Genomic DNA, 288,358 nt, shown 5'->3' with positions numbered 1-288,358 from the left:
ACGTTTCTATGCAATCTGTGTCTGGATTTATCCAGGCTGGCTTTCTGGAGGTATCTGGGTCAGGGCTTCTGGAGGAGTCTTGAGTTGGGTATATGGAGACATTTGGAGCAGGAGCTGGGTTTCTACAGGCGTCTGGAGTGGGACATTGGCTTGCTCTTTGAGACAGCTTGATAAAAATGCCCCAGTGTGGCTGCCTCCACTTTAGGTATTTTAAAGTTCCTTCCCAATGACTGTATGTTGCCTGAATGACCAATATATGGAATACAGCAGTTATTCTAGACACCTTAATAGTCTGAGATCAAATGTGGTTGCTTTATCTTTGTGTATTGTGATTGTTGCCACCTATACTATTTTCTTTGATCTCATATTTCATTCCTCTAAATAATATATGAGTAATGTTACAGATACTCTAACAACAAGTAAAAACTTCCAAAGGAATTGAATTTCACAGAGACACTGCCACATAAATGGGATTTTCACTTGAATTACATTTTCAGGCCGGACTCTCTTGGGGAAAATGGTAGCCTTTAGTAGAAAAAAATGCAAGCAATTATCTTCTACCATCTTATCAATCAGGGTTCCTTCAAAGGTTGATAGGGGTTCACTAAGCAATTAGTAATTTCTGCCTCTCAAATATAAAACCACTGACACCAATGATCTTTCTAGCTAAATGTAAGGGGAACATTCTTCCCACTGACCACTATTGTAAGAAGCTGTAAATACAGTAATTGTCAGCAGCTTCTCCCTGAGACCTAAAAGGTATTTCAAGGGTATTAAAAGGGAAGTAGGGATTTTTTTCCCTATTTATACTTATGTAGGTGGACGCAGCATCGCCGGCTCTAAGGGTGAGAACTCAGCGATCACATGACTGCTGATCAGTCACCGCTCTCTGCTCAGCCCCCCCAGTGCTCACTGGGCTGTGTAGGGGGAGGGAGCAGCTGGCTCAGGCTCTCAGAGCTTCACTGAGAGGCTAAGCCAGGTGCCGCTCTAGACTATGGGGTGGATCCTGACTTTGAAGTTGGGATCTTTCCCCAGCCTGGACCAGCTGAGTGATGTCAGCTGACAGCGGACTTCAGTCTGCTGTCAGCTGAAACCGGGTCACAGAAGTGCACAAATACCTGCACTCATGTGATCCACAGAAGAAGTACAGCCAAAAAAAATAATACAGTAGAAAGTGTAAAAAAAAATAGTTAAAATTTTTTTTTTAAAGCACCTCCATCCCACCTTGCTTGCGCGCAAAGACAAACGCACGTTTCTGTCCCACACACATATATAAACAGCAAGACCTAAAAGGTATTTCAAGGGTTCCCCCATGTTGAAAGGGTAATTTTCTAGCAAAAAATACTGATTTTACAAGAGTGTCAGAAAAGGCTTGATATTAAAGTGGTTAAACAGTATAGACACTTATTTTTAATGTTTTACATACTGTAGCTATACCTGCAAAAGGGGCCAGCCTGAAGTGATCCAGCAGGAATTAATTTTCCGACTAAAGTTCCACTCCGCTTGCATGCTGCACTTCAGTAGAGATACTGTTACAGGGCGGCAGGGCTGCACAAAATCAAGTACAGTTGCAAGAAAAAGTATGTGAACCCCTTGGGATTACGTGGAGTTTTGCATGAATTGGGCATAAAATGTGCTCTGAATGTCATCTAAGTCACAACAATAGAAGAACACAGTCTGCTGAACATAATACTACACAAACATTAGATGTTGCCATGGTTTAATTGCACATAACATGTAAACATTCACAGTGCAGGGAGGAAAAAGTATGTGAGGCCCTAGCTTAATGACTTCTCCCAGAGCTAATTGGAGCCAGGAGTGAGCCAACCTTGACTCCAATCAGTGTGATGATATTGGATGTGTTGCTGACAGCTGTCCTGCCCTTAAAAAACACACACCTGTTTTGGGTTTACTGGTTTCAAGAAGCACTGTCTGATGTGAACCATGCCTCACAGAAAAAAGCTCTCAGAAGACCTACGATCAAGAATTGTTGACTTGCATGAAGCTGGAAAGGGTTACAAAAGTATCTCCAAAAGCCTTGATGTTCATGTGTCCACAGTAAGACAGACTGTCTACAAATGGAGAAAGTTTAGCACTGTTGCTACTCTCCCTAGGCGTGGTTGTCCTGTAAAAAGGACTGCAAGAGCACAGCGCAGAATGCTGTATGAGGTAAAGAAGAATCCCAGAGTGTCAGCTAAAGACCTACAGAAATCTCAGGCACATGCTAACATTTTTGTTGACATATCTACAATAAGGAAAAGATTAAACAAGAATCGAGTACATGGGAGGACACCACGGAGGAAGCCATTGCTGTCCAAAAAGAAGATTGCAGCACGTTTGAAGTTTGCAAAAGAGCACCTGGATGTTCCACAGCACTACTGGCAAAATATACTGTGGACAGATGAAACCAAGATTGAGTTGTTTGGGAAGAACACACAACACTATGTGTGGAGAAAAAAAGGCACAGCAAACCAACATCAAAACCTCATCCCCACTGTAAAACATGGTGGAGGGAGCATCATGGTTTGGGGCTGCTTTGCTGCCTCAGGGCCTGGACGGATTGTTGTCATTGATGGGAAAATGAATTCCAGAGTTTATCAAGACATTTTGCAGGAAAACGTACGACCATCTGTCTGCCAACTGAAGCTCCGCAGATGATGGGTGATGCAACAGGACAATGACCCAAAGCATACAAGTAATTCGACAAAACAATGGCTGCAACAGCACAGAATACGCCTCCTGGAGTGGCCCAGTCAGAGTCCTGACCTCAACCCGATTGAAATGCTGTGGCATGACCTTAAGAGAGCGATTCACACCAGTCATCTCAAGAATATTGCTACACTGAAACAGTTTTGTGAAGAGGAGTGGTTCAAAATTACTCCAGATCATTGTGCAGGTCTGATCTGCAATTACAGGAAACGTTTGGTTGAGGTTATTGCTGCCAAAGGAGGGTCAACCAGTTATTAAGTCCAAAGGTTCACATACTTTTTCCTCCCTGCACTGTGAATGTTTACATGTTTTGTGCAATTAAACCATGGCAACATCTAATGTTTGTGTAGTATTATGTTCAGCAGACTGTGTTCTTCTATTGTTGTGACTTAGATGACGTTCAGAGCACATTTTATGCCCAATTCATGCAAAACTCCACGTATTCCCAAGGGGTTCACATACTTTTTCTTGCAACTGTATATCTACGTGATTTGCATCTCCGGGTAGGGGTGCGCATGTGCCGCCCTACCCGCACCACCACTGGCAGCTAGGGATGTCAATCACTGGGTCCCAGACAGCGATTCCCTGCCGGCACCGGGCAATCATCAGAGAAAGCTGACAGGGGAGAGACCTGTGTGTAAACAGCACAGGTCTCTCTCCTGGCAGCATGGACATGCTGTTTTGTATCTCTGCACAGCAGAGAGATATAAAACAGCATGTGTCCCTAGTAAAATACACACACAGCACACAGTAAAACACAGTTTCAGAATGCCCGCCGCAGTCTAGCTATAAGTCGCTGATCGCCGCCATTACTAATATTAAAAAAATAAAAATTCCAGTATGTGTTCTGCCATTTGTAGACGCTATAACTTTCACACAAACCAATTAATTTACACATATTGGGAGTTTTCTAGCAAAGTATTGTAGCAGAATACATTATGGCCTAAATTTATGATGAAATTCGATTTTTTTACTTTTTTTATTATATATGTTTTATAGCAAAAAGTCCAAATATTTTTATTTTTTCAAAATTGTCGGTATTTTTTTGTTTATAGCGCAAGAAATAAAAAACACAGAGGTGATCGAATACCACTGAAAGTAAGCTCTATTTGTGGGAAAAAAATGACATATACAGTTGCAAGAAAAAGTATGTGAACCCCTTGGGAATACGTGGAGTTTTGCATGAATTGGGCATAAAATGTGCTCTGAACGTCATCTAAGTCACAACAATAGAAGAACACAGTCTGCTGAACATAATACTACACAAACATTAGATGTTGCCATGGTTTAATTGCACAAAACATGTAAACATTCACAGTGCAGGGAGGAAAAAGTATGTGAACCTTTGGACTTAATAACTGGTTGACCCTCCTTTGGCAGCAATAACCTCAACCAAACGTTTCCTGTAATTGCAGATCAGACCTGCACAACGATCTGGAGTAATTTTGAACCACTCCTCTTCACAAAACTGTTTCAGTGTAGCAATATTCTTGAGATGACTGGTGTGAATCGCTCTCTTAAGGTCATGCCACAGCATTTCAATCGGGTTGAGGTCAGGACTCTGACTGGGCCACTCCAGGAGGCGTATTCTGTGCTGTTGCAGCCATTGTTTTGTCGAATTACTTGTATGCTTTGGGTCATTGTCCTGTTGCATCACCCATCATCTGCGGAGCTTCAGTTGGCAGACAGATGGTCGTACGTTTTTCTGCAAAATGTCTTGATAAACTCTGGAATTCATTTTCCCATCAATGACAACAATCCGTCCAGGCCCTGAGGCAGCAAAGCAGCCCCAAACCATGATGCTCCCTCCACCATGTTTTACAGTGGGGATGAGGTTTTGATGTTGGTTTGCTGTGCCTTTTTTTCTCCACACATAGTGTTGTGTGTTCTTCCCAAACAACTCAATCTTGGTTTCATCTGTCCACAGTATATTTTGCCAGTAGTGCTGTGGAACATCCAGGTGCTCTTTTGCAAACTTCAAACGTGCTGCAATCTTCTTTTTGGACAGCAATGGCTTCCTCCGTGGTGTCCTCCCATGTACTCGATTCTTGTTTAATCTTTTCCTTATTGTAGATATGTCAACAAAAATGTTAGCATGTGCCTGAGATTTCTGTAGGTCTTTAGCTGACACTCTGGGATTCTTCTTTACCTCATACAGCATTCTGCGCTGTGCTCTTGCAGTCCTTTTTACAGGACAACCACGCCTAGGGAGAGTAGCAACAGTGCTAAACTTTCTCCATTTGTAGACAGTCTGTCTTACTGTGGACACATGAACATCAAGGCTTTTGGAGATACTTTTGTAACCCTTTCCAGCTTCATGCAAGTCAACAATTCTTGATCGTAGGTCTTCTGAGAGCTTTTTTCTGTGAGGCATGGTTCACATCAGACAGTGCTTCTTGAAACCAGTAAACCCAAAACAGGTGTGTGTTTTTTAAGGGCAGGACAGCTGTCAGCAACACATCCAATATCATCACACTGATTGGAGCCAAGGTTGGCTTACTCCTGGCTCCAATTAGCTCTGGGAGAAGTCATTAAGCTAGGGCCTCACATACTTTTTCCTCCCTGCACTGTGAATGTTTACATGTTATGTGCAATTAAACCATGGCAACATCTAATGTTTGTGTAGTATTATGTTCAGCAGACTGTGTTCTTCTATTGTTGTGACTTAGATGACATTCAGAGCACATTTTATGCCCAATTCATGCAAAACTCCACGTAATCCCAAGGGGTTCACATACTTTTTCTTGCAACTGTATTTTATTTATGTACAGTGTCGCATGACCACACAATTGTCAGTTAAAGTAACAGCTCCCTATTGCAAAAAATGGCCTGGTCAGGAAGGGGGTGATTCCTCTGGAGGACAAGATGTTAAGGCAGAAGTCAAAACTGCTAGTTCTGTATTGCCTGTGAGCTGCTATCTGGATACTGGAAATTCTGGGGCTTGAAGTTCCTTCCCTGTTGTGTATGTCGAGATCTACTGGAACCCCATTAGACCTGCAACCCTCATCACCCCTGGAACCCCATCAGCCCTGTAACCCTATTGCTGGTCATGCATGGCTCAAATTTCCTCTGATTCCTGTGAATCATCTGAAACTTGAGCCATGGGTGGGTGGCTCTGCTGACACCACCTGGTTTGACATACTTGAAATAAGAAATACAAAAAGAGCTAGGCAGAAAAATATCAGACAAACACTGATTGCTGCAGTCACAGGTTAGGTATTCTGAGCTGCGGGTGACGTCTGTCAGAATACAATAGCCAGCAGGAGGAGATTTGTTCATTGTTGCGTACGTGAGGAATCTGTGAATTCCTCTCTTTCAGCCTTCTGGGACAAATGAGAGAAACCTTTTTGCGTATGGCCAGCTTAAAGTGCTTCTAAAGGCTCAAGGTTTTTTTTACCTTCATGCATTTGATGCATGAAGGTAAAAAACCTTCTCTGTGCAGCATCCCCCCTAATACTCACCTAATGCCCCTCTCGAGCCAACGATGTGCATCAACTATCCCGGGACTCCCTCTCCTCACTGGCTGAGACAGAGGCAGGAGCCATTGGCTTCCACTGCGATCAATCACAGCCAGTGAGTCAGTGAGAAAAGAGAGGGGGCAGGGACAAGCTGCGGCTCCGTATGTGAATGGACACATGGAGCAGTGGGTGTCCCCATAGCAAGCTGCTTGCTGTGGGGGCACCCGACAGCAGGGTGGGGCCAGAAGAGCCTGCAAGGGAACCCAAGAAGAGGAGGATCCTGGCTGCTCTGTGCAGCACGCAGCAGATAAGTATAGACATGTTTGTTATTTTTTCTTCAAAATAAATATGCCTTTAGAATCACTTTAACTTGTTATTCCACCCTCCCCTAATCTGGTTGTGAGCCCTCTTCTCTGTATCAAAATATCCACAATAAATGCCCTGTGTGTTGGATCCTATGTGCTCTGTCTCCGCACTCCTAGTTCATCACAGTGTTTATTGGTGTTTTGAAGTATTAGATTTATTCTATATTTTTAAACAAAGGAAGTACATACAATCAGGGGCGGACTGACAACTCATGGGGCCCCCGGGCAATAGAGGATCATGGGGCCCCTATTTCCTTGCCCAAACTCAAAATAGCCTATGAAAAAGGTACCATGGGCATCTCATGGGGCCTCCTACTGACCCCGGGCCCTCGGGCAGTGCCCGAGTTTCCAAATGGTCAGTCCGCCCTTGCATACAATACACATATAGACATCAGTAAACAAGCTGTGCATATATTGAGGTAGAAAAATGTCGTAAAGATGTGCTAGTACACAAGCAATATAAATATGCAGTAAGAGTAGTGAGGTTCACTTTTAGGAGTAACTCTATTTTTATTGAGAAAAAAGCATTCCACTCTGGATAAACTATGTACATTGAAAGGATTTTACCAAATTTTGTTGCAGATTCTTGCATTTTGTAATTCTGAAGAAGTAGCTGTTTGTTTGTCTGTGTCCATGGGCAAAGTGAATGTGAATGGGAGCGATTTTAGAATTATCAATCAGCTGCTGCACTTGCAGGTGTCTAATGAGGAAAGTGGCAGGGTCTGCATCCGTTTAGATATGATTTCCCTTTGGGAGTATCTCACCAAATATGACATTTCTGTTGCAGGGGATTCCTAGAATCTGACATGTACACATTTCTGGGAAAATAAGGAAGCCAATCACATGTAGCCAGGTGCCTGTTATGTCATAAGCAAAACCAAAGGACACTGACAAGCAGAACCATGGACTAGGTATTCTCCCTTTAGTTCCGAGTAATTGCATCACTTCCTGCCTACAGAATGGGAGAGCTTACCTGCCTGAGTACAGCAGAGGATCTTGGGACCTGTAGACCCGCCGCCACCCCAGACTGTATTTCTGGGTGTTGCTTAAATTACATACCCCAGGATCCTGGCTTAGCCAGGAGAATTGTGGGAGAGTCTATATATTGGACTGCAATTGGTGGGCTGGGGGTCTCTTAGCTCAAAACAGGAGAGTTGGAACCTGAACATGGTCATAGTGGACCTTTGTGGTCTATCTGGTTACTCTGACATTCCAGACGGTGGATCTGACTAGCTATGTCGCAGATTACTAGACTGGGTGCCACAGCTATTTATCTTCACCCTGAAACACTCACAGTCCATCTCCACATTTCTGCTGCTGCTTTGGCCACACTGATAGCCTGCTAGGTGACCATACTTCACATCTCAGTTGAGAAGTAGGAGCCTGCTCAGCACATGCTGTTCCCACAGAGGCTGCATTCATGGCAGGATTGATGAATGGGTGGACACCCAGCCTCTTTCTATCTTTCAACAACTGCATGCAGACATCTTTTTTTTTTTCTTCAGTCACAAAGAAACCTTTGCTATGAGCACTCCAGTTGTTCACCTGCTTAACATTACTGGTCTATAAATGTCCAACATCGTCTACAGGCCTCACAATTTCTAGCAGAAGGCAACTTTAACCCTGAAATTGGAACCATCTCCTATACAGGTCATAAAACACGATTCGTCCAGTGAATGAAGTATTCTACCCTGGCATGTCATTGCTAAACCAAAAAAGGGTATTTCAGTGGTCTAGAGGGAGCTGATATGTTCTAAGTCTCTCCCCCTTCAACCAGTGTTGCACTTTGGTGGATACCTTTAATTGCGGCTAACATATTCAGATAGATATACATTGACATTGCTATCCTACTATTATTTAACCACTTGGTATTGTACGTGTATGAGTTATTTAACTGTTAATTGGAGCCCGTGGTTACCAGTGTACAATAGCAGATGCTAAAGGATTACTTTTATTATACTCTGTGCTAATATTCTTTATCACCTAGAGTGTCAGAAGGGTTGAGAAGCTTACAGGGTCAGGACAACAAACAGGGACAAGCATCATATAGCAGCCCCTATGACAAGATAACACCTCCAGAGGCAGGCAGCAAACTAGCATTTACTTCAGGGCTGGGTCCATGGTTATAATAGGGAATCTAGAACAGAAAATCGGGCACCAGTCACTTTTTGTCTTTTCAAAGTTTTAATGCTGACCTTGGAAAGAAGGTAGAAAAAGTGTGGGTTAAGGGGTATCAGATACCACACAAGATCACTTACAGACTCTTCAGATACAGAATAAAGTCCAGTTGCACAGTGTCAGGACCTTTAAGCCGGCCTGGCAACACTGCAAGCGCGTTTTCAGATTTCTATGCGTCCTGCAAGTGAGTCACCAGGCCCTTCTGAGAGACCAGCCTTCATCCTGGCTCTCTCAAGCAAGTGGCCTTCCCTGGATCGTCTCACTTTTACTCGGCCTCCTCCACACCGGCCAGGACAGCCTCAGGATCACCTCAGCGTACGCAGGCCCCAATAGGCTTCTGGGCCTGGTTACAGAGCTCCCATCGGCAGCACATTCTCAGACCTCAGCCTGAGGCAAGAGAGCTAGCACATGACCCTCCCCAAATATTTATATCCTCCCTCAGCATGCACCAGTGACCATAAACCTCCTACTTGGCTGGCTGGAAGAAATATAAATATTCATAACTCAGTCTATTTGTGCAGTCTCAGACTATGACCTGTGGTATCAGTGATACCTCCTGGCAACAGTGAGAAATGCACAACCCAACTGAGCTTACGGAAAGGCCAAACATAATCTGTACAATCAGTCTGAGCTGCCTACAGCTCAAACGAAATTTACATAGCAGCCACAGTTTAGGACCAGGGGCTACACACACAAACAGGAAATTACATTTCTGGGGGTGTCTACACCATCTGTGTACAAAACACCTCCAGGTTGCCATATTGCATTGCATTTTACAGAAAATTAAAGTTGCAGATTGAAAAGGGAAGGTTATTTTTAAAAACATTCAATTACAATATGATTTGTGTCACAATTGTATATATTATATTTTTTTTGTTATTTTTCTCCCAATGAAGTGGAGTTACCCTTTAAGAAGCACGAGATTTACTGGAAAAACAGGTACAATCTACACAGCACTTTACATTCTATTCAGTTCCTGCCCTCAAGGAGCTTACAATCCAGGGTCACTATTTCAAATGGATACATACACGCACACACATATTTGGGCCAGTTTGGACAGGAGCCGATTAAACTACCATTACGTCTCTAGAGGGTGGGAGGAAACCCATGCTAGTACATGCAAAGTTCGTGCAGATTTCATCCTAAGTAGGTATCATACCAGGGACCCTAGTTCTGCAAGGCAGAAAAGCTAATCACTAGGCCTGTGTGCTGCCCACAGTGCCAGTAATGGAATTGCATGCTTGTTCTTTGCTGAAGGCAGAGGGAGGTTTATTGCTTAGCTCTTGAAAGGCGGTCATAAGTCAGTGTTTGCTCACAAACAATAGGACTAAATATTTTACAAGCCCTAGTGATCGGGTGTGCCTAAGATTAGATATCAGAAATACTCTTACACAACAAATATGCTTATATATACATTTCTGCATATACTGCTTAAAGTGGCTGTAAAAGCAGAAGGTTTTTTTACCTTAACGCATTCTGCGACAAAAACCTTCTGCAAACAGCTTTCCCCCCTCCAAATCCCCAATATCCCCAGATCCCCAGTCTTGATCCAGCGGTGTGCATGAGAGCTGACGATCTCCTATCTCTCTCTCTCCTCATTGGTTGTGGCAGGAGCCAATGGCAGATTGCTGGCAGGAGACCCGAGAAAAGAAGGATCAGGGCTGCTCTGTGCAAAACCATTGCACATAGCAGGTACTATACGTATAACATGTTTGTTCTTTTAATAGTAAAAAAAATGTGCCTTTACAAATACTTTAAATGCTAAGTCTACTTTTTGCAAATAAATAATTAATTAAATAAATGCATACATACATACATACATACATACATAAATACACGCATACACTTATATTTGCAGAAAAAAGTGATTTTTTTTTTTTTTTGCAAATGTGCTTGCAAAGCTATGCAACTGCATTCAGTGGATAATGGCTGCAATGCCAGGCTCCTGCAGACTTCTCCCCAAGCTCTATGTCTGTACCGAGGTATGGATTTTCAGTTGGCAAGCTGAAGGGTGTCAATGTATTAGGAATACTGTGATCACCACACTTGTGGCCCATTGAGAACTAGTCTGTCTACTGTGGTGGCAGAGATCTGTGAATGAAAGACATGGCTATGCAGGTGGAGCCATACACAGCTGCACAGTTGCTGCAGGAGAGAGGAACCCCTACATGCTATGGGGGGGCATGTGGATATATATGGGTGTAACAACATGTAACATAGTCTTATAGTTGCAGTTAGCCTTTAATTTAAAGCGTATTTCCACTTTTTCCAGCCATATTGGAATAACACTATTTTTACCATCCAAATAACAGGCCTCACACTGAAGACGGCCAGCTCCAGCCAAAGTTTATTGCAACGACAGCACACTGCTCACTCCCACCAAAGCCATGCCCCCATCATGTTTTACCCACAAAAAAACATTCCAGAGACTGTAAAACAGTCCTTGAGCTTGTTTTTGTTAAGTTTTATTAGGGGAATTGAACTTGGATGGGGTTAGGGGTGTATGGGATGCCCAAGGGAACTGCAACTGAGGACAAACTTCTTAGCAACTATGTACAAGTCCATAGAAGGGTTTCTCTTCTTGAAGAGCTCTCCAGCCTCTCCCGGTGTACCACCCCAAACCCCAGATAGTTCTCTTCTGTCCAGCTGTCTGGAGGAATGCCTGGGTAAGGGGATCCAGTGCCTGCCACTTTAAGATGAAACAGTCTCTGGGTAAGGAGCTAATCAGGTTTCCCATCAGAGTGCTCTTTTCCCCTTAACTGGGGTGTAGGATTACTGTGAGCTGATGTAAGTAGGTGGCTGCCTTCAGGCCTTCTGCTGGGCTGCCTCCTTTCCTGGCTCCTCAGGTGGTGCTCGCTCTGGGGGTTTGTGAGGCTGAGTGATCATCCTGTCCAAGTTCCAGCCTGTAGGTAGGCTCCTTCCCACTGGGCCTCCTTCCATGCTCCTGCATGTCAGCCTTTCTTACATCTTTATCCCTAACTCTCCTCTTGCTGACCAGGCTCAGTCATACTTATGGGCTGCTCTGGTCCCTTGAGTATACAGATCGGCCCCTCCTCAACCCACACACTGCTTCTAGAATATTCTCCAAAATTCTAGAGCAGGGGGAGGTATCAGGTAACTGATCTGCAAAGCCTCTCAGCCCTGATACAATTGATCCTGCTGACTATTCCCCAGGCTGCTGCTCAGCCTCTCTAACTAAAAAAAAATAATCAGCTAATTAGGAGGGTGCTACATGGGGAAGGAGTCAAAACTGCTAGGTAAATCTGTATTTGCTGTGAGCTACTATTTGGACTTGTAGTTCCTTCCCTATCTTGTCCTGCCAACATCTCTGTGATCACCTTGATTAAGCCCTGTTGTGGGTGAAATATGTTGGTTGCATGGCTTTGGGTTTAGTGGACAGTGTGCTGTCACTGCAATAAACCTTGAATGGAGAGGAGCATTTTCAGTGTGCCCATTATTTGATTGGCAGATTACACTGCAGCAAGACTAATGCCAGGGCATTGGCATCTGCAGGGGATCAAGGAGGATACAGGCTGGTCTGTGAGCAGTGAAAGGGGTTGGGTTTCACTTACTTTAGTTTTTGATATGTGTTCCTAATTCACAGAGCATAACTTTACTTCCACTTTAAATAGTCCATTTGGGCCAACTACTTCTATTACAACATGATCCAACTGTTGTGTGTGCTGTAATGGACTGTATTAGCATAAGCTACAAACGGTATTCTGGCAGCAGTGCGGTAACTCCCGTCTGTTAAAAGAAATAGAATCAGGATAAGCTTACCATTTTTATCAATGAATACAAGGCGTCCTCTGAATGGCCAAGGTGGAAATTGTAATGTAATCTGCCCATCCCCCACCTTGGCCAATCTGTAGAAGCTTTGCATATATTGATAAAAATACAGAGATTATCCTGAATGATGGAGAAGCACTCAGCCTGACTCAAATTCTAATTCAAAGTCACCCGTATTGCTGGAACAAAGCACCACTTACTGTATTTAGCTAATGTTATTGCAGTCCATTACAGCACACACAGCAGCAACATCATTCTGTAATAGAAATAGTTTGTTTGGGCCAGCTTGGCTTAAACAAATTATTTAAAGTCAAATTTCACCAGAAATTCTTCTTTTAGAAAATTTTTAAATCAATGCTTACCATTTTTACCACTTTTAACCATTTTTACCACTTGCTAAAAAATCTCACTTAGCTTTCCCCTTTTATGCAATGTTAAAGTGGGGGCTAAGGAATTATGTTTGCCATAGTTAACCCACTTTGTACTGTGCTGGCTTGGGTGGTACATTGTAAACTGACCAAACTTCAATGTATAACCCTGCTCCTCAGAATAAAACTAGATAATTAAGAAATATTTTTAAACTATGCTGTGTGAATGGGAACATATAGCAAACATAAAGTGTGGGTTCTCAAATTTGATTGCAAATGGAAATACACTGGTCCATTTTTTATAAAATTGCAAAGCAGTCAAAGACTACACTGGTGGTTTTGATTGACTGCAAGGAGATAAGTTTGAAATAGCCCCCCTATTGGAATGTGGTGAAAACATTAAACTTCATTTAAACAAGACTTCCATTGTGTTTTCCTGTTTTGATGCAGTGTGACCTTTTAATAAATGAATTGCAGCTGTCAATTTATTGCCCAGTTTCTACTTCTTAATTGACTGAATTCTGATGGTCTTTCAAACATATGATTGGTAAATTGCTGAGTTTCTGGTGATTACTTGTGATTGTATTTACAATTTTAATTGCCATGAAGGCGGTTGTGTGTATAACCAATTGGGGGGCATTTTCAGACACCAAAACAAAGTGAAACTATGACATAGAGGAAAGTTTTTTAAATTATGAAGAATTGTGTCTGTTGATCATGTAGGCTTGTTACTGTTTCTAAGTTAATCCTCAAACTGGACATAAAGTCTAGAGCGCAATCGGCTGTGAATGCAAGTTCGCCTTTGTCCTAGAGCTCCTGAAGGGCTCTAAAACTCATGGTGGTCTATTATTCAAAACTCAATTCATCCCAAGAAGCTGGGGCTGTTGTGGTTGTGGATTTTTTACACTTTTTACATACTGTATGTGCTGTTTGTCATTGCTTTCCCCAATAAAACCTGTGTTTTCCTCATTACTAATGTCCTTCACCTTCTGTCTCTGAAACTTCCATTTTCCAAAAAATTACCTCTCTGTATAAACAGATGACTGACTGTTTTTATTTATCTCACACAGCACATCAGACTCTAGTTCAGGGTCTCCAGAAGTTCTGGAGCTGAATTTAAAGCGGAGTTCCAGTGAACATTTAAACAAAATGAAGGTCAGCAGCTACAAAAACTGTAGCTGCTGACTTTTAAAAAATGGACACTTACCTGTCCGCCCTGCCACCCTGTGTTCCCAGCACCAGCATCTTCGGTGTGGGCACCTGGCTGTGACAGCTTGCGGCTTCAAAGCTGGATGCTCACTGCGCATGTGCGAGTAGCGTTGCTCTTTGTGAATGGTCCCGTAGTCTTCTGGGACCTGTCATGTGTCCCAGAAGACTATGGGGAAGGAGGTAAGGAGGACAATTTTCGCTTCAGATTGCCTAGGCGATTGCAGCAGAAGTGGGAGTGGGTACCTGTCAATTTCAGGTACCCGCCCCCCTTCTCCCAAAAGCTGCCAATCTTTATCGGGGAGCGGGGAACCAGTCCTTAAAGTGGAGCTTCCCCTTTTGGATGGAGCACTACTTTAATAAGATTAAGGTAGGAACAAGCAGTCAGATTTGATTGACATTAATGGGAAAGAGAGATCTGCTCATTGTTACCACAGTGATTGCCCCACCCAACAGAAACCAATATTGGTCTAGCTCACCTATCCAAACCTGGACTGTGCTCCCATACCCTACAGATGGAATTAGGAATTAGAAACAGACATGCATTCACCATCTAACCACAATAAAATGCTTCTTCCTTAAACAGGAACTATCTAGTCACACTAGTGCCCCAGTTTTAGGTCACAAGAGCAACAAGGAAAAACTTCACAGATAATGTGTGAGTGGTGGGATTGTTAATTTTCCTAGTTGCTTTGTTTCCCAAGGATGCTTAATCAAAAAAGGCTAGACCAGGAGACAGTCTATGTCTATGAGCACTTTAGCCTGGAAAACCACAAAAAAAATGGGTTTCTATGCATAAAGCTCCCTTTTCTGCATATTACATTATTACTTGCCCACTATAGCTACAATGTCCGTAGAGCTTCAAGTTCTTCAGGTACTTTGTCCAATTTGGTCTTCTATTTGGTCTTCTGCAACATTTCCACCCAAGCTATGGTGATTTTAACTCCCAGTTAAAATGCAGTTCCACTGCTCCACTTTCTATAAAATAAAATTGTTTTCATAACACCTCTGTCACACCGATCCCAACTTTGAAATCATGCAACTTACAGTGAAGTTTACTGCCTGTTTGCATAATTAGAAAACATGTCAATTACAGTATATGAACGATTTCAAAGTTGGATGACATGCCGGTGTGAGGTGCAATTTGCAAGACATCTGACACAAATTTCTATGCATGCACTACTTTAGAAATCGGTGCGGCTTCGACCAAGTTGGAACCGCACCGATATGACCGCTGTAATTGCACACAATAGGGTGCAACTTGCCATGCGATTTGTAAGTCGTATGGCATGCAAATCGCATGCCAAGTCGCACCCAGTGTGACCGGGGATGTATGAACAATCCGACCAACCTTAGACACCTGAATCATTGGGTAGGTAATTGTGTAAAAAGGTTCAGCTCAGCCAGATGTTTATATGTCAATATGGGAGGGAGGTTGACCCCTTATCCCATTGGGAATCAATTAGAAATTAGTAGATTTTCTAACAGAGTCAGGTGCCTAATACCATAGAGACAAGAGCACCAAACAATTCAGATTAGGAGCAGACTGCTATCACATGTCTAAGCGATATTAAACCCAAAAACAAAAATGTATTATATTGCCGTTTATCAATCTTTTTTTTTTTTTTTTTTTTTAAGTCCGCAAACGTGCAAACTACAACGAAAAACCCGTAAGTGATCACAAAAAATGTGCAAGTGCGAACACCACACGAAAAAGTGCACTTAGGGGTGTGTTTGTCCTACCCCCGAAAGGGTTGGACCGTTCACCTGATCCCCCCGGGGCACGAAGCTCCTGACAGGGACAAGGTTCCCATTTGGTCCTCCTGGCCAAAAGGCCTGGTGGACCACCGTTCCTTATGCCCAGCCGAAGCCGGACATCCAGTACTAGGCAAGGGGGTTCTCCCGAAGAGAAAAACCCTAGGGATCAGGGGAGGAAGGAACCGTAGGGCCACACATCCTCCCCCTAGACTTCAGGTAAGGCCCGAGGACCCACACCCTCCATCCGTGAAAAACACACACATAAGTAAAGTAAAAAGTGACAAAACGTGGGAGTGCATAATAAATAAGGTAAAGATAAAGTAAAGAAAAAAATAAAAAAGTGGTACCGTGCCGAATTGTGCACAGACCAGGCCCTGAGGCCCGTAGCAAAAATTGCCCTGGACTTAGCCAAAAGACCTGGTCCTTAGGGCGCTGTGCAAAAAGAGGTGAAAAACAGTGGCCATGTGTCATCTTCACACCGTGGGGTCCCACACCCAAGTGTTACTAGTGACACCCCTGAGAGCGTCTTCCCCAGGGGGCACTGAGTTTGCGGACATTGCCGTTTATCAATCATTAGATGTGATGGCTGCATCAGTTTTCCTTTCTATGGGTTTTTTCCTCTGTTTTCACCTGGTTATCTGGCCAGTGACACATCTTCCGTATTAGTGAGACACAACACTGGAGTAATGAGCACAGGACACAGCAGACAGCAGCACTGTCAGTCTGGGAAGGGGGGTGGAGGACCGGGCTATTAAATTTACTAACAGATTTGAATACAATAATAAATTGAAGCCAAACTCCGGCTCACACTTTATAATCAGTTACAGCAAACGTTTTTTTTCCCTTTTGGGATAAAGGTTTTACATTGATAAATAAAAGCTGATAATTTGAATCACCCCTGTCAGTGGTAAATTAATTATATCATCCAAAAACAGCAGATTTGCTGGATAAATCAGTAGATGAAAATACAAGAACAAAAGTCTAGGAAACTAATACAACCATTACATCTAAGAATTGGTAAGCTACAATATAATAAATGTTTGCTTTTAGGTTTAATACTCTTTTAAGAGGTCAGGTTTTGTGCTTATGTAAAAATCTAAATGTTTTTTATTCAATGATTATAGTTGAGTCCTATTCATGAAAAATTCATTCTTTATCCCCTCTTATTTAATTTAACTTATCTTGTCTGGTGCTAACACTTTATGTGAAGTGTCAGTGGTCACCTAAAGCCCTACAGATCCTGTTTTCCAGCTCTTGAGTGCGCAGTGTGCAGGACCAGAGGTTGACAGGGCATCAGTTGTCAGTCTCGAGACCTCTGATCGCTTGAATAAAGCTAAAGTTAAACTCAGAAAGAGTAAATACAGCTAAATAAGGCAGAAATATAAATCTTTCATGAGTAAGACTGCACAATGACTCTACTTTAAGACTGAACATTCAGATTCTTGTATAAACTGAGTCATGATTGGTTCTCTTTAAAAGCAGTGATCATTTAGGAATTGCACAGATGTTACAAAATGCTTGTGATGCTCCTATGAGGTTAAATCTGTGTGCACGTTAACCCTTTCATGTGATGCTTGGGTCAGTCACATGGTTAGTGAACATAAGGCTGTGTGTGGGCAACTTTAGCCTGAAGAAGTCATATTGTTTTGGAAGATCTGTCACATGTCAGCTCATGACTTGTGATGTCCAAATAAGAAAGAGTGCCAGATCATATCACTTTCCGTCAAGCAAGAAAAATTTGACTGTTCGGGACTTCTCCGGACAATACTGGTTTTGTAACTGGATATTTGTAGCCAAAATGGATGTGGCTCAGACACAGGGAGTGTATTCTGCACATCACACCTCCCTCCAGCTGTCAAACATAAAGGTTCAGAGACCAGACACACCTAGTACATAGTCTCCCTGGCAGCTGCTTTGCCTCATCATAAGACTTAACCCAGAGCTAGAAATACACCTTGATTCTCATCGCAACTCCAGCCAGCAGACCTAGATAACATGGATTCGAAAGGTAGGAAACGTTTTCGTATGGCTTCAATTCTGATTAGATTGTATGTGATTAATATCAATATAATCAACATATTTTTTAATTATGCAATAAGTCAGTAAACTTACATATTTGCCTTAAGCCAATTCTTGCCCAACAGTAATGCCCCTTGTCAATATAGGTAGTTGTATTATTGTACTTTAATGTTACTTTTAGCACTAGTATTATTTTGTTATGTCTGTACTAGTGACAGAGACATGGCAACCGGCCAGTCCTTCTTAGATATAATAGTAGTGACCTGATAATGAGTCTAACAATGAGTGTAACAGTGACATTAAACTGGCAAGTCTATCCTTGTAAAATGTTAGTGAAACAACAATTTCTCTGTCCTTTTTGCTTTTTTTTTTTTTTTTTTTTTTTTAAGTCTGATGCATATGAAATATTGCATATTCCTATTTTGTGTTCTTGAAGTGAGTGAGAAAAATGCCTTATATCTCTGAGGGCACATGTTACCAAATATTAATTTGTAAAATACAAATTTCATTTAGAGATGTTTGTAAAAAAAAAATCAAAACCATTAATTTAAAAATGTACAATAAAATAAAATTGACACTTAACCATTACAGTTTCCTTTAAAGTGCATGGGGTGTGGAGTATGTTACAGATATGGAAAATAAACTTCTCTTCCAACATAGGTCACCATGTCAACTCTGACTGCTGAGTCATGTTGCATAGAATTAATTGCAGTGATGCTTGGCCCAGGGGATCATTAATTGTTCATGGCTTAGGCTGTAAACACGCTCTACACCAACCTTTCCATTACAACCCAAAAGCCTAACCTTTGTTATCTCTTTTTGAGGCTCACAGTTCAGATTGGCCTACTTCCCTTTTTATTAGGGATCATGTACTAAAAGCCTAAACAATGCCACATCATAATGCCCTTAGGTCCTCTGTTCTGCTTTGCTGCTCCCACCAGGAGTGTAGGAGCCCTGAAATGCTTGTTTGCTGGACCAGGTTTCCATGATATGGCCAGTAACTATTTCTCCGTCATATCTGAATCTCCATCACAGCCCAAGGTGGATACTTGGTAACTGTAAAAATAAATAAAAGAGAGCACATCAGCCTAGTGCATTATCCCACAAAATTTAATGAAAAAAACTATATAAATTCTACTCACAAACACATCAGTTAAAATCACTTATTGAGCCACTCGTCTGTAGCTCAGTAGTCCTAGACTTGACAATCTCCAGAATATAGGGGGACCTCACCTGGCTAACACATTTTGAAGGAACCTCCTTCTTCATCAGAGCCAAACTAAATGATTTTGACTCTGTGCTTGTGAGTAGAATTTATGTTGTTTTTTTATTAAATTTTGTGAAATAATGCACTAGGCTGGAGAGCCCTCTTTTGTTCATTTTTATTGTTTCTCAAGAACACTTCGCAATCCTAAAGAGCGACAAGGCTTTGAGTAATTACCCCTGTAATGTGGAGTATTGTCTATACCTATGCCAGGCTATTACACTTATGTGCAGGAGATTTTTGCTACTGGTGAATTCTTTGCAAGGCAGAGGCATGGACTCATATAGCATATCTAAATCCAAAAACAAAACTGTAATGCAGCTTGCTAATTCTTAAAGTGGAAGATAAAATGAATGCTAATTATGCTTAAAAATGTTCCCTTTCCCCTCTTCCTACCGTTTTTGCATACCCTGTATGAAAAAGATTTGTGTATTTATCTATTTGTAATCTGGTCCGATCACATGATCAAGCAGCCCTAGCTCCCCCATGCCAGTGAGCAGCTGCTGCAGGGAAGAGGAGGGTGCACTGACAATGGGGTCGGGCCATGGGAGCCAATTGGTGAAATCATGGCCCCAGTAATTCACAGCTGTTGCCAAGCGCTCCCCTACACAGGGAAGCCAGAACTCCTGAATCACGGGATCAGACCAGAAAAAAAAAAAACCTGTAAATATATACATCTTTTATACAGGGTTTATAAGCTACAATATATTATTTTTTCCTTTTAAGTTTGGATGCACTTTAACTTAAGGACTGCTTGATACTATAATAATTAAATAAAAATTTCAGAAGGTCATTAGTCCAGTGAGGAAAAAAAATCCAACTACATAGATTTTTTTGTCTGAGACCTTCAAGAGACATTTTGTAAGAACATTCTTTCCCACAATCTTTGTTATGCTGACTCATATTAATCAGATTGTTCAATGGAATAACCATTACACCTTTTAAAATATAAGTGAACCTTTAAAAATAAATAAATGCACATTTTTTGCAGGTAAAGAAATATGCATTTATTATTATTTATTATTATTTTGTTAGTAGCCTGAGAAGCATTGTCCCCATGATCAGCAGATCATGGGTGTAATGCCACGGTCTTGCAGACTGTGTATCCTTCTGCCTGTACCTCCAATACGGGAAGGCAGTTACACAATGACGGGAAGCTCAATGAACTACCTAGAGAGCTTAATAGCGCTCTGGCAGTTCATTGAGAATTACAAGCCGACAGCTGCAAAGGTAGTTTTCCCTTTCACAGAATATTGTGAATGAATGATGAGGCTGGGTGGCCGGAGCCCTGCATTTTTTTCAGATTGCGACAGCCAGCGGGGTGAGAAGATCCCCTGCTAATTGTCAAAACAGAGGAAGGAGGCCAGTGCATCTGTAAAATGTTACATGTTACACCCTGAATATGAGTGTAACATCTAACCTGTTACAAAAGGTGAACATATTCTTAGAGCTTGTTCACACTTGCTCCTATAGCTTTAGTATTTTAGACAGGCGTTAATGAGCTTTAGTATGGGCGTTAGACAGGCATTAATGAGCTTTAGTATGGGCATTAGACAGGCGTTAATGAGCTTTAGTATGGGCATTAGACGGGCATTAATGAGCTTTAGACTGGCTTTTTACATGCCTTAAAAATACTCCCCAAACGCCCTATGTGCAGTTTTGCAGCATTTTATAAGCATTTGGCAAGTGTTAAAACCACACCACAAACTAAATAAACTGTAATGTTATTAATGCTCCACAACTGCACCACAAATGTCTGCCAGGGCGTTTGAGGAGCGTCACCATAGACTTGAATGGGAGGCATTGAAAGGCTTCAAACTCCTCCTGACTCGATGTGAGGCTTCGATTTTGAAGCAATGTGATGCTAACGCTTGATGTTTTGATAATGTGAACAAAACTGTGTGCTGCCCATAGTATCATTTGCATAGGCATTTGAGGAGCATTAAAAACGCACTGGCTTTGAAATCCAGTGTGAACTTGGCCTTAAAGTGGTAGTAAACTGCAACTTGAAAAAAATATTAAAAACTTCCCTACAAGATAATGTCATAATGTGCTAGTATGCATCACATACTAGCTCATTTTGAAGGACTTACCGTAAAACGAAACCCTCCAGCGGTGCACTGTCACAGCTGCAGAGGCTTCCATCTTCACCCAGTCTTCCTTCGGGGTTCGCGAGCTGTCTGACTGGCCGAGGCACAATGACGTCACTCCCGCGCATGTGCGCGGGAGTCTCGGACCACAGCACAGTGCTCTGAAGGAAAGGCACGGGTATGCCATTCCATCAGAGTGCATGCGTCGCCTGTCAAACAGAGCGAATATCTCCTAAACTGTGCACATTTAGAAGATATTCATTTTACCTACAGGTTAGCTTTATTATAAGCATACCTGTAGGTAAAAGATACAAAAGTGGGTTTACTTCCACTTTAAATTATAATAATGACTGACATTGATTACATTCAGTTTTGAGAAGTTTATAAAATTGTTTCAGCATTATTTCGATCAATTATAAATAAAAAAAAAAGGGGGGGGCATAATGTTGGCTGCTGGCTTCTGATTGACATTTGTGTTTGAAAGAGATTGGATAAACACAGCCGAATTTACCATTGGTGATGTATTGCATGGTGGTTTATGCTATCTCAGTAGTTTAACAATCAAACTAAATGGTCAATCAAATAACAATTCCATGTACATTTGGCCTGCAGCAGACAAAATATACAGACTCAAAACCTAATTTCCTGAGATTGTCCCTGGCCCAGTACTCTGCCCTTGGAAGAACATTACATCAAGGCGTGCCTTAGGGACAGCGATAACATTTAGTCAAGTATAGAAATAAATGACAGCAGGGTGTGGCCAAAGGAAGATTATTTCTACATTTGTAAGAATATTAATATGTTAATTACAATATTCTAGAAGCCTTGATATTGATAAGTCAACTGTGACATTATGCATCATACTGACAAGAAAGTGTTGGAGAATGACTAATGTATATGAAACATCCATGCATACTGTAATAGTGGGGCTATGTAGGAAACAACTATTACAGCATGAAAATATCTCCATCATTGGCATATATTCAAAATGGAGAAAAGAAAATGTGAACTCTGCAGTCCATCAGTCTGAATAAAAGAATTCTTTTCATCTATGCACCACTTACTTTACTGAACTAGTCACTTTGACTGAAACTATATTATAATATGTATACTATATTGGTATACAGAGAACATATTGGTGGGATTTTACTGATCAATTCTATTTATATTTCTATTTTAGTTTTACACAATTAGGGACTAACCTATGGTAAAATGTTTCATTGCTTATTTAAAGTGGAATTTAAGGCTAGAACTAACTAAGCTTAAAACTGCTCCCACCCCATTCTGACATCTCTATTAACTACCCTATACAAGGAAGATGCATATTCTTACCTATCCTCAAGGTGCTCGGGTCCAGTCATATGATCTTCCCAGCAATTGGCTTCTGGGGAGGGGAGAGAGCGCCAACAAGGGATGGAATGCCTGTGTGGTGAATTCACCCATAGGCTTCTTTTACTCCATCTGTTGTAAGCTGTCACTCCACTCCCCTGAAGCTGGATGCTGAGAGTCAATCATGTGACCGGACCAGAGCGCCCTGAGAATAGGTAAATATAAGCATCTTCCTTCTACAGGGTAGTTAATATAGGCCTTAGAAGGGTAGTGGGAGTTGTTTTAAGCTTAGATATTTCTATCCTTGAATTCCACTTTAAATTCTTTATTTTACTGATAAAATTTGTACATCTAGCATGAAGGTGATTTGGTTTGGGATGGATACTCCGACTATGCCATTTTGTAGGCAGGGCCTAATAGGCCTGTGCACTAGGGCTAACTTTGCCAGAGGCATGCTCATCAATGCCTAGGACTAGGTGGGAACTGCTGTCATGTGCACGGTCTAACATTACGGCCTTAGAGATGAGCATACACAGCATGTAGAATGAAGCTGAGTTTCTAGTACAGTGCTGTCCCATAGCTCTACATACAGTGACTATTATGTGTTATTTTTGGTGTGACAGGCAGAGCCGCACCACTTCCACTAGCCAGTGTACCTTTGTTACCTCGCTTCCCGTAACAGAATGGGATCCTGCCAGACACATAGTGCATATCACATGCGTGTCCTGTGTTAATTCTGCCTGTACCATACAGTTAGGCTGAGGACATCCGTAATGCTGGTCTGTTCCCGGGTGCTATGGGAGATGGACTGCTGGTGAGGGAACCCAAATAGTGACTCCCTCTCTACCAGAGGACACTACACCTCACCTAGGTACCACACCTCAACTGGTTGCCTAGTGTCTTAGATATTACTGAGTTACCGATGGCAACAACCTTGTTCTTCTTTAGCATACACTTGACACTAGATTCTTTATACATCTCTAGTACTATTAAAGGCCCAGGTTCTTTAATACGCTGTCTGGAGTTTGCATGTTCTCCCTGTGCCTGCGTGGGTTTCCTCCAGGTACTCTGGTTTCCTCCCAAACTCCAAAGACATGTTGGTAGTTTAATTAGATCCTGTCTAAATTGGCCATAGTATGGATATGTATGAATGTGAGCTAGAGACCTTTGGTTGTACACTCCTTGAGGGTTAGGGACTGATGTGAATGTACAATATATACAGTTAGGTCCATATATATTTGGACACAGGTGCAATTTTAGATTTTTTCAGATATTGACCAAAACATATTCAAGCTATAGTTATATAATGGATATGGGCTGAAAGTGCACACTCTCAGGTTTAATTTGAGGGTATGTACATCCAAATTGGAGGAAGGGGTTAGGATTTACAGCTCTTAAGAGTTGCCATCCCCCCTCTTTCAAGGGACCAAAAGTAATTGGACAAATGAATATAATCATAAATAAAATGTTACTTTTTAATATTTTATTGAAAATCCTTTACTGGCAATGACTGCCTGAAGTCTGGAACTCATGGATATTTCCTCCTTTCTGAAGCTTTGCCAGGCTCTAACTGTAGCTATCTTCAGTTGTTCTTTGTTTGTGTCTTTAGTTTTGCTTTTAGCAAGTGAAATGCATGCTCAGCTGGGTTGAGATCAGGTGACTGACAGGGCCATTGCAGAATATTCCACTTCTTTTCCTTCAAAAGCTCCTAGGTTGCTTTTGCAGCATGTTTTAGATCATTGCCCATCTGTCATTCTCCAAAAATCTAAAATTGTGCCTGGGTCCAAATATATATGGACCTAACTGTATATGCATGTAAAGCACTGCATAAATTTATGGCACTATGCAAGTACCTGTAATTATTAAATAAATAAATAAAATTCCTGCCCAATTGTGCACGCATTTGAGAAAAACTTCAAACCAGGCTCATGGACAAAGTGTAACAGACTTTACTGATCACCTATAGCAAACATGATTTAAGTGAAAATGGTCCATTTCTCCTAACCCTGACTGACTAATGATTGTCCCAGGCCCTTCAGCAGAGAGAGTCCATTACTGGTGGCAAAGTCCAGAGGAGGTGGTATGTTCCATGGCTGGTGGCATCTTGGGATACTCTGAAGCAAGGATCTTCAGGAGCAGATCAGGAGCAGTACACACAGGACGGCGGGTATCCAGAACAGCAGAAACCCCAGGCCCAGGGCTAGAGCTCTCTGTGTAGTCACTGGAGATTACATTCTGTGGCTTGTCTGTGACTTCTTCAGCAGCTCCTGTGCGCAAAGCCCTTCCCCCTTTTATTTACAGCATGGGGAAAAGAGGCAAAGCCCACACATTGCAGGAACTACATTAACCCTTCCTTAACCTGGACCAGTCGCTATTTTACTTTACCCAGCATTTCAATCTGCTTACAGATTTTGCAGATTGATCTGGGCTCTCTAAAGAAAGAGCTTGGAACCAGGGCTTCTTTTCAGCCGGAATGCGGGGGAACGCAGTTCTGGCACCTCCAGCATTAAATGTATGTAATCACAAGGGGTGCTGGAGTGTATTGGAAGGTCTATTGATGCTGGAGGATCTATTGTCACTGGAGGGGATCGATTTTTTCATGGTGGTCTCTTGTTGCTTGGGAGGTCTATATTTGCTGGGAGGTCAATTGTTGCTGGAACGGATCTACTGTTGACGAAGGGGTCTATTGTTGCTTGCTGATTGGAGATCTATGGTTGCTGGGGTGGCATTTTGTTGCGGGGGTCCATTGTTGCTGGGGGGGGGGGGACTATTGTTTCTGGCTGCAGGAAACCATTTTACTGCTTTTCTTATCAATAACAAATTCCATATAAAATTATATTTGGCTATTTTCTAAAAGGGGTGGTACTGGGAGGTGGGTAGGGGGTGGAACCAAGGGACAGTGCTCGGAAGTGATTAGGGGGTAGAACCAAGGGACAGTGCTCGGAAGTGGGTAGGGGTTGGAACCAAGGGATAGTGCTCTGAAGTGGGTAGGGGTGGAACCAAAGGACAGTGCTCTGAAGTGGGTAGGGGGTAGAACCAAGGGACAGTGCTCGGAAGTGGGTAGGGGGTAGAACCAAGGGACAGTGCTTGGAAGTGGGTAGGGGGTGGAACCAAGGGACAGTGCTCTGAGGTGGGTAGGGGGTGGAACCAAGGGACAGTGCTCTGAGGTGGGTAGGGGGTGGAACCAAGGGACAGTGCTCTGAGGTGGGTAGGGGGTGGAACCAAGGGACAGTGCTCTGAGGTGGGTAGGGGGTGGAACCAAGGGACAGTGCTCTGAGGTGGTAGGGGGTGGAACCAAGGGACAGTGCTCTGAGGTGGTAGGGGGTGGAACCAAGGGACAGTGCTCTGAGGTGGGTAGGGGGTGGAGACAAAGGGTGAATGAGAAGAGGGGAGTTCCTGCACCTATTCTCTGAGAAAAAAAAGCCCTGCTCAGAACTGTCTGCTTACTACCTGACTATACAAAATAGGAAGGTAGTTGGGTTTGTCCATCCTCAGCTGTTTGTGTAATCTGAGCTTCTCAAGACAGGTTATTTACAGAAAAGCATAAAAGTCAACCTGGGAAATTGTGTAGAGGAGAATAGCATTGCATCTGCTGCCTACAAACCAAGTTGCATGTTAATGAAAATGATTAAATAAATGCCTAATCATGCGTCTTATCTGCAAGTGAAATAGTACATATAATAGGCATATATACCGGTCCCGGTAATGATACATAACTGTCATATGTAGAGGATTACATTCATGTTTAGGGTATAGGACAATGCTTACATGGTAATGAGGCACCAGCCAAAACATTTTTCAGGAAATGCCCCGTAGTTCATCTTTTAGGAGGCATTTAGGAGGCACTCTGACTTCAAACCTGATTTCAGCTTACTGGCATTTAGGATCATGTACACAATAAACATACTACTGAGAAAAGGTGTTTTGTGAACTGTACATATACAAATAACATATAATTTCATATTTTAGCTAGCTGTGTACAATTGAGTGTGGAAGGACCCATACACGGTGACCCAGAGCTGTAATTTCAATTAACTGCAGGAAAGGAAAGTTTGTGTGTTGCTCATTGCATCTAATATAGTACATGAATTATTTCATATTCTTTTTCAGACAAAAAGAAGCATGAAGAGTTAAAAAAAGATGCCCATGGCCATGCACATGGTCATCATGGAGAAGGACACTGTAAAGGACACAAGGTACAATTTTGTGCACCGCCATAACACCTGGCCTTCACAATGACAACCAAAGCTAAAGAAAACTCAGCGGGTTCATTTTTTTTATCATTTCACCTGGAGAGATGTTAAAGCATAAGCTCAATGGGAAATAGCGGGTACACACATATGAAATAGTGCAGCCTCTGTTCAGTATTTCTAAACTAAAAAAGGATTTTTATTTTCATGCACCTGGCAGCTTTCTGGGAAACGAAAGAGGGACACCTTTAAAAAGTATATGTCCAGCCAAAACATTGTTTTTATGATGCTCATACACTAGGTGAAAAATTGTCTGAAAATCCATCATTTGGACAGTTCATTTGTTTTTCGTTCCAGTTAATGGGCACAAATAGAAAATAATTTTTTAACTTTTTTTGAGACACAAAATCAAAGGAAAAGGTTGGGAAACTTCTGTCAAACGGACCATAAATTAAAAGGTTAATGTATTTCTTGCCTCTTAGCTATTTATTTCAGGTACTTGTATAGCACCATCAATTTACACAGTGCTTTACATATATATTTTACATTCACATCAGTCCCTAACCCTCAAGGGGTGTACAATCTACAGTCCCTAACGTACATTCATACATACACATACTAGGGCCAATTTAGACAGGATGCAAGTTAAATATCAAATGGTTTGTACTGTCATATGTGACAAAACAAATAAAAAACTGACTCTTTTATGTCCATTGAATGAGATTTATCGTTTCAATGTATCAAAATCCATTTGATACATGATGGCAAAATCGTTGGCTTTCGCAGCTGAGTGTTTGTTATTGGAAAACAAGTTTGAACGATTTTTCAACCAGTGTATGGCCAGCATTAGATTCAGGCACAGTAAGGAAAGGTTAAAGTGATATTTAAGGATCATTTAATTTTCTGGTTTTCATATGCTGCTGAAATAAGTTAATGGGAGCTCTGCTCTTTTCTCCTGTCAAGTTTTCCTTTTCATCTATATCAGATGGTCCCTCTAAGCACAGACCACTACATCCAGATTGAAGTTGGTTCAGTCCCCTTGTAGATTCCCATGAGAGGGGGGAGGATAGTTGGAACCCACTCCCCTGCTCCCCCCTCTTTTCTCCTCCATGCTGGACAGCGTATGTGAGATACTCAGAGCGCAGGCTCCCCACCCCTACCTGAAAGTTTGAGAAAGCGGCGCTCTGAGACCTTAAGTCAGAGGTGGTGTGCAGATAGCTCGGCAAGTGTTTGTACAGACTGAGCTAATCATGTACAAGGCAGTGTTTAGAAGGGTTCTATTAGTGCAGGGGTAGGCAACCTGCGGCTCTCCAGCTGTTGCAGGACTACAAGTTCCATCATGCCTCTGCAAGTCATAGCTGTAACTGTCTGTTTTGTAATGTTGCAATGCCTCATGGGAAATGTAGTTCCACAACAGCTAGAGAGCCGCAGGTTGCCTACCCCTGTATTAGTGTAATAGCTTAAACAAAATTGCACTGAAAAGTAGAATTAAACTTTCACATAAAAAAATATAATAAAAAGTGGCCCACAGGAGCTTTATGCCATAATGTACTAGTATGCACCGGATATTAGCACAGGCAGGGAGAAGAGTTTATGATAGAAGAGACTGATAGGGTATCTTCTGTCATAAAAATCATACCATTCTACCTGTCAGAGGCTTTTGTTATTAAAAAAAAATAAAAACATCTGCCTTTAATATCACTTTAAGCTAAATGAAAAATAATCATATCATACTTACTGTACCTGCTCTGTGCAATGGTTTTGCACAGAGCTGCCCTGATCCTCCTCTTCTCAGGTCCCCTGCTGGCAGTCCTGGCCCCTCCCTCCTGCCGAGTGCACCCAGAGCAGGCAGCTTGCTATGGGGGAACCTGAGTTGCTGCCCTGAGTGTCCACTCACAAACTAGCATGGCTCAGCCTTGCCCCTGCTCTCTCATTGGCTCACTGGCTTTGATTGACAGTGGCGGGAGCCAATGGCTCCCGCAGATGTCCTAGCCAATGAGAAGGAAGAGTCCCTGGAGAGCTGCTGCTCTCGTACACATCACTGGATCAAAAAGTGGCTCAGGTAAGAATTAGGCTTCTGCACACAGAAGGGTTTTACCTTCATGCATTCTATGCATGAAGGTAAAAAACCTTGAGCCCTCTGTTTCCTCTTGTACCAAATTGTATTGTAATTGTAATGTCTTCCTTCATTATATAAAGTGCTGCGCAAACTGCTGGTGCTATATAAATCCTGTATAATAATAATAATAATAATAATAATAATAAATAATAATAATTTACAACCACTTTAATTCCGCTTTATTACCACTTTAAACATTCTGTCAAGTTTCATTGCTCTCCTCATAGACATTATTCTTCGCTTCCTGTCCTGGAGACAATATATGACCGATCACCAGAACAGGACATGCAGGGAAACCTCCAAGAAGACCATAAAAAAAAGACTTAAATACTGCAAAAAAAAAGTCTTTATTTATTTACGGGAGGTATGGGCAGACAGCTCTTCCAACTTCAAGCAGGCTTTTATTTCTATCTGTGACCACTTCCCTCTTCTCCAGAGATTTTGCTGGACTGACACATGAAACATATTTTAATTCATTTTTGTATCATTATAGGGGGAGCATAAACATTCCAGCTCCAGTGATTCTAGTTGCAGCTCAAGTGATAGTGAATGTGAAGGAAAGGTAAGTGTCAAGCGTATGGCCTTAATGTTACCACTACTCGGCACTCTATTTGTTTTTGCTTTGGAACTGATGATGTTGGAGAAGAGAACCTTACCAACCATTCAAATGTTTTCTTTTTTTTTAATTAGAAAAGTGTCAGCTGGAATATAAACATTTTTTGAAAAACAATTTTTACAGCTAATAGTTTAGTGTGTGATCCTTAGAAAGGACTGTAAAGCCGCCTTATTATGCATGCCTTGTATAAACCCTGAAAGATAAATATATATATTTACCTTCTAAATATGGTATGTAGTACCCTGGTTTGCAGCCAGGAAAATATGTGGAACCTCCGGAAGTGGAATGTTTGTAGTTGGGATGAGCTAAATCCAGAGCTACAGAAGCCAATGAAGGAAAATGATGCAGTTTTGAAGAGAGTAGAAGCATTTAGTATATTAATTCCTCTGGAGGAAATATAAAAGGGTAATAGCTAGGCATCCTCAGTAAGAACATTTTTTGAGTTATTAACCAACATGCTTCCAGAACCATTTTTTCCTTGTTTTTACATGTTAAAATGCACATTTAAGGCCTGAAGATTAGTTAACCCCCCCTAACATTATATGCAGTATTTTATAAAACAGACTCTGGAGAATAAAATGGCGGTAGTTGCAATTTTTTATGCCACATGATTTTAGCGCACATTTATCAAACTCAAGTGAAAGTGATTGGGCGGTTTTACAAGCACTCGGTCAACTTCCACCCAAAAGCTCATTACCTGTTCTAAAAACGTAAACACATTCTTGGCTGCTGTTTAAAATCCCTGTCTACCAGCTGCAGTTTATAAATGGTGCTGTAAGGGCTCGTTCACACTTGACTTTAGTTCTAACTCTTGCCAAATGCCCCTATAGCGTTTGACAGGTGTTAGACAGGCATTTTAGAAGCATTTTTAATGCTCCCCAAACACCCTATGCACGGTTTTGAGGCATTTGATAGCCATTTTGCCAAGCATTAAAACCGCACCACAAATGCCTATAATGAAGTTAAATGGTATAAATGCTCTGCAACCGCCTCGCAACCGCCTCGCCTGCCAGGTGTTTGAGGAGCGGCACCATAGACTTGAATTAGAGGCTTCAACTCTTCCTGACTCGACATGAGGCATCAGTTTTGCCACGACGCTAACGCTTCAGTGTGAACAGTACTGTGTGCTGCCATGTGCAGAATTTTCATAGGCCTTTGAGAAGCATTAAAAACACCTCCCAAATGCCTGTCTGACGCCTGCTGACAAAGCTAGTGTGAACGTAACTTGAGACTGGTGGTTAATGAAACATTTTTTGTGAAAATAATTTTTTTTACTTAAATTTATTTCATAACTCGGTCCAGTGGTGATCTTTGTTCAGCTTTCCTGCTGAGAAATGCTATGAGTCCTAGCTCAAAGTCATCCTGAGAATGTATGCTGAGCAGGGATGGACTGACAACTCATGGGGCCCCTCTGTCCTTGCCCAAACTCAAAAAAGCCTATGAAAAAGGTACCAGGGGCATCTCATGGGGCCCCCTACTGACCCTGGGCCCTGGGGCAGTGCCCGAGTTTCCAAATGGTTAGTCCGCCCTGATACTGAGCTGCACAAAGTCAGCAAAGTTTACATTCTAAACAAGATGGCAAACAGGCCTGCCTGCTCACAATTTTTTATTTTGTCACTTTAGTTCCCCTTTAAAGCAGCTAAACACATTCTCAGGTGCATCAACACAAAACGCGAGTAAAGTCCTTGTTTTCTTTAGAAAGCAGACCTAACTTGAGTAGAAAAGCCCGTCAGCATGCTGCAGAGAATGACCCTTTCTCTCTGTGTGGAAGCAGAGGTCTCCCTGTAGAGGTCCAACACACTTCCTGTTGAATTAGAGCCAGATCTCTTCAATCAGCACTGTCTGAGTCTGAGCTTTGATGACTACAGAGCTATAGATCAGACTCAGTAGGAGATGTGTTTAACCTATGCAATGGGACCACTGCTTTCCCACACAAAGCAAAGGTCTCACTCTACAGACAGGGGACATGCTTTTCTTTAGAGGCTGTGTCTGCTTTAGAAAGAAAACAATTTGAACTCTTTCTGGGGAACTTATAAAAGACAACGTTCAGATTTCCATCGGGTTGCAGCACTGAAGGTGTTGGTGTTCACATACTGGACACTCCTTCCTCAATGTGCTCTCTCCCTTCCAAATCTCTATGTCCATCACACTGATGGGTGCATGGCTGAAGACTTTTATACTAAGAGTGGACAGAGCCTGCTGGGGAACTAGAGACTCCATCAGGTCCAATTTACTTTTGATTGACAGCACATGGCAGGGGCAGATTAATAGCCACTATTCAGTCCAATAGTGACTTCAAAATTGGCTCACTGTTGTGTGCTGTCAGTCAAAAGTAAATTAGTCTTTCAGTTCGCCATCAGGCATTGTCCACCCAAGAACAGGTAATTTCCCAAATATGGGCATTGCCATATTTGGGCAATGACATCACCTGTATTCCTAGCCCCTTTGTTTACATTTAGCTTTCAGCCAGGGAATCTCCTGGTGAACAGATAAATGGCGATGGAGGTACAGTACTATGTGAGAGGGTCTCACATACATGACAACTTCCCAGCATAGACATGGCCCACTCTGACTACTGGCATACCTCTATATGACAGCTCAGAGCTGGCCTTATTCATCATCAATTTTCTAATCTGCAAACTGACAGTAATTCATAGTTACATAGTTAGTCTGGCTGAAAAAAGACAAAAGTCCATCCAGTTCAACCATTAAAAAAAAAGTTATAATCCTATACCCACAGTTGATCCAGAGGAAGGCAAATTAAAAAAAAAACAGATAGGTTCATAAAGTGGCAGCAGTAAGAACTACCTGAATTTGCCGCATGTGTTGATAATGTTACAGACACTCATGCCACAAATACTTGCCTGAATTAGGTACAGATAGTTCTTAAAGGCAAAGTTCACCTTTAAAAAAAAAAAACATTTTATATATATGCACTTTTTTTGCATTTATTATTTTTTTTAAAGAGCCTGTAAAGCATTGCACCCACAATCAGCAGATAGCGGGCGTACTGTCAGGCTCCTGCAGACTCTAAAGGTAGTTGTCCACTCACCAGCGCCCTCGCAGTTCATTGAGAACCACAAGGAAAACTGTGAATGAATGATGCACCACATGGCTGCACTATTTTTAGTGGAATCTAGAGTCGGGGAGAGAGGTGGATGATTCTGAACATGTTACGTGTTCCACCCTAAATACGGGTGTGACATGTTCAGAAAAGTGAACTATAAAGAAACTACTTCCAGAAATAAGTTGGTAGGACTTTATTAGACTCCCCTGCTTACATTTTGATGCACAAGGAATGCATTTAGGGGAATTAAACTGAGGGATCAATTTAGATATAATTCACTTCAGATATAATTCATTGCTCTGGACAATGACCACAGAGGAAAGATCCTTCATCACTGTTAAAGAAATTTCTCTACACAGTTCCTATCCAGCTATTCCTCCGTTTCATCTGTATAATGTTTGACATTACTAAGGATGAAAATTGCCCTTGAAATCTGAAATTCTAACACCAGGTCTTTAGGAAATATAAGAAATATATGGGAAATGGAAAATCCATCAATATTTAACAATTTTATTTTCAGAGTAAGACTTTGTTCACACATGGGAGCCCTCTGAAGAGCGATCAGCGGTGGATCATTTTCAGAGGGTGTTTCAAAGGCAGTGAGGAGGCATTATGTCACCTGTTTAAACCCCTACAAGCCCACACTACTGCACTGCAACTTCATATATTATATGTGGCCACGGCACTGCCCTATTCACTTGAGTGGGTTGTATTTGCCAAGTGCTAAGGCCTGCCGAATACAACAGAGGCACCATTTTTGCCGTGGCATGTGCATACCCCTGTATGGCTACATCTGCAGCTTAGGGGGAGTAGTTGCGATCTTTTAAAAATCACAGCTGAACCACCACCAACCTCAAATGTGATCTAAGCCTTACAGACAATGGACATTGTGATGTCATCTACCCAACATGTGCTGCCCTGGCACAGAGTTCTGAAACCATGCCAAGGCAATGCATGATGAGACTGTGTTTAAGAGAAATCCTAAATCCAATTCTACTTCACACTGACCACAGGTGTCACTCCCTTGGCATTGCCACCATTCACAGAACATCTACTTTTTTCAGTGAGTACATGGCATTTTCTGATTGGAAGAGGTGAAGATTGTGACATCACAGCCACTCCTCTCCACCTTGTCCAATCAGAGAATGGCTTGTATTAATTGAAAACAAAATACTAAATACTATACCTGGTGTTAGTGCCAAAGGAGAGATCCCCCTGACGTCAGTGTGTAGAGGAGACCACTCGAGCAGGGCTCAGAAGTTTGAGGTTAACACTGTAGTAGCGCCAACTGTGATTGTCAGCTTCCCCAGCGGCCCCTCAGGTATCAAATATTGTATGCATAGTTAGATCGGTCCAAGCTGGAACAAATAAAAACTAAATGTAAAAAATACCAAACTGTAAACAGGCAGACTTTTTACTGCAGAAGAGACAAGCAATGTCCTTTCTGCAATAAAGTACACTTACCTGCCTATTCGCAATCCTCTGCATAATCTACATTGAGCAGCTTGTGCTAGGATGACTGCATGTTGGAACATGTGTAGGAGTTATGTCACCCTGCACTGCCCAATCAAAACAGATGAAGACTGGTGCCAGGAAGATCCTGGGGAGAAGATGCTGGCACCAGTGAGGGACCTTGCAGGCCCTTGGAATTAAGGTAAGTATCTGTGCCTTTAGTTCCACTTTAAGTATGCAGTAAAGATCATACTTCCAAGTTCACTGTTAAAGGAAACCTGTATCGAGAGAAATATGGAGGCTGCCTTTGTTGGCCTCTTGCTGGCTGCCAGTCTCTGCTACACAAGAAGTGAGAATCTCCCCTACGGCTACAAAACTGTATGCATACTTACATTACTCCACTACTTTAATAAACTGTAGGAACTAACTCTGAGGTTCTGTACTGGCAGCACCACGGAGAAGGCCACGAGCATAAGAAAAAGGAAAAGAAACTGCATAAGGAGAAGAAGCCTAAGGACAGCAAGGAGAAAAAAGAAAAGAAAGAGAAAAAGGAAAAATGTGAGAAGAAACACTAATCAGAGAATATTTACAGATAAAAATACAATTGTGTCTGTATTCTACACATTTAATGTGATGTATTGCTCATACATTTTATGTACAACATTTAATCATTAAATTACCATTTCCTCTTGTACTTCTTATTTTCTAAGCACTACAGTTAGATCTGATAAGTCATATATGAGGGGCATTCAAATCAACCTTGGGCTTTTGTGTTTATAGTGCATCCAGAAAGTATTCACAGTGCTTAACTTTTGTCACATTCTGTTATATCACAGCCTTATTCCAAAATGGATTCAATTCATTTTTTCCCTTCAACATTCTACAAACAATACCCTATAATGACAACATGAAAGAAGTTCATTTTGAAATCTTTGCAATTTATTAAAAATAAAAAACAAACACATGTACAGTTGTGTCCAAAATTATTCAACCCCCAATGCTGTAAAGGGGTTTAGGGACTATAGTGTACATTTGGAATTGTATTCAGAATCAAATCCTACAAGGACGTTGTAACTACCCAAATGCAACTAAAATGACATCAATTGTTTATGTAATACAGTAGTAAATGGTTCTTATGTGGTTTCTTCATTGCCACAATTATTCAACCCCTTAAAGACTACCACTCTGAAGAACAGAGGTTCATACAGGTGCTTTCCATCAGGTATTGAAAACACCTGTGGATGTCACCGAGCAGCAATCAAGCATAATAAGCACCAATTAGGCAGCTTTAAAATGACTGTGATACTCAGCTCCTTCTAGACATTTACTGGTGTGGTTACAAACATGGTGAAGGCAAGAGAATGGTCCAGGAAGACAAGAGAAGAGGTGATTTCTCTTCACAGGAAGGGCAATGGCTATAAGAAGATTGCAAAGATGTTAAACATACCAAGAGACACCTTAGGAAGCATCATTCGCAAATTCAAGGCAAAGGGCACTGTTGAAACGCTACCTGGTCGTGGCAGAAAGAAGATGCTGACTTCGACTGCTGTGCGCTACCTGAAGCGTAGAGTGGAGAGAAGTCCCCGTGTGACTGCTGAGGAACTGAGAAAAGATTTGTCAGATGTGGGTACAGAAGTTTCAGCCCAGACAATAAGACGCACACTGCGTAATGAAGGCCTCCGTGCCAGAACTCCCAGGCGTACCCCCTTGCTGTCTCCAAAGAATAAGAAGAGTCGACTGCAGTATGCCAAAAGCCATGTGGACAAACCACAAAAGTTGTGGGATAGTGTTCTGTGGACTGATGAAACAAAATTAGAACTGTTTGGGCCCATGGATCAACGCTATGTTTGGAGGAGGAAGAACAAGGCCTATGATGAAAAGAACACCTTGCCTACTGTGAAGCATGGTGGAGGGTCAATCATGCTTTGGGGCTGTTTTGCTTCTGCAGGTACAGGGAAGCTTCAGCGTGTGCAAGGTACCATGAATTCTCTTCAGTACCAGGAGATATTGGATGGAAACGTGATGCAGTCCGTCACACACCTGAGGCTTGGGAGACGTTGGACCTTTCAACAGGACAATGATCCCAAGCATACCTCCAAGTCCACTAGAGCATGGTTGCAGAGGAAAGGCTGGAACATTTTGGAGTGGCCATCGCAGTCACCAGACTTAAATCCGATTGAGAACCTCTGGTGGGACTTAAAGAAAGCAGTTGCAGTGCGCAAGCCTAAGAATGTGACTGAACTGGAGGCCTTTGCCCATGAAGAATGGGCGAAGATACCCGTAGATCGCTGCAAGACACTTGTGTCAAGCTATGCTTCACGTTTAAAAGCTGTTATAACTGTAAAAGGATGCTGTACTAAGTACTAAGATTGAATGTCACTTGGGGGTTGAATAAAACTGATAATGCTGTGAGCACAGAAAAGACATTTGTGGTTATTTCATTATAACTGTTATGTTATATTTGTCTGACCTACAAGTGCCTCTTTAATGTAAATGTAAGCAAGATGACTGAATGATCAAAAGCAATGTCAAACTGGCCAAAACACTCAATTTCAGTGGGGGTTGAATAATTTTGGACACAACTGTACATAGGTATTCATAGCCTTTGCCATGATACTCAAAATTGAGCTCTGGTGCATCCTGTTCCCACTGATCATCATGTTTCCACAATTTGATTGGAGTCCACCCATGGGAAATTCAGTTGATTGGACATAATTAGGAAAGGCATAAACCTGTCTATTTACGGTCCCACAGTTAACAGTGCATGTCAGAGCACAAACCAAGCCACGAAGTCCAAGGAATTCTCCAAAGACCTCTGAGACAGGATTGTATCAAGGCACAGATCTGGGGAAGGGTACAGAAACATTTCTGCAGCATTGAAGGTTCCAATGAGCACAGTGTTTCGAAGAATTGACTCTTCCTTGGCTCTGAGGAAGAGGCAAGTCCACGAAATGTGTTAGCCTATTGGAGGTCCATTGTTCCTATGTGGATAGCCACATTATGTGGACTGGACAGTGCTGTTCTTTATGATGAGCTTTTACATTTTCATCTTTTGTGAGTATATTACCTATCATCTTTTTCAATACATGTTATTTAAGGTAATGCACTAGGCCAGTGCGCCCTCTCTTTGTATCATATGTCTTACTGCAGCTGAGTGTCTCATCACCATACTGTGCTTGAAGTCTTTTGTAGATACCCATGGAGTTTACGCCTTCGTTCACAAGAAACCACATCACGTTGTTCCACACACACACTAACACTCTTGTCTGCCATCTTGATTAATGTTCTCTGGACTGGCCCGCAACATGTGCTCCACCTATCAGTAATAGGACACTAGTATCCCTTTTTATACCTGTAAAATTGAAAGTTCCGGTTTCACTTGAACTCCCCTCATATATTAAAGGTCTAGTGACACAATCATCTGTCAAAAGGTGCTTAACACATATTCACAATATAAGTAATAAGTATCCATAATATCTTTTGGTGAACTACTAATGTCGTCGAGAACAAATTGCCCCTATGGTAAAGTGACAGTGACTTTTTCATCCACAGGGTCACTGTGCATTGGGCATGTTTTGTTTTTACAGTGTCTTATACCCAGAAAGATTTTGGATCCATTTGATTGTAAAGCTCCACTCAGGGCAGCAGCAAAAAAAAAAACCCCCTGTAGTGGGGCTCCCCAGACTGCAAGGAAATGGCTGTAATACCTACCCTACTCCTCGCACTGGCAGGCATACACAATGCTTTTCGACTGGTCCATGTCTCCCACTTCCCTTCGCTGAGTGCAAGCTTTTTCACATCAACACATACAATGCTGGACCAGCACCCCCGTGTTGTATGCAAGGATGACAAGGATCCACCTCTATTTTGAAGCTTTGAAGATGAGACGAGAGCACCAGATCTGCCAGAATAAAGGCATGTATAGCTTACTCCTCTACCCCCTAGGCTAAATAGCCATTTAACTTTTGCCGAGTGGGGAATGATGAAGGATAAGGGGCACTAAAAGGTTTTATATATATATATATATATATATATATATATATATATATATTTAGAAGCAAGATATCTATGAATTATCTGGTGGAAAGGAAAGTATGTGTAATGTGTTATTACACTTGCATCCATGCTGCCCTTTGCCATATACAGCTCCCTGAAAACAACACTGTCAGCTCAATACTTCTGCTTCAAGTGTGAACGAGCCCTTACAGTTCCTTTTGGCACTATACTATGTATTTGGTTTAGTATGGTTTCACTTCCACAACTAGATACATTGTGGTACATAGTTAGTTTTTATTATTTTGGATTGCCAAGTGTGTTTTGGCTCCATCTAGTGGTATTTTTTTCACTATTGCACATTACAGAGGTGCCAGTATCTTCCATCTTCTGGTTATGCTGCTGTGAAATCTTTATGCCAGCCACAGATTCCAATTTCATTTTCATCCACTTTGGGGCATTTTCCATACCTCTACATTACTCCCCAATATAAAATTTGATTCAAGAGAATATAGAATCCGTTTTCTAGGCAAGGTAGTGGCCTGGGAATGTAGCTACAAAGATCTTACCTGCAGATCTTAAAAAAAAAAAAAAAAAAAACACAACCATCTGCCAATACCTTGAGTGCCCATTTACTTCTTTGCAATGTATTAACATTTGTTATGTCACACCGTAATGTGAGTTGCACTAGGGCACACCATTCCAAAACACAACTTTTTTTGTAACACAACGCACTCTTCTTTGTTGTGGCACACTAGTGCCAGTGCAGGAGACTTGCCGTATTGCGTTGGGGTGCCACCAAAAATAAATGGCAGCACAACACCTTTACCACAATGCAAAAATGTAAATGGGCCCTGACACCTGCTGGATTGGACCTTTTTACAAAATTTTGGTACAAAGGTTCTGATACTTTTGTATCATTTGGAAACATGGCATAAGATTGTCTGCCCCTCAGTTTAAAACCTTTTCTCCCCTAATCTACTGCAACCAAATTAAAGTACACCTGTCATTATAGAAATATAGGGGCTACAATTACTATTAAACCCAAAATCAAAAATGTTTATTATACTGCAGCCTACCAATGTGATGGCTGCATCATGTTTCTTTGGCTCCCCCCCGTTTTCACCTGGTGATCTGGCCAACAACACTCCTGTATTATTGAGACACCACTCTGGATGAAGAAGCACAGGAGCAATGACAGCTTTGGGGGTGAGAAGTGTTAGATGTACTAACAGATTTAGATACACTAACAAATTGAAGCCAAACTCCAGCTCACACTATCAGTTACAGCAGGATTTTTTTGTTTTTGAGATAAAGGTTTTACATGAATAAATAAAAAGCTGATCATTGTAAGCACCCTTGCATGCTTTGTCCCATGCTTTGTCCCATCCTTGCAAACTGATAGAATCTGCTGGAGTGCTTGAGCTTGTGAAAAACAAACAGACTTACTGGCTGGATCATTACACACATTACATGTAGTGGTACTATTTTTTTTAAATGGCACCCTAAAGTTGCCCAAGGCAACATCGCTCTGACACACACACACATGCACTACAGCACACCACAATGCAATACCATGAACAACATCAGGGAAAAAATGCTGCACTCCCCCCCCCACACACACATTCTTGTGCATTGGTAGCCTATTTAACCACTTCCAGTTCGGACACTTTTACCCCCTTCCTGACCAGGGCAATTTTCAGCTTTCAGCGCTATCACACTTTGAATGACAATTGCGCGATCATGCAACACTATATCCATGTGAATTTTTTACCATTTTTTTGAGACAGATAAAACTTTATTTTGGTGGTATTTATTCACCGCTGGGATTTTTATTTTTTTTTGCTAAGTAAATGAAAATGTCCCAAAAATGTTAAAAAAAAAAAGTGTTTTTCTTATAAAATTTTACAAATAAATAATATTTCATCATAAATCTTGGCCAAAATGTATTCCATTATCTTTTTAGTAAAAATAAAAAAAAAAAGCCAAATTAGTTTATAACCAAAAAATTATAATTTTTAAACATTTGTTTTATATTATTTATTTTTTTTACATACTGTCACCCTAGCAGTAGTGTCACCATGGTGACACTGTACTACTTTTGGGGGGTGATGAAGATTTTTTTTACATCCTATATGGGTGTAAAAGCAATCATTTCTCTTTCTCTCTGTCTGCATTCTTGCAGCCATTGAGAACTACTGAGTGAGCTGTGATTGGTCACAGCTTGTCACATGGTATAAGGCTGTTGTGAATAGCCTTGTACCATGTGACCTCTGTGATCATTCACAGATTTCACATGTAGAAAGCAATGATGTCACAAGTGACATCTTGCTTACTACTTTGCATGTGATCACTGATTGGCCAATCAGTGATCACATGATCGGGACCTCGTAGAGAGGTCCCGTCCGATCATCGGTGTTTCACTGTGTCCGGAGGACACAGCGGGCACCAGATTGCGGTGCTGTGCGCTCCCGGGGAGCGCGCACAAGCAGGGTGCGGGAGGCCGTTTATAAACGGCCAACCGACCCTGCAGTGCCACCGTCCGGCCGTTTATTTACAACGGCTGGTCGGGAAGTGGTTAAAAATTAATAGGCTGCCTTAACACAATACATATTAATGTGCAATGGAACGCACATGATTGGCAAAGATGTGAATGAGCCTTAATTCCTTCCTCTCCTAGGGCAATAAGGCTCACTTGCCCTACTTAATCCATGTATGTCCAACCTAACTGTGCCCCTCCATAGATAGAGTTCATCCCCCCCCCCCCCCATACATGGATTCTTCCATGGAATCCTCCCTGCTTTGCCATTGTATTGTGACAGCAGGGACTCCTCCACTGTCAGTGTCAGATCAACAAAAGTTTTCCAACAGTCCTATTTGACAAGAGTTGATCGGTAGGTTGACTTCAGTCAAGCAGGAATGGCCATAGATGGGTTGCCCTAGGACAGGACTACATAAATGGACGTTTTACACCCCAGAAATAACAAAGAACACTTGGAAGAGTTCAGCATTTTAACTACTGCAGCAGGACATTCTTGAGGGATTTTTTATTCTATTATTTGGCAGGGTGAAGGGTGAGCCATAGAAGTATCTTGATCAATAGCCATTTGTGGCATTAAGAAAAACTGTGGGTCATTTACTAAAGCTGCAGTGCCAAATCTGGTGCAGCTCTGCGTGGAAACTAATCAGCTTGCAGTTTTTGGGTTTTTTTTGTCAAAGCTTGATAGAACAAGCTGAAGTTAGAAGCTAATTGCCTACCATGCACAGCTGCACTAGATTCTGCACTCTCCAGTTTTAGTAAATCAACCCCACAGTCTCAGTGACAAGGAGGAAGAATCATATGCTTGCTTGTACTTGTATTACCTAGCCTCTTGATTGACACAGTCCTCAGCCCAAAAAGACACATGGTCCTGTGTCCAGAAAAGAAATTAATATTCTCAAATTTGAGAGGTCCAAGCCTGATTTGCACTCTATTGCAGGGGCCCATTAAGAAAGATTCAACACATAGCATTGAAAAAGACAAAATTTAATGTGCTCGAGACACCGGCTGTAACAATTAAATAAAAATGAAGACCGCTGTGTGAAGTCTTGATCCCGCCACACACTGCTATACTTCACAACATTCAAGGACCCCTTTGCCCGTTAATTAGCTAGATCTTTATACGAGTACACATGGCTTAATATTGTACAATAGAGTCCCAAGCCAATAAAAGTCCAGACAAATGAAAGCTTGGTAACTATGCAGTATTCCTCGGCTGCAGTGATAAGGCAAAGCCCCCTTTGATTGGAACTGCACTGAACTCTGAGACATCATGGGGTCCTGTCGGTCTTCCTTCCCAGACAAAAGCAAAGTCTTAACCAGGTGCAATGGAGTATCTGAGAGTCCAGTCCTGTGCTTGATTTCAGTGTGGGGGTTGCAGGCACCAGGAGCTGTGTTTACCAGCAGAATTACATGTCATGCATTAGAGAGATCTCCAAATATATGTATAACTCTAAGAATTCAACCATAGAAGCAAACACTTCTTTCCTTAGAATAAAGATGCTAAAATGAAAGAGTTTGGTATAGGGTGCAAAATGAAAAAGGCATTTTTGACTTTTCTGTTGCCCAGTACTTGCTGGCCTGTTCACTGGAAACCAGATGGGTTGAGTTTTGTGGATCCTTAATATGTACAAGCAACTGTACAACCAAAGACTTTACACTGAATATGTTTGAGGAGTACTGAGCTGTGCTATGTGAGGCTGCGGTAGTGAGAGACCACTATCATCCCGAGTACATGTTTGTCCAGTGGTCCTTCTCACAGTGGTGGAGGAGGGATTGAAAAAGGGACCGCTGTACAATGAATGAGCAGACAATGTGATCCACACACAGAAAACAGTACAAAATAATGAGGGGGAAAAAAAAAAAAAAAAGGGACTTGTAGGGTGTTTGAAGTCATCCTGATGCAGGGGAGATTTCCATTTTCATTTTCAGGACAAGCTCTGGCTGAAGGTGAATCATCTCACTAGGTGATATGTCAGCCAGTACATGAACAAAGGCTGCACTGCAGCAATGGCCATGGTCAGGTACATACGCAGCTGGTTCCTAGCCCCACGCACCAGAACTCCTTCTGCTGCAGCTTCTGACAAGATCTTTAACCGAAGAGTCCGAACCTAAAGTCAATGTAAAATTTACATTAGCCAACATAAATATTGACAAGTCCCATTTAAAATAGTTCCTGTAAAAGGAACGGTTTGCATTAACATACAGCAAACGGCATTTGTAACAGAGCCATTTAGAAAATGAAAAGGCTCTGTCTGGCTGCCATTTACAGTTAGTTTGTGAATTAGGTATTTACAAGGGTGTTGTGGCAATGGAGATCTGGCGACAATGACCAAAATGCATATTTTCAAAACCTTTTTAGAAAAAAACAAAAAAAAAACCCAGAAGAACAGAGTTCTTGCAGAAGTTCATTGACCAATGAGCAATTTCTGCCTCTCAGATAAGTTCCCACTGACAACTTTGATCTCTTTAGCCATCTGTATGTTGATAATTCTCGATATCCACAAGCGTAAGGAGCATTCTTCCCACTGACCATCACACTAATGTACCACGTGTTATGTAGATATAGTGGTTTTTAGCAGGGGTTCTTTGAGACTGGAAGTTAAATTTCAAGGCTTCCGTGTTGAAAAGATTGACAAAGACTGCTCTAGAGTTCGATCATGCAGAAGCATAATAAATGTCGGTACTTGCAACAAATTCATGTACCTGTCAGAGACAGGTATTTTAATCTATTGGAGGCATCACAGCAACCACACATCCCTGTCCCCATTCAGCTGCCAGCCAGGAAATTCCTATTACCCAAATATGGCCAATGGGCAATAATAACAGCAACAATCTCACCCTTTGTTTACATTCAGCAATGAAATCCACTGGCAGGTAGATGAATGGGGCTGGGAATGAGTAATTTGTTCCTAGGAAGCCACTGTCGACCAGAGTCCTAGCAGCCATGAACCCTGTGCAGCATGTATACAACAAACTTTAAGCACTGGTGTCTCTCTGTAATTAGGAGCAGCCAATTTTTAAAAGGGGCTATACTGCCAGAATAATGTTGTAAATGGTTTACTGAATTCCCCTTAGGCGTTTTGATGTACCATCACCTATTGTCTGCTCCAGTAAGCAGTGGAGAGGCAGAGAACTGAGCAATCAACAGTCTTGCTCGGTTCTTGGTCTTAGAGGTGGCAGGGGACAGATGCTGCATACACCTAGACCAGCATAAATATTTGTTTTTTTTATTCCCAAATGTCTTATTTAAATTAAATATAAGTTTTGTCTAAAATTCCACTTTAAGGTTTATCCCAAACCCCCAGAATCCAAATTCACTCAATATGCAAATGGGAAGCCTGGCCACATTTTACACTGCCCCAATCTGCACAACTAGTTAGGGCAGCATTTCTGTAAATGCTTATTCTACCTTTTTGCCCCATTTCGTGTGGTAAAGTAGTAAATGCAACAACAGTGATCTAATGGTCAATATGCATTTGTTAAGTTTTGAAATGAAGCCTTCAGAGCACTGCACCCAGAAGGGCAAAGAGGATTGCTACCCTATTCTGCATAGTCACCTGTTACTGTAATTGAAGGGACATAAGTGAATTTTCCCAGACTTGGCTGATGCGGTCAGAGTCATGCACAGCTGCACTAAATTTAAAAGATTAAAATATCCTGGGGAAAGATACTCTCTGTAACTCAGGTAAGGTGTAAGGCATGGTGTAAGCAACCATGCTGTACTTAGCCTTTAAGGGATGTTCCAAAGCTCTAGTGTAGAGGTGAAAGTTGCTATTAGAAAATTGGACAATATGCAATGAGATATTTGCCAGCTTTTAAAATTGTATGATCAGCCTAATAATTGAGATACCTACCATGAAAAATACTATGGAAATTGAGCACCAGGCGAGTAGTAGATAATATCCTGTCTTCCCAAACAGAAGCCCACACAGAACTGCCCAGATCATCCTACAGAAAAATACAGTGATATTAGGAGAATTAAAAAAGGGCAGAAGAGACATTGCATATTAAAGCGCAACTAAACTAAAAACAAAAACAGAATACACCAAGGCTGGATTACAAATACGTCTGTAAATTTTGTTTACATTGGGGGGGGGGGTGGAAATAGGATTTGCAGAGAAAAGATAACATTGCTTTTTGTTCAGCTCACAGGCAGTGAAAAAGACCCTGCATTTTTGACAAGATCAGCAGGTATTTTCTGTACTTGCTGAAATTGTTCTTAACCTTAAAAAAAACAAAACCGCAGCCACCACAGCCAACGATACTAAGCTGCAACGCATTACATTTCTTTTCTTGAGTTTGCCTTTAAGGGCCCATTCGCACTAGATGCAGTGGAACACATTTCTGACTGCACTTTAATTGCATAGATATTCCAAATTTAGGTTATCCTATGGGCACAGTTCACACTCTGAGAGTGTGAGAAATAAAACCCCAAAAAACAGCAAGCTGCATTTTCAAATGCACAGAAACACATGTGCATGCAAGAAAATGCACTGTAAAACGCAGTGAAGTGCACATAAAAGCCCAAAAGAACAATGCACCGCAACTGTGCATGAAAAAAAAAAAAAAAAACGCGCACACACAGGTGCACACAACACTTGTCAAATGTATGCCATTGAATATGCAAAAATGCAGTTACTGAGTGTTTTTGCATACGCAGCGACACACATTTCTGTCCATTTGCAGAAAAATGCATCATGCTGTACTTTTTTTCACTGCATTGCAATAGTGTTAACTATGTCCATAGGATAACCTGGATTGTGGATTGTCTATGCAGCTGGAATTAAGTTAAAAATGTATCTGGTGTGAATGGGCCGTAAAAAGGTTCAGAGTAGTGAAGAAAAAAAAAAAAAAAAAAAAAAAAAAAGGGAGGACCTGAGCACTTCATCAGTTATTATTAACAACCCTACAAATAATTTAAACCCATAGTGAGGGTGCAAGGAAGCTGCGGTCATCAAATTCTTCTGAAATGCTGGTTACCCGATTGCAATGATGATCCACAGTGCCATGATAATCCATGTGTGCTGACGTCACTCTGACTTCTCAGATGTGAATACTTTCTCCAAGTCAGCGACTCCGAAAATGTTTAAAACTAGGCAACTAGTATTTTCAGAAGGAAGTCAGCAGCTTACATTTTTTTTGCCTAATACATTTTCTAAGATGGTCAGCTCCATCTAGTGGCAATGATGTAGCATTTTCCTGAAATACGTCAATAAGGAAAATACTGTATTACAGCGACTAGCTGGAGCGGACAATCATATGAAAATAAATGTATGCTTGAGACATTCACACAGACATTTTTTGCTTTTGTAAATAGACTCCAGAGTGTTTACCATAACCAGCATTACAGATTTCATATTCGGCGCCATCTGCTGGTAAACTCTGGTAACAGACCTTGTCTCTATTCCTGATGAAATAAGTTTTCAGTCCCCAGTTGCAGGCAATAGCTGGATGCAAGATGATGGGATACGTGTACTTTTAATCTATTTACACACAAATGGGGGTCTATATAAATTTTGCTGTGAGGCTTTTCTTGAACCAGAGACTATATTACGATCAACAGACTGAATGCAAAAGGTTCAACACCAGTTTTTTTGTTTTTTAAAAGGAACTCTGGGTACCTGGTTCCTTTGACAGCCATAAACAATTAATCCGGTCTTCAGGAAAAGGTGTTTAAATAAAAGTAATTTACAGAATACAGTCCTCCTCCTCAACACTCACCCCACATACTTGTATCCAGAAAATGCAACAAGATCCACTGTAGTCAGGTCGGTATTTACAGTAACTAAATAGAGGCTGAGAAGAATGGCAAATACTTCCACTATGAGCCAAGCAAGGGCAGAACTGGCCTGCATACCGAGGATTTCTGGTGAGAAGCTGAAAATGGAAATTAAATACACTATTAAATACAGTTGATTGTGACAATAGCAAATTCTATACTACAAGTAAAAAAGAGGTTACAAAGTGTTTAAAGCTCCAGGCATAAAACTAAACACACAAAAAAATATATGCAAAATATGACATCTGTCAAAGCATTTGTATTTCTGTTCAACCAATCTCGTCATCCAGATAACACTGCTAAAGCACAGTCAGGTGCTGTCCTATCTGAGACCTCCCTGTAGATGCATAGTACTGAACCATATAGCCTAGTCCAACACCTGGTCCAACACCAATCGCATTCTGTAACTGAAAACAAAAATTACAGTATTTCTCCACAGTTACTCAATCCCAGGGCCTTTCAAGCAAAGTCAGATTATCCAACAATGAATTTGAATTATATGCCTTATGAACATCTGCTTTCAAACTTCTTCTGGCCGGCAGCTCTTGCAACAGACAAGGTGATCTGATAGCATAAAAACAGTCCAAAAACACATCAGGGCCTCCATGCACTGATAAAACACAACAGCCATTATAGCATTTGTTGTTCACCACTGTGTGTGGAAATTAAAGGGCTGTTTGGGCTATGTGTTCCTCTGCTGTTCAGCAGAGCTGCATGTTTAAATTTCATTATATCCAATTCTGTCTGTGAGCAGTTCTTTATCTTTCCTTAGAGGACAGGATCAGTAGTAATTCAGGGATAACAGTGTTATACTGCGACTTTCAGAAGGAATTGGACCTCTTGAATGCAGCAATATAACTCATTTATCAAAGAATTTCTTCATGCTTGTGTCCTTAAATGGACTTTGAGAAAAAGTTTTTACAGCAAGTACAATCATTTTATTTTCTTTATGGTCTCTTAAAGAGGACACAGGATTGTAGTAATTTTTCTACAAATGGGTTACTACTGATGCCTTCAATTTCTCCAAAAGGCAGCAGTACAACCCTGTCTGAATTACTACTGATCCTGTGTCCCTTAACCGCTTCTCGTCGCCCTATAGCAGAACTACACGTGACTCTGTATTTCCAAGTAGGGGGTGCACATGCCGTCCTACCCACGCCGCCATTGGCGGCTATTTATGTCAATCACTGGGTCCCAGCCGGAGATTTCCACAGCACCTGGAGATTGACGAGTATCACTAAAAGGGGAGAGACATGTGTGTAAGCAACATAGGTCTCTCTCCTACCAGAAGTAACATGCTGCTGTGCATTTCTCTGCACAGCAGAGAAATACACAGCAGTATGTGAAGTCAATCTTCCCGACGCGGATAGCCCCTGGCTATCAGTATGTTTCCCTAGTAAAACACACAATAAAACAGCACACAGTTAACCCTTTGATCGCCCCAACTGTTAACCCCTTCTCACCCAGTGTCATTAGTACAGTGTCAGCGATTTTTATTAGCACTGATCATTGTATTAGTGGCATTGGGATGTCAGTGGCAGTTAGTCTCCCCAACCCCCCCGCCCCAGTGTCAGAATGGCCGCCGCAGTCCAGCTATAAAGTCGCTGATTGATGCCATTACTGGTGTATATAATATATAAAAAAAATTCCAGCATATATACACCGCCATTTGTAGATGCTATAGCGTTCACGTGAACCAATTCATTTACATGTATTGGGATTTTTTTTAGCAAAGACATGTAGCAGAGTACATTTTGGCCTAAATTTATGATGAAATTTGATTTTTTTTTACATTTTTACTGGATATGCTTTATAGCAAAATGTCAAAAATACGTTTTTTTTTTCAAAACTGTCAGTCATATTTGTTTATCGCGCAAAAAAATAAAAGTCGCACAGATGATCAAATACCACCAAAAGAAAGCTCTATTTGTGGGGAAAAAGGACATAATTTTCATTTGGGTGCAGGATTCCATGAACGCGCAATTGTCAGTTAAAGTAACGCAGTGCCGTATCGCAAACACTGACCTGGTCAGGAAGGGGGTGAATTATCTGGAGGGCAAGGTGCTGCTGTGAAGGCAATTTAACCAGAAGTGTAGTTAAAATTACACACATGGAAATCAGCACAAAGGACATATGATGTGTCTTGTGTCGATTCTTGTTTCGGGAGAAATCTTGCTCCGTACACCCCACTTCTCCAATGCAGCAAGGGTTTATACAGCTCAGGAGCTGACAGAAGATCATCAAGAGAGCTTGACTATGCCCACCGTTTCCTGCTACAACCCCCAGTCATAGAATCCTTACTACAGCATCTATGAATGACAGAGAATCTATGAATGGGGGACAGGCAAATGATTGATAGGTGCAGCCCTCCATTCAGAGAGCCGTGTCATTCATAGTAGCTGTAGGATGGCAGCAGCATAGTCTGCTCTCCTACCTGTAAAAAAAAGGTGATCGCAGCAGAAGTGGGAGTTGGTACCTGTCAATTCGGGTACCCGCTCCCCAAAAGTGCCAATCCTTAATGGGGAGCGGGGGACAAAGGCTTAAAGCGGAACTTCCCCTTTTGGGTGGAGCTCTGATTTAACATCTATAATTATAGCTCCTTACCTGTGTTAACCTTTGTCACACTGGAAGATTACAGCGGCAAGGGCAGTGGGTAGGACAGAGCAAAATTTCTCCTGTAACAAGAATCAAACACAAGGGACACATCATACTAACCGTAATTTATGTCCTTTGTGTCGATGTTTAGGTTTGTCATTTTAGCTACACTTAGACTTTAATGGGGTGGATATCAAGAGAGATCCAGGCACTTATACTAGGCTTTGTTAAAAATACAATACATATATAACTGGTATTTTTTATACATCTGCCTGGAATCAGCTTGCATTGAAGGGTATTACTTCGGTTACATATTCATTTTTAAAAAAACACTGTGACTGCTGAGTCGGTGGTTATACTTGCCACTTCAGGCTAAAAAATAAGTATCAATAGGTCAAAGGTCTGCATTTGTGGACAATTCCAGCATACTCATGAATGACCTTTGAGCTAACAAATGTCTGCAACACAGAATGGCTTTCTGATAATTTACACAGCTTTAATCCAGATCTACTTACCACAGCAACAACATGAACTTATGTTATTGCCTCACAAGAGAAAACAAGTGGAAGACACAACAGAGAACAGCACTGCACAATACTTCTTTAAACATATGTACACAAAGGACTCCCAGAAAAACAGCAGAGAAGAGGAATATATAAAATTCATCATTTTTATTTCTAAAAGCAGCACACTCCTAAATAACAATGAAAGAATAAAAATATATCACTCACTTGTTCTGTGTACCCAGAGCTAGCCCAGCTACCAGAATATAGGTGATAAAAGCCATAACTAAGAAAGGGAAAGAATGGTGTGGAAAATACAAGAATAATGAATACCTTTTAAAATCAGCATACATTTACACTTATTGTAATACAAAGACTGAACAACCGATATTTGCACTGTGTAGGTCAACACAGTGGTGGAGCGTTACAAAAATCAGTGCATGCAGAATCTGATGCAGCTGTACATAGTAACCAATCAGCTTCCAGGTTTAAGACTAGGTTCTAATGGCACGCTGCCTGCACTGGAAATCGCAACCGTACTGGGAACTGAGGTTCTCGTGCAAGCTGCGTTTTCAGAAGAAGTGCAGGGACTTCTTCCCTGCGTGTCCCGGGGCACGGGAGTCCATTCAAATGAATGGGAGCTCGTGCCCACGCAAAACGCGGACCGCAGATATGTGAACCAGGGGTTATGGTCAATGCCTAATTGAACAAGCTGAAGTTAAAATTTGATTGGTTACTATTCACAGCTGCATTAGATTCAGTGTGCTCCAGTTTTCGTAACCAGTTTGCCTTTTTAGGGTCCTTTCACACCACATGCAGTTTTATCTGCATCAAAAAAGCATGTTACAGTTGGGGAAAAAAAAGTGTTTTTTTTCCTGCACAGAACTGTACTGGAATGTGGTTAAATAAAAAAAAAATAATAATAATAATAATAATAATAAATATATATATATATATATATATATATATATATATATATATATATATATATATATATATATATTATTTGTTACAAATTTTTTTCTTTTACACAAAAAAACTGAACTTATCCTTGAAGTGGTCAGCATGTATGGATATAGTGCTTATGGAAAAAAAATGAAATGTTTTACCAACTCACCTGGAATGTAGAGGTCTGGGGCATTTACATCAAACCTTGGTGCTACAGGAATGTCCTGCTGGTACCTGACTTCCCAGTCCTGAAATACACAGAATCCAAAGTCTTAATTCACCCTTTTAATTGTATTGTTTATTCTAGGATGATACTCGCCAAGATTGGGTCTTATGTGAAAGTAAGTAAAATCACAGTGTGGTAGATCACATATTTCCACATCTCAATAGCTAGAGCTAAAAGTAGCACATATCTGCAGTACATATCCATTATCTCTGTAAAGACTCTACAAATCACAGAAAACAAATAAAAATGTGGATCTGCCAGAAATGCACTCAGCCACTCACTTCCTATTGGAAGCTGGAAACACACAGAAAGACTGAAATTTGAAGAAATTGTGTCAGACCTGACTCAGACTCAGATTCTGGTACAGCTGACCGCATACTCAAAGGTAACAATTAGACAAAGGAAGCCTCACCACAAGTAGCTCTGTCTCTTTAGCTAATCTACAGTGCTCTCAGAATCCTTTGTTATTTATAAAACCTTATCAATAGGCTAATAGGAAAAATGGAACACATGCAGGTTATTCCCAAATAGGTAAAATGAATACACATGGCTTAGTATTCATTGTTATGATGGTTTGTACATCTATAGCTGGGTTCTGCATCTAGTATGGAGATATCCACTGCCTTTTGCTCTCACAGTTTGCCTCAGGCAGTTCTTTGTTAGATAGTTACAGCCTGCAATTCATGAATCAGATCTTACCTGATGCATAAAGGGAAAGAAGAGCAGTCCAATCTTTTTCCCGACATAGACCGTGTCTACAGCAAAATAATACTTTAGTTTACTCACTGGGATAATCCTATCAATCTGTAGGAGAGAAAAAAAAAATAGGCTAGCTTCAAAACCTGGTACAATGTTTGCATCACACTGCATATAGGTATAGAAAAGAATCACCCCCCTTTAAAATAATCACATTTTGTTGCTTTGCAGCCTGAAATGAAGACAGACACAGTTTTTGTTTTATCTAGCTGTATGCAACTTTTAACATCCAAGTGAAAGATATTACACCATGTCAGAAAAAAAAAAAAAATCCAAAACAATCATTGAGTTGGAAAAAAGGATCACCCGCTCCTAAAAACACTCAATCAGGTGTAGTTAATCACCCGCTCAATGGCACACAAAGCCATTTGACTTTCAACTGTGATCAGTTGTGGTCATTTTGATTAGCTCAGCATAAAAAGTTTTCCTGGAGCATTTCAGTCCCTGGTAATACAACTGAAGCAAACAATCAACTATGGGTGGCAAGGCCCTGTCAAAAGATCTCCAGGATAAAATTGTGGACAGGCACAAGACAAGAGATATGTATATAGGTGGTGCAGCTCTAAAGATGTCAGAGTAAATATAATATAATTCACAATGAAAAAAACCAAGACCTATGGTTAGGTCAATCCAAAGCACAGTGTGACATAATATATTATTACAGATCTACATCCTTATAAGATCATCCGTAAAACAAACGTAAGTGCCACAGAAGGTGTCAAATTAAAGTGACAAAGTGCAGACAAACATATATAAGTAATGGCAAGGTGGTCACAGGTGCCACTCTAATGCACTTTGTCACTTTAATTTGACACCTTCTATGGCACTTACATTTGTTTTACGGATGATCTTATAAGGATGTAGATCTGTAATAATATATTATGTCACACTGTGCTTTGGATTGACCTAACCATGGGTCTTGGTTTTTTTCATTGTGAATTATATTATATTTACTCTGACATCTTTAGCGCTGCCTAAATACATATATTCAGAAGGTTGATTTGGTACCTTTTTGGTGTACACAGCAGCTTATCAATTAGCGCTCACTTCCACATATCTTATTACACAAGACAGGAGATGGATACCAATCAATACCTAGAAGCACAGTGAAGTCTATTTTTAAGAAATGGAAGCTATTTAGTACAGCACAGACTCTCCCTGGATCAGGGCATCAAGCCAAACTGAATGAAAGGGCCAGGAGGAAACTGGTCAGAGAGGCTACCAAGAGGCCTACAGCAACTCTGAAGCAGTTGCAGGAATTTATGACAAAGAGTGGTCATTGTGTGCATGTGAGAATATCAAAAATACTCCACAAATGTGGCTTGTATGGGAGAATTGCAAGAAAAAAGCCACTCCTCAAGGCCACATGCAGTCATGACTGAGCTTTGCCAAAATGCACCTTGACGATTCTGAGGCCACGTGGAAAAAGGTGTTATGGTCAGATGAGAGTAAAAATTAATAATTTGGCCTCAACACAAAACAATCTGGTGGAAATACAATACAGCTCACCATCCAAAAATACCACTCCTACAGTAAATCATGGAGGTGGCAATATCCTGGTATGAGGGTGTTTCTATGCAGCAGGGACTGGGGCACATTTCAGCATAAAAGGAAAAATGGACAGGGCAAAATACCGTCAAATTCTTGGGGAAAAATCTGCTGTCCTCTGCCAGAAAGTTGTCAATGGGCAGAAGGTTTACCTTCCAACATGACAATGACTCAATGCACACAGCAAAAATGACCACACAGTGGTTGTAGGAGAAAAAGCTGAATGTCCTTACATGGCCTATTCAAAGCCCAAACTTAAACCCCATTGGAAATCTGTGGAATGACTTGAAGACAGCAGTCCACAAAAACTGTCACCATCAAATTTAACTGAAATTGAGTAGTTCTGCAAAGAAGAGTGGACAAATATTGTAAAATCTAGATGTGCAAAGTTAGTAGAGACATATCCCGACAGACTGAAGGCTGGTATTAACCACCTCAATACTGGGCACTTTCACCCCCTTCTGGCCCTGGTCAATTTTCAGCTTTCAGCGCTCTCACACTTTGAATCACAATTACTCAGTCATACAACACGGTACCCATATGAATTTTTTTTTTTCCCCCACACAAATTGAGCTCTCTTTTGGTGGTATTTAATCACCACTGGGTTTTTGTATTTTTTGCACTATAAATCTAAAAAAAAAAAAAAAAACTTTGAAAAAAAAAAAAGCCAAAAAAACAAATACACTGTTTTCTTGGTTTTGGTTATAAATTTTGTAAAATAAGTAAAATTTCTTCATACATTTTGACCTTAATTTAGACTGCTACGTTGCTTGGTAAAAATAATGAAAAATCAGTATATATTATTTGGTATGTGTGAAAGTTATAGAGTCTACAAGCTATGGTCACTGAAAATTAATCACACCTGATCACAACTGGTGTACTGACAGACTATCTCGTTCCTTGAGACACTAATGCAGGCCATAGACAGGTCGAAAATCGGCCGATTTTTCTTTTAAAAAAACAAAACAAAACAAAACAAAAAAAAAAAAAAAAAAATCGGTCGTTCAAGCAGCCGACGTTACCAGCAACGGTAAAAAAAACAAAAAAAACAAAAAAACAAAAACACTTCTTCATCCTCTTCTTCTCCTTCATCCTCTTCTTCTCCTTCATCCTCTTTCCTCTTCCCCTTCTCCTTCTTCCTCTTCTTCATCATCTTCTTTTTTCTTCCTCTTGCAGGTCACTGCTCATGCGCAGATTTTTTTTATCGGTAAAAGATCGGCCGATTTGCCCATCATTGCCGCGAAAATCGGCCGATCGGCAAAATCGGCCGATTTTTTTCCAACTTTACCGATAAAAAAAATCTGCCAAAATACCGAAAAACGGCCGAACATTTAGCCCACTAACGATCCGAAAATCGGCCGATTTTATTTTCAGCCGAAAAATCGGCCAATTTTCTACCCGTCTATGGCCTGCATTACAAGCCAGGAAAGTACAAACACCCCCCCAAAGACCCCTTTTTAGAAAGTAGACATTCTAAGGTATTTAGTAAGAGGCATGCTGAGTTTTTTTAATTTGTAAATTGTGCATGCTTATGGAATGGTTCCAAACTACAGTATTTGAAAATCTCGACAGGCGACAGTTTATAAGCCTTTACAGGTTACCAGCTTACAGTTACAGAGGAGGTCTGGTGCTAGAATTATTGCTCTCGGTCTGACATTCACGGCAATACCTCACATGTGTACTACGATCGCTGTTCACCTATGTGTATGAGACCAATGTGTGTCCGCCTTTGCACACGAGCAAGGGGGGGGGGGGGGGGACGGTGATGCTTTCAAGCCTATAATACCGATCCATCATCTTAAATAATCAGGACAAGTGCAAATGCCATAGTTACGATTCCTGAAATAGTACTGGAGCCAGAGATAACAAGACATGTTGAACATGTTTAGAAGGAGGCAAACAATGGAAGTTTCCAAATTTCTCTCAGTGCATCGCTCCTCTAATACAAAACTCCAGCCAAACCCTTTTTTGGGACACATTGTGGTCTCACCAATGAGGAGAACTTTTCCGTAACACTGTTTCAGTGGCGCTAGTAACGAAGACAGGGGATTCTGCAATGAGGAATATACATCAGATGAAATGTTTATAATTTGGGATGGGTTTTTATTATCGTCTTAGTTTCCACTGATGAAATTCCTCTTACTTTGCCCGAGTGACAATGGTTACTTTATACTGGTACCTCCTAGCCGCCTAACCATTTTTAAAATCTTCCAAATATAAGTATGGGAAGCACAGAAACTGAGAAGGTCCCAACACAGCACAAACAACGAGGGGTGTGTAAGAATATCCAGAATCCCAAATCATGTTGGAAAATCATTTTACACTGTACTCACATTCTTGTCCACCATCTCCTTGCCCTGGCTTGCCAGACTGCTTCCATAGGCCATTGCAAAGTTGGACATTGGCTCGGACAAGAAAGCCTGAGTTGGTATACCGAGGGCTGGGGATCCATGGTTGGGGTACTCTGCTGCAAGAGGGCCTGTTCCTGAGCTGGTATCATCAAACAGCTGATGAGGTGCGGCAATATTTGGGTTGGAGCCTCGAAGGCGACGCTTTGAAGCTGCAAATGGAAAAAAAAAATTGTCATGAATTATAGATGGATGGCTTAAAAACAAATAAATAGGCCAGTCAACCAAAATATGCATGAATCTGAACAAGTGATTTATCTCATTGTTTCCTATACCTTTTTTGCACTCTGCATTGGCCATTACAGAATCCAACCCTCCCAGTTGCGTTTGCAGTATATTTTATATTATGGAGATAATAGATAAACAGCAACAACTAAACTACAAAAAAAAAGGAGAGCCAGATCTACACAAGGTAGACTGAAGTCAGAACATTGGTAGGTGGTAGGGACAGCTTGTGACATAGGTCCCCAATATCTAAAAATCTAGGGTGTGACCCGCCCCACATCTCCACTTCACCAAAGGGCAATACTTGACTTCTAAGTGTTAACCACTTGACCTCCAGAGAGTTTTACCCCCTTCATGACCAGAGCATTTTGTTGCTGTCCAGCATCACTGTGCTACTTTAGCTGGCAACTGTGCAGTCATGCAATACTGTATGCCAATTAAATTTTTATAATTTTTTCCATAAAAATAGAGCCTCCTTTTGGTGGTAGTTGACCACCACTGGGTTTTTATTTTTGGCGATAGAAACAAAAAAAACAAACAAAAAAAAAAAATTTAGAAAAAAGAAATATTTTCTACTTTTCGTCATAAAACACCTCCAATAAAATCAAATTTCATCAGAAATTTAGGCCAAAATGTATTCTGCTAAATGTCTTGATAAAAAATAAATAAAATAAAAATCACAGTAAGTGTATATTAATTGATTTGTGTGAAATTTACAGCGTCTACAAGCTATGGGATATATATTTCAACCTGATGTACCGCTGACCTATCCTATTTCGAGGCCCTAAAGTGCCAGGACAGTACAAATAGCCACAAATACCCCTCAAATGACCCCTTTACTAAGAGGCATGGTGAGTTTTTTGAAGTTGTAATATTTTGTCACAGTTGTTTGGTAAATTAAGAAAATAAATAAATGTCACCAGTGCAGTACAGCATCATCATATGACTGACAGTATGTGTAAAAAAAAAAAAGTTTGTATTCAATTATTTAATTTTTTTTTTTTTAAAATACTCTGATCAGTGTAGTGAAACCCAACATTAAACCCCTGGTCCACTGATCACAAGTGCAATGCTTTCCAGGCTTCTGCAGGAAACAATAATAAATGCACATTTTTTCCGCAAAAATATGTGCATTTATTATTTTTTCTTAAAAGGTGAACTTATCCTTTAACTATTTCCCAAAACAAATACATTCAAGGCATGCCATGATTAAAAACCATCACAGTTGCTTGTGCTCTCTAACTGTTCACGTGAAGCACCATGGCAACTGCAAAGCAAAGAAAGGCCAAGATGGCAGCTTCTATGTCTGTTAAGGAAAGGAGGATTTAGTTCTGCTTTAAGCTCACCACGCACTTTATATTCTAATTGTACAATCTCCTCTAGATCCACCAATACATATGTAGAGCTGGCCTGACTGTATGTAGTTCAGGTGGGCTCTCACATTACATCGTTTTGGTAAATCCAATGTTGATTGTACAGAGGTTGTATGTATATGGTGAACTATAAGACTAGCGCTCAGGAAGCCTCACAACCAAGACTTTCTGATAACTGATTGGAATATTCAAGTGATCACACCCTCACAATGTCTGATTCACCTACAGGTCTGTTCACATCTGTGTGTTGTAAAATGTGATATTCTCCCCCCTTCCCCAGGCACTTGGAAAAAATTGACGTGCCAAGAAAATAAAAATGCACTTAAAGTTGAACTAAACCCTCCTATTGTTTTCAGTCAAGGAAGCTGCCATCTTAGTCTTTGTTTGATCTTCAACTGCTGCACATGTGAGCAGTTATGACTCCAGCCATTTGATGGCTTGACAGTTTGGTCGACATACAAGCATAGGTGACAGTTACTTTCTGGGCATGTGCTGGGAAGGTAACTGGTTTTTTTTTTTTTTTCTTAAAATGTTAAATCGATGGATTTAAAAAACATGCAGAGCGCTTCCATTGATTATACTGGTAGGTGGAGTGTTGATAAAATGCACAGAAGATGCATTGATCTGGGGCAGACATTTCAATATGAAACCAAGATAAAGAACACAGGGACATGACTTCAAACCAGCTGGAGGAAAGTTCAGAACTAATCTAAGAAAGTATTATTTTACTAAAAGAGTAGCTGAAGCTTCTATTAGACTTCTAGCAGGGAAGTGAGTCAGTCAGCAGTAAGTGGCTTTAGACATGCTTGAGACAAATGGAAATCGATGCTCAGACAAAAAAAAAAAAAAGTGGTTATAAACCCAGAGAAGTGACTGACTTCAGATGATACACAGAGATAAGACAAACCCTCCTACATAAGTTGTACATGTTTATCTACAGCCGTCTTTCCCCTACATCCATTCAAATTCCAGAATTTACACAGGATCTCTCAGCTCTGAAAAGCAGAGGGGAGAGAGCTGAAGTTACATCAGTGAGGAGAGCTCTGAGAGCTGACTGGAAGGAAGGGACACACCCTCCTCCACGCAGCATCAGAGCTGAGGCTGCCAATCAGCTGGAGGTCCTTCCCCTGTCATCACTGTTTTCTTGGTGTCAGGAAAACGTGTCAGAAGTGACTTATGCTGACAGCAGAGGAATGAGGCAGCAGACAGAAATGACACTTAGTGTTCTGGATTTGAGACAAGTACACACTCTAAAACACAGGTGTCAAACACAAGGCCCATATGCCGAATCCGGCCCTCTTGGCCATTCCATGTGGCCCTTGCACCAATCCTGCAAGTACCCCCTTGTCTCTGCCCCCACCTTGTCTCAGCAGAGAGGGGAATAGAACCAAATCCTGCACCTCTCAGTGCAGCTGCAGTGTCCCCTCATCTCTGCCTCCACTGGTCTCAGCATTCAGCAGAGTCTGGCAGCTGACTCCACTCCTCCTCTGGGCCTCCTCCAGACAATGCACTTTCTGCTTTCCAGCTCTGAGGGGGTGCATGGTTATGTCATGGAGGGTGTGGGATTCTTGACATCTGTAATGGGGGGGGTGCTGTGGATATCAAGTCTTGCAGATATAACCGACCCATTGAGGGCAACCATAATGCTGATCCAGCCCATGATGAAATGGAGTCTGACGCCCCTGCTCTAGAGGGATATGCTTTGTTTGTATTTCATGGCTGAGCTTTACAACCACCAAACAAAAGAAAAAAAAAAAAGACTCAACAGCCCACCTGATCACCTTTTTCTGTCCTCACATTTCTGTTTCTAAGGTGCTGAAAGCAGGACTTTTCAGAAGTGCGGTGCCTCTTTCACAGGGGGCAGATTCTGTTGTGATTGGAGCAGAGCGGGCGGATGACACATCTCTGCTCGGTTTATGCAGAGCGGACACAGACAGAACCCCTCACTCTGCTCTATGGGCGGCCGGGTGCTGAACAGACTCTGTTGTCCATTTACGGTCCCACCTAAATGGAAGAGCTCAGACCCCTTTCCGTTTTTTAGAGGATCGGACCCGGAGGTGGACAACTGGACACGAGTCTGTTTACACCCACCAGTCCATAGGGATGAATGGACCATCCAACCAGGTCGGCCTGAATAACAGGCGGATCGGATCGCCCTGTGAAAAGGGCCATAGGATTTAAAGGGAACTATTTTCCAGATGACTTTGGCTGGGAAGGTGTGTTCTAGCGCACAGATGTGAGCGGACCCTAATGTGTAGACCAACCATGGAGGAGACGTACTGATTGGTGGCCAGCGATGACCAGGGACCCGGGCCATTCACACTCCATACACAGCCGGTCAGAGGACAGCACAGAGCACACTAACTGACAACCACTGTCCATGTCTGTGGATGGAGCACAGGTCTCCACATAGTACATCACAACCCTCCCCACTGACAGACTTGGCTCTCCAGCTCCTGTCTGCACACACCCAGCACCGTCTTCCCTCCTCGTAACACCCGCCCTCCAGACCCCGCCTCCACCAGTATACCGGCCACTACTCACGGGCCCTGAAGCTGCTCTCCCGGTTCATGGCTCCGGTGGGATGACGCGGCTTCGCCTCCGCCTGGCCACGTGACGCTTAAACGCGGCGAACCAATAAAAACAGAGAGATGGTAGATTGTATCTGAGAATGCTTGTTGATAAAGCTCAGTGAAAAGTCAGAAAAAAAAGACAAGGAAGAGTCTGTGATGTGGCATGGGCGTGTAGTGGGCGGGGATCTTGCGGACACGACTGAAGCAGCGGGCGGGGTTTAGAGGAAGGGCACGGTACCCGGAAGTGAATGGAGTAGTTGCCTGATTTTAAAGAGACCCTGTTGTCACCAGACCATTCCTGTCAAGAACAAGAATCTACATACAGGGGGAGATTTACTAAAACGAGTGCACTCAGAATCTGTGCATGGTAGGCAATCAGCTTCTATCTTCAGCTTGTTCAATTAAGCGTTGGCAATAAAACCTGGAAGCTGATTGGTTTCTATGTAGAGCTGCACCAGATTTTGTACTCTTTAGAAAATAACCCCCACTGTCTTCTAAGTTGTAATCATTTAAAATGCTAGATTTTCTGTGCTGTTGCAACTTTTATAGGTTGGTGACAGGATCTTTTTAACCACTTGCCTACTGGGCACTTATACCCCTTCCTGCCCAGGCCAATTTTCAGCTTTCAGCGCTGTCACACTTTGACAATTGCGCGGTCATGCAACACTGTATCCATATGACATTTTTATTTTTTCACGCAAATAGAGATTTCTTTTGGTGGTATTTGGTGGTATTTATTTACCACTTGGTGTTTTATTTTTTGCACTATAAACAAATTTCTTCATTTGTGTTATAATATTTTGCAAATAAAAAATCTTTCTACACAAATTTTGGCCAAAATGTATTCTTCCAAAATCTCTTTGGTGAAAATAACCCAAATCAGCGTTTAAAAAGTTGTATTAACTGTGGTATAAAATCAATAAATCCTGATGTACTGATGGCTGATCTCATTTCTTGAGGTCCAAAAATGCCAGAACAGTACAAATATCCCCCAAATGAAAGTAGACAGTCTGAGGTATTTCGTAAGAGGCATGGCAAGGTTTTTTGAAGTTGTCATTTTTTGTCATAATTTTGTGGAAAATGAAGAAAAAGTTTTCACAATTTTTTTTTAACATACTGTCACAAATGCAGTACAGCTTCATCATATAACTAGTGTGGCGGTGTTTAGGGACACTGGCGACAGTATGTAAAAAACAAAACAAAAAAAAGTTTTTTAATTTTTAAAAACATTTTTATTTAACTATTTTTTGTTCTTCTCCTATGACCAGAGCAATACAATGTTACCATAGTACTTACCTGAGAACGATGCCCTCCAGTGATGTGCTGTCACCGCTGACAGGGCTTCCATTTTCACCCGGTATTCCTTCCAGGTTTGGCCGTGGCATGGAGCTCTGAAGGCACAGGTTAAAGAACAGCCTTTACTTCCACTTTGAGGGGAATGTGCAGAGGTGACAGGGGTGCTTTACATTTTTTAAAATTATTTTTATGTGTTTTATACAGTTTTTCACTTTTAAATTTTTTTTTACTGTATTACCTTCGCAAGGGGGTCAACATGCATGACAGGAGATATAATTCCTGCTGCGGCATGTGTACACCCAGGCTGCTGCCTTTGCAGCAAAGCTAGTCCATTTGAAGGAGCAGAAAAAAGCAGTTTAACTGTGTTGTATTACCGCTGTCTCTTTGCTGGATGGGCTGTCTCTCAGCTGCACAGCTGTCTCTTTGCTGGAAGGGCTGTCTCTGTGCTGGATGAGCTGTCTCTTTGCTGCTTGGGCTGTCTCTTTGCTGGACGGACTGTCTCTTTGCTGCTTGAGCTGTCTCTTTGCTGGATGGGCTGTCTCTTTGCTAGATGGATGTCTCTTTGCTAGATGGGGCTGTCTCTTTGCTGGACAGGCTGTCTTTTGCGTGACAGCTGTCTCTGCTGGATGGGCTGTCTCTTTGCTGGATGGCTGTCTATTTGCTGGGCGGACTGACTCTTTGCTGGATGGGCTGTCTGTTTGCTGGTTGAGCTGTCTCTTTACAGCCCGTCTAGGCTGTCTCTTTGCTGGGCAGGATGTCTCTTTGCTGGATAGCAATGTCTCTTTGCTGGATGGGGATGTCTCTTTGCTGGACTGGGCTGTCTCTTTGCCCAGTTGGGTCCAGCAAAGAGACAATTCAATCCAGCAAAGAGACAGCCTAGTCCAAGAAGGGACATTTGTGGATGGGGATGTCTCTTTGCTGGACATTGATGTTTCATCAATGAGCATGTCTCTTTTCTGGATGGGGATCTCTCTTTGCTGGATTGAGCCATCTCTTTGAATATATAGGGGGCACTGTGATTAGATCTCTCTCTGTAATCAATACAGTGCCCCTTTACAATGCAGTCCCCTTTATATCACGGTGCCCCTTTATATTACAGTGCGGAGGAAGGATTCTGTGAATATTCCATCACCAACTGCCCCCACGAATAACCTTGCACCCTTCCCCCCCGGAAATTGGCTGCTCAGTCTAAAATGCTTTTTTTTTTGTCCCAGTCTGGGCCTGAGCACAGCCTATTTATTGTGTGTATTATATGGCTGGCAACACAAAACCAAGTACCTAAAATCAGATATCCCTAGTTTTCTCAATGCACCACAGCCTTGGGTTGGAGTGTGTTGGGGTGCCAACAAAATGAATGAGGCTGCACCACTGTGTTAAATGGAAAATAGCACATCTTACTGTAACACATCATTGTATAGCCAGCCTCATAGTAATGGCTCATGTTTATAAAACCACACCACCATGCCACAATGGGGCACAGCCCCATTAAGTTGAGACTGAGGAGATAATTTTTGACGCAGCATGTGCACACCCCATATGCTGCCTTTGCAGCTGAATGGAGAGTGTTTGGAGTCAGTAAAACATAGCTCAACCATGTGTTTTACCCCCCCCCCCCAACTGCAAGTGTAAACTTAGCCTAAATCTGTTTCACAATGGGGTTGATTTACTAAAGGTAAATATACTGTGCACCACAAGCGCAGTTGCTTTAGATCCAAGAGGAAGCTCTGAAATGAGGCAAAGCTCTGCTGATTTCTTTCATCCAATCATGTGCAAACAAAAATGCTGTTTTTTTATTTTACCTTGCATGTTCCCCTCAGATTTAGAGCAACTGCACTTTCAGTGCACTTGTAGTGCACAGCCTATTTGTCTTTAGTATGTCAACCCCAATGTGTCTCATTGCCACAGTTTAGCATTGTCTTCTTGCTGTGCAACAGAAGGCTACATTTACCAGGCAACTAACCCCAGTGCAAATGACAGCGGCAGGAATCTGTTGATTCCTGCAGCTGTTTTTGTCACCTGTGAGTGGCTAGCTGTGGCCATCTAACTCTGTACACTTCAATGACAGGTTAGCAGCTACCCATGGCATTCCGCACAGCCAGAAATTAGCTGCAGAGATCACTGCTGGATGCGCACAGGTGGCAGAAACAGCTACAGGAATCAGCATATCTCTGCTACTGTCATTTGCACCGGTGGTAGTCACCGGTGCAAATGTAGCCTTAGGATACTTTCACACTGATTCATGGCAAAAATGAATATGCATTTGTTCTGAGTTTTTATTGTGTTTGCGGTGTATTTTTTACAGGACCAACACGGTTGCATTATTTGCCATGTTTTCCATTGATTTCAATGGGGAGGTGCATTTTTGTAGCTGTTTTTTACTGCTCCAAACCTGCACCAAAATGTGGCAAGCAGGATTTTGTGTGCAGCAACAGATCAGTTCCATAGTTTTTTTTGCCAATTTCTTTTTATGCAAAAGCGGAAGAAAAATGGATCAGTGTGAAAGCAGTCACTGATCACACCACTGCGATTTGTGTGCGATTTTAGTGCAATTTTGGGTGCTATTTCTGAAGATTTTATTGTGACTTGTGAAGATTTTCAACAATTTCTTACCATTTGCATTGCAATTTCCATTATATTCTATGTATGTGAAATCGCAAAAAACTGCAGAAAAAGAAATAAATACTTTAGAAATCGTGTTGAAGCAAATTGCACATGTTGAGGTACTGACATTCACGTTTATTAGATGCAATTTCAATTCACAAATCTCACCCGTATGACCGGGCACATAAAGTTGTCCAGCATTTCCACTGTCTTCAGATCTCACCACCAGGGTATGTGTTGTCCTTGCAGGTGGATGTAATTTCTGATTGAGGTAAATTGGTAGGTTCTCTGTGCTTTTCTCAGGAGATCTACAAAAGCTGCACTATTGGTAAGGCTTGATGATGGATCAGCTACTTGTTTAGATTACAATATAATTGGAACCAACAAATGATGAATAATACCATAAATAATATTAGGTTACTCGTCCGGTAAACCTTCTAGGATTCCACATCACCAATTCACAAAGTTGCAGGAGTTATCTTACAGTGTTTGTATTTTATCTTGTTACTTATTGATATCTCAAAATGTTTGATTCACAAAAATATTCCATTTATATAGAATGGTTATTTTTTCCTCTCAGTATAAATATTCAGATTTAATAATTTTATCTCCACCTGTAACAGCTCCTATAAGGTTTGTGAATTGGCTTTTGCTTACCAAAAACCACAACAAAATTAATACTATAACATGCATGTGTTAAGGTCACCAGATTCAAATGATAAAAACCTTATGCAATTGAATAGAATTTTTTTTATTGTTAATAATGAGCAAATCACACATGGGAATGAAAAGAACTCATGTGTAAGTGAAACATACCACTCCTGGGGATGCTGCTTCATAAGTCCTTGTGGAACATGTGAGAGTAGCTGAGGTCACAGCAGGTGGTGGGATGACTCCTGCGTTGTATATCAGGTGCCTGAATGATATGATACTTCAGAACTTGGTAAAGAGAGAGTTTTTTTTTTTTTTTTTTCCTTCGACAATAAGGTAAGAAATTACCTATAATATAAGCATATCTCTCATGGAAATACCTTTTGGCTGGGGAAATATTCTGGGGTTTTTAATTCCCTAACAACGTAAAGACTATCGTGTCATATTATCAAAATTGTTTATTTTGGTGTTCAGTATGTCCTTCTTTTTTTTTAAATTCCGTTTTGCTCTTATGTAATACTGTATTACTGTCACAAGGGGACAGACATGCTCCCTGTTTTATAAGGTTCATGACTGTCTTCAGAGATCCTCACTGTTCTCTGATGCAGGAGGTCTCTGCACCTTTCTATATGAGGATTATATTGGATATTTCATAAATGCTTGCAGGACAACAGAGAAAAAACTTCAGTAGAATAAAGCAAAAAAATTCCTAGTAAACTTGAGTCCTCCCATATATCGGGGCTAATTCAGGCATTGTGCGGTGTTGGGACTGCACAGCTAGCAGACAGGTTGAGCGCGCTGCAGCAAGCAGCTATCTGCACACAGCTGTCAATCCTAGTCACAGGAATCTGTGCAGTGCCAAATGCCTGTGCAAATGCAGCCTTACACCCCGGTCACATCGGGTGCGATTTGCATGCCCTGTGACTTGCAAATCGCATGCCAAGTCCCACCCTACTGTCCGCAATTACAGCGGTGATATCAGTGCGGTTCCAACTTGGTCAGAGCCACACCATTTTTCAAAGTATTGCATGCACTACTTTTTGTGTGATTTGCATAGACATCTGTGTCGGATGTCTTGCAAATCGCACCTGAAATTGGCAAGTCACCCGATTTTTTTTTTAAATTGTGCAACTTCACTGTAAGTCACACGATTTCAAAGTCAGCTTCATGTGACCGGGGGGTTACCCATTAGTTTACTCTATTTTTGCTCCAATGTACAGAATCTCTGTAAAAATTTATTATTTAACTGCTTGAGCTCTGGAAGATTTTACTCCCTTTGTGACCAGGACACTTTTTGACGTTTGGAACTGCGCTACTTTAACTGGCGATTGCGTGGTCATGCAACGGTGTACCCAAATTAAATTTATATCATTTTTTCACACAAAGCTTTCTTTTGGTGGTATTTGATCACCACTGTTTTTTTTTGTTTTTTGTTTTTTGCGATATAAATGAAGAGACCAAAAATTAAAAAAATATATATATTTTTTTACTTCCATAAAAAAAATCAAATTTTTTCATAAATTTTGGCCAAAATCTATTCTGCTACGTCTTTGATTTAAAAAAAATCCCAATAAGGGTATATAGATTGGTTTTACATGAAAGATAAAGCACCTACAAACTATGGTGTGTGTGTATATATACTGGAATTCTTATGTATTTATTTATTTTTATTAGTAATGGCGATGGGCAATCTGACACTAATTGACAATGGGGGGGACGGGACTAACTGCTTCTGACATCATCAATGACAATACAGTGATCAGTAATATTATACACTGTCACTGTACTAATGACACTGGCTGGGAAAGGGTTAACATCTAGGGTGATCAAGGGATTAAGTGTGTGTCTAACTATGTGTAATGAGTGTAAAGTGTGCTGCTTTTACTACTAGATCTCAAAGTTTCTCATCCCTGCTTTGTACAGAGCTCTGTGTTGACAGGGCCGATGCTTCCACTAGGCAAACTAGGCGTCCGCCTAGGGCGCACTGCCACCTGGGGGTGTCTGGGTACACAACAGGCTGGCACTCTGTGTGGGACGCCACCATGTCAAGAATGATACTCCAGCTGAGGGGAGGGGTGGCAGAGGGGAGGAAGCTGCCTGGTGTCTGGGGCCAGTGTAGCAGCTGAGCTGCAGCTCCTTCAAGTGTTCCTCTCAGACACAGTCCCTTATTGCAAGCCGGCTGGCAGCTGCTGCTGATCACTGTGGAGTTCGAGCCCTTCTCTTCCCATTCATCAGTGGAGGCGGAGCTGCACCTGTGGAAAGAGGTAATGTCTGATTCTGATGTCTGTGTAAGTGTGACCCGGCTGGCCATCCATCACATGTGCAATGTCAGTGAGTGATGACATAATCACGATCCCAAAGCCTGTTCTTCTAGTGCCTGCTGATCTGTGTCAGTGTTGGTGATGGTGTGCTGTGTCAGACCTGTCAATGTGTGGGATCGCTCAGTTCAGGTGTTCTCTGTGTGTGTGTGTGTGTGTTGGCTGGGCTGCCTGCTGTCACAGTGTTTTACCTCCCCCCATTGCCTGGGGAATTCATGCCTGGTATCTGTCAGTGTGGATCCATCATCCTCCACTCTCTGCAATTGTGACCCTGCCACTGCCAGCCACAGATACAGTTCGTCTTCGACACTGATTAAATTTAGCAGTTTCATGTTTTGATTTAATATTTTCTACTGTTTAAAAAAAATGTTTTTTTGTTTGGGGGGGGGGGGCAAGTAGCTGGTCTTGCCATAGACCTGGACACTCTTTGGTTCCAAACTTTCACATCAAGAGATGGACTAGAAGGTGAACCTACAAAAGAATTATCCTGACACACGCAGTTCTCTCATGTTCTCATGCTGCGTGCGTTAGGATAATTCTTTTGTAGGTTCACCTTCTAGTCCATCTCTTGATGTGAAAGTTTGGAACCAAAGAGTGTCTAGGTCTATGGCTTGCCTTTTGGATTTTATACAGCGCTTTTTGACCCATCCATAACTGGGGGTTAAAATGATCCGGTAAGAGGCAGAGTGTTTGGTGACGGACTTTTTCTATCTTCCCCTGGCATCTATAGCAACACTGAGGTTCCAGTGAAGAGGGGCTTATTTCATATATTTTTATTTTTGTGTATTGGACTCCTAAGTTAAATTTTTTTTTAATTACTTGAAGCCCCGCACCTCTGTATATGCATTTACATGCACCAAGCAATTTTTTTCTGCTAAAACGCCACTGCTCCTGGATGCACTGGTAGTGTTTTTTTTTTCTGCCTCTTAATGCCCCTGCCTCTAAACTCCTCTTAAAACCTATGTGTGCATTGACACATAGGGTAACATGCAGGGGACTTTAACCATTTGCCGCCGGCCCTGTGGCCGAATGGCGGCCGGCAAATGTCATCAGCGTTCCGGGTGGACGCCATACGGCATCCTCCTGCACATGCGCAGATCGCGCTCCTGCAGAGCCGCGATCTGTCACCGGCCGTGTACCTTGGACAAGGCCGATGACAGGTCTGAGTATCGGCCCCCCGTTGCCGGTACCATGTGACCTGCTGTGACCAATCACAGCAGGTCACTTGACAGTTGTATACAATGGATGGCTTCATTCATGTCATCCATTGTATACTAGTGTCTAGCTGTGAATGGTCACAGCTAATCGCATGCACATGTCATGTGATTAGCTGTGGCCAAATCACAGCTAAGCACAAAAAAAAAAAAAAAAAACCCCTGAATGAATCGATGTCATTCAGGTAAATGCTTGCTTTTAGCAAAGTAATTCTTTGCTATAAGCAAATTTGTGTAAAAAAAAAATAAATAAAAATAAAATACTGATCACTTCCCCAAAGTTACTTTGGTCATAGTGAAATATGAAAAAAATTAAAAAAAATGTGTATTTTTTTTTTCATACTGTCACCATTCAGTGTCCCTGATTACCGCCATGCCAGTTATATGATGACACTGTACTGCACTGGTGACAATATGTAAAAAAAAATAGTGAAACTAATTTTTTTAATTTTTTCATTTTCCGAAAAACTATGACAAAAAAAATACAACTCCAAAAAACTTGCCATGCCTCTTATGAAGTACGTCAGACTGTCTACTCTGCAAAAAGGGGTCATTTGTGGGATATCTGTACTGTTCTCACATTCTTGGACCTCAAGAAATTAGATTGGCTGTCAGTACTTCAGGATTGATCAATATTCAGATCTATACCATAGTTTGTGAACTCTATAACTTTCCTACAAACTACAAAATACATCCTAATTTGGGTTATTTTCACCAAAGACATGTAGCAGAATACATCTTGGCCTAAATTTATGAAGAACAATTATTTATTTGCAAACTTTTATAACAGAAACAAAGAAAAACGTGTGGTTTTTTTTTTCAAAATTTTTTTGGTTTTTTTTCCGTTAATTTAGCAAAAAATAAAAACACCAGTGGTGATTAAATACCACCAAAAGAAAGCTCTAGTTGTGTGAAGAAAATGATAAAATTTTAGATTGGGTACAATGTTGTATGACCGCGCAATTGTCATTCAAAGTGTGAGAGCGCTGAAACCTGAAAACTGGCCTGGGCAGGAATGTGTAAAATTGCCTGGTATTGAATTGGTTAAAGGCAGCAAAAAAAAAAAAAAAAAAATGCCAGACATCACTAGGAGTAGCTGAAAAACTGTTCACTGTACATAAGGACTAACTACAAAAGCAGATCTTCAGTCCCACTCTGGCTAGACTCCACCCCGCTTCAGGCGCCGCCATTTTTGAACATGAGTAGATCTGTCCATGGGACTCTGCTCAACTTTCGGGACCTGGCAGAGCCTGATGGTGCATCAGCACTTGTGCAAATACAGAGAAATTTTCAGACAGTGCCTGGGAAATCATACGCATGTGCAGATGGCCAGCAAACCAGTGGATGTGCCACAGGACTCTCTTGAGAACTGAGTCTTGAGACACATCTGCCCATGCCTCACCTAGGCCAGAAAAGCAGCAAAATGTCCGACTGGTTAGAGACGGAAGGGGTGCAGGCAGGGCAGCTCAAGATGTCATTTAGGGTGAAAGTCCACCTTTAGTGCTATACTATACTATGCCTTCTATGTGATCTCAAAAATATTGCATTTGTTACTTTTCAAAGCCAGTATAAGGGCTCGCTCACACCTTCCCGCATACTAAAATGGGTGCAGGCCAGTGTCTTTTGGTGGTGAGGGACGGTGCCTTGTGGTGTTACACATCAAAGCACCATTTACCTGTTTTATCTCTATTTTTAACTTTTTTGTAATGTCACAAAATTACATTTCATGAATTGCAATGTGGTGACTGGAGGTGACGTGAGATGAGGTGTGATACACTGAGAACAAATGCGGCATGCCTTCATTTTTGCACAACGCACTGCAACCCACCTCAAGGCAGCATTGTGAACAATTGTTCTCTGTGTCCTGGTCTTAGGGCTCGTTCACACTAGGCTGTTTTGCCAACGCTTGCCAAACGCCCCTATAGCGTTTGGCAAACGTTGGTCCGGTGTTTGCGGAGCGTTTTTAACGCTCTGCAAACGCTCCGCAAACGCCGCATGCGCGGTTTAGCGGTGGTTGCTAGGCGTTTGCCGAGCATTAATAACGCCCCACAAACGCCTATAATGCATTTGAGTGGTGTTACCGCTCTGCAAACACCCCGCAACCGCGTCGCAACCGCACCGCAAACGCCGGCCGGGCGTTTGCGGAGCGGCACCATAGACGAGAATAGGAGGCTTCAAAGCCTCCTGACTCGACCAGAGGCGTCAGTTTTGCCACGACGCAACGCGACGCAAACGCTCCTGTTAGAACAGCACCATGTGCTGTAATGTGCAGAATTGGCAGAGGCATTTGGGAAGCGGTAAAAACGCTTCCCAAACGCCTCTCTGCCGCCTGCACACAAGGCTAGTGTGAACGTAGCCTAAAACTAGTGCTTTTCTATTCAAATCAATGCAGCTCAGCTGAAGTGGTGATGAGGAGCTCTACAGGAAACATAGGTGAAAAAAAACACTTGTGGATTTTATTGATCATTCTTGAAGTATGAATTCTTTATGGTGTGCAAACTTGGGGGTGTTTCCTTTATCTATATACCTTGTCTGATCTCAGAACACATTAACCATTTCCCAAGTATGAAGTGGTTATACGGCCAGTGAAGTAGCTGATCAGACCGATCTGGGTCTGATCAGCTGCATTGGAGATCAGAGGACATATCTGGGGTCTAATAGAACCAATATCTCCATAAAGAGGACTTGTCGTGCGTATTACAATCGCAAGGGATGTTGTTCATCAATAAAGTTGATTACAAAACAAAAGGTACAGTGCTAAAAAAAAAAAACATGCCAGAATTCTCGCTGAAAACGTCAGATTGAGAGCAACAATTCTAGTGCCAGACCTCCTATGTAACTCTAACCTGGTAACCTGTAAAGGCTTTGGAAGCGTTGCCTATGGAGAATTTTAGATATTGTAGATTGGCGCCATTCCACAGGCAAACGCAATTTTAAAGTGTGACATCATCTGTATCTATTTACGCTGCATAACATCATCTTTTACATTTTACCAGACAATTGTTTTGTGACAGTTGTCACTGAATCCAGTGTCCCCCATTGGAAGGAAGACTTTCCCTCTATTACTATTATGCTAAAGCAGAACTTTACCCTTAAAAATTTGATTTAAAAAAAAAAAAAAAATGTTCTTTAGCAAGGAACATACATTTCACACTAACCACTTGCCCTCCAGAGGATTTACCCCCCCTCCCTGACCAGACCGTTTTCTGCATTAAGGCGCTGCGTTACTTTAACTGACAATTGCGTGGTCATGCAACACTGCACTCAAAAGAAATATATGCACTTTTTTTCCCACTAATTGAGCTTCCTTTTGGTGGTATTTGATCACCTCCTGCATTTTTTTTTTTTTTTTTGCGCTATAAGAAAAAAAAAAAAGGCCAACCATTTTGAGAAAAAACAATCTTTTTGACTTTTTGCTATTAAACATGTCTAATAAAAACATTTAACAAATCTAATTTTGTCATAAATTTAGGCTAAAATGTATTCTGCTACATATCTTTGCTAATAAAAAATCCCAATATGTGTAAATTAATTAATTGGTTTACGTGAAAGTTAGAGCATTTACAAATGGCGGTATATATACTGGGATTTTGTTTTATTTTTACTAGTAATGGCAGCAATCAGCGACTTTTATAGCTGGTCTGCGGTAGGCATTCTGACACTGGGGGGGGGGGGACTGATTTGGTGTCACTGGCATCCCTAGTGACACCAATACAGTGATCAGTGCTAAAAAAAAAAAAAAAGCACTGACACTGTACTAATGGCACTAGGAAGGAAGGGATTAACATGTAGGACAATCAAATGGTTAACTGTGTGCTGTTTTACTTGGTGCTGTGTTTGTGCTTGTACAAAGATTGTATGACCAAATTGTAATGTGTATGGTGAGTCCAAAGCAGGGGTAGGCAACCTTAAAGAGGTGGAGATCTACCTGAACAACATGAGAGTAGTAAAAAATCTCCGGGCACAGATTCAAACCTCTAATTGTCGTACTACTGTGTTGTAAACCACAATCAAAGCAGCCCTATACTATTATATCCAGTGTATTTCTTTACACTGACCTGAAAATCTCTTTTCTCTGCTGCTGGCACCACTCTGGAGACTGCTAGCCCGGATAAGAGGTGGAGTGCAGTTGGTATCACTCTGCATGGGACACGAGCAGACACTAGAGAGGAGTCATCGGCTTATGCGGCTCCCTACTACAGCTCCAACATTACAAGTAGTCCCTCTGTGTTGCACTCTGTGTGATGCTGTGGTAGAGCATGATTTACTGCTTGCTGACCCCCCGGTCTAAAGTGATATTAAAGGTGTTTTTTGGGGGTTTTTTTTTTTCTTCAAGCATGTCATGCTTACCTGCTCTGTGGTTTTGCACAGTGCAGTCCTAATCCACCTCTTCTCGGGTTCCCCGCAAGCGCTCCAGGCCCCACCCACCTGCCTAGTGCCCCCATAGCAATCAGCTTGTTATGGCTTGCTCCCGAGCTGCTGCTCTGTGTCCATTCACATATAAAGCATGGCTCAGCCCCGCCCTCTCAACTGGCTCACTGGCTGTGATTGACTGAAGCAGGAGCCAATGGCTACCACTGCTATCTCATCCAATGAGGAGGGAAAGACACGGAAGAGCCACTGTTCTCGTGCAAATTGAGAGTGGGCTCAGGTAAGTATTAGGGGGGGGACTGGGGGGGCTGCTGCACACAGAAGATTTTTTACCTTCAAACACAGAATGCATGAAGGTAAAAAAAAACTTTAGCCTTATAACCACATAGTGCCCAGTCATACCAGTGCAATTTCAGGTGCAATTTGTGAATTTAAATTGCACCTGAAAAACACATCTAATGAATGTGAATGTCAGTGTCTTAACATGTGCGATTTCTAAAGTAGTTCATTGCTTTTTCTGTAGTTTTGTTGCGATTTCACATACATAGAATATAATGGAAATGGCACTACAAATTGCAAGAAAGCGTTAAAAATCTTCACAAGTAGCAATAAAGCCTTCAGCAATTGCACCTGAGATTTCACACAAATCGCTCAATTGTAAATTGCAGTGGTGTGACCGGTGACTTAAATAGGACGCTATTTTAGAGAACACTGGAGGGAATTCGTAAATAAATGTATCCATTGCTACTATGGGATCCTTTATTTATGTGTTAATTCGATCCAGCCTTTTCTGGAAATGTTACATTGTATCTCTTCTTACTAAAATGTATTTATTTTCTATGATCCTCAGCTCCATCTAGTCATCAAAATTCTTCTTTTTTTTTTTCTCGGTTCACCCTATGTTTGTTCTGAATGAATCTTTACTACTGCCGTTTTGGTACTTGAACATTTCAGCCAAAAGAAAAACTAGCTTATGAACAATTTGATTTTGACAGATTCTCACAATAGCTGGTTAGTTTGCTTAGAACAATTTCAGTGAACAATTGAACAATTAGCTATGCATTTTTTGTAATAAACAGCCCCCCTGGTGTGATATATTGCAGAGATTATTAGCTATGCTCCTCTTCATGGATAGTCGATTAAAAGTGCTGGCTGACTTGAATTCAACAGCTCTGTATTTTAAGTGCAATACACCTTGATGTTTTGCTGTAACATGTGGCAAAATGTGCATTACCACAACACACACAACTCAAAACGCCGGGCCATTCATTTCAAATAGCACCTCAATGCGTTCAACCAGCACAGCTGAACACAGAGATGTGAACCTTTGGTCTACTGTGGTGCACGATGTTGGAATAAAATGGTGCAGGTATGGCCATTCATGTGCTGAGGTGCGCACAGGTATAGGCAGAATAAATAGGTTGCCTTAACGCGGTTCGGCTTGATTTATTAAAAACGTTTATTGCAACACACAATATGAGTTAACCCTTTTGCTGCTAGAGCTGGTTTTGCATTTTTTGCACATATGTTTAAAAAATCATTTTAGGCCTGAAGATTACTCAAAACCCCTAAAACTATATATTTTCTGAATGCAGACACCCTAGAGAAATCAAATAGTGGTAATTCCAATTTTTTATGTCACAGGATATTACCGCAAAGGTCTAGGAAATGCAAAACTTCAGTAAAAAAACACTAAAACAAACGCAATAAATTACCAAAATGTTTGGTAAAATATAAAAGATGAGGTTGTGCCGAGTAAATAGATACTCATGAAATGGTGACAAACTTGAGTACCATATATATTCAAACGCCCCTATAGGTCATCAGTTTAGCGTTTACAGAAGTCTAATGCTAGAATTATTGCTCACTCCGGCATGCTTGGCAATATATAATGTGAATTGTAATCGACGTTTTCATGCATAGGCACCCTGACATGCGTATATATGTGGAGGTGGATTTTTTTGGGGGGGGGAGGCGGATGTTATGTGCTTGGGTGTAATTTTATATTTTTGCAATTTAAAAAAAAATTTTTACTCCAACTTTTTTTTTCATCACACGAAGTCCCGGAAGTGACATCCCGCATGTTTTCTTCCGGGTTACAGAAAGAAGGGGAGGAGAACAGATGTTCATGTGCTCTCCTCTCTCCCCTCCATCTGCTGGTACCTGCCGTGTGGTGCTCCAAGAGCCTGCAGATGGGCAAGTGGGAACCGCATACATGGTGGGAGCATGCCCACGGGGGGGGGGGGGGGGTTGCGGGGGGCTGTAAAAGCAGTTGGGTGGCTGCCGACTGCTTCCACCTGACAGGCAGGAGTCTGCTCATCAGTTTCAGTGTACAAAGGCACCCCTCCGCTGTCAGCTCCATATGACGTATGTGCCTGGCAGTGAAAGGGCTAAAGCCTAACATCTAGTTTTTATGGCTCGAAACAAACTATTTCTATTACTAGTACATACACCCGCTGGGAGCCCTATATCAACTGTGTGTGGCATTTAGCTATATACAGCGATGTGCTCTGGCAGAGCTATGGGGACTTTCCCTCCCATTTTTAGTACAAAATTCAGTCCATGCATAGGAAGCTTTGTATTTTCTCAATGAATACAAGGTTTGCTTTGATTGGCTGAGGTGGGAGGATGACTTCATGATCGCCACTTCAGCCATTCAGAGGAGGTCTTCTATTCATTGAAAAAAATACAAGGCTTCCTGTGATTGGGTGAGGTGGAGAGGTGGGCAGACGACTTCATGATCTCCACTTCAACCATTCAGAGGAAGTCTTTTATTCATTGAAAAAAATACAAGGCTTCCTGTGATTTGGCTGAGCGATGTTCAGCCTGACTTGGCTGTGCTCCAGCAGAAGATGGAAAGTCCCCATACTGGAACGCAGCACTGTATACTATAGCAAGCTGATGTTACATGCAGTTTATACAGCACCGACAGCAGGCAGTATATATTAATAGTGAAAATAGTCTGTTTCAGCCAGCTTGGCCAAAACAAACTATTGCACTTAGTCTTTGAGCAATAATCTGTCTATTAGTTAAGTTTGAAATCTTTTTAACTAAATAAAGAATTGGTTACATAATATGGTAACGGCAATCACATACAGTATGTTTTCATAGAATTGTCTGTTCTAGAACATTTACTGTGTTTTCTTATGACGTAGTTTCTTCTGACTGCGAGGGTTTAACAAGGGTGTGGAAGCCTGAGCTGGCAAGACTCTGGTGCTTAGAGGATTCAGAGGAGCATCCACCCAATTTATAAATACAGACTTAAATACTGTATGTGTGCTGCTACCAATTGTGTCCCTTTATGTTCATGCTGTGTATATCCACTAGGGTTGCAACTCATCCCTTTAAACCTGAACACATATTAATGACACAGGTTCTGTGGATGATTGAGGTGGTAATTACTCACTTAGTGCCTTAGGCTGGCCATACACTAAACAATTTTCTGTCCAATTTCCTTTAGATTTAACTTCAATTATGTAGCGCAAGGCAGTGGTGTCCCGAGGCAGGTGCGGGTGGTGTGCACCGCACGGGGTGACACCTAGCGCACGGGGTGACACCGGACCCGCTCCACGAAAAGGTAAGTTGTAAAGGAAGCCAACGATCCCCTCAGGATGGATCCGATCCGATTACCTTTTCGTAGAGCGGGTCCGGTGTCACCCTGTATAGGTTGCTTGCCGACGATCCCCACTGGATGGCTCGGATCTGCGGATTGGGAAGCATAATGGATTGGACTCAATCCACAGATCTGAACCATCCTGCAGTGATTGTCGGCATGCAACCTATACAGGGTGACACCGGACCCGCTCCACGAAAAGGTAAGTTGTAAAGAAAGCTGACGATCCCCACAGGATGGATCAGATCTGTGGATTGGGGAGCATAATGGATCGGACTCCGATCCATTATGCTCAATCCGCAGATCTGATCCATCCTGCGGGGATTATTGGAGGGGGTGTCACCAAGTGTTATCGCACCGGCTGACACCAACCCTAGGGATGCCCCTGACGCAAGGGCCTGCCTAATTGGATACAACTGAAAGTGTTCGACTTTAAAGGGATGAGGTGGCAACCCTAATATCCACTCCCATGAAAAAAATCAAGAGATATTTAAGAATCGTATCTTATTGGAATCCTTATGAGAAATTGTGCCTAAAATTGAATGCATAAATAAATTCAGAAATTATAAATGTATTATCACATGCAGTGCGTACTTTACAAATAGACATAGCTAAGCTGACAATCTTCTGTAAACTGCATGCTGATTGGTTGCTCTTGGAGTTTGCACAATGCATGTTCTCATTGTTCTTGGCATGACCTACTGAATCGGTCTGAATAAATAATGTAAATATTCATTATGTGCTATAATACTAAGCAAATGAAAGGTGTAATCTCTTTTATAACCTTTAGGCATTAACATTTCTACCAGGATTATCTAGAAAAAAAATGTAATTTTTTTTTGTTACTATGCTTTTGCTTGCCACTTAGATTACATTTATGGACTCTTTCCAATATTTTGAAGCTAAGCTTTTAGTTTTCATCTAATTACAGCATTAAAGAACCCTGTACTGAAAGCATGGAGGAGGCTGCCATTACTGGCCGCCTTCTGAAAACACCAGCTGGCTTCTTCTGATTTCAATATGAGTCACCGCCCAGGAACAAGCATGAATCGGGTGAAGTCAGAATTCCTGCATGCTTGTTCCAGCTCAATGACTCAGTACTAGGCAAGAATCTACATGAGAGCTAGGCATCTAATATTTTTTAAGGAGGTGAGTTATGGCAGCCTGCATATTTCTCTAATGACAGATTTCCATTAATAAACGGAATCCTTGTATGCTCAAGAGCATGTTAAAGTATCAAAAATGGGATATTTACATCTGTTTGTAGGTGTCCAGTGCCTTGGTGTCAGACAAAAAGTAACTCCAGTGCACATTGGGCTCAGTGTACTATTTAAAAAATAAAAAAAAAGATTCATGATGGGCTGGGGGAGAAACATATAAAAGCGACATACGGCGTCCCTTCCGTGATACAAAGCTGAGGCTGCATTCACACTTGAGCGTTTGGTAGCTTGAAGCTCCAAAAAAGCTCAAACTTAAAAATTCAATTATTTTCTATGGTGTTTGTTCACACCTGATATTGATTGATTTTTTAAGTTTGAGCATTTTCAAGTGTGAATGCAGCCTAACTATCAGCATTTTTAAATCATCAGTTCTGTTTTAAAGTGGTATTAAACCCTAAAACATTTTATGATATTGCAGCTTACCAATTCTTAGCTGTGATGACTGCATTAGTTTTCCTTTTTAAGGCTTTTTTTTCTTCTATTTTCATCTGGTGATCCAGGCAGTGAGTCTGTTGTTTTTTCAAAAGAACATGTTCTGTTGCAGTTACAGGGATGAGACAAACCATTTAATACTGGTAGGGGTGTTTACAATGATCAGCTTTTATGTATTTATGTAAAACTATTTTCCCAAAAAGAAATAAAAAGGTTTGCTGTAACCGCTTATACAGTGTTAGCTAAAGTTTGGCTTCAATTTGTTAGTATATTTAAATCTGCTAATATATCTAACACTACCCTCCCCAAGACTTACCATGATCGTGCCCCCACTGCTCCTTCAACCAGAGTAGGAGCACTCTAATACAAGAGGTATGTTACTGACCAGATCACCAGGAGAAATTGGAGGGAAAAATACTAAAAAAGAAAACTAATGCAGCCACCACATCTAATGATTGGTAAGCTGCAATATATTACAGTTTGTTTTTGGGTTTAATACCGCTTTAACTTAACATTTTCTGAGCATTTACTTTACACCCTAGAAAAGATGGCGGGTATGTGCTGCTTGTGCGAATCCACCATGGAAATGCCAGTCCCCCTTGCCTTGCTGTAATCTCTCCTTTTGTGGGTGTCCAACTTTCCAAGCAATTAAAGGCAATTGTTTCCGAACAATAAAACTCTGCTGAATGTACTAGCAGGACAAACCATTTTTGTCACTCAAGAACAAATGGCCACTTAACTCATGCATGTTCCGGGGCGGACTGACTATTTGGAAACTCGGGCATTGCCCGAGGGCCCGGGGTTAGTAGGGGGCCCCATGAGATGCCCCTGGTACCTTTTTTGAGTTTTGGCAAGGATACAGGGGCCCCATGATCCCCTATTGCCCGGGGGCCCCATGATAGGCGGCACTGATAGGTGGTACTGATAGTTGGCACTGACTGGCACCACCTCTGGGCACTGACTGGCACCACCTCTGGGCACTGACTGGTGGCACTGACTGGCAGCACTGCTGGGCTGCACTGATGGGCACTGGTGAGTGGCACTGCTGGGCACAGGTGGGTGGGCACAGGTGGGTGCACTGCTGGGCACAGGTGGGCGCACGGGTGGGCACAAGTGGGCGGAGTTAGTGGGCGCACTGCTGGGCACAACTTGTGGGTGGCACTGTTGGGCACCGATCATCAGTGCCCTGATGATCGGTGCCGATCCCTGCTCTAACAACTGCCGGTTCTCAGCAGTACTTTCCTCACGATCTGACAGCGTGAGGAAAGTGCAGCCGAGAACCGGCAATTGCATTTCCCGGTGATCAGCGTGTCATTGGACACGGCTGAACACGTGGTAAAAGGCCGCTGTGATTGGCCTTTTACCACATCACGTGATCAGCTGTGTCCGTAGGACACAGCAATAACGGAGATCGCCAGGTGCGCGCCCCCAGGGGCGCGCAGGAGAGCGCGTTCAGGGAGGACGTCATATGATGTCCACCCAGAACTGGCCAGCCGCAGTGTAGCCGTCATTCGGCTATCTGCGGTCAGCAAGTAGTTAAAGCTCAATTAAAAACCTAGAAAAAGGGGGAAAGTGATCCGGAGGCGAGATGAAGTAGCAAGAGCAGTATAAAGAGTAAAGCTGGCCATACATTAACCCCTTTATGCCTAAAACAAATCTTAAAGCCCAAGTAAAATTTGACAACTTTGACATGTTAGTAAATCCATACATATCATCACAACTACTTTGTACATCCAGGTGAATTATATCTTGTTTTTTTTCAGGACAAATTGGGCCTTCATTTGGTGATAAATGGTAATGGATATCTCCTGATTTTTTTATTATCAAAGGAAAACTGGGCCAAAATAGTAAAAAAAAAACCCTTTTTTTTTTAAATTTAGCTGTGTGTTTCTTGTTACTTCTATAACCTACCACCAAAGAACCCAAATAAATTTTCCAGCTCTTGACGATCGCAGTGATACCATTGTGGTTTGTACCTGTACTACAGCCTTGAAACAATAGTGTGCATTTTGTTTGTTGTGTGTGGTGTTTTTTTTTTTTTTTACCTAAAACACACTGACTTTAAATGACAAGGATACCAATTTAAATAAAAAAAAATTCTGACCTTTTGATCTTGACCTTGACCCAAACACTAACCCTGGCACTGAACTAGATCAAACCTTGATCTAAGTACTTTGTCTTTATTTTTATTTTTTAATATTTATTTTATCTTTTTTTTTTTTTTTTTTTTTTTTTACAAGCAGTTTTTTTTTTCTCTCTGCAAGAAGGAGAGAGATACAATGTATCTCTCTCCTCCTTTCAGCTTTCAGAGAGAAAAAAACCCAAGGGGGACGGGCTTTACAGTGACTGATTACTGTGATAGCCAATCAGAGGTTATCACAGTGATCATGTCACCCAGAATCGGGGGTCCCGATCATTAGAATGGGACCCGGGACTCTCAGTGACACCTCAGTCTTTGTGCTCCCAGCACAAAGGCAGGTCCGCAAATATGCGACCCCACGGAAAAAAGCCCAGTTCTGCGAGGCTGCATGTTTGTGTGAAGTCGGCGTGAAGGGGTAAAACTATTTCTTGCTTAATTTCCTTTAGATTTACCTTCAACTATGTAGTGCAAAGGCCTGGCTGATTGCGTACAAACTTAAAAGTGTTTAGATTTTCCCTTTTATAATGGTTTGGTAAATCTAAAGGAAAATTGTATAATGTATGACCAGCCTAATGCAGGCCATAGACGGGGAGAATACCAGCCAAAAATTCGTCCAAAAAAATAATCATCTGATTTTCGGATCGTTAGTGGCTGAATTGGTCGGCCGGTTTTCTTGATTTTGACACATTTTTTTTAATCATTCATGTTGGGAAAAAAAGGTCCGACTTTGCCCATCGGCCAATTTTCACGGCAATGATGGACAAATCGGACAATCTTTTTCCCGATTAATAAAAATGCGCATGAGCCGTGACCAAAGAAAAAGAACATCTGTATCTATTTGTATCCATACAAATAGATACAATGTTTGCAACCGCAATACTTAGAAATGTCAAATCTATTAGCGGTGTCCCTGCAGAGAGCTCCGCTATGATATTTGACATTTAAAAGTATAACGGTTGCAACATTGTATATATTTTGTATCCAAATACAAACATCTGTATCTGAAATGGATACAAATAGATACAATGTTGCTCCTCCTCCTCCCATGTAATGTAGCTAATGGGATATAATCAGTGAAAGACTAATAAACGTAAAATAAAGTGATGGGGTGACAACCCTTGGGGCCACTTCCCTATTCCTTCTGTGGCCTGAACATAAGATCCATACTTCCAATAAACTGTTCAGTTACTTCCAACTATCTGCAGAATGTTCTTGCAGAACGTGACACGTGCCTACCTCTCTCCCAGGGCAAAAGTGACAGTTCAGGTTGGGTGATGATCGATCTGTCTGGGATTCAGTCAAGCACATTGCAGCAGATCATGAATAGGATTACAAAGCAGAAAGGTAAAACTGAGCCCTGGTGTATGGCTCCAATCACACTGCACACAAATCGCATGTGATTTGCACAGGAATGTGGTGCGGTTCTTTTGCAAATTACATGTGATATACTGCACCGCATATATGTGAACCTGGGCTGAATTTAAAAATGTCCACATTTGCTATGTTATAAGGAAATAGAACCTTCAAAGTGTGCCTTTTGTCTGATTGTTCTTGAAAAATAGCAGTGCTTTTCCTGGAATGTGTGCCCTGGCACTCCTGTGCCTGAAGCCTCATAGTTGTACAGTATATCGGCATTGTAATAGCTAAGGCTGGTCCTAGATGGATAGGTGTTTTTTTTTTTTTTTTCCAATCAGCCAGCGGGGTGATATATATAAAAGAAAAAAGAAAGTATTCCCCAATCCACACAAGCGAGGTGGATGGAGAAATCCTCCCTGCTGTGCTGTTGTATGCTGCAAGGAGGGACTCCTATTCAGAATACACTGGTTAGTATTGCAGCCCATTGGCAGCAGCTGCTGATGGAATGCTAATTTTCCAACATCCAGTTCAATAAAAGTCGATTGTTAGGTCAACTTCTGTCGAGTGGGAATGGCCCTAGATGGATTGAACTTTGTCATGTCCTTGCTGAATTTGGAGTGAAATTTGGGGATATCAGTACTGTGCTGCTCACTGTTCACTTCCTCCTCTGACATGAGGAAGCAAAGCCTTGCCTCTGCCAAGATGGCCACATCCAAAGCAACACGAAGCAGAACAAGGTATGGTGAGTCAGTAATGGGGAATGATCACCTCAGTACCAGGACTAGGCCTTTGAGTTTCACCTTCCTTTATTGGGCACAGCTTCAGTAACTTAGGAGCTTGTTCATACGTGTTGCTATACTACTGCCCCTCTGAAATGTGGCTGTCTGTGGATTGCTTTTCAGAGGGCATTTGAATGGCAGAGAGGTGATATCACGGCTTGCTTTAACCCCTAACATCTCAACATACCATGCCACATCCTTGGAATTTCACGTGGTTGCAAGGCGGTTGAGTCGTGCAGCAAGGGCCGCCTGTTGAATGCAACATGCCATTTACTTTTTGTTGCAGACATGAAACATGAATACAGCCCTGAGTGGTTGCATTTCCAGGGCAGGCCATAGATTATGAAATTTTCTTTCCTTCCACCACAGGCCGACTGTGTTAACGAACCCTAAGGGTCCAGTCACACCACTGTGGAGTGTTATGGTGCATCTGTGTGAAGAGCCCTAAGGCTGGCCATACACTATACAATTTTCTGCCCAATTTCCTTTAGATTTACCTTCAACTATGTAGTGCAAGGGCCTGCCTAATTGGATACAATTGAAAGTGTTGTTTAGGTTTGACCTCATATTATATGGTTTTTGGTAAATCGAAAGCAAAATTCTCAAGAAAATTGTATAATGTGTGGCCAGCCTAAGGTTGGCCATGCATTAAACAATTTTCTTGTAGAATGTTCCCTTCGATTTACCAAAGCCATATAATATGAGGTCAGATCTCAACACTTTCAATTACGTAGTTGAAAGTAAATCTAAAGGAAATGGAACAAAAATTATATAATATATGACCAGCTTAAGTGACTGTGTGAATGAGCCATAATGGTCCAATGTCACAATTGTGGAGTGTTAATATGCACTTTTGTTGGTTCACTGATGCCATTACATTCAGGCTCCATTCACACTTAGACGTTTTCAAATCACTGGCAGAATCACTGTGATTCTGTCTGCTGTTTCAACAATGAGCTGTGAAAACGTACATTTGCGTGTTTCGGTGCCATTCATTCCAATGCAACTTGAAAACGTGGGGCGTTGTCGTGGCATGTTTTTTTTTTTTTTTTGTGTGCTACAATCGCGCCACGATCAAGCAAACAAAATCGCTGGATGTGCGAGGGCCAAAAAAGGCTCAAACGCCCCACGTTTTCAGGTGCCATTGAAATGAATGGCACCTGAACACGCGAATGCACATTTTCACAGCGCATAAACGTTTAGGCGCATTGGTGTTTTTAGTGTGTTTTTTTTTTTTTTTTTTTTTTTTTTTTTTTTTTTTACTAATAAAAAAGTCCAAAATAGGCGGTTTTCCATGTTTTACCGCGTTTTTCACTTTTAGAATGTTTTTTACAGCTAAAAAACTCCTCTAGAAACCGACTAGTTCTGGGGTTTTTTTCCAGCCAAAAAATGGCCCTGCCAAGAAACGCTGGTTACAGCCTATGTGTGCATGGACACATAGGATAACATGCTGGGGAGTTTACTGGCTGCAGAAAAAAGCCAAAAACAGCAGCTGTAAAAACATCCAGTGTGCAAGAGGACTTACACCCCGGTCACATTGGGTGCGACTTGGCTTGCGATTTCCAAATCATATGCCAAGTCGCACCCTATTGTCCGCTATTAGAGCGGTCATATCGGTGCGGTTCCCCCTTGGTCGGACCTGCACCGATTTCTAAAGTAGTACATGCACTACTTTTGTTGCAATTTCCATAGACATCTGTGTCAGATGTCTTGCAAATCGCAACTGAAATCGTCAGGTCACCCGATTTTGAAATCGTGCAACTTCACTGTAAGTCGCACGATTTTAAAATTGGCTTTGATGTGAGCGGGGGGCTTAAGGGAATATTTTAGTATTTTTCCTAGCTTTGTATGTAATGATTCAAGGTCTGGAGATGAATGTTCTTTTTCCAAACCCATTCAGACATAGATACAAAATTTTATATGGCCTCCAAAAAAAAGTGATTGCAATTTTTCTAGAAAGCACTGCAGAATATTTTTTGTTTCTATTCAGTATACAATAGGCCTAAATGTAAAACATACAGTACACCTGTGATGAAATGTTACTAGTACATTATTTGTGCTGTATTTTTTTATGATTTTTTTAATGGATGCAGTAACCTTGATTTCCACGCCGTATGCGTCACTTATCTCTATTATGATTATTACTATTTCCACACACTGTACATGGTGTCACTGTCCCTCCTCCTGCACTCTCTCTCTCTCCTCTCTGAATGGTTTCTGCCTCTCCTCCTACATTGCTGACACCCTCTCCTCCCTCTCTGCAGCCTCAGGAAGTTCTGACTTTTTTCCTCTCAGCTACAAGTTTTTGTTCAGAGGTGGAGAGGGCAGCAGAGGGACTGAACCAGAGGGACCGCCTGAGCTAGACCCTGGGTGAGGGGCAGACAACAATAGAGTCCAATACACTAGATATGGGACTTTAATGTAAATGAAGAGGCACAGAGAGAGTGAACATACAATGTTGTGTATATGAGGCAAACAAAGAGCTAGAGAGGGAAGGGATATCACCAACAATCCAAGAAGAAGCTGAGAGACCAGGGACACACTGAGAACAAACAGGTAAGTTCACAGACTATTCCTTTAAATCCCTCGAAATGTTGTGTTTCATATTTCGACTGCTAAATCATCACCCAACGCCTGGCCTTGTTTGGGTTGAACGTTTTCCTGTTTAAGAAAGTTTTTTTATTCTTTTTGCTGACAAGAATTTGTTTATTTCTTTTTTGGTGGGGGTGGGATGCCAACAGTGCAAAAAAGAGTGTTTCCGTTCCCAAGGACTATGTCAGAATTGAGCTTTCTTCACCCAGTAATGGACAGCCTCATAAAGGTCGATTTGATGGCTTGCTCTGAGTTTCCATAGTTAACATATGTATCTTATTACATAAAAGTAATTACAGGCGTACCTCAGTTTTTCACATTTTAATTCGTTTCCTGGGACGTTTCAAATTGCACAAAATTCATAAATCAAAACGTGGTTTCCCATAGGAATGCATTAAAAACCAATTAATCCATTCCGGAGGTCAGAAAAAAGTTTAAAAAAAGTCTTTTATCTGTTCAAAACTCTATAAAGTGCACTTTAAAGGCATAAATACTGTACAGGGACATTATTAAAAATTTCCAGATTGGCTCCAAAACTCGATGCAAAAATTGCTCCAATACCTTCACAGTCGGAGCCACAAGCTACCCACAGACTCCAGCATGCCTGGGGCCGGCGCTATCAACCTCCCAGGCGCAATTCATCCTGGGGAAATTTGCTTCGTATTGTGAAAAAAAAAAAAATCGTAAATGCATTGAAAACTAATTAATCCGTTCTGGAGGTCAGAAAAAAGTAAAAAAAAAAGTCTTATCTGTTCAAAACTCTTTTATAAAGTGCACTTTAAAGGCACGGGGCCGGCGCCATAAACCTCCCAAGTGCAATGCATCCTGGGGAAACTTGCTTCGTATTGCGAAAAAAATTAGTAAACCGAGGCATTATTTTCAATGGATTTTCATTCGTAAACCGAAAATTACGTTAACCGAGGCGTTCGTAAACCGAGGTACGCCTGTGTCTGGATTATCAAGGCCCCATTCACATTTTCGTGTTTTAAAGCGCACGCACTAAAACACATCCAAGGCAATGTTGTAGATAGAACCTGTACATGTCTGTGTGCCGCAGTTTGAGAGGAGCTCAGGCCTGTTCACTCATTTACTTTTATTGTGTACATTGTAAAGCTAAACAATGTGTCATGAGAAACAATTTTATTCAATGCGGCTGTTCTCCAAACAATAAACGAAAAATGAGGCCTGTCCATTTTTCTGTGTATGAGATGCCCAATAGAATAATGAAAGTGTGTGTAAATGCGCTACAATGCATTTTCCATATGCACGAGAAGCGGACAAAGGTGGACACAGAGGGATGTGAACCTGGTCTCAAGTCTGTTTTTTTTTTTTTCTTTTTTTCTCTGCTTTAAAGCGGTATTAAACCCCAAAAACTTAATATATTGCAGCTTACCTATCAGTGGTGGCGGCTGCATTAGTTTTTTCTTTTTTAGTTTTTTTCTCCTTCGTTTCCACCAGGTGATTTGTCCAGTAATACAACTCCTGTGTTAGAGTACCCCCACTCTGGATGAAGGAGCACCTGATGGACAGCAGCATAGTCAGTGTGGATAGAGAGGAGTGTTAGGTGTGCTAGCAGATTTAGATACACGAGCAAATTGAAGCCGGACTCCAGCTAGCATTAAGTAAGCAGTTACAGCAATTTTATTTTCCTTTTGGGATGTCTTAAATAAATAAAAGCTGATCATTAAGAGCACCCCTGTAAGTGTTAACTGGGTTGTCTTATCCCTGTAACTGCTACATCTGCAAAAGAGCTTGTTCTTTTGAACAATAGAATTACTGGCCAGATCACCAGGCAAAAATTAGGGAAAGAAAGCCTTAAAAAGAAAACTAATGCAGCCACCACATCAAAGAATTGGTAAGCTGCAATATTCTACATTTGTATTTTGACGCCATTAGAAGTCAATGGTAGTATATGAAAACGCATGTATGATGTGCTTTCATGCATTTTCAGCCCCTGGTAACAAGCCTAAAAAGTTTTTCTATTGGCCAACTAAAAATGCAGGTCAATGCATGTGCAAAACGTGTGTCAATACACATTAAAAAATGTGTTAAAAACTGCATGAAAACAGTTAGTGTAAAGAGAAGTTAAAGTGTTACTAAACCCAGGATCCTGCATTCACTATATCTGGTCTCCCACAGTACACAGAACATTGAAATGCAATTATTTCAATAAATATAAACTGCTAAATACCTTTTCTCATCAGCAATTAGAGCAGTCTTGTGACTTCTATCAGTGTCCAGCAGAGCATTGGTTAAAGCTTGGAGGAGGAGTTTTCATTGGAGGATGCAGGACTCCTGACATTCTCTGTCTGCACAGTGCTTATTGGGAGAGTGCATGTGATCAGCACAGAGCCAAGAAAAAAACTCTCTAGCAATACACACCAAACTGAGCATGTGCACCCTGTCTCCAAGCCTCTGTTCTATCAGGAGTTCTATTGGGGACAGTAGAAGAAGGGGAGTATCAGAGAAGACAGGATCAAACATCCTTTTTATACAATGCAGAGTATCACCCTTTAGGTTCCACACTGAGTATAACAAGCATGCTTTACTGGATATACAGACTGATTTTACTGCTGTGGATTTAGTAACACTTTAATCAGTAACCCACAGTGACTAACAGGATTTCGTCTTTTGTCAGTTTGGACCCCAAAACAATTGAAAAACACACTGCTGTTTGGTTGGTATGGGTTACTGTACCGTCACAGTTCTTTACCCCAATAAATAACAGCCATTGTGTTTTTCTTCTGTAAAGAAATTGAGTAGGTGTACATATCTCCCACACCATGCAGCATGAAAAGATCCTGTAGCCTCTATTCCTTCTGGGATGTCTTTTATAGGGTTGATTCAAGATGGGACATGAAATGCATCAACTGTATTCTATAGAACGATTTCTGCCTCATTACACTGATCACTGTACTTAGTGCTGACTGAGGCAGGGCACTCTCCTTCCTGTATACTCAGCATTGATGAAATGTTAAATACACACACGTCTATCTCTGCTTGCAGATATTTGTCAAACATTCACGAATATACAATAATTTAAATGGCTTTTCTCATAATTGTGTAGTGTAACGTAATAACAGCTGAACTTATTGGTTAAAAAATGTTCCATAGATCCCAAGGGTTCCTCCAGAGGTTGACTTCCATCCAACATTACTTGGCAGAGCCTGCTGAATTACACCAATGATCTATTTAGGTATTTGTAAGGCTACGTTCACACTAGCGTTGTGTGCAGGCGGCAGAGAGGCATTTGGGAAGCGTTTTTACCGCTTCCCAAACGCCCCTGCCAATTCTGCACATTACAACACATGGTGCTGTTCTAGCGGGAGCATTTGCGTCGTGGCAAAACGGACGCCTCTGGTCGAGTCAGGAGGCGTTGAAGCCTCCTATTCTCGTCTATGGTGCCGCTCCGCAAACGCCCTGCCGGCGTTTGCGGTGCGGTTGTGACGCAGTTGCGGGGCGTTTGCGGAGCGGTAACACCACTCAAACTGCATTATAGGTGTTTGTGGGGGCGTTATTAACGCTCTGCAAATGCCTAGCAAGCGCCGCTAAACCGCACATGCGGCATTTGTGGAGCGTTTGCCGAGCGTTAAACGCTCCGCAAACGCTGGACCAACGCTTGCCAAACGCTATAGGGGCGTTTGGCAAGCGTTGGTAAAACAGCCAAGTGTGAACGAGCCCTAAGAGTGGTATTCTGATACCACTGTAAGGGACATTCTCCCTGATCATCAGTGTAAGGTGCAACTTCCCTGATCACCAGTGTAAGGGGCATTCTTCCATGACTCTCGCACTAAGGGACATTCTTCCCTGACCAGCAATGTACGGGCCATTCTTCCCTGACCATCCTTGTAAGGGGAATTCTTCCCTGACCAGCAATGAAAGGAACATTCTTCTCTGACCATCACTGTAAGGGGCATTCTTCCCTGAGCACCAATGTAAGGGGCATTGTTTCCTAACCTCCAATGTGAAGGGCATTTTTCCTTGATCATCACTGTATGGGGCATCCTTCCCTAACCTCCAATGTAAGGGGCATTCTTCCCTAACCTCCAATGTAAGGGGCATTCTTCCCTAACCTCCAATGTAAGGGGCATTCTTCCCTAACCTCCAATGTAAGGGGCATTCTTCCCTAACCTCCAATGTGAGGGGCATTCTTCCCTAACCTCCAATGTGAGGGGCATTCATCCCTAACCTCCAATGTGAGGGGCATTCATCCCTGACCACCAATGTGAAGGGTATTCTTCCCTGACCATCACTGTAAGGGGCAATCTTTCCTAACCACCAATGTAAGGCACATTCTTCCCTGATCACCAGAGTGTGGGGCATTCTTCCCTATGACCAGAGTGTGGGGCATTCTTCCCTATGACCAGAGTGTGGGGCATTCTTCCCTATGACCAGAGTGTGGGGCATTCTTCCCTATGACCAGAGTGTGGGGCATTCTTCCCTATGACCAGAGTGTGGGGCATTCTTCCCTATGACCAGAGTGTGGGGCATTCTTCACTGACCCCCAATGTGAGGAATGTTCTTCGAATGCACTTTTGTAAGGGGTCTCTTTTTCTGACCAGCCACAGGGACATTTTTCCCTGAACATCACTGTAAGAGGCATTCTTCATTAACCACCACTGTAAGGGCCATTCTTCCCTGACAATGACTGTAAGGGGCATTCTTCCCTAACCACTAATGTGAGGAACATTCTTTACTGATCGCCAATGTAAGTGATATATTTTTTCTCTGAACCCGATCAATTAAATTTTAGCAGAGGATCCTTGAGACCTGAAAATTATTTCAAGGGTTCCTTTAGGGTGAAAAGGCTGAGAGAGACTGTGTAACATTTATCTTAACCCAAAAACAAAATGCAATATATTGCATTTTTCCAGTTTTTTGGTTTAAATTTTTTCCAGGCCTTTTCCCCCTTACATTCAGCTAGTTATCCTGCATATAATACATTTCATGTCTCCTTGGCTCTACACTCGTTTTATCTAACGAAGGGCACAGTGGTGATCAGACAGTCTGGATTTCAAACACTACTGCCTTTTGTTCATCTCCATTGCATGGTGGATTGGATACATAAGAATGATAACATTGTTTTTGCTGACTTTCAGCTCAAGGACACAGCATTTTTGACAAGATCAACAGGTATTTTGTGAACTTGCTGAAAATCTTCTTTGTGGATGGGGTAATTGGATCCGTTTTTTTTTTTTTTTTGTTCAACCTACTGGGTTGCTTTTGCCTCGGAAAAAGTAAAGCTGGCCAGGCATTGCTCAAATTTCATCCTGTTCCTAATAATGTGACCGACATACTCTGTGGCTCTGAGGAAGAGGCAAGTCCTCGAAACGCGTCAGCCTTTTGGATGTCTATACTCCCTATTATGGACTGTTACTCAGCGCAGTGTTGATCCAGCTGTTCTTTATGATGTGCCTTGACTATATTGTCGTTTGTGAGTACAACACCTACTTTATTTTTTATTAAACAGTTTTTATGGTAATGCACTAGGCCTGTGCGCCCTCTCTTTGTTCTTTCCCCATTCAGTATATTTGGATTCCCCCGGTCCATTTGAGGGCAGCAAGGTGTGTATGTTCCAGGACATTCTTAATGTGGTTGTAACCTGCATCGAGTCCATCCCCAAGCGAAGGAGCATTTGTGTTTGCTGGTTCATTGTTCAAATTTCGTCCTGTTCCTAATAATGTGACCGACATACTTCAATTGAAACATTTCAGACAAATGGATGCATTAGATGTAAAGGAATTGGATGCAGCTCCTGCTCTGGTATTCTGACAGTTGCCAGCATAAAACAGGGCTAATGGTTCATTATTATTATTATTTCAGGTACTTATATAGTGCTGTCAATTTACACAGCGCTTTACATATATATTGTACATTCACATCAGTCCCTGACCCTCAAGGGGCATACAATCTAAGGTCCCTAACTTACATTCATACATATACAAGGGGCAATTTAGACAGGAGCCAATTAACCTACCAGCATGTCTTTGGAGTGTTGGAGGAAACCGGAGTACCCGGAGGAAACCCACGCAGGCACAGGGAGAACATGCAAACTCCAGGCAGGTGGTGCCATGGCTGGGATTCGAACCAACAATCCTAGTACTGCCAGGCGGAAGTGCTAACCATTTAGCCACTGTGCTGGGTTTATGGCCATCCTAATGCACCAACCTCCTTTAAGAAGTGCAAAGCTGCAATATATAAAATTTTTTGATTTGTAGTTTAGCTACCCTTTTAGTATTATTCTACTTTTTAAAACAGCTTGCAGTGTTTCTAAATGCACATGCAAAGATTTTCATTTATACACATGCAAGGACTATTGTAAGGGCGGTCAAACTCATCAATAAATTCAAGAGGTGCAATTATTTGAACTGTTGATTGCAACAGATGGGCTGTGTACAGGTGAGGTAATCAGAACTTATCAGATGTGCACCTGATTGCACATCAGCCTCGACTCTGTACTTCCTTTTTCCATAGAGGACAATTTGAGATATGGTATGTTTCAGCTCATTACAATGAGTTTAATATATATTACATTGTGTTCTAATGACTTGTATTTATTGCAATAAAAACACCTATAATTCAGCGGAATTGCACATGCTGCATTACAAAAATCAATATTATGCATAAGAACAGCAATCATCAGCAAAGCACTCCCACATATATCCAATTCAGATGCTGCATTTAAGATCCTTCAAATATATTACTCAGATAGCCGCGTTTATAGGTCCTAATGTTGGCCAGCCCCAGCAAAGTTAATTGGATATTCTATCATATTACAGAAAACAATTCAATGGCTTAAGGCAAATTGGCACCAGTTTATTTACAGTATACAGCAGAGATGTTGGTACACTGCTCTCATCTGCTTATTTGTTTTTGTGATTGAAAGCTGATTAAAATAGCTGGAAAATTGCTCTTAATTGCAATGGTTTTAGACAATGTTGTAACTGTTTTATGCTCCATTCACACTTCTCTGTGACTCGCTCATCGGGGTTCCCTGCAAATAGCTGCAGGCAGGAAGCCCCTTTGAAAGCCATAAGAGGCTGTCAAGCAAATCATCCAAAGCTGATCATCCTCAGGTAATCGCTGCATGACAGACAGCCTCATTCACAAGTGTGAATGGGGCCTTAAAGTAATATTAAAGGCTAATTTTTAAAACAACAAACACATTATACTTACCTGCTCTGTGCAATGGTTTTACAAAGAGCAGCCTCGATGGTCTTGCTATGGGGACACTTGTGGGTGCTTGCTCCCAAGCCCCGCTCTGTGTGTCCATAAGACATAGAGCGGGACTCAGCTCTGCCCCATGCTTCCTGTGAAGCTGTGATTGACAGCAGTGGCAACCAATGGATGCTGCTGCTGTCTCTCAGCCAATGAGGAGAAAGAGCTGGGAGAATGCATGAAGGTTAAAAAAACATTCATCCTTTACAACTACTTTATCTAAAGCCAAAACATTTATTCTATAGTTTTTGGCTTGTGCTAAATTCTGGTGAGGTTTTCTGGCTGTCAGTGTCCCTGCTGGGGAGATTTACCCACTCTTAGTCCTTCTGCCCCATTGGGGGTACCTGTTCTAAAGACAACTGTCTAATAGTGGACACAAATGTATCAATAAAATTCAATTGAGAATTCAATATGATTAAATTAACTGCTACCCGTCTGCCCTATAGCAGAAGTACTGCTACAGGGTGACACAGGTGCGCAAAATCATGTGTATGTATATATACGTGATTTTGCATTTCCGAGTAGGGGGAGTGCGTGCACCCTACCCACGTTGCCATTCGCGGCTGTCAATCACCAGTTACCGGCCGGTGATTGCCAAGCATCTCCGATGGGGTGGAGAACTCTTTGTAAACAAAACCGCTCTCTTCCCTGTCAGCTCCTGCACACTGCTTTGTATGGCTGTGCATTGCATTTTATGCATTATGGCCCTGAGTTATTTAAACTGATGATTGTGCGGTCATGCAATGCTGCACCCAAATTAAATTTATGTTCTTTTTCCCCACAAATAGAGCTTTCTTTCAGTGGTATTTGATCGCCTGTGCGGTTTTTTTTTTTTTTTTTGCGCTATTAAAAAAAAAAAAAAAGACGGACAATTTTTAGAATAAAACTATATTTTGGACTTTTTGCTATTAAATAAATATGTCCAGTCAAAAAAATTGCTTAGTGTGTTTACAGTGAAGCACAAACACAGCACAAAATTATAAACCGCACACAGTTAACACTTTGATCAGCCCACATGTTAACCCCTTCCTGCCCAGTGCCATTAGTACAGTGTCAGTGCTTTTTATTAGCACTGATCACTGTATTGGTGTCACTAGGGATGTCAGTGAGACCAAGTCAGTTCCCCTCAGTGTCAGAATGCCCACCGCACTCCCGCTATAAGTCGCTGATCGCCGCCATTACTAGTAAAAAAAAAAAATTCTGTATGTATGTGTGTGTGTGTGTATGTATGTATGTATGTATATATATATATATATATATATATAATATACCACCATTTGTAAACTATAACTTTCATGTAAACCAATTCACACATATTGAGATTTTTTTTTTTTTTTAGCAAAGACGTAGCAGAATACATTTTGGCATAAAGTTATGACGAAACTTGATTTTTTTAATTTTCTTTACTGAACATGTTTAATAGCAAAAAGTAAAAAATATTGTTTTTTTTTTTTTTTTCTCAAACTTCTTCTTCTTCCTTTTCCTCTTTCTCTTCCTCCATAAAGCTCTATTCGTGGGAAAAGGGACATAAATTTAATTTGGGTAGAGCGTTGCATGACCGCGCAATTGTCTGTTAAAATAACGCAGAGCCGTATCACAAAAAATGGACTAGTCAGGAAGGGGGGGGGGGGGGGTAAATCCTCAGGAGAACATGTGGTTAACTGAATAAAAATGTCAAACAAAAACACTCCAATCAATTGATTTAGAGAGCTCTTGATCGATTTAGACTCTGCCACGTTGATCAGTTGTGATGGAAATTTGTAAATCGCTTCTGTTCAAAGAAACAAACATGTTGGAGAACTGATCATAATTCAGAGTAAATTTATTGTTTAATAGACTGTTTACATGTATAAAATGACTTGTATTTTTCAGTCTACTTTTTTTCACTAAACAATATGTACAGTATGTTGCATTTTTCGATAATTCACTGATAATAGACCAATTGCTTGCATTTTTGTATGGTTTTTACACTTGATTTCCCCATCAACACTGACTGACTGACTATGGCAGACTGTGGCTAGATGGGGCTGAACACTTGAGCCAGTGGTCAGCCATATGTAGCCACAGCCTGCCATAGACTTTAAAACCTTGTGTATTCAAGAACAAATGCACAGAACGTGGGTCTTTAGCCCTGTCTAGCCGCAGCCTGCCATAGACTTTGACGGGCTGCAGGGGGGAGGATGCACTGCACCTAAACAGCAATGGTACTAGATGCTCCACCTGTCCCTGCCAGATGCACTGCACCTAGATGGTACCATGTGCAAGGGGAATAAAAATGTTAGAAAAGCAAGAAAAAAGATTCAAAAATAGGACAGACTTGACCATTTTTGTATTTTTTTGTCATTCTTCTGTGTTTCTATGTTCAAATGACAGCAATTGGTACATGTGTTCAAAAATGCCTGATTGATCCCTTAAAGAGCTAATGGCCTGTGCCTTTTTCAGCCAACACAGACATCAGACCATCACTTGATGATCAGGCAGCCATCACCACATGTCTATGGCCAGCTTAAAGAATACACTGGATAACAGTAATGCTATGGCTAAAAAATCATCAGTAAATGCAGAGCAAGAATTTCCTTTAGTTTGGTTGTATCTGCCACACATTAGAAATCTATTTTACTACTTCCTGTCCAACAGTCTGCATTGCAATGATAAGAATGAGAATGAGATGGCTATGTTACACCACTGGCTGCTCTAAAACCACTGTACATGATACATATATATTATTTCAAATTTCCATAGATGGATATGTACACACTCAATCTCTCTCTAAATAAAAACTAATACTGTGCAGCGCTACACATCAAAACATAAATAAAAATAAATAAAATAGTGGATTATGTAAGTGATAATAATAATATGAAAAGTCCCAATAAAAAATGCTTCTGAATAAATATCCTTCCTCCTATGAACATCGGTACTCCAAACACAGAAAGCGTGCACAATTCCTCCACCAGATGTCTGCTCACCTCCAGCAGTGCTACCTCACATATAATTATGCTTGGCCTAACCGCACTTTTGGTCCCAAAGTGGACTCTGAAGATCAACTTGATGAATAATGGATCCCAATGGCTCACTCCAAAGAACACCCTTCATTGGCAGTAATCATCATGAACAAAAAGCATAACATAGTGTTTACCCTTTAAAAAGCTTTATTTATCACAAAAACATCCACATATAACAGGTGCCAGACCGCATCAAGTATAAAAAGCATCCAATGAATATCTCCACAATCCCAAGGAATCTGTGCCTTCCAAATCAGCTACAATCAACTACAGTGGTATATGCTCCAGCAAGACGCAAGATCATGAAACATATGACACGATAGCAACCAAAGGCCCTGAAAGTGTTACCAGAGTGCCCCACGATCTTCAGAGTCCTGGAGGGATGTATACCCCTGCTGTGATAAACACCGACCTCCCGTTGCATTGTGACGTCATCCGCAAGCTCCTCCTGACGTGTTTTGTCACCGATCACGTGACTTTATCAAGGGGACCTGAATCTCTCTCTCTCTCTCTTTCTCAATACCTGTAGCTATTATGGATAAATACCTGTAATTAAAATATATTTGAGCAACAATTGCTCTGTGGGATACAATGACCGCTACAAACAACCTCAGAAGCCACCATAAGGAAAAAAGCTATTGGCATAGCTGCTAATTTAGCAATCAATGGCCTCTTGTCCAATGCTAAAAACAGTTCATTGTAAGATGACGATTACAGGATAATAGGGTCAGCGAAACTCAAGATTTGTTTTCTAATCTCTTTCTTCCCTCAAGTGGATATAGACATACACCATCAGTGCTTTCTAAGATTAGACATGGGTCTTCTGCTTCTGTTGGAAATCTGCCTCCACTTATATCTGTGCACATTACAAGGGTAATATTACGGTAGCTATAAATGTTATGTAACCATTCTTTGTGTATGAGGACAGCAGCATCCACCACCAGCTGCAGCATACCACCATCAATGTAAAAAGTGGAAAATTTTTACCTGCTTCTTTTATAGTCATAGTAATCTTGGCAGCTGAGTTCAAATTTAGAGACGACCAATGCCTTTGTATTGCACCTTTTTAATATGGTGTGTGACATAAATGACCAAAATGTTGGTAGGGTATGGAGCCAAGCCAAACTTTACAGAAGTCACAAAATAAAGGTTGAGGAAATGCTTCTTCCTCTCTGCTGCAGTGATCACAACATCTTAGCCCAGGCAAAGCATCTTAACAAGAGCTCAAAGGATTTTTTTTTTTTTAATAAAATGCGAAGTTTGTTGAATTATTATATTGTTGCTGTATATTTTGACAAGTTCTTTGCTCATGCCAATTTGTAAAGTTACTGATGGGTCTAATTTATGTCTCTGTTTACCTAGAACTGTCATGCAGTCCTGGTTGGTGCTTACCTTGCTTATCGGAGGCTATCTGATCTACCTCCTACTGGGAGCATGGGTGGTCTCCAGCATTGAGGCTCCATATGAAGGAAAACTAAGAAAAGAGCTAAAACAACTGAAACAGATGTTCTTAAATGAGAGTCCATGTGTCAATGAGAGTGGATTAGAAGCTTTCCTTGAGAGGGTGATCAGTGCCAACAAATATGGAGTTTCTGTCTTATACAATGCCTCCAGTGACAGCAAGTGGGATCTGGCATCCTCCCTGTTCTTTGCCAGCACCTTGGTGACTACTGTTGGTGAGTAGCAATTCAAAGAGGCACATGCCTGTGTTTAGAGGATATTTTAAAAAGTGCATAAAAATTGGACTCCTTTTTTTTTTTTTATCCTGGGGATGGAACTGAGTGGCCATGAACATCTTTGTCATAGGGGTGGAATGGTAAAAACTGTCTTATGGATTATTAATATTGAATTCTGGCCCCAACATATACAAGTTCTGAAGGTCTCTGACACCAGAGAATCACGGTTGTCGTAGGTGTATAATCAGTTAACTTGTTTTATGCATATTTCCTGGTGGCTTCCCTTCAATCATCAATCCCACAATGCAATGTTTGTTGTTGAAGAGGACTCGCCCTTGTGACATTGCCTCCACCTGTCACAGATTGACCCTGTTCCTGTACCGGCCACACTGCAGGCCAGATGTAAGTATATCACAAGCAGACAGGCAATGAGCAGGATACTGTAACCCGCCACTCTGGTTACACACAGGAAACTGAAGCAAACAAAAGAAATCTATAGGACTCTGTAATCACATTTAATATCCAACTAGACACAAAGAAATACAAAGATCTCTGTGTAAACATCTACCCTGTGCAAAGAGTTTATCTGTAATATCTTACAGCAAATAGCCAGGAATACTTCAGGAGAACTTGCTCATGGTGTCAGCAACCTGTGTGATTAAGCGACTGTGGGTTTGGTAGTGAATCCTTCTAAAGGCAAAAGAATACTAATTGTCAAAACATGAATAGTGGGATATAATAGATCAGTCCCCACCTAGGACCAGAGAGTACTAATAACAAATACACAACATGTCATTCTTTTTTTTAGGACCAGACAGTACTAATGACAGCGACATAATGGGGAGGATTTACTAAAACTGGTGCACTTGAAATCTGGTGCAGCTGTGCATGGTAGCCAATCAGCTTCTATCTTCAGCTTGTTCAATTTAGCTTTGACAATAAAATCTGAAAGCTGATTTAGTTTCTATGTAGAGCTGCACCAGATTTTGCACTCTCCAGTTTTAGTAAATAAACCGCAGTCAGTCCATCTCCACTTAGTACCAGAGAGTACTAATGACAGTGACATGATAATGGGTCAGTCTCCTCCTAGAACCAGAGAGTACTGATGACACTGACCAGGGCCATGGATAAGGGGGTACCACCAGTCGTCCTGTACAGGGCCCAGGCCAGCAGGCTCAGGCAGCTGGGTGAATCAGATATGGGCAGGGAGGATGATGGGCACAGCTAGGGGGTAATTACTGAAACTGATCCCTGTATGGCTTTCACTGCAGCAGCTGAATGCTGGCTTCTTCTCCTCTCCCTTCCACTGGCTTTCAGCTGCTGCAGAGAGAGGCATGCAGGGGATCAGTTCCAGTAATGCCCCCCCGCAGCACCCATCACCCTCCCTGTGCACCATACATTTCCCCCTGCTGCCCAGGCCCCCCTGTGTGCCCTCACCTCTGCAGTGCTGCCGGCTTCCCTCCTCTTCTCACCGGCAGCTGCAAGAACACAATAGGATTCTTCATGATGGAGAGTAGAGGAAAGGTCTGGTAAAATATGTTACATTTATCAGCCCCTTAATCCCCTGAATTAACACAGTTAATGATCGATACGAATCACTCACTATGTTCATTCATAACTGAAGCATAGTAAACTGTATACTTTTAATTTTTTTTCTTAGGGGGGGCACTGTGAGGTTGACTGTATGGGGCCCCGTGGTTTCTATCCGCAGCCCTGACAGTGACAATATGATAGATAGTTATCCTCCTAGGACCACAGAGTAATAATGATATAACAAGTCCATCTGTCTTTAAAGTGATTCTAAAGGCTTATTTTTTTTAAAGAAAAAATAACAAACATGCCTATACTTACCTGCTGTGTGTGTGGTGGTTTTACACAGAGTAGCCCGAATCCTCCCCGCAGGCTCTCCTGGCCCCTCCCTCCTGTGGGGTGCCCCCAGAGCAAGCAGCCTCTTGTCCATTCACACATGGAGCCTTGGCTCAGCCCCCTCTCTTCTCATTGGTTCACTGGCTGTGATTAACAGCAGTGGGAACCAATGGTCCAATGAGAAGAGGGAATCCCGGGATAGCCCAGACTCCAGTGCACATTGCTGGATCGAGAGGGGGCTGAGGTGTGTATTGGGGGGGTTGGGGGGATGCTGCACATAGACTACATGAAGGTAAAAAACTTGAGCCTTCAAAACCACTTTAACCACTTCAATACCGGGCACTTATACCCCCTTCCTGCCCAGGCCAATTTTCATGTTTCAGCGCTCTCACACTTTGACAATTGAGCGGTCATGCAAGACTGTACCCAAATTAAAATTTTATCATTTTGTTCACACAACTAGAGCTTTCTTTTGGTGGCATTTAATCACCGCTGGGGTTTTTGTTTTTTGCTAAATTAACTAAAAAAGACCAAAAATTTTTTTTAAAAAAGCAAGTTTTTCTTTGTTTCTGTTATAAAAGCAAATAAAAATGTGTTCTTTATAAATTTAGGCCAAGATGTATTCTGATACGTTTCTTTGATGAAAATAACCCAAATCGGTATTTATTGTTTAGTCTGTAGAAAAGTTTTATAGAGTTAACAAACTATAGGATATATCTGAAATTTGATCAATCCTGAAGTACTGACAGCCAATCTAATTTCTTGAGGCCCGAAAATGTCAGAACAGTACATATATCCCCCAAATGACCCCCTTTTGCAAAGTAGACAGTCCAATGTATTTCATAAGAGGCATGGCGAGTTTTTTGAAGTTATAATTTTTTGTCATAATTTTTCAGAAAATGTTTTTTTGTTTTTTTTTATGTACTGTCACCAGTGCAGTACAGTGTCATCATATAACTGGTGTGGTGGTGATCAGGGACACTGACTGGTGACAGCACGAAAAAAAAAAAAAAGTTTTCTATTTTTTTTTTTTATTTTTTTTTTCATATTACACTATGACCAAAGTAGTATAATGTTACCATAGTAAAATTGTACTACTTTGGGGAAGTAATCAGTATTTTTTTTTCACACAATTTAATTGCTTATAGCAAAGAATTTCTTTAACTGAATGAAATCAACTCATTCAGCTTTTTTTTGTTGTGATTAGCTGTGATTGGCCACGTCTAATCACATGACACAGATGGGCTGTGATTGGCCCAGCCTGTTCATGTAATCGCTGTGACCATTCACAGCTAGGCCTGCTGTGATTGGTCACAGCAAGTCACATGGTACTGGCAACTGGGCCGGTACACAGATCTGTTGTGTGTTGTTGTGTTTTTTTTTTGTTTGTTTTTTTTATCGGGTGCCCAGCATCCATAATTGCATGTCAGAAAGAAAAAGAAAGAAAGCTATGTGGGTGGGCTGGGATGACACATTGAAAGTGCAAGTTCACCTTTACAGAAAATCTCTACGGTCACCTTACACTGGACCCCTTCCCAATCCCCCCCCCAATCCCGCTGTACCAGTGTCCTGCGATCCCCCGCTGTCAGGCATCGGGACACCTCTTCACCAGTCTGGGTATTTGAAATCCCCACAGCTTTCTCTCCTCTTCTCCCACCACTGACAGGACAAGCTAGACTGTTTCTGATTGGTCAGCACCATCCATGTGACAGTTCTGACCAATCAGAATGCCTCTTGTCCATACGCTGAGAGGTACAGATAGGAGATTAAGCCATGGGGATTTCAAATCCCAGGATCAGTGAAGCAGGTCAGCCTGATCGTGGATGGCTGACAGAAGCGCAGGTGTCAGGATGCAATTTCTAGTCGCAATGGCGACCTGATGCCTGGAATTTGTCAAGCCCTGTTTAACAAAGTAACATAAACATTTAAGCACAAGAATATAAAAATCTGAAATTCCCAGTGATGTTTACGGTAAATTCTATAATTACACTAAATGTACTTATTGGAAATGTTTCATGGAAAAACTGCTTGGCCTAATCTCTGTGTTATGTGCATGTTGGAGAGGATATAAACCATTTAAAGTACTGCAGCGCCGGGTCTAAGCACACCCACCAAATCTTCATCAGAACACCCCACAAGGAAAGATGGAATTTACTGCTGGGTGTACCATGTTACAGCACTCGGATACATGTCTGCAGATGGCAACTGACCAGGGATAGAACTGGAGCACAATACACAGTTGATAGGCAGTATTAGAAACAGGAACAGTGAACAAGTGTGCTCCGATTCAGGTTGAACTTGGTAACCGGAAAAACAGGAATACAGGAGAGCAGGAACTAACGCAGACTGGAGTTCTGGGCTAGGAGATATTTCGTTTACTCATGCAATAGTGGGGTTTACCAACAGGCTAAGCGGGGACCAGTTTCATAGGTGCTATCTAAACTTCAGGTAAATTCCGACAACAATGAAACCTCCCAGCCTGTGACAAAGTAGGAGAGACACATAGTGGTAGATCCACAAGTGGCAGATCGGCTTTGCTGCTGATCTTTGACGAAAAATACTATAGAGACAGTAGAGACAGTGAAATAAGACCTGGAGTGCAATAATAACCGTACTTAGAACCAAAATGTTTTAATGTCAGTGATATGGTAATAGGTCAGTGTTTTGCAGGAACAGAGCATAATAATGACAGATATGGTAAAGTGTCATTCCCTCTTAGGACCAGAGTGTAATAGTGACCTGGTGATGGGTCACAAAGTAGAATGTGTAAGTGTACAATCCAAACGCACATGTTCCTGCATTAAAAATGGCTGTGTGTATAAGTGGGTGCTGCAGCGACCGTCGGCTGGAACCGAACAAAATCCGCAAGGAAAAATGTCACCAGTACACCGAGGATCACCAATATGGGTCCAAAGGTTTTAATGAACAATCATAGTTACAGCAAGGCAACGTTTCGGAGTCACGCAGGACCCCTTCATCAGGCATGTGACGACACATTGGTAATCCTCGGTGTGCTGGTGACATTTTTCCTTACAAAGTAGAAAGTGTCACCAGCACAACATGAAACTTATTTGAATAGTCTAATTTATTTAAAGGATAAGTTCACCTTTGGGAACATGTCACATGTTCCTCCCGTTTTTAGGTTGGAACATGTAACATGCTCCCAGTGCTGCAGCCGCCGGCCGCTGCTTCCCCCTCCCTCTGACAGAAGTACAGGGAGAAGTTTCCTGTACTATCTTTCAGATTTAAAAACTGCGCAGCTCTGCGAGGCTCCGCCAAATCAGCCATTTCATTCATCCACAGAGTTCCATGAATGAATGCACTATAAGTCCTCACAGCCTTAGCAGCTGCTGTCTTGTAGTTTTCAATGAACTACCATGGCGTTGTGGAGCACCATGGTAGTTCATTGAATCTTCTTGTCAGTATATCTGCTGACCCATACATTCCTTACAGGTAAGCAGATATACTGACAGATGTGCAGGAGACCTGCAATGCTTTACAGAACAAAATAATAAATGCACATTTTTTTACCTGCAAAAAAAGTGAATTTATTTTTTTGCAAAAGGTGAACCCATCCTTTAAAGATCACATCTCAGTCCAACCTTTAGGAACCCCACAGGGCCCCTACATCATCCTATGCCTGATGAAGGGTTCCTGAAAGCTCTGAATCTTTGCACTTTGATGTGATCTTTAAAGAAACAATTAGACAAATTGCAAATACTGTAGCCACAAATGTGTTCTAGTGACACATTCCATTTAAATTATATTTTACGCTGATACCAACTGGGAGTTGCTACAGTTCCCTAGGCCCACATGGTCAATACTGGTATGCGATGGGAATATTTACTCAGAGAATGGGACAGTCCCTCCTTGGGCCAGTGTGTAACAATGGCAATGACCAGGACATGGGTCAGCCCTTCCTAAGATCTGGGTTTACTAATGACTAATAGATCTTGACATCGTTGCCCCGCAGCTCCCCCTCATCCATTCAGAGAAGGCCTTGTATTTATTGAAACAGCAACACCCTGTGGTTACTATGCAGAAGGGCAGCCGCTCGGCATTGGCCCTGGAAGATTACTGCTATCACTGTAGTAGCAGTGACTACAATGTAGTACGATGATTTGCAGCTTCCACATGGATCACTCAGGTATGAGAAATGCATAATTATATTGGCTCAAGCTAAACCAATATAACTATGCAAAAAAATTCATACCTAAAACTCTGCTTTAATCATGACCAGAACATATTAATTTGACAATTATCTGTTGCTACTGCAATCTTGCACAGATTGATCTGTGTTTACTCTATTTAATAAGCAATGCAATGAACTTGAATCATAGAAATACTGATTCCTGCTAACAGGCTCTGTTACATCAAACTGTAATTAAATGTGTTTATCTTTAAGCCAGGTACAACCAGATTTTGGATCAGTATCGGCTCCTGGAACTAATTATACAGTGTGGTGTATTGTAACATGCTTCCCATTCAGTTAATACCTTCATTCCTGTTTATCAATTCAAAAAAAATATGCAACAGTTTTGGTTCTGATAGCAACTCGTGTGCCATATTCAGGTTGTTCTAGATTTCTCCACTTCTACATTTTGGTGCAACACCTGCGCCAAATTTATAATAAATTACTGGTAGTTCATATCTTACAGCCTTTTTACACAATGCAGAGGATTAACCCCTTAGGTTCCACAGTAAGCATAACAAGCTTACTTTACTGCATATACAGACTGATTTTACTGTTGTGAGTTTGGTAACACTGTAAGACCAACTTTCTTTTGGCTTACAGAAACAGATTTGATGAAAGTGTCTCCAGTGCATTCTAAAAGTGGTGCAGCACTTTCAGACAGGTATATGAATTTGGCGCACACTGCGCCACTTTTAGCACACAGGGGAGACACTTTTTACTTACCGTAATTCCAGAGATTATATTGATGGCTCACTGCAGAAAGTTTAGACTTTGCTGAATTTCTGACTGAATCAATGGGTATTTGTTGTACTTATCAAAAATGTATAACGGCCCAAAGGGAGCAAATACTAGAATTTGATTGTTAGGGTTTGCATCCTCATTATATTTGAAATAGCAAATTTGATTTGGTTGCTTGTTCTGCACAAAATAGCTACGTTTTGTTAATGCTTTTCTTTTTCAAAAATATTGTATAATCTATTATGTTTTATGAGTTTTTCAGCTGGGTTGACCTTAGATGTCTGTATCATTGTGACAATTGGTATGGTTTCCGGCCATAAGTGTACCCTGATGTGCCCCCTCCCCATCTAAATACAGCTTTTGTTCTTGGCTGGGAGCCCACTTTTACTGAGTCAGCAGCCTGTTTGGATTGTAAACATTTTATGTCATGGTAAAGGCTGCAGGGTCAGTGCAGTTGATAGGCTGTTCTTGTGACATCCAAGCCACCCCTTGTTTACATGTTCTTTATGTGTTTTTAGGAAATTTGTGATTTGATTGTTATATCCAGGACAAAGCTCAGAGAATTTCCAGGAAGACTGGAAGGTCCTATTTGTTTTGAACCCCTAGTAGTAATACATTGGATTTACCTCCCATAGGTCAGGGGTTCTCTCAGAACTAAGACCTGCATTTCAGACTTCACCTGGAGCACTATTTGTTCTGGAAATCTGGTATTGTGCTGTAAATTTAATGTGAGCTTGTTATGAGGAAAGAGATTAAAAAGGTAAGAGTTAAGAGGTATAATGACACTTTAAGATACCCAAACCTGACTCATTCTCCCACAACCCCAATCTAAAACTCAGGCCCACCCATAAATGCAATGCTAATACCGCTTTTATACATCTCGGTATTTGTAAAGAACTTTAGATTGGCCACTTAAACAATGCATTGAAGGAAGCCAGCAAGAATGTTCATGTGTAACACATCTAACCAGAGAAGAACATTGATTCTCTTCTGTTCACTAGGAGAATGTGAAAGGTAGGGTCCCCTATTAGTTGCTGCATGGAAAGTCCCATTCAGATAGGGGATTTCAATGCTTTAGAGAATTGAAATGAGTTTTGTTTGTGTTCCTTTTATTGTACTCAATTAGATTCACACTTCCACTCTTCCACTGATCTAAAGGCAATGACGTCATAATGCCTACTAAGTATCCAAGTACCTTCAGATAAATGCATTTATCAGCATGTTCCAAATAGGAGTGACATGTGTTGCCCAGAGCCACCATTTTCAGACTTTGGTTGTCAGAATTTCAGTTGGGGGCCATAGATAACATATGTAGTTTGTGCTTGTAACATATTGAGAACTAAAACCAATTCTGGCTTCATAGATTTATGACATTCGGGTTGAGGCCTAGTACCTGGTAACCTGTGTTAAGATAAAGTGTACAAAAAAAACTTTCTTAAATGGATTTTCTACATGCAACCAACATTTTATTAATGGGCTCCAGAGGATATTTGTGGGCAGATAAAGGATGCAGAAATGTTTGGGAAAAAATATGGCATTACCATATCTGAATAAACAGCAATGTATATGTAAGCAGGTTGCTTACTCGTAGTTAGTGAGTTGCTGACCAAACCGGGTAGAAGAGGGTTAATTTCTTATGCCACCGTGCCCAAAGTTATCTTTGTGGCCTTTCTGGGCCCGACCCACTGGTCCTGCGCTGTTATAAAGAGGACATAGGTCCAGATCAGACCGTGCTGTAGAGAGCTGGAGTTCCCGCTGGCTGTTACCTGTTTTAGGTCAGTTCCATCTTGCCAGAGACCTACGTTCTGAAGCTTTTCACATGTAGGGTAACTGCTGGGACTTTCAGTCCACCCTGAAGACACCAGCACCTGTATTCTGCCACTATGAGCTTTTGAAGTGTGGACACTTACCTGTGCAGGTATGCTGGGGCAGCCACAGCCTTTCAAGAAGCATGTGCAGGTGACAAGGTGGGATGTCCTCTAGCATTGAGGGAGTTGTTGTCGGCACTGCCTCCAAGCAGTCCGTCTCCCATAGTAACAGGAGCAGATGGTTCCCTGCCTGGTCATAGATATAGAATAGAAAGAGTTAATTAGAGATGAGCGAATCGAACATGGCGAAGTGGAATTCGTTTCGAATATCAGGAAAAATTCGATTCGCGCCGAATCCGAAAATTAGCAAACTTCGGATGCACGAATCGAATTTTCCAAAAAATGGCGGCGACATGTGTGGCGACGGAGCGGGGATCTCTGGGAAGGCGCGCAGACAAGGCGCGCTGACCCATAATGCATTCATTCATGACATGTGATCGCATTAGCCAATCAGCAGCCAGCCAGCCAGCACTGTGTAATGGTGGAGCTATAAATTGCGGCCATCTTACAATTCTCCATTAGCCTCCGGTCATTCAAGAGAGACAGACCTGTCTGTATTAGGGACAGAGTTAGGGCCAGAGAGACTTTAGGGCCACAGAATCGTTACTTAGGGACACAGAATCGTTACTCAGGGACACAGAATCGTTACTCGGGGACACAGAATCGTTACTCAGGGACAGACACAGAATTGTTACTGAGGGACACAGAATTGTTACTGAGGGACACAGAATTGTTACTGAGGGACACAGAATTGTTACTGAGGGACACAGAATCGTTACTGAGGGACACAGAATCGTTACTAAGGGACACAGAATCGTTACTGAGGGACACAGAATCGTTACTGAGGGACACAGAATCGTTACTGAGGGACACAGAATCGTTACTGAGGGACACAGAATCGTTACTCGGGGACACAGAATTGTTACTCAGGGACCCCCGTACCGACTCCTCATGCTGCTGCCAGGCCCGTAATCTGTCATGGGCCCCTGTACCGCCTCCTCATGCTGCTGCCAGGTCCAGAGTGTGTCATGGGTCCCTGTACGGCCTCCCATTGCTGCTGTCTCCATCGCCACACTCTGCCATGTGCCACTTTCAGGTCTCCTCACACTGCTGGTGGGTTCCATTTTGTCATAGGGTGCTGTATGGCCTCCCATTGCTGCTGCCTCCACCGCCACACTGTGGCTCCACACTCTGGTTTTGGCCCCGTGACTGCCCAAATGAGTGAAGTGTGCGGTGATTCTAAGATCGACGGCACTCATCTGCATGTCATACTGACTGACAGTATTATTTCTCTTCCCCAGCAGACTCCAAGGGCATTTAAATTAAAGGTACAGTGTTCTGCACTAATATAAAGGCTCTCTGAAGCCTAGAAACACCCTTTTTATAAGTTAAATTCGCAGCGAATATATTCGACTCGAATCGAATTTATTCCGCGAATTCGCCGAATCAGCCGAATCGAATTTTTGAATAATTCGCTCATCTCTAGAGTTAATGTAGTACAAGCATGGGGTCTGCGTTAGGTGCACAGCGACGCCATTCTGTTACTGGGAGTGAGGTAGCGAAGATGCGCTGGAGAGGTGGAGTGGGCTTCGGCTTAACATGTCACTCCTAAATGCAACAACTGACAGTGAAGGTGTACATTGGTTTGAGGACTGGAAGAGTTAACTGAAATCCAGTTTTTCTGTTCAAGTGTACACAGTGTACAGCCACCTCTGAGTCTGAGGTCTACGTTAAGGTTGAGTTATCCCTGAAAGTGGCCTCTGCCCTTACTCGGGGCATTGACGAGCACGACACAAGTGAAGGTACTCCATGTATAAGGTGAGTGACCCATTCTAGGTGCCTAGCATAGCCTACAAGAACCCACTCAGTGATAGGCCTCTCATTTGAACCACACTTGGTGCCCAATGAGGAGGAGGGAAACATTAAGGAAGTACTACATGCCTACTACTATGCTCACCCACCTAGCCCCTACATATAGATCTACAATTCTTGCCTTAAATTCTTGCACAATCATACACATTCCTTTGTCAAAGTTCACAGGGCATACAAATTCTCAAAGCCTGTGTTTAAAATTAATAAATGTTGTGAATTTAAGGCATCTTGGCAGGTATGAGAACTGTACACCTTGTTCCTTGATGATATTTATATATTGTGGCAACTGATGCACAACCTCCATGAATGATGTCCCTATACAAAAAGTATACAGTAGTTAAGGTGTTTTGCTGTGCATGCAAACATATTAAGAGTTATCCGTCAGGGGCGGACTGACAACTCATGGGGCCCCCGGGCAATAGGGGATCATGGGGCCCCTGTGTCCTTGCCCAAACTCAAAAAAGCATATGAAAAAGGTACCAGGGGCATTTCCTGGGGCCCCCTACTGACCCCGGGCCCGCGGGCAGTGCCCGAGTTTCCAAATGGTCAGTCCGCCCCTGCTATCCGTTAACGTTCATATATTCTTTCGTTATGTAATTATGTACCTTTTTTGTCCTCCAAGACACCCCCCTGCCCTCGCCAATGCTTCTCTGTTCAGTGTATTAAATAGAGAATCTGGAGAATCTGGTGTAACTGTGTTTAATTACCCAGAGAGGATTACACATGAGAAGTACACAGAGAAGATTAAAGGATAATGAATGTAATTAAGTGTACAGATCACTGAGTAGGGTTAGGGGTTCAGTAAAGCTGGTCATTGTGTGCCTATAATGGTATAATATAGTTTGCTGCAAGCATGTGTGCTGGTGGACAAGAAGTTTTTGTTCTGCTGTCTGTGCAGTATCACTGGTATATATCCACATGGTTATATGGACCTACAAAACCCATCTTTTAAGAAAGAAGTGAAACCTGTCGTATCTCACCCTCCACTGCCCCCAAGATGTATAAGTAATCAACTGAAGGTTCCCACAAACTTGAGCGTGGTTGAAGGATTCTGTTGCTGTAGCATTCTGTTATAAATATGGATGCTCATGTTGGCTGAGTGTGCACAGTCATTCAGTGATGTGAATTTCCCACTGCTGTCAATCTTATGGGTGCTTTTGGTCCTTTATTTATTCACTAAGCACACATCCCTGACACTGTTCCTATCTTTAGAGTTCTATAGTAATCTGCTAACCATTCTCTTTTCAAAGACAGATTTTTAATCAGATTAAGGTCTGGAGACTGCCTAGGCCACTCCAGGACCTTAATGTGCTTCTTCTTGAGCCACTCCTTTGTTGCCTTGGCTGTGTGTTGTGGGTCATTGTCATGCTGGAACACCCATCCACGACCCATTTTCAATGCCCTGGCTGAGGGAAGAAGGTTCTCACCCAAGATTTGACAGTACATTGCCCCGTCCATCGTCCCTTTGATGCGGTGCAGTTATCCTGTCCCCTTAGCAGAAAAACACCCACAAAGCAGAATGTTTCCACCACCATGTTTGACAGTTGGGATGGTGTTCTTGGGGTCATAGGCAGCATTCCTCCTCCAAACAAGGTGAGTTGAGTTGATACCAAAGAGCTCGATTTTGGTCTCATCTGACCACAACACATTCAACCAGTCCCCCTCTGCATCATTCAGATGTTCAGTGGCAAACTTCAGACCAGCCTGGGCATATACTTTCTTGAGCAGAGGGACCTTGTGGGCACTGCAGGATTTCAGTCCTTGTCAGCGTAGTGTGTTACCAATTATTTTCTTGACAAGATCCTCACGTGTAGTTCTGGGATGATTCCTCACTGTTCTCATGATCATTGACACTCCACGAGGTGAGATCTTGCATGATGCACCAGACCTAGGGAGACTGACAGTTGTTTTGTGTTTTTTCCATTTGCGAATGATTGCACCAACTGTTGTCACCTTCTCACCAAGCTGCTTGGTGATAATTTGGTAGCCCAGTCCAGCCTTGTGTAGGTCTACAATCTTGTCCCTGACATCCTTGGACAGCTCTTTGGTCTTTGCCATGGTGGAGCGTTTGGAATCTGATTTTTTTGACTGCTCCTGTGAACAGCTTGTTACCTGTATGAAAGACACCTGGTAGCCATAAATCCTGCTGAATGATAGGGGATCAAATACTTATTTCCCTCATGAACATGCAAATTTGTGCATAATTTGTAAGACATGCATTTCTTTTGAATTTTTTGTTGCTCCTCTGTCTCTGTGTTTTATATATACACTTGTGTTCAAAATAATAGTCAGACATCACTAACCTGATCAATCACTGTTTCTGGTAGAAATTATATTTCTATATGGCAGATAATTTACTAGCAGGTGTAGTAGAGTAATAGAAATCCAACAGACCCAACAGTCATGACATGCATGCTGCTGATCTGTGTAATTGAATCACTAATTGAAAGGGGCATGTTCAAAATAATAGCAGTGTGGAGTTCTATTGGTGAGGTCATTCATTCTTTGAAAAACAGGTGGCAATTATTGCCCTTATTTAAGGAAGGAAGGCAGCAAATGTTGTACATGCTGGTTACAGTGCATTTCTCTCTGAAATTCTGAGGAAAATGGGTCATTCCAGACATTGTTCAGAAGAACAGCGTACCTTGATTAAAAAGTTGATTGGAGAGGGGAAAACTTATAAAGAAGTGCAGAAAATGATAGGCTGCTCAGTTAAAATGATCGCAAATGCTTTAAAATGGCAACCAAAACCTGAAAGATGTGGAAGAAAGCGGAAAAACTACCATTCGAATGGATAGAAGAATAGCCAAAATGGCAAGGACTCAGCCAACAATCAGCTCTAGGAAGATCAAAGAAGATCTAAAGTTCCCTGTGAGTACTGTTACAATTAGAAGACGCCTATGTGAAGCCAAGCTATCTGCAAGAAGCCCCCGCAAAGTCCCACTGTTGAAAAAAAGACATGTGCTGAAGAGGTTACAATTTGCCAAAGAGCACATTGACTGGCCTAAAGAAAAATGGCGCAACATTTTGTGGACTGATGAAAGTAAGATTGTTCTTTTTGGGTCTAGTGGCCGGAGACAGTTTGTCAGATGACCCACAAACAGTGAATTCAAGCCACAGTACACTGTGAAGACAGTGAAGCATGGTTGCGCAAGCATCATGATATGGGGATGTTTCTCATACTACGGTGTTGGGCCTATTTATCACATACCAGGGATCATGGATCAGTTTGAATACATCAGAATACTTGAAGAGGTCATGCTGCCTTATGCTGAAGAGGAAAGGATTGACGTTATGGAGTGGCCAGCCCAATCCCTGTATCTTAATCCAATAGAAAACTTGTGGGTTAACATCAAAAATGCAGTTTCTGAGGCAAAACCAAGAAATAGAGAAGAACTGTGGAATGTAGTCCAATCATCCTGGGCTGGAATACCTGTTCACAGGTGCCAGAAGTTGGTTGACTCCATGCAACACAGATGTACAGCAGTTCTCAGAAACAGTGCTTATACAACTAAGGCTGGCCATACATTATACAATTATCTGCAGATTTTCTGCCCAATTTCCTTTAGATTTACCTTCAACTATGTAGTGCAAGGGCCTGCCTAATTGGATACAACTGAAAGTGTTGTTTAGGTTTGTCCTCCTATTATATGGTTTTTGGTAAATCTAAACCAAAAATATGCAGATAATTGTATAATGTATGGCCAGCCTAAATATTAATTGATTCAAAGGAAAGCAAAATCTTCAAACAATTTTCAGTTTATATAGTGAATGTTTGAGTTTGTAAAGAAGAATACAAACACTGCTATTTTTTTGAACAGTCTAATATTCACTTTTATTAAATTTTTTTTAAAGGAACAACACAAATTTGATATATTTTTCTTAATGTTTTGATTTGGAATAGAATGTGTAGTGTTCCCAATGTGTGTATGGAAATAAAAGCTATTCAAAGGATTTTGAGCTTTATTCACCTTTTTCAACACACTGCTATTATTTTGAACACAACTGTGTGTGTGTGTGTATATGTATATATATATTAGTGTGTGTAAAGCGCTGTGTAAACTGACGGCGCTATACAAGTACCTGTAATAATAATGTAATTTATATATATATATATATATATATATATATATATATATATATATATACACACACACTATATTGCCAAAAGTATTGGGACAGCCCTGCAAATCATTGGATTCAGGTGTTCCAATCGCCTCCATGGCCACTGGTGTATAAAATCAAGTACCTAGGCATGTAGACTGCTTCCACAAACATTTGTGAAAGAATGGGTTGCTCTCTGGAGCTCAGTGAATTCAAGTGTGGTACAGTGATAGGTTGCTACCTGTGCAAGTCCATCTGTGAAATTTCCATGCTACTAAATATTCCACGGTCAACTGTTAATGGTATTATAATAAAGTGGAAGCAACTGGGAAGAACAGCAGTTCAGCCACTGAGTGGTAGGCCACATAAAATGACACAGTGGGATCAGCGCATGCTGAAGTGCACAGTGCGCAGATGTCGCCAACTGTCTGCAGAGTCAATAGCTAAAGACCTCTAAACTTCATGTGACCTTCAGATTAGCACAACAATAGTGCGTAGAGAGCTTCTTGGAATGGATTTTCATGGCAGAGCAGCTACATCCAAGCCTTACATCACCAAGTGCAATGCAAGGTGTCGAATGAAGACATGGATGAGCAAGTTTGGGGAGGAGGAACTTGATTGTCCTTCACCTCAACCTGATAGAACACATTTGGGATGAATTAGAGTGGAGATTGCAAGCCAGGCCTTCTCGTCTGACATCAGTGCCTGGCCTCAAAAATGCGCTTCTGGAAGAATGGTCAAACATTCCCATAGACACACTCCTAAACCTTGTGGACAGCCTTCCCAGAAGAATTGAAGCTGTTATAGTTGTAAAGGGTGGGCCAACTCAATATTAAATCCTACAAACTAAGACTGGAATGCCATTAAAGTTCATGTGCATGTAAAGGTAGGCGTCCCAATACTTTTCTCAGCCATCGGTCTTCCACACTCGCATCTCATATCTGAACCTGTCCTAGAGGTACTAAGCATTGCAGATTCCACTCCATTACATTAATTTCAACTTCTCATTTTACTGCCACCTATTGTTATGCACTAACTCACAGACACTTATTTATTTTTATTTATATTTATTTTTATTTTCGCATCTACTACAATAATAATTTTTATAATTTCCAATAATATTTTTTTATAAAAACATTTACCATTATGCATGAAAATGCTTTTATATACACTGTCTGTAGCCATACACAACATTTTCAAGTTACAGATACATAATTTATTACGTTTTATGATCTTTGCATCTCCCATCTTTTTGATCTTTGCAATTGATGTGCGTATTTATTTATGTATTTGTCCTACTGTATCACTACAAATAACCCCCTCTAACTCCTCCCCCTCTAACGAGCAGAGGAGGTGGAGCATTGCTCCCAAGGCATCTAGCCATGGCTATTTATAGCATGACCTTGAAGCTGGCTGGTCAGTAGCTCTGAGGAAAGGGACTCGTCTCCGAAACGCCTCAGTCTCCTGACTACACTGACAATTGGTAAACCTTGCCCGTTGTGGCCATCTCCATTATGCAAAAGCTTTTTATACATGCTATGCCTGTGAGTATGTTTTTGTCTTTTACACCTTATTATCTTGGATAATGCACTAGGTGTTTGTGCCACCTGTCTGCTCTTTTTCCAGTGGTTGATTTCCCCCATCTGAGGAGGGCTGCACCCCTGAAGCATTATCTTTAGGTCACTTCTGTCCTGGTCCCCTTGGCCTCCCTGTGGCATTTCATTTCCTGGAGTGCTGGAGAGTACACACGGTTATCTAGTTCCAATACTTTTGGCAATATAGTGTATATAAGTTGCAGAACTGTTTTGCTTGTTGTTTACATGGTTATTTATGCCAATCTTTTTAACACTGTTTGACATGTTGTATCATGTGCCTGTTTTAGTGTTGGGGTCGCACTTGTGAAAACGGGGGGGGGGGGGGGTGAAATGCATGTGTAGGCAGGTTGCCTACAGTAGTTTGTAAGTCCTGGTTGGCTCTGGCAGGGGAAGGATAGGTTAAACCTTTCAGTCCCTTTTTCCCCTGGCTTTTTTGGACCCAGCCTACCTGCCCTATGCAGATGTATTACATCTGTGTACCTGCTGTTCGTTCCTGGTTTTGGATCATGGTATGGTCCTGGGTTGGGAATGTCCTGACACTGGTTTTGTGGAGGAGGACTGCTGGGCCCTGTGTGCCTGCTGTTCGTAGCTAGTTCTGGATCGTGGTATGGTCTCGGGTTGGGAATGTCATGACACTGATTTGCAGAGGGGGACTGCTGGGCCCTGCAGTCCAGCCAAAGATGCCAACCCCTCGGAATACTGCCAAGTATGAACTTTCACCAGTGTTGGGTTTTCTCTTTTCTAAGGCAGGTCTAGGCAGCCACCAAACAGTCAGACAGTTAGGGTCTGGACATCTAAGGAACTGTGTTGCACTTTATTTTGTTGCACTTCTGAACTTTCAGTAAAGTTTGTTAACCTTTTCCTGAGCCTAGTCTGAAGTTACTAAAGGGGTGCATAATGGCCACGTGGCAGATACAGCATGTAGTCAGCCATGTCCTCTCCCTGCCCCCCCCCCCCTTACAGACTGGTGCAACTGACCCCCTTCTGACTTGGATTTTACCTACTCTGAGTGAATTTTCCATCTCCTTAGACTCGTATTGGAATGCATAACCTGTCTGACAACAAAAGTTTGTTGACACAGGTTCATAGACATATCGTCTGACTGTAAGCATCTGGATTGACTGATATTCATCCTATGTCTGTGGGTATAATCCTTTTAACTTCTTTTAAAGATACTGAGAATGTATTGTATATAGGGATTGTTTCTCTTAAGACTCTACACCACCCTCTCCATCCACCCTGCTCCTGGTTCTGTTTCCTTTTATGCGCTAATATCTAAAGTGCAAACACTGCAAAAAAACTTTATTTCACTGTAGAGGAGGCATTTAGCAGTGTAAAATTTGTTTAGCTGATAGCAGTGTGCAATGGCAATGTGTAAATCTTTCCATTGTGGAAATCTGATGCCAAAAAGCTGACTGATTATAGCTACACTGTACAGGTCTGCCAAGTAAGGGAAATTCCACATTCCAGAATGAGTGAGTATGTTTACTGCCATCCTAAAGGGGATGGCCAGATAAAAATAAATACCCATTCCACTACAAACCCTCTAAACATACAGAGTTTCTAGAAATGTAGTTGGAGATCATGGAGCTAAAAGGACCAGTATCTACTTTCTGCATAGCTGGGTTGTTTAGTGATGTCAGTGGTTACAGAAATCTTCCGTTATGATGCACATTCTCTTGGCTCTAGTGCAACAGTGTCATAACAGAAAAAAAAGTGATACTTTCTACGTTAGAATTTGTGGGCACACAATGCAAATTCCTCCAAATGAATTTAATTAGGCCTTTAATGGTACCACTCAGATACACTTATTTTTATTAAAAAAAAAATTACAGTTTTTTGCCATCATTTTAAGAACAAAAGTCTATTGCACATCTCCTATACATGGCTATCGCCATTTTTTAACTCCTTATTAGATCGCAGCCATTGGCTGCCAGCACTGATCAGATGCCGATCGGATGCTGGTTTTCCAGAATGCCCCTTTGAAAGAAGCAAGCTGAACAGCCGACTTCTGTCAGACAGGTAGGTGTACACATGTGCCGAATGTCAGCCGGTTTCTATTGAACTGGCCAATACCAGATGATATTGAGCCATAATGTACGAGGCTTTAGCCTGGGTGTCTATCACTTGGCCTCCTAAGTAAAAGACTGCTGATCTGGATGAGGTTGTGTGCTGCAAGTAGATAAGAGCCATTGCAGTTTTATGGGGTACAGATGACGCAGAGACCCCTTATCCGGCCTTTCCTTTACAGTTTCAGTGGTCAAGGAGTGCTATTGTCAGACAAGTTAGTATCCTCTTCAATAAAACCTGTACTTCTCGGAGTATCTCATGTCCTCCACCGCTCCCTGGTTACAAGTTTATTCAGCATTAAAACCTGAAAAGACTTCCCCCTAGTCTGATTTCTATGTCAGTGTGCCTGAACTGTGCTCTGTGTGTGCTGGCAGTCTCTGCATTAGTGAGTAGGAACACTTGTTACCATCATTATCAATGATGGAAGTGTACTGTGCCTTTTGGCCATCATTAGCCAGCGGCCCTCTAGGGGGTAGTGCTACATTTCCTAATATTTAAACTTTTCAGTTCTAAACATAATAAAGTAACTATACAAAAAAGTATTATACATTTCCTTTTAAAGCCGAGAGAACTCAAATTCTGAATGTACCCAATGTCAGATTTGCCAGTCATGCCCATGAAATCCCAGACATATTTAAGGAGTGGCTGAATTAACACTTGGGTTGATGCAACACCCAATTTTCTGGTTTGGGAAGACCTAGGTTTTGAGGTCACCTCGGCTTCTTCCTATCTATATACTGATTGACACTGCTGTACAATAAAGATAATTATAACTCAGTGAGGGAGCAATTAGATCCTGTATGGCATGAGAACTCCAGGAATTAAATCACACATGTAGTTTTGTACAACTCTCAATTGTTTTCAGCTACTCAAGCATACGCGATCAACCCAGTATGTATACTGCAGATATATTTTTATTTGATTTAGTTATACAGTATCTCACGGAACTGGGTACACCCCTCCCATTTTTGTACATATTTTATTATATCTTTTCATGTGACAACACTGAAGAAATTAAAATTTTCTACAATGTAAAGTAGTGAGTGTACAGCTTGTATAACATTGTAAATTTGCTGTCCCCTCAAAATAACTCAACACACAGCCATTAATGTCTAAACAGCTGGCAACAAAAGTGAGTACACCCCTAAGTGAAAATGTCCAAATTGGGCCCAATTAGCCATTTTCCCTCCCTCATGTGACCCGTTAGTGTTACAAGGTCTCAGGTGTGAATGGGGAGCAGGTGTGTTAAATTTGGTGTTATAGCTCTAACTCTCTCATACTGGTCACTGGAAGTTCAACATGACACCTCATGGCAAAGAACTCTCTGAGAATCTGAAAAAAGGAATTGTTACTCTACATACAGATGTATGTATCGAGAAAACATTACCAGCAAGCGTGTTCCACAAAAATAACTTTTTAGATTGACTTCTGTCCAGCAGGGGCAGCCACACATGGTTTTAAATTCATCCGGTTCCTGCTGAACTGGCTGATTTTTAATCCATTTATTGCCTTCATCAGTAGAAATGATCATCTCATAGAAATCTATTAATACACAGTCATAATATTTAAAAACCAGGTTAGGGGCGGTAAAACAAAAAAATGTTCTTTGTAAAGGTGGTGGTCCTAGAAGGGTGATGCTTTGGGTGTCATAGGCTGCAAGCCTACTTTTCTGACTCCAACTGTTGTACTAGTGACTTATCCCTTGCTGAGACCTCTATGCCTGGCCTGTATAAGCAGATACAATCACCGTGGAGAGTCTGAGCTGAACTCACCAAACACCTTTTTCTCTTCCACGAAGATCTTTATTAAATGCAGAAGGTTACAGCAGACAACAGGATGTGGAAGATGATTGAAAAAAAAAACGTACTTGCAGGTCAAAACATGGTAACGCGTTCCCCTCATGTGAGCAAATTATCATGTGGCCATGAGGCAAGCAGCCATTTATATCCCATAAGACAATGTGAAAATGGGGAATTTAATCATAAAATAGGAGGGAACACAGAAAAAAAGGTGCAGTAACCAAAATAACCACTAGATGGCAGTATCTAGTACCAACTATACTGTTTTTTCGGTGGAACATGTAACATATTCCCATAGCTGCAGTCACCGCCCCCTTCCTCTGACAGTACAGGGAGACTTCTCCCTGTACTTTTGTCAAATTTGAAAACAGCGTGACCGTGCAGGGCTCCGCCCACACGGCCACGTCACTCATTCACGGACTTCCATGAATGAATGAACTGCAAGTCCCGACAGCCTTAGTGGCTGTGGGCTTGTAGTTTTCAATGAATTACCACGGCGCTGTGGAGTGCCGTGGTAGTTCATTGAAGATACCTGTCAGTATATCTGCTTGCCTGTACATCCCATACGGCAAGCAGATATACTGACAGGTCTGCAGGAGACCTGCATGGCATCAGCGATCTATAGGAGCTTTCGAGGCTCATGTAGACAAAAATAATAAATGCACATTTTTTACCTGCAAAAAAATAGCATTTATTATTTTTGTCTAAAAGGTGAACTTATCCTTTAAGTCTATACAGTATTTGTAAAAATCAGGGGACATTGATCCAGCTAGAACATAAACAAAGAATAAATTCCTAAGCAAATACTCAAAATTTGACAGTACTCATCTCTGCATTAATTTGTATCTGTGATATCTATCTGAAGTTCAGCTTCAAGGGCTAATTCACACTGTGTGTATAATCGCACTGTCAAACGCCAGTCACCACTATAAAGCACAGAAAACAATTGTTTTCTGTGTGTTCTATTAACACTGCAATGCAGCTGTGCTGCATGGGGCTGCGATTAAAATGCAGATATGCTGCATTTTATTGTAGTACACCATACAGGATCACATGTCATTCAGCAGTTGTCACACACAAAGCTTGTCGCCCAAAAGAAGCTCCTGCTCCTTTTTTGAGTGACACGCTTCACGCGATGCGTTTTGCCGTAATTAATCATGTAACAATTGCTGCAAAACCACACTACATTTTGGTTCCATTGAAAATCTATGACACCCGAACACACGTGGTGCAATTTGTAATTTTTTCAGAGCGCTTCGGAATCTAGAGATTGCAAACACTCATGTGAACAGTGCCTCCTGCATTCACTCTTATAGAGAAACATTTTTCTGGCAGTTATGAAGTTGACAGATATTTTAGTTATGTATCCGTTAGGATAACATCTTAAGTTGTTGGCTGCACCGGACAGACTGGATTGGCTGGCTCCAGAAATAATTAAGACTAGATTTGAGAGTACAAAAAGGAACATTAAAGGATACGTTCACCTGTTTTTAGGGTGGAACATGTAACATGTTCCCAATGCTGTAGCCGCTGCCCGTTCCACCCCCACCCCCCTTCCCTGTGACAGCAGTACAGGGAGAAGTTGCCCGTACAAGCTGTCACTTTTTTTAAAAAAAACATGGCTGTGTGGGGCTTCCGCTGCAGCGCTGTGGAGCACCTTGGTAGTTTCTTGAATTTTCCTGTCCGTAAATCTGCTTGCCTGTACATCCCATACGGGCAAGTAGATATACTGACAGTTCTGCAGGAGACCTACATGGCACTAGCAACCTTCTGATCGCTGGAGCAATGCTTTACAGGCTCCCGCAACTAAGAATAATAAATACGCATTTTTTTTACCTGCAAATAAATATGCATTTATTATTTTTGGGCAAAAGGTGAACTTATCCTTTTAAGTTCAGAGCCATTTTTAAAGAGTAAGACTACATTTACACTGGCTTTTTAGGATTTTGTGTATAGCATACTGTATATTATATGTCTAGCTCTCCCAAAGAGTGTTGATAATTTTGTGCCTGTGTCATCAGGACTCTAAGGGAGCAGTCTGACACTGAAGAAAGGTCTTTCTCCTCCCTTTCATACCTGAGGTCAAAGGTTCTCCTTGAGTATATTTGAAATACTGTAGACTTGTGTTCACTACTGCAGGTTACTACCTTAAAGGATGAGTTCACCTTTAAGACAAAAATAATAAATAATAATAAATGTAGCAGCGGGAGTCCCCAGATTCCTGCTGCGGCTAGGTGTTGCCTCTGTCCCCATTCACTATGATGACAATTCGCTAGCGGCTGCTGCTATTTATTGCTCTCTGCACAGCTACATATTACTTGCGGTGATTGGTGCTGGACGCACTGATACCTCTACAATTTGCATTAGCCTAATTTGCCAGTGTGAATATAGCCTTACCCTCAAGTGTGGATTGTAAAGTGTATATTGAATGAATCAGAATGAGTACATTCAGAACATGAAAAAGCAATGTTACTCGTAGTGTTCATGTTTCACCCACCACTTGCTGGACCACTGAATGCAATCCCTAGTTCTCCCTACCATTTAGCCTAAAAAACTGATGACCTTTTGCAGTGTAGCCAAAAAGCCTTACCCATGCATGTTGCATCCATTGTTGTGAGAATAGGTTTTGACTATCATGAATGCACAAATACAGACAGAATATAACACAGGCTGTCTACATTGTCCCATTAAAAGTATAGAAAATATTGTTCATTGGCATTCAATTTTTATCAAAATACCTAACCATAAACCACTAATTTAACAATATATATAGAAAAGAAACTTCAGCGCAATATGTACCTCCTTATGATTGTGCAGCTAGCATGTAATGAGTTCCCACATATGACAAACTAAATATTGAAAAATGTAGCACAGCAAATAAACAACACAGTGATGCTTCAATATCAAATGTGAACCTTGAACCTTTTGAATGTGCTCTAATAAACAGAGACAGTGAAAACACTCTCCAGTGCTTGTGAATACTTAATGATCAAACTACTTCAAGGGCATATATTCCAATGGATGGATATATATATATATTATTCTGTAATATCCACAGTGCTTGTGATACTTTTCCAACAAAAATCATGTGACTTTTTACAACATAAATCGTGATGAACAGTCCCATGTATTCCACAATGATTTTGTGTGATCAGATGTAATACACCGCTATTATTCAATATGTTTGTTTTATTGTGCTCCCCACCTCCAACACACTTATGCACTCACCGCAAAGTTTGACCCATAATGACAGGTCAAACTGCACTTTTCCCTTTTAACCCTGGCAGGTATATATGGTACAAAGTCTTCCCACTCTTTTGCCAACTCTTTGCTAACACTTTGTATAGATCCAATCCACTCCGCAATTATGTAAAAAAATGCTGAATGGAGTGTAGTATGTACAACCAAAAATAGCCTTTATTAAAAAAATATATATCCACTCACATTAAAATGTGTGCTCCTGGGACACCACAGTGTTAGAAACTCACTGTACAGTGCTCCAGATTGTTTAGATGATGTAATCCCTCTTGAAAAATGGCGGTACGTAGGCAAATTAAAAAAATACTTTGTAAAATGAATCTTGTATAATTGGGCATACATGAACCTGCTTGATTGCACATGTTTTGCCTGTGTGCTCCCATCCATTGTTCAGGTAACCAAAACTGACATTTATACTGTATGTGTAACCTTCAATAGCTAGGGACTGTTTATATGTAGGCAATGTAAACCTATAGTATTTATTGGTACAAATGTATCTAAAGCTGGCCATAGATGGTTCAAACCTCTGCAAATTCAGAGCTGGTTTAGAGCAAGTAAAACCAGTCTGTTGGGTTTTAAATGCGATTATTGCTAGCGGCTATTATAGTCACTAGCAGTAATCACTGTGTTCTTCCAGCGGGAAAACCCCAGTAGAACACTGACTGTGTTGATGGGGAAATCAAGTGATTTTTATTTCTGCAACCCATGGTCTATGGCTGACTTTAGGCCTCATGCACACTGGGCCCCAGGCCGCAGCCAAACACCCAGTGTGCATTGCTGTTATAACCCTAAAAATGAATTTCTTGGTTGCTCCCTTTTTGGTATGAAATATAAACCATTGATAGTGTTTTGTTATATCTGTTGAATTTGTGCAAGAAATCTGATGCACTCTGCAGTACTGTCCTTATCTATCACCTCTGTGGACTACAGAACACCCCATCCTTTGCTTCATAGATGGGGAGAGGGAAGGTCTGTAGTTCTCTCCTAAGATGACAACGCTGCTCCTCCATTCATTGATGCAATATGGTGGGCAAGTGTTGATTCTCAGCCTAGAACAGGAAGAGTGTTACTGGCAGGATAACTAGGTGGAAATCTAGGAAAAAAATCCTAAAAAAAAAAATGAATGCATTCACCATGTCTATGGACTAGTTAGCTGAAATGTATTATATTTTTGTTCTTTGATATAGATATACTTTAACAGGCCTCTGGTATTTCTTCAATGAGCAAAGCGTTGCACATATGTATAGTCCCATAGTGGTTGTGGTGTGCTGTGACTGTGTATATTACATCCCACGCATGTTTCACAATATACCTTGAATACAGAACACGCCTATGGGCACATACCTTAAAATGCACCTATCAAACAGTTTTATTAAAAAATGTAATGTTTGGTGTGATGCTGTATCAGTGCTCAGGCTTCATGCACACTGGATGTTGAAATGCCACTTGACAGGAGTATTGGACTTTTTTTCTTCCTCTAAACACCCCACAGTGTTAGTCTATGTCAATGCACACATAGGAGTTTACAGGCGGGGTGTTTAACGGCAGAAAAAACCCCTCTGCCAGCACGTCCGGGAGCAGCAGCGTTTTGGCAGAAAAAACATACCTAAAATCACTTTGGCTTTGGCCGTGTTTTTGAAACTGCTTTTCTCCTGTATGAAAAGGAGTCTCCTGGCATTATATCTGATTGATAATTATCCGTTTCGCCACATGCGTGGTGCAGATGTCAGCAGTTGAGGCCTGAACTGACTGTTTTGATAGAAAGCTGAGGAACATGATGGTTATATGTTTGTGTTGCTTAACTTTTTGTCTTCACCCCGAATGAGGAAACTGATCGCATGATCATATGTTCAGCCCCTGAATTTGCTGACTTGCCAAAATATGTAAGAGAACAAACCAGCTAAATTAGTCTGGCTCCCTAGTTCAAGAAACTGACCTTTCTCTCCATTCACTCACTAAATAGTTCTAAGGTCAGAGGAGAATATTGCACAACAGCATATTTTAGCCTTAAATTTTTTGCTTACAATCTCCACCCTAAGCAAAGGAATGCTGCCACAACTTAGTCTGGGGCAATAGGAGGAGCAATATGTGATATATTGACTAGTTATGGTCATCTATGATATTTGATCATGTCAGATAAAAGGGCTTTACCCTAATGGGATGTAGTGCAGGTAATGGTACATTTATGTATTTTCATCATTTGCTTAGTTTGTATTGCTCAGGCAGGTTCCAAGTTTATGTTAACAATTGTTGAGATAAGTTCAGTTAGCATTTTGAACAGACTGTTGATTTTCAGTACGGTTAGATTTGAACCATAGACTTGAGCAGTGAAGCACAGTCGCGGTCTGAAACAAGATGCTAAACACATCCCTTGACTGGTGAATTCTAGAGGGAACATTTAAAATCATGAAAATATAAAGCAGCGAATAAATAACAGATCTAAAACTCTCTTTTTAAAAAAAAAAATACTTATAGTAGCTGTAAACTGTATCTTTCACTAACAGCAAAATCCTGTTTGGACTACCATGAACTGAAAATACTATCTTGTCCACAAATACCATCAAAATTATACACTTTTTAAAATATATTTTGATGGTATTTGTGGACAAAGTATTTTCAGTCTGTGGTAGTCCATGAAACAAGATTATTTTGTTAGTGTTGGATTTGTAGTTACTAGGGAACCAAGACCAAAGTTTTAAGGGTGGTTGAATGGCCATTTTTACATCCCAGTAGATCGCAGTGCTAATGCGCACTGGCGCACCCCCTGGGGCATGCAGCCACGCGATCCTGTGACCACTCTGTCTGGTAAACACAGTGGATCACTCTGTTTGGTAGACACAGTGGATCACAATGCTCCATACCCAGACACTGTAAGCTGCCAAGGTATCATGTGATTGCTGGTCAAAGCAATCACATCATAATAGGTAAGAAAAACTGTCATGAATGGCTTTCATTCATGACAGTGTGCATACTGTTGTGATGCTGTGCTTGGCTCACAGCTATCGCATGGTACCTGGGGCAATACCAGTACCTATACCATGTTATAGCTATGGGCCAATCACAGCACCGCAATAGTAAACAATGAGTCATTAATGAAAGACATTTATGCCAGTTGAAACAATTGCTGTTAGCAATCACCAGTGTAACAAGTAATCACAGTATAGAAAAAAAAAATCTCTGATCACTCCCCACCCCAGAGTACTACAGTGTCACTATGGTGATACTGATCTATGCTGATGACAGAATGTAAAAAATAATTTTTTTTTTCTACAAACTGTAAACAGTCAGTATTCCACTGTCGCACCAGTCACATGATGACGCTATACTGCACTAATAACAGTATGCAAAAAAAAAAATTAAAAAAAAATCTACTTTTTTCATTTCTTCATTTTTCAAAAAATTGTGACAAAAAATTACAACTTTAAAAAACTTGCCATGCCTCTCACTAAATACCTTGGGCTGCCTGCTTCACAAAAAGGGGTCATTTGGTGTGTATTTGTGCTGTCCTGTCATTTTAGGGTTTTAAGAAATTGAATAGGCCATCAGTACATCAGGACTGATCAATTTTCAAATATATAAACCATAGTTTGTACACTCTTTCCTACAGACTAAACAATATACTCTGAATTGGGTTTTTATTGATCAAAGAAATGTACCCGATTTACATTTTGGCCAAAATGTATAAAGAATGTTTGTTTGCAAGCTATGGAAAAACATGTCAAAGTGTTTGGTATTTTTTCGTGTATATAAGAAAAAACAATAAACACAATGATGATTAAATACCACCAAAAGAAAGCTCTATATATGTGGAAAAAAAAGTATGGTATATAAATTTAATTTGGGTACTGTTTTGCATGACTGAGCAATTGCCAATTAAATTACCAGAGTACTAAATAGCAAAAACATGGAGACCCCAAGTTGTTGTCAGGCCTGCCCAGTTCGTCCTTCTGGACTACAGAAACTCCTGCTTTCTTCATCTCCACAACACAAAGCTGGGGGGGGGGGGGTTCTGTGATCCAGCAGTGGAGAACTTTGCTAGGCTAACAGTGCTTGGAATTTCAGTACAACAGAGGTATTGCACTTCTTAAGATGCAAAACATGGGGAAAGGTGCATATATTGCAGAGATATGGTGAGTGTATTGTTTCTTTTTTGTTAATTTTGCTCAGACATACACTTTAAATGAGGAGTACATATGAAAATTTTCTACATATCGATCAATAATGAACCCATTTTATGCTTTTCAGGTTATGGATACACCACCCCCCTGACCGACTCTGGGAAAGCCTTCTGTATCTTCTATGCTCTTGTTGGCGTCCCTTTCACCATGCTGGTCCTTAGTGCTGCTGTCCAGCGTCTCATGGCTACCTTCACCTACAGCCCTATTCGTTTCTTCCAGCTTTACAAAGGATTTGACCGGAAAAAAGTGACCGTGGTTCACCTAATTGTCTTAAGTGTGTTGGTTTTGATTCTGTTTCTTATTGTTCCTGCGGCCATATTCAACGCCATAGAAAGTTCCTGGAGTTTCCTGGATGCCTTCTATTTCTGTTTTATTTCTTTGTGCACTATTGGCCTAGGAGACTACGTCCCGGGGGAACAGGACAACCAGTGGTTAAGACAACTCTACAAGGTGTCTGTGGCCTGTAAGTATAAGGAATCTAGGAAAGGGGGGTGGGGGGGGGGGGGATGGGGATAGATTATTTTTGTGAATATGCACAACGCTCCCTATACAGCTTGTAAAATAATGAAAGTGTCAACTTTGCCAACCATCCATAAATGTATAGAAAAGTGGATCAGGCGTGCAATGTCAGGCTCCTGCAGACACTCCTGACAGTTGCCTACCCGTACTTCCATACTGGCAGACAGTTGCTGTCTTTAAAATGTGACAGATGGTACAGGGAGAGGATCCCCTACCTGCTATCACATTGGGGGATCCAGGGGTGATAATGGCATGTCATTAGTAACATGTTACACCCCAAATACAAGTGTAACATTTACCATGTTACTAATGGTGAACCTAGCCTTTAATGTGTATGGCTAGGTGAAAAAAGTGACAGATGAGCCGAGTTCAGTGGGATACTGAAAATTACAGTCACATGGCTGTAGATAAAGATCCTTATTCTAGCGTGAAGGGACCTTGCATGCTCTCATCATTTGCAGACTTGCTGTGACTTTTTTCCCCTGGACATTGGTAACATTTACATGTTATGACATATAGCAAAACAAAGACGACTTTTAATTGCTGTGTCTGTGATGAGCTGGATGCTGTCACAGCTAAGCGGCAGTCTTGGTTTCGTATTGGAGGATCACATGATGGAAAGGATTTGCTCATTTTGCTCTTCTTGCTTTTTGAATCGGCTGACTGCATTTCTATTCAGGTAGCTTCACTTTCCACTTGCAGTGGTTTTTAGACACTACTACCAAATATTATCTCTGGAAACCGGTGTGGATGTCCTATAAATAACCATTGTTTTATATTAATACAAATGCTGTGTCTGAGGACTTGTAGTTTTAGCTCAGTATATAAAGGGGACCACTGTCCACATTGCCAGTCTTCCCCAGAAGGCCTTTTTAGGGTTAAAGTATAACTGACGACAAAACGTTTTTTTTCTTTTAGTTCTGGATAGCGTGGATAGGGATTTGTACACCTGTCAGATTTCATTGCTGTCTGTGCCCGTTAGGGAAATGCACGTTCTCTTTTTTGTCCTTTTTACAGTTATCATTAAAATTGAAAGTAAAAGCAAATCACAAATTTTGGGTTGTCCCTAGAAAAATAATAGAGGGGAAATCTCCCAATGGGGATACTATTTTTACTATTTCTAGTGACCTGAGGGCCCTAAAGGATTTCCTTAATTTGAAAGGATTTCCTCTCACTTCCTGTTTTGGCTATTGGACAGGAAGTGAAGGTAAATCTCCATGATGGGATATAGATGGCAAAAAAAAAACCTGACCGGTTATAACCCTCCCTTACTCCATTCAAAATGAAAACAAAATGTTTTGCCTACAGTTCTATTTTAATGATAGTTTAAAGCAGCATTTCTCAACCCTTTTAACATTGAATAACCCATAAAATAACTTTCCCATGTCAGTGAACACCTGCTAATAATCGCTATATCTACAGCTCATGGTACATTAGAATGAAGGTCAGTGGGAAGAATGCGTCATACATATGTGGTCAGTGGGAAGAATTCTCTCTCACAGATAGATAGATAAATAACCATTGAGACCAATGATCTTTTTAGCTGAGAGGCAAGCATTGTTCATTGCTCAAGGAATCCCAATCAACCTCTGGTGGAATCTTAGTCAAGAGAGCCTGCTTTAAAGCTTATGTAAACTCAGTCACTAAAATGTAATTTAGGCTTTAACTTTTGAGCCCGGGTTCATATATGTGCGGTGCGGTATATCGCATGTGATTCGCACAGGAACCGCACCACATTCCTGTGCCAATCGCATACGATTTGTATGCGGTGCGATTGGAGCCATACGTTTTGTATGGCTCTGATCGCACCGCACCCACACTAAAAATGTGCAAGACCCTTTTTTGATCCGTACTAGAATCCGATCGCATTGGTATTCACACCTATGCGATCCGGTTCTGCACATCGCACTGTGTTTTGCAGACCGCTTTCAGGGTGTTGTTAACTTAACATACACACCTGCAGCGGTTTGCATGAACGGGGTGCGATTCTCATGTGGTGTGGAATTTGCACAGAAAACACTGCGAATTCTGCACCGCATCAGTGTGAAGCGGGGCTTAAAGTAATTTCAAAGGTAATTTTCTATACATCTAAATCTGCAGGTTTTATTAATTTAATACTTGGTGATTCTGCCATGAATGTCCTTTCATGTACTTCCTGTTAGGGTGATAGCACACCGTCCCTGTCTACCAATTGGCTTCTGTTTTGTCACCCTGCTACGCTACTATAAACACAATACAAAGGTATTGCTCACTGTTGTCACCATCAGGTAATTTGCCCAAAGAAATGACATGCAGCTGCTCACCCAGTGCATGCAGACAGGAAGTGGCTGAAGGAGGCATTTTATGCAACAAGGCATGAACAAAGGGATACATGTACTGTAAATGAACAATGCACACATTATTTATTAGGGTCTATGCACACTGAGCTTAAAAACACGGCTTCTACAGGAGTTTTTTGTTTTGTCTGTAGAAGCACCTAGATGTTATCCTATGAGTTCATGCCCATTAGGATGTTTAGAGGCATATTTTCAGCTCAGCATTTAGAGGCAGAAATGAAAAGTCTTCTACATTGCACTTTTGAGAGACGTTTTATGGTAGAAAAAATGCTAAATGCATCTAAACGCTAGTACAAAAATGCTCTATATGAATGTTTTTTTCTGCCAAGGGAACTGCCAATTTTCTAAGCCCAGTATGTAAGGATACTCGTACATTCAAAGTAAGTAGGAGGTAGGTGCTATAACCAGAATGGAGACCTCCTCAAACAAATCTCTAACACAATCAAATAGATCAGCACACCAAATATTGTTTTCCAATCACATGGTTGTTTATATATGGTTGGATTTGACTTGAGAAAGGAGACAAAACCTTGTCTCTTTTTGCCATCTTCACCTGGTGTGCCTCTACATACTTTGTGTATGGTAACTCTTTCTGAAACTTTTCTGTACTGGGATGTCACAATTTATCTATATAATGTTACCTATACTGCATACAAAATGAAAGCAGGCATAGTACTCAGGATTTATTGTGATCCCTTGTATTATGTGTATACGTATATTATACTTTTTCTGATGAATGTAAAATGAAATTTGAAAACAATTTCGTTGGTGTGCTGAATTATTTCATTTATTCTGAAAAAAGGAAAAACCTGTATTGTATAAAAGAAAAAAAAAATAATGGAATAAATATGTGTGTGGCAACTGCTTATGCTATCCATCCATCTACTTTGACCACATAAAATTTGCAGTGATTGGAATTGATAATCTTTTGTCTAGCATGTGCTTTGGTCATTTGAGAAGTCTAGAAAAAAACATATTCATGTAGTCAGCCTTGAAGAGATCTTTTAAAGTGTCTACTTCATAGTTTTGTGTCATCTCTCTCAACAGTCTACCTCTTACTTGGTCTTATGGCCATGCTGCTTGTCCTTCAGACCTTCCACAAGGCCGCGGATCTCCATGGACTCACTGACCTCTTCTACCTCCCCCACCTCCATGACCAGGAAGACCAGGAGCCCATTCTGGACACCCCAGACTCTACCACTGTCAAGGATCCTGAGCCCAAGAGACCATTCAATACAACTCAAGCCGGTTACGCATCCATCAATCGATAACCTAAACAGACAAAAGCTGTGGGGCCAAATAAACTTTATAAAGGGCAGTATACTGTTATAGTGCATTCAAATGTCCAATATGATATTCAGCTGTCATCTAAACTATATAACCTGATGGACCTCATGCCATTGTGCTATCCTGTTTTAGGTTCTGTAGCCCATATGAATGGGTTTTGGTGCCAGTTCCACTTTGAACTGATGTAACATTATCACAGAAATGTGATCTATTTTTATATATCCAATATTCACTTTTTTATTAACCATAAATGAATGCATATGATTGGTATCACCTGTTGTGAAAAATGCACACTCTTATTTTTGTTTTTCAAATAAAGCAGAACTCTAGCTTTACATAACAGGATAAACAAATGAATAGTCCATAAAAAAATAAAAGCAGCTTTTGCTGCAATATTCACCTCCAAGCCATAGAGTTCCCTGAAGTACTTTTTCTGCCTCTAGATGTATGTTCAGTCTGATGGCCAACATCATTCAACCACTTTTTGTGAGCCCAGGTTATCCTGGACCTTCCCCAGCCAGTGAGAGTGAAAGCAGAAGCAGCACAGTGATGAGCTCACCTCTCTGTCATTCTGCTTTCCCCTCCTATCTGAATGCTCCTTGCTAGCACATAAACTGATTGGATCCCTGTGCTGCTTCTTTCTGTAGGGAGACTTCAAGAGGCTGAGACATGGTCAAATTCAGGCACTGCTTGCATTGTAAAAAAAAAAAAAAGATGCACTAACGATTACAGAGCTACATTCATTTGTCTTTTATATCTGGAGTTCAGCTTTAAGGTGATTGAAATTAGCATAATAATCTAAACCTTTATATTTCACATTATTTTATTCACTGTTATAGTTTTTGTAGTTTTTGTTTTTGACCCAAAAAAAGACTCCTATTTTTTTAAATTTGAATTTTCTTATTATTTAACTATCTGCACCTTCCAATGTAAGCCTCGCATTGCTCAAGATTACTTTTTATAGTCAAACACCCGTGTTGTGTATGTATTCTAGTTCAAACCTGTGCTGAGGGAATATCTCATACCTAAAACCACACAGGTACCTAATACATACATGTATGTGATGCCTTTGTATACCTTCTTGAATGTTTCTACAGGCCGATTCAGCAGGAACCAGACAAAATCCAAACCAGTGGCAAGGGTTATAGAATTAATTGCCAGGACAAGGTCATCCAGTGCCAAGGGCTAAGATACCAAACAAGGCCCCCCCACGCGTCATGATGTGCAAGTTTAGGGGATCAAATGTCCAGCAGTGCCCCCATAATTGCAATAAACCATTGTGCCAAAGGCAGCTGCCCCTTCCATCCACCCCTTGACACATCCCTGAAAGAATTGAACTTGGACTGCAACAGCATATGAGACGTCTCAGTTCTCATGTTTTATTGAGGACTTGTCTGAATTAAACTTGGTGCTCCTACAATAAGGTTTGGTGCTTCTACAATAAGGCCTAAAGTTGACTATATATTATATATGTGATAGGCTGGGGTCAAAAAGACTCTTCAGAAAACTCATCTTAAAAACAGATCCAACAATGCAAACCTTTTCCCTTGGTCAACCAAGATGTCTGCTGCTTCCTGTGGTAGTCCAAAGACATTGTGATGGTTGCTTGACTTCCATAGTATGGGCAGGATTGGAAAACAGACATTTAGCAACAATAAACCAAAACCCAGCTCTGGGAAACTGGAAAATGATCCCTTGCTGTGTGAGTTCAGTGTTCAGTGAGTTCAATTGCTCTTTTGGCCTAGGGGACCTGTTAAAGTAGATTTACCTTACTCCTCTTCCATGCTGCTATACTGGTCCCTGCAGCTTCTTCTCCCCTATGCTCTAGTGGTCTAAGGTCCTGCCTTCAACAAGCCAATGTAGGGTCCACAGCTCTGCATTGGATGTGATGATGCTGAGGGACAGTCCACTGATAGATTGTGGGGGAGCACCATCTGTCAGGTGAGCAGAGCATTAGGTAAGTAAAACGGTTTCTCCTCTCCCTAGACAAAATGTGCAATTAAGCCTTGCAGTATGGGCATAGCCGCATTGCAAGAGATAACTTTCACATTTCTTGGAGTTGGGTGTTAAGAGAAGGAGGAATCATGATAAAGTTGTACGGATTACCATGTGTTATTTCTAGCTGTAGAAACTATATGAGAAGCCTGGCAAGAGGTGGAATTAAAATATCAAGTTTATTCAGAAAAGTGGTATAAAGAAAGTACTATATACAAAGTGTTGTCCTCCATAGCCACCAGCCTGGCTTCAGTTTACTGTAGTTTATTGCACTTTGTAGATTCTTTTTTTTTTCCTTATTGGATAACTGTGGTAGTCATACCACGTAATACCATGTAATAAAGGGAATTGTGAGATTGTTGTGAATGTTATAATGTTCAGACATTCCAGAATGTGTTTAAAATAGTATGTTGTGTGTGTTTTTTTAATGCTTTTTTATATTTACTCAGTAAAGAAATGCAAACGGCAAAGAGAAACCAGTAATCCAGTAGTATCAATCATAGATCAGTAAGGCAAAATCTGATTAGCAAGTATTTTTGTTTCAGTGTAAAGCAAGAGCAGAAGAATGAGCTTGTTGTTTACACTGCGTGAGAATGTACCAGTCACAATGGATTTGAGGATATTAGTGTTGTGTTGAAGAACATTAAAATGAAAAATATCTGATGTATTTAAGAAAGCATTGCAGATTCTAGTGATAATGTGTACAGTACACATCTCATAGCAGCCAGCTGGATTTGATATTACTGGACTCGGGTCATTAACCAAATGTTTTTGATTGGTTATTAGGGTTTGCTGCACTGCTTTTTAAAGAGTAACTCCACTCTCATGGGAACAAATTGCAAATAAAAAAATAATACTACAACATATACAATTGCGACACAAGTCATACTGTAATTGAATGCTATTACATATTGCCTTTCTTTTTTAGTCTGCAGTGCTGTAATTTTCTGTAAAATGCAATATGGCTACCTGAAGGCATTCTGTACACAGTGTACAGACCCCCCCCCCCGCCCCCCAGAAATGACATTTCCTGTTTATGTGATTGGCCAACTGATTTTCCTAGAAGTCAGATTTTGGGCGTCCCCTGCAACAAAAATGTCATGTCAGTGAAATCACATTTAAACTTTCCCCATTAGAGCACTGTAAGCAGCTGGTTGATAATTATAAAATCATACCCATACATATTCACTCTGCACATGAACACTGTTTCTTCAGAATAACAAAAAGTAGGAGTCTGTTAAAATCCTTGCAATGCACATAGATCATCCAGAAGGGAATATTCTTTTCATTGCAAGAGTGGAGTTACACTTTAAATAGGGTTCTAATGATTCCTTTTCCTGATTTATATAGGGACCAATAAGAGATCTATGGTAATAAACCTTATAGGTCAAAGACCAATTGCATTTACCCAAAGTAACCAATCAGCAGCTGCCTTTCATTGTTCTGTAAGCTCTGCATTAAAAATATGAAGTTAGATTTCTGCTTTGCACTGCCTTAGGTTGCACAGTTTTTTTTTTGTTTTTTTTTTAAATTTTGGATACGGAGAAAGGGAGAGTTATAACCGTTGTCAGTTGTTTTGTCATCTGTGTCCCATTGGGGAGATTTCCATTCACTTCCTGTTCCATAGCCAAAAAAGGAAGTGAGTGAAGGTGAAAGAATCCTAGGTTGTCACCAGAACTAGTGTCCCCATTGAAAGGTTTCCACTCTATTAATGTTCTATTGACAGCCCAAAATTTCGTTTTTTCTTTCACTTTCGGTGACGATAGTAAATTGGACAAATAGAGGGTGAATCTCCATAATGGGAGCAAAGACTGCAATAAAAAAGGGTTCTGATCCTTCTCCACCCTGTCCAAAACTAAACTTTATACTTTAAAACTGTACTGAACTATGGGCGGTATGAGTTTAATATATTTAGGATCCTTATTATCTGCTTATCGCTGCAGTGTAGTATTTTTCCTTTACTTTACTTAAAGCTGACCCAAACACAATAAGATTTATCTTGTTCAGCCCCATAGACTAAATGAGAGGAATATATTGATTCCCCCATCCATGCTAAACAGCGTGGTTGGAGGAATCTGCACTGCTGGCTATTGTATTTTGACAGCTGACACCCACGGCCATCAGAAAACCATACAATGGCTGCATGGACTGACTGTTTTCTACCCAGCTCCTTTGATGTTCCGATTAAAGGATGTCGGGTGGGAGGGTGCTGAAAGTGTCACCCATAGCTCAATTCACTGCCTGTTCAAAAGGAACTGGTACAAATTGCTCTGTGTATGGCCAGATTTATAGTTGGCACACCTTCCTCTGTCACCCTGTTGACACCAGTGCTGTTGTCAAGCCTCTGCCTCTGTGAAGGATTGCCCATGTAGATAACACACCTTGCTTAAAGGCTAGTTATAAATTGGGGTGGTCTCCATTTTGTTTAGCATTCAGATAACACAGACTTTGTTGATACCGGGGCCATAATGGCATATCACTGGCTTTGTTTTGTGAATTGGAAGGATTTCACAGGGGTGGAAACACTATACCAGCATTGGTGTCCCTGGGGGGGGGGGCTGAAACACATCAAAGTTGTACAGTAGGTCCAACTCTCACAATTGTTCTGCAGTTTAAAAAAAAAAAGTAGTAAGAAGATAATTAGACAAGGCAGATGGCAGCTAGTGGAACCTAGCCATGATGTCAAGTCAAACCCCAATACAAAACGTGTGAAAAGGGTGTCACAGTAGATGTGGTGTCTGCTCTTAAGCAATTCTTTTTTTATTGTAAAATGGTATACAGGTTCACTTTAGGTTGTGTTCTAAACAGACCCACTGTTTGAATAATGGACCGTGTAAGAGCAAGCCTTCCAGAGGAAGCTCATTTGTCAATAGTGCACTATTTATATCACCCACTGTTTTGAATGGATTTACCCATGTTAGAACAGTTTGCCTTTACGTTTTACATGCAGATTGTAATGCATTTTTAGAATGTTAATAAATTATGGAATGATTATGCTCATCGAATGATAAAGCTGCGTCATTTCAATAACTTATTGTATTTGCTGAAACTGTTTACTGCTAATTGTGTACTCACACCGACTGATGTTCATGCAGTATACAAATTTTAATAAAATATCAGTCAGTCTTGTAACCTTGTCGGTTCATTACTTTTAAAATGGTTTCTGAAAGATTTGTGATAGTCATGTAAAACGATTTATCTGTTTTTCAGTGTACACATACACTGAGTCGTTATGGAATGTATACCTTTTTAAGATGAAGTTTAATCTGCTTGTATATTGCCATTCCTGGTTCCCTCCTCCTAAATTAAATTTAGGCTAATTAAATTTTTAAATAAAATACTTCTGCTTTCATTACATATAGTTACATAGTCTGGCTGAAAAAAGACAAAAGTCCATCCAGTTAAACCATTTAAAAAAAAATATATATATAATCCTATACCCACAGTTGATCCAGAGTAATGCAAAAAAAAACCCAGCAAAGCATGATCCAATTTGCTCCTGCAGGGGAAAAACAATTCCTTCCTGATCCCCCGAGAGGCAATCTGGTATTCCCTGGATCAACTTTACCTATAAATGTTAGTAACCAGTTATATTCTGTGTATCTAAGAAAGAATCCAGGCCTTTTTTTAAAGCAATTCACTGAGCTGGCCAGAACCAACTCTTGAAGGAGTCTATTCCACATTTTCACAGCTCTCACTGTGAAGAAACCTTTCCGTGTTTTGGAGATTACATTTTTTTTCCTCCAGACGGAAAAGAGTGCCCCCTTGTGCTCAGTGATGACCTCAGGGTGAATAGCTCTACACCGAGTTCACTATATGAACCACTGATGTATTTATACATGTTGATCATATCCCCCCCCTTATGTATTTATACATGTTGATCATATCCACCCTTAATCTCCTCTTCTCAAGAGAGAATAAATTCAGTTCCTCTAATCTTTCCTCATAGCTGAGCTCCTCCATGCCTCTTATCAGTTTGGTTGCCCTTCTCTGTACTTTCTCCAGTTCGCCAATGTTCTTTTTGTGAATTGGTGCCAAAAAACTGAACTGCATATTCCAGATGAGGACTTACTATGATTTGTACAGGGGTAATATGATATCTCTCTCTCTGGAGTCTATACCTCTTTTAATACAAGAGAGGATTTTGCTTGCTTTAGAAACCGCAGCTTGGCATTGCATGCCATTATTAAGTTTGTAATCTACCAGAACTCCTAGATCCTTCTCCACCATTGATTCCCCCAGTTGTACCCCCCTAGTATGTATGATGCATGCATATTCTTAGCCTGCAAGTGCTAAACCTTACATTTATCAACATTAAACCTCATTTGCCAATAGTTGTGTCAAATGCTTGGGACGGGTGCTTCTCTATGCAATGAAGGCAGATCATGGCTGTTAGGAGGGGCCAGCAGAGTGCTATACATGGCATCCTGAAAACCTTACACCACCTTGCCTCCATACTCTTCTTAAAGTGGTTGGAAAGGCTCAAGGTTTTTTCCTTCATGCATTCTATGCATGAAGGTAAAAAAACTTCTGTGTGCAGCAGTCCCCCCAGCACCCCTAATACTTACCAGAGACCCATCGCGATCCAGTGATGTCCACGAGAACCTCAGCTGTCCTAGGTCTCTGCCTCCTCATTGGTTGAGACAGCAGTGGGAGCCATTTTCTCCAGCTGCTGTCAATCACAGCCAGTGAGCCAATGAGGAGACAGAGGGGTTGGGGCCGAGCCAAGGCTCCGTATGTGAATAGACACACAGAGCAGCAGCTTGGGAACGTGCATGCTCGGGTACCCCCATAGCAAGCTGTTTGCTATGGGGGCACCCAACAGGAAGGAGGAGCCAGGAGTGCCGGCAGGGGACCCGAGAAGAAGAGGATCTGGGATGCTCTGTGCAAAACCACTGCACAGAGCAGGTAAATATAACATGATTTTTAGTTCTTTATTTTTTTTTTTTTAAATTGAACCTTTAATATCGCTTTAAGAGCCTCCAACCTGGATGCAAGCAGTGGGCTGACTCTTAGGAGGAGTTCTGCAAATATCAAAATGCCTTGATGTGTGGATATCAGTTTGGAGAAGTAGACATTTCTACTGCTAAGGGAAAGCCCACCTGTGATGCTGATCATTCATGACTGAAATCCAATGAATGAAGAGGATAGGTCAGAGACAGGCTAGGTAGGAAAGAACTGGATCATGTTGGATGTCCTCCGTCAAGAAAAGAAATGAGACCGACTCTGTCTAACTTGCTATAGTGAAATCAGAGTACACGATTGCAGTACAGGAGAGGAGTCTGTACAACTGTATAAGACTGAAGGTAAGGTGGAGTTAAGCTTTAAAGCCCAGGTCTAGCTTTGGCAAAAAAAAAAAAATGTCTCCACCATCCGTTTAAAAAAAACAAACAAACAAAACACCTGATACTATTTGGTTTAAACTATGACCCAGAGCAGTGGATACTATATTGTATTGATATAGAGATGTCCTTATGTTTTTCTACCCCAATAAAAGAAGTGGCTGTGGACCCCAGAAACGCATTGAATACTGTAATAAATTCATATATGGACCTTTAGCTGTTGCGTGGCACTTTAATTTACATTTTTGTTACATTATGCTATGAATCAAAGAAGACCATGGAGCTCCTCTGGGGCGTAGAAGCTGTCTTCCTAGGAACCAGATCACCTACATCAATACAGATTCTATCATTTCTCATAACTGTCCCTCATTGGGAACCCAATCTCTCTGGCCTGCTTTCCTTTTTAGTTGTGTCTATTGATGTTCTGATCTACAGATCTCTATAACAAAAGTACTATTTAATGCGAATGTCAGGCTCAAAAATATAAGCGGTATACATCTGCATGCATTTTTCTGAGTTTTTTTTATGCTCTTGAAGACCTTAAAAGTACAGAATAATACTTGTTGATCTGCTAGAAATGTACTCAGCTCCTAAGTCCTGTTGACAACACACAGTATTTTTGTGGGCTGAGTGGTATCTCAGCATCTTTTGCTAAACTACTCAACCACTCCTACTCTCTGATCTCTATAACATAAAGGCTAATCATTCTGAAGTCCAGCATAAGAACTAGGAGAGCTGTTTGAGAAAGTGTGCAGAAGATACAGGACAGCTCAAAATTTCTAATAAGATCAACGTTTGCATTTCTAAAACAGATATAGCAAAATGCTTACAATGGTACATTGCTCAAAAAAAATTAAAGGAACACTTTTTAATCAGAGTATAGCATCAAATCAATAAAACTCCTGGGATATCGATCTGGTCAGTTAGGTAGCAGAGGGGGCTGTTACTTGGTTTCAGCTGCTTTGGTGTTAATTAAATTAACAACAGGTGCACTAGATGGGCAACAATGAGACAACCCCCAAAATAGGAATGGTTTTACAGGTGGAGGCCACTGACATTTTTTTTCCCTACTCACCTTTTCTGGCTGTTTTTCACTAGTTTTGCATTTAGCTAGGGTCAATGTAACTACTGGTAGCATGAGGTGATACCTGGACCCTACAAAGGTTGCACAGGCAGTCCATCTCCTCTAGGATAGCACATAAATACGTGCCATTGCCAGAAGGTTTGCTGTGTCTCCCAGCACAGTCTCAAGAGCATGGAGGGATTCCAGGAGACAGGAAGGTACTCTAAGAGAGCTGGACAGGGCCGTAGAAGATCTTTAACCCATCCGCAGGACTGGTAGCTGCTCCTTTGTGCAAGGAGGAACAGGATGAGCAGAGCCCTACAAAATTACCTCCAGCCAGCCATTGGTGTGAATGTCTCTGACCAAACAATCAAACAGATTTCCTGAGGGTGGCCTGAGGGCCCAACGTCCTCTAGTGGGCCCTGTGCTCACTGCCTGGCACCATAGAGCTTGATTGGCATTTTCCATTGAACACCAGAATTGGTAGGTCAGCCACTAGCACCCTGTGCTTTTTACAGATGAGAGCAGGTTCACCCTGAGCACATGTGACAGACGTGAAAGGGTCTGGAGAAGCTGTGGAGAACGTAATGCTACCTGTAACATCATTCAGCATGACTGTTTTGGTGGTGGGTCAGTGATGGTCTGGGGAGGCATATCCATGGAGGGATGCACAGACCTCTACAGGCTAGACAATGGCACCCAGACTGCCTCTAGGTATCGGGATGAAATCCTACGCTGGTGCAGTGGGTCCTGGTGCATGACAATGCCTGGGCTCATGTGGTGAGAGTATGCAGGCAGTTCCTGGAGGATGAAGGAATTGATACCATTGAATGGCCCCCAAGCTCACCTGACCTAAATCCAATAGAACACCTCTGGGATATCATGTTTTGGTACATCCGACGCCACCAGGTTGCACCTCAGACTGTCCAGGAGCTCAGTGATGCCCTGGTCCAGATCTGGGAGGAAATACCCCAGGACACCATCCATTGTCTCATTAGGAGCATGTCCCGTCGTTGTCAGTCATGCATACAAGCACGTGGGGGCCATACAAGCTACTGAGTACCATTTTGAGTTGCTACAGTGAAATTTAAGCAAAATGGACTAGCCTGCTGCAAAATTTTTTCACTTTGATTCTTAGGGTGTCTTTGAATTCAGTCCTCTGTACGTTGATAATTTTCATTTCCATCAAGTTATGGGGCATCCTTACGTTCCTAACACATTACCCAGTCCATATCAGTATAGATATCCAGCATGATGTTTTTCCCTATTGAGATCTGATGTGTTTTCAAAGTGTTCCTTCAATTTTTTTGAGCAGTGTATATTTAGAATACCAAAATCTAGCAAATAAGAGGGGTTAATTGTTAGGTTTTACATACACTTTAACGGCCAAACATTTTCTATTACACTAACACTTTAAATGATTTCATTGGTTATTTTGAAAAATCAATATTAAAGCTCAACTCCAGGCACAAGAAAAAAACAAGATCCATAAGATTTTCTTTCTGCAGATGCTCAGGATACATCCTGAGTCCAGCTGAGGACGCACAACCACTTCTCCAGTCGAAAGTGATCCTTACTGTGAAGGCTTCAGATTTTATGCTGCCGTCTTGTGGCGGTAACTAAGTTTGCCATCTGAAGGGTTTTCTTTTTCTTTCAAACTGGAGTTGGACTTTAAGGAAAAGTAGTGATGGAAAAAAAGCACTTGTTGGTTTAACCAATCATTTATACCTATTAAATCTCCATGGCCAAGTAATCTTAGTGTGGCAGGGGTTGGTCTTTTTCTGACATATATACTGGCGAAATTCACTAATTCTGGAACAGTGATGTATGGCAGCCAACCAGCTTTTAGGTTTCATTTTCAAGGCTAAACTGAACAAGCTGAAGTTAGGAGCTGATTGGTTACTATGCACAGCTGCTCCATATATTCTGTCTGCTCCAGTTTTTAGTAAATTACCCCTGTTGCGGTGAAAGATGTGCCACTCATTTCAGAAAGTTGTGGTATTCTCATCTTCCAAAGGTGCTAAGAGCTAGGCATACCTTCCATGTCCTTGTAAGCAGTGAGTTGTAAAGTGCTGCATGTGCTTCGGCTTCTGCCATAGAATATACCAGCCTGTCCACAGAATTTGGCTACAATTGTCTAGTACAGCGTTTTTCAACCACTGTGCCGCGGCACACTAGTGTGCCGTGAGATATTGTCTGGTGTGCTGTGGGAAAAATTGCAATTTCATCCGTAACATGTGGCCTCGGCTCACAAATAGACCAATCATTAGAACAGCAATGGGCAAACTACGGCCCGGCGGACCTTTTAATCCGGCCCGCGGAGCGTGATACTGTCAGGATGATCTGTCCCCCTCGACGTATCTGCGCATGTGCCGGAGATCACCGATCGGCTGCTAATGCCTGAAACTGGCACATGCGCAGATACGTCGAGGGGGACAGATCCTCATAGGAGACAGATTTTCATGCTACACCGGAACGGCGAGAGGAACGCGCGTAGCAAAGGTAAGTGAATTGACACAGGGGGGGCTTGGGGACTTAATATGGGGGATGAATTACTATAGGGGGGATGAATTACTATAGGGGGGGTGAATTACTTTGGGGGATGAATTACTATGGGGGATGAATTACTATATGGGGGATGAATTACTATGGGGGATTAATTACTATATGGGGGATGAATTACTATGGGGGATTAATTACTATATGGGGGGTGAATTACTATATGGGGGATGAATTACTATATGGGGGATGAATTACTATATGGGGGGTGAATTACTATATGGGGGATGAATTACTATATGGGGGATTAATTACTATGCTTACTATGGGTGAATATTACTATACTTACTATGGATGACACATACACATCATTCATCTACTCTTGGTCTGGCCCCCGGGTCCAATTATAAAATACTTTATTATTTCATAATAAAGTAATTATAAAATAATTTCTTTGTGTTTGATTCCTATTCAAGAGAATTACTTTATATATAGTCAATATAGGCACAGAGGTAAATTTTTTTAACATTTTCTAATGATGGTGTGCCTCGTGATTTTTTTCATGAAAAAAGTGTGCCTTTGCACAAAAAAGGTTGAAAAACACTGGTCTAGTAGACATATCCTACCAATAGAGGGAGCTGTAATGTCACTTCTCTTTTCCTTTGGAACAAGTGCAACATTCTCACAATTATTGCCAAGGAAATACAATACAGCCAATTGGCTGTCATCACATAACAAGCAATTATTTTTATTATACTCAACTTTAATGCTGTTGAGCGTACATACAATGAGGTAAAACACAACAGAAGAGACAGCCTGCTGCTCTTGCAAATCTACTTTAAAAGGAATAGGGATGAGGGTCTTTTCAGCAAACCTGGATCATTGCTTTCTTTTTACCCATGCATGAAACAAAGCCGTAGCTGTCATACAAATGATGAGTTCCAAACTGCGTTCTGTGTGCACGCCATGAGAAGTGGTACTGTGTTTTGTTTTTGTTTTTTGTTTTTTTAAGTGCAGGGATAGTCCCTTTAAAGTAGAATTAAAGGGAAAACTTTTTTCTATTCCTTTCAGACAGAGCAAGGGAGCATTATCCCCCCCGGTCAGTTTTATTTTGCCATCTGTGTTGCCAATTGTCCCATAGCCAAAATAAGAAGTGAGATGAAATCCTTTTCAAAGTAGGGGATCCTTCCTTGTCACCAGATATCCTCTTTATTCCTGTTCTGGAGACAACCCAAAAATTGGAATTTTCTTTCACTTTTGGTGATAACGGTAAAAAGGACAAAGAGAGAGGGTGAATCTACCTAATGGGGTAACAGACAGCAATAAAAACCTGGCAGGTGTTCTAATCCATCATCACTGTATCCAAAAATAAAAAAAAATTTTTTTTTCTTTAGTTATTAAGTTATTGAGTTGTCTTTTAGGATATCAAATGGCTGGCACTTATGACATATAAAAAAGGGACCAGCTGATCAGCTAAACCTAATTATAATCTGTCAAAGCTGTGCAAAAAACTATAGTTCCCTTTCACAAAGTCCTATAACTGCTAAGACAGCAACTGTATGGTAACTTGCTTGATCAGTCTACAGTTCTGCAACAAAATGTGCTAAATGTTAATATGGAACTAGTGTGTCTACTGACACGTGATGTGTTCATCAGTCTGACATGGGGGGGGGGGGGGGGATATGAATCATCTGCACCTTTCAACCAGTGAAGAAGAGCTGACCATGCGATACCTGGAACATCTGTTCATTAGAGGAGAATTGCTTCAACCCACTGTCTCAACTTCACACTGAGTAAGAGAAGCTTTAGTTTTTGAGATGGTCTCTGGCGCCCCTGTAGAGAAACATGAAAACAGCACAGACCGGCTGTGTATATATACTGTATAAATTTGTAATTGTTCTATCCAGATGTCCTTTCTTCAGATGTGCAGGATACACATAGGTCCTTTCTACAGATGTGCAGGATACACAACCATCCTGAGTCCAGCTGGGGACACCCAGCCACTTCTCGAATTGGAAGTGATCTTTACTGTGAAAGCTTCAGATATTATACTACAGACTTGTGGCTGTAACTAATGTTTCTTCTCAGTGGTTCAGTTCATTCAGTTGGCCAGAACTGTAACATTCATTTAAAAGAATGTTTTGATCCAGAATCCTCTAAAATTCATTTATTCTAGTCATCCAAACACAGTTCTAATTCCGGCACATCTTAAGAAGGGATCTCTTTGTAGCACATTAATAAATTAGACATAGTAACATCTTTCTTCTGTTCCTGCTGGTAGAAGACGCAACAGAAATTATGTTAGGATTGGTTATCTTGAATATTTCTTGGCAGGGTAGGTACCTGCCAGCTCTATACAGATTTCTACTGGAGAGTTGAAGAATTCAATGGAGTGTGCAAGACAATGTTTACTGTTGGTTACTCATGCAACTACTGCATGAATCTAGCAGGATTCTTCATTTTTTTAGTCTGCTGTACAACACTTCAATCTTGATTTGGGTCTAACTTATTTAAGTTAACTTAAACTCATCTTCCTGCTTCTCTTGCATCCCACACACTACGCCAATGTCCTCGTCATGAGCACAGTCGTGTTCACCAAGTCTTGACCTTTGGCATTCCAAGAGTGTCTTCTCGTGCCCCCGGCATTTCACCTCATCTAAAAGGATTCTCAGTCCTTTGCCTTCACCAAATTCTGTTCTTCGGGCAACCTTCAACACATAAGGGTACCCTAACTGTCTACACACCACTGAAGCAGCCTTACTGTCAAATCTGTCATTGCAGACAGTCCCCCACTCTCCGTTTATATGAATCTCCACCCTACCTCGGTCAGGCAGCTTTTCCTCATTAACCAGACGCACGGTTCCATGTTTAATTTTCTTCACCACCTTCACTCTTTGTTTTTTCACAACCTTTTTTTTGGTCTTCTTTATACCAGGGCTGTTCTTGGGTTCAGTTTTTCCTCCTGGCTGGGTTCGTCTCTGAGATGGCTGCCCCGTGGTCAACAGTGGAGAAGTCTGTGTTGACTGTGATCTTGTCCTGGTGGTGAATAAATCTTTCAATTCACTCTGCCATCCTCTGGTTGGGATCCAGCGATTTGTCATAGGCCGTGTGGTGACCGTGACTTTCACAGGTTTCTTAGTTGCACCTTTCTCTGTCTTTGGTACAGGTGTTACGGTTTTTCTTGTAGTTGCTATCCTAGGCACTGGGGCAACAGTAATGTAAGCGGGCGTGCTTGACTTCCTATGAATGCTACTGGCAGGAGATGTAACAGTGATGTGAGGTTCTATGGTTGTGCTGAACTTGGTTGGCTCCAGGGATCTTGATGAGGGAGATGTTGGTGGGGATTCAGTAGTTGTTTTAAGAATGAGTTCTTAAAAGTGGACAATAAAAAACAGGTTTAAATTCTCAAAAATAATGAATTGCCTGTAAAAATATCTACAGAAAAAAACATTTGTTCATAAGCAGCCACTATCGATTTCAGACACTATAAATAACAGTGTTATTTAATAGTATGTCTACTTTAAGGGCCAGTCCACAAAAAACTGACATGTTAGTTACGGATGGACCCAGTTACCGGTTTCATATACCATTCTTGGTTTCTGTCTTTCCCAAAACTTCCAACTCTGTAAAAATAATTTTAAAGCTGCACTCAAGCGTTAATATATTGGCATACTTACATTGGGCCAGCTTGAACCAGTGTAAGTATGCACATATAATACCCGAGCGGCTTCTATGTAAGCTGTAAATCACTGTAGAAGCCCAAGCTACTAGGGGCTGGCCACAATATTCTTGGGCCATGTCAAGTGGCTGACCTTGGCTGTATAATAGCCACAGGGGGCCATTTGCTCAGCAATGAATGCAAGGCGTTCTTTGATTGGACAGTTCTGCCAAGTGAGCAACCCCCTGTGGATATTATGCAAAAGTACAGTTGCTCAGCCCAGCACCCAGAAGATCATAGCCATCATTGCAGTAGCACTCAGGCTACTACAGTGCTTTACACATGGCTTAAAAACTTTAATGTCCATTTTTGGTGTGACCTTTTAAGGCAGGGGTCTCCATACTTTCTAAACAAAGGGCCAGTTTACTGTCCTTTAAACATTAGGGGGCAAAACTGTGGCCAGTGGGAGTAGACAATGCCCCATCATTGGTATTAGGGGGAGTTATAGTGCTCCAAAATTGTTATCAGTGTGAGCAATAGAGCCCCATAATTGGTATCAATGGGAAGAATACTGCCCCATCACTAGTATCAATTGAAGGTATAGTGCCCCTTTATTAGTATCAGTGAGAGGAATAGTGCCCCATTGTTGGTATCAATGGGAGGAATAGTGTGCCATAATTGGTGTCAGTGGGAGGAATTGTGTCCAATCATTGCTGTCAGTGGGAGGAATAATGCCCCAAGGGCTGGATAAAAGCAAGCAAAGGGTCACATCCGGACCCTGGGCCGTAGTTTGGAGACCACTGTTCTACGTAATATGTTGCACAGACCAATAATAACCTACCCCAAGGTTGCACATGAGTGCTTGAGTCCATACAACATAAATTCTGGCATATTTCCCCCACCCAGGGAGCCTAGGTACATGTACACCCACCAATAGACATGAATGGCTGTATGTAGCTGTACTCAGATATAATGGCAAGTGCTGTATAAACACAAAAGTAAAGTAAGCACAAGTATAGTGTACAGACATATGCAAAAAAAAAAAAAATAGAAAATGTTCTACTTTTGCATACTCCTGTGTATGCTATACGTGCTTTCAGGTGTCTTTGAGCAAGAGGCCTGTGGTTTAAGAAGAACATACAAACAGACAGAAATTGTGCTGGAGGAATATATAGATAATTAAAAACAGTTCATAAAAAGTCCAATAAGTAATAATAGCAGCATCAGTGGCAGCACCCTTAGAATGAAGCTGAGACTCTGTAATGAAAAGAAAGGGAAACAGGAGCGCCAGACTAAGTGCAGCATTAAAAGACTTGGGTTTATTAAATTGTGCAATTAGCAACCCACAAATACATGGAGAAATTAGGCATGTCAGTACATCCACAGATCCCTCCTTGGCAAAGTCAGCCAGTATGACAGTCACAATGCAGTCTAGCGGTGAGTGATGCACTCCAGGAAGTGGCCGGCCGCCGAGGAGGGATCTGTGGATGTACTGACATTCCTAATTTCTCCATGTATTTGTGAGTTGGTAATTACACGATTTAATAAACCCAAGTCTTTTAATGCCTCACTTTGTCTGGTGCCCCACTGTTTCCCTTTCTGTAGGTTAAAAAGGCAGATCCTACCTGCAGTTTCAGCACCCACATCTTTCTTCCTCCTGTAATCTTTTACAGAAGATAGATGGGTGAGTGTGTTTGTAGGATAATATACATCTATAGAGCATTACTTACTTTGCTTTGGATAGAAATCCACCAATTTTCCTTTAATAGGGACAGACCGAGGTGTAAAAGGACATTTGCCTGGAGCAGCTCTCCTGGTGACACATAACCATACATCTCATATAATACATTCCCAATGAATCACCAACACCTATGGCATTACCACTGAGCACTATAACTATTTTTCAGCTGTACTTTCTATAGGTCTTACATCACTCCACAGCCTGCATCTATGGCAGAGGGCTTTAATATAATTTCTTCAACAGCAGCTGTCACATCACTTCTTCAGCTGCACTATGTAATACACATCTAATGACTACTCTCTGTATCTCCCATTTTGCATTTGTTGGGGATTTTATATCATTTTACCAGCTGCACCATGTATAGATCTAAAATAACCAGGGCTAGATCTACCATTAGACAGTATAGGCCTTTCCCTATAAGTGTCAGAGGCAAAAAGGTGACTTTTCTTTACATAGTTTTCACCCACCTTTTGCCCCAAAGAATTTGTAGAAACTTTACATCTCATACACGGTTATGTATACGTGGCTGCAATATTCCAAATCGGGTTACAACCTCTAAAACAGGAAAATGTTTCATGTACAAAAGGTGATTCTAGCAGAAGGTTGTTGCGCTGGGTACCAAAGGTTGTGTATCTACAGGTTAGGATGATGGAAATCTATGACTTTAAGCATTTCACCTGTACTAGCTGTCTAATCTTTTGGTGTATATCTATGAACTCCATCTGCATTCTATTGGTCTCTAGCAGCCAGTAAAATGAAAAGTTCACATCTTGGAACCAACAGCAAGGGAATCATTATTTGGAAGTGTGATAGATGGCATCCTCTAACATGGTATGTATTTTCTTTTTATTTAAATCATAGCTACACTTTATACCCCCCTTCCCCATCTGGCAATATCAGTTAATAAATATGAAAGCAGTTATTTACTTGGATGGATCTACTATTTTATACATGACTCCTGCAGCCACTGCAGCGCTGGGTGTCCCTGTAGACAAGAAATAGAGTTCTCCTGAAAAGAGAGAAGAAATCAATGTGAAACAGTGATCATTATACTGATCGTATGTATTTTGTGTTTTAGGTGTAATTTCTGATTCACAAGTGGTAAGCTCACACAATTGAGCTGAGTCTTTATGCAGACGTGTTTGCTTTTGTTTCAGGCTTGAATTTTTATTTTTTGACCAATGGAAAGCTAGTTAAGAGGCACGAAAATGCATTAAAAGCATTTTTTGCATTTTTGTCAAGCACCTTCTTTGAGGTAGGGTTGCATGGTTTGACCCTATCACTGTCAAAGAAGCTTACATACTTTTTTGAAGGATGGGCTTACAGCTTCAAACAACATTACACTCAAGTGTGAATGGGTATTATTTGGTATAATTGGAGTCCTAAAGTGGAATGTTGAAGCACTTCTGGTGAAGGTTCAAATCCCTCAGGTATGATCAGAGTCTATCATTTGTGTGACAAAATCCAATCCACTAACTACTTAATAGAACCCGTTCACTTCTTGGCTTGGTTTGTTTATTGGTCTAATTTAAAGACAATGACAACAGCAAGCTTGGGGTATGGACAGCAAGCAAGCATTTATTTATTCACTTTAGCTTCGCAATTGCAAATAGATTTTAAGGGAAAACATCAGGTAAAAATCATTAAGGTTATAAGCATATGGATGTTTTGACATGCTGCAAATGACCTGTAAATGGACTAATTCTTTGGAGCCATTTACATCAGTCCCTCAAAAGGTACCTACAGTTTATTGCCACTACTACAGTTTCATGTGTACAAGGGCCAGATTTGGGCTAAATCCAATTGTGGTAAAAAAAAACAACAAGCAAAACTGTAGCAACCAGAGGCAACCCACAGAAATGAGATTAACTTACATGCAGATAGTGTCCTGGTGGAAACTGATACCAGGGTCACATCTCTGCAAAGTAAGTGTTCCAACTAGTTAGCCAGCACACACCAAGTACTGACAGCTCAATCATGTCATACAATTCATTTTATTGCTCTATTTTTACCTTTAAACAATCTTACACACACACATATATATGTAACGGCCCTTAGTAGGCTATTTAGTTTTTGGTGTCCCAGTTATCAGGGAGAGCAGCAATCATTGTTTATCGTCTGTGCTAGATTCTGCTGGTGCAGGCTCAGCCGCTTTCCCCTGCATCTCCATATATTTTAGGATATAGTGGGCGGAACTGTTTTGACTCTGGCCTGCATATTCATGCCTCTTCAGCCAATTCCTGGTCGGAAGATTGAGTGACCAGCAGAGGGCTGAAAGGGGTATCAATAGGCCTAGAGCAGCTTCCTCTTCTTCCTGGGGGAGTAAGACCCAGCCTGAGAGATGAGGCATCCCTGGGAGATCACCTGCAGCTTCAAGAAATTCTTTATGGGGTCTCAGCTCCTGCTTGGAGACCTCTGGCCTAGCCTACTGAACACATGCAGAAAGCTCATCTGAGGATCCAAAACCTAGGCAACAAGTACAGGATCTGACTAATACTGTAGAAGCCAAGACAGTATTCAGGGCACAGTGAGTACTAGCCTTTTTGGACTCTATAGAAACTTTCTTGGGGAGAGCTTAGAACAGTACATCCAGCACTATACACCTGTTGAACAGTCTCCATTTGGAATCATGGACCTTGTATGCGACACACACACACACACACACACACACACACACACACACACACACACACACACACACACACACACACACACACACACACACACACACACACACACACACACACACACACACACACTTTACTTTTCCTAATAGGTTGTCTCCCAATGTTACCTGCCTCATCCTCTCCAAATGATATAATATAAGGGTAGTAGCCATTGATGAGTTTGGGAAAGTTGCAGTCCTGAGCCGGTCCCATACACAGCTCTGTGTACTGCCATTGGCCATCCTTGTCTTCTTTTAGTGACATCAGACGTCTGAAGCAATACAAATGTTGAATATAATTAATATGGATGTTACATTATGCTTGGTGCCCTGTGTGTGTCACCAGAAAGGGCAATTAACTGTCTTATGAGAGATAATGCCCTATACATCACTAGGAGAGTCACTGGGGTTGATTTACTAAAGACAAATAGGCTGGGCAGATTGCAAATGCAATTGCTCCAGAGCTTAGTAAATGAGAGGAAGCTCTGCTGACTTCCATTATCCAATCATGTGAAGCACAAATGCTTTTTTTTGTTATTTTCCTTGCATGTATTCTTTGTAAAGTAAAGCTGTACCTCATTTTCAAGTGCAGTTGCTCCAGAGCTTAGCAAATGAGGTAAAGCTGTACTTTACAAAGAATACATGCAAGGGAAGAAAAACCACAGCATTTTTGCTGCACATGATTGGATTATGGTAGTCAGCAGAGCTTACTTCCATTTGCTAAGCTCTGGAGCAACTGCACTTGCAAAGTGCACAGTCTATTTGCCTTTAGTAAATCAACCCCATTGTGTCTTTCTTAGTGATAACTGTTAAAAAAAAGTGTTAAATAAGTCTGATTACATATTATCTTATTAAAAGCCTGCATTATGATTTATGCCAGCCTGTTATGCACTAGAGGATCTGAGTTTCGCTCTCACCCACTCATGAAGTCTCCAAAGATGTAGCGCCCCATGAGGTTAGGCATTTGACATCCACGGTAGATGTAACCCCCAGTGACTGACTTACCCAGGGAGTGAGGATAGGCAAATATAGGTAATATGTCATCTAAAATAAAAATGGAAAGATTGAGGTGTCACAGTGCTGGAGTAACAAACAATAACAAAGTAGCACTAATATAAAATTCTTAAAATACACAGTTTATGGATGCTTAGACTACTTAGCAGAAGTGTAACTTATCAAAATGTTCCCATAACTTTAGCATCAAATACTATACACATGACACAGGTGCGGGGTATTCATAGGTATCACCTCTTTCTGAAAGGACAATAAAGCCCACGTTATCGCCAACAAGCCGCACATGTTCAGCACACTCGCTTTTTAATCCCAAGAAGAGTTTATACATAGTAACAACTTCTCATACACATGCCTAGAGTGGTGGGTTTTGCTACATTGTATACACTTTAGTGTTATTTCTTGTGACTTTCTTGGACTAGGACAGCTTGTCGTGTTGGGACAACCCTGAGAAGGCAGCCTGACAGTCTATGGCTCACTCAAGCCAACAGTGTTAGGCAGTGTTGGCCAACGCAGTCCAAATGCAAGAAAAGGGCAAATTGCTGTATGCACTAGGGCTTTAGTTCACACCAATGTGCTAAACACAAAGTAAGATCATTTACATTTTTGCTGAGCATCCCAATGTGCTGCAATGCATACAAATCACCTAGAAGTTGAAAAAAAGAACAAGCACCGTAATGTGTTTTAACAAGGCATTGCAGTGCTTAGCAGTGTGTGTTCACAATGCACATGAGGAGACACATACCATGCGTATAATAACACAAGCTGTGTGGTTTGATTGATCACTTAGCTGTACACTGCAGTCAGTCTAACTAAATAACATAGTATATGCGCAGCTGTCTACAGATGTGTGCACCCTGTAAATTCCTACCTGTACTAAGTTTGGAAGGAAAGTGTATCATTGGTCAGTATACATAACGAGACTTTTACCTCTAAAGCTACCCATAGTCATAGAGGGGTGGTCAGCCAAGCATCCATTACCTGAATACCCTTCAACTCCTGACACCATCAATGGGATTTCAGTGCTGAAAATATGTTAAAGCCAAACAAAACACTCCCCAAAGCAGAGAATGCATAGAACCTTTACTGCTATTTGTGTCTCTGTTGAGTCCCTTCCCTTCTGGTCAGGGCTGGAAGCATTAAGAAATCTCTCCAACTAGTACACAGGCTAAAGCACAATTTCAGTAGAGTGAGGAAGGGTTAAATTGTCTAAAAATGTATCGCTATTTATGCCTACCTGTTCTAGTACTATGTAACACCCCCCTATCCACCCCCCATTTCATGCTCTGATGTTACAGAGACACCAGAACAAGAACCTTTAACTCTTCTGCCTCTATCCAAAAAAAAGGAAAGAAAAAAATGGCAGGAGAACATGTGTGCATAAATGTTGTGACATCTATCCTTATCAATACTAATCGCAGATGTGAAGTAGGGGCTGGTGCAAGATATCACAGAGCACAGCAGGGGACACAGGCATACAACACTCCTGTAAAGTGGGGTACACACTAAGAGAAAATTGGAAGAAAAAAAATCTGTACTAGGCACGATCGTTCGATTTTCGTATAGTGTGTACAAAAAAATGAAAAAAAAAAAAAAAAAAACACATACAAAAAACTGCATAATCAGAAACAATAAACAACAAAAAAAAGCCATTGTCCTATGAGAATTTTCATACAGTTATTACCACTCTTTGTTTTGACCTGCTGTGAAACATTGAGGAAAACCAGATGATCGTTCCTCTGAGTTTCTTATAATGTGTACTAGGCTTAAATGTGCTGGATGCTGAAGATTCTTCAACAAGCCCATCTCCTGAAGATAGCAGAGTTTGTTGAGATGACTAAATATCAATGCTTTTGTTCGCCTTCTTTAAAGTTGGCCATAGATGGATCGAAATGTGGTTGATTCAACAAGGACCTGCCAAATTTCGATCCATCTATGACCATTCCCACTTGAGTCAATGAATGTAATGAGAATTTTGAAATAAGCTTTGTGTACCAATATTTCCTGTTCATCCAATTCTAACCCTAATACTCAATCTAATCAAATACAATAGCACAGCAGGGAGGATTCCTATATCCACCTCGCTTGTGTGGATGGAAGGATCCATTCATTGTTTTTGCAATCAGCCCACTGGCTAATCAAAAAACATGACCCTTATATGGCCAGCCTTACTTTCTTACAGACTGGTTTTAAACAATGGAGAAGGCCTGCTATTTACATTAACAGGTAGCATAATATCAAAAGCCTTCAGGTGCCCCCCCCTCTTCCTCAATTTAGGATTGGTCAAAATAAGAAATTCATACTCAGTACTGATTGGCTACACCCATTCAAGATTCATCAGGGTGAACAGACAAACCCCATGCAGACAAGTGGGAGTCCAACTCAGGACCGCATCACTTTGTAAGACCACCTAGGCACTATCTTACCTGACCTATGTTACACAGTAGATATAAATGTGGTTTGGTTGCCTTTAATTATTGGAAATGGAATTTCTATCTGTTGTAAGTATGCTTCGTCATTGGGGCTAATACAGAGAATTAACCTGACTTTCAGTGATATAAACAAGAAGGAAATTTGTGTCCATTGTGATTATTTGTTAGCAACTGCATCACTGTTTTTCCCTTCTGAATCAATGCTATGAGAAAAGTATTAGGATCAGAATACGATGAACAGGAAATATTGGTACACAAAGCTTATTTCAAAATTCTCATTACATTTATTGACTCATGGTTACAGCAGCAAAGGGACCCTAAATAAAAACATATGTGACCCACTTTTCTGAGGTGATCGAGACAGATGTGCTGATGCCCTGTGACGTGGCCTTGTATGAGTCTACCATACATCCAGACACTAGAAGATAAACTTCCTTCCTATCATTGTGTAATATGCTGCAGACTTTGGAACGATTGCATCGTGTCTCTGTGTGACAGATGATATTGTGGATTCTAAGTGTGTGCATATGCTGAGTGCCGAGTGTATATCTGGAATATATCATCTCTTTTTGTTTTAAATCACTTCTTATCAAAATAGCAAATTCAGGTAAGATAATTACACTGTCAGGTAAATTTTACCTCTGTTCTAAAGACACAAAGTTTACTTAATTTATCTTGATGTGAGTTTGGTTATTCAGCAACAACCACACCAAGTCCATAGAGGTGCATTATGAAGGATCAGTAGGATATAATGGAGGACTGGGCTGAAGGGTAGGAGGGCATTTTTCCATGGGCAAGTACTAATAAGATATGTTGTGATTGTGGCCCTAAACCTAAAGAAACTCTAACAGGTAGGATTTTAGGACAAGAGACCCCATTGGTCTCTTCTGTCATAAACCCTTCCCCCTGCCTCTCAGCGTTTATATATTCTGTGCCACGCATGCAGAGCTCAGTGTATGTTTACAGCAGGGTTAGGCAACCTTAAAGAGGCTGAGATCTACCTGAACAACATAGGAGAAGTCAAAGATCAATGGGCACAGTGTTGCCTCCTCACACCTGATTTATACCTCTAATTGCCATACTACCATGTCACATTCTCATGTATTGCACGGCAATCATGGGTTTAATCAAGTGATGAGGAGGTGCCTCCTCACCATCTGTCAAACATACAGGAATCTCTTTGCAGAGGAGCAGCAGTGCCTACTGCACCTGTGAATGAGCCCTTAGTTGTAATTGGCAGCGACACCCTAAGGGCTTATTCACATTTGAAGTTGGGGGAGGTTTGAATCATGGTTTTACCCCCCCAATCCCTACCCCCTTTAGCTGCTGAGGCAGCAGCCAAAAGGTGTACACATGCCGCAGCAGGAATTACACCCCCTGTTGCTTTTGGTGGGTTCTACCACCTGTCAATCGAGACCCATACAAGTAAGTGGGCCACTCTGCAAGTGCCCTGAAACTGCATGCTTCTGCGAGGTCCAAGAGCTTCAAGCAGGTGGTGAGAAAACAACACACCACTGCCTGTTTAACCCCTTGTTTGCTGTACTGCACAAGGTTGCAGGGCAATTGCAAAGCAACCTCATTCACTTGAATGGGTAATGCTTGGTAGGTGCTACACCCACCAACCATGACAGGGCATAAGAGCAGCACTACAGAGGAGACATCAATTTATGCAGCTCTTGCTCCATACTACAGCTCCAACTTTAGAAGTAGTCCCTCTGCATTGCACTCTGTTTGATGCTCTGGGATGGCATGCCAGCAAGCCAAGACTGAGATCTACCAGTCACCTGGCCAAGATCTACTGGTTGCTGACCCCCAGTTTAGAGCAATGCTCTGTACTGTGATGGTGTGACTCCTGTGCATGGCAGTGACTTCATCATGGCTTGGCCAACCAAGCAACCGAAGAGATGGAGCTCCGAAGAAAGACCGGAAGCAGACAGCAGTGCCCAGTGCTAGAGGGGACCGCTTGCCAGGTAACTCTGCCATAATGTGCTAAGATGCTGTGTATACCAATTAAGATAGCAACACATGGTAGGTACAGCTATCTGCTCTCCATTTAGATGGTATCTAGCAGAGGAAATTCTTCTTGTACCAACTACCTTCGCAGTTCTGAGATGTCATGTGTGTGAATGCAAAAAGCCAAAAAGGAAGCTGGTATGCAAGTAACATCCACCTTTCAGCAAGCCCAGGGATCAGTGAGGAATGGGTGGCTCATAAATTACAATTGGTTTTATCAATTTTTTGCCAAAAAGGTTTATGATGTATAATTTGTTTTATGTATTTACCATGATCTTTTTCAGATGACTAGACTCCAGAAATGTCTATGGCTAACTGCGGCTATATCAAGGCAGCTATAAGCCTAAACTATTACTGATCTGATTTATTAAGGCTATTTATTGCCTACTCTGGGCAACTGGTTTCCCGTGGGTTCCTTTTTTTTATTCATTTCTGACCTGGATCAAGCAACAGCAATAAATGAATACCATAAATAACAATTAAATACTGAGGTTAATTCCAAAAATGATCACAAATATTACATTTATACCAAAGTTTGATCTTAAGAAACTTTAATGAATAAATAAATGAAAAAGCAGAGTCACCCAAATAAAATCTTAACTGAATGGCAAGCAGGGTATACACATAGATTTTTTTTTTTCATTCAACCAGCAGGTTAAATTAAAAAAAGCAAAAGCACTCACAGTTCCCTGCATTCACACAAGTGATGTGGATGCAGGGATCTCCCCCATTGCATGGATTCCACCTGTCAGAATACACTCATTAGAGCTGCAGAAATTGGCTGCAGCAGCTGATCAAATGCTGGTTCTCCAGCAGGACTGTTCAGCAGAAGCCAGCCTTATGACCAGCTTCTGTTGAACAGAGAGGGGGGTATTCACATACCAAAAGTTGGACATCTCCATCAGAAGCTGATGTTGCACGGTGACAATGCACAATTGGATAAGGGCAGAAAGTTGCCACCATCTAACAGTAATTCTCTGAACAAGGATATTTATGGTAGGATCAGTCACCTGGCTGCACAATAAAGAGAGGATGTATACACTATATGTGTTTGGAGGCTGCCATTGCAGATTTTTGCTTCTGAAAATACTAATTGCCTTGCCGCTGATCCACTGGTTGCATTACTTTCTAAGGTACTGACCTAAACAAGTATGCAGATGAGGAATTCTGATGAGTTTGCTTTATGTCAGTGACTGACAATGCACTGAAGCCAGAAGCAGTCAAGCAACTAGCATTTTTAGAGGAGGTCAGCAATGGCCTAAGTATTTCTCTATTCAGGTTTTCATTAACAATCATGTTGTTTGGTGACTCACTGAGAGATGCGTTGTTACACAGCTTCTTGTCATAACAGGAGAATCCCTCCTTGGCTCTCCAGCCATAATTGCCACCCTTCTGGATGAGATCCACCTCCTCAAACTTGTTCTGTCCAACATCACCACAGATAATCCGCCCCCGTCCTTTCCCAGTGACTGGGTCACCTCTGTCCACTGAGCAGCGCCACATGTTTCTGGCCCCGTAGGCGTATACCTCTGGGCGAGCTGTGCGTTCTCGCAGGAAGGGGTTGTCCGGTGGTATACGGTAGGGAAGTCCCTTGTCATTGCCAGTGACATTGATCCTTAGGACTTTCCCTAAGAGAGAGGATCTGTTTGGGAAAAAAAATCAATATGTTAGTTTTCCTCAGAAGACCAATCTAATAAATTGGTGGAATTAGCTTTTTATGTTAAGATGCACTTAAGCAATATACAACGTATTATCACTTGATGTGTGCTTGTATCCTAAATATATTTTATATACTGTATATATATATGAGGTTGTATCAAAAAATTTTGAGACTGGTTTTGTAACACGCCAACAGATGTCAGCACAAGGCTGCATGCACAGTCACAGGGAGCACCAGCCTTCATAGGTCAGTGTGTCAAAAGATATCATCCTTTGTACAATGGGAGCTGTGCAACTGGTGCTATTCTGACCATGTGCATTACCACGTTTGCTATTTCATCATGGACAGCAAGTTAGAACAAAGAGCAAACATGAAATTCTGCATAAAACTGGGCAAATTGTCTGGAGTTTGGCTTTAATAACACTGTTCAACAGGTAAAAAGTTTTGGGCATAAAATTAGCTAATCTTACATAATTTTGGGGTGCTGAAAATGAAAAGGACCCTAAAAAATGTTGATTGGCTCTAGTTTCCATGATATATTCACCCATCTAATGACGTAAGCCATTCAAAATTATGATGCAACTTCAGCTGCATATTGCGCAATTGATACTGGTGACCAATAGAAAATTGCATGTATACTGAGATGATGCAATATTAGCCTTTAATTGCATCACTTCACTGCATAAAAGCTGCAGTATCTGTAGCTGATTGTAGTTCGACAGCGTCTTTACATTTCGTTTTATGCTTATATAGGCTACTCAGTAATGCCTCGAACTTGTGTGAATAAAGCAGATAATTTCTGCTATATCTGCGGTGAAATAACTTTTATCTCACAAAAAAGGAGGATAACAGGAATGATTAAGAAAGCCTACAACTTGTATTTTGGCTGCAAGATAGGAGACCAGGACAAGAGCTGGGCACCACATATATGCTGCAATTCTTGTGGGACGGCACTGGAGCAATGGTTGAATGGAAAAAAGGCATCTATGCCTTTCACTGTGCCAATGATTTGGAGAGAGCCAACAGATCATGTTAGTAATTGTTACTTTTGTATGGTGCCTCCAATTGTAAAAGGGCTAAATAAGAAGAAAAAGTTATCTGTGCGCTATCCAAATATTCCATCGGCAATACGTCCAGTTCCTCATGGAGACGGGCTACCAATTCCTAAAGCACCAGAATCCTTCGTGGTTGAGTCAAGTGAGGAAGAACCTGAAGCGTGTAGTCACGTGCAGTTGTAAGAGATAGCCCTTTCCTCGAATACAAGAGAAAAGCCAAGAGAAGCAAAACCGACACAAACTGAAGACAAAACTAGTGAGAATCCTAAGTATTAAAATGATTCAACTTAGCTTATGGCTATAATTTTTCTTGGTAATCCTATGCAATATATTATGCCATTTAGGCTTTGTTATGTAGTCAATATCACTTGCTTTATATTTGTGGAAAGACATCTATCTATATAATTATTGTGCATTATGTAGTCATTACGCCTATAGTAGAAAACTTTCCGTTTACAGAAAAACTAGAGCCAATTGACAAATTTCATTGTTATATTTGAACTCAGAATGTGAAATTCATTAAGAAATGGATCCTTTTGTTTCCAAAACTGGCAAAAAATAAAAATTTGTTGAACAGTGTAATCTGTACTTACTTGTTTTGGGCATTGCCAAACTCTCCAAATGGATCACCAGCTCTTCCTCCATCCCCCGTGAAGATGTATAGGTATCCATCGATTCCAAATAGTATTTGTCCCCCATTGTGGTTGGATGCAGGTTCTGTCACTTCTAGGATTATTCTGAAAACACATACAAATGATTAGATGTGGTCACTCAATCTAATATACAGAATGTATACTAGTATTTATCCATACTGAACACTGAACTCTTTTCTGTCTCTATACTATAGAAAGCATATATGGAATGGTGGAATGCATAGCTAAGGTCCATGTACACGGATTTCCAGCAAGGACTGCTTATGTGGCTGTCTTTAGGTTAGTCTTCAGATTATGCTCAGTCTTGGACAGGCAACTCTACAAAAGTACAAATCACAGAGTATGGCTTGGAAGAAAGAAACCAGGAAAACAAAGCATAACCAATGACAGTAAGAGGTCTCTTGGACCGAAGGGTCATTCTTGTTTCAGAATTTTAGTTTTCTACAGAAGGTTCAGGAGAGGAACTATCAAATATCTGCACCACCATAAAGCTGTCCAATCCACTGCTGCAATCCACTGCCTGTAGTACTGGGTACATGGGATTCTATGCCATCTATGCTGCCTGCAGTACTAGTTACATGACATTCTATACCTTCTATGCTCTCTGCAGTACTGGGTACCAGGGGCAGACTGACCATTGAAGCACTCGGGCACTGCCCGAGGGCCAGGGGTCAGTAGGGGGCCCCAAGAAATGCCCTTGGTACCTTTTTTATAGGCTTTTTTTGGGTGTGCTTTGAGTGTGGGCAAGGACACAGGGGCCCCATGATCCCCTATTGCCCGGGGGCCCCATGAGTTGTCAGTCCACCCCTGCTGGGTACATGACATTCTATACCTTCTATGATCTCTGCAGTACTGGGTACATGACATTCTATACTTTCTATGCTCTCTGCAGTACTGGGTACATGACATTCTATACCTTCTATGCTGCCTTCAGTACTGGGTACATGACATTCTATTCTGCCTGCAGTACTGGGTACATGGGATTCTATGCCACCTGCATTACTGGGTACATGGGATTCCATGCCGTCTATGCTGTCTGCAGTACTAGGTACATGACATTCTATACCTTCTATGCTGCCTGCAGTACTGAGTACATGAGATTCTATGCCATCTGTGCTGTCTGCAGTACTGAGTACATGAGATTCTATGCCATCTGTGCTGTCTGCAGTACTGGGTACATGACATTCTATGTCGTCTATGCTGTCTGCAGTACTGAGTACATGACATGCTATGCCGTCTATGCTGTCTGCAGTACTGGGTACATGACATTCTATACCTTCTATGCTGCCTGCAGTACTGAGTACATGAGATTCTATGCCATCTGTGCTGTCTGCAGTACTGGGTACATGACATTCTATACCTTCTATGCTGCCTGCAGTACTGGGTACATGAGATTATATGCCATCTGTGCTGTCTGCAGTACTGAGTACATGAGATTCTATGCCATCTGTGCTGTCTACAGTACTGAGTACATGAGATTCTATGCCATCTGTGCTGTCTGCAGTACTGAGTACATGAGATTCTATGCCATCTGTGCTGTCTGCAGTACTGAGTACATGAGATTCTATGCCATCTGTGCTGTCTGCAGTACTGAGTACATGACATTCTATGTCGTCTATGCTGTCTGCAGTACTGAGTACATGACATGCTATGCCGTCTATGCTGTCTGCAGTACTGGGTACATGACATTCTATACCTTATATGCCCTCTGCAGTACTGAGTACTTGTTATCATATGTCCTCAATGCTGTCTTCAATACTGGGTAAATGGCATTCTATACCTTTTTAGCTGCCTGCAGTAGTGGGTACATGGCATTCTATACCTGCTATGCTCTCTGCATTACTGGATACTTGATATTATATGTAGTCTATGCTGCTTGCAGCACTTGGTACATAGCATTCTATACTTTCTATGCTGGCTGCAGTATTGGGTACATGGCATTCTATACCTTTTATGCTGCCTGCAGCACTGGGTACATGGCATTCCATGCTTCCTGCAGTACTGGGTACACGGCATTCTATACTTTCTATGCTGGTTGCAGTACTGGGTACATGGCATTCTACACCTTCTATGCTCTCTGCAGTACTAGGTACATGACATTCTATACCTTCTATACTTTCTGCAGTACTGAGTACTTGTTATCATATGCCCTCAATGCTGTCTTCAATACTGGGTAAATGGCATTCTATACCTTTTTAGCTGCCTGCAGTAGTGGGTACATGGCATTCTATACCTGCTATACTCTCTGCATTACTGGATACTTGATATTGTATGTCTTCTATGCTGCCTGCAGCACTGGGTACATGGCATTTTACACCTTCCATGCTTCCTGCAAAACTGGGTACATGATATGTTATGCCTTCTATGCTGCCAGCAATGCTAGGTACATGGAGCTTTTTGCCTTTTGTGATGTCTGAGGTACAGAACACAGGACATTCTGAGACATCTATGCTGCCTGCAGCACCAAGTGCATGGCATTCTATGCCTTTCTATGCTGCTTACAGTACTGAGTGCATGGCATTATGTGCCTTCTATCCTGGCTGCAGTAATGAGTGCTTTGCATTTTATGCCATCTATGCTTTTTGCATTACTGGGTACATGGCAGTCTATGTCTTTTATGATACATGCAGTACTGTGTACATGATACTTTAAATCTTCTATGTTGCCTGCAGTATTTAATACATGATATTCTGAATCTTCTCTGATGGCTGTAATATGGGATACAGGGCATATTCTAAGGAGGGTACATGTATTTCTTTATTCACCCAGCACTCTGTTTACAGCCAGCTGAGGCCATACTTTTCCTTCTAACTGTCATTTCTTCCTGCCTACTGCAAGCAGACTGTTTGCCACAAACTATTTATAATATCCCACTGGACTGTTAAATTGAAAATCGTGTAGCCACCTTCTTTATTTCAGAAATGCCTGCAGAGTGTTCTATGCTATAAGCAGAAACTTTCTAAAAATGTAAACCACCACATTTACAGTAATGTTCTTTATATAAATCCTCTATAATAATAATACAGAGATATCCCACTGATTTATAAAGGTATATGTTTAATTCACTGAATATTTTGTATTGTCTTAAGAACATTATATGCTATAACTAGAATATGCATAATAATATACGTAGTGATGGCACTTGGTTTCCTCCGTTCACCCTTAGATTTCTATGGAGGCAGATGGAATAAATTCAAAACCTGCCACAGTGTGGCACATAGGCTTGTAGTTTCAAAAAATGCCTCTTAAATAAATATTTAATTCCTAAAATGTAAAGTTTGTGAGACAGATGTATTCATTACATTATTAATGTACACTTTTCCTAACAGAAATATGGGTGCTGCCATTGCTGAACTCCATACATTTCCAGTTGCCTGGCTGTCTTGCTGAAAATGTGGTTTCAATACTTTCCAAGTCATTGACCCCATGAAAGTATGTAGATAAGGAAAGTTAGAGTGAAGTCACAAGTCCTTATCTGTGTAATTGTTCTTGGTTATGAACTCCAGCTGGAGCAAGGTGACCAAGAAAACCAGGCAAATAGAATTTGCAGAGTGGGAAGTCATCCATGGCAGCCTCTATGTTACTCTAAGGCAGGGGTCTTGAAACTTTCTAAAGAAAGGTTCAGTTTATTGCCCTACAAACTTTAGGGGGCCGGACTGTGGCAATAGCTTTACTTACTTATAAAAACAAACAACTTGGTGGTGTATATCTAACTGGAAATGTTATTTGGTCATAGGAAATGTATATTTACTAGTGGCTAGAGTTTAGTCTATCACTTTAAATGTTGTATTGTATAAAGAATCCATGACCTCAGTTGGGCCGTGGACTCTTTGGGGTTTATTTACTAAAGCTGGAGAGTCCAAAATCAGACTCCCTTATGCATAGAAACCAATCAGCTTCCAGGTTTCATTGCCAAAGCTTCATTGAACAAGCTGAGGTTAGAAGCTGACTGGTTTCTATGCAGAAGGGAGTCTGATTTTGGACTCTCCAGCTTTAGTAAATAAACCCCTTTATGCCTCTCCTGAACACTTTACATATTAGCTGAATGATAAAACTCTGTATACAAATGGCTAATTCTAATATATTGAGGAATATATATATAAATGGCTGGTCTTTGTATAATGCAAACCAAGCAGTACAATTGTTAAAATGTTTACAGGGCATATCACGTCCTGTATGGAGCATTTTGTGTACTGTACACAGTTTACAATGCGTAGAAATGTCTGAGCACAGAATTCAGAAGAACAGTGTGTACGTGCCGAAATCCTAGTCCAGACCCCTTCCTGCATGCTATAGTCAGACTCCTTACCACAAAGTATATATTCTATCTTGCCAGACAATTAATATGGAAACAGTTTCGTCACATCTCAGCTCTCAGATTACCGTCTGAAATAAATCATACTGCACAGTACACTTCTCAAATACCAGATGAGATCAAGGCAAACTGCAATTTTTTAATGTTAATGTTGAATGCTTGATGATCCCCAGCTGCTGGGGTTGCATGCTATTCTGCAGTATATAAAACGCTACAGTACAAAACAGAAGAGGCAAAAAAAAAATTTACATTTTATTATGTTGGAATAGAATACTGTATACACTACACTTGTTGTTCCTGATAAGTTAAAGGCTGATGGTAATTTTTAGGCAGGGCTTTTTTTCAGCTGTAATATTGTTGTACAGTTTTGGCACCTCCAGAACTGAATGTACAATATGTGCTGGGGTATTCTGCAGGGTCTATTATGCTGGATATTGAAGGATCTAGTATTGTTGATTGAAAAGGGGGGATCTACTATTGTGGAGGGGTCTTATGTTACTGGATGAGTGGTACTGTTGAGGGGGGTCTACTGTCACTGCCTGCTGGTCTATAGATGCTGGCTGCTGGGGGATCTGTTGTTGCTGACTAGGGTCTATTGTTGCTGGAGTGCATTTATTGTTATTGGTGGGGGATCAATTATTGCAGGGGGTGTATACTGATGCAGGGAAGAATATATTGCTCCTGAGGGAAGGGGGGGAGGGGAGGGTTTATTGTTACTGGATTTTTTTTATTGTGGGCTGCATGGGATCTATTTTACTGCTTTTCTTGTTATCATTAACAAATTCCATCCAAATTACTTAGCACAACAAAATGATACTTGGTTCTGTAATCTCTAAAGAAGGCAATACTGGAGGGTGGGTAGGGGATGGAGACAAGACACAGTGCTTGGAAGTGGGTAGGCAGTGAAGACAAGGGGGTTGGGTTGGAGTACCTGCACCTATTCTCTGTAAGCAGGTTGAAGTGCTAGTTAGCTGCTGCCTGGCAGAGAGGGAAAAGATTAACTGCTTCTATGCATAGGGCGGCACGGGTACATATACGTGATTTTGCAGTTCCGGGTAGGGGCCATTCGTGGCCTTGGCTGTCAATCACCGGGTCCCACCCGGTGATTACTCGCTGGCACCCGGTGATAGCTGAGTGTCTTCGACGAGGGAGAGACGTGTATAAACAACACAGATCTCTCCCCTGTCAGCTCCTGCACATTGCTTAGTATGGTTCTGCATAATACAGCCATACAAAACAGGGTGCTTACAGTGAAGCACATACACAGTGCACATAGTGAAACAGTACACAGTTAACCCTTTGATCGCTCCAGTAGTTAACCCCTTCCTGCCCAATGCCATTAGCACAGTGTCAGTGCTTTTTATTAGCACTGATCACTGTATTGATGTCACTGGGGATATCAGTGGCACCAAGTCAGTTCCCCCCAGTGTCAGAATGTCCGCCACAGTCCCTGATCACCGCCATTACTAGTAAATTAAAAAAAAATTCCAGTATCTATACGCCATTTGTAAATGCTATAACTTTCACGTAAACCAATTAATTTACACGTATTGGGATTTTTTTTAGCAAAGACATGTAGCAGAATATATTTTGGCCTAAATTTATGACAAAATTTGATTTAAAATTTTTTTACAGTACATGTTTAATAGCAAAGTTAAAAATATTTTTTTTCTAAAAATTGTCGGTATTGTTTTGTTATTAGCGCAAAAAATAAAAAATGTACAAGCAATCAAATACCATCAAAAGAAAGCTCAATTTGTGGGAAAAAAGGATGTAAATTTCCTTTGGGTGCAGTGTTACATGACCGTGCAATTGTCAGTTAAAGTAACACAGCGCTGTATCGCAAAAAATGGCCTGGTCAGGAAGGGGGTACATCCTCTGGAGGGCCGGTGGTTAACTTATTTCCCGGTTATGTTTTTGGCAAAATAATGAGGGAGCTCTGTCCAGATGAGTTCAAGCCATGTGGGAAGAGGGAAGGCTAACAGCTGAGATTTAACCCGACCCTCCAGCAACCACCAAAAGCTCCTCTCTGTTCCTTCTGCTTTTTGCTAGTTTCCCATCCTGACTGTCCTCACTTGAGATTGCCTGCCTGAAGAGCCTGCTGACATGCATGGGGCTGCTGAGCCTTGTGATCCCACAACACACAGCCTGATACATGTTATGGAATGACACAACCAGCCAGCAAGATGTGGGAGAGCACTTCTCTTCCTGATTCCAACAAAGCTGCTACAAACATGTGGCCTGGAGCTTTCCACATGTAGGGGGATTATTGGGACTTGCAGACCCCCCAGAAGATATCAGCCAAGGACTCTTTCCTGAGTAGGTTGCTGGGGCAGCACACAAGCCTGTAGTTAGGGACTGGGAATGCTAGGGAAAGACTGCGCTTTATGCTGAACTGTTATTTTGTGATTCTCATTATGTCGCATGATAGGGACCTAGCTGTATGGTACGAAGAGTTAATTAGGTAGTCCGGCTTGATTCCTGGCAAGACCCGCTCTGTCACTGGGAGATGGGTGGTGAAGTCTAACCAAACTTGTGGAACGGGACACTGCAATGTGGTGTCTTCTTCAAAATGTCACATCCTGAGCAGGTATGTATCGTGGGACCGGTAGGCACCTGTATACAGATTCAGATTATGATACAGAGAAACGGGTGTACGGCTCACTTCTAAGTCAAGGAGCTGCCATTATGTTGATGTCACATGAATGTGGCCCAGTCTGGTCCCAGGCATAAGCGAGCACGTACACTGGAGAGTCCGGAGGACTGAGAGGAGTAAAAGGCCCAGTGAGCACTGCCCACATGTTTACAGGATAAGCCAAACTAAAAGTGATATTTCAGTTACAGAAAGCAGGAAAATTGAATAAACCACATTATTTTGTATCTCTTGACTGCAGTTTTGGGATCACCCCTCTCAACTGATTATGGGATTTCTTTCCTTGTGCCACATAGGAGGATTCTCACATGTTCTTCTGCATTCTATGTAAATTAATTTTAAAAATCTAGCGGAAATGGGTCACAAAATGGACACAAAATGGGTTGTTGGTGTCCCCAACAGATAACGTTACTTGGTGGGTATACAAGCTTAGATTTTTTTTTTTTTATTCAGCCAGTGGACTAAATGAGAAAAATTAACAGATTTCCCTATCCACACAAGTGAGATGGACAGAGGAATCCTCCCTAATATCCCTAAGATCTTTTGTATGCTGAGAGCGGGGACTCCTCCACTGTCAGACTACACTTATGAATGCTGCAGAAGCTGATCGAATAAAAGGTTTCCAACAGTCCCATTCAACAGTAATCGATCTACTGATTGACTTCCGTCCTACATGGCCCTAATGCACAGACTGAATTTTGGCTGGGTACCTGCTGAACCAGTTGCATTTCGATCCATGTGTACGCATCTTTACACATATGTCAATTTAGCTGTACAATTTATTTAAGAATTACCATTAAAAACTGTGTCCCAACAGATATAAAACTACCTATACATATTACAATCTGATTGTACAATGACTTTTAGATTTACTATCAACGATGTAGTAACTGGTTGAATATAAATTGAATACTTTGTTTAGACTCCATTCACACCTATGCCTAGATCTAACTAAACTTAAAATGCCTCCCACCCACCTTCTAACACTTATAATAACTACCCTGTAGAAGGAAGATGCATGTACTTACCCATTCTCAGGGCACTCCAGTCCAGTCACATGATCTCCTCAGCAGTCGACTTCAAGGGAGAGGAGAGAGAGAGTGCTGACAACGGATGGAATGCCTGGGCATTGACATAACCCATTGGCTTACTATGGGGCATTGGGGAGTGGTAAAGCTTAGCAAATGACACGTCCGTTCAATATTGACACAACGTTAACGCAACCATGTGAGCAACACTATTCGCTGCAATGCACACAATTTTGTGGGCTTCAAAAATGCTCATGAGATGCCTGCTTTTGAAGCTAGTGTAAACTTAATCTTTATGTTTATTCAGACAGGTCCTTGCACTTCAACCTGGATCTAAAGAAGATTCTACAGTCACACTGTAACGTGTGCGGTGAACCTAAGTCAGTTCAACATGCAACCAGTGTCCCAGTTAGAAGATTCCTGTCTATTCAAACATGAATAGAACAGCTTTGAAAACTCACAAATTTGGATTTCTCTCACTTGGAGGTCTGGTGACAATCACCAGGGCAAAAAGAGGGTGAATCTGCCGAGCAAGACACATACAGGGAAAAAAAGATGGATATTTCCTTCCTCTGTTCAAAACAAAAATAAAACATTTTGGTTTGATATACTTTAAGAACTCAGGAGAAGATTCAGGACACAGATGTACAGAAGTACAAAATATAAACAAAAGTAAAATATCAATGTTGGGTATACACAAGTGGATTCATAGTAACTAATGCGATTTTTGAATATTGAAGTCAGATCCAAGAAAGATTACTCCTGATTGACCTCTCAATGAGTGATTAGTTACTGTACCTTGTAATACCTGAAGGAAAGTACAGTTCGTAAAACTGATAACTTTGTTGCCCAGAATTACAATGCCAGGTTTCTCAGAAAGTAGTAGAAATGTGATTTTAAAAATTATTATTAGATTTTCCCTTTTTCTATTTTTTATTTAACAGGATGTTGAATAGTTCAACTCTTGAGCACTCCATCAGCAAGTTCTCTGCAATGTGTTTCCACTACACAACCAAATCCTATGGATATTCATAATAATGCAATTGTCTCTATTGGAGACTGCATGCTTCAGCATGCAAGAATGAGAACTCCAAGTAGAAATTATTCTGATAGAGTCCCCAAAGAATGATAAGAAGTCAAGGGGAGATACATTTCAGTCAGTGAACCTAATGTATTAACAGTGCTAAATTCCAGGAACATACCTGTATTAGTCTTGGAATTGATCCTGGGTCCTGTATCCCTATGCAGCCTATTGGATTCAAGTTGACACTAATCCTTCTCCCAGCATTAAGCCATGTCCCATGTGATTTAACTGCTAAATGCCACAGCCTTTTCTACCCGCTGAAGTTCCGTCAATTGATTGACAGAGGGCATTAACTAGCATCATCAGGGAGTGGGGCTTAATATTGACTTGAGCAGAAGTCAAAGCTCTGGGTACTGCCTGGACAGCACAGAGACTAAGTGGTTAGCACTTCTGCTTGGCAGCACTAGAGTCATCAATTTGAAACCCAACTATGGCACAACCTACCTGGAGTTAAGTACCTGTAATAAATAAATAAAATAACACCAGAATTCAAAGGCTCCACAGGTAATAAACTTTAAGAAAATGCTGGCTACACATGGCTCAAATGTCCTGCAATTCCTGCTGAACTGGATGAAATTCAAGCCATGGATGGCCCTGGCAGCAAGCTTTGATCTGAAAAATTAAGGACCTAGCAGAACATTCTGGGCCAAACAGTGATTTCAACCAATCAGATGCTTAGCTATCTCAGGTAGTCAAGCTAAACAGTGACTACAGCCAATCAGATGCTTAGGCATCTCAAATATTCTGTCATCCATTGATGTCAGAATACAATAGCTGGCAAGAAAGATTTGCCATCCACCCATGTCTAACAGTTTAGAACTATTCTTAGAAATCTTTTGTGTCAGCACAGGTTCGCTGTAAGAGTCATCTCAATGAAATGCAACTTCTACTACTCATTGCTAATACTAATACCGTTCAGATTTGTGATCAGCCATGTTCATGTTGTCTGTAGAAACGTAGAATTCAGATATTCTTATCTTCTCGTCCTTTTTGGCATAGATAGAATAGTAAACGTAGAACTTTCCATTGTGACGGAAGTCGGGGTGCATGGCAATTCCCAGGAAACCCCTCTCATCTCCTGCCCATGGAGAGGTAAGTACAGCCTTGGAGATATTAAGAAATGGCTTGTCCACTCGTGAACCATTGGGTAGATAGACCCACACATATCCCAACTGCTCAGCTATGAAGAAGCGGTGGGTTCCATCGTTAGCATGGACCATAGCTACCGGATTACACAGTCCATTGGCAATCTCTTGTAAACACAGCTGGAGACATCCCTCATCATCTGCCTTCACTTCGCCAAGACCCTTATTGAGTTCTGCGTTTGTAAGGACATTAGGATAGCAATAGTTTACATCATCCAGTGTGAGATAACGGCAAAACTTAGCCACATCACTTTCTATTGCTGAAAGGTCTCTGTCTGTTATCAGGCTGAGAGTGGACCGACACTGAAACCAGAACTCTGTACAGTAGTTACCACACAGGCCTGGGAGTTCACGAAGGGGTGTGTTGGCATCTTCTGCATCGTATAAATGAGCTGCATATGGTGAGCACTCCTAATAAAACAAAAATGAAGTTATTAGCAAGATAAAAAAAAAACACAATCTGCTGCAGTCGTAGTGAGTTTTTTGGGATGTTTAATGGGGAAGCACAATCTGAGTTCCTGCAATTTTGTAAGAAACTACAAGTACCACCCACTGTGACAAGGACTTATTTCCCAAATGCTCACTATAAACTGTATGGAGTTTATTTATTAAAGTATAACTAAAGGCAAAACTTTTTTATTTTTGTTTTGGATAGAGGACTGGATGGGGATTAGAATACCTGTCAGTTTTTATTGTGGTCTGTGTTCCAGTTAGGGGGATTCACGTTCTATTTGTCTTTTTTACTGCTGTACTCATAGTTTCACAGTGAGATAAATGTATATATAACTAGAAAGTGTTATAGGTTACTTAACTAAAGTAAACTTTTTATAAGGTCAAACTCAGCATGTAATGAAAATCACATTAGCAGAGTGTGTGTTTTACTAGGGAAACATGCTGATTTGTATTGCTCTGCTATGCAGAGCAATACAAACAGCCTGTCAGTGCTGACAGGGGAGAGAGCTGTGTTGTTTACACATAGACCTCTCCCCTGTCACTGTTCCTTGGTGATCACCGGGGAATCTCCAGCCGGGACCTGGTGATTGACAGCTGTAGCCGCCAATGGCGGTGTGGGCAGGGTGGCGTGCCGCGCATGTGCGTGTCCCCTACCTGGAAATGCAAGTTCACGTATATATACACACGTGATTTTGCGCAGCCCTGCCACCCTGTAGCAGTAGTTCTGCTATAGGGCGGCGGGGAACTGTTTAAACTCACTTGGTGCCTTTCCTGCAATAAATTAGCCTCAGAACCTGTGTAATTAATATGTGTTTGGATTTAAAGGCATGAGGTGGCAACCCTAGGTATAGGACCCAAGAATTTTAGGTCATATATCACTTACATCTAAGTTTAGGTGGACATTCCCTTTAAGAGGTCATTATCCCAACATCTTAGCAATTCAAAATCACTCCATAATATAGACCAAAGAAGTAGAAAGAACCGCCATAGAGTATTATAAAATATTGCCTGTTTATTAAAATTGCACTTACAATGTCTTAAAACCAGTATTGTATAACATAGAAAAACCTCCACTGTGCCGCCCCTCAATCCCGGACTTCCACTTTTGCTTTGTGCATATGACGTAAGCCAGCTGTGCCCTATATATTACATCATGACCCACGTGATTAAGTCACTTTTTATTCTACTGACTGTGTGATATACAAAAGACTCAAACACACATTGCTGAGGTTTAAACAGTGATAAGCATTTATATTTGTAAAACAATATTATTATTTTTTTCATACTATAATTTAAGTTTAACTACCTGCCGGCCGCTCACATAAATTATAGTGCGAGTAGGCGGCAGCTGCAGGCACGATCACATACCTGTACGTCGGGACCTTTTCTGGGTTTGTGGGCACGCATGCACACGCCCCCTGCTGACCCATGCTGTCATTGGCTACAACACAAATTTGTCAGCAAGTTGCGGCCAATGATTTTGGCCGTGAACCTGCTGATTGGTTGTAACACACAACGATCCTGTGTCTTGATTGTAAACCTAGACAGAGGATGTTTTTGGTTCTTCTCTTGAATCCTTTTCGGTTCAGGAAGAGAAGAGAGCAACACCACAGTAAGGTAAAGAAGTACATTTACACTTACACACACTAGTTAGGCACATGTAACCTTTTGATTGCCCTCCATTAACCCTTTGATCACCCCTGTTACCCAGCCAGTGCCATTGGTACAGTGTCAATGTACAGTATTATCACTGATCACTGTATTGGTGTCATTAGTGACATCAGATAGCATCAGAGTCAGTTAGCCTCCCTCCCTGCCAGGGTCAGTTAGTGCTAGGTTGCCCACCACACTATTGCAATTACAATATAAGTTGCTGATCATCGTCATTACTAATATGGATCAGTATCTTTATCACAAACAGAACTATACTAGTATCCCCATCAGTATAGTATCCGCAAAAACACAGCGTTAGCAGGATCACCCTCAGTTACTGCCAGCACTTGTGTTTAAACTCCCCCCCATCCCAACAAGTGCAGTGTCATTATAGGTTTTATGATCACTGCCACCTCTGATACATTGTACACAAAACTGCAGCTTTAGCAGGATTAGCAGCACCAGCAGTTTTATTTCTAGCACGCAAGCATTCCAGGAGCTCTTTTTCCCGGAGTCGAAACTAGGTACTTGTAAATTTAGGGCACATAATGTCCCAAAATAAAAGCAGCAGCACCCTGACAGCTAGCTCAGATGATGGAGAAGAGGTCCCTGCTAAGATCAGGCATACTCAACCCCAGGTTACTGGAGTGCTAGAAACGCATGGTTTATGCTCATATGCAGTAGAGGGCCAGTACTAGTGCTGCACTACATTTTGTTGATCTGGCAAGCACCAGCAGCCTAGTACATTTAAAAGACACCAGCACTGCAGTATCTCATGGTGAAGTGGCAAGTTCCAGAAGTGCAATACAAGCTGGTAAGGTAGCTAGCACTAGTAGTGGAACGCAAACGCAGCCACCAAGAATTCGAACACAGGCCCATAGAGTCCTTCCAGAGGTATTTGCAAACCCTAATTGACTACCCCCAGATTCAGCAGCACCCGTTATCCCCCCGTTCACAGGGTTCAGGTGGAAACAGCGAACCTAACAAATTTGCCCCCTTGATTTTTTTTCTGTTTTTCACTGAACACCTCTACAACTTGATTGTGGACCAAGCAATCTTTATGCCCAACAGTACATGGTTGCCAACCCAAATTCAATACTTGCCAGGCCATTCAAGTGGAAACCTATCACAGTTTCTGAATTTAAACCTTTTTGGTGCTTAACTCTTACATGGGCATTACAAAAAAGAATGAATAGCAGTCATATTAGTCCACAGACCTAATTCATCATTTGCACATGTTCTCTGCTGCAATGGCTGGAAAAGATAAGAGAATATAATGTGTTTATGCATTTCAGTGACAATATACTCTGTTGTCCTCGGGGGTGAACCTGACTTTTATCGGCTCCACAAAACACGGTGTTTGCCTTGGGTGGCATTTTTCAGGGAGGCGGCGCCATTTCCCAAAATAAGAAATGCTGATTCTTCTGGGCACCCTAGCTCAGCAGAGCGTAGTTAGGGGAGCGCCGCCCTCCAAACGAAGGAACGCCGGTTCTCCTGGGCACTGGAGCTGGGCGGCAGAGCAGAATAGGGAAGCCATCAGAGCGGCCGTGAGACTCCGGGAAGGGAGACACTGTGATTATGAGTCTCTCTGGGGGAAGGAGGATACAGGAGCCGTGGTGCGTGGGGGGCACAGGTGGGGGGGGGCTGGTGGGGGAGGTCACAGATTGTTTGTGTTGCCTAGGGCAGCACAAATTCTAAATACACTCCTGGGTAAACTTATATAAGCACTTTGAAAGGGCAATAGGCTATACATACCATTTTAGAGTTTATAACAGAAAAGACAGTCAATTGGAGCCCCCAGATGCCCAGACTACATGGGGAGCAGTGGCAAGATAGTGTTGGACTTGATGTCACCCTTGTTCCTAAATGGGTACAATTTGTATGTGGACAATTTTTATGCAAGCATGCAGCTTTTAGACATTTGTTCATGAAAGAAATTGGCTGCTTTGGCACCATGTGACCTAATCACACTTAGAAAGGAGAAGAAAGCCTGCTTGCGCAATGAAGATCTACTCAAAGTGAAGTAGAAGGACAAACAGGATGTATTCATACTGTCTTCCATTCATGCAAACATGACTCTCCAAATTAAAGAATGTGTAAACTCAACATTTCATTTTCCTGATCTGTGCCTGCTGTACCATGTACTTGTATAAAAATGTATTCTGTTCTCTTTGTATTGCTTCTTTTGTGTGGAATCCTTGGTGTTCCTAGCAGACTCTTTGCTTTCCAATTAAAAAATGACCTCACTAAGCAGAACATGACTATAATCTTTATGTAGCACCCAGGGGCGGATTGACAACTCATGGGGCCCCTGGGCAATAGGGGATCATGGGGCCCCTGTGTCCTTGCCCAAACTCAAAAAAGCCTATGAAAAAGGTACCAAGGGCATCTTATGGGGCCCCCTACTGACCCCGGGCCCTCAGGCAGTGCCCGAGTTTCCAAATGGTCAGTCCACCCCTGGTAGCACCTTCCTAGGATGCTAGGTGGTAAGTAAATTTAGTTTAGCTAATCTGCAGGCAGAGCAAGCAGCAGAGGTTAATTGGTTAAGAGGCTGTGCAGAGCTTCACAGGTTTCTGGCCTGTTACTTCCGTCTGTCTTCTGGAGTTTCCCAGAACATAGTGGGAGGAAGGGCATTGAGAGCAGCCTGAATATTTATGAGACTTCCATCAATCCTTGGAGAGGCGTGGCCAGAAAGTGGGAGAGCGACCCATAAATACTCAGAAGCATGGCAGTCTGGGAGCAAAGTCCAGGTTCCAGTCATCTTGGGGGGACTTCAGTTCTGGAGGCTCTGATCCTGGGGCAGAGACGAGATAGGAAGAAATAGAGAGAGGAACAGCAGAGGTCAAGACAACTGCCATTCTGAAGTCTGGGAGCTTTCAGTGAGACTGAGTGAGTAGCAAACCAGCCATAACCCCTAGGGAGGGAGAGGGCAGTGCTGGGATTGAGTGTAGCTCAGTGCAGTGCAAGACAGCCAGGAGCACACTATTTCTCCAACCTTGGGGCTTGAGCAGCCAGATGCCATGTAATACAGCCAGGTGTTGTTTCTTTAATACAACTTTTTTGGAACTGTTATTCCTTTTTGTTTCTGTACTGCTACTCCCACAGCTGTGCAATACAGCTGGCATCCCTAAATAGAGCAGCCAGAGACTTAGTAGGTCCTCAACTGTTTTGAACATAGTCCTGATGTTTCTTCAGTATGGGGTATCCCATGCTCCCTCATTCCCCATCCATGCTCATCGTTCCTAAATAAACACCAAAACCCCTAGACTGTTTATGGAAGCATGTGAAAATACAGTTTGCCTGGCTGTGGGGGCTGTTAGAGAGCAAATAGACCCAAACACCAGTGGCTCCTTTGTGGGTAGTGCTTCACTTATATGGAAGCCATAGACTTCAATGGTCAAATGATGAAGCTGTATTTAGTTTCCCGCAGATTTAGACACTGGTATAATAAAATAGCTATATATAATGCTTTTGTAATGTACAAAGCAACTGGAAGAACTGGATCCTTACTGAAATTTCAGGAAGAGATCATCACAGCACTTTTGTATCCAAAACATGCTGTGACCCAAAGCCCGAATCCAGATGCGGTTAGCCAGCTGCATGAGAGGCATTTTCCAGATGTCCTTCCAGGTACCCCAACCCAAAGGACACCCTAAAAAACATGTCTCTGTAGTAAATGTGGAATGAAACGTGACACCCTTTTTTTTGTCACACCTGTCCTAGCCAACCTGGCCTCTGTATCAAGGACTGCTACTGTCACTACCACATAATAGTGGAGTATTAGTCTAGTGTACAGCACAGCACAGTCTAGGGCAGGGGTCCTCAAACTATGGCCCACGGGCTACATGCGGCCCACCGAGGAAATTTATCCGGCCCACCGGCAGGGGCGTATTTGCCACGAGGAAGGGACACTAAGTACAAGGGCGGGCAGGGGGCTGCTGTATCTTACCTGGCTCCGTGTCCCAGTCCCACGACGATCCAGTCCAGGAAGCGCTGCTCCTTCACTCTGGCCACTCCCTTACTCGATGTTCGCACTGCCGCTCGGCTCCGCCTCCTCACCAGTGACTGGGCGCCAGAACTGTAGCTCAGGAAAGGCACACAGGCGGCCAATCACCTGCGAGGAGGCGGAGCCGAGTGGCCCCACGAACATAGAGTGAGGGAGAGGCCGGAGTGAAGGACAGCTGACAGGTAAGTGTGCCGTGCAGATGGTGCTGCTGCAACCAGGTATGCTGGCTGCAGCAGCACAGGGGGGGAACAGGGGTCAGCAAGTTAAGTGTCATTGGTGTCAGTGGGAGGAATAGTGCCCCATCATTGGTGTCACTGATACTAATGATGGGGCATTATTCCTCCCACTGACACCAATGATGGGGCACTATTCCTCCCCCCACCGACACCAACGATGGGGCACTATTCCTCCCCCCACAGACACCAACGATGGGGCACTATTCCTCCCCCCACCGACACCAACAATGGGGCACTATTCCTCCCCCCCCACTGACACCAACGATGGGGCATTATTCCACCCCCCACTGACACCAACGATGGAACATTATTTCTTCCCCCACTGACACCAATGATGGGGTACTATTCCTCCCACTGACACCAATGTTGGGACACTATCCCCCCCCACTGACACCAATGATGGGGCACTATTCCCCCCCACTGACACCAATGACGTACTGTTCCTCCCACTGACACCAAAGATGGGGCACTATTCTTCCCACTGATACCAATGATGGGACACTATTCCTCCCACTGACACCAATGATGGGACACTATTCCTCCCACTGACACCAATGATGGGACACTATTCCTCCCACTGACACCAATGTTGGGATACTATCCCCTTCCCCCACTGACACCAATGACGGGGCACTATTCCCCCCCCACACTGACACCAACGATGGGGCACTATTCCTCCCCCCACTTGCACCAACAATGGGACACTATTCCTCCCCCCACTGACACTAATGATGGGGCACTATTCCTCCCACTGACACCAATGATGGGGCACTATTCCTCCCACTGACACCAATGATGGTGCACATTTCTTCCTACTGACACCAATGATGGGGCACTTTTTTTCCCACTGACACCAATGATGGGGCACTATTCCTCCCACTGACACTAATGATGGGGCACGATTCTTCCCACTGACACCAATGATGGGGCACTATTCCTCCTTCTGACACCAATGATGGGGCACTATTTCGCTCCATAAGACACACTTGGGGGGAAATGTCTGTGCATTTTTTGGAGCGGCCGGCCCAGTATTCCCGCCGCCGTTGTATGTCCGCAGTCACTGGTCATCTCCTGTACTGTGTCCGCAGTCTCTGGTCATCTCCTGTACTGTGTCCGCATTTGTTCATAGTTTTTTTTTAAACTATAGCCCAGCCCTCCAACAGTCTGAGGGACAGTGAACTGGTCTAGGGTATGTCACAGCACACAATTCTGCAAAAGAAGGGTCTCTAAAGTTGTTAGTCAGGAAACTGTCTATCACATTTTGAAAAACCCTAAAATCATAGGCTGGAAAGGTTATGGTTTTGAACAGTTATGTTACAAAAAAAAAATTAAAAAGTAAAAAAAAATTTTTTTTTTAATTGCGTTAATGTTATATTGTTACTGTGTGTTACGGTTAACTGTTGCTTGCTTTGCAGGAATGCCAATCAGTTGCAGCATTGATCTGTGTATTCTGACAGAAGCAGGGTGCTGCTTTCAGAATATATACAGTATATCAGTGCCTGCAGTCTGCAGAACAAGATTTCCCCTTCACAGTTAAAAAAAAAAAAAAAAAAATACATGTATGCCCAAGCATGAGGAGTGTGGGATAGTCACTGGATGGGAGCTCCTATGCTTCAGAATATATTTTTTTCACTTTTTTTCTGGCAGAGATTCTTCACCCACATTGCTCGATGTGAGTGGAGGAATCTCTTAGGTTCTTTTTTCATTTGGCCAGAACATTACATGGGTGCTCAACATTAGAGGTGTGGTAAAAACTACTAATACAGGCCATACACAATGCTTTCAGAGGCCCTAAGATGCTAGGACATTTCATCTCCAATCCCCCCCCCCCCAAATGACTTTTTGGAAAATACATACCCCTAAGATTTTGCGGAGAGGCACCTTGGGTCTGTGGAAGATTTTATTTTTTGCCACATGTTTTTTCTTTTAAACAAAGCTTTCACTTTAATAAGATATTTCTCTCACTTTCCATGCATTTACATGAAATTATAACCCAAAATACATTCTGCTACTTCTCCCGAGTATGAGGATACCATATATGTGAGACTTTTTGGCAGCCTAGCCATGTGCAGGGGCCCTAAATCCAATGACCCCTTCAGACTTTTAATAGGGATTTCTTAATTTTGCTTCCTGGCTACCTATCACAGGTTTGGATGCCCTGAAATGCCAGGATAACGCAATCACCCCCAAATTACCCTTTTTTGGAAAGAAGACACTCCAAGGTATTTGCTAAGAGGCATGGCAAGTATTTTGCAGGTCTCATTTGTTGCCACAAATTTTAGGAAAATGAACAAAGAAAGCAAAAAATTAATTTTTTCTTTTCTTTTTTTTTTTATCAAAACCTTGTGCCAAAAGAGCTGTACAAAATACTCACTATACCTCTTATCAAAAATCTTTGGGTGTCTTCCATTAAGGTGTACTTTCCATTAAGGGGAAATTTGGGAGTGTTTGTACTTTCTTGGCATGTCAGGGGCTCCAAAATTGTGATAGGTAGTCAGGAAGTAAAATGAGGAAATTACACCCTTTGAGCCTGAAGGTGGTCATCAGTTTTGGGCCCCTGTACGCAGTTATGCTCCAAAAATGCCTCACACATGTGGTATCCTCATATTCAGGAAAAGTAGCGGGGTGTAATTGCACATATACCCATGACATGTGTGAGAAATAGCTTATTAAGATGAAAACCTTGTGTAAAAAAAAAATAATAATTTGTTGTAATTTTCCAACACTTGTGGCAAAAAATAAAATCTTCCAAGGACTTAACCTTGGGGTGTCTACTTTCCAAAAAGGGGTCATTTGGGGGATGTTTGTACTGCCCTGGCATTTTAGCACCTCAAGAAATGTGATGGGCAGTCAGAAAGTAAAAGCTGCATAAATTCTAGTACTGTATATATGCCATAGTTTGTAGACTATAACTTTCATACAAGCCAATTAATATACACTAATTAGGATTTTTTTTTACCAAAGACATGTAGCAGAATAATACATTTTGGCTTAACTTTTTGAAGAAATTTGATTTTACTTGATATGTTTTATAACAGAAAAAAATATTTAAAATTTTTTTTTCTGTATTATTTCGTTCAAATGGCAAAAAAATAAAAAAGGTGGTGATCAAATACCACCAAAAGAAGGCTGTATTTGTCTGAAAACAATTATATCAATTAACCTCCCTGGCGGTATGATTATTTCAGATTTTTGGTGCTGAAAGCGGTACCATTTTTTTGCATGGAAATATGTATTTTTTTTATTGTAGGCTGTAATTTTTAGGAAAAACTCACTGAAATCTGTCCGAACAAGAGTCTAGTAAACATCCCGGGTAGGATAAAATTTGAAACACAAAATCATAAATTATAATTTAATAAATAATCATAAAAATAATATAAAAATAATAAAAAATTTAATTCAATAATATAATCAAACCAAAAACACTGAAATGTGAAATAGAGCGCCAAGTTCGCACATTGCTGAGCTCAGTCGCAAAATCATTTTCAGTTTCTGATGACGAATTTCCCCCACGAATCATTATCACTCAATTCTGTAAGTGGTTCTGATTTACTATCGCTGTTCTCTAGCTGATCTAAACCGCTTTTGACCTAAAGGGACACTTTTTGGGCGCCATGGACATTTCTCAGTTTCCAGGCAGAAAGAACAGACAAAATGCAGGCAGGGCGCAGGACAAAGCACTAGGGACAATATGTATGTGAAATAGGTTGAAACAGCAATGTTTTACTGTGTAAAATGAAAAAAAAAAAAATGACATTTTTTAAAATTTTTAAATTTCCCGCCGCCGCCGGCGGCGGCGCCCGTACGTCCCGACGTCACAGGGACAGGACACAGAAGCCGGATGCCGGCATCGGCCGGAGGAGATGGCCGGGGACGCTGCAGGGGACACATCGTGGGAGCGCTGGGTAAGGTAAGTGAAGAACACATGCCGGAGCAGCGCCGCATGGTATTCCCGAGTGTAGCTCGGGGTTACCGCTTTTGGTACTGAAATGTTACCCCGAGCTACACTCGGGAATACCGCCAAGGAGGTTAAGTAGCACAGTGCTGGATAGCAAAAACATGCCCTGGTCATACAGGGAGTAAAACCTTCCCAAGGTCAAGTGGTTAAGAAGTGCAGCTAAGCGTGTTTGTACATATTTTTCAGGCTTGAGTATTCTTGTTTTGGCTAATGGAAAGCTAGCTGATAAGAGAAAAAGAGGCAAGAAAGTGCACAAAAAGCTATGTTATGTGCATTTTTAGGCTCTCCCATTGAAATCAATAGGGACCAGCAACGCCCAAAGAAGCTCATGTACTTTTTCGTGCAACATGCTTCAAGAGACACAACACTCGGATGTGAAGAGACACCATAGGTTGCAGTAGGAATCCTCATGTCAAGTCTTCAAGCGAAACTTCACTCTCTCAATCAACATGGGCTATTTCTGCTAGCATTAGTAAATGAATAGGAAAGTATATCATATTTACTTGTTTTAACCTTTTTGTTTTTGTATTTCTTCATTTACTTCCTGGTTTCTGTAACAATATGTTATATGCTGTGTATGGCCTCTAGGGGTCTCACTACTTAGATACTGGTACAACTGTGTTATTGCCTCTCTTTGGTTGTAGTTCTAAAAGCAGACACATGTTTAATGGTGGCTATGAGCACCTAATAAAATGTCTGCTACTAACTACAGTGTGTGAGCATCTGAGCAGGATCGACTAACAGAACATGGTGGCAGTTGGGCACTGGACCTCTGAATAGCAAGTCTTCTGTCTACAAATACAAATTGTGTGACACTAGAACTGTACAGAGAATCAGCAACTGCAAGTACAGAGTCCCTATCAGACTGCACTATGGAGAGTGGCCTGAAACCCCCTCAGAGACTGGATGTCACTTCTTCCAATCTCTCACAGACATGGAGACACTGGAAGGAAGAGTTTACTCTGTATGTGGACCTGACAGTGGCACCCAGAGATGAGCAGAGGGAAGTAAAGCTGTTTTATTACTTGATTGGGGAAAAAGGCAGAGAACTAGCCGAGACCCTGCTCACAGACAGCATGGCACTGACAGACATACTGCAAGCATTTGATAAGCACTGCGACCCCAAAAAGAATGAGACAGTGGAGAGATACAAGTTCTTCTCAAGGAATCAGGAGATTGGGGACAGTGTGGACAGATATGTGACAGAGCTGAGGAGACTGGCTGCAACCTGTGGATTTGGGGACATCAGGGACTCCCTTATCCGAGACAGGATAGTGTGTGGCATCAGAGACTCTCACCTCAGAGAAAGATTACTGAGGGAGGAAGAGCTGGCTTTGGAGAAATGTATACAAATCTGCAGGGCTGCTGAGCTGACTAAAGACAGGCTGAAGATGATGGAGGGCACCAGTGATGCCTCAGTACATGCAGTATCTGTGAAAGGCAGAGCAAGGTCCAGGCTCCCTGTGAGTTCAGTCCAGTGTAAATACTGTGGCAAAAGACATGAAAGAGACAAAGAGAAATGTCCAGCGTATGGGGAGTCCTGCAGGACTTGTGGCAAGATGAACCACTTTTCAGCTGTGTGCAGATTCAAAACCAGCAAACAGTACAGACAAGTCCACACAGTGACCCAGGACACAGACGAGGACAGCACAGAGGGCATCACATGGCTGCAGCTGCAGTCTGCAACAGAGAACGTCAATGTAGTCAAACAGCCAGTAGCCAATGATGCAAAGCAGCTCTTTGCCATATTTATGGTGGATGAACAGCCCATTAGATTTCAGCTGGATTGTGGAGCAAGCTGCAATGTCATTCCATTTACTCTGCTTAACAAACAGGTTCCCATTGAGCCCACTGATAAGGTACTGGTCATGTACAACAAAAGTGTCCTGAAACCCATGGGAACATGCAAGCTAAAATTAAGAAATCCACGTAACAGAAAGAGCTACAGAGTGGAGTTTACTGTGTTGCAGGAGGACGATCACATTCCTTTGCTGGGAGTTAAAGCAGTTCAGGCTATGGACTTAATAAAGGTGCAGTCCCATAACATCATGGCTCTGGAAGTTTCTGAGAATACTCAAAATCCTCAACAAAAGGCAGAATACATTTTGGATTTTCACCACATAAAAACAGAGTATGTTGATTTATTTGAAGGTGATGGGTGCCTGGAAGGTAAATACAAACTAGAAATTGATCATACAATACAGCCTACCAGACTGCCTACAAGAAGAGTACCTGTAGCCTTAATGCAACCGCTTAAAGAGGAACTGCAGGATTTGCACAGCAGAGGTATGATAGCACCAGTACAGGAAAGCACAGACTGGATAAGCAGTTTGGTGGTAGTGAAAAAACCATCAGGCAAGTTAAGAATATGCATTGATCCTAAGCCACTGAACAAGGCCCTTACAAGAAATCACTATCCAATGCCAACAATAGAAGATATTCTACCAGATCTATCAAAGGCTAAAATATTTTCGGTATGTGATGTGAAAAATGGGTTCTGGCACGTGGAACTGGATAAAGAATCAAGTTTATTAACAGCATTTTCTTCCCCATTTGGACACTATAAGTGGCTGAGAATGCCAATGGGATTAAGCCCGGCTCCAGAAGTGTTCCAACAAAAATTGATGCAAGCTTTGGAAGGACTGTCTGGAGTAAAAATAATAGCAGACGATATACTAATAGTTGGGGAAGGTGATGATCTAGAATCCGCAACAAAGGATCACGATAAAAAGATGATACAATTCTTAGACAGATGTAGAAAAAAACAAATCAAACTGAACCTGGCAAAATTCAAACTAGAAATGACAGAAGTACCATATATTGGACATCTTCTTACCTCAAATGGTGTTAAAGTTGATCCAGAGAAGGTGAGGGCAATACAGGACATGCCGACACCTACAGATATACGTGGAGTACAACGAATCCTGGGCATGGTGAATTATCTTTCCAAATTTTGCAAGCATTTATCAGACATGTGTGAGCCACTGAGACAGCTAACTCACAAAGACGTACTCTGGGAATGGACAGAAAGCCATGAAACTGCTTTTCATTCAGTGAAAAATGCTATTGCAGACGCAGCAACGCTAAAATATTTTGATCCAGATCAAGCAGTGGTAGTACAATGTGATGCCTCAGAAACCGGCCTTGGAGCCACACTAATGCAGGATAAACAGCCAATCACATATGCAAGCAGAGCGTTAACTCTAACAGAGCAAGGATATGCTCAAATCGAGAAGGAACTACTAGCGGTAGTATTTGGGTTAGAGAAATTTCACCAGTACACCTACGGTCGACAAGTGGTGGTGCATTCAGATCACAAGCCTTTAGAAAGTATTACAAAGAAGCCACTACTGAATGTCCCAAAAAGACTGCAGCGTATGCTGTTGAGGCTTCAGAAATATGATTTTAACATTTGTTACTGTCCAGGGAAGGATTTACTGATTGCAGATGCCCTAAGCAGAGCTTACTTACCCATCACAAATGAAGAAGAAAAAGACATTGAAAGCATCAATATGTGTGAATATCTGTCTGTCTCAAAAGACAGACTGAAACAAATACAGACCTACACAGCAGAAGATAAAACTCTACAGATCCTAAAGACTGTCATCTTGAAGGGATGGCCAAAACACAAGCAGCATGCTCCAATGGAGGTTTCTCCATTTTTTCATATAAGAGATGAACTCTCTGTGCAGCATGGAATCATCTTTAAAGGAGAAAGGGCTGTCATACCAAAATCCCTTAGAAGAGACATTATAGAAAGATTCCACTCGACTCACTTAGGTGTAGAAGGATGTCTACGTCATGCACGAGAATATGTTTATTGGCCTGGAATGAATGACCACATAAAAAACTTTATAGCACAGTGTGAAATATGTGCATCGTGCAATGATAAGCAACCGAAAGAGACATTGCAACCACATACAATTCCAAACAGACCATGGTCAAAAGTAGGAACAGATCTGTTCACGTGGAACGACAAGGAATATCTGGTAACTGTGGACTATTTTTCCAACTTCTGGGAGATAGACTACTTACAGGACACAAGGGCCAAAACAGTAATTAAAAAACTCAAGGCCCATTTTGCCAGATATGGCATTCCGGATATTGTGTTCTCTGACAACGCCGCTCAATTTACATCGGAAGAATTCAAAAAATTCAGGGAGAGGTGGGAATTTGAGCACCAGACATCATCTTCTGGATATCCACAGAGTAATGGTAAAGCGGAGTCAGCAGTAAAAACAGCCAAAAGACTCATGCAAAAGGCAAAACAGGCAGGTACAGAGATATACCTGTCTATACTGGACCACAGAAACACACCCACACAAGGCCTAGACACCAGTCCAGCACAGCGGCTTATGAGTAGACATACAAGGACTCTCTTACCAACTGCAGGTCAACTACTAAAGCCAAAGCTTGTGGGCAATGTTAAAGCCAAACTAAAGAAGAATCAAGATAGGCAAGCTTTCTATTATAATAAATCTGCAAAAGATCTGCCTGTTCTCCAGAGCAATGAAAATGTACGGATTCAGCCAATAGGCAAATATGACAAACACTGGAAAAAAGCGAAGGTTGTACAGAAATTGGGACCACGGTCCTATGAAATTATAACAGAGGAAGGAAGAAGATGGAGGAGAAATCGGAGACATCTGAGAAACACACAAGGAGATGATACAGGGCCCTGGGAACAGTATATGGACACTCAAAGCGATGAGACTATGAATACCAGCAACAAAGAAACAGGGACTGCTGAGGAGCATAGGGAGGTCTCTAGGCAGAGAGAGACAGTCCCAGAAAATAGACTGCCAGAATGAGAAGAACACCAAGATTTCTGTGAAGAAACCTCATATGTTACACGAGCTGGCAGAACAATCAGAAAGCCGGCTCACCTCAAGGATTATATCTAACTTATAGCTATGTTCTACTTCACCATTTTGTGTTTGTTATATTTCATTGTTCTTTTATTTAAAAGAGAAAGGATGTAGCAATATGTTATATGCTGTGTATGGCCTCTAGGGGTCTCACTACTTAGATATTGGTACAACTGTGTTATTGCCTCTCTTTGGTTGTAGTTCTAAAAGCAGACACATGTTTAATGGCAGCTATGAGCACCTAATATAATGTCTGCTACTAACTACAGTGTGTGAGCATCTGAGCAGGATCGACTAACAGAACAGTTTCCATGCCTAGGCAAATTATGTCATACATCCCAGGATTCTTCAGAAGGGGAAGGAGGGTTCTCAGCTCAGCCAATGCCTGGACTAAAGACAGATGGATTCCAGGAAGTAACTGCTACATGCATCATCTGCTCTTACTCAAGATGGCCACTGCCAGAAATGCCAGATGTTTTTCAAAATTATTTCTCAGCAAAATAAGGCATAAAGAGACATGGACGAAGGAGTTTGTTTTGAATATTAAAAATTCATTATATAGCATTTTTGGTTTGTGGTGCTCAGATGTAGTGCAGTTCCACTTTAAAGCACTTCTAGAAAAGTTCACATCAGGTGTGAACTGAGCCGTAGTCCTTTCTGTTACAGCAAAGAAATGTTGCAAGACACTGCTGGGATTATCAAAAGCAGATTCAACTGTGATGCTTAACACTGCTCTGACAGAATGTCATCTACAGCTTCATTGTTTGCAGTTGCTGGAGGTACAGGCAAACATGGAGGAGATGATGGAGACCATGTGTTCTGTTCATATGCCAGTGACAGGCAAACAAACACTTGTCACTGGTGGCTTTACCCGTAGGGGTCTCACTCTCTCCCTTTTCTTCGCCCCTATCTATGGTCTCCAGGCCCCGCGTGTATATATTTGGCTTCCAGACATAGCTCTCTTCTCATCCTCTCACAAGGGGTTTCCGTAAAGACCACAATGGGGCCTTGTGCTGCTTCCTCTCATACATGCAGAAAGTTCCCTGTCCGGATGCCAGCTGTAATATTAACCTTACAATCCACTCAGCCGTCTCTGAAGCGCAGGAGACACATGTGGAAAACTGGGGCATCTCATTAATTATCAAGCAGCCTATGACGGAGGTCAGCAACAAGTTACCACATTATACGTAGCATCCATTTTAAACAGCTGAAATACTGCCCAAACCAAAGAGAGACAGGAAGGAGATGAGGAGCCTAGGGAGTGCAGTGGGAAAAGGACACAGGACGGGACAGAGGTGACACAAGAGGGATGGAAGCCAGAGGCTGGCAGAGGGAAAAGGGACAGGAGAGAGACGCATAGCTCATTGAAAAAGAAAATCGACAGGCTTCCATTATGCCAAGCCAGTCAGTGACTGAAGAGCCACCACTCCCAACACCTCTTGCTGAGGAACTACATGTCCAATCATACATTTGACCAAAGTTTCCGAGGTATTATGAATGCCATTAGGGCATCTGGCAGAAGCTGACCGGAAAGGCAATATGGGACTTATAGTTCACCAACAGCAGAAAAAAAGGTCACCCCTCCAGAAATGAGAATTACAAGCTCATGCACATGAACATAAATAGAAGTGTATGGCCGTACAACATAAAATACCACAACACCCAGGAGCCCCAGCTGCAGCATTTTTATGCCCATATTACAAAATACGCTGTGCTCTTGTAAAATGGTAGTGCTTGCAATTACGTGCACATTGAAGTATTTTCCTGAATGTTCTGCTCTTGCATTCGGGAAAATATGAACATACACGTGCATGCATAAGCATGTGCACTGACGTTCACATGAAATAGCGGAGCACAATGTATTTTGTAATATGGGTAGAAATATGCCATAGCTGCGGCTCCTGGGCAATGTAAATACAGGCATATTTTATGCTGCATTGCCATATATCTGTGTTTATGCTCATGTACATAAGCCCTAAAAGAAACCTTTGTCATTGCTAACCTCTCCTGAAAATGCTAGCTTCTTGGTTGTCACGATGACTCTTAAGCATAGGTGCTTTATAAGTCACTGACATGAAACAGGTCTATACAGATCAGGAGTTGTGAATTCATTAGCTGCATGCTTACTTTGGATTAGTAACTGAGAAACCATTGACACCAGAGACAGTTAGATAACTAGCATTTTGGGTCATGTTGATCTTCTGGCTTCACTACTACAGCTTTACTAGCTGCATAACTATTCTGGATCAGTAGCTCAGTAAATACTGGAGACAGATGCAGCCAGATACGTTGCATTTTCAGAGGGAAATCATAAATAACTGCCCCCAGATTTTCTTTCACCACAGATTCCCTCTAAGGCCTGTTACACATGGGACTAAAAAAATGCTGAGTTTTTTTACTGAACTGAAGTGAGATGCATTGTTGTATATGGAACATTGCCCACAGCTGAGTAATGATCAGTAATACAACGTTCAGTACAGACCAGTAAAACAAAAATAGAAAATCTTTTGGTTGAGTGCAGTACTTACTTTACTTTACTTGTGTGTTTACTTGTTTTCGCAAGTATAAATGGAGTATATTACAATACTGGCAATGAAGAATTTTTACTCGACTATACTCAACATTACTCAGGTCTTTATACACAGTTTTTGGCCCCTTGCACATGGGCGTCACAAGTTCCTGAGTACACATCAGTAAATTATGACGCCCGTGTGCAAGGGGCCTAAAGCATATCTAAGGCAATAGATAATATGGATATGTGTCTGTGTATCATTAGGGAGATTTCTCTTCACTTCTGTCCTGTAGAATCAACAGGAGGTGATAGAATATATTTCCAATGTGAGGGGAAAATCTTTGACAGCTGTCACAGGAACAAATGCTGGAATTAAAATATTTCCCTATATTTCCATTTTGATTTATTCTCACTTTAACTCTCAGTGACGTTGGTGATCAGGATAGTTAGAGACAGGGATTCTCCCTCAGGGGACACAAACAGCAATAAAAAACTGACAGAGATTCTAACCCCTCTTCACGCTATCCAAATCTAAAAAGTGATCTCTTTAGGTATACTTCAAATATAATACACAGAACCCCTAATTCTGAACACACATGCCTTGAAACCACTGAAGACAACTTAAATTCAATTTCTACAATGATACTTAAAATTGAAGTTTGGAAAGGCGGAGAGGTGGGGCACTGATATCACAATCTCCACCTTGTCAAATCAGAGAATGCTAGGAAGCATTAAGCGACAGGGCAGCAGCATGGGCATGGGACACAGAAACTATTATTATTATACAGTATTTATATAGCGCCAACAGTAGTAACTTTGCTTACTACAGTTATTTCCAGTTTCCATTGAAAAAAAAAAATTGAGTAATGTTGCTCTTTCAAGCAGAAGCCTATTATATTGTATAAAACAGCATACATTTGTTAGAATACAGTATATGCATTAGCTACTGTCTGCAACCAAGCCACTTTGTAAGTGTAAATTATCGCAGGATAACAGCAGGACATATTCAGATCCACATCAAGTTACATAAATCCAATGGGTAAAGATCCATTTACCAAATTTCCATGATGCACCTGCCTTTCAAACAATACATGTACCAGTAAAGGGGCAGTGTATGTATAACTGTAAAGCAACTATTCACGTTCAGTGATTTCCCACCTGTTCATACTGTGCAGCATGCAGAGCCTCGATTCTTGTAGAAACAAAATATACTTATTTAGGCTAAACTCTTGGCAAATATAAAAGATTACCATTTAAACCATTAAAAAACAACTAAAATCTGCCTTTATTTTATCTTTCTGTAATCCCCTGCACAGCAAGATTTGGAGTATCAGCACTTTCAGGTTCTATTACATTGCACAGTACTATCAATCTGAGGGTTTGTGTACACAGGGTAATGTCAGAACTTCTTTTCTTTCTATAGATTTTAATGGGAATGCAAGCACAGCTTGATGGAGCTTAGAAGGTCAGAAGCCCCTTTGAAGAAACTCAAATTAATCTCAAATGCAAGCTGAATATACCTACTGTATAATCATACAGTATTTCCCCCATCATTTCCTCATGTACACAAGTCCTAAGGTCCCTTCACACCAGAGTGATTTGAAATGCTGAAGAAGTGTTTCAACCCTTGACACTTGGATTTCTACTGATTTGAGGGTGCCCTTTCACACCTGAGCATAGTGTCACTTGAAGCTCATTGCACATTTTGTACTGAAAAACAAGTGATAATGCACTTTTAATTGCCTAGTAACTAACTTTCTATTGGCTAAATAATAACAAGATAAGGCTCAACCCTGAAACGGGTAAAACAATTTCCAGTATGCATGAGAAACAAAAAGGCCCAAGAAGACCAAAGATCCTCAGCTCATGTGTGAATAGGGCCTAACACTGGGAGTTTTCTTGCAGAAGAGAGTAATGATAACTTTATCAGTGTAGTGATGTTCCTATATTCACTAGTCAAAGGTTGGAAAGGATCATTGACCAAACTGTACTGCCTAACAGCTCTGCAGAAATGTGTGGTCAGTGACTTGACTGTGGAGCCTGTCTATGGCGCTTGTTTTAAGGTAGAAGTTGAACAGAGTTACAAACCATTCGAAAGGTAAGACAGCTCACATATGCACAGTATATCAACAATGTATTCAACTATCTACAAGTTAAACTTTAGGTATGATGAAATGTGACACTAACACAGGTTAAGTAGTACTTGTATACAGAACGGAAATCAAGAGAAAAACTCACAGGGAACTCAGCCTACTACAAGAAAGATGCAGCGAACCACAAGTGTCAGGTTTCCCCTCATACAATCCTACATCACTCATAAGTGTCTGCTATTACAGGATGATGTAAGGACAGCACGATGACTAAGGGGCTAACACTCTTGCATTGCCAGGCATCTCAGGGTTGAGTCACAAAAGATGCTGAACAAAGTTGAGGATGTGCTTTGATTTCCTTCTATAATCCAAGAACCTGCTTGTAGGCTAACTGGAAGCATTGTAAACTGGCCTCTGGATGGTTGTGGAAGTGTCACTGACTGTAATCTCCTTTGAAGGCAAAATTGATTTGGCTGGATTAATGTTCTCTGGAATAAGTTTTGGCACTCAATAAAAAGAGCAAAATACTCAAACACAGGTTTAGGTTAGTCAAAGTATGAAACTTTGTCCAGCTATTTGGAATACCAATCCAAAGAAGCAGCTTAAAGCATCCTGAGACATAGATCCTTGTCGCAATATTTCGGGTGAGGTTTATTACCCTTGGATTTTTAGAGCCTGCCAAAAGACCTTCATGAAGATTTTTTGGGATAGTATACAAATAAAAGACTTTTTATGTATGCTTGACTATCTCTCATGCAATGGCATTTATATATTTGTGTAGTAATTTTGCTTTTATTTTTGTTTTTGTTCCTGTGTTCCCCTTAATTAATTTCTACATATTAAAATCTGGACTATTTCCTTCAGAACACTGCCAGATCATGCGACTTTGGTATTACTAGTCAATATCACACCCTGTACATCTGTACCTCTGTAGAAAATGTAGTATTCTGTAGGAGTGTAGATGTAGAGTATGTCTTGTACCATTTGTGAAAGAACTTCTTGCTGTGTCCTGTAAAGTAGTAATGGAACTCCATATGTCATTTAACATCAGCCTTTTTCAACCAGGGTTCCATGGAACCATATGGCTCCCCCTGAGGTTGGTAGGGGTACTTTGAGCAATGGAGAATTTATGTTCTATATAAACTGACCACCAATGCAGGAGGTCAATCTTCCACTGGCCAGGAAGTATGGGGCTTCATCTACACTAAACATACATGTTATTGCAAGCCACAATTTTCACTCTGTTTTTTTTTTTTTTTATTAAAATTTATTACTGAGAATAATTATGTCATATACAGCAGGTAATTGCTACAAATGTTCTGTTGAAATGTTGAAATATTCTAGGTATGCCATATTTTTTATTTTCTTTAAAACTTTGTACAATTTTCTGAGAGTAAGCGTAAGTACCGTAAGCTGTAGGTGTAGTAATTTTTAGTTGGGGTTCCCGGAGATCTTAAAATTATTTCAAGGGTTCCTCAGCAGTAGAAGTGTTGAGAAAGGCTGTTTTATATAATACTGCAGGTAGTTGCATAGGTGGTAGATGCAAACCTTTATACCTTGCTGAATATGGAAAGTAACAGAGATTTTGCAGTATAAGCTCTATGAAATGAAAGGACAGGTTCAATACCTGGCACAGGATGTTCCGTATGTACTCTCCACAGGCGGTGATCCCAGTGTTGTCCAAGAATTCTGTGATGTATCGGAACTTGTCAGCAATGGCTCTGTCCTGGACTGAGTCGCAGCATCCAAACGATGAATAAGCTGTGCAAAAAGTCAGGGGTTTTGAGGGTTGAAAGGGCGGTTTATAATCCAAGCACTGTGGGTGTCCTATCACAACATAGGTGTGAAAGACAACGAGAACCCACAGGCTAAGCATCGGATGGATTGTCATGGAGGCAAAGTAAAGGATTCTGGGAAGAATGCAGAACTTTTCTATGCTGAGTCTATATGCCTGTCCTTTTTTTCTTGTTATCTCTGTTGCATTGTTCTTTGTTACTTCAGCATGTTACTCATTTTCTTCTCCATTCCCTATTGTCTAAATTTGGCATTCCCTGTTATTGTTTGAGACTCCTGCTTCCCCTTCTTCGATTGGATCTTATTTTACGAGTCAGTGCTTTTTGTACTCAGACTCTAATCAGTGACTCACCTCTCCTCATATCCTGTCATCTCCATTCATTCTCTCCTCCTCTTCTCTGAAAGTCTAAATCTCTCCCAATATTTCTTCCTCCAGTGATAGTGACTTTTCCAGCTTTCTCACATTTGCCTGTCAGCTGTTTAGCAATATCTTTGATATCTTTTTTAAGTTTTGTAATCGTCAATGACTGTATGTGCTTGTCTTCTTCCAGACACAGAGCTGCTGAATCTGATCCACATACAGCGTAGTCTCCCCCCTCCTTCTTTTCCTCCTCTCTAATCCAGCCCAAATTGTCGCTCATCACCCTCCAAACTTACATCCTATCCCTGTCCGGGCACCTCAAAGAATCATGCTGTTTTGCATGTAGCCACAATACTTGTTCTTCCTTAACAAATTACTGGAATGACATCTCTTATTTTACAAATTTTGAATTTGTAAAATACACTACAAGAGCATCTATTAACTTGGAAAAGGAAGCTCGTATAAATGAGCCCTAAAACTGTCCATTACTACCATTTGAACTATGGTATTAACAGATAAAACATATCAGGGAATTAAATAAAGCAATTACAACACTTTTCTGGTAGTATGACCCCCTTAAAACGATATGCATCTAATTTACAAAAAAAAAACAAACAAAAAAAAAAGGTAAAAAATAATTACTGCAAGTTCATAGAAAACTGGTGGTCATTAAGACCAACTCTAAGTTGGCATACTGAGAAACGCCAGTGCTCAAACTGAGATTTTTTGTGCCTGGACGTAGTCATGAATTTCACAGCTTCCCGCACAGGGACCATGCTTACTAGGACTCCGCCAGCTGCTAGCTTTCTAGCAGCCAATGACTTAACCATTGCCACATTCAGATGATGGCCAGGAGATTTCTTAGCCCAGAGCAGAATGTAAATAAAGGGGTGGGAAATGCATGCTGACGTCATTATCCAAATATACCCAATGCCCATATTTTGATAATGATAGAAATCTCCCGACTAGCAGCTGAATGGGACCAGGGCTGCATCAGTGGTTTCTATGAAGTTAACAACATCTTAGCAATATAGGGATGCTGTGCTACTGGGGCTGAACATGCAGGAGTGTCCACAGTATGGACATTCTGACCTCAGTGCCCCCCACCACCAATAATGCCTCTAATAAATTCAGATACCTGTTTCCAACATTTGCAGATGTACAACAGACAGTATCTTTCCATATCTGGGTTCTTTTAGGATGTGATGTTTGGAGAAAAACATCCATCAAAAGGTGTGTAGTTGTCACAGAAAACAGACTTAGCTTGTGCTGTGAGCTAGCTACTGCACATCATTCTATTTGATGCATGTTATTATCATGGATGAACTGCTTTGTAATCCTTAGTACAATTACTACAACAGCTGAGAAACGTGCAAATGTAAACCAAGCTTTTATAGGCAAAACTCAAGAGGGTGCTCTGAGGTACCTAGACCATATTGTTAAAGAAGCAACACTAAAACTAACATTTTCTCTTTCTTGCACACCCTTGCTGATATAAATCAGTTTATGTGTAAAGAAAAGGAGTGGAAAGTCCAAAATGAGAACATTTACAAACCGCACAGAAAGACAGAGATAAAAATAATGCCTGATTTATGATATCATACACGTTGTTTGCACAGTTGTGGTATATTGATCAGAATAATGAAATAAAACAGCATTGATTGGAGGAGAATACTGTTTTCTCCTGAAGACTAGAGTATGCCTGCATAGTGGAATATGATATTGTAGGCAGTAAGTATTTAATAACGATAAACTGTCAGATTCTACACAAGAATGCAAAAATGAGCCTTAGTTCTGGTAGATGCAGAGTCAAAAACAGCATCCCATCTAGGGGAACACCTTGCTTACTTTCAATCATGTAATATTAAAAAAGAAAAAAGAAATAAAACAAAGATTTTTTTTAATGCATTGTATGGGATGGTAGGGGTTAAGATACCCCGACAGATACAGATGGCAGTTCATCATGAAGGCCAAATTGACTGTTCGAAAAATCCATGACAGCCTTCGTCACCCATGTTTATTCTTTGGAAGCCAAAGGCAAGGTAATTGCAGACTGCGCAAACTTAATTTAGGGTACACAAGAACAACCAGACAATGCTTTTCAGTCCCTTTGCGATTTCATCATCTCTTATTCAACAGTGTCTGCAAGTGACTACAGATATATGTTAGTCTCAAAGCTATGGTCATTTGGGCCAGATTTACCACTAGTCACAGTAGGCACATGTCTATAGGCATCAGAGACAGAGACGGCTGCTTTTTGTATAATTACTGGCCACATATTATTTCCACCATTAGACTGGCCATACACTATACAATTTTCTGTCCAATTTCTGCCCAATTTCCTTTAGATTTACCTTCAACTGTGTAGTGCACGGGCCTACCTAACTGGATACAAATGAAAGTGTTGTTTGGGTTTGACCTCCTATTATATGTTTTTTGGTAAATCTAAAGCAAAAATCTCAAGAAAATTGTATAATGTATGGCCAGCCTTAGTAGGAAAGGTCATCTCATCCAAACAAGCTCCTGTGCATTCCAGGATCCCCAGCACATTACACACCATTCCTTTGATAATAGTAATTGCTCCTGTCCTCCTCCATACATGTAAGCTGTGCACAGCCTCATCAGGGGTGAGAGACAAGATTGATTTATACTGTTTTATACTTTCTTGTCCATCAGCCCTCATGAACGGGGAGCTATGAGTCCTGAAAACATGTTGGACATAATCTGTGACAAGATATAAAAAATTTTACTGGACCTATTACAAACTTGTGGTGCTTTCATCCTTTACATACTGTTATGGCCTTCCCTCAGTAAAGCCATGCTGCCTTGAGTCTAGCAAGTTGTGTGTTCTTAAATAATCTTTAATTATTCTTATTCTTCTCATTATTATTTTATTATTATTATACAGTATTTATAAAGAGCCAATAGTTCGCTCAGCGCTGTACATTACAGAGGGGGACAATTATTAGGAGGGATTTCATGTTACTACTACAGATGTTAAGGTCACTGGCCTGTAGCTGCCAGAATCTTTTCCTACTACCATTCTTGTCAACAAGTACAATATTAGTTATCTGCAGCCATGGAGAACTTCTCCTGTTAGAGAAGATTGATTAAAAATATATCTAATGTTCCAATAACTATACCTTGAAGCTCTCTTAGGATTACTCCAATCAGGACCCAATGCATTATAAAATCTGCTCCGCCTGCACTGAAAGGATTAAATACTCATTTATGCCTAGGATTCCAGTGACAAGCTCTATTGCTTACCTCAACCATCGCCTTCCTGGCAGCTGATGCTGAAATCTTCTACCTGATGCTTTGGCTTGTGGCCGATCCCTTGGCATTCTCACATACAAAGCAGGCTGTCAAATATTCTCTGACCTCAACATCAGACAATCAATCCCTATTAATTAGTACCAGGTCTACAATATGATGCCCTGTGACTGGTCTTTTTTACTAACTGTTTTAGAGAAACCAAGGAATCCAGACAAGCAATTGTCACAAGCCTGGAAATCTGAATACATACAGGACAGGATCCAAAGAGTACCATGGAAAATAACAGCCAAACAAGTGTTACACTGAACTAAACTAGACATTAGAAAAATAAAACACTGGTACTTATCAATGACAGTCTACTGTGTCCAAACACCTATTCGAAACTGTTCAAACTACTAGTGTTCAAACTATGGACTTTTGCATGCTGCATTTCTCTTTTAATACAATCACAATGAGCATACTCCATAGGGTCTCCATTCAACTTCAATACCATACTGATTAAAGTGGTAGTAAAATCATTTTTTTTATCTTTTACCTATAGGTAAGCCTATAATAAGGCTTACCAGTATGTACTAAACTTGCACCGCTTAGGAGAGATTTACTTTAGCAGCATCGATGATGTCAGTAGTGCATGCGCACTACACTCTCAGTAGGCGGTGTGTCGTCGGTGGCCAAAGCACCTGCAAATGTCAGCGGCGCATGTGCACTGCGCACTCAATGGACGGCATGCTGTCCATTGAGAGAATCGTGCTGTGGCCTAAACAGCCCATGAACCCGGAAGGAAGACTGGGTGAAGATGGGAGCCCTGGGGAGCCGAGACAGTGCTCTGCTGAAGGGCTCCGTTTTCAGGTAAGTCTTTCATAATATGCTAGTATGCGATTCATACTAGCACATTACACTCTTAACTTGCAGGGAGAAGTTTTTTTGTTTTATTTTTTGCGGTTTACTACCGCTTTAAGCTAAGGATACATGGCTAGATTTCTCATTCAGTGTCTGGGTTAAACAAGAGAAAGTAAATTATTGTAATGATAACATGCGTGGCTGCTAGCAAACAAAGTTGATATATCAACCTAAAAATTTACAATATTGTAAAATTATGCGGCGCTAGTGAATATAATAAAAATATACACATAAAAAATTAAATAAACGGTGTTCAATGTACCAAATGTGAAGTCTCTTTTAAATCAAAGTCCATATATATTCAAACAAAAAAAGATCTTCCATCATCCAGCAGATGCAGATCCTTGTAGTGTAACAAAAACACTGAGTGTCACCACCTTAATCAAATGCACATTTAACAAGCCATAAGCTGTAACAGGTACAGCGGTAACAGTATTTTTCTTAGTGGAAGTGCATACTCCTGGGGAGCATATACCTCCTCCCTAGGCGTATGTACTTCCACTAAGAAAAATACTGTGTCCGCTGTACCTGTTACAGCTTATGGTCTGCTAAGTGTGCATCTGATTAAGGTGGTGGAACTCCATGTTCTCATCACACTACAAAGATCTGCTGGATGGTGGAAGATCTTATTCATTTGAATGTATAGGGACTTTGAGTTAAGAGAGACTTCATGTTTGGCACATTAAACACCGTTTATTTATTTTTGTGTATATTTCTATTATATTCACTGGCGCTGCATCATTTCACAATATTGTAAAAGAAAACAAATAATATCCTCCATCAATGCCAAACAGGGTGGATAAAGGAATCTGCATTGTCAGCTATTTCATAGAGATCTAGCACCCTATCCTGATACCATGAGCACTTCATGAGGACTGGACAATGGGGATTGCCAGAGGCAATGGCCCCTTCTGCATCTACTGATGCTCCCATTGGAGAAGTAAATTTGGAAATTTAAGTTAATTTGTGTGATTGTCGAAAGTGTAATCCAGCCAATATATTTTGTAACTCTAATATCCAGTTTGGTCCAAATATGCCCTGAATATCTGATGAGATGTTATGTGACAAGACTTATAAAGGCTGTTCAAGCCCATAGATCTTACTAAAGTCTTATGTGTGTCTCCAGGCAAAATACTCAAGAACCACAATGGTTTTACAGACCTGACAGAGTTAAAAGAATGGGTGGGCTGTACTTTTCCCAGGTGCCCAAAACTTAATTTGTTGTCTGGAATTTAAAGCCCCCCCCCCCTCACTTTTGTCTGAGCTGGGAATGTTCTAAGTTACTTGTTTGAAAGCATTGTGGGATGAGTCAGTGACCTGAAAGAGATCACATCCTCAAATGTCTACAGCTATGTTGTGAACCTCTCTGCTAGCTCTACCCTGCAAGCATGTTCCTATTCACAATTCCTATCACTCTTCTTTCCCCAAGATATAACATAGAGAAGATATCCTAAAGCCTAGTACACACAATCAGAAAATCGTATGAAAAATAATAATTTCAAAGCGATTGTACAATAATCTGATCGTTAATACACAGCTTTTGTCCAAAATTGATCGAAGGGACAAGCACAAATATTTTTCTCGTACGATACCAGTTCCTATGATTTTCATTGAATCAATACAGTTTTTGTCTGAAAATACAATAAAAACACATTACATCACTTCTGAATTCTTATTCTGTCATACGCAAATTTTTGTAACTTTAGTAACCTCTTCACTTTTGATTTGAGACTAGCATGCAAAAACAAAAAAAAAAATATTAGATAAATAGCTTATGTGAGGCCCCATAGCCCCTGGATATACAGTCTAAACGGGCTGAGGTGCCTTAGGCACAAGGCCATGCATCCCCTAAAGCTTCTTTTTAATTATACTTTTATTTCCTTTGTTTATCATTTAATTCCTTTGTGTTTCTAATTTATAATTGACCATTATCTCAGGTTATTCAAACTCAGCCTGAGGCTATCCTATGAGTAGTAACTCATCACTGTCTTGATTTACTTTACGTAGTAGTTTCTACTAATAAATATCAAGTGGAGAGAAACACAATTCCCTTCTCAGTGTTTTTTCAGTTCCTATTAACTTATCTCAAGCACAGTTACCTTTCATACATGGACATCTTGGGGAAAAATGTGATTGATTTGTTTTTTGTTTTTTTGGTGTTGTGATATAACTCATTTGCTGCCCTGCATTGTCACCTTGGTCACATTTGCTACTATTGCAGACTATGCTCTCCAATCAGGTGTGTTCCACCATTGTCACCATCATGGAGCTGTCATTAGTAATTACAAGCAGACCCTACTGAAATGCTTGCATGTAGACAGAAACTGGTTAAAACAAGGCTGGAGAAAATGAGAAGTACAGAGAAGTAAAAATGGTTAAAAAAAAAAAAGCAGAAAACAGTATTTTTGAAAAAAAAGGCAATTATTTATGATACATGGTGATTTAGCAATGCTAAATGTAAAACACTTAGGGTTTAGATATATTTAAGACTCCAGTTTTTTTTTTTGTCTGTGTGCCATTGGAAAGATTTTCCTTTCACTTCCTAGGGACACAACAAGAAAAGACCTCTCAAAAGAAAAGGTGGGGACTTGCTAATGGTTTCAAAGAGATGTATGGGAATTAAAAAAAAAGAAAAAAAAATACTAACCTAGACCGATCTGATGCTGCATCTGTCCCCACTGGTTCTAAGGGTAAGAACTGAGTGATCAAACACAGCTGATTGCTCAGTTCTCCCTGCCAATCTGAGCAGAGAGCTGGGACTGTCAGTTTCTGGCTCTCTGCTCTGCTCCCCTCCAGAGCTCACTGGAGCACTGGGCTGTGGAGGGGGCAGAAACAGCTGGCTAAGGCTCTCAGCGGCTCACTGAGAGACTGAGCCAGGTGCCGATCCAGGCTCCTGGGTGGATCCCAACCATATGGTTGGGACTTTTCCCCAGCCTGGACAGGCTGAGTAACCCGATAGTTATGATGTATTTTACCACTCCTGCCCCAACCGTACCCCCTTAAGCTGCAGTGGCCAGTGGTGTACACATGTTGCAGTCCTAGCAGGAATTATATGCCCTGTCATGGTTGGTTGGTTTAGCACCTGCCAAACATGACCCATTCAAGTGAATGAGGGCGCTCTGCAAGTGCCCTGCAACCTTGTACAGTACAGCAAATAAGGGGTTAGAGCAGGCAGCATTGTGTTGCTTTCTCACCACCTGCTTTAACCCCTTGGACCCCGCAGAAGCATGTAGTTGCGGGGAGCTGGCAGATTGGTCCCATTTACTTGAATATGACGTGAATGGCAGGCGGTAGCACCCACTAAAAGAAATGGGGTTTAATCCCTGCTGCGGTATGTGTACACTTCCTCCCCTCAACTTTACATGTGAACCAATCCTAAGGGTATTGTTAGCAAGTGCAGCTAAGGGCTCATTCACAAGTGCAGACGTGAAAAGCAACCTGAGTGTGTTTTAAAGGTGGTGAGGAGGCGATATGTTGCCTCCTCATCACCTGATTTAAACTCATGATTGCCTTGTAATGCACGCGACTGCGACATGGTAGTACGGCAATTAAAGGTTTAAATCAGGTGTGAGGAGCTGACACTGTGCCCAGTGATCTTTGACTTCTCCCATGTTGTTCAGGTAGATCTCCACCTCTTTAATGTTGCCTACCCCTGCTGTATAGTATTCTCCTTCACTTCTCTCCCAGCTGTTTCATAAAAGGGTTTGTAGTAAAGTGAGGGGTAGAGGAGCTGGGCCAGTACAAACATTGATCCCAGAAGAGAAGAGGGCTACAAAGTATGGGGAAGGAGGGGACTGCACATAAGAAACTGACACTTTCTGAAGACAAGTTCAGAGAAACATTTCAAGGCAATGAAAAACCTTTATGATCTTATTTAAAGGAAAAATCTGTCTGTGCGTATTTTAAAATACTTGATTTTCTATGCTTTTACTTGGATTTTTTTAAAGTTGGGACAAGGTCTATTTAATGTATCAGTACTCACAATAATACTGTCAAAGGCACATCAGAAAAAAAATTATTTTAGGCTTTTTCTAGGTATTTTGCTTTTACTTATTTAATCTGATGGTCTGTTCTTCAAATTGCTTATGTGAGAAGAAATGTGATGCTGAGCCTATTCCAAGTGTTTGGAAGATGGGATATATCCAGCAGAAAGAGCCTGCTCATTGTATACCATGACAGTCTGTTTATTGCTATGATATATACACAATCGAACATCTGGAGAAGACCAGAATAATGTGACCCCCAGATGTGAATTAAGAGAAATGTTTTGTCTTACTGATATAATTATCTCTTTGGCGGTACTGTTATTTGTCCTGTGCACACTGTCAAGTTAGTACTGCAATATAGCATGATACAACATTTTCTTTATCATTGCCAGGGATCGTATATATGGACAGAGAAAACACGAGGTAAAGTACATCATGTGCTAATAAAACTATACAATCCTCACTCCACAGCTGGACATAAAGGAAGTACCTGTACTTAGAAAAGCCTCAAAATAGGAAAATGAGCAAAGCATTAAACATTAGCCACCGAAAACTGATATTTTCATTTTAGATGAATGCTGGTGGGCTGAATCCCCTATGAGCTCCCTGTGGAGTTCATTCCAGTTCTACACACTTGGCACAGTCCTCTTGCTGTTGAATTTTTTATTAAAGTGCATGTCAACATAAAAAATAGGGTTTCTGTACTCATCGTAAAATCCTATTCATGGAGTCGATTGAGGAACATAAATCTTAAACCTTCAAAGTTATATTGTTGCCTGCTGGTGGATTGGACACTGGAAAACAAAAAAACTGTAAGCCAGTCCAGGAAAAACCCACCAACATAATTAAACTCCCCCCATATAAAATGCATTTGAAATAGAATCCAAAAAGAACAAAAAGGGCAGTAAATATAGCACATTCAATTTATTCGGTTGCTAAAGTGCCGACAAGTGCAACAGTGATTAAAGCATAGTTTGTATAATTCAATAAATTGTTTCCACAGTTGCTAATGTGTAGAGAAGTGCATCAACAATTCACAGGTCTAAATGAGTTTTACCAAATATTCCCCATCTCCTTAGTCCTCCAAATACAAAAAAGAGGTCCAAACGAAATAAAGTCACTGATCGAAAATGACCGCTTAAACTAATAAATAGACCATAAGAGATTTGTAAACCAGTTGCAGATAGCCGGCAAAAGGGGGCAACCTTTGTAGCGCAAAACAGTTTTATCAAAAGTTCTAAAATACAGCTTAAAACTTACAATGCACAACACTTTCACTTTCTACAACTTAAACATTGGGTCTCTGCTCTTTGCCGTGCATCTGCCTACCCATACTGCAAGACTCACTGTCCTTATTTCAGCTACATACAGTATGCATCCCTGAATGGCTGAAGGTCATCAGCATCCCTTTCCTAGAATATATCAAAAAAGAAAAAAAAAAGAGGAAAGCAATAAATATTTCAGGCTACTCACTTGTTAAGTGCTGCCGAAGTAACCAGACCTACCATAAAGAAAAAATATTCCTAAAGCATCCATTTCCTACAAGTCCCATTGGGAGCGGGATCTCCAGTCTTTCATAGATCTAATGGACTAGAGTAAGGCCTGGACAACCATTGCCAAATGCTCCTTTAATACAAACACACTTAAGGTCCTCCTGAGGTGGTATAGGGGCCCTGCCCAACTTGCCCATGCCTAGCCCGAGTGTAGCAACAGATGTTCTCAAAATGGAGGGTACATTTTGCACACCTTGGGGTTCTATCCGAGACTGGTGGCGTTTCTTGCCCAGGGTGTTTGGCTTCCTCCAGACCCTATTTCATAGAACGGTGTGCAAGGATGCCAAATTCTTGCCCTTGTGCATTGCCCTATACCTGGCCTAAATGCCTCTCAACAAATGCTGGCCACCTACCTAATTATCTGGGCTAATTATAATTAGCCCAGGCATGGAAGCCCCCAGGTGTTGCCTTCCAGGGGGTGAAGGCACAGATGACCACTCTGATGCTTAATGAGCAAATGTCTAGCATTTTGAAAGACTCACACTCGCATTCCCCATGCTTCTCCCGATCTGCTCAGGCTGCCTATGATTGCTACCTGCACTACTTTCGTGTCCGAGAAGTCTTTTCCTTTCCTTACGTTTCTTTCCTTCTCTACTTCTCCCATTCTCTTTTCTACCCATGTATTTTGAACCTTCATTGCTGTGCTGGGGGCAATTCCCTGGGGAGGGATCCCCCCTGCATCGATGGTGACCTCGCCCTGAGGCCACGGTTATCTTTTATTGATTGCCACCAGTTTCCAGCCCTATTGGCTTAATGTTGCCTGTTATTGGCTATCATGCATATATACACTCAACCGGCTACTTTATTAGGTACACCTTGCGAGTAGTTGGACTCCCTTTTGCCTTCAGAACTGCCTTAATTCTTCATGGCATAGATTCAGCAAGGTGTTGGAAACATTCCTCAGAGATTTTGGTCTATATTGACATGATAGCATCATGCAGTTGCTGCAGATTTGTTGGCTGCACATCCATGAACCATTGATACAAGGCAGGATGGATCCATGCTTTCATGTTGTTTATGCCAAATTCTGACCATACGACCTGAATGTCGCACCTGAAATCGATACCCATGAGACCAGGCAACATTTTTCCAATCTTCTATTGTCCAATTTGGTGAGCCTGTGTGAATTGTAGCATCTGTTTCCTGTTGACAGGAGTGGCACCAGGTGTGGTTTTCTGCTGTAGCTCATCTGCTTCAAGGTTTGACGTGTTGTGCATTCAAAGATGTTATTCTTCATACCTTGGTTGTAATGAGTGGTTTTTTGACTTACTGTTGCCTATCATCTCGACCCAGTCTGCTCATTCTCCTCTGACATCAATAAGGCATTTTTGTCCACACAACTGCAGCTCACTGGATATTTTCTCTTTTTCGGACCATTCTCTAAAAACCCTAGAGATGGTTGTGCGTGAAAATCCCAATAGATCAGCAGTTTTAGAAATATTCAGACCAGCCCGTCTGGCACCAACAATCATGCCATGTTCAAAGTCACCTAAATCCTCTTTCCTCCCCATTCTGATGTGCGGTTTGAACTTGACCAAGTCGTCTTCAGCACGTCTAGATGCCTAAATGCATTAAGTTGCTGCCTTGTGATTGGCTGATTAGCAATTTGTGTTACCAAGCAATTGAACAGGTGTATCTAATAAAGTGACTGGTGAGTGTATATGTTCACCAATTCTTGTAAACCTACTCAAAACCTAGCCTTTGCGTGGGCAATTTATGAGCATGTCTTGTTCTTGTTGAACCACAATAAAAAACATTGAAACAGAAAACTTTCAGTGCACTAATGCTTGCCCAGCACTAAGAATAAAAGGATAATCTCATGAAGGGAGCAATACACCACACTCTCCGGTTGTGTGTACATGTGTGTCCTAATGCATGATGACAATGTGCAATAGCTCTGCCCAATGTGACTTCCTCAGGGAAGGTACCAGCACAACAATGTGCAATAAACTAGAATAGTTACCTTAACCTTACTCATGCCACATGTCAATTAAGGTAAGGAATTAGCTCTAATCATACCACCTACATAAACAACACCTGGGAGAACGTGAAGAACATGTGAAAAGACCAAGTGGCAGCCTTAAAATTCTGGGAAACAGTTGCCTAATGAGAAGTTGGGGCACCCCCACGTAATGACAAAAAGAGAATCAGTCTATCTGAAAGAAGCAAAAACAAATGTAGACTCGCACAGCCAAAACCACATCCAAGGGTGTCAGGGTCCTGTCCACGGCAGAAGTTCTGGAAGATCTGGCATTTTTGCCAATACTCTACATGGCCGCAGAAGTACACATCATCCTCAGTCTGTTGCCAGACGGCTTTTATAAGGAGGCTCATCACTTCCTTTAGTTGCTGGATGATCTCTAGCTCCCTGTGCCCTGTTCCTGTGATTCTGACCTGTGATTTCCTGTTACAGACTCGGCTTGCTTCTGGACCTGTCTACTTTGATTTACCCCTGATCTAACCTCGGCTTGGCTTACGGATACTCTCTCTCTCGCTCCTCTGTGTATGACCTCGGCGATCCCATCTGACTACGTCTGCTCTAATTCCCACCTGGTACCTGACCTTGGCTTGAACCGACTACCCAGTAAACATCTAAATCCTGGAAGGGCTTGCATACCATGCACAGGCGCCACAGACCTATCTCCGTGCACCAGCTGTGCTTCTGAGTGGACCACCAACCAGCACTCCTACAGGCGACCTGTGCAACTTTGGGCTTGACTCCCGCTGTCCCACTCTCAGGGGAGTCCGGAACTTAGCCGCAAGGGAAGCCCTCTCTCCACTGGCCTCCATCACAGGTACGTGATAAAGGGAGAGAATTTATTTGGATGAACCTGAGTAGAACAGAGAAAAACAATGTCCTGGTTAAGGTGAAAGGCGGAGACAACCTTAGGCAAGAAGGAAGTTTTTGGCCTGAAAACCACATTAATGATGCTGGGTGCCAAACGCTGGTTCAGACCTTAACTGCAAGAAGGAGAGGATTTGTTCTTTGGAGGAACTCTTGGGGTGAAAGCCCCCAGACCTGGCATCACTAAATGGCAACTGTGGTCTGGATCCGGACTGCTGGAACCTCCCTGCCTCCTAGCAACGAACCACCATCTGCTTAATATGAAAAGTTAACTCTGGCAGCTCCTGCTTCCACCCTCCATCCAGAACTGCTCTGCCTCCTGCTCTCAGCTCTGCAGTGTACCTGTATAAAGGTAGGAGAGTGAAGGGAACAGAGGACACTACTGTCTGTGTCTGGAGGGGGGCAGAGGACACTGCTGTGTTGTGGGGGACTGTGGTGTGATGTGGGGGATTGTGATATGCAGGGGGGACTGAGGGTTGTGATGTGAAGAATCTGAATCACTGCACAAAATGCGATTCGGACCTCTGCTGGAAGAAAAGTTTACTAATTGGACCAATGTGAATTTTAACTCAATAACCCTGCCCTAGACTAACGCCAAATGAAGTGAACCTCCCACATCCAGTGATAGACATTGTGGAAAGTTGGCTTCTTAGTTTTAAAGTGTTACTAAATTAAAAAAATTAAAATAACAAACATGTTACACTCACCTGTTCTGTGCAACAGTATTGCACAGAGCAGCCCCGCTCTTCCTCTTCTTGGCCCCCCCCGCTGGCAATCTTGGCTCCTCCTCTTCTTTGTGTGTACCCATAGCAAGCCGCTTGCTATGGAGGAACAGTGCCTGCGCGCTCCCAAGCTGTGTGTCTAAGGAGCCACGCTCCATAGACTTACACAGTGGGACTTAGCCCCGCCCCCCACTTCCTCTTCATTGCATTTGATTAACAGCAGCAGGAATCAATGGCTCCTGCTGCTGCTCAAATGCAGTGTGAAGAGGAAGAGAGGGCAGAATAGATGCAGCCGTGCACAGCGCTGGATCTTTTCTCCCCTCTTCTGCTTCACACAGGGAATGGGGGGGCAAGGAATAGAAAATGTTTTTTACCTTAATGCAAGTAAACACTCAGAGATGCCTCTGTCCCTGATAACCCAGGATTCAACAGCCATGCTGCTAAACCCAGTGAGCAAGAAGCAGGATTGCGAATAGGTTTGGCAGGGCATACAGTGGGTCTGTTAGAAGTCTTACCAGATTGGCATACCAAATTCGCCTGGCCATATACAGAACCATGTCCTCCATCTTGATCCTGTGGGAAGAAAGGTTTAGATCGGAGTGTACTGCTCACAGACCCACCAGCACATCCACTGCTTCCTCCATTGGATTCCTGCACCTGGATACAAACCATTGCAGAGCCGAATGCCTAAACACCAAGCCAAAGACAATCATGTCCTGGGCATCACCCAAATTGGTCTGTACAGAGATAGGACCGATTTGTTCCACAATGACAGAATATTGTTAGATATGTCTGCAGTACAATTGGGCAAAGGAAACTGCCTTGAAGGTTACAATAAACCCCAAGACTCTCATGTAAAAACAGAGATTTGGACAGCTTCTGTATGGAAGAGTTTGAACTGAAGTGTGAAGCTTTGCTGGCTAAGGAACACTCTTACTTGAGATATGTCCAGGACTAGACCCAGATACTTCAAATGATGATTTGGTTGCTGTAAATTGTTCCAGCAACAATTTTAGGATGCTCCTGAATCTTTTGTAACATCTGCACAGTCAAAGATAGGTTGTCCAACATAGCTCTTGCCAACTGTTCTTTCAAAAGGAAGTTGTTTGAGTATTCCACTATGGGGGATGAAAGGAGAGCGCAACAGGGCCAACACTGAAGCCAGCACCTTGGTGAACACCTGAGGTACCCATAACAGGCCAAAATACAGAGGTATTGCAGAGACTCTACGTCAAATCTCAGGAAAAGCTGGTACACTGGCAAGATGGCTACGTGCAAATAAACAACTTTCAGGTGCAAAGAAGCCAGAAAATCCCCTGATGAAGCAATGACAGATACGGTCAATTCAATCTGGAAATGGTGGACCCCCAAATGCTTGCTCAAATTCTCCCCGTTGTTCCTACATTACTGGAAGGCCAACGGTAGGCTCTATAGTGGTCTGTCATGCCTTCCCGAACAATGTTCCAGTTAACAGTGCTGTTCAGGAAGCAGGAGCACTGTTGATTGGAGCAGTGTTTTGGTGGGCTTCAGACTGTTGAAAGCTGGGCTAATGTTTTGTGTGAGAGACTCACAGTCTAACTCTCCTATGTGCTTTATTTTACAATATAGCCCAGTACTCATTTTCTCATTTTTGTATATTCAATTTTAACACTTCCATTGCTATTTGTTATTTGGTTTAATTATGAACACATGAAGGGAATATTGTATTGATATGAGGTTGACATGAAGATCTTCTTTTGTGCTTTCTAGCCTTGATGAAGAAAACGTTTGGACCTCTGAAACGCGTTGTGGACCTCTTAGCAGTGGTGTGGTGGTTCATTTTCAATTCTCTTTACATTACACTACAAGCCAAAGACAGTGTGGAAATCTTCTGGGGTGTAGAAGTCACCTACCCAGAACCAGATAATTTACGCCAACATCAATACCTTAAAGTGGTTCTAAAGGCTTAAGATTTTTTATCTTCATGCATTCTATGTATGAAGGTAAAAAAAACTTCTGTGTGCAGCAGCCCCCCCAGCCTCTCTTAATACTCACCTAAGCCCCCTCTGGATCCAGAAGAAGACAGAATAGATTCGATCGGCTGCTATCCAATTTATTAAGCTTGAATAAAACCAATACAGATAGTGGAAATACAGTGGGGGACAGGCAGGCAAATGCACTTCACACTAAGGACAGTACTTATTCATTACCCAAGCTTAATAAAGTGGATTGTTTGGAGTGCAGCCGATTGGATATCTTCTGTCTTCTTCAGTGCAGCACACCAGCTGGGCTAGCACCCATATGAGGAGTTGTACTTTGAGACTGGGAACCTCTCTACCTGGAGCATCAGTAAATATGTGTGTGGATGTCCCCTCTGGATCCAGCGATGTGCACTGGAGTCTCGGCTATCCCGGGACTCCCTCTCCTCATTGGCTGAGCCAGCAGCAGGAGCTATTGGCTCCTGCTTCTGTCAATCACAACCAGTGAGCCAATGAGAAGAGGGGGGGGGGGGGCTGAGCCGCAGCTCCCTGTGTGAATGGACACACGGAGCAGCGGGTGCCCCCATAGCAAGCTGTTTGCTGTGGGAGCACCTGACAGGAGGGAGGGGCCAGGAGTGCAGGCGGGGTACCTGAGAAGACCACTGCACACAGCAGATAAGTATAGACATGTTTGTTTTTTTGTTTTTTTTAATGTAAGCCTATAGAATCACTTTAAGATAATACCAGCAAGAAAATCCTACGGGTACAGCGCTATATTTCCACTTTCCTCAACTCTCCTAGCTCCAGCACTCAGAGTAACTTGCTGTGTATAGAAGATAGTGGTGTCTGCTGTCCTCTATAAATACCCCCATAGTGTATTTCCAGCATATGGCAAACATATCAGCAACAATTATCCTTTTTTATCAACAGAAAACGCAAGAACATTTTACTGTGAAAAGTGCAAGGTTCAAGATAAAGACAGAAGAAGCCTTGACAACTTCAATGACATGGGCAGCATTCTCAACACTCAATGCTCTCTGCCAAAATCAACAGTGGAATGGTGGAGTATCCAGTACAAGGGTTAGACACATGACACTGCTAGTTAAATCATGAAGTTTAGACATAAGTGTAAAAAATGTATTCCTAAGAACAATGCTCGAAATCAAAGTATAAAGTGTATACAAAGCCAAGCCTTTTTTTTAATTTTGGATAAGGCTGGGGATGATTAAAACCCTATTAGGCTTTTAGAATTATGTCTATGCTGGGGAGATTCCCCCCTCCTCTATTTGTCCTGGTTACCATTGTCACCGAGGCACAGAGTGATGGGAAATCTAAAATTGTAGCTGTTGCTGAAACAGGAATAGAGAAGACACTTCTAACGGTGCAACATCTGTTCGGGTGACAACTGTCTGTCTAAAAGGGAAAAAACCCCTCAGCTTGGAAAAATCTGCTTTCAACTCCAGTTCCTGGAAAGCAAGTGAAGGACAATTTACCTAATAGAACACAGACAGCAAACATAGTAATATTTTTGAATCCACTATAAAATCTTTTACTTAAGAGTCCATTGTGGTACACAAGAAGTCAGTAATTCATCTTTGGGTTATACAGCTACCCAGATGAGGTTTGAACACTTGCAAAACAAAAATGTAGGCTAGCCCAGGATAACCCCTTCTACTACCATCATTTCTCAGTTTTGCAGCAAGCAGTACTGAAGGCATGATCAGAAGTACAAAAGGGTAGGACCTGTGTCCCCCAATGGACTACTTCAAAAGAATTTTACAATGAGTACAGAAATCCTATTTGATTTCTTGTCCACTGAGGGACATAGGAAGCCTTTGCCTTTGAGATGCTGAAAAGTAAAGATGAGCTCAGGTGTGTTTGGATCCCAGTCCAAACTCACCTGAGCTATCCTACCAGGAAGCTGTCACTGCACATTGCCAATCATAAGTGGCCAAGATACTCCCCACAGCCACACATATAATAGGGGCATGTGCAAGTGCGGCTGGAGGACGTGGAATGCCTTGGCTGCTTATAATTGGCAGTGCGCAGTGTGAACTTCCAAGCTCAGGCTAGACTGGAATCCAAACACGCCTGAGCTCATCCCTGTTCAAAAGCAGTCCAACTGAGGGGTGGGCAACAGCAACAAACTGATAACAGGCCCACTAAAAACAACAGAACTGGGGATGCATGCAGCTCAAAGTACCACCTGAATGATTTTATGCCTGAAGCTGGCATCCGATGAGGCACATCCATCTGGTACAACTTAGAAAGTGTGTAAACGGAAGACAAGGTGTCAGCCCTGCAGGTGTGGGAAACAATTCCTGATTCCAAAAAATGTGTAAGAAATTTAGTGCTAGCAAAAACAGGTGTCTTTTACAGAGCAGAGCTAAAGAAAAAAGACATCCATCCTGCTGGGACACAAGCAAGAAGCTGAGACAGGCAGGTAATAGAAGGGGTTATTCTGGGCTGGCCTACCAAATGTTTGCCAGTGTCCAATCTTCCTGTTGGCAGCAGTGTAGCCGAGAAAACAAATGACTTACTATGTTCCTTATTGGTCCTATGTTCCTTACTGGATCAGAAAGAACAATTCGTACAGAGATTTTAGCCATTCTATCCAAAACAAAATGAAAGCTTTGATTTTAGATGTTTTTTAATTTACACATCCAGGTTTCTTTACACAGCAAAATAATGCTCTTAAAAGGAATGTAACATCATACCACCATGTCCCTAATAGAAACCTATAATACAAGTTGATATACATATTTAATTATACCAATAAATTGTTAGTATTAAAGATTTAGAAGGACATGCTATGGTATTTAGTCTATAAAGCAACTTTAAAAAGAATTCTGGTCCAACCTGTTCAAAATGTCTCCAGTTATGAAGCAGAGATATTTTTAATATGAAAATGATTTGATATTTTAAGCCAGACACATAGAATAATTTCCTGTGTTCATCTGCTCTGCTGTCTAAGAGGGATTACCATAATATTAAGAATTCTTCGTTACATATATGACCACTATTAGACTTATTAAGATCCCTGAATGTCTTCACAGGACTATGGATTTTCTGAAAGTGCAATGCAGTTTTGTGATCAGCAGCAAAGTTTGACTGAAAAAAGTTTGAATTAGGATGTGATTAGCTCAGACAAAGACTAAATTATTTTCTTCCTAAATTCAACCTCAGAAAGGATTATTTTCGACCTACTGTAAATGTGATTGTCAAAAAATATTTCCCACATTGTATCTTCTTATATTGCAGGTTAAATAATAATTTCAAACATGTATGGGCTTATTAACCAAAAGATTAATTGCTTATTCATGCAAAAATGCTAGATAAATTTAAAGCTGATCAGTAAGTTTTAGCTGCTGAAAGAAACTGTGTTCCTAATTGAAGTGAACATGAAATGCTCCATAAAATTGTGACTGAAGGAGTTGCTTAAGCCATCAGCAGATGTAAGAAAAAAAAAAATTTGAGATGTAATTTCTTATCATAAACAACTAATGTCTGTGTTCCTAACTTTGATTAATCCCTAGAGACTTGCCTGGGGATACACATGGGCTTTTATAATAGGGTACTGCAAAGCAAGTAATTTTGCGCAGCAACCAATCAGAATTCACGTATTTATGATCTGGTTAATTATATATATATAAATGGCTGGATGTTGTGGGTTACTGTGCTTTATATACTGCACTGACCACCACTGCATTAAATAAGCAATCCTTTTTTTAAGGAGAAGTAAAACCAAACTTTTTTTGGCTATACTTCCCTTTTTGATCACAGGGCTGCAGTTCGTTCTGCACTCCTGTGACCTATTTTCAGCCGACAGTAAGCTACAGCCTGCTGTAGGCTGATGTCACAAAGCCAATCCAGCCTCTGAAAAGATCCTGACCATATGGTCGGGATCCACCCAGAATCCTGGACTGGCAGCTGGCTCAGGTTTTCAGCTGTGCCACTGGGAGACTGAGTCAGCCACTCCCTCCCCTCCCCAGGGAGTGCAGGCAAAGCAGAGCAGAAAGCTAGAGACTGACAGTCATGGCTCTCTGCTCAGAGCAAAGGGGAGAACGGAGCAATCAGTGGTGTTTCATTGTTCAGTGTAGAGCTGGTGGGGGACAGATGAAGCACTGAATCAATGCTGCATTAACCTAGGTGAGTATGTTTTTTTTTTTTATATATCCCATACTTCTCTTTTAAAGGCTAGGTTCACCTTTTGAAAAGAAAATAACAAATGCACATATTTTTGCAGGTAAAAAAATGTGCATTTAATATTTTTTTTTAGGTGCCTCCAGAGCATTGGAGCTGTGATCAGTAGATCACGGGTGCAATGTTAAGCTCCTGCAGACACTGCCTAGAACTCTCTGTCCGTACCTCTATACAGGCAGACAGTTACTGAGCTGTAGGGAGAGTGAATAAACTACAAGTGTGATGATCAACATGGTCACAGTTCATAGATACTATAAGTCCTTCTGCTGTGGTGGCAGAGAAGACTTGTAGTTTTGTCATGCACAGATCATGTGACAGAATGATGTGGCTGTATAAGCGGAGCCCCTCACAGCTGCACCAATTTTAAATAGGGACATCGGGTGCAGGGAGAAGATCCTCTGCATATCACAGTGGGGTATCAGAGGGAGAGTGGGGAGTGCTGCCTAGTAACATGTTACATGCTACATATTACACCCTAAATACAGGTGTAGCATGTTACTAAAGGTGGACCTATCCTTTAAGGCTTAACACTAGAAATTTAGAAAATTCAGCACAAATACCAAAGATCATTAAGTACATTAAACCATAGCAATCAACCAGGGTTTGGTTATATTGGTTAACTAAAATATAAATTCTGAGCGCTATGGGCTTCAGATAAACCCGTTAATCATGAAAAGTTCCCTTCCAAGATCCCAGCAATGTCCATAGTTCATAGTATATAGACATATCAGAAACTGAAAACTCAATGTACAAAATAGATATTACCACTAAGTACAAGGTATTCCTTTTTTTACATTGTAAAGCCAATGGTCCATTTGAGCATTCTTTACAGCCTCAGACTTTGTACCAACCAATTTATATGTTCATCTTCGGCAATGAATGACACTTTGGTGTGGTCTAGCACTAAAGTATGCAGTATCAAAGATGTGCTCAAAGTACCCTAAAGTTTTAAAGTTGGACTGAAGTGTAGTTATACATTCTGAACAAGCATTAAAAGTACTTTAACATAAGACCTCATTCACCTCTGCTTTTAAATGCATGGTGGAGACATTACTGTTAAAAATTCACAACTAATGCTCTAAAAGCTCATCTCTTTTTCCCTTTACCTTCTATGGAGAGCAGAATCTTGACAGACTGAAAGCCTTTTAATGTAAAGACACAGAAGATGCTCCTAAGCTGTTAAAAACTGACTGAAACTGGACTTTGGAGTCTGTTGTAAATGTAGAGAATCTTTGACAATGAATTAGAAAAAACATCTAGGGAGGATAGTGACCACTCCTTGAGCGCGTTATACTCATCTATCCACACTCCCTCCCCATTCTGTTGGAGTCCTTGCTCAATTTCTCTAATGGAGGGTCTTCTAGTTATTGGGGAGCCTTGTGACCTTCCCAATGTGACCGTGCTCTTCCCTAAATGGGCAATCATCGGGCCCAAATGCTTCCACTTAGTGGGGCAGTGATGCCAACTTACCTGGGTTTGACTCCTTCAGCAGGAAAGCAGTGGAGGAGCGTGAATTGGTGAGTACACATTGTTGGGGAGGGGTTTTGGAGTGACAGTGTCCCTATAAAGCGCATCTAAACTGCACCCCCCAAAATTACCAGTGCATAGATGTGACAGCTGCCTTATTTATGTTTTTTTAGGCTTTTTTCACCAGGTAATGCGGAAAATAACATACTTCCTGTTCCTTCATGTCTACTCTTATTTCTCCATCATTGTATCTACAGAGGGAACCATAGTTGTCACACAAACTGGACTTTAAACATGTCTGCAATTGTTCATCGCCATTATTATATGGTAGATTGATTGGACCAGTAGTTTACAGAATAGTGATAGCAGTGAATAGTTTGTTCAGCTTACTGTTAGTGGCATGGGCACTACATTTCTGGTAAGATTTACAGGTATATTCTTAGTCCGAAAAAAGGAAACCACTGCAGCCACCACATCTAAGGATAGATAAGCTGCAAAATATTACAATTTTGTTTTTGGGTTTAGATACATTTTAAGAAGCATATTGCTGGTTCAACCCACCATATCTGAAATATCAGTTTTTAGTTCACTTTTACTATCATTAGCCATATGAAGGTAAGTCAGTAAATCTAGAACTCCAGTCACCAGAATATACTGAGAATCTCTTTGCGTTAGGTCCAGTGACTAAGTCAAACGTGCTCAGAGCCATTTCTGAAAAGTGTCAAGAGAACTGCTAAGTACACTGACAATAGGGCATTGTGTGATCATTACAGAGTGCCATCATGCTCTGCCAAGCCCAAGTGTTTTCACCTATGTTAGTGCACAACTCCAGTCATGATTTGAAAGCACCACAGTTTTTAAATTCCCTCCTGATCACTATCACCTCTTTTTCCCAGTCTCCAGGACTAAGGTTTGTGTCCTCTTTACAGCTCTCCCTTTTTAAGATTGCAGCTCTGACACACCCGCACCGGATGATGCCAACCCCGTGAGGGGACTGACCGCTGATATTCAGAGCAAAGCTGGCAGAAGCCTTGGCCACAAGACCTGCAGTGATGTTTGTACATTTTAGGGATGAATGTTATTTTACAGCTGTGGCAGTTGTTGATCTCCTGGTCTGGCACCCAGTAGCTGGGACGTGCTGCCTCTTTTACAAAATCTGTAAAACAGTGGAAGAATTAACATATTAATTAGAGAAAGACGTAAGGGCTTTTAATATATGCTATGTTTGTGCTCTATATATACAGTCCTGCATGGTAAAGAGAGTCTGTTCCAGGCTATGGACATTTAAGTATTTACATATTCTAAAAGTGGTTCTAAAACTGTACCAGCTCTCCTTGCTCACACAGGCTATGCTGAGGCAGCAGGAACTATTGGGGGGGGGCATGTTTGGGGGCAGACAGGGCTGCACTGTCTGTGTCCATAGACACAGGCTACATGACTCAGGATAAAGCCTACAGGTGTGCCACCACATGAAGTGGTTTAAACGAGAGTCCAGATGGCCGCATGCTACCTAGCGCTTAATCATAACCCAATAGTGGGCTAAAGCGCTAGGTAATGTGAAACACAAGAACCTTGATTCTTCCCCACTGTTTTTACATTGTGCTTTTATGCTGTGACACTGTTGCTTCAATAAAGGTGGGAAGTAGAATTTAAAACAAGCCCAGGCATCCTAACAGAAAAAGCACTGTCAGGATTGTTCCTTTTTCTTCAAAGAAAAAGGGATGTTGTCCTCGTCGTACTGTACTGTAGCCAAGAGAAAGGAAGCTGCAATACATCTGGTGGGTCCATCACTGAAAGGTGCAAATCTCTCAATGAAGAGATTTTATAATTCTATAAGAGATATCTGCCTGTATACTGCCAGTAGCACAGCCGCTAGAGATAGGTTCTTATTTCCAGTGTATTAACTCGCTCTACAGCAAATTTATCTTTATATCAAATCTCATTAGATTAAAACATTACCCAAAGGATATTTCATTGCAGAAGACATCATGTCCAACGAGCTCTGAGCAATCTCTGTGACCTTGCGAGGCAACAAACTTCGGCCATCATCCTGAGTAGTACTTTGACCTGAGAAAACAAGACATTAAACCAGTATTAAACCCAAAACTAAAAATGTAATACAGTGCATCCAGAAAGTATTCAGAGCACTTAACTTTTGCCACATTTTGTTATATTACAGGCTTATTCCAAAATGCATTAAATTAATTTTTTCCTCAACATTCTACAAACAATACCCCATAATGACAACATGAAAGAAGATTGTTTTGAAATCTTTGCAATTTATTAAAAATAAAAAAATGAAAAAAACCCCACATGTACATAAATATTCACAAGCTGTGCCATGACACTCAAAATTGAGCTTTGGTGCATCCTGTTCCCACTGATCATCCTTGAGATGTTTCCACAACTTGATTGGAGTCCACCTGTGGGAAATTCAGTTGATTGGACATGATTAGGAAAGGGATAAACCTGTCTATATAAGATCTCACAGTTAACAGTGCACGTCAGAGCACAAACCAAGCCATGAAGTCCAAGGAATTGTCCGTAGACCTCCAAGACAGGATTGTATCAAGGCACAGATCTGGGGAAGGGTACAGAAACATTTCTGCAACATTGAAGGTCCCAATGAGCACAGTGGCCTCCATCATCCGTAAATGGAAGAAGTTTGGAAGCACCAGGAATCTTCCTAGAGCAATCGATCGAGAAGGGCCTTAGCCAGGGAGGTAACCAAGAACCCTATGATGGTCACTCTTAAAGAGCTCCAGCGTTTCTCTGTGGAGAGAGGATAAACCTTCCAGAAGAAAAACCATCTCTGCAGCACTCCACCAATCAGGCCTGTATGGTAGAGTGGCCAGATGGAAGCCACTCCTCAGTAAAAGGAAAATGGCAGCCAGCCTGAAGTTTGCCAAAAGGCACCTGAGGGACTCTCAGACCATGAGAAACAAAACTCTCTAGTCTGATGAAACAAAGATTGAACTCTTTGGCCTGAATGCCAAACGTAATTTCTGGAGGAAACCAGGCACCGCTCACCACCTGGCCAATACCATCCCTGCAGTGAAGCATGGTGGTGGCAGCATCATGCTGTGGAGATGTTTTTCAGCGGCAGGAACTGGGAGACTAGTCAGGATCGAAGGAAAGATGAATGCAGCAATGTACAGAGACATCCTTGATGAAAACCTGTTCTAGAGCGCTCTGGTCCTTAGAGTGGGGCAACGGTTCATCTTTCATCAGGACAATGACCCTAAGAACACAGCCAACATAACAAAGGAGTGGCTACGACCAACTCTGTGAATGTCCTGGAGTGGCCCAGTCAGAGCCCAGACCTGATGGAGCTTGAGAAGTACTGCAAAGAAGAATGGGAGAAATTGCCCAAAAATAGGTGTGCCAAGCTTGTAGCATCATACACAAAACAACTTGAGGCTGTAATTGGTGCTAAGGGGCTTCAACAAAGTATTGAGCAAAGGCTGTGAATACTTATGTACATGTGCTTTTTTTCGTTTTTTTTTTATTTTTAATAAATTGCACAGATTTCAAAAGGAACTTCTTTCATGTTGTCATTATGGGGTATTGTTTATAGAATGTTGAGGAAAACAATGCATTTAATCCATTTTGGAATAAGGCTGTAATAAAACAAAATGTGGCAAAAGTTAAGCACTGTGAATACTTTCTGGATGCACTGTATATTGCAGATTATCAGTCATTAGATGTGGTGGCTTGATTAGTTTTTCTTAGGCTCCCCCCCTCTGTTTTCACCTGGTGATCTAGCCAGTAACAAACCTCCCGTATTAGCATGCCCCCACTCTGGATAAAGGAGCACAGGGGGCACCTTTGAACAGCAGCCTTGTCTGTCTGGGGGAAGGGAAATGTAATACCAAGTACACATTGCTATATTTTTTTCCATTTAACCCAGTGGGCTTAAAAAAAAAAAAAAAAAAAAACACAAAAAAAAACTGAGAGACCGCTGTATCAACACAAGTGATGTTGGTGCAGCGATTTCCCCCACTGTGCCTTTGCATTCTGACAGAGGAACTACCACCCGCCAGAACACACTGATCAGCGCTCGCAGCGCACACAAGCAACTGCAATAACAGATTTCTTTCTGCAAACCTTTTTTGGATAAAGGTTTTACATGAATAAATAAAAGTTGATCATTGTAAGCACCTCTGTCAATGGTAAATGGTTTGTCTCAACAGTCTGAACTGATACATCTGCAGCTTGTTGTGTTGAAAAACAATTGATTTTTTTTTGCGATTTAAAGCAATCATCACATCTAAAAAATGGTAAGCTGCAATACCATATATGTTTGCTTTTGGCTTCAATACCACTTTATTGCTAGCAAAAAAAACAAACAAATAAAAAAAAACCACCACATTACATCAAAATGTAAAAATTCTCCAAATCATTGTGTTGATTTTGGGGGCTACAAAAAAAGTAGGTTTAACATTTTACTTTTTTAGCTACTCAGTGAAAAGCCTAGTACACATTATGAGCAAATTGAACGAGCAATCGTCCAATTTTCCACGAAGGTAAATATCATGATGTAACCGACAATGGTATTAACTTGTATGAAAATTCTTGAATGACAAAGGCAAATGTAGGCAGACATAGCTACTGACTATCATAGTAGAAGAGGAAGTGTTGGGTCGTTCTATGCGTCTGATCATGCACATTTTTTTCTATTCGATTATTTCCGTATGATTACTAAACACATTAAACGAAAATTGGATGTTGTGTTCACATAGGATAAAAATTTTCCAGCTTGCACCCTCGGTTTTTGTCGTTTGTAAAGTCGGAATTGGCTGTAGGAAGCACTATGCTAACGAACAGATAATAACCCAATCGTTCCTCGCATGGAAATGTTCATACAAATTTCTTATCGAGCCATTACTTTTTTTAAAGTCAAATCCAATTAAAGTGTATCTGAGCCCCAGAATAACATTTTACATCTATTGAAGTTTACCAGTCAGATGTGGTCTCTGCATTTTTATCCTCTCTCAAACTTTTCCAATTTTTTTATTATGTTTTAGACAAGAAATTAGTACAAACACGCTTTGTCAGGATCAATATAATTCTCTCAGTCTTTTATTTGTCTATAGTCACTTTGATCATGTCATTAACACACTTCATGTTCTATAGTGGCTAAGCTCACTGACTGTACTGCACTACACAGCACTACAAAACAGCTCCCCTTTCTGCTTCTCCATAACATAAGGGAAAGGTACTGTATAGCCCGGGTGTCGGCAACCCGCGGCTCTTTTTCATCTTTGCTGCGGCTCCGGAGCACACTGCCCACCAGGTGACAGCCAATAGGGTTTCAGTGGTCGGCAAGCCGCGGATCGCAAGCCACATGCGGCTCTTCTGTGTGCCGGGCGCCTGCTCCCCTCCCTCCTCTCGGGCGGCCGCCTCAAAAGTCAGGACTCTTTTAATCCGGCCCGCAGAGCGTGGAACATTGGCTGTCAGGATGTAGGCGGGGCAGCCAGGATGTAGGCGGGGCAGCGTGACGAACTCCTCTCCTCTCACAGTCCGCCCTGAAGACCGGAACACAGCGAGAGGAACGCGCGGAGCAAATGTAAGTGAATTGAGACAATATGGGGAATGAATTACTATAGGGGGGATGAATTACTATATGGGGGATGAATTACTATATGGGGGATGAATTACTATGGGGGATGAATTACTATGGGGGATGAATTACTATATGGGGAATGAATTACTATATGGGGGATGAATTACTATGGGGGATGAATTACTATGGGGGATGAATTACTATATGGGGGATGAATTACTATGGGGGATGAATTACTATATGGGGGATGAATTACTATAGGGGGGATGAATTACTATATGGGGGATGAATTACTATGGGGGGATGAATTACTATGGGGGATGAATTACTATATGGGGGATGAATTACTATGGGGGGATGAATTACTATATGGGGGATGAATTACTATGGGGGGATGAATTACTTTGGGGGATGAATTACTATGGGGGATGAATTACTATATGGGGGATGAATTACTATGGGGGATGAATTACTACGTGGGGGATGAATTACTATATGGGGGATGAATTACTATATGGGGGATGAATTACTATATGGGGGATGAATTACTATACGGCGTAGCTACTCAACGTGGTTCAGCTCCGCCTCGCCACGAGTACAGTGCCTGGTGACGTCAGGCCTCCTGTGTGCGAGGGGGAGGAGTGACAGAGCCGAAAACAAACATCGATCACGCCTCACAGATGACAGCTTGCAAGCCTGTGTGAAAATGAAGGTGACGTCTTACAGCCCTGATGTGCAGACACTGTGCATTGAGGTTCAGGAGAATAAATCCCATTAACCAGATAAATTAAATATTTTAATTAGCTATTAATGTGCAAAAATATATTTTACATTGTTAAGTGGAAAAGTTCTTTTTTTCTTCAGATTGACAGCTAACTGCACGATCCTGTATATAGCATTAAGGTAAGAAACAATATATGCAGTGTCGGATTTGTTTTAAATGTTGCAATGGTTTTGCGGCTCCCAGTCTTTTTTTTTCCCTTCGGAAACGGGTCCAAGTGGCTCTTTATGTCTTAAAAGTTGCAGACCCCTGGTATAGCCCAAAGAGATAGCTGGATACCACTTAACTTATAGGTGGGCAGCACAGGCTGACTGTAAGGAAGTTGTCCGCTAAGCAATTTCTGGCAGGATCAACAGTATATTTCTTCATTTATGTAAATATACTTTATATACTTACACACCACATACTTTTAAGGACCTAAGCTTACATTGCAGAGGTGTCTTGACGTGTGGCCTTACATGTGTACCCAAATATATCCAACAAACACCTCTTTGTTTATCCAAAATGTTAGAACAGTTGAATTAGGTCTTTTTGCTGACTAGATGGATTGAGTGTTAGGTAATTTTTTTTTCAGTGTATTGCTCTATATATGCACCTTCCTTGTGCTAGTTATGAATTGACCCGAGTGCCTGCCATTTCTTTAGCTATAAAAGAATTGAAAAAATTCTTAACATGAAAATGTGATTTCTTCTCACAGAAGAAAATGCAACATCATTGTTGCCTTGAAGAAAGGATTGTCACATGGCTGTGAAATATCACATTTTCTTCTGCGACAAGAATATGTGGTCTCACATTGAGCTACTTTTGAACTGAGTTGTTTTGGCTGAAAAAATGGCACCATTTATTTTTATGCTACCTTGTGTGCATTCATTGTGAGGTATTTTGAAAAATATCCTAATGTTTACCACACTGGAGAGATTTCAGGACAGAAGAGGAAGTGAGGGGAAGTTTTCCAAAGGGGCCACTAACGGGAATGAAAGCCTAAGAGAGGCACCAAGTTTTATTCTCTGTCCAAAATTAAAAGAAAAAGTATTTGCTAGAGATGGATTTTGAAAATTCTATCAAAATCCCCTACTGCCATATTGCACACAAGTTTTTTTAGGAAAAAGTTTTTTTGATTTAGTAAGAGTTTTTTTTAGAACTTCAGACTTCTTTTTCTGGTATTTTATATAGAGCATTTATACTTGTAAAAATGAATCTTTAAATCTCTGCATTTCACTAGTATCAAGGATGCCAGTTCATCTACTGCCACATCTTAATCATGTCACTCACCTTTCACGGGCCCTTTATTGTGACACTGCTTGCAGACACGTACAGGGGATATTCCCCAGCCTCGGTCAGGAACAGGCATAGTCTGATTGGAGCAGTTGTGACAGAAACCTTCACCACAAGATCGACAATGATGCTTCCTCTCAGTTGGCATGAATTCTTTCTTGCAACCATGACACTCCTACAGAAGGATAGAACATGGCATGAATCACAGAAGGAAACAAAGAAAGCCGAGGAAACACAAGAAAGATGCAGAGAACCATGTCTGCACAACAGTGCACAACGCATGGATCCACCTGTCTGGGTGCCACAGCACACTGGGGGAATTCAATAAAGCCACTGCACCACTTTTCTGGCATTAATCCCTCGTTAATGTACTGTGCCAAATTTATGAAGCGTCTGTCACACTATTGGTTCTGACAGGGACTCTTGCACCAAATTCAGACAGATCTAAAATACACCACTTCTACAATGTAGAGCATTTAATGTGGCAACCTCAAAATTAAATACTGACAGTTTGTATATGTGAAGGTGGAGCTAATTAAGACCAACTCTCTTTTGGTATATAGAGAAAAACTGGTCAAAATCAAGTACGAGTTCTAGTCAGGTACATCCATTTTGATGCAGTCTATTTGGTACCAAAATCTGCCGGTGCCAGTTTTTATAAATTCTAGGGACTGCATTTTAAAAAATACAGCAGGTCCTATTTTGTCAGCACTGTACTGTAATGTGTTGACAATCCATTCAAAATGAATAGTCTGCTTAACGTAACGCATCTCAACATACAAAATTGTGTGTGTTGCTGTATACTGCATTGTGATGCGAATGGGCCCTGATTCTGTTTTGAGTAATATTGGACAGAATGATCAGGCAGTATGGATGCCTCTTTATCTGATTATTATAGAATGATATACCTCAATGAACAAACATTTCCAAAATGTCAGCTCACTCCTAACAAGTAAAAACCATTGCAAGAATAAGATATGAATTAGTGTCTCAAATATCTAAATTACAAGGGACAGAGCTGCAAACCTCTACATACAGTCTTTTCTTCAACATTTCTCTGCCTGAAGAATATACTTCCTGCATATAAAAGCCACAAACTTAACGAATATCAGTTAGGGACTTGTAATTAAGCACCAGGCCATAGAAAAGGCTTCACCTAAAATAACTGGAGTCAGCAGAATGCATGCACAGAGGCCACAGTGGGCAGTAAGGAGGTCTTAGAATAAAAGGTTGTGTGACACCGAAGGCCAAACAGTGAAGACCACTGAAACCATGTGACTTTAAGTATATATTATTAGAAAATAAGTCAGCACAGGAAAGGGGGTTGTGAAGGAAAAAGTGCAACAGAATCCAATATAACCTATACATGTTCAATGATATGTAAGCATTCCAGGATCACCCAGAGCAGCTGAATTCTTTTCCTGCATGTGCACCAATCTCCGCAGAAGGGAAAATGCTGCTCTGTCAGTGTATGAACAATGAAGGAGCACTCAAGATGGGGCAATTCACTTTCAGTGCATGACATTTCCCCAGGGCTCTTGCAAGCCATCAAAAAAAGAGATCTTAAGAAAAATATCCCATTAAATGTGTTTCTAATATCACCCAGCATCCAAGGCCATATATAGTTGACATAGTCAATGCCACTTTGAAGATTAGCTGTAATGTATATAAAATGTGTGGATATTTTTCGCATGTGTATAGATGTGTCTTTTTCCTAGTTCTGCCACACAGCAGTTGCCTTGATCTTTTGTTGCTTCTGAACAGCTTGAATTCAAAGTATATTATACTCTGTTTACAGCAAGGTTTCTCAGCCAGGGCACCATGAGAAGTCTCCATGGATTCTGCCACAATTCACCATTGTCGCGGATTTATATCCCCACATCAGTGTTCTCAAAGCATGCGGATGCAGTGGTTTGCCTAGTGCTGGAGAGCTCTCTGCGCTTCTGCACCCAGTACTAGAAAAAGTCACTTCTGCCAGGCGGAGTGATCTCAAAACGTGATTTAGAAGACAGAGTGGCGTGAGAGTGGGTTGGATGTAAGATACGTAATTAAAGCAAAACTAGTTGAGGGCAAAGGCAGTGTTAATTATCCTTTTCATGCTGCATTATGAAGGGGTTAAATAAACACTGTTACTGGCCACTAATGCAGTCCAAAGGGATTATTAACCCTGCCACCAACCACCAATGGGAACTTTCTACTAAGGGTTCCTCCAAAGTAAAATAATTGATAAAGGCTATTTAGATTGTAGACACATGGAAACAAAGTATCCCATAGATGTGGCAAACAATCTACATCAGCCTATACCAATTAACCCTACAACTGCCATTATCATATTGCTGAGATTTTGAGGCTTTGTGTCATTGAGTGTTCTTTAAGCAGGCCATAGATGGGTTGAAAATCAGCCGATTTTTCATCCGACAAAAAAAAAAAAAAAAAAAAAAAAAAAAAAAAAAAAATCGGCCAATTTTCGGGCCGTTAGTGGGTTAATAGGTCGGCCATTTTTCGAGATTTTGGCACATTTTTTTAATTGGTAAAGTCGGGAAAAAAAATCGGCGATTTTCGCTGCAATGATCGGCAAATTGGCCGATCTTTTTATCGATAAAAATTCTGCGCATGAGCCGTGACCTGCAAGAAAAAGAAGAAGAAAAAGAATTCCAGTCCGCTATTATATTTGACATTTAAAAGTATAGCGGTTGCAACCTTGTATCTATTTGTATCCGCATAAAACCATCTGTATCAGAAATGGATACAAATAGATACAATGTTGCAACCGCTATACTTTTTAATGTCAAATATAATAGTGGAGCTCTCTGCAGGGACAGAAGTAATACTCCGCTATTACAGTGAGGAACAGAAGTATTTGAACACGCTGCGATTTTGCAAGTTCTCCCACTTAGAAATTAAACTCACAATTCACATTGTAGGTGTATTCCCACTCTTAGAGACAGAATTAAAAAAAAAAAAAGGAAATCACATTGTATGATTTTTAAAAAATTATTTGTTTTGTACTGCTGAACATAAATATTTGAACACCTAAGAAACAGAAAGAATTCTGGTTCTCAAAGACCTGTTACTGTGCCTTTAAAAAGTCCACATCTACTCCACTCATTAATCTAACTTAGTAGCACCTGTCTGAGCTCTTTAAAGATACCTGTCCACCCCACAGTCAGTCAGACGCCAACTACTACCATGGGCAAGACCAAAGAGCTGTCAAAAGACACCAGAGACAAAATTGTGGACCTCCACAAGGCTGGAAAGGGCTACGGGGCAATTAGCAAGCAGCTTGGTGAAAATAGATCAACTGTTGGAGCAATTGTTAGAAAATGGAAGAGGATAAATACGACTGTCAGTCTCCCTCGGACTGGGGCTCCATGCAAGATCTCACCTCGTGGGGAATTACTGATGATAAGAAAGGTGAGGAATCAGCCCAGAACTACAAGGGAGGAGCTGGTCAATGACATGAAGAGAGCTGGGACCACAGTTTCAAAGATCACTGTTGGTAGAACACTACGCTGTCATGGTTTCAAATCATGCATTGCACGGAAGGTTCCCCTGCTCAAGTCATCACATGTCCAGGCCCGTCTGAAGTTTGCCAATGACCATCTGGATGATCCAGAGGAGGCATGGGAGAAAGTCATGTGGTCAGATGAGACCAAAGTAGAACTTTTTGGTCTAAACTTCACTCATTGTGTTTGGAGGAAAAAGAAGGATGAGTTGCATCCCAAGAACACCATCCCTACTCTGAAGCATGGGGGTGGTAACATCATGCTTTGGGGGTGCTTTTCTGCGAAGGGGACAGGACGACTGTACTGTATTAAGGAGAGGATGAATGGGGCCATTTATTGTGAGATTTTGAGCAACAACCTCCTTCCCTCAGTCAGAGCATTGAAGATGGGTCGTGGCTGGGTCTTCCAACATGACAACGATCCAAAGCACAGAGCCAGGATAACCAAGGAGTGGCTCCATAAGAAGCATATCAAGGTTCTGGAGTGGCCTAGCCAGTCTCCAGACCTAAATCCAATAGAACATCTTTGGAGGGAGCTGAAATTCCGTGTTGCTCAGCGACAGCCCTGAAACCTGACAGATCTAGAGGATATCTGTGTGGAGGAGTGGGCCAAAATCCCTGTTGCAATGTGTGCAAACCTGGTCAAGAACTACAGGAAACATTTGACCTCTGTAATTGCAAACAAAGGCTTCTGTACCAAATATTAACACTGATTTTCTCAGGTGTTCAAATACTTATGTTCAGCAGTGCAAGACAAATAAATTCTTTAAAAATCATACAATGTGATTTCCTGAATTTTGTTTTTTAATTCTGTCTCTCAGAGTGGGAATGCACCTACAATGTGAATTTCAGACCCCTCCATAATTTTTAAGTGGGAGAACTTGCAAAATCGCAGGGTGTTCAAATACTTCTGTTCCTTGCTGTATATTTGCCGGCCGTAGACGGGATGAAAATCGGCTGATTTTTTTTACCGCTGGTGGTAACGTCAGCCGATTGAACGACCGATGTATCGTTTTTGTTTTTTTTTTAAAAACAGCCGGTTTTCGCCCCGTCTATGGGCTGCATTAGAAACCAGTTTACTGTAGCTTGATGGATGTTGTCTGACTGCCAAAAAAATTCTTATATCCAATTACTTTCATAAATTACTCCAAAAGGTATTAAGCAGACAATGTAAGATGTGATAACATAACCCTTCCACCACTGCCAGACTTCACAGCTGACCAACAGTCCTCTGAAAACAAGACAGACAATATTCTTATTTATGCAAGTTTCTAAAAGAAGAACTGGCTGCATTTTCCATAAAAGATTAAACATGTTATGTCCCTAAAGCAAAATTCTGATTGGCTGCTCCTGACAGTCTTTTTTTATACATTAGACACTTTAAAAGGAATATGTGTTTGCCCATGCATTGCAAAGGAACAGATTCATTTTGGAACCCTCTTGCTCAGCAACACATATTGTTCTTCACTTGTCAAATGCTCTGTTTTGCTAGCAGAAGTGAGGAAAGAAGCCATGTATAAGCCCCAAATCACTCCAGTCAGGGGTTACCCAGGGCTGGGACTCTTTCAGCCTCCATGTAAGAGCACTGGGTCAATCACCAAACACCATCACCGCCACATAAAGTGAGTCACATATTCATTCATTCCAGGAAGAACAAGTTGTTTTAACAGTTCCTGGCAGCTGAACAGAGAGGCAGGAAAGTAAAAGAAAGGTGAAAATGTGCTGCTGGGGAAGGGGGAAACTGTTGCTTTATCCTGCATTGGCAAAGTGCAGACTTGCTTTATTAAATAAGGGCTGATGTTTTCTGAAATTGGAGCTTGAAAGCTAGCCTTTTAATTTAAATATTGCTTAAATAACCAGCATAGATAAAAGGTGTCCACTCCAGGAAAGGAAAAAAACTTACAGTAATCTCAGCATTTGGTCGCCAATAGTTGGGAGCCACATTATCTATCAGCCATGTGGTGACCACGTTGGTGGGCCCGGCGCTGTACTCATTCACAGATTGGAAGACCAAGTTTACTCCATCAAGCACACGCTGTGCTGCATTGTGTTGGTCCAGTGAGTAAGAATCAGTCTGTAACAGAAAACATATTTACAGGACTAATACACAGTATACTCTGACTCAGCCAGAAGTCTGATGCTGGTCTAATGAATCTGAATCTTTTCTCTACTCTGATGCTCTGAAAGCAAACATCCTGGCTAAAAGCCTGCACCATCAGACAGCTATAATTATTCAGAAAATGTCTCATCTGTGCCCCATCTGAGTTGCTTTCACCTTACAAGAAGGCCTTGGCATCTTAGCCTACAACGTATTGCTCACCTGGAGTGTCCAACTAGCAAACAAGAGTGGACAGGGCTTAAAACCATCAGCAGACAGAACTTATGCTTTGTGGCCTCCATTGCAAAGCAAATGTGATTTCAGGCAGCCACATAGCAGGCTTATCTGGACATGACAGGTAATAGCTAAGAGCTTATAGCCTTACTCAGAGTTTTTAGCTTTAAATGGTATTAAATTACAATGTAAGCCTTAAAGTGGTTGTAAACCTCAGATATGAAATATGAACAAAGCATATCCCTTTATAGTGTGTACTTGTCTCTTTCTAGAGCATTAAGTGTAATTTCTGTCTGCTACTTTGTTCCTCTGCTATCAGCATGAATCACGTCTGAAAGGTCTTCCTGACAAAAAGAGAAACATGGTCACAGGGGAAGTACCTCCAGCAGATTGACAATCTCCTGTGAGCTGTGTAGAGGAGGGGGAGGGGGGGGTGTCTCTTCCCTCCAATCAGCTCTCAGAGCTTCCCTCACTGAGTTCTGCAGTGTGTAATTTCAGTGTAATTTCAACTCTCCGCCCCCTTTTTCTGAACTTTCAGACAAGCTTTATAAATTTTGCACTGACTGGATGTAAGGGAAAGATGGCTGTAGATATTAGGTACAAAGGAGGATTTGTTTAATCTCTGTGTAATATCTGAAGCCAGTCACTTCACTGGGTATATGTGAGGGTTTACATATACCCAGTAACCAACTCCTCTTTTCTGTAAAATCTGACACTGTAAGACAGGGTGGTGAAATACAAATGATCTACAGAGTTCAACCTCCTAAACTATAGCTGAACTGTCACTGCCTAGTTCAGTGGTATAGCCTATGTGCTACTTTTTTTCTTAATGTTCAACTGTAGGCAGGACATATTTGTAGGCAGGACATATTTCCTATCAGGCAAGCTGTGTTCCTAAACTAGAATGTATAAATAGTGCTCGTCCCATATATTATTTTTAAGTAAGCACAGGTTTTGGAAATATTCTAGTATATTTAAAGCCAAAACAAATTTTTTTTAGTTTTACATAAAACAGGGATGGGTTAAAACCTCTATCTGTTTTTTTATGCCTTTGTCTTGCTGGGGAGATTTCCCTTCACATGCTGACCTGGAGCTGCACCAAAGATCCACAGCACAATCTCCCTAAAATGATTGGAAGACTACTCCTTACCTCTTGCTCTCATTACAATGCTAGCATTTGCATTACCTTCTACTTTCTCTCTTGGTGACAGGGGTCAGGACAAATAGAAGGTAAAATTATGCAGTAGGACACAGAGAGCAATAAAAACTTGGAAGAGGGTTTAGTCCTTCCTTACTCTAATACAAAAAAGTTCTGCCTTTACATATATACTTTAATACATTTTAGATGTTCATTGCTAAGGGAATCTGTCTACATACAATATACAGGGATCTTCAAAATGCTCACAAATGTTTCCCACTGGGAAGAGTGGATACCTTAAAAGTCTGCATACACAAACACTTTGTTTTTTTGTTTAACCACTTGCCTACCAGGCACTTATACCCCCTTATTTACCAGGCCAATTTTCAGCTTTCAGCGCTGCCGCACTTTGATTGACAATTGCGCGGTCATGCAACATTGTACCCATATGAAATTTTGATTGTTTTTTTCTCACAAATAGAGCTTTCTTTTGGTGGTATTTAATCGCCACTGGGCGCTTTACTTTTTGCGCTATAAATTAAAAAAAGTGCAAAAAATTTGAAAAAAAAAAAAAAGTTTATTTGTATCTTTTATAAAATTTTTCAAACAGGTATTTTTTCTCCTTCACTGATTTGCGTTGATGAGGCGGCACTGATGGGCACTGATAGGCGGCACTGATGGGCACTGATAGGCAGCACTAAAGGGCACTGATAGGCAGTACTAATGAGGTGGCACGGATAGGCGGCACTGATAGACAGCACTAATTAGGGGTCACGGATAGGCGACACTGATATGCAGCACTGATAGGCGGCACTGATAGGTGACACTGATGATGGGTACTGATAGACGGCACTGACTGGCATCACTTCTGGGCACTGACTGGCGGCACTGACTGGCACAACCCCTGGGCACTGACTGGTGGCACTGACTGGCAGCACTGCTGGGCTGCACTGGTGGGTGGCACTGGTGGGCAGCACTGGTGGGTGGGCACAGGTGGGTGGCACTGGTGGGCACAGGTGGGTGGCACTGGTGGGCACAGGTGGGTGGGCACAGGTGGGTGGCACTGCTGGGCACATGTAGGTGGCACTTCTGGGCACAGGTAGGTGGCACTGCAGAGTGGCACAGGTGGGTGCACTGCTGGGCACAGGTGGGGGCACTGCTGGGCACAGGTGGGGGCACTGCTGGGAACGGGTGGGCGGGGCTAGTGGGCGCACTGCTGGGCGGAACTTGCGGGTGTCACTGCTGGGCACCGATCATCAGGGCACTGATCATCAGTGCCCTGATGATCGGTGCCGATCCCCGCTCTGACAACTGCCGGTTCTCGGCAGTACTTTCCTCACGATCTGACAGCGTGAGGAAAGTGCAGCCGAGAACCGGCACTTGCATTTCCCTGTGATCAGCGTGTCATTGGACACCGCTGATCACGTGGTAAAAGGCCGGTGGGATCGGCCTTTCACCACATCACGTGATCAGCTGTGTCCGTAGGACACAGCGATCACGGAGATCGCCGGGTGCGCGCCCCCTGGGGCGCGCAGGAGAGCGCGTTCTGGGAGGACGTCATATGACGTCCACTCAGAACTGGCCGGCCGCGGTGAAGCCGTCATTCGGCTATGCGCGGTCGGCAAGAGGTTAAAGCATAACTAAAACCATCAATTTAACGGTTTCCCAAAACAACTGCATTCAAGGCATGCCATGAATGATATCAGTTACAGTTGCTTATTTTCTCAACTGAACTGTCAAGACATCAAATGGCTGGTGTCATAATAAATCACATGAGCAGCACCAATCAACTGCAGCTCAAACAGTGTTTAGCACTTCTGCCTAATAACACTGGGGTTATCAGTTCGAATTCCAACCCTGGCACTACCTGCATGGAGTTTTGCATGTTCTCCCTGTGCCTGTGTGGGTTTCCTCTGCGTACTGGATTTCCCTCTCACACTCCAAAGATATGCTGGTGGTAGGTTAATTGTCTAAATTGGCCCTAATATGTGTATGTAAGAATGTGAGTTAGGGACCTTAGATTGTAAGCTCCTTGAGGGCAGGGACTGATGTGAATGTATGTATTTAAAGTGCTGTATAAATTAACAGGACTACATAAGTATGATGGTAGCTTCCTTGGCTGTAAAGGATAGGAGGGTTTGGTTCTGCCTTAGAGCCCTATTCCAGGCTTAAATGAACTTAAAATAATTAGTTTGGACTAAGCTGGTCCACATGAACTATTTGCTTCACTAACAGGTTAGCTTGCTGTCAGCACTGTATAGACTGTATGTAGCATCAGCTCCATACATTATACAGTGCTATGCTCCGGCAGGAGGACAGAGACTTCCCATCCTGCTCTCTGAACAATATTGAGTCAGATTCAGAGCTACTGTACCATTCAGGAGAAGCCTTTTACTTTCTTAAAGGCTTCAACAACCACATCTGTACAACTGTCACCTTTACTCTGACCAAAGACATGATCAAACTAGAAAGCATCAGGTAAATGGGGACAGTGCTAGACATATCTCAGGGAAACAATTAAAATTGCGTGAAAACAAACTTCAGCCTCATATTTCTGTTAATAGCCCCCCAAAAATTGCTGGGGCTTCTGCTGCAACACATAAATGTGATAATCACTACATCAAAGCCAAACTTTTTCAGATTAAACAATCACCATGGTGTCTACAGTTACTTTTACTAGCAATTATTTACTTCCAGCTTTTTGGTACTTTCTGAAAACCACAAGTTGCCTTTGTATACTGTAAGAAGAGAATTATATAATTGAATGGTCAGGCAAAAATTGTTGTATAAAAAGGTAATTTATGTAACACAGCTAAAATAATAGAAGGCATATTTAGTGCACGTATAAGATTTATAAATAGGCTCTTAGACAGTTTTATTCAAGAAGAATAACAAATTTTCACACTATCTTATATATAAAGAATATTAACTTTAATGGCTGTGGTGTGTAGATGCAGAACAGAACCAGGCTAATCCAGTGTTAGGTAAGCAGACTAGCTGCTGCTGGATGTTCAGGAAGTAATAATGGTTCATGCACACACATAGAGTTGCTTACTAACCACAAATCATCACCCTACTCTAATATACAGCCTAACAAAATAGGATAACATCTATTTACCTCTGACCAGACGTGCCTAACTTCTTGTCGTACAACAGATCCATCCGGGTCTCTATTTCCATACCAGTACTGCCGGCTACGATAGATAATCCCACAAACACGACATTCCAAGACATAGCTGCAGTTGAGAAACACAGAAGTTCTGAATCTCACTATATTTGTCAAATTTTGAAATATGATTTTCAGTTTTAACATCATGGGCTTTACGTAGCAGCTTAGCAAATGAAATGAGACCCAAAGACCCATCATTTCTAATCACAGATCAGTTTACACCAGGAGTAGGCAACCTTTGAGTGGTGGAGATAAAGCTGAACAACATGAAAGAGTTTAAAGATCACTGGGGTTTGATGCCCTTTTTTAAAGCAGAAATGAACTAGCAAGGCCTAATTAAATAGTAAGGAAAAGTAAGAAGATTGTATAAGAAAACAAATGTCACTGTAAAACTATAAACTTAGCCTACCTTAAAATTGGACAGTGTCAGTTAGTAGAGCAGTGGACAGGTTGGTGTTAGTAGGGCAGAGGATGGTGTCAATAGAGCAGTGGACGTTGTCAATAAGGCAGTGGTTGCGTCAGTAGGGCAGAGCTTGGTGTCAGTAAGACAGTGGATGGTGTCAGTCAGAACAGCAGTGGACATTTTCAGTAGGGCAGAGGACGGTATCAGTAGAATATGATGTCAGTAGTATTTTACTTTTATTATTTTATTTTTTCATTATTTATTTTTGCATTATTAACAAAAACATTTTTTAGGAGCACTTTTGGGGGTTTAGTGAAATTGTCAGGAATGGACTGGCCAGCAATAGTGGGACTCACCTGCCTTATGAGCTGCAGTACCAGGGCTGGCCAGTGGGTGCTCCCAGCAATCAGAGACTCAACCTTGCAGCCAGTCAAACACCTGGAACTAATTATACTGGTGTATTTAAGGGACATTCAGACCTGCAGACTCTGCCTTGGTGTGTTTTTCCTGGGCCCTGTATCTTGTAAACCTGCGTTCCTGTTCCTGTCTTGTTGCTGACCCTGCTTGATTCTGACCTCTGCTGACTTCTCCTGTTCTGATCCCTGGCTTGTGACCCTGACCATCCCTCTGCCTGACCCTCTGTACCACGCTGCCCGCTACCTGCTGAACCAGGCCTGTGACCCCGACCATTCTCCGCTTGCTCCCCCTGTACCTACCTGCCCGATTGATATTGACCCGGCCTGCCTGACGACGCTTGCATGCACTGTTATCTGTGGGTGGTTTGGTTTGGTTTGTTTGCACTGTGTTATGTTTTAGTATTGCCCTGCGTTTATGTTTGTATTGTTAGTGTTAATAAATTACATTGTTTATAACATATCTGAAGTCTGCGTTTCCCTGTGTCAGTCACACACCTCTGGTCTTACCCGGGAGCCCTGACAGAAATATCAGGGGTCAAAACAGACATGTGATGTTTTCTGAGACAGAGAAAAGGACTGGAGACAGAGATTCCCCAGTTCCTTTCTCTGCAGCCCCAGCTGCACTGGACAGTGAATGAATGTGAAGCACTCTGTGCTGAGCGGCTTCCTGTTCATTCACAAACTGAAGCACAGTAAGCACAGTTTACTATGCTTCAGGTATGATTGAACGTGGTGAGTGATCGGTACCGTTCACTCACTGTGTTCATTCAGAAAAGGAATGGAACGATAAATGACATACTTCCCAACCTCTTTCCCTGCTTTTCATCCTAAAATATCCCCCGCTGCAGCTGGGGGGAAAAAGGAGAAGGAAAGCCAGCAGTGCTGCAGGGGGATTGGGGGGAGCATACAGAGGTGCCCTGCAGCAGAAAAAAAGAGGAAAAGGGACAGGTGGGATAGCAGGGGCGCCTACTGCAGCAATTCTCTGCTTCCACCAGTTAGCCAGGCATAAAATATGAATGTAATTGTTTCAGGAAACTGTTAAATTGATGGCTTCAGTTCCACTTTAAACAGCGGAACTAAAGAGTCTGTGTATGCAGACATTTTTGGTATCCACATTTCCCAGTGGGAAAAATTTGTGAGCATTTTGGAGATTTCTGCATATTACTGTAGACTGATCCCAATAGCAATGAACATGTAAACTTTCTTAACGTATATAAAGGCAAACTGTTAGTATTCACCTTTATGTTGTGATATCATCTGTATAACAGTACATTAAATGAAGATCAAACAAATTACAACTTACCCAGACCAAGCAAATTTCGCTAGGCCCATCAAAGGACTGTCTGAAGACGCCACAGTTTTAGGGATTACAGTCAACTCTCTTCCACCCTCATAACATCTCTATTGAAAAAGAAGCAATATTTATTTACGCCTTGGATGGAATGAACCACTTGAATAACTAAAGTATCTATTTCCCTTTTTACCATAAAAAATTAAGAATTAGATTTTGTCATTCAGTAATCTGGCTTCGAGAGCATAAGACAAAATTCTGCACCATTCAACTATGCTACCCAGCAAAGGAGGCCTAAAGCTGTTTCTACCATTGTAGCAAAAGCAGACATTTTTATTGTTACTGGTATCTCCATTAATTCCTTTCTTCCTGTTGATTTAACAGCCATCAAACAGAGCAGAAAGGAAAGTATTTGAGTAATGCGACACTTACCTTACAGATCAGAACTTTATTATTATATTCATGGGCAAACTGGCACAAACCATCTGCCTGGTGAGGGACTCCATCCTTCATATGATTCATCCTGTTCTTGCAGCGTGTCCTGTGGGTTTTAAATAAATTGTTTACAAAACACAGACTTATGTACTGAATGACACGGAATACTGCTGCTCCAAATTCATGCTGCATAAAGGGGTGGCTGACATTTTACGACTCAACAAAAATCAACATAAACATCTCTAATTCAGAGTCCATGGAGCGGTTGGAGGATCCATACTGGTAGCAATGCCCTATGGAAGTTACTTCGTAAGACGTAATATTATGCATCATACATGTGAGTAGAATACTGGATATTGTTTCATCAATAAATGTTTTGTAAGGATGCAGCACTATCTCTTTTTGGCGTTGATCTGATGGAGGAGGACAGCTAGGACAGTGGAGGAGACTCATGCTCATTGGACATCTCATATCAGTCCACATAAGGGACACATGCTATATATGACCTCACTTAGCGGTTTGGTCATATACAGCAGGTGAGAGCACATCCGGTGGAGGAGTACACACATCGGCTTGCAGTGTATAATTGCAGTATTTGTTATTCAAGCATTTCTGGAGACAAATAACCATAGAGAAAGCCAATGCATGGACACTGATTTAGAGATGTTTATGCTGATTGTTTTTATTTTAAACCAGCAGTGAAGCGCAGCACTTGATTGATATTTAATGTTATATAACGCATTTTGTATGGGAATTTGCATGATGTGAGTGATTCGCAATCTCACTATTTGACAGAGCAGCTCACAAGATTTTTGCACTTTATATTCTGACTTCAGAATAACTTTAAATTGTGTCAGAATGGCCACTTGTAGGATCCATCAGGGAACATGTGACAGGGTGGCAACAGAGGAGCACAGCTGGAGAAAGGAAGCACCTGAATAAGTTAGTCCAGGATCACCAAGTATTATTTTAATAAAAGCTGCAAAACTGAAAAGACTGAAAACAACTTCTGAAATGACATTAATACTTATTAGTGATTTTATTGACTGGTTTTAGATGTACTTTACCTAGCATAAAAAAAATGTTTCTAATGGCCATTAGTCATGGGCAAACAGGACATACAGTACTTACTGCATGAAAATACTAACATACTGAGAAAAAGAGTCGTGCATAAGTATCCAATGTAGGATTAAGGAAGGCTGAGTTATTCTGTGACATGAGTGCTCAAAAGTGCACATATGGAAGGCACACAAGGGAAGAGGGGGGTGAGGTTTTAGCGAGGTGGAGGGCCTTCCATCTGGGGATTCCAATAGGAGAGTAGTGACCACTGTATATTGGCATACTAGGTACTAGGTTACTACTAGGTTACTAGGTTGGAGCGTGTTTGTGATTTGGAAGTGCAGAGAGACGCATCATTATGATAAGTAATGCTTATTTGTTTACAGAGGTGATAAAACTAATAGTACTGTTTTTTGGTAATTGCCTTCATCACAAACACCATGTGCTAAGAACAGCATTTGATATATGTTTGCTGGCTGGCTTTCCTGTGTGGTATGCAGACCTTCTTTCATCATCTTGTTGGCAGTATGAGTTTAGGTACAGCAATGATGTATGGCTAATTACTGTCTCTGTCTTTGGTCCAATTAAATAATCTGACCTGACTCTATGATAATATATTCTTGGACATAATTTGTATGATTACAGAGCAATAAAGGGATCCTTAGCATATCATGCATACAATGAACGTAAAGGTGATGAAATTAAGGTGATATTGCTGTTTATGTTCCTAAGGTATATGCAATGATGTATTATTAGAGCAAATAATGGGATGCCTGCTCTTAGCTTCCAAATTGAGGTTGGGTCACTAAAATAGCTGGACTCTCACCAAACAAAATAATAATGTATATAGTGGTAAAGAGTTATGGGGTTAGTTAACATGCTTAAGCTGCATTTTCCTCTTGCAGCTACTGTCCTATGTTAGGAGTTTTTTTCCTAGGGGTTCAGGGTTAAATCCAAGTATAGACTTGTAATACATGCCTTCAGTGGGCCACTGTCCTCTTAAGGTAGTAATATTATGATTTCCTTTGCTCTACAGTTTAATAACTGATTGTTAAGTGTGTCCTGCCCAAACATATTAAAAACCTCACATATCTATTATTATAGTCCTAATCTACCATACCTATTGATGGTCTGGTGAGTGTCCCTACATCTGCCTTTACTTTCTGGGGTGATTCTAGCTGTGCAAATGTTGTTGGGTTTGTTGGATAGACATCCAAAATATACGTACATGTTATATTTTAAAGGATATAAATGTAAATGTAAGATCTTTAAGTACACTTTGTATGTGTATGTTCTTATTGTTTGTTTCATCTGTCTTAGACATTACCTCCAATGACACTCCTGATGAAGCAGCTCTATACTGATTGTGAAGAACACGGAGTCAAGCCATCTCCTGCTCAGCATCAGAATAGGCTGATACATGTTTATGACTCCATGAATATTTAAGTGGATATGAGGTAGGTGGGCAGTGATAATTGGGTAGACATTTATTGATGTAATGTCCAAGACATACAGAGATATCCCCTAATTTTATACAGGGATTCTTTTTTATTGTAAAATTGTTATTTTAACAGAATAACAAATAAAATGCTTTTTATTATTTAATTTCATGCCTGTGTAGTACTTTAAAAGTCCATATCTTCCTTGCTCGATGACTTCCAAGGATTTCAGGATATGGTGCCTTACATAACCCCAAATTATACACAAACAGAAGGTATGCTCTATGCAACAGTCATGCGCTCTCCACCTAGTGCAACCTCAGTGTGAAAGTGTTGTACAAACCTACTCCAATGATGTCTGATTCATTTGTTTCCCAGTAAGAGAAGTAAAGCTTTATTAATGCATCCATATCTATGGTCTGATGTAGCTAAATTGCTTTCATGCTGCCATCTCATCTCAATCCTTTCTTGACCTTGCCAAATCACACATAAAAATAATCTTGAATGCTGCTTATTTACTTTAATCTGCCATAGATAAGCTGTATAACAAATATAACTAAAGATTATCTAAGACTTATCTGACAACCATATTATCCATTTGTCAGAGGCATTTTGTATGAATAACCCTTCTCTGGTCTACCTTACACAGAGCAATGCAGGCCCTTGAATGCTCTGGTCTAGGTAATGATTTCCACCATTAAATTTTAATCTGTGTTACATAAGAGCACCCCAAGACTTGAATGAACTTAGACAAAGTTATTAAAAATATACATAAACCGAAATCACTAATATCTCATATAGGCTTTAAAATATTAATTGCATTTTAAGTCATTTTCTATCCTTATAAATTTTCAGCTTTCATTAAATTAATACCTGCTAATTCTGCCATGAAGGTCTTTGTTTGTGCACTTCCTGTTATAAAGGTGACAATGCTCCACCTCCCAACTGTGCTCCTTTATTGTCATCATGTCACTATGTCACACAGACTTCCAATTTCAACACACATTACACAAACATGGTCCACTCTTGTCACCATCAGAAAGCTAGCCCTGAACATTGCCATGCAGCTCTCACTGGAGTACATGCATGTAAACAAGAAGGGGCTGAGCACTAGCATGCAGGTAGGAAGAAATAAAAAAAATAAACAAAAAAATTTTTTTAAAAGTATTTTAAAAACTGGTCATGGTACACAGAGGAGAACTTATCAAAGCTGGAGCAAACAGAATCTGGAACAGCTGTGCTATCTATCATTTTCAAAGCTTCACTGGACAAGCTGAAAATAGAAGCTGACTGGTTGCCATGTGTAGCTGTTCCAGATTCTGTCTGCTTCAGTTCTATTAAATTCACCTCACAGTGTTTTAAATAACTTAATGTCACTCAGTTAAGGTTTACGTTCACTTTAAAGGGAACATATAGTGGTTTGGTATATCTTATCTTTTATTATGGTTATTACTAAAATATATTCAGGGGAATTCAATAACAGCACTACCAACACTTTTCTGGCACTATGACCCTTTAAAATAGCCTGCACCTTTATAAAAATCCATACTACCTATTCCAATATTTTTACCAAAACAAGCCACTTCTTAATAGCGCCACCTTTTACAGAGCAGCATTTTTGCTGTCGCTTCACTCTCTCTCTGTCACTGGATGTTAAGGATGCTATCGGCTTCACAGATGGCAGGCTCCTAGCAACCAGTGATGCTGCAGTGGGTGAAGCCTGATGGGGAAGCTAAAAAACGAATTCCCCATTAGTTCCACTCTCTTCTTGTAATTGACAGCAAGCAGTGGTGATCTTTGCCAATAGCAGACTGTCTAAAATTATGATACATAAACGAGCGCTGGAATTGTGTACAGGGAGCAGCTAGCATGAAAGGTAGAACCCCTAAACCTAACATGATATTGGTATAACATATCTTGAGAATAACCCTGATATTAGGGGTTTTTTATATTTATATTTTTAAGCGCTGCATGCTGTTTATATAATAGCAGACTGTCTGTTGGCTATGGATCACCCATTGTCTACTGTCAATCACGAGCTGGGGAGCGAGTGTCTGTGAATCCCCATCAGGACCCCCTCCAATACAAAACCTTCCTGCCGCTGCAGCTGTCTATATAGACACTCTGGCCTACCTGTCTTAATGAGATACACAAATCTGTTGGCCGCACCGACATTTGTCATGTGGAGGCACGAAGAATTCTCAGACATTATAAATTTCCCTGATTAATAATACTTTTTTGGGGTCGTTTAATCAAAAAACATTGCATATAATTATTTTTTACTCTTATTTTCAGCCACCCCTTTTCCAGGCTATCCTTATCCGATTTGTTGAAATATGCCTATTTGTTACTGATCTCAACATCTCAAGGTAAAATACACACTAATAACTGCCTGAGAGGAGCGACTCATCGCCCTCTTTTCAGAGTCTGAAACCAGCTGTGTTTATTTGGAAAAAAAAATGTTTTAAATAAAAACCCAAAAGACTCTAGACACAAAAAACAGTATATAGTAATACCTCGGTTTACGAATTTAATTCGCTCTGCAGGACTTTTCATATAGCGAACAATTCGTAAACCGAAACGTCGTTGATGTCACATGGGGCGGGGTCACTCGGGGGATGTCCCCGGGTGGCCCCGCCCCTTACATATTTAAGAACTGTCAAACCATCGGAGCAGCCAGAAGGCTGGAAGCCATCGTTGGAAGCGGAGCCTTTTTTTGTTAAATTCTTTTTTTGGGTCAGCGGCAGTGATGGCGGGCATCGTGATTGACATTGGATCTACTGTGGGGGATATTTTTTTTAGTTTTTTTTTTAATAAAAGACTTGTCAAAGACCGTGTCCTGTCTTTTTTCACACTACACTTTTTTGTTTTTTGTAAATGAGTAGGGGTACCATGTACCCCATACTCATTCACATAGGGGGGAGGGGGGGGCGGGATCTGGGGGACCCCTTGTTAAAGGGGGCTTCCAGATTCTGATAAACCCCCTGCCCACAGACCCCCACAACCACCGGCCAGGGTTGTGGGGAAGAGGCCCTTGTCCCCTTATATACAGTCATGGCCGAAATTGTTGGCACCCTTGATATTTTTCCTGAAAATCAAGTATTTCACACAAAAAAGGTATTGCATTAACACATGTTTTGCTATACACATGTTTATTCCCTTTGTATGTATTGGAACAAATATAAAACAGAGGCAGAAAAGCAAATATGACATAATGTCACACAAAACCCCAAAAATGGGCTGGACAAAAGTATTGGCACCCTTAACTTAATATTTGGTTGCACACCCTTTGGAAAACATAACTGAAATCAGTCGCTTCCTATAACCATCAATAAGCTTCTGACACCTCTCACCCGGAATTTTGGACCACTCTTCCTTTGCAAACAGCTCCAGGTCTCTCTTATTGGAAGGACACCTTTTCCCAACAGCAATTTTAAGATCTCTCCACAGGTGTTCAATGGGATTTAGATCTGGGCTCATTGCTGGCCACTTCAGAACTCTCCAGCGCTTCTTTGCCATCCATTTCTGAGTGCTTTTTGACGTATGTTTGGGGTCATTGTCCTGCTGGAAGACCCAGGATCTTGGACGCAAACCCAGCTTTCTGACACTGGGCCCTACAGTGCGACCCAAAATCCTTTGGTAATCCTCAGATTTCATGATGCCTTGCACACAGTCAAGGCACCCAGTGCCAGAGGCAGCAAAACAACCCCAAAACATCATTGAACCTCCACCATATTTTACCGTAGGTACTGTGTTTTGTTCTTTGTAGGCCTCATTCCGTTTTCGGTAAACAGTAGAATGATGTGCTTTACCGAAAAGCTCTATCTTGGTCTCATCTGTCCACAAGACGTTTTCCCAGAAGGCTTTTGGCTTACTCAAGTACATTTTGGCAAACTGTAGTCTTGCTTTTTTATGTCTCTGTGTCAGCAGTGGGGTCCTCCTGGGTCTCCTGCCATAGCGTTTCATTTCATTTAAATGTCGACGGATAGTTCGCGCTGACACTGATGCTCCCTGAGCCTGCAGGACAGCTTGAATGTCTTTGGAACATGTTTGGGGCTGCTTATCCACCATCCGGACTATTCTGCGTTGCAATCTTTCATCAATTTTCCTCATCCGTCCACGACCAGGGAGATTAGCTACAGTGCCATGGGTTGCAAACTTCTTGATAATGTTGCGCACTGTGGACAAAGGCAAATCTAGTTCTCTGGAGATGGACTTGTAACCTTGAGATTGTTGATATTTTGCCACAATTTTGGTTCTCAGGTCCTCAGACAGTTCTCGTCTCCTCTTTCTGTTGTCCATGCTTAGTGTGGCACAGACAGACACACAATGCAAAGGTTAAGTGAACGTCTCTCCTTTTTATCTGCTTTCAGGTGTGATTTCTATATTGCCCACACCTGTTACTTGCCCCAGGTGAGTTTACAGGAGCATCACATGCTTGTAACATTCTTATTTATCCGCAGTTGTGAAAGGGTGCCAATACTTTTGTCCAGCCCATTTTTGGAGGTTTGTGTGACATTATGTCGAATTTGCTTTCTTTCCTCCCTTTTTTTGTTTTGTCCCAATACACACAAAGGGAATAAACATGTGTATAGCAAAACATGTGTTAATGCAATACGTTTCGTGAGAAATACATGATTTTCAGGAAAAATATCAAGGGTGCCAACAATTTCGGCCATGACTGTATGGTATAGTACTGCTTGGACCTTGAAGAAGGGGACACTCCCTGAAAGCTTGTCCTCAAAATTATATGTTAGTGTATATAAAAAAAAGTATCACGGACAGTACTCAATTGTTTCATTCATAAACCAAAAATTATGTTAACCGAGAGGTATTAATGTAATAACTTTTATAGATTTGTATACGAGATTGACCACAAACCATTACAATTTCCATTTAAGGTTCATTCACACAGTCCTGAGGCCCGTACAGCATCTGGACCAGTGTAGGGCTGTATGCATGTTAGTCAATGGAAATGCAGTGCCTGTACAAGCTCATCCACACATCTGATTCTGACATGTATGCTGGGACAATGTACGGCCATGAATGCCCACTGTCTGTGTTTGGGGCTGTGCACCTATCCCTGCATGCCTGTCACATTTAGGTGTGCAGGTGAGCCTGTACAGTCACTGCATCTCCATTTACTAACATAGACTGCCCGCATGCAGCTCCAGGATGCTCCAAATGGCTCTTGCACACTGTATGGGCCTCTGTGCCAGTGTGAATGAGCCCACAAAGTTTCTATTAAAGATCTGGAGCTGTGAAGTATCTAGATTACCTGCAACTGAGGCACAGCAGGGAACAGGTAAAGTATTCATCGGGGAAGAAAGAGGTGATGTGAACCTGATCATCTGGAATATCCCCAGAGAATCGCTCACTTAGACTCTGCATGGAAAACACAACAACAAAAAATTAAATCCTATATATTCCTCCTCCACTGACTGAGGAATAAGCAAAGTGAAAGTGTAAGTTAGGAAATAAAAGCAATGTTCTAACTAGTTATGTTAAATTGGGCATATAATTTAACTTTCTGAAAAAAAATACACAGTATAATAGACATTTCTGTGACCACCTTAAAACAGACCACTTGGCTTGACTTGCCACTCTGTAAATTATAAACTCTTTAAGAAAATAAAATGACAGTTATGAAATTATGTCATTTTTTTTCCCCCAAACCTTTTTATATCAGGTCAAAAAAAGCTAAAAAGCAGGATATATTTTTGACAGATTGACAACCACCCTCTTTAATCAAATGAGGATATCAGTTAAAACTAAACCCAGCACTTAAGATTCACAAACTAGATAACTCTTTTCTACATCATGAGGACAGCATAGACCATGCAGGAAAAGAGCAGTGGAAGTTTTCACTGCATCTTAAGAAGGCCATACATGGATCGAAATTCAGACAGTTTAGCAGGGACCAGTCAAATTTTGATCCGTGTGTAGCCACTGCAGTTAAACAGAAGTAGATCTTTTTCAACTGCCCTGTTGGAAAAAAGATGTTTGGTCAGTGTCTTCAGCCAATGGCTGCATGCTGATCTGTGGGAGTCTCCCCACTGTCAGAATACAATAGCACCAAGGGGAGGATTCCCCCATCCATATCGAATGTGTAGATGAGGGAATTGGTTTTGTTTTTTTTTTTTAGCTTCCTGGCTGAACCAAAAAAAAAAAATGAACAGTATATGGCCTGTTTTATGCACAGTTATTCTTTCCCAGTAAATACCTACTCAACAATGGAATGCTGATGAGAAGGAGTGGCCACTTACAATAAAAAAGAAAAAAATAATCTAACAGCAGTATCTTCTGGTGCAGAAGATCCCAGCACAAGATAGATATGTATTCAAATAAACAAGTTATGTTTATAGAAGGGTTAGTATTAAGGTTATGTTAGGGAGAAGGTTATAGCTAGGGTTATGGTTAGTATGAAAAGATGCCTTCAGGCTTGGGCATCCATCTCTCTTGATGACAAAAAGAAACAGTGGTAATCACCTGGGGATGAGAGCCAAAATACTATATTTCCAAGTTATACCTGTAAGGCTGTGAAAACATGAGATAATGGTCTGGATGAGCGAGTGGATGTATCCATAACTAGCTTCTTCACTCTGTCCATTAATTGAGAGAAGTCAGTGGGTGGGACTACAGTTTTTGTTCCCACATAGTGGATGGAGCTAAAGGCTTCAGGAGGAGTCCCCAAATCATGGAAACGTTTTAGTAAGTCTGTCTCTGCCTGGCCACGGACCTTGCTTCCTGCAGGGAAGGAGAAAACATGGATAACATAATGCCAGGGAAACCTATACCAAAACAAGATTAAAGGCTAATCCAGCTAAAAACTGTTATTTCAAGAATGTATGGACATCTGTGAGCTGAATCACCCACTGGTCCCCCTTTGCCTTCAGAGGCTCCAGCAGTGAGATCTCACTGCCAGAGTTCCCAACTCAAGTACCCAACCTGACTCCCATGTCCACATCATGGACTCTTAAAGTGTTACTAAACCCACAAAAGTAAAATCAGTCTGTATATGCAGTGAAGCATGCTTGTTATACTCACTGTGGAACCTAAGGAGTTAATCCTCTGCATTGTTTAAAAATGCGGTTTGATCCTGACTTCTCTGATTCTACCCTTCTCCCAATGTCTCCCTCTTATCTCCTGATAAGACATATCGTGTGGAGAGACTCTGCACATGCTCAGTTTAGTGTGCATTTTTTTTTCTTCTTGGGAGAGTGCATGTGATCAGCACAGGGCCAATCAAAACTGTCCAGTCCAGACAGAGGTCAGGGGTTTTTCATCCTCTAAGAGCAGAATGAAAACGCCTCCTACAAACTTTAACCAGTGCTCTGCTGGACACTGATAGAAGTCACTAGACTGCTCTAACTGCTGATGAAAAAAGGTATTTAGCATTTTATATTTACTAAAATAATTGCATTTTCATGTAGTGTGTACTGTGGGAGACCAAATATAGTGAATGTAGTGTCCTGGGTTTAGTAACACTTTACAATTAAAGGGAAACTATATGGTGTGTTTAATAATCAATATTTTGAATTACTGTGACGGACTTAAAATGTGACTTAGAATTGCTCACACCAGGCAAAATGTTTGGACCAATAAAAACATGCTGTTTTCTTCTTGGTACCTGTAAAGGGGTGTTTAGCCCCCCATATTGTACTTCATGTACCCTTGTTCTGTTTTTATGTGGACTTGCCCTTTGTAAACCTGTAAACTTCAATAAAAATTTACTGAACCAGAAAAACATGCTATTTTCACAAAACCTGTTCCCAGTACTGTACTGCATTGAAGCAATTTGAAATCATTGGAAAAGTTAAATAAATCTCATCATGCTGAAAATCTCAAGAGTGTTCCTATAATTGCAAGGTTCTGAACAAGCTTTAAATTTAAGTTAGACTTTCACATGCTTGCTGTACTATATTACTGTGGCTGGATTTGCACTGTTCTGCATATGTTGCAGCGCATGTGGTAATGCACACATGCAGATGTGAGTGGGCCCACAGTTTTCCTTTCAGAGCACAGTAAACCCCAGCTCATACATGTGAACCAGCTACACAGGAAAGAATGAGATAATTGCTTGAAATGCCCTCACCTGCTTCAATGATGTTGATCTCTCACTGGCTGAACCAAAGAGGTGTTGCTGTTGAGCAAAATTCTGCCATGGTTTGGGCCACAAGGAAGCAACACCATAGAAGCAGATAAGTGTTCTCTTGATGAGGTTTCATGAAATGGCCCAAACCTAAACATCTATAAAATTCCTGACAGTTTGCAAAAATGATTGGGTCATTGGAGATGACTGGCCCAGGCCTATTCTGACACTTTTTTTTGTTAAAAATTAGCATTTTGTTGCTAGAAATTTACTTAGAACCCTCAAACTTTATATATTGTTTTTTTAGCAGAGGCTCTTGAGAATAAATTGGTGGTCATTGCAATTTTTTATGTCACAGTTTTTCATAAATAACCCAATTTTTTTGTAAAATATGAAATATAATGTTAACCCGATTAAATAGAAACTTAACATGTCACACTTTAAAACTAGAGAGTGACTGGTGCTAATAACACCAACCAATGCTTAAGTGAAATGACTAACAATATAGTCCATCATAGTGCAAAAATGCAAATGTGCGCAAAAATCTTGTGCAAAAAATGCAAATATCTGTGCTTCAATTTCCACTCCAAAGATTATTTTTCAGTGCTTGTGTGACACTCAGGTGGAACAATATCCACAAGTGGCCAGAATGCCTCCTCACCGCGACCCCTAAGGGCCTCAATGCTTTATACAGCAACTAATTCCACACCATATGGAATCGCATGCAACTGGTTCCAATGGCTCCACTTAAACTCAGCTCTGGATCTCCCCTCAAATGGTGGTACCCGCAGTATAACTCATAGGTACATGCCATTAAACCAGGGCCACTCAGGTCCAAAGTTTAGAGTCTGAGTCTCAGCTGTCATAATGCCTTTTATTCCTTTACGTTTTTTTTTTTTTTTTAACGAAAACCTCTCTCTCAGCTTGAGAGGGGTTTTGCAGGCTGCCATCTGGCTATAGGCCAGGCAGGAACCTGTTAAAAAACATTTTTTTAATTATTTTATAATTTTTTTTATTTTTACACTGTCCTTTTAATTTTTTTAATCACTTTTATTGATATCACAAGCCGTGTAAACATCCCTTGTGATAACAATAAAGTATGACAGGTCCTCTTTATGAAGAGATCTGGGGTCTACAGGACTTTTTACGTCTCTGTTTAAAGCATCACTGATCAAATTCAAGCTTCCTAGGCAGGTTTGAATGTAATTTACGTATGTGTCTGAGAAACTTTTTAGGAATGACAAATTTGCTATATCAGGCTTACTGTACGTGTAAGAAAACAAGGAGCCTGCAATGTGTGTGTTCAGGAATATTTCTTCTGAAAAAAACGTGTTCTCAGTTCAGCATATTTCCAATTAAAGGGAGTGTAGATAGGGACACTACAGCTCTGCCTGGATGAAAATGTCAAGAGCAGGTAGGTTGTACCTCCTGTATGTACCTCGTGGTTTCTTTTTTTTTTCGTCACATGCTTAAAGTGATTGCAGACATATTAGTACACTTGCAACAAAACAATTGAGTACTGTTGATATTTTTTATTTGTAGTAACAGTTACATTTTCAGGACAAGCTTTTGGGTGTTCTCTTATTCGCAATACAAAAAGGAAGCACCCCAAAATCTTGTCCTGGAAATTCAACTGTTAGTACAAATAAAATAAGTTTATGGACAGTATTCAATTAACTTTGTAAGTGTATCTTTAATTTTGGAAATGTCGGAAGACTTGATTAAACAACTTCGTAATAATGGTTTGACCCTGGCTTCTTACCATAACCCAGCAGATCAGTCCGAGAAGTCTCATGGAAAATTGTGAGGGATGGTCCAAGACTGGACAGTGTTACCTCCAGCCCACAGCGACTAGATAAGGCCTTTAGCTCAGGAGTGAAGAACTTCAAATAAGCCTTTGAGGCGTTCCCCAAAAACTGAAACATATCGTTGTGTAACCTCTCTGCCCTTGTCCTATAAAGCACTAGATCCGACACAGCCAGAACCTTCAGCAGGAGACGTAGGCGTTGGTTCTGTTTATCTGTGGCCCCCAGAAGACCTTCAGTATCCAGCAGCACCAAGGACAATTCTGGGTAGTATGAAGCCCATACCCCCACTGTGCAAGAGTCCTGGGAGGGAGAGGTCCTGAAGATCTCCAGACCCCCAAAAAACATGTGGTTGAGAGTGTGTGACTTGCCATCTCCGGTATTACCGAAAATACTGAGAACTTTGACAGGTTCTTGTGGACTACATCCAAGTCTCTTGATAAAGTCAGCCACATCTTTTACCTGCAAAAAAGAAAATGGATTTTATTTAGCCACATTATTGGATGTCATTCAAAGCATCCAATATTGTATTTGATATTGCCACATAATTGAAAAAAAAAAAAAAACTTGTTCTACTTGTGTTATACTACAGAATTATTTTTAATAAACCAAAGGTCCTGCACTATTGTTCATGTAGGGCTCTAACAGCACACCATTGTTCTGAAAAAGGATGTATTCACAAAACAGAATAACACATAAATGCATATATCTTCCCTTAGGTCGCGAAGGCAGCTGAACAGAGGTTGTACACATGGCACACCCATGATGCTTTGCTTTGCAGCCAAAATCATCCCCACTTTCATGTTTGGTGGTCATCAAATGCAACCCATTCAAGCAAATGGGGCCTCGCCACAACTGCATGCAATATAAATAGTTGCGATGTGTTGGAATGGTATTTATAGAGTTAAAACAGGCAGAGAGGAGGCAATATATATCACCTCCTGACAAATGCCAGGGCAAAATGCTTTTCAGATGTGTGGCATTAACAGCCTAAGGGCTCATTCAGACAAGTGACAAGAACCTCTCCTCTGATCTGAGCCATTCTCTGCTGTGTGTGAATCCACCTTGGATCTGCATGCAGGCAGCCCATAGAAGATGATGCAGATGCAGCAGCTGCATGGACACAGTCACATGTCAAAATTTGACATGCAGGCAGGAGCATGGATCTGAACGCAGGTACTGTGCATTCAAGTCTGCACCTGTTCCTGTCCACATGTCAGATTTGACATGAAACTGTGTCCATGTAGCCGCTGCATCTGCATCCAATTCTATAGCCTGCCTGCACGCAGATCCAAGGTAGATTCATACTCTGCAGAGGATGGCTCAGATCTGATTTCTTGAATGAATGAGCCCTAACACTACTTTTCCTGTCCCATGGACTGAAATGAACACCTCACCCTTGCAGTCCAGGGGTGACCCCAGTGTAGGGTTGCCACCTCATCCCTTTAAACATATGAATGACACAGGTTCTGGGGCTGATTAAGGTGGTAATTAAACTCACTTAGTGCCTTATCTGCATTAAATTAGCCCCAGAACCTGTATCATTAATATGTTTAAAGGGATGAGGTGGCAACCCTACCCCAGCACTAGGATATATATATACAAGTATATATCTCCTCTCCTGTTATATCCAGGGAATAATGATGTTTAGTGAATGTAGTTTGTTCAGCAATAGAGCGCAATCTTCTGCCATGTATTGTGTGGATCACAGAGTCTGTTGTTGTGTCCTGACTTCGGGGAAGTCACGTGCTGGATGAGGTGACACAATGGTGTGCATCCTCCATGCATCCCTCCCTGCCCCTCCATTGTATTCAGCTCTTAAAGGGGCAGCACACTTCTCACTTTCAATTAACCACAATGTTCTAACTACACCCGATATACTCCGTACATAACGAATGTGTATACAGAGCACACACAGTAAACCCCACTCCACCTACCTGCAGGGTCTCCTCCTCATCTACCAGCAGGAAGCTGAACTCCTCCTCCTCCTCGGTCGGGCCCCTCTTTGGGGTGAGCGGGTCCCCCAGAAGTACGGCGGACATGGCGGAGGGATCACAGTCCGGGGACAGGGTGGACACACATTGGACTCCGGACTTTCACTTTCTATGTTTACATTACATACCGGGCGGCCGCACTGCCATCTAGTGGTGACTTGGTTTATTACGACAATGACGTCAGGAGTCTTCCTGTCAGGGCCTCAGTCCCATCACATGACACCGACCTCCGGTGACAATGACACCCCAGGGAAATATAGCATGAAACATAAACCTGATCCTTTCACATCTTCCCTCAAAATGTACCTGAACCCAAGAACAACTATGTAATATATTGCAGCTCAGGACATTTACACCCCATTAACCAGTCATCTCCCGGGGCACGTACAAATCAGCATTTTTTTGCTAGAAAATTACTGAGAACCAGGGCTGCTGTTATAAACCATGGGGCCCCATACAGCCAGTCTGACTGCACCCCCCCCCCAAAAAAAAAAATCTAGTTTACTATGCTTCAGTAATGAATGAATACGGTGGGTGATCGATCACTCATTGTGTTCACTCAGGAAAGAAAAGGGCTGGTAAATGTGACATATTTTTGGGACCGTTCCACCACTCCCCATCCTGGAGGATCCTATTGTGTGCTTGCAGTTGCAGGTGAATAGGAGAGGAGGGAATCTGGCAGCACTGCGGTGGGGGCACACAGGGGCACCTGTGCTGCACAGAGAGGCATCTGGGCAGCACTGGGAAATGCAATTACTGGAACCAATCCGCTGTATGCCTCTTTTTGCAGCAGCTGATAATCAGCCGATAGTCAGCGGGAGGGAGATAAGAAGCCAGCTGCTGCAGAGAGATCTATACAGGGATCGGTTCCAGTAATTGTCCCCCCTGCCGTGCCAATCACCCTCCCTGCCCACATCCGATTCACCCAGCTGCCTGGGCTCCGCCTGCTGGCCTGGGCCCTGTACAGAAGGACAAGTGGTGCCCCCTAATCCACAGCCCTGCTTAGGACCCCCAAACTAAGGTTGCCACCTCATCCCTTTAAACCCGAACACATATTAATGACAGGTTCTGTGGATGATTAAGGTGATAATTAAACTCATGTAGTGTCTTTTTTGCATTAGATTATCCTCAGAACCTGTGTAATTAATATGTGTTTGGGTTTAAAGGGATGAGGTGGCAACCCTACCCCAAACATTATGTATATTTAGCAGAGGCCTTAGAGAATGAAGTGGTGGGCAGTGCAATTTGTTTCTGTCACACGGTATTTGCGCAGCGGTTTTTCAAATGCACTTTTGTGGAAGAAAATATAATTGAAAGAATTTTATTGCACAAAAACACTATATAATACCTATTTAAAAAATAAAAATAAAAAACAATGTTATGCCGAGTAAATAGATACCTAACATGTCACACTTTAAAATTGCATACACCCATGGAGTGGCGCTAAACTACGATACCTAAAAATCTCCATAGGCAACACTTTAAAAGCTTTTACAGGTTACCAGGTTAGGGTTACACAGGAGGTCTGGAGCTAAAATGATTGCTCTCGCTCTGAAGTTCGCGATGATACATCGCATTTGCATGTAAGCATGGGGGGATGGGGCACTTTAATTTTAAAATTTGTTTATTATTTATTATATTTGAAACTTTTTTTTAACACTCATTTTAATTTTTTTAACCACTTGCCTACCAGGCACTTTTACCCCCTTCCTGCCCAGGCCAATTTTCAGCTTTCAGCGCTGTCACAATTTGAATGACAATTGCGCAGACATGCAACACTGCACCCATATGACATTTTTATCTTTTTTTCCACACAAATAGAGCTTTCTTTTGGTGGTATTTAATCACTACTGGGTGTTTTATTTTTTTGCTAAACAAATTAAAAAAGACCGGAACTTTTGAGAAAAAAAAGGGTTTCTTTGTTTCTATTATAAAATTTTGCAAACAGGTAATATTTCTCCTTCACTGATGTGCATTGATGAGGCTGCACTGATAGGCAGCACTGATGGGCACTTATAGGCAGCACTGATGAGGGGGCACTGGTGGGCATTGATGAGGAGGCACTGATGAGCCTGCACGGATGCAATGATATCCAGCACTGATGGGCACTGATAGGTGGCAATGATGGACACTAATAGACAGCACTGAAAGGCACTAAAAGGCGGCACTGATAGTTGGCACAGATTGGCAGCACTAATGGGCACAGATTGGCTGCACTGATGGGTAGCACCGTTAGGCACTTTTAGGGCTGCACTGATAATCAGTGCCCTGATTATAAGTGTAGCTGTCTCCTTTCACAGTTGCCGGCTATCGACAGTACTTTCCTCTCGCTGTGACAGCATGAGGAAAGTACTGCTGATAACTGGCAGCTGTATTTACATGGTGATCAGCTGTGATTGGACACAACTGATAACGTGGTAAAAGGCCGCTGTGATTGGCCCTTTACCGTGTCATGTGATCAGCTGTATCCAAAGGACACAGAGAGCAGTGGGTGCGCGCCACTGGGGGCACGCAGGGAAGGTGTTCTCGAAGGATGCCATATGACACCCTCCCAGAACTGGACAACCACACCGAAGCTGTTATTCGGCTATAACACAGTCAAGAAGTGGTTAATCAACTTTATTGCTTTCACAAGGGATGAACAACATTCCCTGTGAAAGCATGGGCTGTGACAGGTCCTCTTTATGGAAAGATTTGGATTCTATTAGACCCCAAACCTCTCCTCTGGTGTCCAATACAGCCGATCAAACACCAATTGGTCTGATCTGCTGCTTACCTGGCTGCTAATGGCCAGGTAAACAAAGAGCCAGAACTGGAAGTAACAAAATCCTTCGACGTCTGTTCCTCTCTATCTGTCTAGTGCTGCAGTTCTGCTGGTCGCAGCGGTCCCAGGCTCTGTGATCGGACAGGACTGCCCGGGAAGGCTGCGGGGGAGAATAACATTCCGCCACCCGCAGAAGTGATGGAGTAGGTGCAGGTATTATCCTGGTATAACCACTTCATCCCGAGGAGGACATCATATGACATTCTACGGGTAGGAAGTGGTTAACATCCACCATACCATAACATAAACCTTGAATATATATTAAACACACAATACAGGTTGTTGGAAAACTTTAGACCACAGACTGTTTATTGGGTTTCAATCAATTTTAATCATGAAATAAAATTTAAATCAGAACCAAAGTCATTATGCTTACCTCCTAATGTTTGAAGTCCACCAAGTGTCCCCGTTGGTGCCAGCATCTTCTCCCTGAGTGCTGCTGTTTAGGCATTTTAATCGGTGAGCATAGGATGACGTAACTCCTGCACATGTACAGGACTTAGTCATTCTGTCATCCAGGGACAGTGTCAGCAATATAAGCTGAGCTGTGCATGCGCAGCTCAGTTTACATGCCGCAGAACACTGTGAGCAGACAGGTAGGTGGATTTCATTGCTTGTCTCTTCTGAGATAAATATCCTGCCTGCTTACAGGTTTTAGAAAATTGCCTTCAGTTTTAATACCAAACAGAACCCCTGCTAACTGTTAGCAGACCATCATACTTAGTCACCAAGACTCAATAGTAATATCTTACACCAATCAAATCACAGTTTACTGACCATTGTTCACCTACAAAGTTGGCGACATTACCCCATAAAGATGGTCTGCAACAGGGGAAAGTAACAAAGGCCAGGGTGGTTGGAGGAGCAGGTAAGAAGATCCAAAAGGAAGGCTGAAGATAACCCAGAAGCGAGTCCAGAGGACAGACATGAGGTGACTGCTGACTCCATCAAGAGAGGATAAATACTATATTGACCAGCTGTTTTCCCACCAGAAGATTTGTCAACAATCCAGCGCTCAGCTAACTGAAGATCTGCCCAACAACTGAAGTAAATTTTCCTAACAACAGCAGACAGCTTGCAACAACCTGAAACACAAAACAGAACCAGCAAAGCAGCTCCAGAGAGACATGTACCTCACAATCACCATAGTTAATGGGTGACTGGTGACAATCCAATGGGACAACTTTTTTAGTTTTTCTTTCATGGCCATAACATTATTAACAAAATAGTAATAGGTCTGGTTGGTACATTCAGCCACCACATCCTTGTATATGAAAAAACAATCAAAAGAAAGCTAAAAGAATTGTTACTTTATAGGTACTGATACTCTCTCCCACAGACATGACAACCATATTTAATAAAAACAAACAGCTTTTATTGTACAAATAGTTTAAAAGTATTAGTGGGATATTAACATTCCCATAAAAGAGAATTCTGAAACAACAGCATCACATTATTTTCTAGGTATCACAACCCCCATTATGCACTTCCCCTCCCACATGGACATTAGATGTTAAATATTGCTTGCCAAATTGTGCTAGTCTATGAAAGGGAGGATGTGCCAAATCCCAATGCACTTCTCACTTTAGTTTCTTTAGGGGTTCAGGGGTTGCAGTTGTGACTTGATGTTCAAAATGGAGGAACATAAATCATCCTATTGCGTTCTCACAGATGTGTAAGTACGCACATGGGTGATATGATGGTACCAATAGCGGGGAGGGCAATCAGGAAGCGGCCCCCAGCCCCAAGGGTCTCACATAGAAAGGGAGAGAGAGTGGTAATGCTCCCCAGAAGCTGAAAAAGGCTATGCCAATCTTAGGCTGTAAAATGACCTAGGGATCTTCCCTAAACAATCTCTCCTTCCTAATGAGTGCCAACACCTTCAGATGTACAGTGGAACTTTACCTATAACAACTTGATAAAAAATAATGTTCTTTAGCAAGGAGCATACATTCCACATTAATAATTCTGCTACCAAAATGAGTGTGTGCTGTAAATTGCCTCCAGCATTGCTCCTGATTCTTCTTGCTGGAGGCTGCCATTTTACTGAAGCCCAGAGCCTCTAAATAGCAATAAATCGTAAAGTGGAACTAAACCCTTCAATTCAATGGTTTCAAAAAACAGTTACATTCCTAGAATACCAGGATTGTTAACTGTCACATTTGCTTGTCATCAACCAATCTGTCAAACCATCAAATGGCTGGTGTCATAACTGATCACATGTGCAGAACCATGGCAGTTGCAGATCAAACAGAAGCAGCTTCCTTGGCTGTAAAGTATAGGAGGGTTTAATTTCGCTTTAAGGCTGCCAGCAGATTGGATTCTACAAATTCTGCAGTGCCTTAAAAATGGAGAACGACTGAGCATGTGCAGAGCAGGATGAGACAGTGTATTACTGGATTTTAAACAGTATAAACACTTATTTTCAATGTTTTACATAATGTGACAAGACAAGACCCTGTCACTGTACAAAGATAGGAAAATAAGACACAGGATTCAGTGAATGCAATGTTCCAGACTAGTGTTTATGGACAGAGAAAGCTGTGGAATGGGCTTTCTCTGGATTCTGCAGCTCTGGATCAGAACATTCAATCCTGTGTCTGGGTTTTGCTAGGCACCTGCAATCTGGAGTACACAGCTGCGAGGTGTCTTTATATATAGGTTTGAGAATATCTCAGTTGGAGACTCTGGGGGAGACAGAAGTTCTCATTGAGGGGTCAAAAGACCCAGTTGGAAGCCAAGAAAAAAAGGTCTCAGTTCTAGGAGTCAGGTCGGCTCCTGTCGGGTTATCAGGAGAACCCCTATCCATAGGCCAGCGGTGGGCCTTACAGCAGGGTACTGTCTAACGGCTAGAGAGCCAAGTATCCAGGAGAGGTACTGCAGTTGAAGCTGCATGAGCTTATGAACCAGGTGGCTTGGCATTTTCCAGTGCATGGATTTGAAGTGGAGAAGTTTCCCTGAGTGGGAAATCATTTGTTTGTGACATTTTGCTCTCGTAATGCCCCTCATGTGTGTTAAATGCAGGTTTCCACCTATCACCCTCTTGAAAACATATCAGGTTATAAGCATACAACAGGTCCAACACAGTGAAAATTAGTGCCCCTTGTACAGGGTGTGGCAGGATGAGGTCATGCCACTATGTGATGAGGCACGTTAGGCCAGGTTTTGGAGAAAACAAGCACAATAATGATGCAGGTGTGGGCAGGCTTCATAGTAGAGACAGGATTAAAGGTTAGTGCCCACTCTTCCAAGAGGGTCTGTGATTCTAAGGCCTAGTTCACACTGGCATTGAAAGCAGGCATTTGAGGGGTGTTTTTAACACTCCTCAAATGTTTATGCAAATGATAATTTGGACAGCATACGGCGCTGTTTACATTATCAAAACATGAAGCGGTAGTGTCGCTTCACTTCAAAATTGAAGCCTCATGTTGAGACTGAAGGAGTTTGAAGCCTTTCAAGTCTATGCTAAAGCTCCGCAAACATGCTGGAAGGCTTGTGCAGCACTGTTGCGGTATGGCTGCAGCATATTAATAACATCACAGTTTAATAATGGCGTTTGTAGTGCAGTTTTAACGTGCATCAAACACAACAAAAATGCACATAGGGTGTTTGGGGAGAGTTATTAACGCTACATGCGAGTTTGTTAAGAGTTAGCCTTTAGAGTCAAGTGCAAACAAGCCCTAAGAGAGAAGAGAGGTGCATGTCTGCACCATGCTGTCTAGGAAAGGACAGTCAAAGGCATGAGCCTGTGAATACAGAAGCATCGGGTAGCTGCCGGAAAGGCAAAGTGAAGCTGACTAAAGTACAGTGTTTTGTGCACGAGCACTGGGACTGTGTGTGTTAGATGGTCTGGAGGACCAAGGCTTGAGGCCTGAGCAGTAGAGCTGCGAAGAAAGCCACAAGGCTGATTACTGTTTATGTTCGTTTAATGATGGAAACTCCTACGTGGGAAACTGTTTGATGAGAATGTCTATGGGAATGTTTGATCATTCTTCCAGAAGCGCATTTGTGAGGTCAGGCACTGATGTCAGATGAAAAGGCCTGGCTCGCAGTCTCCACTCTAATTCATTGCAAAGGTGTTCTATCGGGTTGAGGTCAGGATTCTGTGCAGGCCAGTCAAGTTCCTCCACTCCAAACTCGCTCATCCATGTTTTTATCCCCAACCTGTTCTCACAAAGTTGGAAGTATGAATTAGTCCAAAATGTCTTGGTATGCTGATCCCTTAAGAGTTCCCTTCGCTGGAACTAAGGGGTTAAGCCCAACCCTTGAAAAACAACACCACACCATAATTCCCCCTCCACCAAAATCTACACTTGGCACAATTTAGTCAGGCAAGTACCTTTCTCCTGGCAACTGCCAAACCCAGACACGTCTATCTGATTGCCAGACAGAGAAGCGTGATTCATCACTTCAGAGAACACATCTCTACTGCTCTAGAGAGGTGGTGAGCTTTACACCACTGCATCTGAAGCTTTGCATTGTACTTGGAGATGTAAGGCTTGGATGCAGTTGCTCGGCCATGGAAACCCATTCCATGAAACTCTCGACGCATTGTTGTTGTGCTAATCTGAAGGCCACATGAAGTTTGGAGGTCTTTAGCTATTGACTCTGCTGACAGTTGGCGACTTCTGTGCACTGTGCGCTTCAGCATGCGCTGACCCCACTCTGTCATTTTATGTGACCTACCACTTCATGGCTGAGTTGCTGTTGTTCCCAGTTGCTTCCACTTTGTTATAATACCACTAACAATTGATCTTGGAATATTTAGTAGCAAGGAATTTTCACAGATGGACTTATTGCACAGGTGGCAAACTATCAAGGTGCCAGACTTGAATTCAATGAGCTCCTGAGAGCAACCCATTCTTTCACAAATGTTTGTAGAAACAGTCTGCATGCCTAGGTGCTTGATTTTATACACCTGTGGACATGGAGGCGATTGAAACACCTGAATCCAATAATTTGGAGGGGTGTCCCAATACTTTTGGCAATATAGTGTATATTTAACCCTCTGGTTTAGGAGGAAGAGAGGGTTTTACGGTAACCGTAATGTCTTAGTTAACCCTTGAGATGATGAACAAGTCTATGTGTAAACGTGTAACAGAAAGAAGACCAGCCAACAGTGGAAGCGGTGACAGTGGCAGATGATGGGGGTCCTGGTAGTAAGGGAACAGTTAGTATTTCACGTTTCCCCCTTTGTGGTAAGGTCTCCATATTGGAGGCCACTGCCTCACAGGGTCTCCCTAGGGACCGAGCATGGAGGGCTTGTGAGGGTAAAGTATGATGGCTTTCCTGTATGCCCAAAGGTAGAACATACTCATGGTACAGAGTGAACATGTCAGACCAGCTGCTAGAGTTAAGTACATGCTTAGTATTACTTGGTCAAATGCGTCTGAGTCATATGGGACAGGCAGAAATAGACCAGGTCACTAGCTGAGAAAATGAAGCAGAAGACGTGGCTCTTCCGCAAGGGTGTGATGCTGTAAGGTCATTGTGGCCTCAGGCCTGGAAGTGAAATGTCACCCAAATGGCCCCAGAGGAAGACTGGGGTATTGTCGCATTAGGGATAGAGATACACTGCAGAACATCTGTGTTTTATGCAGGCATCTATCTACAGCCTTCTCTCCTTGGGTGCATTGTGCCACCTGCAACATGTACAGTCAGGTCCATAAATATTGGGACATGGACACATTTCTAACATTTTTGGCTCTATACACCACCACAATGGATTTGAAATGAAACGAATAAGATGTGCTTTAACTGCAGACTGTCAGCTTTAATTTGAGGGTATTTACATCCAAATCAGGTGAACGGTGTAGGAATTACAACAGTTTGCATATGTGCCTCCCACTTGTTAAGGGACCAAAAGTAATGGGACAGAATAATAATCATAAATCAAACTTTCACTTTTTAATACTTGATTGAAAATCCTTTGCAGTCAATTACAGCCTGAAGTCTGGAACGCATAGACATCACCAGACGCTGGGTTTCATCCCTGGTGATGCTCTGCCAGGCCTCTACTGCAACTGTCTTCAGTTCCTGCTTGTTCTTGGGGCATTTTCCCTTCAGTTTTGTCTTCAGCAAGTGAAATGCATGCTCAATCGGATTCAGGTCAGGTGATTGACTTGGCCATTGCATAAATTCCACTTCTTTCCCTTAAAAAACTCTTTGGTTGCTTTTGCAGTCTGCTTTGGGTCATTGTCCATCTGCACTGTGAAGCGGCGTCCAATGAGTTGTGAAGCATTTGGCTGAATATGAGCAGATAATATTGCCCGAAACACTTCAGAATTCATCCTGTTGCTTTTGTCAGCAGTCACATCATCAATAAATACAAGAGAACCAGTTCCATTGGCAGCCATACATGCCCACACCATGACACTACCACCACCATGCTTCACTGATGAGGTGGTATGCTTAGGATCATGAGCAGTTCCTTTCCTTCTCCATACTCTTCTCTTCCCATCACTCTGGTACAAGTTGATCTCGGTCTCATCTGTCCATAGGATGTTGTTCCAGAACTCTGAAGGCTTTTTTAGATGTCGTTTGGCAAACTCTAATCTGGCCTTCCTGTTTTTGAGGCTCACCAATGGTTTACATCTTGTGTTGAACCCTCTGTATTCACTCTGGTGAAGTCTTCTCTTGATTGTTGACTTTGACACACATACACCTACCTCCTGGAGAGTGATCTTGATCTGGCCAACTGTTGTGAAGGGTGTTTTCTTCACCAGGGAAAGAATTCTTCGGTCATCCACCACAGTTGTTTTCCGTGGTCTTCTGGGTCTTTTGGTGTTGCTGAGCTCACCGGTGCGTTGCTTCTTTTTAAGAATGTTCCAAACAGTTGTTTTGGCCATGCCTAATGGTTTTGCTATCTCTCTGATGGGTTTGTTTTGTTTTTTCAGCCTAATGATGGCTTGCTTCACTGATAGTGACAGCTCTTTGGATCTCATCTTGAGAGTTGACAGCAACAGATTCCAAATGCAAATAGCACACTTGAAATGAACTCTGGACCTTTTATCTGCTCATTGTATTTGGGATAATGAGGGAATAACACACACCTGGCTATGGAACAGCTGAGAAGCCAATTGTCCCATTACTTTTGGTCCCTTAACAAGTGGGAGGCACATATGCAAACTGTTGTTATTCCTACACCGTTCACCTGATTTGGATGTAAATACCCTCAAATTAAAGTTGACAATCTGCAGTTAAAGCACATCTTGTTCGTTTCATTTTAAATCCATTGTGGTGGTGTATAGAGCAAAAAATGTTAGAATTGTGTCGATGTCCCAATATTTATGGACCTGACTGTATCTCTTCAAAGGGATGGTGTAGTCAGAGAAGCCCAGAGATGTTGATCTTGATGGACTAGCTAAACATGTTCTCAGCAAGTCCTGACAATCTGAATTAAAGGACGCAGTGCCACAAATGGTGTCAGAGCATGAGCATGTTCCCCTGGCCCAATCCGAGCATATTGGCATGGCTGCATTCCCTTTCCCCCATGCTTGCCGGGGGATGCGATGCTGGAAGTGCTTCATTTGAAAAATCTGTTGTTCTTTGAGTGACCAAAGGCTTAATCAATTTAGAATGCCTCTTGGATCAATTCAACACAAGTCCAGAATACATTCAAAGTGGAGAAGTCAGAGTGGTGACAGCCGTGTTCCCTGTTAAGGAGGATCCTTTGGCAAAGCAGCCTCTATCCAGTCCAACACCTACGGTTCCAGTGTCCTTGCTTGTTCTGGCTGTTGCAGGTTGAGATGCATTGGAGATACCTGACAAGGCGCCCCACGGTTAATCTGGAACACCTATACCAAACAAGGAGACATAACACTATCTGTCAGTGGAGGAATGCCGGTATGCTACTTGGAACTACTGTAGGGTGCCAGATGCTTATCTCCATCCCCAAGCTGCTCGGGGGAAGCTCCTTACTCATCTGGCCTGGTTGCAGCAGTACATTAACGACTTTGTGAAAGCCCATCATGGGATGGAATTTCCTTTTTTGCCAAAGTCCTTACCTTTTGTAATCTGGAGAAGCAGAATAGTTCTCCATTTACTGACTTCCATAGGGAAGTCAGCACATCCATATTGACCGACTTGGACTGGTGCACCCTCTAGACAAACCGGTTGTTTTGAAAATTGGGCAAAAGCATCCTGTTACATGGGAATGGGTGAGTCTCCCAGACCTGGCATATTATATGTGACCTTGGGACTAAAGTAATTTATATTTATTTTTATATCTACAAGCTGCTTGGTGTAAAAATAAAGGTTACTGATAGCATGTATATACTGTTAAGTTATCTATTTTGTACAGTTTTTATTTGCATCAACATCGACTGTTTGTAATGTAATTCTTATGCTGCTACCATTAGTAAATAGATATGAAAGTAGATCATATTTACTTTTTTTTTACATTTCTTCAGTTATTTTTTGGTTTCCAAAACTAGGCAAATGATGTCATATATCCCAGGAGTCTTCAGGAAGGGAAGGGAGGGTTCTCAGCTCAGCCAATGCTTGAGCCAAGGGCAGATAGATTCCAGGAAGTACATGCTACATGAATCATCTGCCCTTACTCAAGATGACCATTGCCAGAAATACAAGGTTGTGTTTTTCAAAATGAATTCTCAGCAAAATAAATTATGAAGAAACGGATAGATGGGTGAGTTTGCTTTGAATATTAACAATGATCAAAAAGCATTTTTGGCTTGTGGTACTCAGATGCAGTGAAGTTCCACTTTAAGGAGTATATGCAGTAAATGTTTGTTTAAAATACATTGCTTGCATCAACTATTAAACAAAAAAGTTTTCAAATGATAATTACCCTACCTTCAGCTTCCTTACCAGTCTTCCTCTTCAACTTTCTTCCTGTTAGCCTAAGAGAGGTACGTCATCATACAGCCTGGGCTCCTAGTGGAATACTGCATAGAATGGCTAACTAAAAAGCAAAAATGTTATATATTGCAGATTACTAGTCCTTTAAGAAAAAAAGAGAGCAGGCTCACCTGGAAGCAGTCTGTTCCTCCTTAAAGTTGAAGCACCACAACAGAAGCCAAGACAATCCCTTTGCAAGGTAGGTGAAGCCTTCCAGAGTGTGTCCGCACCAAATCCAAAAAAGCAACAATGGCAGCTGCTCTGATTTGTTTGAAACCAATATGCAAAATAGTACAAATGGGGTCTATGCTCTCTTCCTTCCCTTGCAGCCATGCTGGCTGACAGAGGGGAGTCAGATCAAGGCACCAACCAGGACCAGAGTGGTCTGAAAATAGGTAGCACTACTCCTTTAGGAGTCACTGAATATTTGGGTCCCCCTATAGTCTTGCACAGCCAGGCAACACGCATTTTCCACACAGACTTGCATCTAGGAGACAGTTACCAGTTGAGCTTTTTTTTTTGTAATTTTATTAAGGGAATTAAAACTTGGATAGGGACTAGGTGTGTACAGGAAGCCCAAGGGTATAACAACTGAGGACAACATCCTGGAACTATTTTCAAGTCTTTATAGCAATATTTCTCTTCTGGAGAGCTAGCCAGCATCTCCGGTAGTACCACTCCAGGCTCTCCTAATCCGGCTGCCTGAAGGAATCCCTGGACAGGGGATCCAGTGCCTGTCACTGAAAATGTAAGACAGTCCTAAGTAGGCAGCTAATCCAGTTTCCCACTGATGTGCTCCTTCCCCTTACTGGCCCAGGGGGTGTAGGTCTACTCGCTCAGTCCTCCATCTGTGAGCGGATGGGTTGGTGGCTGCTAACAGGACTTCTAGTTGGGCCGCTCCTTCCCTGCTGCACAGGTGGTCCTCTCTTTGGGGGCACCAATGAGGTGCTGAGTTTTCCTCCTTTCGATCGTCCTTCCCAGGCTCCTGCTCTCCAACCTCATTTCTCTATGTTCCATCCGACACTGACCTACTCCAGATGAGCATGCTCAGTCACTCTTAAGTGCTGTCTTGGCCCCAAGCCAAGCCTCCTGTTCGGGATTGACCAGGATCCCTTGAGAGTGCAAACCAGCCACTCCTCACTCCCTCCCACTTATTCTAGAACATTTTCCAAAGCTTTAGTGCAGGGAGAAATCCCAGAAAGCTGATCTGTAGAGCCTCTCAGCTCCTGACGGAAATTTTACCCCTCTGACTATTACACCTGGGCTGCCACTCAGCCCTTCTAACTGATAATTAGAACTCTAACTCCCCCTAGCTGCCTAGGAGGGTGCTACATTCACCCCCCGCTAGAAAACAGCCATGTCCTCATGGGCTCAGGGACAAAAAAACAAAAATGGCTCCTGAGCCCCTGAGCAGGGCATCCCATACAAAAACATGGAAGGGGAAAAGGGAACAAACTTGGAAGGGGATATGTGCAAATAAATACAGGTAGAAAAATATAAAAAAAAATGTGTAATTTACATATTTACGTAGAGCTGTCAAAAGCTAACAGCAGGAAAGTGAACAAAAACACCACAAACATATTTACAGGTGCACTTAAATGGAGATGAAGCACCTCCTCCTAGAAAGAAGCCCTTCATCAGCAACCATGTTTCTTCTTGTTCTTGCACAGGAGGAGACAGCCATCTGTGGATACCTGCAGCACAGTGGAAGAAAGGAACAAAACACAGGAAAATCACATTCCTACCTCTAACTGGCTAACTAAGAAGGTAATTTACTATATAGTGACAATTCAATTAGCAAGAAACTTAAGGAAGAGCCCCTCCTGGTAGGACAACGAGGCCAGGCGGTCACCCTTCAGCTTCCCCAGACCAGCATCTGAGAAATGAAAGGACTGGAGTCTGGCCTAGTACATAAGAAAGAAGAAAATGCATTGGGCTGGAATCCTGCATCTGCCGCTAGGTCAAAAGCACATGGCCCCATGTATGGACAATAAGATACAGTCCTTTTGTCCAGGAACAAAGGTCTGAAGTCGGGGATCCTAACTAAAGTACTGTTTGACCTCATATTATTACCCCTGTCACTTCCCACTGGCTCATCAGAGCAGAGTCATCTGGATCCGGTTCCTTTCAAGCAGAGGTGACAAGGTGGACTTGCACAGCCGGCGTCTCTGGGACTTCTGATGATTCCATCTGGGCAGCATTTGTGGGCACTGGCCCCTCAGCAGCATCTCCAGGTGGATGATACGTGACAGCAGGTAGCCATCCTCCACTGCAAGGGTCTGCCGTCAGTGCGGGGGAATAACAGTCCCAGTACTCTACCCCACTCTGTATCTCCAGCTCCAGACATCTGGAGCTCCAGATCATTCTGCCCAGAAAACTTGTGGGTACTTCTGTAACGCAGTCTGCATCTTTCTCCTCTCACAATGTCTTACAGCATGCTGGGTGCACTGGGTGAATGTATGGGCGTTGCCATGCCACTCCTTCAGACACTTTGGCCCCAGCAGGACTGTCGTGCGTGAATTTTGCCGTGCTGGTATTAACTCCTGCTTCTCAAAGCGGAAGGGTGCTGAGTGGATTGCGGGCGTTATTAATGCTGAATCCAGGCAGAAACACTTAGACAGTCTACTAGCAAGGACAGGACACTTAGCTCCAGCCATTGTTGGAGGACTGGGTGTCAGGAGTGTTTGCAGCAACAATGTTCCACAGCAGTTGCTACGAGCAACAGCGAGGCACAGGACACATTTCCCGCTAAACACTGCTGTAGAAAGAGAGTCACTGAGCTCAACTGATGCAGAGCAGATGAGCATTTGTAATCCACTGGGTGGCAGGCCGTTCTGGTTGCCCTGGACAATGGCAAGCATGGACATGTGGTAATCACTGACTATAGCGGGCATGACGATTAACATTAGAACATCCTTCTGTTGTAACCACCTGCAGAGCAGAAAAAAGACTTAGAGACACTGATGAGCTGTTCCGGTTGCTCTGGGCATTGGCAGAGTAGTGGCGGACAGCTTACTGGCATTTGCAGGCACACAGCATGCATACAAAGAAAGCAAAGAGAGGGCGCACCAGCCTAGTGCATTACCTTAAATCAGGGGCGGACTGACAACTCATGGGGCCCCCGGGCAATAGGGGATCATGGGGCCCCTGTGTCCTTGCCCAAACTCAAAAAAGCCTAAGAAAAAGGTACCAGGGGCATCTCATGGGGCCCCCTACTGACCCCGGGCCCTCGGGCAGTGCCCGAGTTTCCAAATGGTCAGTCCGCCCCTGCCTTAAATAACATTTATTAATAAAAAATGATAGGTGATATATTCACAAACAACAAGTATAAATAAGCTCATCATAAGAACAGTACTGTCCAGTCCGCATGGTATGGCTATCCACATAGGAACACTGGACCTCCAACAGGCTAATGCATTTCGAGGACTTGCCTCTTCCTCAGAGCCCTCTGAGTAGCCATACCATGTGGACTCTACAGTTCTGTTCTTATATATAAAAGTTCTAAGCTGTATATAGGACATCTGTTAAAATTTCAGGTTGTTTTTAGCGATCTAGTGTATACACAATACAATTACCTAATATTTGTTAAAAATGTATAGCTTTTTAAATAAATATATAATACAAACAATATGTGCTATAAATTAAACTAATGTAAATATACTAATAAAGATACTATCATATAGCTCTTTTCTACTGTGACCTAATGAACTCAAGGTTACATTTTTAAACACTCAACTAAATCATTTAGAGGATAGGGTCCTCCTCAGCCTGCCTGCATGCTCTATGCAGCTTTTTACAGACTGCATCAAGGAGGAAGAGTCTGAAAGTAGACAGCATATGCTGCGCTTTCTCTTTAGAAAACCTTTATTACTTGATGTTAAGAAAACCAATGACACTAGATTATTATATGTTAATTTGTAGGGGATTTGTTATTTTACATAGTAGAATATATAAAACATCAGTTTAAAAACTTTAAAACTAAAAATGAATACAATTAATTTCAAGTCATTAAAAAAAAATTTTTTTTGTTGAAAGGGTATGCAAATACTTTTTTAACCTTCTTTTTTTATACTTTGAAAACAGTTGTTAATCTCAAGTAATGCATCATATTATTGTCTGTAAGATGTCTATATGAAGACCAATGAGATGGCTATGTTTATGTTGGTGGAGGCAGGATATCACACTTTAGACGAGATACAAAGATGTTGGTTTTTCCATTTAAAAAAAAGCAAAATACATGCTATTGGTTTTAGTCTTGGTTTCCTCTACTGCTGTATTTATACTATTTAAAAACTAACACCTCTTTGATCAAAGTGGTCACTTATTTCAGCACAGAAACTGGTTTTCAGAGCACAAAGTATGTGCATGTTTACACCTGCTGTATATTTAGTGCTTTGGACTGCCCGTATACATAAATATATCTTTGAGCTTTTTATACTATATCTTTATGTCATTTTTCAGTAAATGGTGAATATTCTTTGTAGATCATTTCTTAACAACTCTTTGTAGGTTTCCAACACTATCCACTATATAGTGGTTCTCCTTGGTCCAAGTTTAAGGCCCCAGGTGCTCTGAATGGGTATTTTGGTTCATAAGTATACCTAGAACAAGAACCCACAGTCTTCTAGGACCAAAGCACAAGGTAGCATTATGGATTCCAGAAGTAATTTAAGTACTACATGCCTAAATACTTAGAACCACAACCAAGATACCAGACTAAATTTGACTTTTCAGGTACAGTAAACAATTTAACATTTAAATGATATTAAAATAATTGTTATAATCTAATAAAAAGTGCTATATATTCGTACATAGATGTAAACCTCTGCCATAGACCCATTACTAATTACAGTGCCTTGAAAAAGTATTCATACCCATTTTCCACATTTTGTCATGTTACAACCAAAAACCTAAATGTCTTTTATTGGAATTTTATGTGATAGACCAACACAAAGCGGAACATAATTGTGAAGTGGAAGGAAAACAATCAATGTTTTTCCCAATTTTTTTACAAATAAATATCTGAAAAGTGTGGGGTGCATTGGTATTCAGCCCCCTTTACTCTGATACCCATAACTAAAATCTAGTGGAACAAACTGCCTTCAGAAGCCACCTAATTAGTAAATAGAGTCTACCTGTGTGTAATCTATTCTCAGTATAAATACAGCTGTTCAGAGGTTTGTTAGAGAACATTAGTGAACAAACAGCATCATGAAGGCCAAAGACTTGAGACTGGGGTGGAGGTTCATCTTCCAGCAGGACAACGACCTTAAACATTCAGCCAGAGCTAAAATGGAATGGTTTACATCAATGGTTAGAATGGCCCAGCCAATGTCCAGACCTAAATCCAATTGAGAATCTGTGGCACGACGTGAAAATTGCTGTTCACAGACTCTCTCCATCCAATCTGACAGAGCTTGAGCTATTTTGCAAAGAAGAATGGGCAAACATTTCACTCTCTAGATGTGCAAAGCTGGTAGAGACATCCCCAAAAAGACTTGCAGCTGTAATTGCAGCGAAAGGTGGTTCTACAAAATATTGACTCAGGGGGGCTGAATACAAATGCATGCCACACTTCAATTATTTATTTTTAAAAAATGTTGAAAACCATTTATCATTTTCCTTCCACTTCACAATTATGTGCCACTTTGTGTTGGTCTGTCACATCAAATCCCAAAAAAATACATTTACGTGTTTGGTTGTAACATGACAAAATGTGGAAAATTTCAAGGGGTATGAATACTTTTTTTTTACAAGGCACTCCAGAGAGAGATATATCATATTACCCCTGTACAAATCATTAGTAAGACCTAATTTGGAATATGCAGTTCAGTTTTGGGCACCAATTCACAAAAAGAACATTGGGGAACTGGAGAAAGTACAGAGAAGGGCAACTAAACTGATACGAGGCATGGAGGAGCTCAACTATGAGGAAAGATTAAAGGAACCAAATTTATTCTCTCTTGAGAAGAGGAGATTAAGGGGGGATATGATCAACATGTATAAATACATCAGTGGTTCATATAGTGAACTCGGTGTAGAGTTATTCACCCTGAGGTCATCACAGAGGACAAGGGGGCACTCTTTACGTCTGGAGGAAAAGAAATGTAATCTTCAAACACGGCAAAGGTTTCTTCACAGTCAGAGCTGTGAAAATGTGGAATAGATTCCCTCAAGAGTTGGTTCTGGCAAGCTCCGTGGATTGCTTCAAAAAAGGCCTGGATTCTTTCTTAGATACACAGAATATAACTGGATACTAACATTTATAGGTAAAGTTGATCCAGGGAATATCCGCTTACCTCTCAGGGGATCAGGAAGGATTTTTTTTCCCAGCAGGTGCAAATTGGATCATGCTTTGATGAATTTTTTTTTTGCCTTCCTCTGGATCAACTGTGGGTATAGGATTACAACTTTTTTTTTTTTTCTATGGTTGAACTGGATGGACTTTTGTCTTTTTTCAGCCAGACTAACTATGTAACTGTATGTCATGCTCTCATACATAGTCAGAAAATACTGTAAAGTCTTCAGTCAGATTGTAGAGCTGTAATGGGCATGAAGCACCTTGATGCATTTCGTGGACAAAGTGTCCACTTGTTCAGAAGAATGTATGGCAGATAAATCTATAAATAGTATTATGTATGAATCAAAATAATAGCAACAAAATAGTTTAAATAAATACCGACTGTGTGCATTACCTGTCTTTATTGCTGGAAAGGGGAGGATTAGAGAAAGCCTAAAAGAGTTCTTCAGGTAAATCTGAAATTGCTTGCAGTTTACATCTGCTGGTCCCCCTTGAAGCTGCCATTACCAAAATGCCCCCTGGACCCCTCCCCACCTAAATATTTATTTTTATAAATCCCAAGTCCCAATGGCCTCTGCTTATCTTGATGTTCTTTCTCATAGTCTCAGTAGAGGCAGTCAATTTAGGCAGAGACAGCCAAGTCTTTATGCCACTCAATCAGACGGAGTAGTGAAACAGTGAACACGGGAACTGTTAATAAAAAGCGCCTTTCTAGTTCAGAATGCACACATTGGAGATTTTGTAAACATGGCGAAAACTGAAATATGGCTTGCTTAGGTGGCTGGCCTATTGATGTTACCAGTTGCTTTTCTTATTACAACACTGGGACTGATCCGGTAGCTATAGCATGAAAACCCTCTTATTCAAGGAGCACTGTTGCAGTGAGAAGTACGCAAATTTACAGATGAGTCTTTTTTGCAATTTTTTTTACCCATTATGCTAATTTTTCATAATTCTGTTTTCTAGTGGATCTGGAGTAATAGGAAAAAACAAGAATAAGCTATTACTGTATTGAGCAAGGTAGGACCCTTTGTTAATCTCCGAAGTTTTTTTTTGTAATTGTCTTTTTCAATAAAATACAACTTTACAGAACATTCCACAGGCTTTGGTGGATGAAAAACGTTTATTAATATTCAAATATCTGTAAAACAAGATAGCAATGTACAATAATACAGAGATTACAAATACTCCACTTATATTTTTAGAATTAGTTATTTGGTTAAGGGTTTACTTTTTTGCAAGGGCCCCATTGCAGTTGCCATACCTGTTCTACATTTGCCTTCTTACATAAAGAGTCAAGAAAAATAAAAAAGAGGTCCCTGTAGCTAAAATGGTTGCATGTTAGTCATTTGCATATGGCATAGATATAAGCAGACATGGGATTGACATTGTTAGTTTGTTACACTTGCTTTGCATAAAATCCAGATTACAGAATATAGAAATAAAAAAGAGAGAACCTGTTGTCAAGCTAAAAACCTTTCTGATGAAGGTTTTCATGGTCTGGCTTACAATCTGCATGTTAATTCCAAAGCAGAGGAATGCCTGTTCAGCATCATTGTGAAGTACCAGCCTTGAAACCATAATAGGAACCAGTGTGACAGCCTTGGGACCAGTGTGCAACTATAAAGAGGGTAGGTCAGGAGACCATTTATTTCAACAACAATCTTCTAAGATTAAATGGGCATTAAATATATTTTATGTGTTTAACTGTAAAGCTATCCTTGTGTAGAGATTTAGTTAAAGGTGTGAACAGAGCAACATGATTTTAAGTAGACTTTTAAGCACTGTGTGTTAATGCAGGTTACTGTAACAGCTGCTACATTAGGTTTTTGAGATGTTCACTTTAAAAGGACCTAAAAGACTTTGCAAAAAGTATGATTTTCATTTGCAAAATTGTGGGTTTGGACATCATCAAATCACAGAGCTGTTTTGCTAAGGTGGCAATTCCACAGTAATGTATTGAATGGATCAGAACAGAGAGCACCTCATCAAGACTTCCCCTACATGGAAGGTGGGTTTGGGTGAGTAACTGTATGAGAGGTTGGCTATCATGGCACACAATGGCTCACAATCTTGATTCTATGGTGTATAAAAGCAAATGATGATGCAGAGTACTGCTACATTCAGGGTAAAATGACAGGTTCCTTTAAAAAAAATAAACCCTCCACCCACTGATACTTACCTTTCACTCTTTACATGACAATATCTAGGTCTGGTCAGTGACCAGGACTAAGCCACAGCAACCCAGAGGGAGGTCTTATGCTACTCCATACCCTAAAGGATTAAGAGATATATTTATAAAAACATTGCTGGATAACTGTCACAAACATTTCCCAAATGAAGAAAATATAGATGCCGTGCTCTATCAAGACCTATTATCTCTATATAGTATAAAAACTGTATTTGCATTAAATCTCAAATAGCTGCATGATCTTTTATGTGTAACCATACATGATTGTAATACCAATAAATACCCAAACATGTGTTGATAATAATGAATAAATAAATTAAACGGCTATTATACAAAGTGCAGATTGTTTTTAATCAATGTGAGTGCATATTGAGCGCATATTAAAGTGTTTATTTTTATCATCGATAAAGCCTTATGCACTTTTCTCTATTTACATGATCCGTATGAGGAATGCTTTAAAGGCTGGATCAAGGAAAGATCTGAGGAGGGAGAGTTCCATATGACCATTCAGGCTTACATAATAGCCCTCCATCTGCAACCTTCACATGCATCACCTCAGGCTGATTGGAAGGAGAGCACACATTTCATCCCTGCTGAACTCTGCACCAAGTTTGCTTTGCGTTTTTGCACAAAATTCATTGAATTTTTACCTTTTATTTATTTTCCATATTTTTCAATTTTTATTTTTGATATTTATTTCTTAATTGAATATTTATTTAATCATCAAAGGACACAAATTTGAATAATTTTGCACAGACGTTTATTTATTTATTTATTTTTTTATCACCAATTTTAATATATATTTTTCTAATTAATTTATTCATTATTATCAACACGTTTGGCTATTTATTGGTATTACAATCATGTATGGTTACACATAAAAGATCATGCAGCTATTAGAGATTTAATGCAAATACAGTTTTTATACTATATACAGGTAATAGGTCTTGATAGAGCGTGGCATCTATATTTTCTTCATTTGTATGCACTGATAACTCACATTTATGAGGGTGAGCAAGATAGCCTGCGATCTTATTGATAGAAGCTGTTTATTATACACCTTATTGGCTCACAAGTAAATTTTTAATATTCAAACATTTCCCAAGGCATAACAATTTGCCTAATATGATTATTTCCCATGGTTGTTAGCTTGGTCTAGTGGCTATTATGTGTTTTTCCTGAAATACCTCAATCAGGAAAATACTGCATGGCTATTAGATGGGGCTGGCGATCATAGAAATAATCATATAAGATAAAATATAGGGAGAATTTGTTATGCCTGGGTGAATGCCTGTAACATTCCTCAAGTGAATGTTTTTATAAATTGCCCCTTAAGTACTTACTAATGGCTCAAATGGAGCTACATATTGCTAGAGGAGAGAGCTGACTTTGAAAATTAGCAGGTGGGCTTTGCTTACAAGGCAACCTGTCATTTTCCCTCAAATATAACTGAGTTTTCCAGTACAGTCCACATTAGTGTTGTCCCTTACCCTCTGAAGTACAGATGCTCTGTGCCAGATCTAAAATGCAAAACAACTGAGGCTCTGTTTGGGGTCTGACATATTCCTGTGCTGCGAAGGATGCGGGCCATTGTTATACTGTCTGACCGAGGTAAAAATACACACCTGCTAGAGGGTCTAACCCTTTCCCATCCGAAAACCAGGAAACAAGTTGGCTGCGGCTGGGCCTTAAAGTGTGTGTTCATTCTAGTACAGTGGTATTGTAACGTTAACACTCTAAAACCCAGCTACAGCCGACATGTTTTTTAGATTTGAACAGAGTGGGGAATGGGTTAGCACCTCTACTGGGTGTTTACTATTGTCTATCTCCCAGATGGGGAGATTTCCCACCACTTCCTGTTTAGTAGTTGGGTGCCAACCATAACAGGAAGTGAGCAGACATCCCCCAATGGGGACACTGCATCCAAAACACCTCAGACTGTCCCACAGTATGCAAAGGTAAAAAAAGTTTTGGTTGCAGATGAGCCAAGGCTGGATGAAGGTGTTGTGAAAGAAGCGCTTAAGACAATTTCTTGATGATAATGGTCAGCAGAATGATCATGAAGGTGAGGAGGATAAGGCGAAGACTCTCCATCAATAGCCACAGATACCCAGCACAGCCACCAATACCTGGTGAATAAAGTAGAGATAAATTACCAAGCATTGGTATGGAGGCACATGGAGAAACAGTCACATTTTAATGTCTTTACCATGTCTCTGGCTATGACAGAGGTCATGTCTAATATGAGCTGTATTCGATCATATTTATCAAACACGATATATTAAGGTACTATCAAAATATTGAGCATGCAATAGAAGTCTGGAATTAAAGAAGAGCTACAAAAAAAGTAGCTCTTATCGCATCATCTTCCTCCTGGACTAAAAGTCCGCTCCTCAAGTAGATGACACTCCTTTTCCAGGTTGAGTGATGGCCAGCTACCTGTGAGCTCAGGTTTTCATGAACACAGAGTTATTCCACTAGCCTGAGCTCACAATAAGAATGTACAGGACATACAGGATATTACTGATCTCTATGTGATCAACGTGCTGTGCTGCAGTAAGGACTTCCTGTAGATCAGAAGGTAAAAGGGCCCAAGATATCAATGGACTGTCCAGAAGACAACTGGAAATGAAGTTAAACTCCAGGATTTACAAAAAGTCGACCTTTGCAGTGCCCCCCCACACTGCAGAGGTTAAATGGTTGTTAATCTAGGGGTGCAACGATAAGATGTAATACTTATTATATTCCTGGCTCTGTAGGAGCTGGATCCTTTCTAAGATGTTTCGTCCCTGCTAGCAAATTCACCCTGCATCCAATGCAAGGTTAATAGCCTTGTGATGTGCACAGTCTGTGTCTTTAGGCAGAAGAGAACATAGCTGGAGAGAGGGATAAGGTAAACAATTCTACCCTGCACCCCTAAATTAAATATTTAAGGCCCCTTTCACACGGGGCAGATTCGTCAGAATATCCGCTTGCTCAGCAGGGGATTTGCCTGCCGATCCCCGCTGAGCAAATGGATGACAGGTCCGTGTCCGTTCTCCTTATGCAGAGCAGACACAGACACAGTCCGGTGTCCTCTATGGGCAGTTGGATGGAAATGGACCACAATCCGATCCGACAGATGGAAGTGGAATGGATCCCCATCTGTGTCTTTTTGGCGGATCAGATTGGATGCCAGTGGGTGTAAACAGGCATATGTTCATTTATACCTGCTTCTCCATGGAGAATAGGTTCCGATTGCGTACGTCTGAAAAATGGGCAAGGGGACCCAATCGAAACATCTGTGTGAAAGGGGCCTTATTCTTGCTTTGGGGGGAGGGACCACAAGGGTAGAGTGGGTAGCTTATGGTTTTGTTACTACATGGTGTTGTTACTACAAGAAATTACTAAATTAAATTCGAAAAGTGATGCTTATTGTGTTGCCTGACAAAGGGTTTGTAATACTAAAAAAAGTGTGTGCTACATTTAGTGGCATCCAAAAAGGACACAGCTGCATCTAGAGCTGTATCTGCAGATTTTATGTGTGTGCAGGTGTAAACACTGCACACATATACACGTGGGGGTTATTTTCTTAAACTGGAGAGTGCAAAATCTGATGCAGCTCTGCATAGAAATCGATCAGCTTCCAGGTTTAAAAGAATTGGAGTCATTGGAAGAATTGTACGTATCTAAATGGTGTAGGTGTCTAAGCGTACCTAATCCTGCATGAGCAAAGCACAGGTTTGTTGTAAGAAAAAATGCTTTAAATCAAACAATTGTTTGCTGTTTCTACTGCACAGTAAGAAGCTAACATAGTTAAAAGCTTGTCTTACTGCCAAAAGATTGGTAAATACTGGAAATTCCCAGTATTACTGGTAGTTGCACACTGACTGGCATGCGTGAAACCCACATATGACAATGCTTGTGGATTGTCATATGTCATAAGTAATCCAAAAGGGCTGCATCTTGAAAGTGGTCCTATGAAAATAGTTGCAGCACTCTATACAATATGCCGAGCAGGTGTAACCCCTCCATTTAGACTGTATCATTATAATTAACAGGTTATAGATGGACTAAGTGTGTAAGATGTGCGGTGCCTGTATGTCTGTCATTACACCATACTTGTAACTATTTATACAGTATTTATGGGATCAATTGTAATTAAAAGTAGGCTACAACAGCAATTATAATCTCTTAATTCCCTGAAATCCAACACATAAAACTGTGTACAGTTTTCAAAGAAGTATCACCAATTAGCAATCCAGTGATTGCTGTTGAAACTTAAGCAGTGACTGGTTGTTGTATTAAAGAGAACCTTCCTGAAAATATTCCTTTAAAAAACAGAATGTTCCAAGCAGGGGCGGACTGACTATTTGGAAACTCGGGCACTGCCCAAGGGCCTGGGGTCAGTAAGGGGCCCCATGAGATGCCCCTGGTACCTTTTTTATAGGCTTTTTTGAGTTTGGGCAAGGACACAGGGGCCCCATGATCCCCTATTGCCAGGGGGCCCCATGAGTTGTCAGTCCACCCCTGGTTTCAAGACAAAGATATGGTATCTGGGATTGCCTACTTGGGGAAGGTGGGGGGGGAATAGTAGAAACAGGAGAAATCGCCATGCAGTGTGTCAGAAATGGACTCAGCACTGGTGGTGGGACTCACCTGCCATGTGGGCTGCAGTACCAGGGCTGGCCAGCGGGTGCTCTCAGCAATCAGAAGCTCACTCCTGCAGGCAGCCATCACCTAAGGCTGATTTGCAGGAGGTGTATTTAAGGAATGGCCAGACCTGCAGTCAGTGCCTTGGTGTTGTTTCCCATGAGCCCCTGTACCTTGTATCCTGTGTTCCTGTTCCTCTGCCTATCTGATTTGTTGCTGACTCTGCATTGTTCCTGACCCTGCTGACCGTCTCCTGTTTAACCCCTGGCTTGCCTGACCATCCTTCTGCCTGATCCTCTGTACCGTGCTGCCCGTGAGTTACTGAACCCGGCTTGTGACCCTGACCATTCTTTGCCTGATCCACTGTATCACGCTGCCCGTGAGTTACTGAACCCAGCTTGTGACGCTGACTATTCTCTGCCTGCTCCTCCGGTACCTCACTGCCCGCACGTTGCTGACCTGGCCTGCCTGACGCTACCCAGATGATCCATCCCGCACGGATCCAGTCACTACTGTCCAAACCTGCCAGCCCCTTCACATTAGGCTTTCCCCCAGTACATACCCTCGGCGGACCCCTTTACCACAGTTGGGTGCACTCAGGGGCCGTAACCTGGTCTCAGTCCTGCGCCAAGTCCATCCCCACCATCAGAGGCTCTGGAGAAAAGGCAGACTGGGGCTTAGACTCCGCGCCCTGGGGAATCCTGTTCTGTGGGTCACTAGAGATCCCGCCGGGCGGTGCCTGACAGTACCTTATGGCCCGCCTTACCATTCCACCTCTCCAGCCCTGACTGGGTTCCTGAAGCCTGCTACTTCCCTGTGTCAGTCCACACATCTCTGGTCATACCTGGGTCCCTGACACAGTGTAGTAATTTATGTCTCTGTGCAGACCTTTTGTCATTAAGATGTGTGGTCTTGGTGGTTGTAGGAATTTCGATTGTGGAAAAAATCCCGTGGACTCTTGGAGTGTTGTTCTAGCCAAGACGCACCTATTAGTATTTCCTGAATATATATATATATATATATATATATATATATATATATATATATTTTCTATGATTTGCAGCTTTTCTAGTCAAGTGACTTCACCATGTTTTGTAGCTGCTCATTCTGCTTCACCAGACATAGTGTATGCAAACGCATCCTGGTCTTCTATGCAGAGACGTGTCTACCATGAGGCAAACAAGGTTTTTACTGTGGACAGCATTTTTCAGGGGGGCGACGCCGCCCCCAGGCAGAAGGGCAGAGACAGCTCTTTATTTGTACTATAGTATCTAATTAAAGTGCTGCCTCTGCTCCTAAACAGTCAAGGTCTGAGGGCAGGGTGAGGAGAAGCAGCAGGCGGGAGACCCCTATGGGAGAAGTCACACACACACCGGGCAGGGTAATGGAGGAGGCGGCTCCACTGACCCCATGCTCTGCGCTACTGACCCCTGTCCTATACTTTGCTGACCCATCCTCTACCCCGCTGACCCCATTCTATGACCCATTGACCACATACGTGACAGTTGGACGAATCATGTCTCAGGGTGTGATGAGGAAGCCGCAGCTGTTCACTGTGAATGGCTGCAGCTTCATCATCAGACCCTGAGACAAGAATGGTATACCATGGCTGGGATAAGACAAATTTAGATGGGGGGATTTAGTCTTGCCTAGCACAGCACAAAACCAAAATATACCGCTAGTTCTATGAGCTCATCTGAGAAGATTATTTTCCCGGACAAGTTCAAAATGGACCGGGAGACGTTCTGAGCCGTTACTAAATGCTTTCAGCCTGGGTTCACACATATGCGGTGTGGTACATTGCATGTTATTCGCACAGGAACCGCACCGCATTCCTGTGCAAATCACATGCGATTTGTATGCGGTGCGATTGGAGTCATACATTTTGCATGGCTCTAATTGCGCCACACACGTACCGAAAAGGTGCAGGACACTTTTTTGGGTCTGCACAAGAATCAGATCGCATTGGGTATTCACACCTATGCGATCCGATTCTGCACATCGCACCACGTTTTTCAGAACGCTTTCAGGGTGTTGTTAACATACACACCCGCAGCGATTCGCATGAACAGGGTGTGATTCTGTTGCGGTGCGGAATTTGCACAGAAAATGCTGCAAATTCTGCACGGCATCAGCGTGAACCAGGGCTTAAGGTGTTTTACAGAATACAGTCATTGTGTCATTTTTTCCACAATCCAAGCTTTTTTTATTGTACTGGCTCCATGGTTGTCTTTCTTATCCTTTATTTAATAGTATGCAAAGTAGTGACCTGAATCAAGTAGCAATTATTGATATTGATTTGTATACTTTTCTTGGATCTAAGATTTCCCAAATAGTGGAACAAGGCTTACAACCTCAAAAGTTGCACCAATAAACACGGTCACAATAGATTTATTTAAATTTGGTTTACATAAAGCTTTTTTCCCCATCAATACCTGGTCCAGTTGGGTATTCCATGTCTGGCACGACTTGCAAGAGGGTCCCATTTCCATTTCCCTCCTTGCCATGGGCAGTCTGAACTTGGCAGCAATACTTCTGTGTGTCCCATTCACTCACATTAATGATGGTGATCTCTTTATAAGAAGGACCTAAGACTACTCTGTCTTTGTAAACCAAGTGTTTGTCAAGAGGTGTACTGTCACCACAACACAAAGTCCATTTCAGCGTGAATGAGGGAGACTCAGTCACAAAGGAGCAGTTGAAGGTTGCAGGCTTCCCAGTAGTGACTTTGATAAATGATGGTTGTTCCACTGTTATGATTTTTGTTTGACCACCTATGAAAGAAGGAACCATCAAGAATAATGACCCAGAAGATACACTGTAAATTCTTTTGCGGTTTATGTTTCAATGTGCAGCAATGTATGTAAATGCATTTAAGATGCATTTTTGTTTTTTCCAAATATACCTCAGTTCAAACATTCACCACATTTACAATTTTCATAGCTACCTAAAAGCATGGGATAGTAGACATTTTCTACTTCTTTACTGGAATCCCTAGTGAATGGGAAATTAATGTGTTTTTTAAGGGTGCAAGCTGTTCTAAGGGCTTAAAGCTTATTTCTTCTTTCTTGTGCAAGAAGTTTCTTTTAACTGTCCTGGAATTGTTCCTGTGCCAATAATCGAAGCTTCATTGACCTCATTGTTTTTACATTTTTTTCCCACAGAAACATACAAACAAAAAAAAAAACAGTGAAAAAAATATAAGATAAAAAAAGCAAAATGACAGCAAATACAGCTATAAGAAAAAGAAACAAAAATACAAGAACACTAAGTGCCAGTTCACACTAGAATTGCACAGGAACAAGAGAATGATGTGATCTTCAGCCCAGAAATCGCACTGGATGGCACCAAAAGTAGTGCATGCATTAGCAATCTGCATTTGGGGTGTCAATAGAATCACACCGACACCTACAGCAGGTCACACACACAGTGCATTTTGAATACGGTGCAGGAAATGCACAAGGAATGCAGGTTTCCCAAATTGCATTTTTGTGTGAACGAGCCCTAAATGAAAAACCTAACTAACCTAGATACCCCCCCCCCAAAAAAAATACATCCTGCAGATAAAGAAAAAATAGTTTTTTCATGCACGTCACCTGAACAGCTAAATGAACACATTTTTATGTTTCTGTTTTTAGGTAAACTTTGCCAAAAGTGTAATCTTGTGGAAAAATCAATATAGTCAAAATCATTCTGCTCATTCATAGAGATAACGTATGTAGACAGATAGCATTATTGAAATACAGTATATATTATTATTAAGGGTTAATGTATACAATTATTATTATTGAACATTTCAGTGCACAATCATCATTCATGTATTTAATGTATTTAAGAGTATGTGAACTAAAATGAAACTAATTTCTAAAATTCTGTGGTTAAGTTTTTAAAATTGTGAAATTGAACATTTACTATGTATTTTTTTATTTAAAAAAATATTATTAATATTTTACTGAATACATAAATTACTATTAATATTATCTACCTTCTTATATTTATGTATTTAATATTTAAAATTGTATTGTATTTTGTTTTTATCAATTAATTTCTTTTTATCAGTGATAACATTTTCAAAAGTTGAGCAATGCACCTCAAGATTTTTCTATACCATGTACTACTAAATAGAATGTAGTAACTTAAGTGAATTCACACAAGTTTCCTAGATTGTTTTGGTGGAAAACCACCCCAATTTTTTTTACTTTAGAAACCTTTATGTATATGTTCATCCTTTTTATTTTATATATATATATATATATATATATATATATGTATCGCAATATTTATTATATCCATTGAGTTTGTGTATTCATAGTCATTATTTCTGCAAAACAGAAATGAAAGCAAGCAAATATCTCCTTTAAACGTACAACATGCACATTTGTCAGAGCTGTTATTTTAGCACAATTTAATTTAGTTAAAAATATCAGCTTCAAATGTTTCTGAATCTTTATATAAGTAGTTATTGACATAAAACTTATTCTATAATTTTCATATTTACTCAAAAATAAAAGAAAATGTTAAAATGGTATTCAAAACACAAATCATAGCATCTCCTTTAAACATACAACATGCACATTTGTCAGAGCTGTTATTTTAACACCATTTAATTTAGTTGAAAATATTAGCTTTGAATGTTTCTGAATCTATATAACAGTCATCATAAAAAAAATAGTATTTTTAGGGACAAGTTTGAAAGTTGAAATAGACAAATGTTGCAAATTTATGATACATATTAGACTAATTTTGACACATGATGAGGCAGATCTTTTCATTTTAGAGTTCACAGTAATTGAGGTTAAGTTAAAAAGCGTGCATTGTTACTGTTGCTGTTTATATGTATAATATAATGTTCATTTAAAAGTTTACATTAATGTTTATGTATGCAATTTATATTTTTTCACTGTCTTCTTAAGTGGGACTGTTTTTGGTCCTAATATATTAAATATTAATATACATTTGTGAAACAAAGCTCTTATCTACAAGGATATTCTATAGTGGGAAAAGATAATGTTTTACCCATATACATTTTTTAGGGCATTACACCATATAAGTGGGTCAACTTCGACAGCTAATTCTAGGATATGCAGTTCCTCGAACATTTAGTGGTCTTAGGATGTCTGTACTCTCCTTATGATCACATAGATGACTGTTTGTTTTTACTTACCTGCACTCCAGTTGAAGGTCAGGTCTTGGATAAAAATGATCTTCAGTAGCAGGGAGGTCTTCATTTTGTGATGCAGAAGATACATTATGTGGGTAGAGTATAGTCATTTATACCTATAGCAGTGTACTTTGTACAGTTGCCCATGATGTCATGGAAACTGTGGTCAGTTAACTACACCACATACTGTCTTTGAAATTGCACATTACTATTTAATTTTTTTATTTATTTCAGGTACTTATATTGTGCCATCAATTTATGCAGCGCTTTACATATATATTGTACATTCACATCAGTCCCTAACCCTCAAGGGGTGTACAATCTAAGGTCCCTAACTTATTTCATAAATACACATACTAGGTCCAATTTAGACAGGATCCAGTTAACCTATCAGTATATCTTTTGGAGTGTGGGAGGAAACCGGAGTACCTGAAGGAAACTCACACAGGCACAAGGAGAACATGCAAACTCCAGGCAGGTGGTGCCATGGCCGGGATTCGAACCAACAACCCTAGTACTGCCAGGCGGAAGCGCTAACTACTGAGCCACTGTGCTGCCCGAGTTTATAAACACATACATTCATATGTCAACATTGGTTAAAGCAGCACTAAGGTAACAGTCATTACAGTAAAGTGGTTCTAAAGGCAAAGGCTTTTTTGCCTTAATGCATTTTCTACATGAAGGTAAAAAAACCCTTTCAATAGTAGCCCTCCCCAGTTCCCACTTAAACTCTTACCTCCATTCTTGATTCAGCGCCATGCCTGTCTGCTGCAGCTCTTCTTTCTCATTGGAGGCTCTTACTGCAGCCACTGGCACCTGCTGTTGTCAGTCAAAATCAGTGAGGAGAGAGTAGGGGGCCAAGCCATACTCTGTGTGTCTATGGATGCACATAGCCTGGCTCAGGAGTTGTGCTTGAATGAGTGCCTCAATAGCAAGCAGCTTGCTATGGGGCACTTGGAGAAGAGAAGGAGCCAAGATCGCCTGTGGGGGACCCTAGAATAGGCAGTTTAGGATCTCAGTGTGCAATACCATTACACAGAGCAGATAAGTATAGACCTGTTTTTTATTTTTGGGAAAAAATTGTGTTTACAACCACTTTAGGTGTTCATAAAGGGCACAAATAACTGTCTCAAAACACCATATTAGTATTGTTAAAATGTTTTTATCATACCTGTGTGAAAATGTGTGCATATCCTCAGTCCATGTCCATAGCTGCAACTGCTGTTTTTAAATATTTCTAGCGTTTCATAGCAGCCAGCAGGAATGATGATACATCAGCTTCTTGCTGATTACAAAACTCCATATCCCATAATTCTTTACAGTGCCCCCAGTCACTGTACTGCTGTTCCATCTAAGCTAGAGCGAAAGAATGATTCCCCAGGCACCCTTTATCCAGTATGTGCATGTTCCAGAGGAGAAGCTGGCCATTGGAGGGTGTAGAGTTTACCTATGCAGTCTGCCCATCAGCCTGATTACATTCTATAGATCTGTTTCTGGAACAGCAAACCAGCAACTGTTCAGTACATCACAACAAAAGTCTCCATCACCCAGTGATCAACAGGAAAGAACAAGGTTGTCTAAAGGGATGCTGTGGATGTGTTCTTTCACTTGGGCTCATCACTTTTCATTACTTACAGTTGTAATCTCCGCATTCAGGATGAAAAAAATAGGGTGAAACAATTAATATTTGAAATTTTTTGAATATTTTTTTTTTTAACTTTAGTTACACTTGTACATTGTACTTGATTTGTGTGGACTTTTCTTCAGAATTATACTTCTGTTTATTTTGTAAATAAAACAGTATTCTATCTAATATACAATCCAGAACAAAACGTTATCTTGCAAATAAATATATACCTCTCCTGCTGTCTGTACCATCAAACCCTGATCTAATGCAGAGAAGCCAACATTTTTGGGACTGTCAATCACTTGGCCCCAGCTGCACTCAGTGTTTTGTTCCCCAGTAGAGGACAGAGTGGGAGGAACCCCTGAGTGTAGCAGGGCACCAGAAGTTTGACAGTCTGGAAAGTGTCAATTTCTAAAAAGACTACAGGTTGCAATGTAGCTGTATTAGATTAGGATTTGGCAGTGCAGACAGCAAGAAACGTATTTACTATCTTTGTCGGGACAGCTTTTATGCAGGATTTTATTACAGACGTAGGGTCAATTTTATTACAAAAGCAGCAGATGTATAAGACTACATTAAAAAAAAAACCCTAATAGTAGATTACATAGTTGCATAGTTAGTCGGGTTCTAGTCTAGTTCAACCAATAGAAACAAAATAGAATAAATAGATAGAAAACCTCCATATAAAGAATCATATACCAACAGTTGATCCAGAGGACGGCAAAAAACCTTTTAAAATATGGTCCAATTTGTAGGGAGAAAAATTCCTTCCTGATCCCACTAAAGACAATTGAATATTCCCTGGTGCAACAATCTCTGGGGTTATTACCTAAAGGGCTTTGTGTTTGCCTCTAGAAATAGCTCAGTGTTATAGTAGCTATGTGTCCTACATGTGCACATTGGGACGTTTAGAGACATATTTAAGTTCAGTGTTTAGAGGAAGAAAAAAACTCTTCTGTTTTGTGTTTTTGAGAGGAGTGCTCCAGCAGAAAGAAAATGCTAAACATTCCTAAAAGCCTGTACAAAAACACTCTATATGAGCATTGTTTTTAAGCCCATTATTCATGGACCTTGAATGTTAAAATCCAGTTATACCTAGGACATTAAGGGGGCACTCTTTAAATCTGGAGGAAAAGAGATTCCACCTCCACAGACAGTAAGGCTTCTTCACAGTAAGAGTTGTGACAATGTGTTGGCCGGCTCAGTTATGTCCCAAGAGGCAGAAACTGAACCAGTTTGGTCTGTAAACAAGCTTACTCTGGACAATGGGGCTTCTGTTATCCACACACCTGAATCCTGTGAGGAAATCTTATTGCCCTGAAAGTGATATCTGTTTGATAAGCCTTGGACCTAGCAAACACAGGCTAACATCCTATGGGGAGATATGCAGATCATCTCTCTTTCTATTGTACAAACTAGCAGGAGAAATTAACCTTACGTACACAGCTGGCTATTGCTTCTAAAGCTGAAAGGTTTCTCTAGAATGGGCATCACCAAATGGCAAACCACGGGCCGCTTGCAGACCAGCTCACTGTCCTGCCCCGACCGCAGCGGTCCCGCCATTTAGAAGCCTGTTGTGCCTTGCAGCTGTCTCCGCTGTCATCCTAGTAGTCCACAGTGGGCAGCAGGATGGTTTGGGATGGAGGGTTTGCTTCTTGAGTTATCAGTCAGCTGATTGGTTGCTGGGGGCAAGGACTGTAATGTGAGGGGGGGTTGAGGATATTAATGGGGGGGCAAGAACAGTAATAGGAAACTGAGGACATTAATGGGGGGCTGAGGACAATAATGGGGGGCGAGGACTGTAATGTGAGGGGGGCTGTGGAAAGTAATGGGGGCTGAGGACAGTAATGTGAGGGGAGGCTGAGGACATTAATAGGAGGCTGAGGACTGTAAGGTGAGAGTGGCCGAGGACAGTAATGTAAAGGGGGGCTGAGGACATTAATGTGAGGAGGGCTGAGGACAGTAATCGGGGCTGAGGACAGTAATGTGAGGGGAGGCTGAGGACATTAATAGGAGGCTGAGGACTGTAAGGTGAGAGTGGCCGAGGACAGTAATGTAAAGGGGGGCTGCGGACATTAATGTGAGGAGGGCTGAGGACAGTAATCGGGGCTCAGGACAGTAATGTGAGGGGGACTGAGGACAGTAATGGGGGGGCTGAGGACAGTAATGGGGAACTGAGGACAGTAATGTGAGGGAGGCTGAGGACAGTAATGTAGGGTTGAGGACAGTAATATGAGGGGGCTGAGGACAGTAATGGGGGGCCAAGGACTGCAGTCTTAGGGGGGCTGAGGACATGAAGAGGGGTTGAGGACATTAATGAGGAGCGAGGACAGTAATGGGGGGCTGAGGACATTAATGGGGGGCCAAGGACTGTAATGTGAGGGGGGCTGATCACACTAATGTGAAGTGGGGTTGAGGACACTAATGGAGGGGTGAGGACAGTAATGGGGGGCTGAGGACAGTAATGTGAAGGGGGCTGAGGACATTAATGGGGGTCTGAGGACTGTAATGTGAGGGGGAGCTGAGAAGAGTAATGGGTGCTGAGGAAAGTAATGTGAGGGGAGGCTGAGGACACTAATGGGCTGTGGGCAGTAATGTGAAGGGGGGCTGAGGACAGTAATGGGGGGCTGAGGACAGTAATGTGAGGGGGGCTGAGGACAGTAATGGGGGCTTGAAGAGGTGATTTTGATGAGAAGGGGAGGGAATTGTGATGTAAAGAGAGGGACTGTGATATGGGCTCAGTTCAGATCTGTGTGTAAACATTTGCATGCAAACGTCACAGGTTGGGCAGCTCATTCATTTTAATGGGCTGTCCTACCCAAAATAAAGGCAGGGAAGAAGTCCCTGACCTTTTTCCTTTTAAGATTGAGCTACATCAAGCCGACTGGTGCATGTGAAAATGTGCCATACGTGGCTCTGCGGGTTGGGAACAAGTTCAATTTTGTGCGTGTTCTCCAGCCAGATGTGAACCAAAGATAAGCTTCGGGTTGTGATGTGAAGGATCTGAGTCATGGCACAAACATATGATCTGGACCTCTGCTGGAAGAATATTTTACTGACTGGACATCCATGAATTATAATTCAGTACCCCTTCTATAGAACTTTAACCAAAAGTCAATATGAAAATTCAATACATTGAAGAGGGTAGTACAAATGTTAACTTTGGAAATATGTGGACACTTTTCAATGTATATCGAAGAGGTGATTACGACTGAGTCATGAAAATTATGTTTATATAGGATTGCTGCCTCTACAGTAAGGAAGATTTGCAGTTTATCCTCTGATAATTTGAAAATGTTGACACTGTTAAAGCTCATTTAGTTTTGGGTAGAAAGGTCCAAAAAAGAACATCACTGTTTCCATATTTATCATGATATATGAAAAGATGCGATTAGGACCCATAATGTCATATTATATAAAAGAAGGTTGGTCATAATATTATTATATTTGCAGTTTGCTTAATTGTAGTAAATATTGTTAGGAGCATACTGTATGTGTGTTATAATGTTACCATATTCAATTAGTTGTTTAAAGTGTGCAAATTGTTTTTATGTATTTTTATTACTATGTCTGAATTTACACCTCTGTGTAGAAATAAATTCCATTCAATTGCTTCTACCATAAAATAGAAAATCACCTGACTCTTCAAGGCAGTCTACATATGTTAGATAAACTGACATACAGTTGTGTCCAAAATTATTCAACCCCCACTGAAATTGAGTGTTTTGGCCAGTTTGACATTGCTTTTGATCATTCAGTCATCTTGCTTACATTTACATTAAAGAGGCACTTGTAGGTCAGACAAATATAACATAACAGTTATAATGAAATAACCACAAATGTCTTTTCTGTGCTCACAGCATTATCAGTTTTATTCAACCCCCAAGTGACATTCAATCTTAGTACTTAGTACAGCATCCTTTTACAGTTATAACAGCTTTTAAACGTGAAGCATAGCTTGACACAAGTGTCTTGCAGCGATCTACGGGTATCTTCGCCCATTCTTCATGGGCAAAGGCCTCCAGTTCAGTCACATTCATAGGCTTGCGCACTGCAACTGCTTTCTTTAAGTCCCACCAGAGGTTCTCAATCGGATTTAAGTCTGGTGACTGCGATGGCCACTCCAAAATGTTCCAGCCTTTCCTCTGCAACCATGCTCTAGTGGACTTGGAGGTATGCTTGGGATCATTGTCCTGTTGAAAGGTCCAACGTCTCCCAAGCCTCAGGTGTGTGACGGACTGCATCACGTTTCCATCCAATATCTCCTGGTACTGAAGAGAATTCATGGTACCTTGCACACGCTGAAGCTTCCCTGTACCTGCAGAAGCAAAACAGCCCCAAAGCATGATTGACCCTCCACCATGCTTCACAGTAGGCAAGGTGTTCTTTTCATCATAGGCCTTGTTCTTCCTCCTCCAAACATAGCGTTGATCCATGGGCCCAAACAGTTCTAATTTTGTTTCATCAGTCCACAGAACACTATCCCACAACTTTTGTGGTTTGTCCACATGGCTTTTGGCATACTGCAGTCGACTCTTCTTATTCTTTGGAGACAGCAAGGGGGTACGCCTGGGAGTTCTGGCACGGAGGCCTTCATTACGCAGTGTGCGTCTTATTGTCTGGGCTGAAACTTCTGTACCCACATCTGACAAATCTTTTCTCAGTTCCTCAGCAGTCACACGGGGACTTCTCTCCACTCTACGCTTCAGGTAGCGCACAGCAGTCGAAGTCAGCATCTTCTTTCTGCCACGACCAGGTAGCGTTTCAACAGTGCCCTTTGCCTTGAATTTGCGAATGATGCTTCCTAAGGTGTCTCTTGGTATGTTTAACATCTTTGCAATCTTCTTATAGCCATTGCCCTTCCTGTGAAGAGAAATCACCTCTTCTCTTGTCTTCCTGGACCATTCTCTTGCCTTCACCATGTTTGTAACCACACCAGTAAATGTCTAGAAGGAGCTGAGTATCACAGTCATTTTAAAGCTGCCTAATTGGTGCTTATTATGCTTGATTGCTGCTCGGTGACATCCACAGGTGTTTTCAATACCTGATGGAAAGCACCTGTATGAACCTCTGTTCTTCAGAGTGGTAGTCTTTAAGGGGTTGAATAATTGTGGCAATGAAGAAACCACATAAGAACCATTTACTACTGTATTACATAAACAATTGATGTCATTTTAGTTGCATTTGGGTAGTTACAACGTCCTTGTAGGATTTGATTCTGAATACAATTCCAAATGTACACTATAGTCCCTAAACCCCTTTACAGCATTGGGGGTTGAATAATTTTGGACACAACTGTAATTGTAGCTGTGCAGGAAAAGATGAATGTATTATATAAGGGTTAATTACCAGAAAATTTATAAACTCAGGATAGACATTTTGGGGTTTATTTACTAAAGCTGGAGAGTCCAAAATCAGACTCCCTTCTGCATAGAAACCAATCAGCTTCCAGGTTTCATTGCCAAAGCTTCATTGAAAAAGCTGAGGTTAGAAGCTGATTGGTTTCTATGCAGAAGGGAGTCTGATTTTGGACTCTCCAACTTTAGTAAATAAACCCCTTCTTGTCCTAGAGTGCCATCCCGTGGTCAAGGGAGATAGTACTTAAGTAAACACAGGGTTGATGATTATGTTGCCCAAACAATCATAGAGATGCTAACACCTCCTGGCCAGGTTTATCAAAAGTGTATTGTCTGCCACTCAATAAGATTGCAAGTCAGGTGTGTAGCAATTGTACGTACAGATATGGACGCGGACATCCATGTTGCTAAAGATCCTCCATCTTGTGTCATTCCCACTCCAAATCATTCCCCCCCCTCCCTCCTTGTTGGATGGCAGGTGGTCTGGTGTGTGCTGAGTTCAGGAGTGCACAGGGCACAGCTGGATACCCTTCATGGTTGTAAACCCAATTAGCTGATGCCATGGTGTCTGTCTCACTCTTGCCCTGAGCTGCTCATAAAGCTATAAACCCGCCAGTCACTGGACTTGAAAGCATTCTGGAATAGCAGTAAAACATATATCTCATTTGGAAACCACTTGTTCATACACTTCCATAACTTCTCACTGGAAATACGTACCATAAAACAAAACATATATTCAGAGAGGTCATTTTAATACAAGTCACCTGATACCTTACATCCCTAGATTACATCTACCCGAGAGCAGAAAGCGATATCTCCTTAACCGTCCCAAGCAGATATGCCATATCTGGTGTCTGAACGTTCAGAATATCATTCTGCATATTATCTTACCAGTGGATAGGATGCTACATGTACCTATGGAAGGTTATTGACCCTGGTATAAACTTGTGAGGGATTTGGGTCACAGCCGGGGTCTCCGCCTAAACCCCCTCCCCACATGAGGCGATTGGCCCTTGGCTTCAGAGACACCCCCTGCTGGGACCCTACAAAAAGCTATCATGCCTGGAGAGAGCTAAGATGAGAGATTCTCCCTTTTTAACATCAGGGGAGAACGGTACCCTTTTGTTCAGGACACTTGATCTGCTTAACCAAGGACTTTGGCAAGTACTCTACCTCTCTAAATTTCTTTCTGTTATTCCCCTGTTGTGTTATTGCTCTCTGTATATATATATATATATATATATATATATATATATATATATATATATATTGGCTATATCTTGTTCTGTAAATATTTTTATTGCACCATTTTGACCTTTTTAGTAATAAATCCTATTTTCTGAAAAGTGTTGAACTGTTATTATTATTATTAATATACAGTATTTATAAAGCGCCAATAGTTCGCTCAGCGCTGTACATTACAAAGGAAGACAGAACATGTGACAGAACAATACCAATACAATGCAAAACATGAGGGGATCAAGGGCCCTGCTCTTTCGAGCTTACAATCTAGGAGGGAGGGGGTGGTGGCACAGGAGGAGATAGCTGTGGGGGATGGAGTGGTAGGAAGAGTGGAGGAGGTCGGCAAGTTAGCAGGGGGTGGGGTAGGCTTCCCTGAAGAGATGGGTTTTCAGGGTGCGCCTAAAGGAGAGGAGAGTAGGTGATAATCTGATGGGTTGGGGCAGGGAGTTCCAGAGGATGGGTGACCCCCTGGAGAAGTCCTGGAGGCGGGCATGGGAGGAGGAGACCAGGGAACTAGAGAGAAGGAGGTCTTGTGAGGAGCGGAGTGTGCGTGCTGGGCGGTACTTGGATATTAGGTCGGTGATGTAGTTCGGGGCAGTATGGTGGACAGCTTTGTACGTCAGCGTTAGGATTTTGAATTTGATCCGTTGCACAATCGGAAGCCAGTGGAGGGATTGGCAGAGGGGGTGGCGGAGACAGAGAGGTTGGAAAGGTGAATGAGTCTGGCAGCCGTGTTCAGGATGGACTGAAGAGGGGATAGCCAGCGGCGAGGCAGGCCAGTGAGGAGGGAGTTGCAGTAGTCGAGTCGTGATATGATGAGGGAGTGGATGAGCTGTTTAGTGGTTTCTGGGGTTAGGAACGTGCGGATTTTGGCGATGTTGCGGAGGTGGAGTCTGCACGAGTTTGTTAAAGATTGGACTTGGGGCTGGAAGGATAGGTTGGAGTCCAGAATGACACCCAGTACTCTGGCCTGCAGGGCGGGTTTGATGGTAGCGTTGTTGGATGTGACGGAGAAATCAATGGGGGGTGGTGTCCGGGCTGGGGGGAAGACAAGAAACTCGGTTTTGGAGAGGTTCAATTTAAGGAAGTGGAGCGACATCCAGTCTGATATGTCACTCAGTAGGTGTGTGATTCGGGCTGAGACCAAGGGGGTGAGGTGGGGGGTTGAGAGATAGATTTGTGTGTCGTCGGCATAGAGGTGGTAGTTGAAGCCGTGAGAGTGTATGAGTTGGCCAAGGGAGGAGGTATAGATGGAGAAGAGAAGGGGCCCGAGGACAGAGCCTTGAGGGACCCCAACAGAGAGGGGGAGTGAGGGGGAGGTGGTAGCATTATAGGTAATGCTGAAGGAGCGTTGTGACAGGTAGGATGAGAGCCAGGAGAGAGCAGAATCTCTGAGGCCGAGGGAGTGTAGTTTTTTGAGGAGGAGGGGGTGGTCGACTGTGTCAAAGGCCGCAGAGAGGTCAAGGAGTAGGAGCACTGAATAGTGGCCATTAGCTTTGGCGGTTAGCAGGTCGTTGGAGAGTTTGAGTAAGGCAGTTTCGGTGGAGTGTAGGGGACGGAAGCCGGACTGTAGGGGATCGAGTAGGTTGTTGTTGTTGAGGTGAGAGCATAGGCGGGTGTAGACAAGGCGCTCGAGGAGTTTAGATGTAAATGGGAGCAGGGAGATGGGTCTGAGGTTGTTCGGGTCATTGGGGTCCAGGGAGGGCTTTTTAAGTATGGGGGTGATGTGTGCATGTTTCAGAGGGGAGGGGAAAGTGCCTGAGGAGAGGGAGAGATTGAAGATGTGGGTGAGGGAGCGTAGGATGGAGGAGGAGGAAGGTCGTAGGAGTTGTGAGGGGATAGGGTCGAGGGGGCAGGTGGTGAGGCGGGCATCAGAGAGGATCTTGGAGACTTCCTCGATGGTAGTAAGGTCAAAGGTGTGGAGTGTTGGGGGAGCTTCAGTATGAGGAATGTAGGGTGGGGTGGAAGAGGAGGTCAGAGCAGTGGTGGGGCTGTGGGAGAGGGGTGATGAGGGGGTAGCTGAGTGAGGGTGAAGGGGGTTGGAGAGAGTTTGAGCAGCGACGAAGTCCCTGCGGGTTATGTCGAGGGGGAGGGGGGATAAGGGGGTAGCTGTGTGAAAGGGGACGGGTTGAGAGGGTGTGTGAGTTGCGGCAATGTCCTTGCGAATTGTGTCAATTTTGTTTTTGAAGTGATTGGCAATCTCAAGGGCAGTGAGTGAGGTGCTGGGTGGAGGTGGGGGTGGAGAGAGTAGAGAGTTGAAGGCAGAGAAGAGTCGGCGAGGATTGGAGGAGAGGGCCTTGATGAGGGTCAAGAAGTAGGCCTGTTTGGCAGCATGGAGGGAGGAGGTGTAGGTGTGGAAGGCAGATTTGTAGCGGATGAAGGCTTGTTGGGATTTGGTTTTGCGCCATAGTCGCTCCAGGGCACGACTTTGTCGTTTGAGGGTTTTGGTGTGATCAGTCTGCCAGGGCTGGAGCGGTCGGGGTCTGATGTTGCGTGTGGTTAAAGGCGCTAGTGAGTCGAGGGCTGTTGAGAGCGCATTGTTGTAGGCGGTCAAAGCCAAGTCGGGGCAGGACAGGGGGAGGATGCGGTCGTGGAGTTGATCAGCTGCAGAGTGGAGGGAGGCAGGGTTAAGGTTGCGGAGGTTACGGCTTGTAGTAGTGTGACACTTGGAGGGGTAGGCATTGGAGGACAAGGAGATAGAGAAGGTGATCAGGTTGTGGTCAGAGAGAGGGAAGGGGGTGTTAGTGAGGTTGTGGGGAGCGCAGCGGTTGGAGAAGACAAGGTCCAGGATATTTCCGTCGGAGTGGGTGGTGGATTGTATGCACTGTGCAATTGCAAAGGAGGAGGTTAGGTGGAGGAGACGGGCTGTGTCCGGGTTGTCGAGGTTGACAGGGATGTTGAAATCCCCAAGAATTATGGTGGGTAGCTCAGAGGAGAGGAAGAAGGGTAGCCAGGAGGAGAAGTCATCCAGGAAGCGGGGTATGGATCCAGGAGGCCGGTATATCACAGCAATCTTCAGGGGGGTTGGGGAGAATAGTCGGAGGCAGTGGGCCTCGAAGGAGGAGAAGGATAGGGAGGGGGGGTTTGGGAGGACTTGGAAGGTGCTCTGCGGTGACAGGAGCAGACCAACCCCACCACCTTTACGACCGTTAGGCCTGGGTGAGTGGGTCCAGGTGAGACCTCTGTAGGAGAGTGCAGCAGGGGAGGTAGAATCAGTGGGCTGGATCCAGGTTTCCGTGATCGCTAGGAGGTTGAGGGAGCGGGAAACAAAGAGGTCGTGGATGGCGGTAAGCTTGTTGCACACCGAACGGGCGTTCAGGAGTGCACATGAAAACAGGGGGGAGATTTTAGGGAGCAGGGGGACAGATACTAAGTTGTGGGGGTTGCAGTAGGACGTGGAGGTGGGAGGGTGTTGAGCGGGTGAGGGAGGTGGAGGGCCAGGATTCGGGGAGATGTCCCCCGCGGCTAGGAGGAGGAGAAGGGTGAGAAAGGTGGCATGGGAGCGGGATGTGCAGGAGCGTGAGAAACTCCTAGTGGAGGTGTTGGGGTCAGTGGGAGAGCAGAGTAATAGGAGGAGGTGGTGGGTGCCATAGAGGGGTGAGGGAAGCAGCGAGGACACGATATACAAATGTTTGGGAGGGGCAGAGGGATATAGTGAATGGATTTTGGGAACGGAGGAGAGGAAAATGAGAAGGAGGAGTGGAAGAGACATTTTGGGGAGGTGAAGAGAGCAGTAGTAGGGAGATGATAGCAGTGAGGGGGAGATGTACAGGTTGTGAGGTGGAGCAGAGGGGTAAAGAAATGAGATTTGGGAACAGAGGGTAGTAATATGATAAGGAGAATGTATATTAAGGAGGTGTATTATATAAAGGTACACAGAGTGGGACTCAGGCATGTAAGAGGTTTCCCAGGGTGTTTGCTTGCAGTCTTCCAGCATGCAGTAGAGCTTCTTGCTGTTGTTGTGTCTTCCTGCTGCTTGAGTTCTTCTGCTTTAGTTCAACTGCTGCGTTTAACTGCTTCTTCTATGCACTCGTTCAAAGCCGCACTCAATCTGAAGCAGCACCCCATCAGAGACTGTGCCCCCCATCAGAGATCTCCCCCATGAGCTGATCTAAATTTATAGGGAGATGCTCAAATGAGCATTCAACTCCATCCCAATTAGAAGCTGATAAAGATCACATGAGGAGTGGGGGATGATTCTCTCAGGAAACAGACACCAATCGTAAAACGGGTGCAGCTGAAGGTGAGAGCTGGTCAACATATACAAAAATATAAATACACCAATTGTTCTGAATATAGCAGGAGTCAATGCGTTTTGGAGTTAAGAGTGGAGGTAGGAGAAAGGTGCATTTACCCAGGAGGAAGGCAGCAGGAGTCAATGCGTTTTGGAGTTAAGAGTGGAGGTAGGAGAAAGGTGCATTTACCCAGGAGGAAGGCAGCAGGAGTCAATGCGTTTTGGAGTTAAGAGTGGAGTTGGAGTTAAGAGTTTATAAAGCTCTTTAATGCAAGCTAAGAATCCCTGTCTCTGAAGAGCGCTAATGTGTGTTTTAAACTTTTGCATACATCTGCCTGCGGTGACAGTGTGTATACAGACGCTTATTCAAACATCATAGTGTTACTGCTAAGATTGGCGAGTTTCCACCTACTCTGCACAAAAAGGTGGTGGTAGCAGTGTGAACGGTTAATTGCGTAATTAACCTGACCCAGTAATAATCGCTCTCAGGCTGCGGCACATAGATTGTGGTCCAGTGAGCTGGAAAATCTTTGTGCAGGGTGCAGCTGAGCGTGGCATTGTTACAGTGCGGTTTTTGATTGGCTAGTCCTTCGGTCACAAGTTGGTGAGAAAGGCTGAGGGTCTGACGCCGCGCCCATCACAAGATGGACAAGATGCACATATGCTATCATCCAGGAGTTATTTCATCTGAAGGATACTCATCGTCACACATTATCAAACTTCACCTTCAAGATTAGACTGCCTCATCTAGATCACAAACCTCACTGAAGCCAGGGCACACAGCTTCAACCAAGCTAGATGCCATCTTGGGAAGACAAACTCCGCCCATTAGTCGGCAGCCATGTTAGGAGAGTCTGGTCAATAGCCATTTTAAATGCACATTAATTATTTGCCAAGTTTTATCCAATCGGTTAGGATATCTACAGAAGGGGAAATTCGTTCTTGTATGTTTTCTCAGAGCTATATATTTTATGGTAACAAATCATTTTCAGCTTCATTGAAAAATATAGGGTCTGTGTCAACCTATTAATCAAACTATTAGTGTTTGTAAGGGACTTATTGTAAATAAAAGTGTGCAGCCTATACTTACTCCGATCTTGTTGGGTTATTCAAAGATTTCTGCATGGCAAAATAACTTGGAATAATTAATTGAGTCAGTTATATTATTTTTATATTTATGTATTGGAGGCACTGTGATTGATCAATTTATTTAGCTGACTAAATTATTCATTCAGGCATTTCCTGACAGAAGATTGGTTTAACAAGTGCTGGATACATTTCTAAGAGCCCTTTCACACTGTTCTGGTGCAGTCAAACCACACCATGGAATCATTGCAACTTATCTGCTGGTTTTGGTGTGGCTTATCTGTGCTCTCCCACAAAGTTGCATTATGTCCCACTGTTTTGGTGCACTTTCTGAAATTGCACAAAGATGTAGCATGCAGGAATTTTATTGCGCTTGCAGAGAGTGCACCAAAACCACAGGACATAATAGAATAATATGAGAAAGAACAGCTAACCAGCACCAAACCCACGGGTACGCTGTGCTCCTCCTGCACTGCTGTCAAACCCCACCAGTACAGTGTGAAAGGGCTCTTAGAAAATGCATCTAGCTCTTGTTAAACCAATCTACTGAGCTGGCGGGAAACTGTATGTGATTTGGACAGGAATCACACCGCATTCCTGTTCAAATAACATGCTGTTCTTTGTAGTGTGATGTAGCGGCCATTCATTTTCTATGGATGCAAGTCACACCGCAAAGTATCGGTTTTGGGTATTGGAAAATAGAAAAAAAAGTGTATTTGCTTAGTGAATAAGGTAAATCTTTACTTTTTCTTCTTTAAAGTAATTTGAATGAATTCTAAGAATTTATCAGACTGTTTATTTAGCTATTATATGACAAACACAATAAGCATTGAGCAAAAACAATTTTAAGCATTCAATAAAATCTAAAATACAACATATTCAGTAAGCATTTAACAGAATCTAAACTTGTTGTTTTACCTATAGAATAGGTAAAGGATAGAATCCATGTAAAGTTTGTTCTCGGCTTCCTCCGTTAAGATTTCGCCTTACTGTCTGTCAATTTGATGGATGTCAGACATAATTGGAGGGAATAAGAAATTCCCTCAATAAGAAGAAATATCAACACATTTGTTAGATTTTATTGCTATCTGTGTCCCCATGATGGATATTTTTCTCCCTTCCTGCCAAGACAAATCCCTTCTATGGGAACACAGATACCCTTTAAAAGCTGGTGGTTTTAACTCTTCTATACAAGATTAAAAAAAAAGTTTTGACTTAGGGTTCTATGAATTCAGGAATAGCAATAATGGCTGCTTTTGTCAACCTAATTTTTTTTAAAGGTGTCAACTTAATTTTACTTGAATTGAGTCAAAATATGAAAAATTAAAAATACATCATGCATAAATAAAGAAAATATATGAGAAAATAAATTACACATTTCATTTATTATAAAAGGTAGTTATATTTTATATTATTTTGATCAAAATTTTACTTTAGTTATATGTTATGGTAACTACAGTGTTTCCCCGAAAATAAGACACTGTCATATTTTTTTGGGCTCAAAAAAACACACTAGGTCTTATTTTCGGGGTAGGTCTTATTGTTTAAATGTCCAGGTGTGGACAGGGGGTGCAGAGGTGAGCTGCAAGCAGTTGTGAATGAGGGTTACTATGGAGAGGGCCAGTTGATGACAGTTGTGAGCTGCAGTCGGGTGTTGCAGGGGTGATTTGACAGGTGA

General features: G+C 41.6%; 4 protein-coding genes and 1 long non-coding RNA gene across 5 annotated transcripts; 2 read left to right on the top strand and 3 right to left on the bottom strand.

The window, feature by feature from the left end:
* Nucleotides 1–17,657: 17,657 nt before the first annotated feature.
* LOC149434867 (uncharacterized) lies at nt 17,658–34,671 on the top strand. The gene is made up of 4 exons (XR_016308607.1): nt 17,658–17,839; nt 26,644–26,729; nt 29,336–29,404; nt 34,427–34,671. It is a non-coding gene; the product is annotated as an uncharacterized LOC149434867 (long non-coding RNA).
* Nucleotides 34,672–41,475: 6,804 nt separating this feature from the next.
* On the bottom strand, nt 41,476–59,566 carry LOC149434866 (protein YIF1B-A). Its single transcript, XM_089663297.1, has 8 exons — nt 59,418–59,566; nt 55,201–55,427; nt 51,263–51,367; nt 50,507–50,585; nt 49,618–49,675; nt 46,234–46,389; nt 44,367–44,460; nt 41,476–42,620 (listed from the first exon to the last, which is right to left on the bottom strand). The coding sequence occupies exons 1-8, from the start codon at nt 59,443–59,445 to the stop codon at nt 42,465–42,467; spliced, it is 903 nt and encodes a 300-aa protein (XP_089519423.1). The 5' UTR covers nt 59,446–59,566; the 3' UTR covers nt 41,476–42,464.
* A 24,163-nt stretch (nt 59,567–83,729) lies between these two features.
* LOC149434865 (potassium channel subfamily K member 6-like) lies at nt 83,730–132,740 on the top strand. Its single transcript, XM_089663296.1, has 4 exons — nt 83,730–83,993; nt 95,615–95,928; nt 123,539–123,934; nt 127,374–132,740. The coding sequence occupies exons 2-4, from the start codon at nt 95,622–95,624 to the stop codon at nt 127,595–127,597; spliced, it is 927 nt and encodes a 308-aa protein (XP_089519422.1). The 5' UTR covers nt 83,730–83,993; nt 95,615–95,621; the 3' UTR covers nt 127,598–132,740.
* A 6,504-nt stretch (nt 132,741–139,244) lies between these two features.
* LOC149434864 (HHIP-like protein 1) lies at nt 139,245–187,753 on the bottom strand. The gene is made up of 9 exons (XM_089663295.1): nt 187,029–187,753; nt 165,393–166,036; nt 155,341–155,484; nt 153,346–153,674; nt 147,494–147,620; nt 146,706–146,848; nt 144,839–144,920; nt 143,901–143,983; nt 139,245–141,882 (listed from the first exon to the last, which is right to left on the bottom strand). Exons 1-9 carry the CDS (start codon nt 187,290–187,292, stop codon nt 141,023–141,025), a joined length of 2,676 nt encoding a protein of 891 aa, XP_089519421.1. The 5' UTR covers nt 187,293–187,753; the 3' UTR covers nt 139,245–141,022.
* A 17,675-nt stretch (nt 187,754–205,428) lies between these two features.
* Nucleotides 205,429–243,240, bottom strand: LOC149434863 (zinc finger FYVE domain-containing protein 1-like). Its single transcript, XM_089663294.1, has 11 exons — nt 243,110–243,240; nt 241,130–241,634; nt 237,805–238,022; nt 236,554–236,660; nt 228,775–228,883; nt 228,355–228,452; nt 226,182–226,299; nt 221,497–221,667; nt 216,086–216,263; nt 210,426–210,533; nt 205,429–209,622 (listed from the first exon to the last, which is right to left on the bottom strand). The coding sequence occupies exons 1-11, from the start codon at nt 243,212–243,214 to the stop codon at nt 209,390–209,392; spliced, it is 1,950 nt and encodes a 649-aa protein (XP_089519420.1). The 5' UTR covers nt 243,215–243,240; the 3' UTR covers nt 205,429–209,389.
* Between the last annotated feature and the right edge of the window lie 45,118 nt (nt 243,241–288,358).

Source organism: Staurois parvus, unplaced genomic scaffold (assembly GCF_062004578.1).
Source record: "Staurois parvus isolate SC_StPar_1 unplaced genomic scaffold, SC_StPar_1.0 ptg001650l, whole genome shotgun sequence".
Taxonomy (NCBI): domain Eukaryota; kingdom Metazoa; phylum Chordata; class Amphibia; order Anura; family Ranidae; genus Staurois; species Staurois parvus.
This window is presented reverse-complemented; position numbering and strand designations above follow the sequence as displayed.

Excerpts from the sequence above, each read along its gene's own strand:
- LOC149434866 (XM_089663297.1), bottom strand. The coding sequence starts at position 59,445 with ATGAACCGGGAGAGCAGCTTCAGGGCCC. Across the intron at positions 50,586-51,262 it reads TCTTTCCCTTTATGCATCAG|GACTGGGAAGTCAGGTACCA; the intron begins GTAAGATCTGAT and ends TGTGTATTTCAG. Across the intron at positions 44,461-46,233 it reads TCTGGATACAAGTATGTGGG|GATGATCTGGGCAGTTCTGT; the intron begins GTGAGTGTTGAG and ends ATTTTTCTGTAG.
- LOC149434865 (XM_089663296.1), top strand. The coding sequence starts at position 95,622 with ATGCAGTCCTGGTTGGTGCTTACCTTGCTTATCGGAGGCTATCTGATC. Across the intron at positions 95,929-123,538 it reads CACCTTGGTGACTACTGTTG|GTTATGGATACACCACCCCC; the intron begins GTGAGTAGCAAT and ends TATGCTTTTCAG. Across the intron at positions 123,935-127,373 it reads CTACAAGGTGTCTGTGGCCT|TCTACCTCTTACTTGGTCTT; the intron begins GTAAGTATAAGG and ends CTCTCTCAACAG.
- LOC149434864 (XM_089663295.1), bottom strand. The coding sequence starts at position 187,292 with ATGACAATCCATCCGATGCTTAGCCTGTGGGTTCTCGTTGTCTTTCAC. Across the intron at positions 155,485-165,392 it reads GCTGATCACAAATCTGAACG|AATAATCCTAGAAGTGACAG; the intron begins GTATTAGTATTA and ends ATGTGTTTTCAG. Across the intron at positions 144,921-146,705 it reads ATTTGGAGAGGATGAGGCAG|GAGAACTCTATTTCTTGTCT; the intron begins GTAACATTGGGA and ends CTCTCTTTTCAG.
- LOC149434863 (XM_089663294.1), bottom strand. The coding sequence starts at position 243,214 with ATGTCCGCCGTACTTCTGGGGGACCCGCTCACCCCAAAGAGGGGCCCG. Across the intron at positions 241,635-243,109 it reads ATGAGGAGGAGACCCTGCAG|GTAAAAGATGTGGCTGACTT; the intron begins GTAGGTGGAGTG and ends TCTTTTTTGCAG. Across the intron at positions 209,623-210,425 it reads TGCAATGAAATATCCTTTGG|ATTTTGTAAAAGAGGCAGCA; the intron begins GTAATGTTTTAA and ends ACTGTTTTACAG.